This window comes from Schistocerca americana, chromosome 9, assembly GCF_021461395.2.
Source record: "Schistocerca americana isolate TAMUIC-IGC-003095 chromosome 9, iqSchAmer2.1, whole genome shotgun sequence".
NCBI lineage: Eukaryota > Metazoa > Arthropoda > Insecta > Orthoptera > Acrididae > Schistocerca > Schistocerca americana.
Window position 1 is genome coordinate 185,856,050 of NC_060127.1, and position 288,358 is coordinate 186,144,407.

The 288,358-nt window shown below is 45.5% G+C and overlaps 2 protein-coding genes and 1 pseudogene across 2 annotated transcripts; all 3 read right to left on the reverse strand.

Moving 5' to 3' along the window:
• Positions 1-11,031: 11,031 nt before the first annotated feature.
• LOC124550804 lies at positions 11,032-76,954 on the reverse strand. The gene is made up of 4 exons (XM_047125530.1): positions 76,833-76,954; positions 32,596-32,796; positions 26,372-26,484; positions 11,032-11,092 (listed from the first exon to the last, which is right to left on the reverse strand). The coding sequence occupies exons 2-4, from the start codon at positions 32,788-32,790 to the stop codon at positions 11,032-11,034; spliced, it is 369 nt and encodes a 122-aa protein (XP_046981486.1). The 5' UTR covers positions 32,791-32,796; positions 76,833-76,954.
• A 1,064-nt stretch (positions 76,955-78,018) lies between these two features.
• Positions 78,019-218,012, reverse strand: LOC124550805 (flocculation protein FLO11-like). The gene is made up of 11 exons (XM_047125531.1): positions 217,946-218,012; positions 206,546-206,697; positions 164,860-165,057; positions 158,078-160,354; positions 126,028-126,492; positions 124,138-124,320; positions 113,030-113,206; positions 104,976-105,054; positions 101,144-101,561; positions 91,862-91,988; positions 78,019-78,327 (listed from the first exon to the last, which is right to left on the reverse strand). Exons 1-11 carry the CDS (start codon positions 218,010-218,012, stop codon positions 78,019-78,021), a joined length of 4,452 nt encoding a protein of 1,483 aa, XP_046981487.1.
• LOC124551662 lies at positions 186,432-186,549 on the reverse strand (annotated as a pseudogene).
• Positions 218,013-288,358: the final 70,346 nt, after the last annotated feature.

Genomic DNA, 288,358 nt, shown 5'->3' on the forward strand with positions numbered 1-288,358 from the left:
GGATGACCTCTGAACCCAGACGGCAGGAGTCATTGGTGCCGACATGAGCAACAATTTGCAGTCGGGTGCACCCAGTGCTCTCTATCGCCGCCGGCAGGGCCTCCTCCACATCTCGGATGAGACTCCCCGGCAAGCAGACAGAGTGAACACTGGCCTTCTTCCCCGACCTTTCCGCTATTTCCCTAAAGGGCTCCATCACCCGCCTAACGTTGGAGCCCCCAATAACTAATAAACCCCTCCCCCCGTGTGCCTGCTCGGACCTTGCTGAAGGAGCAGCCACATGTCCACTCACAGGCAGAGCGGGCGGTGCCACACGGCCAGCCTCCACACTGACCCTCCGCCTCGTGCGCCGCGAACGCCGCTGAACCCGCCACTCCCCTTGGGGAGAGGGTGGCCCAACCGCGCCCGGTACCCGCGAAGATGTCTCGACAGCAGGGACAGTGGGTGAAGCATGCAACACCTGGGGTGTACCACGCGACGCACCAGACTCCCCACTGCCGCTACACTCCGAGGCAGCAGCCTGAAGACAGCTGACTGCGGCCATCAACACGTTCAGCTGTTCGCGAACAGTGGCCAGCTCCTCCTGCGTCCGTACACAGCAGTCACACATCCTATCCATCCTAAGAAATCAATTTACTGTAGAGAGTTAATCAACCTTTAACTAGACTGCTAATTCACTAAAGGCGGCTGATAGTTGACTAAACTGTGGTTACTAGACACTTCTTGTAGAAAACAATGAAAATAGCACTACCTGTCTCTGGACTGTATTGAAAACAAACACTAGCACTACTGGCACTATGGCTGACTAAAGGGACTCTCTCTGACTGTATTCAAAACAAACACGAAATCTATAGAACACTATTACTAGCACTCGACAATTAAAGCTTCCTAAAAGCATAAACACATGGAAGAAGAAGTGACAAGTAAGAAAAATACAGTTAACACTTAAATTAACGTAGCTCGCTGCACAGCAGCCGTGAAGCAGACTTCAGTTACGACGTCACTGGCACTACTCACTCATATAAGTTTCATTTTTTTTTCCACTTTCCTACCCATGGTCGTAGAAAATTAGTATGCGAATATTTATTATTAAGTTAGGCAATACAAGGGCTTTATATTAATTATAAAATTACAGCTACGTTTCTCTGTCAGTGTCACACACTTACTATACAATGTATGTGTTCAAATGGATCAAATTGCTCAAATGGCTCTGAGCACTATGGGACTATGAGGTCATGAGTCCCCTAGACCTTAGAACTACTTAAACCTAACTAACCTAAGGACATCACACACATCCATGCCCGAGGCAGGATTCGAACCTGCGACCGTAGCGGTCGCGGGGTTCCAGACTGTAGCGCCTAGAACCGCTCGGCCGCCACGGCCGGCTAGAATATTCGTTGCTCACTAACGAATCCACACGATATGCAACAGTACCATGTATGGAGCAGAAGACACGTTCGGTGTACTGTCACGTCCAAAACTAAGGACGAGTTTCACTTCTCAACTCAGTACACAACTTCTAAGTGTAAGCTGGTAACCACTTGACGAGCATTAGCGTATTGGCGATAAACTTCAGAAAACTTGTAGAGAGTAGCGTACTAGGGGGAGTCGCGCCTGCGTAGACTGACTTAGGAAGGCACGGTCAGTGGCTGCGATCAGATCCAAGGCAGACTCTTCCTTCTCCCTTGCACGGTACCCTTTCAGATGTACGCGAAGCAAGCGAATATGTCAGTGATGTAGTCAAGTAGTGGAGCAAGACACGTTACGAAGGTCATTATTATTAGACGTTAATAACAAAGAAAATACACTACTGGCCATTAAAATTGCTACACCAAGAAGAAATGCATATGATAAACGGGTATTCATTGGACAAATATATTATACCAGAACTGACATGTGATTACATTTTCACGCAATTTGGGTGCATAGATCCTGAGAAATCAGTACCCACAACAACCACCTCTGGCCGTATTAACGGCCTTGATACGCCTGGGCATTGAGTCGAACAGAGCTTGGATGGCGTTTACAGGTACACGATACCACAGTTCATCAAGAGTTGCTCTGCCACCATTGACCAGACGTTTTCAATTGGTGGGAGATCTGGAGAATTTGCTGGCCAGGGCAGCAGTTGAACATTTTCTGTATCCAGAAAGGCCCCTACAGGACCTGCAACACGCGATCGTGCATTATCCTGGTGAAATGTAGGGTTTCGCAGGGATCGAATGGAGGGTAGAGCCACGGGTCGTAACACATCTGTAATGTAACGTCCACTGTTCAAAGTGCCGTCAATGCGAACAAGAGGTAACCGAGACGTGTAACCAATGGCACCCCATACCATCACGCCGTGTGATACGCCAGTATGGCGATGACGAAATACACGCTTCCAATGTGCGTTCACCGCGATGTCGCCAAACACGGATGCGACCATCACGGTGCTGTAAACAGAACCTGGCTTCATCCGAAAAAATGACGTTTTGCTATTCGTGCACCCAGGTTCGTCGTTAAGTACACCATCGCAGGCGCTCCTGTCTGTGATGCAGCGTCAAGGGTAACCGCAGACATGGTCTCCAAGCTGATAGTCCATGCTGCTGCAAACGTCGTCGAACTGTTCGTGCCGATGGTTGTCGTCTTGCAAACGTCGCCATCTGTTGACTCAGCGATCGAGACGTGGCTGAATCCGTTACAGCCATGCGGATAAGATGCCTGTCATCTCGACTGCTAGTGATACGAGGCCGTTGGGATCCAGCACGCCGTTCCGTATTACCCTCCTGAACTCACCGATTCCATATTCTACTAACAGTCATTGGATCTCGACCAAGGCGAGCAGCAATGTCGCGACACGATTAACCGCAATCGCGATAGGCTACAATCCAACCTTTATCAAAGTCGGAAACGTGATGGTACGCATTTCTCCTCCTTACACGAAGCATCATAACAACGTTTCACCAGGCAACGAAGGTCAACTGCTGTTTGTGTATGAGAAATCGGTTGGAAACTTTCCTCATTTCAGCACGTTGTAGGTGTCGCCATCGGCGCCAACCTTGTGTGAATGCTCTGAGAAGCTAATCATTTGCATATCACAGCATCTTCTTCCTGTCTGTTAAATTTCGCGTCTGTAGCACGTCATCTTCGTGGTGTAGCAATTTTAATGGCCAGTAGTGTAGATCTCTGAGGATTTTGAGGTCTGACAGGTGCTGAAGCAAAATCTAAACGATGTATTATTTTCAATTTTTTTGTAATGTCTATATGACATGTTTGTGCGGTTCTGTATATACGAGAACACTGCGTGCTTCATTTTTGTATTCTCTTGGCTTTTGCAGTATCACCTGAAAAACGCACGAAGGCCGAAATTGCAGTTGTGAAATAAATAATTTGTACAGTGAACGGCGAACATGATGCCGTTTAAAAAAACAAAGACAACAAAGTGATCCACTCAGAGTTGCGTTTTTACAGACTGAAGTACGGAACCCTGAAACTAGAAACCTTTTCCACACTCGTCTTATTTGTATCAGTGGATAAATGATTATCAGCAGAAACTACTGTCTTTTCGGAATGTAGAATGCAGTGAAGTAAGAGGTGGCGCGCCGATATTTGTACCCCAAAAACACCGCACGCTGGTTATCTCTGCTCTCACAGTCACTCAGGTTAGTGCCACTTCTCTCCCTCTGTGTAACTGGATCGATACTCGTTACAGCTCAACTTGAGGGTTCACCTGTCTTCGTGTGTTACTTCGTACCCCACGCGCACGTTCTCCCACTGGCACACAACTCTCCACTCGTGCTACGAGGTGACAGCACTCACTCAAGTGGACAGCATGGGGCGGAACTTTACTTCCCTCGCGCGAGTCCCCCGCTGCGGTGTCGTCGCTCATTTCTCAGGGTTCCCACATGGCCCGGTGCCTAGCAGAGTTGTGTGTTCTTCCCTTGACGTTGTTGTTTCTTAACTGTGTCCTGCACACTTCGGAGCACTCTGTCTGCTGAATGTATTTCATGAGTGGTCTATTGCGTCATGGAGTCAAAGCGGACGAGCAAGATACACTGAAGAGCCAAAAAAACTGGTACACCTGCCCGATATCGTATAGGGCCCCCGCGAGCACGCAGAAGTGACGCAACACGACATGGGATAGATTCGAATGTAGGGAATTGACACCATGAATCCTGCAGCGCTGTCCATAAATCCGTAATAGTACGAGGGAGTGCAGGTCTGTTCTAGATATCACGTTGCAAGGCATCCAGATACGCTCAATAATGTTCATGTCTGCGGAGTCTGGTGGCCAAAGGAAATGTTGAAACTCAAAAGCTTGTACCTGGAGTCACTCTGTAGCATTTCTGGACGTGTGGGGCGTCGCATTGTCCTGCTGGAGTTTCCCAACTCCCTCAGAATGTACAATGGACATGAATGGATGCAGGTGATCAGAGAGGGTACTTCCGTACGTGTTACCCATCATCAGAGTCGTATCTAGACGTATCAGGGGTCCCATATCACTCTAACTGCACAAGTCCCGTGTCACTGGGCCCGTTCGTGCAGGATCTTTTTCCGGCCGCAACGGTGTCTGAGATTTGATGTTTTACCGGATTCCTGATATTCACGGTACACTCGTAAAATGGTCATGCGGGAAAATCCCCATTTCATTGCTACCTCGAAGATGTTGTGTTTAATCGCTCGTGTGCGAACTGTAACACCACGTTCAACCTCACTTAGATCTGGATAACCTACCATTGTAGCAGCAGTAACTGATCTATCAACTGCGCCAGACACTTGTTGTCTTATACAGGGTGTTACAAAAAGGTACGGCCAAACTTTCAGGAAATATTCCTCACACACAAATAAAGAAAAGATGTTATGTGGACATGTGTCCGGAAACGCTTAATTTCCATGTTAGAGATCATTTTAATTTCGTCAGTATGTACTGTAGTTCCTCGATTCACCGCCAGTTGGCCCAATTGAAGGAAGGTAATGTTGACTTCGGTGCTTGTGTTGACATGCGACTCATCCCTCTACAATACTAGCATCAAGCACATCAGTACGTAGGATCAACAGATTAGTGTTGATCACGAACGTGCTTTTGCAGTCAGTGCAATGTTTACAAACGCGGAGTTGGCAGATGCCCATTCGATGTATGGATTAGCACGGGGCAATAGCCGTGGCGCGGTACGTTTGTATCGAGACGGATTTCCAGAACGAAGGTGTCCCGACAGGAAGACGTTTGAAGCAATTGATCGGCGTCTTAGGGAGTACGGAGCATTCCAGCCTATGACTCGCGACTGGGGAAGAATTAGAACGACGAGGACACCTGCAATGGACGAGGCAATTCTTCGTGCAGTTGACGATAACCCTAATGTCAGCGTCAGAGAAGTTGCTATTGTACAAGGTAACGTTGACCACGTCACTGTATGGAGAGTGCTAAGGGAGAACCAGTTGTTTCCGTACCATGTACAGCGTGTGCAGGCACTATCAGCAACTGATTGGCCTCCACGGGTACACTTCTGCGAATGGTTCATCCAACAAAGTGTCAATCCTTATTTCAGTGCAAATGTTCTCTTTACGGATGAGGCTTCATTCCAACGTGATCAAATTGTAAATTTTCACAATCAACGTGTGTGGGCTGACGAGAATCCGCACGCAATTGTGCAATGACGTCATCAAGACAGATTTTCTGTGAACGTTTGGGCAGACATTGTTGGTGATGTCTTGATTGGGCCCCATGTTCTTCCAGCTACGCTCAATGGAGCACGTTGTCATGATTTCATACGGGATACTCTACCCGTGCTGCTAGAACATATGCCTTTACAAGTACGACACAACATGTGGTTCATGCACGATGGAGCTCCTGCACATTTCAGTCGAAGTGTTCGTACGCTTCTCAACCACAGATTCGGTGACCGATGGATTGGTAGAGGCGGACCAATTCCATGGCCTCTACGCTCTCCTGACCTCAACCCTCTTGACTTTCATTTATGGGGGCATTTGAATGCTCTTGTCTACGCAACCCCGGTACCAAATGTAGAGACTCTTCGTGCTCGCATTGTGGACGGCTGTGATACAATACGCCATTCTCCAGGGCTGCATCAGCGCATCAGGGATTCCATGCGACGGAGGGTGGATGCATGTATCCTCGCTAACGGAGGACATTTTGAGCATTTCCTGTAACAAAGTGTTTGAAGTCACGCTGGTACGTTCTGTTGCTGTGTGTTTCCATTCCATCATTAATGTGATTTGAAGAGAAGTAATAAAATGAGCTCTAACATGGAAAGTAAGCGTTTCCGGACACATGTCCACATAACATATTTTCTTTCTTTGTGTGTGAGGAATGTCTCCTAAAAGTTTGGCCGTACCTTTTTGTAACACCCTGTATAGCCGTTGCCGATGGCAGCGCCGTATTCTGCCTGTTTACGTACACTCTGTATAGTCTGTTACTGGTTCTTACAACAACGCTATTGTTTTATTTTACAGATCGATTGGCACACCTCATTAAAAGGCCTGACGTAATTTTCAATATTATATGTCGCAGCATGACGTATGATGTATGAGTTTCCATCCACTGTTTTCAGTAAGATACCTCATGCGAGAATAATGAAGATAAAATACCAGTGAATACAGCGTCAGTAGCTTGCTTTATGCTATCAACCATCAAGAGACAGGATTGTAAACATCTCTGGTCATATCATAATAGGTGTACCTATACTAAGGTGTGGCAGCTTTCTATTTGAGTCGGCTAAATGTACATAATCGTGTACGCTGCTGTATTGTTTTCGTGGCACATACGCACAGAAGTACAATGTATACCCGCCCTTATGTACCAGCGACGTATTAGAAAGTGAAATGAAGCGTGAACATTAAAATTTGGTAGTAACTTGGGTTATAGAGTGTATCACCATTTTGGAACGAATTAAAGGTGCTTGAAAATATCCCCGGCTGCAGTTTACCCATTGCACAGGTGATAAGAAGAATACAGCCTATTCGGACCATGTTTTCAATCTCAAAATACGTTGAAGTTATTGCCCCCACAGAAAATAAAATCATACGAATTAGCTGAATCACTGCAGTGCAGCGCGGTCTTTATCATGCTTCAGGCTACAAGTGTGAAGACAGCTGATCCAGGAGAGAAAGTAGCTTGTAATTTACACCGAATGAGCTGTAAGCCAGATATACAACGCCTCTTGTGGACGAAGTTAAGTTTCACCTTTACGTTGAAGGCCGGTCCCTCGCCGGACAGAGTGATAGAGTGGAGAGTGGAGGCGGTACTCACCGTGCATGTAGTCCTGCGGCTGCGGCTGCTGGTGGTGGTGCGGGGGCGGCGGGCCGTAGGAGGGCGGCGCGGAGAAGGCGGAGGCGCCGGAGCCGCAGCCGGGCTGCTGGTAGCCGTGCGGGGGCTGGGGGCCGTGCCCGTGCTGCTGCGACGCCGGCGGCTGGGGGGCGGGGGGCGGCGCCGCGTGCTGCCCGTAGTGCGAGCGCCGCAGCGGCGACACCACCTGCCACCGCGACACCCCGTCCGTCATCCGTCAAATTACGGCCAGGCACAGGCAGCAGAGCGTTCTACTAGCCCTACAAGTCTTATTTAAACGGCGCTCATAATATGCAATCTTTTTTACCCATTGCCCACTTCTGTATCTCTGATACAGTGGTAAATGTTCCAACCATCCACCACTTCCACGATACTGATGACTTATAAAGTAAAACAGTAACTCTAGTTTATAAAGTTTATAAAGCAGAATTACAGCATCTTAAGGGGGGTAGGACGTCAAACGGGCGGACTTGGAGCAGGAGAGGCACCACAGGACATTTCAATTTCCACCGTCTATACTTTTACGAATAAATTCATAAAACTTTGTCAGCATGACCAGGAAGGATTCAGAATTTACACTCATAGCAGTGGAAGTTCTAAAACATAACGAAGTATTTTTCACTTACTAATGGCAGCATTTGTTGCTATAGGTACACATTTCTTCATAATTAAGAGAGATTCTTCGATGAATTTTACACAGGATACAAACCATACTGAAAGGTGTATGGAACTCTGGAATTTTCCAAATCTATTAAAAACTGTGGTTAAAATTGATGTAATTAACTATAAAATTTGTGTTTTTTTAAACATGAAGTTTAAAATACAACAGTTCATTCGTTTTTTCATAAACTAAATAAATTCTAGAATTTCATACACCTGCAAGTATGGTATGTATGCTGTGCAAAATTCATCGAAGAATTTCTCTAACTTATGAAGAAAAGTGTACCTATACCAACAAATGCAGCCATTAGTAAGTGAAAAAATGATGAAATTTCGCACGTAAAAAAAATTATTTTGTTATGTTTTCGGACTTCCACTGCAATGAGTGTGAATCCTGAATCATTCCTGATGACACTGCAAAGTTTTATGAATTTATTTGTAGAAGTATAGACACTGGAAATTAAGATGTCCTCAGATGCCTCTTCTGCTCCCAGTCGGCTCGTTTGAAATCCTACCCCCCTTAAAGCACAGAATAATAATTACTTACAAAATAGTTTATAGAATGAGATTTACAGTCTGTAGCGGAGTGTGTGCTGATATGAAACTTCTTGGCAGATTAAAACTGTGTGCCGGACCGAGACTCGAACTCCGGACCTTTGCCTTTCGCGGGTAAGTGCTCAGGAGAACTTCTGTAAAGTTTGGAAGGTACGAGACGAGGTACTGGCAGAAGTAAAGCTGTGAGGACGGGGCGTGAGTCGCGCTTGGGTAGCTCAGTTGGTAGAGCACTTGCCTGCGGAAGGCGAAAATCGCGAGTTCGAGTCTCGGTCCGGCATACAGTTTTAATCTGCCAGGAAGTTTCAAAATAGTTTATGTCAAAATATTATGAAAATATTTTTAAAACCAATACCGTTGTCGTCAACCATGAAAGGTGGGGCGCCCGCTAGTGGGTGGTAGGGACTACGTTGAGTACCACTAATACACACAATCTCCAGGGGGAATGGTCGGTATTCAGGGATATGACAGGGACGATCATTCGTAGCAAAAACGTCTAGTGCACATTGGTACTAAAATGCCTATCTCGTAACCTGTGAGCAGTTCTTCATCGTCGATACTGTGAAACACACCTCTCATACTGAACAAGTGCTCATACGTCTTGAACTTCAAGTCGTCATTTAACATCTGCTGTTAAGTGAGGAAAAAAACGAGGTTACGGCGTATTGGTCAAAATCTGCGACTGAATCCCAAGATGTCATTGCAAATGGTCTGAGCACTATGTTACTTAACTTCTGAGGTCATCAGTCCTCCTAGAACTTAGAACTACTTACACCTAACTAACCTAAGGACATCACACACATCCATGCCCGAGGCAGGATTCGAACCTGCGAGCGTAGCGGTCGCGCGGTTCCAGTCTGAAGCGCCTAGAACCGCTCAGTCACACCCCGCCCTCCCCCAAGGTTTCTGGAACATGTTATTGTTGTTGTGGTCTTCACTCAAGAGATCGGTTTGATGCAGCTCTGAATGCACCATCCCACCTGTTACTCGTCAGCGGATGTGTTTCTAACATGACGGAGCTGCGCCTCACTTTGAACGGAGGGTTCCCAAACACCTGGACAAGACATTCCATGAAAAGTGGACGGGCAGAAGAGCTCCTGTTTAGCGGCCGGCACGTTCACCTCAGCTCTACCCACTTGATTTCTTCTCGTGGCTGCATGTGAAAAGTCTTGTGTACCAGACGCTTGTTGAGGCTGAAGAGCACCTCCTGGCAAGAAACCAAGCTGCCTTCGACACTGCTCAAACGACAGAGGGTTTATTGGAAAAGGGTAAGACAGAACAGTGTACCACGATGCCGTGCATGAATTGACGCTGGTGGGGACGCCCTTTTGAACAACTGTTGTTAATGCAGCAACTTGTGTGACACTTGTGCAGGTAAATGGAGTTCTTTATTAGTGTACCGTAGACTTAGGATTTTCGGTCTGTCTGACATCAAGTTACTTGCACCGTTAAGAGTCCACCAACAGGAGGAATTACTCAGGGTACTGGGGAATATTCAGCGGGAACTACGAACGTCATCATTATGGTTCACAAGTTGGAGCCCTTAGGCTGAAGCGGAGAATATTTTGGCTTATAGCTTTCGACTCTTATTTCCGGACTAGGGTCCCATACCTCAGATTGATTCAACATTACCGCTGAAAGCTTTCAACATCATCACCGAATCACCCCGTATAAAATCCCTTGCGCCATAGGAAGTACAAAAAGAAGCATTAACACCAGAATGAAGGGCACAAGAGCAATTGCTGGGAAATAGGGATAAATCGGCACTAGCAGAATATTCACTAGGGCCGTGGAAGCCGAAATTCTTTTCTGGGATACGATGGTTTTATTTAAATCCTATCATTACTATGGAAGGACCTACGCAGGGGCCAAAGAGATTCAGAAGCACTAACTGTAATAGAAAAGGAAGAGGATTGAAATTAGACATGTTGCGGGCCGTAGTACTGGATTAAAAAAGGCAACACCAGCTCCTGCCCACCAGAAGTTGCGGAGCACACGTGACCTGGCAGCGGTGTAATGACGTCACGAACTGACAGTCGCGTGGATACATATAAACAATTCGGTTTGCTGAGCTTGCTTAAATTTCCTATTCCCATCTGTCTGCATCTTTACAGTCTTTGACGATGACTAGCACTAGAAGACAAAACTTTAGAGCTTATTGTGATTGTGATCCGCCGGGCGGATTCGTGCCGGGGACCAGCACGTCTCACCACTCGGGAAGCAGCGCGTCAGACCGCGCGGCTAGCCGGGCGGGCTTGTTCAAAAGTACTCTGCAAGACTATCCTTACCCCAGCAATGAATCCATAGACGCTCCATTCTACACTCGGTAGATTAAAATGTCTCCACTCAAAATTGCACGATCTGGGTATTTCTGCACTGCAGACTGCTCTAAAACAAAAATCATTACGGAAATCAATACCGGCCGTGAAAACCAGCATCGTGTGATGACCTCTACACTCCCTAAAACTCCCCCCACAACCGCCCACTTTCAACCTATTTCGGTCGCTTGTGACGTCATCACTGCTGTGTCCCTCCTAGAAGACGGCAACCCCCAACACACCGGCGCCCCGCGGGCAGCTACGCATCAGGCATCGTCTGCCGCAACAGGCACGAGCGTCTGGAAGCCAAACAACGGTCCGCACTAGCTGGTATGTTGGTTAATATTTCAGACAACAACAACAACAACAACACGCCAACACGCTGTCTTCGGGGTCTCTGGCAACTGCCACGAGAGGCGTCCAGTCCGCTGCCAACATTGCGCGCTTCCTGCATCATCGGCTCTGCTGGGATCGCAGCACTATTTTCCTACACAACGTCACTTGTCCGCTAGCAGCTCGCGCCCTATCCGTGCGCAGGGGCAGTAATTATGCCGTCACACTTACGCCGTCACACTTACGCCGTCACACTTACGCCGTCACACAACCACGGAATGGTAGTTGGGTCTCCGCTAACGAACCAGTTATTCCTTCGAGTTCTCTGTGCCAGTCGACAAGCACAGTACTGGCCTATCAACCAGAGCTCTCGCTAAGAATCTCTCGTTGGACAGTCGCCGTGCTGTGTGCAACTTCCAATCCCTACCGACCTTAGGGCAGTAACTTTACTTCCTCAGACTTTGGCCTTACACCAACTATGTATACGTGGCCTCTATTTGCTGAGACCATGATTACTTTTGTTATTAACTACTGACATTTAAGTGAATGTGAACTTTAAGTTTTTTTGTTACTCACTATGTTACTTGAAAAAATAAGCTTGTTCCGCATTGTTTATCTGGGCTGTGTTCTCATTTGTGGAACTGGTCAATTCTCATGGCGTTAAACAAGGCCCAAGTTAGAATTACTATGTGCCGTATCAATCAAATTAATTTTAATATGAATTTATTTGATGGAAGCTGCCCCGCAAAAGACCTGGTATCTCACGTCCACTAAGAAGTGGTTCAGATGTCCAAAACATGTGAGCAGAGCTGGTGATAATTGCTTGAAAATAAACAGGAGACGAAAACTTGAAGAACGTGAAGAAAGCTAATATCGCAAATAGAAAAACATTGCGCACCATAACTGAAGAGTCGTTTTGTCGACCGAGCGAGGTGGCGCAGTGGCTAGCACACTGGACTTGCATTCGGGAGGACGATGGTTCAATCCCGCGTCCGGCCGTCCCGATTTAGATTTTCCGTAATTTCCCTAAATCGCTCCAGGCAAATGCCGGGATGGCTCCTTTGAAAGGACACGGCCGACTTCCTTCCCTGTCCTTCGCTAATCCGATGAAAATGGCTCTGAGCACATGTGAGGTCATCAGTCCCCTAGAACTCAGAACTACTTAAACCTAACTAACCTAAGGACATCACACACATCCATGCCCGAGGCAGGATTCGAACCTGCGACCGTAATGGTCGTGCGGTTCCAGACTGAAGCGCCTAAAACCTCTCGGCCACACCGGTCGGCCGATGACCTCGCTGTTTGGTCTCCTCGTCCAAACAACCCAACCCCCCCCCCCCTCTCATTTTCTAGAAACACCGTAATTGTCTGGCATTGCGACGTAGTAGTTTGGAATTTGGTTTAAACGTGCTTACAATCTTCGTCTGAAACGGTAGAAAAAGCGTGGCGCCCTGCGACTTCAACCGAGAGCTCAACGAAGCTTCAACAGCAGTGTGTCGACACAAGCAAAAAAACTCCTGAGCTCTGAAGTTCATGTGAGATGGAAGGGGGTTTAATGATGTCACATTAGCACCAAATTGCGCCGCTATTATCCCGAGCGCCACCGTGGACGTGCCACGAGCTGGGAAGGTCGTCACAACCCCTCTGTTCAACATTTCACCCCTTCTTCTGACGACTTTGCGATGGAGGTGAAAGCCGCGACGCCCTCGCGGTTTTGTTATGGGTGGCCAAGGAAAACCATTTCAGATACACCACCGCCCAGAATCAACATGAAAAGGCTGCAGAAGGTAACAAGAAAGGCGCCAATTAAATCACCTCTCTTCTTGCGGCTTTGATAGCTACACATTTCGCTATCGAAAATGGCAGTTCGCAGTGCGATGGGCAACAATACGTGTTCTTGATTACCTGACACACCGCTGACACCCACGAGACTTTCAATCCTTCGCTCCATCCGCACCTACCGTGACTGCATCACTTTTGAGTGCAACTTGTAATGGTTCTTTATTTACGTGACCATTACGGCACTCCAACCCCAGTTCTCGATACCAGTAATATCGTACTACTATTCTGCGAAGTAACAGACATATTTTTGTGATAATATTCACATTTGGTTTTATTAACGAATAGGTACTCCGATGTATCGATATATTACAGTGATATGGTTCCTGCGTGTATTCATTTCTGTGAGACTGTCATAATCTTTGACTTACTTGTCACAGTTTTGGCACGAATGCGCACAGAGCAGTCTTTATTCCACTTTGCAGAAGTTAAGTTGTTATTTCGCTTTGTAAAAGAGCAATCAAGTCTTGTGTTTGGTTAAAGTCGAAATTAAATATGTGGAGACTGATACAAAACTGTTTTCCTGATGATGTGACAATTAAGAAGAAGTATATGTGAATTTACAAGAAGTTTAATAAAAACGTGGATCGTGAATACCAAGTCAAAAATTATTTCTACCATACTATTGTTCTGATCTGGGACTGTTTGATCATTAAGAATTTCCTGAAGAACGCATTTGTTAGGTCTTCAAATATTGCTAAAATACAGATCTGGACCTTCTAGCAGTCAAAGTGGAATCACCCTAGAATCAACAAGATTAGCCATAACAACTTCGACGAAATCTACGTGGGAATCCATTCAAGAAAAGTGCCAAAATTAATGACTTTTTTTACAGTGACTTCATTATTTACATTCTGACGATACCATCCACAGTCAATAACTTTGTTGTTGCCCGATAAAGCGAACATATGCTGCGTGAGCAACATTATTAATCTGATTTCTAACCTACTTTGCCAGTGGTGGTACCGTTAGAAACTCCACCACAATTTTTGCTCTCGTGTACAGGTTGGAACCACTACAGAGCATTCGACGAAATATGAAGCAGAAAAATATCATCCGCTAAGTCACAACTCGGGCGAAAGTGTGACCGTGACAGCCGGCCGGAGTGGCCGAGCGGTTCTAGGCGCTTCAGTTTGGAACCGCGCGACCGCTACGACCGCAGGTTCGAAACCTGCCTCGGGCATGGATGTGTGTGATGTCCTTACGTTAGTTAGGTTTAAGTAGTTCTAAGTTCTAGGGGACTGATGACCTCAGATGTTAAGTCCCATAGTGCTCAGAGCCATTTTTTGTGACCGTGACAAACAGTCACTGACAAAGATCGTGACGAACAACGAGTATGACAGTTGCACAAATCACTGCAGAGCTAAATACCGCACTCGCGAACCCGGTCAGCTATCACAACAACACGAAGGAAGTTCCAGAAGTTGGGAAATGCTGGGCAAGCTGGAATTCTAAAACCACTCATCAGATATGCAATTGCCTCTAACAAGTAAACGTGGCTCTAAGCCATAAAAACTAGAGTGTGGAGTGACGGAAGGAAGCCGATAGGTCGGATGACTCTTGTTTCATACAGTTTCTGGACGAGTTTACGTCCCAACACTGAAACGTGGCGGCCATTCGGTGATGATTTGGGCAGCCATGTCATGGTATTCCACAGGCCCCATGGGTTGATCTGCAACGCCGTGTTACTGCCTAAGATTACGTGACCATTCTGGGTGATCTGGTTCATCCTATGGTGGAATATTGATTCCTCAGTGGTGATGCCGTGTTCCAAGCCGACAGCGCCCTTCTCCATACAGCTTGCATCGTCCTGGACTCGTTTTGTGAGGATCAGGATGGACTACCCCGTCTCCCCTAGTCACGAAAGTCACCACATCTCAATATAATTGAGCCTTTGTTGTGTACTTTGGAGAGATATATGCGTGATCCCTATACACTTCCATCGTCCTTACCTGAACTGACCACTATTTTGCAGGACCAGGGGTATAAGATTCCCATGAAAACCATACAGGACCAGTATTCACCCAGTCCGAGACACTGGAAGCTGTTTTCAATGGCAACGGTTTTCCTGCACCCTATTAGGTACGGTAATGTGTTGTGCTTGGGGTGTTTCAATATTTCTGTCCACCAGCTACTAGTCCAGCACTTTAACGCTTTCCGTCCTATTGTGCATCATTGGTGTGTTTTGCTGCCTGTAGTAACATACATTTTCTTACACCTTTTACACTTCACCCTCACCTGGTATCACATGTTCCCAAACACGTAACGTGGTTTAAGAGCAAAGTACTATTGCCACATTCATCGAGAGACGTGGCGCAGATTTCCGTGGCAGAAAAATCCATAGAATTTCCTGTGCAGGTGCACGAGATTCGTCTAGGACTTGTTATTAAGCACTGTGGAATTACGACTGCCGGAAGATCTTATTAATCGGGATGGCGGTTCTTTGCTGGATTCGGTGATTTCTTTAATATCTTTAGCGAGAAAACGCTTTACTCCTGATGACACTTCTAGTGACAGCTAATTTTATTAATTTCACATCTGAATTTCAACTCCGCGGGTCCGCATTCCGACATGCAGTATGCAATATGAGTTGGAGGTGACTTTAAGCTACCAAGTACAGACTGGGAGGTCTGTGGATTCAATGCAGGGGGTAATGTTTACGACAGACAGTAAGTCGCGTTCTGCAAAAGTATGTGCCAAATTAGTGGATTGAGGATGGAAAATACCCACTGTGGTTTAACAACGAATTTCAGAAAATTCTGAGGAAGCAAAACCTGATGCGCTCTCGGTTTAAAAGAAAACACACAAATAATGATACGCAGAAGTTAGAACAGGTTCGTGCGTCTGTTTTACGCGCGTAGCATTCAACAACTACCATCATTACTGAGCAAAAGATCTTGCCGAGTACCGGAGAAAATTCTGGTCCTACATAAAATCAGTAATCGGGTCCAGAGTTCCTATCCAGTCATTCTTCGACCAGTCAGGTGTGGCAACAGGAGATAGCGACATGAGAGGTGAAGTTTTAAATTTCGCATTTAAAAAATCGCTCACGCAGGAGGATCGTATGAACATACCGTCGTTTGACCACTGCGCATGTTGGCGTATGTAAGACATAGTAATACCAGTATGTAGTTTGAAGCGGCCCGCTACGAAATCTTCTCCTGCCCTAACCTCTATCTCGGAGTAGCAACTGCACCCTACATCCTCAATTATCTGCTGGATGTACTCCAATCCCCTGCCTTCCTCTACAGTTCTGACCTTCTACAGCTATCTCTAGTACCGTGGAAAACATTCCCTGATGTCTTAACACATGTCGTATCATCCTGTCCTCCTCCTACGTTCCTCTCCCCGCCGATTCTACGGAGAAACTCATAATTCCTCATTATTCCACCTAATTTCCAACATTCTTCTGTAACACCACATCTCAAAAGCTCTAAATTTCTTGTTTTCCAGTTTTGTCACAGCCCGTAATTCACTTCCACATAACGCTGTCTTCCAAACGTTATTCCTCAAATTATGGATGTGTTTGATACTGGTTGGCTTCTTTTTGACCAGGAATGCTCTCTTTGCCAGCACAAGACAGCGTTTTACGTCCTCCTTGATTCGTCTGTAATGAGTTATTTTTCTTTCGAGATAACAGAATATTTTCACTTTGTCTCCATACCTATCTTACATTTTAATCTGAGAATTTCATTCTTGGTCTTCTTATTTTTCGCTCTTGGGTTTGTACGTCACGTATATGGCTCGTCTTCAACTTTTTTTTTTACGTATTTTCCTAAGAATTTCGAACGTGCTGCGCCTTTTAACACTGTCAAACCCTTTTTCTAGTCGACAAGCCCTGTGAACGTGTGTAGGTCTTCCTACAGGACTTGCATCCGTTAACAAGGGCAACGTCAGAACTGCGCCCTGGAGCCCTTACCTTTCCTAGATCCAAACTGATCGCGGTCTAACACATTTTCAATTAAAACGTTTCTTCCTCAAGAGACAAGTATCGTATTTAACGAGGAATATAGTTCTAGTAGGGACTAGAGGTAAGAAACGTAGCGAGTACGAATCCGCTGTCGAGAGTCACACACATTAGAAATAACGGCACGGCTGTTACGTCGGAGCTATACTGGCTTCCTTCTTTCCCGCTGTAGCTCCGCAGTATGGCGAGTGTCAGAAGCGCGGCGGTGCACCCACTTCATTCTCGTCGACTTAGTCCCTGAAGTGAAGCCTGCAGTTCAGGACCAGCCGTGGCGTAGTACGAAAGCTGAATCAGCGGTCTTGCTTTTATAGTGCAGCACTAAATGTGAGGAAACGACCGACTCTAATGATCAGATGGCCGTAACGAAGCTTCCTCTTATGAGACTGCGAGGGGTATAAGGCAAACATGAAGTGTTGAACTGTATTCAGTTGTAAATTTGCTGCATAAGAGGGTAATTCTGTGAGAAGGCCCATAAAACAAGTATCAGCAACAGTATTCTTGTTGATTCCACATTCACGATGACAAAACAGTTGCGCTCCGCCAAAGTAATATATACAGGGTGTCACCACCCTAAATAATTGTTTGTCCAGATGCAAATTACAAAATGTTTCAAGCAAATGTTCTCTAGCTGTCAGGGGGACATCAATCAACATGATCGCCTTCGTTGTGGATTTGTTTTTTACAAAGATATGAACAGCAGTATGACCTTTTTAAATGGCACCCTGTATTTTTTATTCGGTAATTCATTTCCTCTCCTGAAGACCTATTGCAAAATGTATCACAGCATACAATTCACTGAAACACAACGTTATTAATCACATAGCACAACACTGACGTTGACCCTCCCAGCGCTTAGTGCAGGTACTCGGGGTGATGGAACACGTCCACGTGCTGACGTTGACAGAGGACAAATGTAAACATAAGTAGAAAGCACAGCCGCCATTCCGTCAACCATAGTCAGTTGAACAGTTGTGTGAGTAGAATGTACACCAACGAAGAGAAGGTGGAAATGCTACTCATCTATGGGGAAGGTAAGTTAGCAAACAGCAACTGCAATACTGTTTTTTATGTACGGGAACATTTAGTACAGTAGTTTAGTCCTTTTAAATACTGTTGTGTAGAGTAGGCATACAGTAAAGGCTGTTCTTCCTACAAACTGCATCGACATAACATTTCTTTCATTCTTGTTGTTGTTGTTGTTGTTGTTGTTGAAGGTAAGCGAAACGCTACGCAGGCAGCGGAACTGTACAGAGAGCGATATCCTGACAAGAACCCACCTTCCCGACGGATGTTTTCTCGTCTTGTTGCGACGCTTCAGGAAGCGGGAAGTTTCAACCCACGACAACGCAATCGTCGTAGCACTCGCACAGACGAAGCTGCCGAAGTTACTGTTCAATGAATCCACATGCGAGCACACGACAGCTTAAACGCGAAATTGGCATTCCTAAAACCAGTGTACATCGTATTCTTGCACGTCATCGGTTCCATCCTTACCTTGTACTCCTACATCAAGAATTGCAAGGGAATGATTTCCACAATCGCGTACAGTTCTGTCAGTGGGCACAGCAGCAAATCCTCGCCAACCCGAACTACTTCTCCAATGTTCTGTTTACTGATGAATGTTCCCTCTCAACCAAAGGACAGGTAAATACAAGAAACACAACACTGACGTTGACGCTCCCAGCGCTTAGTGCAGCGCCAACCCACGATGGCTTAGACAGGTGGAACATCAGAGTCAATGGAGAGTTAACGTCTGGTGTAGGATGCTTGGTACCACAATTATTGGCCCTTATTTCATCAATGGTAGTCTAAACGGCACAGCGTATGGCAACTTCCTTAGTCGAATTCTTCCTCCTCTTCCGGATCAAGTGCCGCTAAGAACCAGAATGCTTATGTGGTATCAACACGATCGATGTCCAGCACAAAATGCCTTGCGTGCGCGTCGTGTTCTGAACCGAGGGTATCCTGTCGGATGGATTGGCCGAGGAGGAACAGTTACTTGGCCTGCGAGGTCTGCTGATTTAAATGTCCTGGGATTTTTTCTTTGGGGATGTATTTAAGACGTTGTCTATCGCGATATTCCAACAACTCCAGACGACATGCAGGAATGTATCGTGTTTGCTTTTAATTCTCTTCAGCAGGCAACACTGGAAGCAGTAAATAATTCTTTGATTCAACGAGTGCACCTTGAGCACCTTTGAATTTTCTTCTGCTGGGAAATGGCACAGGAGGGTCATTTGTGTTATGTTTTTTAGTTGGTTTTCATTTGTTTTCTGACAACTCCTGCAAGTGGACGAGTTTTTGATCCCGGAATCAAAGTCAGTGTTGTGTTATGTAATTAATAACGTTGTGTTTCAGTAAATGATGCACTGTGATACATTTTTGAATAGGTCTTTAGGAGTGGAAATGAATTACCGAATAAAAAATACAGGGTGACATTTAAAAAAGTCATACCGCTGTTCATGTCTTCGTAAAAAAACAAAGCTACAACGAAGGCAATCATGCTAATTGATGTCCCCCTGACGGCTAAAGAACATTTGGTTGAAACATTCTGTAATTTGCATCTGGACAAACAGTTATTTAGAATGCTCAAGAGAAACGACCATCGAAAGTAAAAAGCTACGTATGGCCATATGCAGAGTTTCCAAGACATAGCACATTTAAAGTGTATTGTTCTTTACTCTATTATTCAATACATTGACACGATTATACTTGTTCAACAGTCAATAAAAATTACAATATGCATGTTACAAAGTACCAGCCGAAAAATGCGTGTTCTGAACACGTTCACCTCTGAGCATTATCGTATGCGCCACGTTTCAGCTGTTTTACAGTTCACAATAACACACAGTTAACAATAACATAGTCTCCACTGTAGCGTGTGGGTTTTCCTACGACCATCGATGATTATTACAAGTGCTGCTGATTCCGTTCAGTGTGAACGTGGTTTCGTCAGCGAATGGTATTAATGGAAGCAAATTATTGTCATGTAACCAGTGAAAAACCCCAAGCCCTGTGGCATTGTCGCCAATGCGAAGATTGTTGACACGCTGTATGTGAAATGGGTACAATTTTCCGCACGTAATGTTAGCCATACACGTGTTCATTCAGCACTGGTACGTGCAAAAAGTCGCCGCGTGCTTGTACTAGGACTATGCAGCACCTTTCCAACAATTTGTTGATCTTCCCACGGAGGTTGTTCACAAGGAAAATGGGAACTAGGAAGAATAGATGTTTCCTGCAGTGTGCTGAAAACTCGGGTAAACACTCTACGATCAGGAATTCAACGCGTGGGAGTGCTCAGAAGGTATTCTTCGACAGCACCAGGAGCGGTACCATCGCAGAACCAGTAAACATACACTGCATCTGTAAATTCAACTTCAGTTTAAAAATGTGAGGTTTTAGCCAGAGCGTGTACACACAATTAGCCTATGCTTCTCTCTGAAACACACGCAATCCCTCGCATTGCTTCACTCAAAACACACCGCCGACAACGGCACTTTCAGTGCACTGGCTTAATGCCACAAAGACATCCCGAACAAAGAGGTTGACAGCAACGCGGTAGCTTGGTAGAATAAAACATCAGAGAGGTTGGGTGCGCAAGACATGCAAACGCGCATAACTCGCCTGAAAAGCAAATGTACAGAAAATGTGTTCTATCTCTGAAATAGGACATATCTCTGAAACCATTCGGAATAGGACATATGTCTATATGCAGCTTTTACTTCAAATAAGAGTTCCTGTCATGTCTCTGAATGCAGACCATTGTTCCTGGGACACCATATACAGGACGATTCAGATGCCCCTATCGATTCGTTTTATGCAACAAACACTACATCTCTGTCAGGAACGGCATCCAGACAGGCAACAGCAAAGTAATCAAATGGGATCATACTGTAAAAAGCACCTGTCAGGACTGGCCGTGGGTTACAGCGTATTGTTGGACCAAGATATATCTTACCTCTGCTATACTTATCCAGATGTCTGCAGTCTTTCTCTGTGTAATTAGTGGTGTAGGTTTTGGATGTGTCTGTCAGTTTATTCCATTTATGGTGCATAAGCTTTCGTAAACCGTACAAAGGTTATACGAGGTGTGATTGGAAGGTTTTAAGAATGGGCTTGTAATTACATAATGGCGGTATTTACATGCTACTGTGATGCATCTACTTCAAAATAGTTCCATTATGATAGAACACATCGACTTTAACGGGGTTTCCAATTTTGGAAATATTCCTCGAAATTTTTTTCCTGAAGCATGTTAAGGACACTCTCCATATTTGCCTGGATTACATTAGAGTCAAATCGCTTCCCTTACAGTGAAAAGTTCATTATAGGAAACAGGTAGAAGTCTGCAGTGCCCAATTCATGGGAATATGGCGGTTGTGGAAGCACACGGATTTTGAATTTGGCCAAAAATTCAACGATGGAGAAGGCACGATGAGCCGGAGCATTGTCATGGTGTGGCACCCAACTCAGATCTTCAGTGAAAATTGACTGAATTGTATAGAAACTTAAATTAAGTTCATCAGCCATCTCCCTAATCGTACATCTACAATCAGAGTGCACCAAGTCGCGAACTTTCACAACATTTTTATTCGTTTTTGGGGTGGAAGGATGGCTGGACCGTGGTTCATCTTCAAACGATTAGCGGCCATTTTTAAATCTGTTGAACCAGACAAAAACTTTTGACTGGCTCATAAAATTATCTCCAAAAGCTATTTTTAACAGTTCGTAAGTCTGAGAACTTGATTTCCCAGTTTTAAAATAAAATTTCACACAAACCCGTTCCTCTGTTTTTATTCATGGAGACACAATCCGGCAACAAGCCCTAACAGACCTGCAGTCAACCAGCTGCCACAACGAACTCAATAAAGGAAACGTAGTTTCCGTCAGAGCGCGTTCAAGGACAAGGCAATGACTCACTCCTCGCCCTCTGTGTACCTGCCCGTCAAACCAGTAAGCAGTAGCGGATCCATTCTTAAAACTTCCCAATCACACCTTGTATACTGGAAAGTTGTTACTTTCATATTTACCATTCTGATATCTCGTGTTAACTTTGCTGTTTCCGGTGGCGAAACACACTTCATAAGGCAATGTTTCTGAACTATTTATGGAAGATTAAGTACTACAAACTTAAAGAGACATCCAAAGCCTGTATGACTACACCACCAATTCCATGAAGAAATATTGGAGAAACTTGGATGAGTACGGCAGAAGTAAGGTCATCTTGGTCACCTGTGTTTTTTACAGTATGATTTCGTTTGCTAAGAGTGGCCCAAAGCTATGAGAGGGAACTGACAACAGTTACGTGTAGTGTGTGTCACCTATCTGGATGCCTATCCTGATACAGACAGAGTGCGGGTTGCATGACACGAATTTGTAGGGGTAGCTTAACCACCATGCACATATAGACGGTGGTCAGAAACAGTCTGAAAAGCTTGCAACGATGTTGCAGGATAGGTTGTGTGATAAATAATTGTTAAGAAAAAAATTCGATATGGTCCGCCGTTTCCGAATTACTAGTTTTGAAGTAAGTCAACGTGGCCGTTGAGTGCGTAAATTCAAGCGGACTGCCAGATGAAGTGTCGCCACATGTGTTCTGTGTTTGGTTTCCAAAACCCGAATGAGAGAGGGACACAAAAATTGGACTTGGGACGGCAGTAAGGATCCAACTCCAGCCAAAGGTTGAGCAGTTTCGTGCAGAGTCGTCTATGATATGAGAACAACAAACGCTACTCGTGTCTGGTGGGCTGCTTCGCATTAAGCACGTGTTGGTCTGTTCCCTAACTTCAGTGCTAATTAACTTGAAAATGTCACACGAATCTAATTTTCTTAACAATTATTTTCCAGCACGACCTACCCTGCAACACAGTACATACACACCGATTAGCCAAAACATTACGACCGCCTGTTTGATAGCGTCTTGGTCCACTTTTCAAACACAATACAGCAGCGACTGTGCTTGCCAAAGATTCTCAAGTTCTTGATAGTTTTCTGCAGAAATATGTGGCACCAGATCTATACTCACAGGCCACTAAATTCTAGCAAATTATGGAGACTGTCGTTTATGGGCACACAGCTGGCACCTAATGTGTGTTCCAATGGGTAAAGATCAAAGACATTTGCTGGTCAAGACATCAACGTGAGTTCACTGCCACGCTCCTCCCACCGCTACAGCACGATTCAGGCCTTGTGTCGCGGACAATTATTCTGCTGGGAGATGTTAATGTCATCAGAGAACAATTCAACCATGAAGGAATTCAGTCGGTCCAGAATAATGTTCACGTAGTTCACTGCAGTCATGGTGTCTTCGAGTACTACCGTAGGTCCCATAGCAGCCTAACTCCGTGTACCCCATAGCATAATTCTGCTCTCACCGGGCTGCATCTGTGGTGCGGTGCACATTTCAAGCAGACATTAGCCTGGATGGCGGCATGATAGGACCCAACCATTGACCTGGTGTAACCATAAATGCGTTTCTACTGATCGAGGGTGTGTCAGCTAAATGATGCTGTGCCCTTTATCGCCTCTGACTGGTGTGATCCGAAACACTTGTGCCTGCACCAGCATTGTATGAGGGCTATTCGGAAAGTGAGGAACGATCGGTCACGAAATGGAAACCGCTGTGAAAATCCGAAGAGGCTTTACACAGACGTTTTGGGCAGTACCTCTAGTATACCCGTCGATCGCTTCAAGACGCTCTTTTCAGTTGTGAGCGGGTAAAGGTGCCTAGAACAACGATGTCTCCCGCCAAGTAGGAGGTCCTGCAGAGAGGCTTCGCCTTAATGAATGCAGCCCGCCTAACGCAACTGCCACGCACTTCCTTCTTCGTGGCAATTCTCAGCCGCACTCTGCAGGGGCAGTGAAAACGCTCCCGCAGCCTTCTCGACGGGAAGTGTTCGATCATCCACAACTCGGCCCTAATTAAATCTTCCTGAGTATCATATTTGTTTACATGAAACGCTGGATACGAAGACAAAACTTAGGCTACGCGCTATGGACCAGCGTAGAGAATTATCAGAAAGCACAGGCGATGGTGTTGGAAATTTGGTATAACGCTGCGACAAATGTCTAAGTTGGAGCGGCGACTACGTAGAGAAGTACCTGGAAGGTGTAGCTAAATGTGCAAAGAAAACAGGTTTGATTTCCACTGTAGCTTCCATTTCGCGACCGATCGTTCCTTACTTTCCGAACAATCCTCGTACTTTGTCGTCAGATCTGCCGCACGTCGCTGCCTATCCTGGTTCATACAACGGGGGTTCCTCCGACCTGTAGGTGGACGTCCAGTACCGTTCGCGTTACTCCACCATCCTTGAAGCACTCTCCATAGGCACTCACGACAGTAGTAGGCAAACAGGCGACCAGATTCGCCGTTTCAGAGATTCTCGTTTCCAGCTGGAGCGCCTCAACAATGTGCCCTTTGTCAAAACCGCTTGTATCAGAAGATCTCCGCATTTGCGACCTCTATCTTCGCTATAATGGCTGCCCTTTCGTCTCTCTTCCGCTTACAGTTTTTTCTTACTGCATGATGAGCCCGCAACACCACCTCGCGGTGGGCGGTGGCCATAATGTTCGTAATGTTTGGCTCATCACTGTGTGTACATACAAGCAAAGCAATATTCGGTGCTAAGCGATAAGTCACTGTATTGTCAAATAATAGTTGTCATTCTGTAGGGAGCACATTGTGCTCATGTGCGAGCGATCTAGATGCTTGTAAAACAATAAACTGGTAGCCAAGATCGCAGGAATTATTTTTATTCCATGATTACCGGTTTCGGCGAAACTAAAGCCGCCATTAGAACTACTGATGGCCTTGGGAGAGCCAGTCCTGACAAAACTCTACCGTCTGGTGAGCAAGATGTATGAGGCAGGCGAAATACCCTCAGACTTTAAGAAGAATGTAATAAATTCCAATCCCAAAGAAAGCAGGTGTTGACAGATGTGAAAATTACCGAACTATCAGTTTAATAAGTCACAGCTGCAAAATACTAACGCGAATTCTTTACAGACGAATGGAAAAACTGGTAGAAGCGGACCTCGGGGAAGATCAGTTTGGATTCCGTAGAAATGTTGAAACACGTGAGGCAATACTAACCTTACGACTTACCTTAGTAGAAAGATTAAGAAAAGCCAAACCTACGTTTCTAGCATTTGTAGACTTAGAGAAAGCTTTTGACAATGTTGACTGGAATACTCTCTTTCAAATTCTAAAGGTGGCAGGGGTAAAATACAGGGAGCGAAAGGCTATTTACAATTTGTACAGAAACCAGATGGCAGTTATAAGAGTCGAGGGGCATGAAAGGGAAGGAGTGGTTTGGAAGGGAGTGAGACAAGGTTGTAGCCTCTCCCCGATGTTATGCAATCTGTATATTGAGCAAGCAGTAAAGGAAACAAAAGAAAAATTCGGAGTAGGTATCAAAATGCATGGAGAAGAAGTAAAAACTTTGAGGTTCGCCGATGACATTGTAATTCTGTCAGAGACAGCAAAGGATTTGGAAGAGCAGTTGAACGGAATGGACAGTTTCTTGAAAGGAGGATATAAGATGAACATCAACAAAAGCAAAACGAGGATAATGGAATGTAGTCGAATTAAATCGGGTGATCCTGAGGGAATTAGATTAGGAAATGAGAGACTTAAAGTAGTAAAGGAGTTTTGCTATTTAGGGAGTAAAATAACTGATGATGCTCGAAGTAGAGAGGATATAAAATGTAGACTGGCAATGGCAAGGAAATCGTTTCTGAAGAAGAGAAATTTGTTAACATCGAGTATTGATTTGGGTGTCAGGAAGTCGTTTCTGAAAGTATTTGTATGGAGTGTAGCCATGTATGGAAGTGAAACATGGACGATAACTAGTTCGGACAAGAAGAGAATAGAAGCTTTCGAAATGTGGTGCTACAGAAGAATGCTGAAGATAAGGTGGGTAGATCACCTAACTAATGAGGAGGTATTGAATAGGATTGGGGAGAAGAGAAGCTTGTGGCACAACTTGACTAGAAGAAGGGATCGGTTGGTAGGACATGTTCTGAGGCATCAAGGGATCACCAATTTAGTATTGGAGGGCAGCGTGGAGGGTAAAAATCGTAGAGGGAGACCAAGAGATGAATACATTAAGCAGATTCAGAAGGATGTAGGTTGCAGTAGGTACTGGGAAATGATGAAGCTTGCACAGGATAGAGTAGCATGGAGAGCTGCATCAAACCAGTCATAAGAGCCACTGGGTAGTTTCGGGCAAGTACACAGAGCTCATCTATCTGTAGTGGGGACCAGTTACAGTGGTCAACAGGTAGAAAGGAGGAGGAAGAGTACGTACACGTACCGGTCGGTGGTGCGCCGGCAGATGGTAGGCGGGGTGCGACTGCGCGTGGGCGGCGGCCGGCGGCTGGCCCGGCGCCGGGGGCGGCTGCTGCGGGGGCGGCTGCTGCGGGGGCGGCGCCGCCGCCGGCTGCGAGGGGTGCCCCGGCGGCTGCATGGAAGACAGCGCCCCCAGCGGCGTGTAAGACTTCACAGGCGCGGGCGCGGCCTCCGCCGCCTGCGTGCAACACGTGTTAGCGCCGGCTGACGGCCAGTCCCAGCACTGCTACACTCAGCAAACACACACTCACTCAGCCCGCAACAAGCCGCTGCACTCTGCTGTCAGCCGGCTGCAGTCTGTTTGTGTACATTGCCCTGCCACTCACAATCACCTGTCATTTGCTTGTAGGCAATGGGGCAACTCTACGTGATTACACAGACATGAGGGACAGTCTACTGAACATCCGTCTCAACGGGACCATGAAATGGTTCCATTAGAAAGTGATTACCACACGCATTAAGATATTCATCTAACTGGAAGACGAGACAGTCAGTTCCTGTTTGGTAGAATGAGGTCGGCCGCTGATGGTTCCACAACCGCACCCACTCTTGCACTTCCTCGTCCGAGTGAAAAGGACGTCCACGCGTGTCTTTCATTAGGTAGACAATAATGTGAAAATCACTCGGTGAAAGGTCCGGGCTGTATAGAGGATGATAATTTCCCAATAGGTGCGGGCGTTATCGTGCGACAGGACTATTCCGTGTTACAGCTTTCCTAGGCGTTTTCACTTCATGGAACATCGAACTTTCAGCAAAGTGTCTTCACAGTGCTGTGCACTGATTGCAGCTCCACGCTCGAGGAACTCTAAGAGCAGAAGTGCCCTGCAGTCGGACAATGAGGTCACCGTGACCCTGCATGGTGCCACCATTTCGAGCACGAGGGCAACGGGCAAAGCCGACAGTGGAAACAACCCAAATCCCCCCTGCCAAGGAAATTCAAAGCTGTGCACGCCCGCCCCAACACTGCCAAGGTTACGTACGCTTCAGTGATTTGGGTGGGAAATACTGCTACATCTTTTTGTACAGCTCGGATCTTTTTTCATCGTGTGATTTTCTCACGTTTGCCGACCCGACGTCGTTTTCTGTCGTACGAGGAAATCCAAGAATGGCGGCGGTTGTGGATCCTACCGCTTTCCATAAAACAGGAATCCATCGTCTCCTCTCCCAATGGGATAAATTTCTTAAAGCGTGTGGTGATTACTTTTGAATGGAACAATTCCAAGGTCACTTTGTGGCGGGTGTCCACTTTCCACTTGACTGCCCTTTATACATACACATATATTCATACATACACTATGTGATCAAAAACATCTGGACACCTGGCTGAATGTGACTTACAAGTTCGTGGCGCCCTCCATCAGTAATGCTGGAGTTGAATACGGTGTCGGTCCAACCTTAGCAGCCAATTCTTTATTGAGTGCTGCACTAAGGGGAGTATTAAGGTAGGTAGGTGAGGCCCGGCACAAAGTAGGCGTTCCAAAACGTCCCAAATGTGTTCTACAGGATTCAGATCAGGACTCTGTGCAGCCCAGGCCATTACAGGGACGTTATTGTCGTGTAAACACTCCGCCACAGACCGCGCATTATGAAAAGGTGCTCGATCGTGTTCAAAGATGCAATCCCCATACCCGAATTGCTCTTCAACTGTGGGAAGCAAGAAGGTTCTTAAAACATCAACGTAGGCCTGTGCTGTGATAGTGCCACGCAGAACAACGTAACACCACCGCCTCCGAATTTTACTGTTGGCACTATGCACGCTGACAGATGACGTTCACCGGGCATCTGCCATACCCACAGTACCGTGATTCGTCACTCCGTACAACGTTTTTCCACTGTTCAATCGTCCAATGTTTATGCTCCTTACACCAAGCAAGGCGTCGTTTGGGTTTTAGCGGCGTGATGTGTGGCTTATGAGCAGCCGCTCGACCATGAAATCCATGTCTTCTCCCCTTCCGCCTAACTGTCTTAGTACTTGCAGTGGATCCTGATGAAGCCTGGAATTCCTGTGTGATTGTCTGGATAGATGTCTGCCTATTACACATTACGACCCTCTTCAACTTTCGGCGGCCTCTGTCAGTCAACAGACGACGTCGGCCTGTACGCTTTTGTGCTGTACGTGTCCCTTCACATTTACACTTCACTATCACGTCGGAAACGGTGGACCTAGGGATGTTTAGGAGTGTGGAAATCTCGCGTACAGACGTATGTCTAATGACAACTGAATTCGCTGATATGGCGTACCTGGGAGTAGGTGGCAGCACAATGCACCTAATATGGAAAACGTATGTTTTTGGGGGTGTCCGGATACTTTTGATCGCATAGTGTACAAACATACGCAGACACCTATAGAATACAAAACAGATACATCCATTCTTTCATACACTAAAAGGAGGAGTTGCCTAAATTGCACCACTTTTGATATTTTATTTATTATAGTCTAAACAGTACCTTATAAAATTAATTAAATAATCCAAGCGTGAGCTAGAGGATGTTGTTCTTGGTATCTGAGTTAAAGAACGGAAACTGTAAGAAAAATACACAGATTTTAAACATGTGCAAGTGGTAAAAAATAGGAATGTGGTTCCCTAATTTGTACTGCTGGTGCATAAACTGTACCACTCTCACAAACTACGTTCATGAGGTTGAAGATACGTGGTCGCTTAACTTAAGATTTTAGTTCTTGCACTAGTTTTTGCAGGCACTGCAATGTAACATTTTCTCTCCTTTCCAAACCCCTGTACACTTTGCACGAATCTACAATTTGCGTATCGTACGTCCGATAATTTTTTTCTATTCGAACTTCCCCACACAACTCATAATTCCAGTCGCCTGTTTTACGGATGACTTTCTGTGGCTATTTCCCTGTAGAGCCTCTAAAACTCTTCCATTTCACAGGTAGAGCTGTAGTTCTGCTTTTGCAGACGTCTTCCCTCTTGCTTTGGTTAACCCACTTTCATCTTCTTGGGCTGCTTTGCAGCTCCTTGGATAGGCCTTGAAGTTTTACTTAGAGCTTTCTTCATTTTCCTCCGATTTGGAGAAATTTTTAGTTGGGCACCGTTAGCCCGCTTTTCACCTGACAGGGCGTCTTCTACATTGAAATTATGAGGCAATCCGCATTGGTCTTCAGTGTAGAAAGCAAGTTTTCTTATGCCCGATATGCTTTTACCGAAAATCATCTCTCCAGACGTAAGGGTATGGTCGTCGTTGCTAAACACTTTACTTGGCCAAAAATTTCTCCCCCCATTTCTATGTTTACTTTTTATTTCAGCATACTTCTTAACTCCTGGCTTAGATACAATTTATATGAGTGCACATAAATATCTCTTTAAAAAGTTAGTTGTGAATAAAAGTCAACAACAATTAAAGAAATCTGCATTTTTTTAATTTTTTAAAGTTGGGCATAAATTACTCTCCCCACCCCCACCACCGGTAGTACAAGTTATTAAAGTGCGCTTATGATGATAAAAATGAGAAAGATATTTCCATGCTTTGGATCTTACTAAGGCACCATTACGTGTTTAAAAAGTAGTTGTTGACTTAAGTCACCAGCAAATAAGAATTTTGGTTTCTTTTAAATTTTTTTACGGAGGGCATAAATTGTGTCCCCTTGGTGAAATGCGTTATGGAAAACGGTATTGCTAGGGGGACGAAAGTGATCAATGGAGTTGTATCTGGCAAGATACTTACTGGTCGTGGGTTTGTTTTGCATCACGACGATCATCCCAAACATGCTTCCAAGCTGTGCACAGGTTATGTCAATAGAAATGAGAAACGTGAAGAAAATGATTTGGCCAAGTCAGTCACTTGAGTTAAACGCCCTTAGACTCTTATGGGGTGAAGCTGACAAGGTCAGAAAAGTGAGGTCGTCTAATGTTGGTGATTTACTGAATAATTTACACGCGCGTTGGACTGCGATATCTGCAAAAAACACTATAAAATTCTCCTCTCCAGATTGCCTAGAGTTTGTGCAGCTATTCTGAAAGCAACAGGTGGATACTTCGAACAGGCCTAAATCTAAATTATATTGTATATTACTTAATGATAGAGAAAGTACTTATTTTGTTGCTTTATTCAGTTTGTACATTAAAATAAGGCGTATAGTTTTTATACGAATGCGTGGTGTCTGCCCTTTCCTACATAGGCAACCCGCACGACTACGCTTCGGCATACAGCTCGGTTTTGTGGTACGCAATCGAGATGCGACTTACAGAGATAGCGTCCCAGAGTACCCCTGGAAAGTACGACACAAAGAATCGCTTCTCGCCTCTTGGCAAGGTCAGTGTGTAGTTTTTTTTTTTTTAATAGTCAGGGGTCTTTATTTATGGTAATACACAGTCCAACCACCAAAAAAAAAGTTTTCCAGCTTCACAAACACCAGATCTGTGGTGTCACCACCAGACACCACACTTGCTAGGTGGCAGCCTTTACATCGGCCGCGGTCCGTTAGTATACGTCGGACCCGCGTGTCGCCACTATCAGTGATTGCAGACCGAGCGCCGCCACACGGCAGGTCTAGAGAGACTTCCTAGCACTCGCCCCAGTTGTACAGCCGACTTTGCTAGCGATGGTTCACTGACAAAATACGCTCTCACTTGCCGAGACGATAGTTTAGCATAACCTTCAGCTAAGTCATTTGCTACGACCTAGCAAGGCGCCATATTCAGTAATTAGAATGAATTCTGAACAGACAATATTGTGAATCATGTACCGTCAAGAGCGACGTTTATCATTAATGGATTAAAGTTAAGTATGAAACTAATTACGTCCGCTTCCTGAATTCTCATTCCTTGTTATGTTCCAGACCTCACGTCAGTATAGTTCTTCCCTGCTCATGACAGCCTGCGTGAGCTAAAACGCGTGCATTTCGGCCTCTACTCGTAAGACGGTGCTGGCTCTTCTGCTAACACATCATCATCATCATCATCATCATCATCAGTGTTCTGCCTAAAGGCAGGTTTTCACATGGTAGTTCTCCAGGCTGTCCGTCTTCTGCAATCCTCTTCAGGTCTGCATAATTTCCTCTTCCCTTTATGTCGTCTATCATCTTGTCTCTTCTTCTTCCTCTCAGTCTTCTCCCACAAACCAATCCTTCCAAAGCATCTACTAGCAAGCACTCTCTTCTCAATGACTGTCCCAACCAGTTCTTTTTCCTTTCTCTTACAACCTTCCGCAGACATCTTCTCTCACCAATCCTTTCCAATACTCTTTCATTACTCACTCTTTCCATCCAGCTTATTCTCTCCATTCTCCTCCACATCCACATCTCAAGTGCTTCTAACCTTTTTTCACCCTCTCGTCTCAGTGTCCATGTTTCTGCCCCATATAGTGCCACACTCCAGACAAAACATTTGCCAAGCCTTTTCCTTAGTCCTTTATCTAATTTGCCACATAAGAGTATCCTCTTTCTGTTGAATGCCTCCTTCGCTATGGAAATTTGAGTTTTTACCTCCTGGTGACATCTCAAGTCTTCAGTTATTGTGCTTCCGAGATATTTAAATTCAGATCTAATATATATCTGCTAACACAAAAAGATCCTTTACACCACACGTAAATAGCTTCATCTTGATCTGTCTTACGACGGCCACAAGTCCTCATTACAACAGGCATCGTACAATAAAAATAAGACATCTCAGTATCCTTATTGGTTCAAATGGCTCTGAGCACTATGGTACTCAACTGCTGAGGTCATTAGTCCCCTAGAACTCAGAACTAGTTAAACCTAACTAACCTAAGAACATCACAAACATCCATGCCCGAGGCAGGATTCGAACCTGCGACCGTAGCGGACTCGCGGTTCCAGACTGCAGCGCCTTTAACCGCACGGCCACTTCGGCCGGCCCAGTATCCTTATTAAAAACTTCACCTGCACTATAAGTACGGTAAGTAATGACGTACGGCCGGGGAGTGGGCCGAGATAGTGCGATAAACAGTGTGTCCGGGTGGAGCAGTGGTTAACGCAAGTGCCTAGTAAGCAGGAGGTCTCGGGTTCGAGTGCTGGTCCGGTACACATTTTCACTCGTTGCCGCTGTTTCTGCGTAGTATCCCGACGCAGCTGATGTTAGTTCCTTGCCTTCCATGCCCTTCCTTCCCCTTTCCTTTCTCCCCCCCCCCGTACCACCATCAATTAACACAATGTGTAGCTTTTATCGTGGGTGATGGAAAACTTTTGACACCTATAGTGCACTTACAAGCTGTGGGGGTACCACTCGCAGGAAACACACACAAAAACTGCAAAGCCGGCTGGCTGCGGTGTTGTGTAGTGTAGTGAGGGGGGAGGCGGGGTACTCACGTGGTCCGAGGCGTGCACCTGGAGCGTCGTCTCGGTGGCGACCGTCGTGGCCTCGGACTGCGTGTGGCTGGTGCTGGAGATGCGGTACTGCATGCCGGCGATGCTGCAGTAGCCCTCGTGGCGCGTCGAGCGCGTCGTGCTGTTCACGTAGACGCCCGTGATGCACACGTCCGTGTCCTGGTTCAGCTGGATCATCGCCACCTGCCGACAGCCGCCGCCCACGCCTCAGTCACCCGCTGGCTCCAGTCACGGATCGTACTAACTCAGCGACCGCAGTGGAGCGTCAACGAACACAGCACAAATACTGCCGCTCACATCGGAGTAGGAAAACTGGAGGCGACCGTGCACGGCAAATTACGAAAGGTTGCGTTTCACTACAGGGTGAAAAGTATTCAAACCGACAAACTCTGGGAGGTTGTAGGTGACATCAAAACAAATATTTTCCCCTAATGTCATTTTTTCCTATGAGGAGTATTTAAACCGGTAGAGGAAGATTTCTCTGGCGGCAAATTAATTAAACCGACACTTTTCCATTTCTTATGACCAAGACTGACTGACTTTCCGTGTCCGGAGCTAGACTTCAGACTTACAAAAATCAGCAGCCAATACGGCCTTGTCATTTGCCTCCCATAAGTCATTCATTGTGCAGGGCTGGTCTAAATGTGGACAGATAAGCAGCTGTTGAGGATCCTGGACAGAACCACACAGACAGAGTGTGTTCTCATTCTCTTTTAGGAAACCCCATTGCTGCAGGTTTGTCTTGCACTTTGGCACTTCCACCCTCATACGGTTTAGGGTTCTCCAGACTGTGTATGGTAGGTCTCCACCAGGCGCCAGTTCTTCTTTTACGTCTTTATGGGGGCTTCTCAGCTTCAAGAGACAACACATTAACACAACCGAATTTCAATTACAGTAGATTTTACAAAAATGCCTCCATTGACACGTAAACAAAGGTGACACCGTCGGATCATGTTTTCTCTGACGCGGGAAAAAACCCCAGGAATATCCTCAATTGTTCCTGCTGCTGCTACTATCCGGGCAATCAGATCCTCTTCTGATGCAACAGGAGTTGCGTAAACAAGGCTGCGCATCTCTCCCCACACAAAAATGTCCAGAGGGGACATATCTGGGGATCGAGCAGGCCATGGTACAGGACCACCTCTGTCAATCCACGTTTCTGGAAACCGTCGGTCCAGGAATCGACGCACACGACGACTGAAAAGTGCTGGCGCTCCGTCATGTTGGAACAACATGCGTTGTCTTGTAGGGAGCGGGCAGTTGATAAACCCGCTGTGTAGCTCGTCCGTTGTGGTGCGCTAGTGGTACGCACCAACCATATCAATGTATTCACTTCAGGTGTATCTCTCCATTAGTAAACAGAGACAGTACACTACTACACTGGTGGACAGCAGTTGCCTACAACTGAAGAGCGTAATACGCCCTCTAACAACTAAGATCGTAATACGGCCTCTAACAACTGAAGAGCGTAATACGGCCGCCGCTGGTTTAAATAATACTCATAGGAAAAAATGAGATTAAGGAAAAATATTTGTTTTGATATCCCCTAAAACCTCCCAGAGTTTGTCGGTTTAAATACTTTTCACCCTGTAGAAACGTTCACGTAAGGCAGTCATAACGACGACTCCAAATATGTGAGGAGACTTCTGTGAATGATCAACATGTCTCTATAAACAGCTGGTCACTTGTTCAAAATTTATTCATTACACGGACGCGTTTCGGACGTATCCCGTAATCAGAACGCCAAAAAGTAAAGTCTTCACTCAGAGTATGGTGTCACAAGAGTCTGTCATCAGCAACTGAACTCACAACAAGTCACCAGTTCATTCTATTGGCATATTCAGCATTGGCACAAGTCGTCTCCGCCGCGACTTCACGTAGCACCTTAAGTCACTCCCTATGTATACATACGAGAAATCACACTCCAAGGAAAAATAGAAAAAAACGCACAACGCAGGAATTACCCGAATGGGACGGAAATTGGTAGGTGTGAGGTACACATACAGACAAACAAACGATTAAAATTTTAGAAAAATTAGACGATTTATTCAAGAGAAAGAGTGTCACAAATTGAGCAATTCAGTAAAGCGTTGGTTCACACCTGGCCCTTATGCAAGCAGTTATTCGGCTTGGCGTCGATCTACAGGGTTGCTGGGTGTCCTGTAGAGGTATATCGTGTCAAATACTGTGCAACTCGAGCGCTGGATAGTCCACGTCCGGAAATTATTGGAGCGTCCTGTCCACAGTGCTACTAACGTGCTCCGTTAGGAAGACATCCGGCGAACTTTCTGGTTACGGTGGGCGCCGATTTCTGGTACTGACTTTGTACTTGTTTTTAAATCAAACAAGATACTCTTTATTTTTTGTTTCCTTTCGAACTCGGTTGTTTAAGGTTCTATTAATAGTGCCATACGTAAACTGTAACTGATGATTTTGTCGTCTATATTATGCTGGTTACTTAGCTTGTTTGCTAGAAATAAAAATTTAACTTGTTCACTTATGCTCTTACTGATAATTTTTGATGTCATTAGCACAACATCTTTAAGAACTATTACCTTAATTTCATTAACTGAGATTTTCCCCCACTCTATTCTTTGCCCAGTAGATGCAGCTTTTGAATGGTACATTGTGATTTCTTTACATCGTCAAATACAACAAACTGACCGCTTCCTGAACGGCAGCTGTTCCTGATTCTGAGAGATGACAACAATATAAGGGCAGCTGAAATGAGATTTCTAAAAACAGTAGGAACTGCACCCGTCAAGACCGTATTAGGAATGAATCAATTACAGAACAACTGAATGTTTAAAGGGGAAAAACACAATAGAGAAACGTCGAAACAGGTGGTAAGAGCAAGTGAGCACAAAGACTGACGAAACAGATATAGTCCGAGAGGAAGACTATGGTCTGGTTGACCCAAAATTAGATGCGCCCAACAACAAACTTTTGGATGGAGCAGGCAGTTAGCCCAGTCCATGGAAGCGAAGATGATGATGAAAAAGAGCACGATATTGACAATATAATCTCTCCTATGTCACTGGAAAGTGTCTCTGAAAAGGAATTCAACGACATACTATGCGAGCAACACGATTAAAAAAATAACATTGCTGTACAACACTACCCCACTGCCAGGAAAAAGGGATTCGACAAACTTTAGTCTCGCTGCAGCACACACAAGTAAAGACGTAACACAGGTACTGTTCGTGTGTTTATTATTAATAGTTGTTATCAAATGCTAAAAATTCTAATCCTGAGCATTGATATAAACGTGGTGTTCAAATAGTCTCTCCTCTGTGCCGTATGATTGTTAGTCGCGGTTCCGTATGATTGTTCGCCTGCCTGGGTTTTTCAACGAAACAATTAACGCACAACGATACTGTAGTGATATTCTGTACCCATTCATAGGAGAACTTTTGTTAAGTGAAATACTGAACGGTTATTTTCAACAAGATGGTGTAACTGCGCATACAGCTCAATGTTACTGCTTACTGATGTTTTTGGTGAGCACATAATTTCAGAGGGACTTTGGCGTACACGATCGCCTGACCAACCACCACCTGGCTTTTTCTTCTGGGGTGCAGCGAAAGCAACCGTCTATAAAAACCGTCCAGAATCAATCGATGAATTGAAAACGGCAATATCCACTTTCACTGCTTCTGTTACAGAAGACATGTTACAGCTTGTGTTTGGAAACATGATTAGACGAATTGAATTGTGTATTCAACAACAGGGGGGACACTTTCAACATTTAATGAGAAAATTTGTACGTAAAAATGATTATTCAATTGTATTTCACTGAGTTTCATTTCATTATATTCACTGCGGCATAAGGCACGCGCGGCTAACAATCATACGGCACTGCGGAGAGACTTTTTGAAGACCCCGTATTATAAAACGAATCCCCATTGAATTTCAAATAGACCTCCCGTTTTACAGGGGCTTTCGTGTCTCGACGAGTCTAATGGCTATCCGTCATGTTGGTATCACGTGCACTGCGTTATTGTCCAGAAGAGGTTTCCTCAAGACCACTACAGTCTTGCAAATACAGGGTGTTTCAAAAATGACCGGTATATTTGAAACGGCAATAAAAACTAAACGAGCACCGATAGAAATACACCGTTTGTTGCAATATGCTTGGGACAACAGTACATTTTCAGGCGGACAAACTTTCGAAATTACAGTAGTTACAATTTTCAACAACAGATGGCGCTGCAAGTGATGTGAAAGATATAGAAGACAACGCAGTCTGTGGGTGCGCCATTCTGTACGTCGTCTTTCTGCTGTAAGCGTGTGCTGTTCACAACGTGCAAGTGTGCTGTGGACAACATGGTTTATTCCTTAGAACAGAGGATTTTTCTGGTGTTGGAATTCCACCGCCTAGAACACAGTGTTGTTGCAACAAGACGAAGTTTTCAACGGAGGTTTAATGTAACCAAAGGACCGAAAAGCGATACAATAAAGGATCTGTTTGAAAAATTTCAACGGACTGGGAACGTGACGGATGAACGTGCTGGAAAGGTAGGGCGACCGCGTACGGCAACCACAGAGGGCAACGCGCAGCTAGTGCAGCAGGTGATCCAACAGCGGCCTCGGGTTTCCGTTCGCCGTGTTGCAGCTGCGGTCCAAATGACGCCAACGTCCACGTATCGTCTCATGCGCCAGAGTTTACACCTCTATCCATACAAAATTCAAACGCGGCAACCCCTCAGCGCCGCTACCATTGCTGCACGAGAGACATTCGCTAACGATATAGTGCACAGGATTGATGACGGCGATATGCATGTGGGCAGCATTTGGTTTACTGACGAAGCTTATTTTTACCTGGACGGCTTCGTCAATAAACAGAACTGGCGCATATGGGGAACCGAAAAGCCCCATGTTGCAGTCCCATCGTCCCTGCATCCTCAAAAAGTACTGGTCTGGGCCGCCATTTCTTCCAAAGGAATCATTGGCCCATTTTTCAGATCCGAAACGATTACTGCATCACGCTATCTGGACATTCTTCGTGAATTTGTGGCGGTACAAACTGCCTTAGACGACACTGCGAACACCTCGTGGTTTATGCAAGATGGTGCCCGGCCACATCGCACGGCCGACGTCTTTAATTTCCTGAATGAATATTTCGATGCTCGTGTGATTGCTTTGGGCTATCCGAAACATACAGGAGGCGGCGTGGATTGGCCTCCCTATTCGCCAGACATGAACCCCTGTGACTTCTTTCTGTGGGGACACTTGAAAGACCAGGTGTACCGCCAGAATCCAGAAACAATTGAACAGCTGAAGCAGTACATCTCATCTGCATGTGAAGCCATTCCGCCAGACACGTTGTCAAAGGTTTCGGGTAATTTCATTCAGAGACTACGCCATATTATTGCTACGCATGGTGGATATGTGGAAAATATCGTACTATAGAGTTTCCCAGACCACAGCGCCATCTGTTGTTGAACATTGTAACTACTGTAATTTCGAAAGTTTGTCTGGCTGAAAATGTACTGTTGTCCCAAGCATATTGCAACACACGGTGTATTTCTATCGCTGCTCGTTTAGTTTTTATTGCCGTTTCAAATATACCGGTCATTTTTGAAACACCCTGTAGCAGCTACAGTAAAGGAACGACTGTAGATTTCTCGACTTGAGAATCTCTCGACCTGGCCTGACCCTTCGGAAACCCTCCCAACTCGGCATGAACAAAATGATTCGTGTGGAGATCACTTAGCAGTCTTCGTTCTGGGCTGGGTTAAAACAACAGGCAACATCGCAGTAATACTTCCTTAATGACCCGTTTGGACTACATGCAGAAGTCATCTTCAGACAGAAAATGAGCGCTAGAACTACCTGGCTGCTGCCGGTGGCTTCTCGGATGCTCACGTGGCAACACGATCGTAAACTGCAACAGGAAACTGGTCCTGTGGAGCATATTGTCCAGATTTACCAACTTCGTTCTGGAAGATGCAGGAGTAGCCTCCAGAAATGCCACTCCCCTGTTCATGCCTCCAACTGTGACTGCAGTGAACCACAGACGATGGAGCACCTACCGGACGAATGTGTCCTTGGTTTACCACAGTAGTTTATCTGCTTGCCGCTCCGACCGCAGTTGCAAGATTTTTGTCAACCAATAGTGCAATTTGATTCTTGTCTTTCGGCTGCTTTTAACGGTAATAACTATGTACTGCATTTGTTTCTGACTCAATAAAATGAATAATCTTATTTCCAGTGGGATGCCTTTCAGGAACTGAGGTTCAAATGGTTCAAGTGGCTCTGAGCACTATAGGACGTAACATCTGAGGTCATCAGTCCCTTAGAACTTAGAACTACTTAAACCTAACTAACCTAAGGACAGCACACACATCCATGCCCGAGGCAGGATTCGAACCTGCGACGTGGCGGTCACGCGGTTCCTGACTGTAGCGCCTAGAACCGCTCGGCCACTCCGGCCAGCTATATGAATAATAACCGACAAACTCGGGATTGCCCGAGGGCAATTTTCGCCAATTTTTTTTATTAGAAGCGAAAAGAAAAAATAAATTGTGTTTGTAGTGAGGCGTCAAAAAAATTTAATTTCCATGTACTCCATATTAGGAAACAGTCGAACAAAGAAATATGCATAATGTACAAATGAGTAAGTACAGTATCCACATTAAGAAATATAATCCTGGACAGTCTCTGCATGGTGGACGCAGCTGCTTCGCGTGTCTACAACGTCTCAGTGCCAACGCGTCTTTATAGCTCTACAGACAGCTATCGTTTTCGCGCCGGCCGAGGTGGCCGAGCGGTTCTAGGCGCTACAGTCTGGAACCGCATGACCGCTACGGTCGCAGGTTCGGATCCTGCCTCGGGCTTGGATGTGTGTGATGTCCTTAGGTTAGTTAGGTTTAATTAGTTCTAAGTTCTAGGAGACTGATGACCTCAGAAGTTAAGTCCCATAGTGCTAAGAGCCATTTGAGCCATCGTTTTCGCCTATATCCGTTTGCGCTTCGCAGATGAAAGCTGTCAAAAACGCTGTCAGGTGTCTGCGACTTCCGTATGTTGGTTCCACTGCAGGGGTGTCTTAGGAGGGAAAGAACAAACGTGTTAAAACTTCATACACGATGTGGCAGTTTTACACACATATCAGGTGTTGATGACGTCATGTAATCTGAAGTATCTTAGGCGAACACACACACACACACACACACACACACACACACACACACACACACACACACACACACTTTTACACTGAAGCGCCAACACACACACACACACACACACACACACACACACACACACACACACACACACACACACACTTTTACACTGAAGCGCCAAAAAGAAACTGGTATAGGCATGCCTATTAAAATACAGAGATATGTAAACAGGCAGAATACGGCGCTGCGGTGGGCAACACCTACACAAGACAACAAGTGTCTGGCGCAGTCGTTAGATCGGTTACTGCTGCTACAATGGCACGTTATCAAGATTTAAGCGTATTTGAACGTGGTGTTATAGTTGGCGAACTAGCGATGGGACGCAGCCTTTGCGACGTAGCGATAAAGTGGCACTACACACGCTGGCAGATGACGTTCACCAGACATTCGCCACACCTACACCCTGCCATCGGATTGCGAGATTTTGTACCGTGATTCCTCACTCCACACAACGTTTGTACACTGTTCAATCGTCCGATGTTTACGCTCCTTACACCAAGCGAAGTGTCGTTTAGTATTTACCGGAGCGATGTGTGGCTTATGAGCAGCCGCTCGACCATGAAATACAAGTTTTCTCACCTCCCGCCTGTCACAGTACTTGCAGTGGATCCTGATGCAGTTTGGAATTCCTGTGTGATGGACTGGATAGATGTCTGCCTATTACACATTACGACCGTCTTCAGTTGTCGGCGGTCTCTGTCAGTCAACAGACGAGGTCTTCCTGTAGGCTTTTGTGCTGTACGTGTCCCCCCTTCACCTTTCCACTTCACTATCACATCGGAAACAGTGGACCTAGGTATGTTCAAGAGTGTGGACATCTCGCGTACAGTAGTATGACACAAGTGACACCCAATCCCCTGACGTCGTTCGAAGTCCGTGAATTCTGCGGAGCGCCCCATTCTGCTCTCTCACGATGTCTAATGACTACTGAGGTCTCTGATACGGAGTACCTGGCAGCAGGTGGCAGCACATGTAGACATATGGTCTATACAATAAGGACCTGGGCTAGAACACAGTAACTCGGATCAAACTGATATAGGTTGAAGTAGTTATATAGAAATGATGTAGCCTTGACGCGACAGGCTAGCGTGGGAGGAACTAGTCTTCGGACTGAACACCACAAAAAGCAGCAACATAAACACTGTAAATAACTGGATACAGACGGACTGTAAGAGATGAAAATGTCATGCAGTGAGTTAGCGAGAAAACAGTGTCTGACGAACATCGTGAATTCAAGATACAGAATATTTCGGCCACATATTAATTCGTGAATCTGAACGAAAACTGTAATTGAAAGGATGTTAGAGGGATAGAATCACAGGGGCAGGTCTAGATGTGAGAATGACAAGCAGACCGTCGATGACGTGGGACGCAGCAGCTACGGAGAAGTAGTTTGGCGTACAACTAGTATGAAGAGCTGTACACAGCCGGCCTCAGGGCTGATGACCGGAACACCGAATCCGTGGGTGAGCGGGGAGGAGTCAGAAAAATGATCGTAGATTGGAACTAGGATTTTCTCTGTGATTTCTGTTCCTTTCTCCTCTGTCAATTTTCTTCGTCGTAGAAGTGAAAAATTCGGAATCTATTTCAGTGTAAAACCGTACGCCCTTTGCCGATGTCAATTTGCAGGGTCGCCCAGTTGATTTCATATGACTACTAAAAGTACTCTGATGTTGGCTAGAAGACAGCGTTAGTACTCTAAGAGTATAAAGGGCGCCGTCTACGGTATACAAGCTTCGACCATAAATATAATTGACTGGCCCTGACGTCATTTTCGTGGCTCCAACATCTCTGGGCTAACGTCACGTGAATGTTTGCAAAATATGGTTGTTTCGTGTTGCGCTTATGGCTGTATTCAGCGTTTTGTCGGGGGAAAAGGCATTACATTCCACGTGTGTTTCTATGATAGTGCAGATGCGTTTATTGAAATCTGCTGAAGTGACTTTTATATGATTTTTACACTTGAAATGGAATATCACTTAAATTAAAGTGTTGAAAGTCATGTCTGTAAATTTTCAAATAACTTCCGGGAATTCAGCCAGGTAACACTTTCAGCGACCGCCGATATTTCGGCGGGAGAACACCCCGCCATTTTCAAGGCAAACTGCAACGGACAGGCGGCGTACATGCAAATTTAATACCTCGGTTCTCGGACCCAAGCAGGAAAGATAACACACACACACAGAACACTAGTGCCACCAAAGATGGTAAAAAAGTCAGAGCTATCGATAGTGAGACTATGAATTCACAGGTGAGGTAGCATTGAGTCTGTCCCTCTGTTTCTTGACAAGGGAGAGAGCCGGATTCCAAACAGAGTTTAAACAGAAACCTCCATCCCTGTTAACAAGGTTGCTCGCTAATTTAATTTCAACTGCCTCCCGAATCACACTGTCCCAATAGCTGGACGTGCATGCCAATATCTCGGTGTTATTATATAACATGGGGTGACCAGTATCCGAACATTGCTTGGATACTGGTCACTCCAAGCAATGTTCGGATACTGGTCACCCCATGTTATATAATAACACCGAGATATTGGCATGCACGTCCAGCTATTGGGACAGTGTGATTCGGGAGGCAGTTGAGATTAAATTAGCGAGCAACCTTGTTAACAGGGATGGAGGTTTCTGTTTAAACTCTGTTTGGAATCCGGCTCTCTCCCTTGTCAAGAAACAGAGGGACAGACTCAATGCTACCTCACCTGCGAATTCATAGTCTCACTATCGATAGCTCTGACTTTGGCCATCTTTGGTGGCACTAGTGTTCTGTGTGTGTGTGTTATCTTTCCTGCTTGGGTCCGAGAACCGAGGTATTAAATTTGCATGTACGCCGCCTGTCCGTTGCAGTTTGCCTTGAAAATGGCGGGGTGTTCTCCCGCCGAAATATCGGCGGTCGCTGAAAGTGCTACCTGGCTGAATTCCCGGAAGTTATTTGAAAGTTGTATACGCCAGGAGAAACTCAGGTCTCACATGTCTGTAAAGTCAGACTCATATTACATTTTGGAAAGTATCTGTGACAATTCGGTTACAGAAGTATAAATGTTTCTCGTTCCTACTCATTGGTTCCCTAAGGATGAAAACCGAAGGCAGCTTTGGATACAGGCCCTGAAACGGAAAAACTTTAAGCCATCTGCACATACGCGCCTTTTTGTATACACAAGTGAGATTATAATAAGGTAAGAGCACCTATAGTCGACACATGAAGAGAATTCTTTTCTACCTTCTAATACTATTAAATAAATGTAGGCTCCAAAATTATTTTCGGAAACATTCAAAGTCTCACCTTTCATCTACAATATTTTTTTTTAAACTGATAGTTTAAACTTTTGTAAAAATAGTAGGAACTGAACCTTTGAAGTACACCTAAAATTGATACTCTAAAATGGACCTGCTCCTAAAGTCGACAATTTTGGCACCTATAGTTGACGTAATTTCCATATCCCATTTTCTTTTATAAGTGACTAGAGCTCAAAACGCGGCGAATCCAACGTTTAAAGTTTTGACACGAGCCCACTCTTACAGTTTAAAAGAATTTTAACGACATTTTACTTTAATTGATAGTTTATAGTAATTTCGTCCCGCTGCCCACCAGAGGGGCGTTCGATGTATTTGTTAGATTTTATAAATGGTACTGTGAACAAATCCAGGTCAAATGTAGTTCTGACATACTTTTTCGCAAATAAAAAAGTAATTTTTGTTGGAAGCGTTTGGCAGTCAACTGAGAAATGTGGAGAAAATACGATAGAAACATAGGATGGCAGACCGCTGATTTGAAATCCCGCCACGTTTTGCCAACAGCCACGTGGTTTATGTTGGAGCCACACCAGCCCTATAGCTTCTGCACGGCAAGGCCAGTCTACTAGTATCTATGGTCGAAGTATACAGCACAATCGCATTTACTTCTACCAAGTATTTTCCGTTTCATGGTGTGGATTTCGTAGCTCGATGGAACAAAAGTCTTTTTTTGCGCTGAGAGAGGTTAAGGCAGTCAGACCACATAAGATATCCACTTGCAAAACATCATTCGTTTCATTGCATCCTTAACTTTAGAAACACGCCCAAGTGGCAAGTGGCAACATAGGATGGCACTGTAGGTCGTTGAAGGCCACGAGATATTTCGAGTGATATTCTACAGCAGTGGATGTCAAACTTTTTTCTTCAAGAAGTAATATTGACATTCTGGGGTGGGATCTCGGTCCGCATATGTCCGGAACTTCTTATTAATTGCTAGCTAACAAAAATTACTATGTTGTGAGCTCCTAATAGAGTAGCTATAGTGGTAGTGGTAGTAGTAGTAGTAGTAGTAGTAGTAGTAGTTGTTGTTGTTGTTGTTGTTGTGGTCTTCAGTTCGAAGACAGGTTTGATGCCGCTCTCCATGCTACTCTGTCCTGTGCTAGCCTCTTAATCTCTGCATTACTACTGGAACCTACATCCCTCTGAATCTGCCTACTGTCTTCATCTCTTGGGCTCCCTCTAAGATTTTTACCCTCGCCCCCTCCCCAACGCTTCCCTCCAGTACTAAACTGGTGATGTCTTGATGTCTTAGAATGTGTCCTATCACCCGGTCTCTTCTTTTCGTCAAGCTGTGCCACAAATTACTTGTCTCCACAATTCTATTCAGTAACTCCTCATTAGTTACGTGATCGACCCATATAATATTCAAAATACACTCCTGGAAATGGAAAAAAGAACACATTGACACCGGTGTGTCAGACCCACCATACTTGCTCCGGACACTGCGAGAGGGCTGTACAAGCAATGATCACACGCACGGCACAGCGGACACACCAGGAACCGCGGTGTTGGCCGTCGAATGGCGCTAGCTGCGCAGCATTTGTGCACCGCCGCCGTCAGTGTCAGCCAGTTTGCCGTGGCATACGGAGCTCCATCGCAGTCTTTAACACTGGTAGCATGCCGCGACAGCGTGGACGTGAACCGTATGTGCAGTTGACGGACTTTGAGCGAGGGCGTATAGTGGGCATGCGGGAGGCCGGGTGGACGTACCGCCGAATTGCTCAACACGTGGGGCGTGAGGTCTCCACAGTACATCGATGTTGTCGCCAGTGGTCGGCGGAAGGTGCACGTGCCCGTCGACCTGGGACCGGACCGCAGCGACGCACGGATGCACGCCAAGACCGTAGGATCCTACGCAGTGCCGTAGGGGACCGCACCGCCACTTCCCAGCAAATTAGGGACACTGTTGCTCCTGGGGTATCGGCGAGGACCATTCGCAACCGTCTCCATGAAGCTGGGCTACGGTCCCGCACACCGTTAGGCCGTCTTCCGCTCACGCCCCAACATCGTGCAGCCCGCCTCCAGTGGTGTCGCGACAGGCGTGAATGGAGGGACGAATGGAGACGTGTCGTCTTCAGCGATGAGAGTCGCTTCTGCCTTGGTGCCAATGATGGTCGTATGCGTGTTTGGCGCCGTGCCGGTGAGCGCCACAATCAGGACTGCATACGACCGAGGCACACAGGGCCAACACCCGGCATCATGGTGTGGGGAGCGATCTCCTACACTGGCCGTACACCACTGGTGATCGTCGAGGGGACACTGAATAGTGCACGGTACATCCAAACCGTCATCGAACCCATCGTTCTACCATTCCTAGACCGGCAAGGGAACTTGCTGTTCCAACAGGACAATGCACGTCCGCATGTATCCCGTGCCACCCAACGTGCTCTAGAAGGTGTAAGTCAACTACCCTGGCCAGCAAGATCTCCGGATCTGTCCCCCATTGAGCATGTTTGGGACTGGATGAAGCGTCGTCTCACGCGGTCTGCACGTCCAGCACGAACGCTGGTCCAACTGAGGCGCCAGGTGGAAATGGCATGGCAAGCCGTTCCACAGGACTACATCCAGCATCTCTACGATCCTCTCCATGGGAGAATAGTAGCCTGCATTGCTGCGAAAGGTGGATATACACTGTACTAGTGCCGACATTGTGCATGCTCTGTTGCCTGTGTCTATGTGCCTGTGGTTCTGTCAGTGTGATCATGTGATGTATCTGACCCCAGGAATGTGTCAATAAAGTTTCCCCTTCCTGGGACAATGAATTCACGGTGTTCTTATTTCAATTTCCAGGAGTGTACTTCTGTAGCCACACATTTCAAAAGCTTCTGTTCTCTTTTTGCCTGAACTGTTTATCGCCTGAATTTCACCTACGTACAAGGCTACACTCCAAACAAATACCTTCAGGAAAACTTCGTAACACATAAATCTATCTATCTTTCTTTCTTTCTTTCTTTCACTGGCGCCTTTATCCAGGGGTTGCAGAGTCGGCGTAGTTAGGTACAGATTTGGCAATGTTAATGTTAAGGGGTGGCCGGAAGCCTTTTCTGCCGCCACCCCGTACTCCTGGGACAGAATTAGTGTACCCCAACTGTCTGCGTCTGGTGTAATCCATGGAATATTGCGAACGTTTTTCAGCTGTCTGCGAGTCGTGTAACTGAGGCGGGACGAGGGGGCCAGCCCGGTATTCACCTAATGGGCTGTGGAAAACCGTCTAAAAACCAAATCCAGGCTGGCCGACATACCGGCCCTCGTCGTTAATCCGCCGGGCGGATTCGATCAGTGGTCGACGCGCCTACCCGAGTCCAGGAAGCAGCGCATTAGCGCTCTCGGCTAACCTGGCTGGTCCGAACACACAAATCTATATTAGATGTTAATGAACTTATCTCCTTCAGAAATTTTTTCTTGCCATTTCCAGGCTATATTTTATATCCTCTCTACTTTGGTCATCATGAGCTATTTTGCTGCCTGCATAGCAAAAATCATGTACCATTTAAAGTGTGTCGTTTCCTAATCTGATTCCTTTAGCATCACCTGATTTAATTGGACTTGATACCATTATCCTTGTTTGACTTTTGTTGATGTCCATCTTATATCCTACTTTCAAGCCGCTCCGAGCGGTTCTAGGCGCTTCAGTCTGGAACCGCGCGACCGCTACGGTCGCAGGTTCGAATCCTGTCTCGGGCATGGATGTGTGTGATGTCCTTGAGTTAGTTAGATTTAAGTAATTCTAAGTTCTAGGGGAAATGGTTCAAATGGCTCTGAGCACTATTGGACTTAACTTCTGAGGTTATCAGTCCCCTAGAACTTAGAACTACTTAAACCTAACCTAACCTAAGGACAGCACACACATCCATGCCCGAGGCTGGCCCCCTCGTGCCGCCTCAGTTACACGACTCGCAGACAGCTGAAAAACGTTCGCAATATTCCATGGATTACAGACAGTTGGGGTACACTAATTCTGTCCCGGGGGTACGGGGTGGCGGCAGAAAAGGCTTCCGGCCACCCCTTAACATTAACATTGCCAAATGTGTACCTAACTACGCCGACTCTGCAACCGCTCGGTTCCAGACTGTAGCACGTAGAACCGCACGGCCACTCCGGCCGGCCTAGGGGACTGACAACCTCCGATGTTGAGTCCCATAGTGTTCAGAGCCATTTTTCAAGCCGCTGTCCGTTCAGCTGCTCTTCCAGGTCCTTTGCTGTCTGACAGAATTCCAATGTCATCGGCAAACCTCAATGTTTTCATTTCTTCTCCCTGAACTTTAATTTCTATTCCAAATTTTTGTATGGTTTCTTTTACAGATTGAGTAACGTCTGTCATAGGATACAACTTGTCTCACTCACTTGTCGACCATGCCTCCCATTCCCGCCCCTCGATTCTTACCACCGCCAAGTGGTTTCTGTAGAAGTCGTAAATAGCCGTTCGCTCCCTGTATTTTACCCGTGCTACCTTCAGAATTTCATAGATAGTATTTCAGTCAATATTATCAAAAGCTTTCTCTGAATCTACAAATCCTATAAATTGATATTTGCATTTCCTTAAGCTATTTTCTACGATAAGTCCCTTAACATATCTTCTAAGGTAAGTCGCAAGGTCAATATTGCCTACAATACGTAGGTAAAGTAAGAGAGGGATAAGTTGGCTGCCGCCCCCAAGAACTAATCGTTAAAAGTCGGCATAATTCGGAGCACTTCGATTTGACTATGATCTGTTTCAAATTGGTGCCCACCTCAGCGATCTAACAGTTGCGACACTGTATTTGCATGGTGATGTGTTGTTAATTTTACTATGTGTGTGGATTATTTTGATTATTGATAGTATTTGCACTTATATTTCACCGCACCTCTGAATACGAGACACGACACTGAAATGTGATAAAGGATTTAAAGGCCAATTTTGTATTACAACAGCTTTAATTAATTTGAAGTGTTTTGTTGCAAGTAAATACAACATTTGAAGAAGATCTTCTCTGTAATCCCCATTCATGAACCCGTGTTACTTTTTTGTCAATATTTATATCACAGCATCTGATCGGTACGAGTCGCTCACGCCATGAGTTTTTAGTAATGGAAGACAAACAATAAAGCATTCCCCCTCTGACATCCTATAACTCCTCAGTGACCACGCTACGCAGCCTTATGTCCCTGAAGGAACCAACTTTACTTAGCTCACATCCGAATTTACCAATCGCAATCAAAACTGAGTACATCTTAATATATTATTGTCTTTGTAAGTAATTGCTTTGTAGGACTGTTTCGTAATTTCGAAGGTGTTTTCATGAACACAAATGGTTCACATGGCTCGAAGCACTATGGAACTTAACATCTGAGGTCATTAGAACTACTTAAAACTTACTAACCTAAGGACACCACACACATCCACGCCCGAGGCAGGATTCGAACCTGCGACCGTAGCGGTCGCGCGGTTCCAGACTGAAGCGCCTAGAACCGCTCGGCCACAGCGGCCGGCATGAATACATGGAAAAGATATTTTTTCGATGCTTCACTACAACCATAGTTTGTTTTTTGTTTTCGCGCAAAATAGAAAATTGGCAAAATGCACATCCGGGCAATGCCGGGTTTGCCAGCTAGTGTTGTTATAAAATGGGGCTGAGTAGCACAGGCCTGAATAACTAGGGGTGTATGTGGCTCATGGGACACAGTTTCGTGACCTCTCTTACAGACGGTTGCTCTGGTCAAGCAGCCAACTACTAAGAGTCCTCTTCTTGAAATAAAGTTATAGGAGTGTCTGCAGTCTGCGGCAGTTAACCACTTACGAGTGCTTTGCTGTGCCCCAGAAAAGTTCGACGCGCGAACTGGGTATTTTCAAAGTTTTATTCCCACTGCGGGCAGGCAGTAGAGAGGCTGGTGTACTAGCCACTGGGCAGTATTGCTGACATTACGACAAAAACACTCCCGGCAGACGGGGATTTGCAACACTGGTCAGCGGTCGACCACGTGAAACAACTAACACAGTGTGAGTAAGAGTGAAGTAATATTTCGTAAGTCCGGCACTTGCGTGCCACCGTGAAACACACACTCTGCAAATTTAACAGGGCCTAGCAACATGCGCTCGTGAGCAGAGCCAACTGGGAAAAGCTGACAGGGCGAGTAATAGCAAGCAAACTTACTCTTCCCCCCTCTAGTAGGATTACGTCAGAAGCGTAGCTATAAGGGTATAAATAATCGAGCTTAGCCTTTGGTTGGAGGAGTGGGGCAAGTCGAACTGACAAGCGGACTTCCTATCGCACCCCAATCCCCTCAGATTTAGTGGTAAAAGAGCTCTGTGGACAGTACGTCAAAAATCTAACGCAGATCAAGCATGAATACGGGAAAAAGATGTATTGAACTATGAAAAAAAAAAGGCAAAATAGAACTGTCCAGGGACGAGGACTGCAATATAGGGCAGATCGAAATAGCAACTGCGTCGTGGTTAAGTGGTCACTGTGTTGGACTGCCAAGCCGACGATCCTTGTTCAAATCTGCCTCGTGCCAATATTGTTTTCTCTTTTTTTCGTCGTTCGCTGTATTAAAATTTGTGTCTGTGTCGTGGTGTAACGTCCATTTGCAACAGCGAGGTTTAAGGAATGGACCTATAATGACCGTTGATTCTGTGCATTTACTCTATTAACAGCCGAAAGGAATGGTAACAAGCCAACAAGCCAACCGAATCCTCCACCGGAAAACACATCTGGTGTGTCATACACGGCAGTAGTCACAGTACGTGTGTCATATGATACCAATCTCTTATCGACGGACCTAATTTGTATGCCCAATTTAGGTGTTCGTATGAATGTGAATGTGATGACTCCCAAGGAAATGATGAAAGCATAATAGTTTGTCACCTAATATGCAACAAATGAACGCAACAGTTTCGCAATCACACAGTTTCTCTGTGCTCTTTTAAAACATGTTTTTAAACGTTTCTTTTAGATACGTTCGTTTTGGAAGTTTTGACTCTTTAATTCCTTTGCCGTAACGTAGTTCACACGCGTTTATTCGTTGTTTTCATTTCTGCGAGACGTCTATCTGGAATCTCGCCTGCTCTCACTGTTCACCACACTTACTTGCGACATTAACGTACCATATGACTAATATTTTACAACCAATGCGTAGTGTGGCAACTACAGACAGAGAACAAACATTTCAATGACCCTTCGCTGTTTGCATTTTCCTTTTTTTCACAGTACAGTACACTTTCTTCCTATTTACATGCTTAATGTGTCTTCAGTTTTTGACGGGATATTCTCTGGCCCATCTTAGCAGTAAATCTGAGGGTTGGGATGGGGAGTTTCCCTTGTCAGCAGCAGCAGCAAACTACTGGGCGGCAGCTGCAGTATTTGTATGGCGCACATGGCCAGCAATAGAATAGGTAAGTGTTCCGATCTAATTACTGAAACACTCACCAGAAACGTCGGCTGACCGCTTCTCTGTCTCAGAGGATGTTATCGAACTGCTACCCAAACAGTATATTTTGTGGAACATGGCTGACGCCGAGTTGAAAAATTACATGCAAAAGATGTGAATCTGGGCAGAAATCGGAAGGAAAATTAATGAAACTTGTAAGAAGAAATATGTTTGATTATGTCCAACGGAACAAATTTGTAAATACATTCCTGCTGCGCCTTTAACCACAGTTATGATGAGTTGGCTCTTTGTGTTATTGTGGGCAGTACTTGGAACGACGATTAAAATTGGGCCCGTTGAAGTAATTAGTGGATCCGCTCCTCACAGTAAATCCCTCAGCTTTGGCGTAACCGCCGACACCTACCAAGGATATCACGTTGAACTTGGGCAGTCCACTAATTTCCGATACGTCTGCCTTTCGAGGCAGTGGGAATTGGCATTCCTCCGCATCGTCGGGCAAATCTTTTGTTACCAAAAAGTTTTATGCTCGCTCTTATTCACAATTTGTGTGATTGCTTTGCGCTTTCTGACTACTCTTCCCTATAATAAACAGCCTTCCTGCTCTTCCCTAACTTCCACGTACTTCCGGAGGAACAGGTTGTCAGGTCGATCACTGCGCCGCGTGTTTTGCCTCTGCTACTACTGTGGAGCCGCGCTGCACGGCGCCTGTAGTGGCAAAACGTTCCCCCCGCAGCGCACTCCAACTCGCACGCGCCAATGAACCTCGTCTATGGGAACTGCCGCACGCACCGGCTTGCAACTAATTGTAGAAATACACTGAAACCTTTTTGAAACTTTTTCTCGCTTTGACTCCCCACAAAAAGTGTACAGAGAAAGTTTGTCACTTACTACATTAGTACTTTTACTGAATTCATTGGTCAGGAAGTTTGCACACGTTACCGACATGTAATACTGAAGCCAACTGCGAAATTTTGTTGATATACGACGCAGAATTAAGTTTAGGAGACATGGCTCGATAAATATCGAGTAGCGCAAATTTCACCAGTTTAATAGTACAAAATTTTCATTGAACTAAAATCCGGTGTCAGAAGGTAGCTCTTGTATCACTCTGTAACGAACACTTGTCAATTTATAAAAAAACAGTACTTTTTTTTTTACATTCTGACGCGCACCGTCCGGTGTCTAGGGAAACGCCTCACGCAGCGCGTCTTGCGGCCCGCATCTGACAAAGGCGGAACCGTATTCCGCAGGATGCTGCGATAAATTTCCGCACCTAGCAAAACGTACCCTAACTGCCGGCTGCACAGCCTCGTCCGATGGGAATCGCCGACCCTTCAAAGCCTTTTTTTAAGGGACCGAAGGCGAGATAATGGCATAGGGAGAGATCAGGACTACAGGGTGGGTGCTCGAGTCTCTCCAACTGGACTTGGCGTAACTTCTGCATTACGACATTTGCGGTATAGGGGTTTCTTCTGTCGAATCGCGACCAGCATGGAAGTATGGCCACCGTTCCACAACGGTGTTTTCCGACAAACATGTTGCCCCATACACATTCCTCATTCTCCGACGGATGGACTACAGGTGTTTGTCCTTTGGCAGCCAAGAACGAAATAACAGCACGTAGTTCCACTTCTTAACGCCGCAGTAGTTCACGACTTCACATTTACCGCACGCACAAATGCTATACTAATCCTCTGCCTACGTGTCGGTGCTTACATATCCGCAATGGAGTCGCCATACGTTGCATGAACGCCGCATCAGCCCCTCAAACGGAAACTTGTTGATCGTTCCCTTATATAGGGCGAAAAGTATTTAAACCGACAAACTCTGGGAGGTTGTAGGGGACATCAAAACAAATATTTTTCCATAATGTCATTTTTTCCTATGAGGATTATTTAAACTGGAGGACGCCGTATTACGCTCTTCAGTTGTAAACAACTGCTGTCCACCAGTGTAGTAGTGCATTGTCTCTGTTTACTAATGGAGCGATACACCTGGAGTGAGTTCACTGATACGGTTGGTGCGCACCACAACGGAAGATCTGCACAGCGGGTTTATCAACAACAATATCCTAATCGCCGTATCCTGCATCATACGACCTTTGCTGTGTACCAACGTCTGCGTGAGTCCGGGTCATTTAGCAGATTACCTGGACAGGGACGCCGTCGCACGGTAAGAACGCTGCAATTTGAGGAAGCTGTCTTGCAGCATGTGGAGCAGGATCCTTCAATCAGCACTCATGCAATTGCACGTACATGGAGACGAATATGTCGAATGTATGAACATTCCTTCGAGAGCAATTCTTACGTCCATTTCAATTACAGCGTGTCCACAACCTGGAACCAGTTGATTATCCAACCCAGAACACAGTTTTCGCAGTGGTACCTGGAACAGTGTGAAATGCATCGTACATTTCCATTCTGTGTGTTGTTTACCGATGAAGCAACGTTCGGGCGTGATGGAGTCTTCAACATGCACAATTCGCATGTTTGGAGTGAGGATAACCCATATGCCACAGTTACTAACGCTCATCAAGTGCGGTGCTTCGTTAATGTGTGGCTCGGTGTTGTTGGGGACTGTTTAATTGGGCCGTATCTGCTACTTAGGCCATTAAATGGCAGGTACTATTACAATTTTCTCGCCAGAGCATTGCCAGAATTGCTGGAAGACGTCCCGCTCCCTACAAGACAACGCATGTGGTTGCCACATGACGGGGCGCCGGCACATTTCAGTCGAGTGCGTCGATTCCTGGACCGACGGTTCCCAGAAACGTGGATTGGCAGAGGTTGTCCTGTACCATGGCCTGCTCGATCCCCAGATATGTCCCCTCTGGACTTTTTTTGTGTGGGAAGAGATGCACAACCTTGTTTATGCAACTCCTGTTGCATCAGAAGAGGATCTGATTGCCCGGATAGTAGCAGCAGCAGGAACAATTCGGGATACTCCTGGGGTTTTTGCCCGTGTCAGACAGAACATGATCCGACGGTGTAACCTTTATTTACGTGGCAATGGAGGCGTTTTTGAAAATCTACTGTAATTGAAATTGGGTTGTGTTAATGTGTTGCCTCTTAGTCATAAGAAATGGAAAAGTGTTTGTCAGTTTAATTAATTTGCCGCCAGAGAAATCTTCCTCTACCGGTTTAAATACTCCTCATAGGAAAAAATGACATTAGGGAAAAATATTCGTTTTGATGTCCCCTACAACCTCCCAGAGTTTGTCGGTTTAAATACTTTTCACCCTGTATACTGGAGTACTTACATAGAGGATGTTTCCGTAAGAGCGTGCAAAAATGTAACAGGACATAGAGGATGCTCCACTGAACAATTTGAGGTAGGGATCCTGGGGTCGGAGAAGGCAGCTTAACGAGATAACCTTGTCTATCGCTTTCTCTATCATTACTCTTTTACAGCGTATTTACAAGTAACGTGCGTACAAGTTTATACGCACTGTGCTGTTTATTTCGACGTACCTTCTTTCTTCCTTGCGAGGAGAGAAGGAGCGTGAACCTGATTCCTAGGAAGTCATGAAGCAGGTTTTGTTCACTTTACTTGTCCATAAGGTGGCTCCGCCGTGCCGTATTTACATTGTCCCATGACAGAACGCGCTGTGAATGTCCGCAACCATCTCACTGCTGCATTTCCTGGTCGCTGGACTGGAACGGGAGGCCCTATTCTATAGCCTGACTCGAATCCCCTTGATTATTTCCTACAGGGATATCTAAAGTCACTTACGTATGATACCCCAGTGGATAATGAGATGGAATTAGTTGCCGCAATTGTAGCTGCCTGTGATGTGATGTGATTCGAAACACACCATGGATATTTGTAATGGTGCCTTGGGATCCCGCTCGCCGATGTCATGCTTGCACTGAAGTTGATCGCCGTCAGTTTCAGCACGTTTTGTAAGATACAGTACAAATGGTAAGTTCAGTGTGTTACCGATGGTATCTACATTTAGCTGTAATTGATGTAAATGAAAAAAGTACACAGTAATGTGATTGTACTCCTATTAACCCCTTGAGCTGGCTTCTCCAATGCCAGTTCCCTTCTACAAATTGTTCAGTGGAGAATCCTGTGTGTCCCGTTAATTTTCTGCACGCTCTTACGGAAACATCGTGTACACCAAGTTATGGGTCTGAGCACTATGGGACTTCTGAGGTCATCAGTCCCCTAGAACTTAGAACTACTTAAACGTAACTAACCTGAGGACATCACACACTTCCATGCCCGAGGCAGGATTCGAACCTGCGACCGTAGCGGTCGCGCGGTTCCAGACTGTAGCGCCTACAACCGCCCGACCATTCCGGCCGGCTACCAAGTTATACTTTAACAACCATGTTGTAAGACTACACACTTTTGAACAGGATAAATCAAATCAACAAGATTTAAATTCAGAGAAAATATCCACGTAAGAGTGTCCCGGCCTCCCCTAAAAATACGGAAACAGGAAATTTTAGAGTTTGCACACACAGGTTATAGATATTCATTACGTCTGCCTCCTGTTGCACAGAAAAATACCGAAGCTGTAACCGGAATCTAGAGGTGGAACGTAAACACCCCCCCCCCCCCTCTCTCTCTCTCTCTCTCTCTCTCTCTCTCTCTCTCTCTCTCTCTCTCTCTCCCCTCTTCCGCCACAAGAAGAAGTAACACGGCGCGAGGTCAAGAGATGTCGGCGGCCAGCACGTAAGGTCTTCTACGTCTGCATTTGCATTTACATTTACACACAGAGTCAGCAAGCCATGATGTGGTGCGTGGCAGAGGTCACCTAGAACCATTGCGAGTCAATTCCTTTCCTATTGCACTCGCAAATGGAGTGGGAGAAAAACGACTGTCTACACCTCTCCTTACGAGCCCTGATTCTCTCGTATCTTGTTTCCGCAGTCCCTCGCCAAATGTACGTCGACGGCAGTACAATCGTTCTGCAGAGTGAGCCGCAATCGCCGCTTCTCTAAACTTTCTGAACAGTGTTTCGCGGAATGAGTGTCGTCTTCCTTTGAGGAAGTTCCATCTGAATCCACAAAGCATCTCCGCAATACTCGCAAGTTGATCGTACATATAGGTAACAAATCTAGCAGTACGCCTGTAAATGACTTCGATGTCTTCCTTAAAACCGACTTTGTAGGAATTTCAAACACTCTACAAGTACTGAGGAGCCGACCGCTGTGGCCGAGCGGTTATAGGCGCTTCAGTCGGGAACCGCACTGCTGCTACAGTCGCACGTTCGAATCGTGCCTCGGACATGGGTGTGTGTGATGTCCTAAGGTTAGTTAGGTTTAAGTAGTTCTAAGTCTAGGGGACTGATGACCTCAGCTGTAAAGTCCCATACTGTTCAGAACCATTTGAACCATTTTTGAAGTCCTTCACCAGTGCGGTTGACAGCTGCTGGACGGGCGTTCGTTCATGTGGACGTGCTGCGGTATTTCTACCCAACCCGTCTTCGCTGTGGGATTGAAGGCGGGGCAACGGGCATCCAGTCCCTTCGCCGAAAATCCTCTCGTTCCAAGAGCTCCTCTACCTAGGCTATCCGATGCTCGCGTTCATTGCAATGCGTAAAAAAGAAGCCAGGACCGAAAGTACCCCTCAAAAGACGCGCGTCACAAAGTACAGTGTCACAATGAAGCCGAACTGCGAGTGTACCATGTTCAAATGTCATTGATTATTACAATCTGTATGTTTGTACAGTGTCTCTACCTCACATTACAATCTACTTCAGACACGCATGCATTTCTGAAGGAACATAGACTGTTTTGACGATTACAGCTGTTATAAATCTTACGAAATTTCGTTCGTTGCAGCGAACAAACAAAAAAAATTGGAAATTTCTGCTATAAAGAAAGCTGATTGTTGTTGTTGTTGTTGTTGTGGTCTTCAGTCCTGAGAATGGTTTGATGCAGCTCTCCATGCTATCCTATCCTGTGCAAGCTTCTTCATCTCCCAGTACCTACTGCAACCTACATCCTTCTGAATCTGCTTAGTGTATTCATCTCTTCGTCACCCTCTACGATTTTTACGCTCCACGCAGCCCTCCAATGCTAAATTTGTGATCCCTTGATGCCTCAGAATATGTCCTACCAACCGGTCCCTTCTTCCTGTCAAGTTGTGCCACAAACTCCTCTTCTCCCCAATTCTATCCAATACCTCATCATTAGTTATGTGATCTACCCATCTAATCTTCAGCATTCTTCTGTAGCACCACATTTCGAAAGCGCCTATTCTCTTCTTGTCCAAACTATTTATCGTCCATGCTTCACTTCCATACATGGCTACACTCCACACAAATACTTTCAGAAACGACTTCCTGACACTTAAATCTATACTCGATGTTAACAAATTTCTCTTTCCTTGCCATTGCTAGTCTACATTTTATATCCTCTCTACTTTGATCATCATCAGTTATTTTGCTCCCCAAGTAGCAAAACTCCTTTACTACTTTAAGTGTCTCATTTCCTAATCTAATTCCCGCAGCATCACCCGACTTAATTCGTCTACATTCCATTATCCTCGTTTGGCTTCTGTTGATGTTCATCTTGTATCCTCCTTTCAAGACACTTTCCATTCCGTTCAGCTGCTCTTCCAGGTCCTTTGCTGTCTCTGACAGAATTACAATGTCATCGGCGTACCTCAAAATTTTTATTTCTTCTCCATGGATTTTAATACCTACTCCGAATTTTTCTTTTGTTTCCTTAGCTGATATTGAATCGCTTCTCTCAGCGAAAAGTAGTCGAACATAATCCAAGGCCATCTATGATTCCATGCTTTCGTGAACTGTGTTCCTTTAATTGTACCGAACAGATATTCCGTAGTAAATTGTATTAACTGTCTTAGATTGTAATACTGCATTTCCTATTTTTCTGATAAAACAATCTCAACATGTTGTTTCTCATTTTTTATCCTAACGTAAGTACTGATATTGCCTGATGGCGGTTCGAATATACACTATATATACTGGTACATATATGTACAGTCCGCAGCTCGTGGTCTCGCGGTAGCGTTCACGCTTCCCAAGCACGGGGTCCCGGGGTCGATTCCCGGCGGGGTCAGGAACTTTTCATGCTTCAAGAAGACTTGGTGTTGTTGTGTCATCTTCGTCACCATCGTCATTCATCCCCTTTAAGGTCGGAGGAAGGCAATGGCAAACCACCACCACCACGACCTTGCCTAGTACAGCGGTAAAGGTCTCCCGCACCGTCCCCTACGCTCCTTGGAGTACGGGACATCATCATCATCATCATTATATATATATATATATATATATATATAATCTGGGCTGGGGCAACTAATTAATAAGTACCTGATAACACATCACATTCGACGAGAATAAAACTATATTGCCACAATCATCTTGTGGTGTAGTTCTTCTTCTTGTCTCCGTGCTTGCTAAGAAAATGGGATGAGAAGTTCCGCCTTATGCAAGACACCTTTTTTCTCTTGTTTCACCCATACATGTTTTCAGCACTTTTGTGCTATCATCAGTGGGTTCTATTTTTATTTTTAACTGTAAATTTGTTGTTAACATATTAACATTTGCGTCGTTTACAACATTATGTAAAAGTTGCATTTATAACTTAATTGGCGAAAAGTAACATACCTTACATTATATTATTGTCCTCTTGTTTTGGTAGCTGTTATGCTACACAATATACAACATGTCATCTGCAAACAGCAAAACGTAATTACCACCAACACAGACAAATACAGCCAGTCTGGCATCTACCAACTTACTTGCAACTGCTGTCAATCTGTATATGTGGGCCAAACACGCAGGACCTTCAGAACCAGATATAATGAACACCTCAGAGCACTCAACATTTGCAGACCACCTGGTAGCACACAACCACCACCCAACAAACATTGAAACTGACCTTCACATCCTAAAAACTAGCAGCAGCCTATACCAAAAATTAACTATAGAAGAAAACTACCATATCCAAAAATCAATAGCCCAAGGAAAGAAAGTACTCAATGAATACACATCACTGTGCAACAAAACTCTCTTTGCCTCAATAGAAGAACTATACACACACACACACACACACACACACACACACACACACACACACACTCTCTCTCTCTCTCTCTCTCTCTCTCTCTCTCTCTCTCTCTCCCCCAGTACTCATCACACACACGCAAACCCACATAAACCACACACCACTAACACCAAATACCATTCAAACTCGCGCGCCTCAGCCAGCAGAACACGCTACGAAACAAATGAACGCCACACAGCCACAACAACACGTAATGGCAGCGAAAACTCCACCTACGTTTTGAGTAATCGAAAAACTGCATTACCACACGAACACAGGCAAAGAAGTAAGCCCATTTACTTCGCCAACAAAACAGGAAACGTACCACAACTTCAAAACTGTAAGTTACAGAAAGAAAACGTGATACAGTCTCACTTCCGCTCGTAAATACATAACAAATAGAAAATAAATTACGTTTTGCTGTTTGCAGATGACATGTTGTATATTGTGTAGCATAACAGCTACCAAAACAAGAGGACAATAATATAATGTAAGGTATGTTACTTTTGGCCTATTAAGTTATAAATGCAACTTTTACATAATGTTGTAAACGACGAAAATGTTAATATGTTAACAACAAATTTACAGTTAAAAATAAAAATAGAACCCACTGATGATAGCACAAAAGTGCTGAAACATGTATGGGTGAAACAAGAGAAAAAAGGTGTCTTGCATAAGGCGGAACTCCTCATCCCATTTATATTGCCACATTAGTGTTGCAGAGAATATAATTCAATTCACTGATAAAAATACTTACTTGAAACTTGAAGGAAGCTTATACTATTTCAATGTATGTTTTATAGGATTCTCTCAGTCGACTTTTCTCAAATATAACTTTTTTTAAATTGTGCTATTGTTCTTGCCGGGGTGCGACATATTCATCAGAATTGGTATGTGTGTTGCAGAGAGTGATGCTATACGTAAGTGTGCCGAATGGACATTCATTCCGCCTAGCAGTACGGCTCTTTGGCTTCCAGGATTAGAGGACGACTTTCTGGAACATGCTGCCAATTCTGATGAACATACGTGATGTTAAAATGGGAGCGGTAGACACAAGTGTATACCACGCTTTCATCTCAAATGTTCAACAGTAAGACAGTTTCACGCTACCACATAGACGTCTGGGGTTCGAAGCCAGTTAGCTGTCCTCACTGCTCCCTGGAACACGCATTAAGGCATTTATATGATATGGGACGTGAGGCCTTAAATGTACCGGAGGGTGAACCTGCATTGTACGAAATACGGTTGTACCAGTCTCTGAACGGCAAACTGAACCCTCAGTCAGTTTTACCAGGATTTCAGCAGCTCAGTATATTCTAATACGTCTGAGTCTTCTTTTTAATATGTGCAAATTGTTGTAGCTGTGGATGCCCTACTTACAGGCTTGATTGTAATGTAACTAATCTGAAGCACCAAAGAATCTGGTACACCTGCCTAATATCGTGTAGGCGCCCCGCGATCACGCGTAAGTGCCGCAACACGACGTGACATGGACTCGACTAATGTCTGAAGTAGTGCTGGAGGGAACTGACACCATGAATCCTGCAGCGCTGTCCATAAATCCGTAAGAGTAAGAGGAGGCTGAGATATCTTCTGAACAGCACGTTGCAAGGCACCCCAGATATGCTCAATAATGGTCATATCTGTGGAGTTTGGGGGGCCAGTGGAAGTGTTTAAACTCAGAGGAGTGTTCCTGGAGCCACTCTGTAGCGATTCTGGAGGTGTGGGGTGTCGGATTGCCCTGCTGGAATTGTCCAAGTCCGTCTAAAGACACAATGGACATGAATGGATGCAGGTGATCAGAAAGGATGCTATCGCACGTGTCACCTGTCAGAGTCGAAATCTGCAGCAATTTTCGGAACGGCTGCACTTGTGTCACGTTGAAAGATTCTCTTCAGTCGTCGTTGGTCCCGTTCTTGCAGAATCTTTTTCCGGCCGCAGCGATGTAGGAGATTCCATGTTTTTACGGAGTTCTGATATTCACGAAACAATAGTGAAATGGTCGTACGGGAAAATGCCCTACCTCGGAGATGCTGTGTCCCATCGCTCGTGCGCCGACTATAATTCATTCAGATTCACTTAAATCTTGATAACCTGTCATTGTAGCAGCAGTAACCGACCTAATAACTACGCCAGACACTTTTTGTCTTATATAGGCGTTGCCGACCGCAGTGCCGTACTCTGCCTGTTTACATTTCTTTCTATTTAAAGAAGCATGCCTATACCAATTTCTTTGGCGCGTCAGTGTAAGTCAAGGAACGCACGGGAATAGAACCTACGTGAATCAGCCCACGCTATACTACTCCGTTACGCGGGAAACAGATTCTTGATGTCATCCTACGGCACACAAGGCGCTCATCTTGGCTTGACCACGTGAGCCGCTCTTACAAGGGCGACTCGTCTCAATCGACTTCTGGCACGCGGGTCTGCCGCAGCGCTGCGCGTGTTTTATTCCTGGCCCGAGTCCGTCACCAGTAGTCGTTTTCGTTACTCGCCGGCGCCGAAGCTGTTTGTTTTGTGAGAGTTGTCTGCCGTGCAGTTTGGCATCTGAACGGTGAAAGTGAGGTTACGAGGGACCACCCCTTTAACTAGAAAATAGAAACATACTAATAGAATGAAGGAACAAATAATAGATATTGGAATTTATAGATGACCAAAGCAAACGACTTAGTGTATTTTCTTAACGAAGGTCTACGGTAAATTCTTCACACTGCTGAGAACTGAAAGAATAGGAGAAGTCTCGTGCAAACATTTATGGAGAAAATATTACACCGTCCGTCCAAAAAGCTCGGAGACTGATTTTACGAGTATTCCTTGCGTTTAAGCGACGTCAGCGTGGTACAACGGTGGCAGCTTCAACTAAGAGCTGGAAACAACAGCTGTGTTTTTGAGCAGTCAATTGAAAGCACGCAGCCGCAGGGAAAGGACGTACAGTCATAGCGTATCAACGCTGTGGGTCACAATCAGCAAAAGGTCATAGAATTGAAAATCCCCATGTCAGGTTTTCAAGACATTCTGCAGCGTAAATTTCTTTATTTCGCGTCTATGGCCACAAATATTTTAGCTCCTCATACTACCGGTTTCGGTCGGCAATGACCATCTTCAGATCTGTTGTATAAAAAACGTGTCCTAATATACTGGAACCGTAGGGTCACCCAGTATATTAGGACATGCTTTTATAGTACAGATCTGAAAATGGGCACTGCTGACCGAAACCGGTAGTCTGAGGACCTACAACACTTGTGGTCATTGATGTGAAATAAAGAAATTTGTTCTACATTTTGGTTCACTGTTGCATTTGTGACCATGTCGCAGCTTGTGAAATTCTGCAGGATGTTCTGAAAAACAAAACAGTGAGTCTGTCCCGCACACCTCAGCTATCTGGAAAAAATCGTAACGGATGACGATGCTAAGTGTTATCGATACGAACCTATCAAGAATCGACAACGTGCAGAAATTCACATGAGGGATCAACTTCTTGACCTCATTCATGTCAATGAGATACGTGAGTTGAACAACCGACAGAAGAACTTTCCTGACAGTGTCACGTGGTTATATGGACGATCTGTGCGTTGTACTCAGACGTATTAAAATATACTGAGCTGCTAAAGTGCTGGTAAAATTGACTGAGAGATCAGTTTGCCGTTCAGAGACTGGTACAACTGTATTTCGTACCATACAGGTTCATACTACGGTACAGTTAAGGTCTAGTGTAGTACACGCGAAGCATTAAAACCACCCTCTTAAACTTTCTTTATATTTTAATAACCAGCATCGAAACTTTTTGGACTGACGGGGGTATACTCACAAACGATATTCAGAAGGCAGTAAATGGCATCTTGTATGTTTCTTTTTTTTCTAAGGGCCAAATAACATCGAAAACCATCTTTCTCGTTACATAGACTTGACTTTTTCACTGTTTAAAGAATTTTCATTAAAAAAAAGAAAAAAGATGGCCGCGCGGACTGGCCGCGCGGTTTGAGGCGCCATGTCACGGATTGTGCGGGCCCTCACCCCGGTGTGTGTGTTTTGTTCTTAGTTTAAAATAGTGTATAAACCTACGGACCGATAACCTTAGCAGTTTGGTCCTTTAGGAATTCACACAAATCTGAACATTTTTTGAATCGATGATCTAACTTAACTATGCACAGAGTCGGCTTTTTAACCACGTTAGTGAAACATTAATACGTTTTTGCTTTCAGATAATTTGTCTGTTTTGTGGGAGAACACTAGTACGAAATGCACCAGGGCACAGAGTAGCTTTTGCAGAGTGTCACGAAAACAAAGCAAATAATACGAAGAGAAGAGACAAAAGCACAAAATGCATTACTACAATAGCAGTGAACAGGGCGAGAGTAAAGTTAACTTCCGACAGCGTCGTAAGGGTTGAACCGTCAGTCTACAGTCGGAACGTAATTATTGTTTTATTTTTAATATACTTATTAAAACAGTGACAGTTAAAAGACAATTCGGTAACGACGTAATATTGACGTCATGTCAGACGTACTTGACAATAACTGCCGAACAGTCTGTCCTGAATAAAGGTCTGTCATTAAAAGCAGCTGTTACGGTGCAACTATTCCAACAATAATCTGCGTACTCCGGAGTCCATTTTAAACAAAAGAAAGTTTTGCACGCATCTCAATGTTTACGACGTCCTATCTTCTGAACTACGTGCCGTATGATAACATACATTTGCAGGTATTTTCGGTGGTGGATGTGGGTGCTGCCTGCAAGCTGTGTTGTGAATAGCATTAGCAGATAACAAGTGATACATTAAAACGTCTTGTCTGATGCTGAAGTTTAACTGCATGAACAGTCTAAATATAAGCGATAAAAGTTTCTTTCCTTTCATCTATTTGGGAGTTTGGGCGGAGGGAGGTTATCAGCAAGAAAAAAGTCTCTCACAGCTTAGAAATTACGCGTTAAGTTTGTTAGAAGTCACTAACTGTTCTCATTCTCGAATAGTGAAACTAACTAAACTCCGCCCGACCAGGCCCTGCATGGCCCAACGGTACCGACCGGCCGCCGCGTCATCCTCGGACCACAGACGTCACTGGATTGGGATATGGACTAGCATGTGGTCAGCACACCGCTCTCCCGGCCGTATGTCACTTTACGGGACCGGAGCAGCCACTTCTCAATCAAGCAGCTCCTCGGTTTGCCTCACGAGAGCTGAGTGAACCCCGCTTGCCAAAAGCGCTCGGCAGACCGGATGGTCACCCAGCCAGCCTGTCAGCGCTTAACTACGGTTACCTGGCTGGAACCGGTGTTACCATTGCGGCGACGCCGCTGGCGTAAGTCCTGGTAGTTGCGTGCCAAGAGTTGCGCTGTCTAAACACACACACACACACACACACACACTCAAGCGCGCGCGCGCGCGCGCACACACGCGCGCACGCATACTCTTACTGTACTGTCTTATTATTTAAAAATTTTAACATAACATTATAATAGAGTACATTAAATTCGGTCAATAATTACGCGAAATACTGAAAATAAACTACTTATTGTCTTGAGGCCATTAGATAGGCAACCCACTTTAGTAATATACACTATGTGATCAAAAGCAGCAGGACACCCCAAAAACATACGGTATTCATATTAAGTGCATTGTGCTGCCACCTACTGACAGGTACTCCATATCAAAGAGCTCAGTAATCATTAGACATCATGTGAGAACGGAATGGGGCGCTCCGTGGAACTCACGGACTTCGAACGTGGTGTGGTGACACGGTGTCACTTGTGTGAGTGGCAATGCGAGATTTGCACACTTCTAAACATCCCTGGGTTCACTCTTTCCGATGTGGTAGTGAAGTGAAAACATGAAGGGACACGTACAGCACAAAAGCGTGCAGAGACCTCCGACTATTGAGAGGGCCGTAATGTGTAATAGGCAGGCATCTATCCAGACCATCACACGGGAATTCCAAACTGCATCAGGATCCACTGCAAGTACTTTATGACAGTTAGGCGGGAGGTGAGAAAACTTGGATTTCATGGTCGAGCGGCTGCTCATAAGCCACACATCACGACGGTAAATGCCAAACGACGCCTCGCTCGGTGCAAGGAGCGTGAACACTGGACGATTGAATAGTGGGAAAAAGTTTTTTTTTGTTTTAGGGCGCACAACCTCAATGGTCATTAGCGCCCAGACTACGTTAGGAATGCACAGTGAGGCACGAGTTTGAAACAGCAACTAAAAGGGAAAAACGATAAAAGACAGATTGACAGGCATGGGATTAAAAAACAGCATAATCAAATGTCCTTAGACAGGTTTGTCAAGTTGATAAAACGAAGAACGCGAGCAGCTGCTCCTGGGTCATCCGCTAAAATGGCATCTAGAGTACATGGCAGGCCAAGATCAAGACGCCGGCGCAGCCGTCAGCAGATGGCGATGGCTGAACCGGCAGTGTCCAATTCGTAACCGGGCCAAAACGACCTCCTCCCGCCGAGAAGGGCGGGAGGAGGACGTCCAAGCCGCGGGAAGAGGTTTCAAGGCCCGAAGCTTGTTGTCTGTAAGTGCAGCCCAATCGGCATGCCACAGCTACAAAATGCGCCGACAAATGACCCTGCTACAATCTGATGAAGGAACACAACAAGAAGCTGTCCGAGGCTGGAGGACCGCAGCCTTGGCCGCGGCATCTGCTGCTTCGTTCCCAGGGATACCAACATGGCCAGGAACCCACATAAAGCTAACCGGAGAACCGTCGTCCACCAGCTGCTGAAGAGAGCGTTGGATCCGGTGCACGAAAGGGTGAACCGCATACGGATCACTGAGGCTCTGGATGGCGCTCAGGGAATCGGAGCAGATGACATAAGCAGAATGTCGGTGGCGGCAGATGTAAAGAACAGCCTGGTAGAGGGCAAATAGCTCAGCTGTGAAGACCGAACAATGGCCATGGAGCCGGTATTTGAAACTTTGTGCCCCGACAATAAAAGAACACCCGACCCCGTCATTGGTCTTAGAGCCATCTGTATAAATGAAGGTCATATTAATGAACTTCGAACGAAGTTCGACAAAACGGGAGCGGTAACCGAACCGGGGGTAACCTCCTTTGGAAGCGAGCTGAAGTCAAGGTGAACGCGAACCTGAGCCTGGAGCCAAGGTGGCGTGTGGCTCTCGCCCACTCGAAAGGTTGCAGGGAGTGAAAAATTAAGGTGTTGAAGGAGGCGACGAAAGCCAACTCCAGGGGGTAGCAGGGCAGAGACATACAACCCGTATTGACGGTCGAGAGAGTCGTCAAAAAAAGGAACGATAAGACGGGTGGTCGGGCATTGACAGTAGCCGACAGGCATACCGACAAAGCAGTATATCGCGCCGGTAGGTGAGTGGCAATTCACCAGCGTCAGCATGAAGACTCTCGACGGGACTAGTATAAAACGCTCCGATCGCAAGACGTAAACCCCGATGTTGTATGGAGTTGGGGAAAAAGTTGTGTGGAGTTACGAATGTCTGTACATAATGTGGCGATCCGATGGCGAATTCCCGGTGAACGTCACCTGCCAGCGTGTTTAGTGCTAAAAGTGAAATTTGGAAGCGGTGGTGTTATGGTGTTGTCGTGCTGTTGTGTTTTTCATGGAGGGGGCTTGCACCCCTTGTTGGTTTGCGTGACACTACCAAAGCATAGGTCTACAATGATGTTTTAAGCACCTTCTTGCTTCGCACTGTTGGAGAGGATTTCAGGGGTGGCGATCGTGTTGATCGAGCTCCTGTTCATAATCCACGGCCTGTGGCGGAGTGGTTACACGACAATAACATCCCTATAACATGGTCTGCACAGAGTCCTGACCTGAACCCTATAGAACATCTTTGGGATATTTTTGACCGACATCGATACCTACCCTCAGTGCAGGAGTCCGTGGAGAATGGGCTGCCATTCCCCAAGAAACCTTCCAGCACCTGATTGGTCGTGTGCCTGCGAGAGTGGAAACTGTCATCAAGGCTAAGGGTGGGCCACCATTACACTGAATTCTACGATCACCGATGGAGGGCGCCACGAACTTGTAAGTCATTTTCGGCCAGGTGTCCGGATACCTTTTGGTCACGTAGTGTAGATGTAACTGACAATGGAAATTGCTCACCGCACCGCCCTCGGATTTAGTGGTAAGTTGGCACGGTGGACAGCCCGTCGAACACTGAACGCAGATCAAACATGAAAACAGGAAGAAGGTGTACTGAACTGTGTAACAAGAAGCAATTTAGAAATGGTGAATGGTGCAAGCTCAAGTTGTGGAACATGGAGCCAATTTGAGGAGCTACGGTGTTGTGGTTACGTGGTCACGGTACTGGACTGCGAAGTGGGAGACACGTGGTCAAATCTCGCTCGTGCCTCATTTTTTTTTTTTTCAGAAAATTTTGAACTGTCCGCTCAGTGAGTTCTCTTTCTGCACTCTTAGCAATTGTACTATACATTAGTTATAGAATATGAGTCATGAGGTAAAAATCTATTACCGTTGCAAGTAAATGTGATGAATAGTGACAGCGGGCGAGATGCCACATAGACCTCTCACAGAAATGAAACCAAATAAACGGGTGTGAACCAGTGAACCGTGTTACAAGAAAAATATTCTAACGGGAGAGTCGTAACACGTGGTACTTATGTAGAACAAATAGGCGGTACGCGCGTCTTGAGCTCATCGCCGTGTAATTACGAGATCCGACTGTCGAATACCAGTGGAAAAGCACAAGATTTCGAAGACAAACCAGCAAATGCCTCGGAGTAAGTAGTAGGTCTTACGCGAGAAAACCGTGCTTTGGTATGTTGTGCGGAATCTAAAAAAATGTTCAAATGTGTGTGAAATCTTATGGGACTTAACTGCTAAGGTCATCAGTCCCTAAGCTTACACACTACTTAACCGAAATTATCCCACGGACAAACACACACACACCCATGCTCGAGGGAGGACTCGAACCTCCGCCCGGACCAGCCGCGCAGTACATGACTGCAGCGCCTCAGACCGCTCGGCTAATCCCGCGCGGCTGTGCGGAATCAACTTCCATTGTAGCTCCCTTCCATACACCTCGCTGTTGCAGATGGACATTACACTACGGCAGACACACAATGAGCGGACGGACAGTGCGTAATTGTGTGAAGGAAAAAAAAGGTAGACGATGGAGACTTGAACACAAGCCTCCCACTTTGGAGTCCAATACGGTGACCACATAAAGACGACGCCATAGCTCTTCAAATTCGTTCGATGTTCCATATCTTCAGATTGGACCATTCACTGTTCCTATTTTTCTTCATTTTTCACGGTTCAGTACACCTCTTTCCTGTTTCCATGCTTGATCCTTGTTTATACTACTGGCCATTAAAATTGCTGCACCACGAAGATGTCCTGCTACAGACGAGAAATTTAACCAACAGGAAGAACATGCTGTGATATGCAAATGAACAAGTTTGGTGCCGGTGGCGACACCTACAACGTGCTGACATGAGAAAAGTTTCCAACCGATTTCTCATACACAAACAGCAGTTGACCGGCGTTGCCTGGTGAAACGTTGTTGTGATGCCTCGTGTAAGGAGGAGAAATGCGTACCAAAACGTTTCCGAGTTTGATAAAGGTCGGATTGTAGCCTACCGCGATTGCGGTTTATCGTATCGCGACATTGCTGCTCGCGTTGGTGGAGATCCAATGACTGTTAGCAAAATATGGAATCGGTGGGTTCAGGAGGGTAATGCGGAACTCCGTGCTGGATCCCAACGGCCTCGTATCACTAGCAGTCGACATGACAGGCATCTTATCCGCATGGCTGCACCGGATTGTGCAGCCACGTCTCGATCCCTGGGTCAACAGATGGGGACGTTTGCAAGACAACAACCATCTGCACGAACAGTTCGACGATGTTTGCAGCAGCACGGACAATCAGCTCTGACACCATGGCTGCGGTTACCCTGGACGCTGCATCACAGACAGGAGCGCCTGCGATGGTGTACTCCACGACGAACTTGTGTGTACGAATGGCAAAACGTCATTTTTTCGGATGAATCCAGGTTCTGTTTACAGCATCGTGATGGTCGCATCCGTGTTTGGCGACTTCACGGTTAACGCACATTGGAAGCGTGTATTCGTCATCACCATACTGGCGTATCACACGGCGCGATGGTATGGGGTGCTATTGGTTAGACGTCTCGGTCACCTCTTGTTCGCATTGGCGGCACTTTGAACTGTGGACGTTACATTACAGATGTTTTACGACCTGCGGTTCTACCCTTCATTCGATCGCTGCGAAATCCTACATTTCAGCAGGATAATGCAGGACCGAATGTTGCAGGTTCTGTACGGGCCATTCTGGATACAGAAAATGTTCGACTGCTGCCATGGCCAGCACATTCTCCAGATCTCTCACCAATTGAAAACATCTGGTCAAATATGAATTAAAAAGAACAACGGCGAGACTCCATCCAGCGATCCACCGATTACAGAGCTTGCATGGTAAACACATGACCGCCGCTAGCTCGTACTCAGGGTCGCAACGCACCGGTACATCACGGACGCGTAAGAAGTCTCTTGCTATTTTCTCGAAATCGGCTTGCTACTTGCATATTATGGTGTCTTAATGGAATACTGCTACCATTCTGAGCATGCTTTCGGTCATTTGTACCATGCATGGAATCGCGGAATGGGGCAGTGTTTTCTTCACTGACGAGCAGTGTTTTCACGTTGGTGGATGCGTCGGCAATAAGAACAGAGAATTTTCTCAAGTAAAAATACACATGTTTTTTCATAAAATATCGTACACTGTCACAAAACTGGAGTGTGGTGAACCGTATCGCGTCGTCGAGTAGCGGGGCCGTATTTCCTCTGTGACCTGTGTGGTGTAGCAAAACATCATTAGGCAGTTTATTTCGCCTCTTGAGGCAGATCAACGTTATTGTAGGTTCCTCCAGAACGGTGCTACTCGTCACGCATGTAACGAAACAATTCATTTCATAAGAGAAACTTTTGGTGATCGAATTATCTCCAAGGGATTATGACCTGCACGTTCTGCCGATGGTAAGGTCTTGAAATTTCTTCCCGTGGGGCTAACTTTAAGGAAGAGTCTATAATACAGGCCGCAGGCACTGACGGAACTTACGTTTTACATACAAGGAGTGCAAATAAAGAAAGAAGACTGGCAAGATACTGTTCAATCCGGCAACGCTAGTGGAGCTGGACTTGCATTGAAGGCAGGTGAACACGTGACAGGCCACCAGTGCCCGTTGGATCGCGCTAGTGACGAGTCGGTTGTCCACATGGCTTTTTTTTTGCTTATGCGCCCTGCCAATGCGTGACAGGGAGGGCGAGCAATGGTGTGACATCGTATTTCGCTCACAGTGCAACGGAAACGTTTGCGAAACTTCGGCAGCCCTACGGAGACAGTGTTTTGACAAGGGCCCAGTCAACTGAAGACGAACGGAGTAACAATGGAAGACCTTCCCTTTCAAGGACTGATGCGAGTGTCGACGGAGTCCGGGATCTCGTGCGTGCAAATCATCGGCCGACAGAGTGAGCAGGACAAAGTGTCATTTGAATCACAGCACCGTTAATCAGATATTGTCCAATGAATTGGACTTGAGAAAAATCTGCTCTGAACTGGTTCTGTGAAACCTATCGCCCAAGACCAACAGCACGTGGGGATGGAAAGGCTCGTTGACTTTTCGAAATCGATTGAAAATGATTTGCGTTTTCTCGAACGTGTCATTACCGGTGACGAGAGAGAAACCACGCCTCAAGCAATGTCGCTTTGGTTGCCGTGGAGAACATTCCGATTGCTGTAACCGACCAGCTGAAGGTTATTCCAGTATCAGAGGTCCGGCACTGCTATGTGGAGTGGAAGAATCGTTCCCAGAGCTCTATGGCTTCCCATGGAAAGTACTTTGAAGGGGACAAAGTTCAATTGTAGTGTTACTGCAATGAAAGAGGAGAAAAAATAAGCCTCATTACTTTATTCACACACCTCTTACAGAGGAGGTTGGCAATGTGCTCCACAAAGAGATCTCAAACTCGGTAAAAACGAGTCGTGCATGCTTTACTCAACAGAGCAACCATTTTGAGCATGTTTTATGAACAATGCGGGTGCGGTTATAGGAGTGGTTCGCAGCATGGGTTTAATCACCCCCTAAGGGGTAAAACGAAATTTCCTGAAGGGCAAAAACTAACCGATTCGATTCTGTGTCAGTCACAAAACTAAATTATTTTCAAAAGATCGTTACTATTATCACATTTTTGTAAGACTCTAACACTGATAATGTAAGTCATCAATAATTACTTTCTCTCAATTAGCAGCACTCATGTGGTGGTCATACGTTCATCACAAAGTCCACCCACAACACACACACACACACACACACACACACACACACACACACACACACACACATGTTGCGCTTTGTCCCATACACTGCTGATGATAAAAGTGAGACATATACGTAACAAATGATAAATATCTCAAGAAAATGTCTTCCCCAAGTTGGAGATACTACCTGAAGTAATCCTGAAACTGCTTCATTGCTCGCTTTGAGACAGATGAATGGATTAATTGAGAACATGTCAAAGTAACAACTACTTAAGACTGTACACAGTATTATTATTATTATTATTACCTGACTGGTTAGACACAAAGCATTAATAGCCTGAAGCTGTTCAGTTTGTGCCAGTTCAGAAGTACAGAGTCCAGCAATCAAGTGATCCACGAACTATAAGTGTAGTGCACATATCTCAACTTGGTTGGCCTTAAATGGGGTTGCACTGTGCAGGTCAAGCAATTGCAACAATGGAGAGGAGTAATGCAGGGGGCCGGCCGTAGTGGCCGTGCGGTTAAAGGCGCTGCAGTCTTGAACCGCAAGACCGCTACGGTCGCAGGTTCGAATCCTGCCTCGGGCATGGATGTTTGTGATGTCCTTAGGTTAGTTAGGCTTAACTAGTTCTAAGTTCTAGGGGACAAATGACCTCAGCAGTTGAGTCCCATAGTGCTCAGGGTCATTTGAACCATAGTAATGCAGGGGAAATATGTTTTGGAATAAGTGCCTACCCTGACTGTGGATAGTTAACTTTCTTATCTGAGAAGGAGTTGTGTCTCTCTCTCTCTCTCTCTCTCTCTCTCTCTATCTATCTCTCATGCACACCCAACCACCCACCCACCCACCCACCCACCCACACACACACACACACACATACATACGTACAAAGGAAATGTCATTAATCTTTCATTATTTTGAAAATAAAAGTGTTCCAAGAAAAACCTTTCATTCTACAATTTACTTAGGTGCTAAAGTTGGTGATAATGGAGGCATCAGCATCAGAGGGGGGGTGGGGGGGTGGTTACTAGCTAATGTCTGATTGCACTCAGAAGTAATGGTCTAAGAAATATTGGGAGCCACCGGATTATGAAATAAAATTCATACAATAAACACATATATGCACACACTTTTTGCTGTGCGTGCGTGACTTTTCTATCGCCCTGCATTTCACGAAATAAAAATAAATAAAGTAGTGTCCATCTGCGAAATTGGCCACTACAGCACGCATCTGGCCCTCGCGACAAACGCGATGCACTGGCGAACGTTTTGAAGAGCAGGTTGGCAGACTAGGAATGGCAAAAACCGGTATTTTTCGGTATTTCCTTGGTGTGTTATAAAACGTTTTTTTTTTCATTTTTTACTAATAACTGGGTAAGAAAAGCGACATATCAATTTTCAATAGGAGCAGTGCTAAATTTTTTAGTTTCTAAACAACACTTATTTTAAAAAATCTAGTCATTATTGTTCGGCAAATTTCCACTGCTTTCAAACATTGGATTATTACAGAAACTGGAAGGAGCACACTTGAATAACGATGCCTATAGTTAGAAAAATAGCAACAAATCCGTGATGTGAGAATCGGTACATTACAGAGAGAATAACGTACAGTAATGGAAATAAGTATTCATACACTACAGCGTGGAAAAGCAAACTGCCTTTATTGACAATACGAAACCAAAAACACTAATTGGATATGCACTATACACATTGGCCAGTCGCTAATGCAGCTATGCCGCCATATAGAACGAGAATGAACAAGCTTTTACAAAACAAAATACAAAAACGTCTGCCAAATTCTCTGCTGCGCTGGGTATTCATACACCATCAGAAAATGACACTTCTAACAAAGCCAGAACATGTTCAATACTTCGTATGCGTACCCCTCCAATGTATTACTTCTCGCAACCTCCGTGGCACGGAATGGACCAATTTTCTTGTAGTTTCCGACGTGATACCTTCCCATTCTCGAAGGAGAGCCTCTTTCAAAGAGGCCTTACTACGGATGTCTTGTTTTCTCACTCGTGTTTCCAGCTCAATCCGCAAGTGTTCGATGGGATTCAGGTCCGGACTCTGAGCTAGTGTTTTAAGAGTGTTGTAGAGCAACCACAGCCGGACAATTTGCGCCGTATGTTTGGGATCACTGTCCTGTTGGAAGTAATAATTTCTAAGAAGACTCAAGGCGTCAGCACTCTGTTGTAAGTTCTGTTTGAGAATGTTCATATACACAAATCTGTCCCCGGTACCTCCCACAAACACTAATTTTCCGACACCGGAGGCTGACATACGGCCCCATACCATCACTCTACCACCTCCGTGCTTCACCGCGGGTTGAATGTTGTTTCACCCGAGTTCTGTAATCGGTCTTTTCCAGACCAAGATCCTACCATCATTGTGCACGATATTAAATTTGCTTTCATTACGAAACAATACGACCGTGTCGTTCACTGTTTATTACTACACGTCTGTCCTTAGATCGCTTAATGATAGATTGCGCAGTCGCTCGGCTTCGTCCTATGATGTTCGCAATTTCGGCATACGCCTTGTGTTGAAGACACTGGGCGACAACGATGTTTCGTTCCTCAATGGTCGTTTCCTTCCCCTTGCGGCCCAGTCCGCTTTTCCACGGTACCCACGTCCGACATGCTGCTGCTTCACGGCCGCCACACGACTACACAAGTGCGGCATGCACTCCGGGGCTGCATCAGCCGTTCGTTTGGTTGAAAATAGTCCGCTGTATGAATACATTTCGCCCTGTCGTAGACCGTGCGGAGTGTAACATTTTATTTTCCCAGAATAGATTCATGGCATACGGGAAGCTTCATTACCAAGAACATGGTTATCTGACGCTACATCATCGTACTTATTCGTATCGGCGCTGTGGGTGATTTACTGTAGCAACACACCATCGTAGCTTGTCAATACCTACTGTGTCCGCCCCTGGTAGCTGACTGGTCATGCGACGAAATGTCATGGCTAATGGCCCGGGTTCGATTCCCGGCTGGGTCGGAGATTTTCTCGGCTCAGGGACTGGGTGTTGTGTCGCCCTTATCGTCATCGTTTCATCCCCATCGACACGCAAGTCGCCGAAGTGGCGTCAACTCGAAAGACTTGCACCCGGCGAACGGTCTACCCGACGGGCGGCCCTAGTCACACGGCATTTCCGTTTCCACCACCTACTGTATGAATACTTATTTCCATGTCTGTACCTGTTGCCGCGTGCAGTGGCGTATTAGACGGTACGCGTGTAAGTACAGTGTATGAGGCTTGCTCCCACCTCGTCTATGCGGTAGTACCCCTACATGGCAGCAGCCCTAGTTCGGAAGTATTTTAAAACGTCCGTTAGTAATGACGTACTGTGCTCCAGATGCTTTAGAAGATTAAACACGGGAGGAGCCACAAGAAACATCCACAGTGTTCCTTGGAAGAGAGCGTGAATCTGATGGATATACCTATAATTTTATTGACGTGCTGAAAACTTGGGATAATTTGTGTTTATGGTTGTTTCAGGATGAAAAACTGCTAGCATCCAAAAGTGACGATACAGAGAGGTGATCAGCTTCTGACCTTTCCCTCGCTCTGTTGCCGTCCCGTCTCCTTCACCTTCGCAACCTTTCCTGGAGACAAGAAACCAATTTCTGCGTCAGCCTCCGCCCGGTATCGATCGTGATCTTCTACTCCTTCAGCTTCATAACAATTTTTCGATACCTGTTCGAGTTCTACATTTATTACTGGAGGTAACAGCAGTACAATACTGAAATTCGGTTACTTCAGAAACTTGTTAATTTGAGCGGTTTGATTAGTCAGGTTAAAATGAAGACGATAAGAACCTGTGTAACCGGGAACCTCACCTACATCTGCATGGATACTCTGCAAATCACACGTAAGTGCCCGGCAGAGGGTACATCGAACTACCCTCACAATATTTCTGTATTATTCCACTCTCGAACAGCTCACGGAAAAAGAAACGAATCTCTTATATCTTTCCGTGCGAGCTTTGATTTTCCTTATTTTATTACGATGATCGTTTCTCCCTATGTAGTTTGGCGTCACCAAAATATTTTCGTATTCGGAGGAGAAAGTTGGTGATTGAAATTTCGTGAGAAGATCCCTCCGCAACGAAAAACGACTTTGTTTTAACTGTGTCCACGCCAAATACTGTATCGTGTCAGTAACACACTCTCCCCTATTACTCGATAATACAAAACGTGCTGCTCTTCTTTGAACTTTCTCGATGTACTCCGTTAATCCTACCTGATAAGGATCCCACACCGTGCAGCAGTATTCTGAAAGAGGACGGACAAGCGTAGTGTAGGCAGTCTCTTTAGTAGATCTGTTACATTTTCTAAGTGCTCTGCCAATAAAACACCGTCTTTGGTTCGCTTTCCCACAACAATTTCTAAGTATTCATTCCGATTTAAGTTGTTCATAATTCTAAACGCTAGGTATTTCGTTACATTTACGGCCTTTAGATTTGATTGATTGATCATGTAACCGAAGTTTGACGTATTCCTTTTAGCACTCGTGTAGATGACCTCATACTTTCCGTTATTTAGGGTCAACTGCCAACAATTCGCACCATTCACATATCTTTTATAAATCGTTTTGCAGTTTATTTTGATCTTCTGATGAGTTTACTAGATCTGCGCAACTTTCCGGTCTTTGGGTACGGATCTTTCGTCGAGCGAGCTGTTGTACATGATTGGTTAGTATGGAGCTATTGCATCAGCATACTTTGAAAGAAACGTAACACGTACACAGTCTGGACCGGAAGACTCGCTTTTGTTAAGTGATTTAAGTTCCTTCACCTTCTACGTCTACGTTACTCATGTTGACAGCTGTTCTTGATTCGAATTCTTGCATATTTACTTCCTGTTCTTTTGTGAAGGCATTTCACGGAAGGCTGTGTTTAGTAACTCTGCTTTGGCAGCACTGTCTTCGATAGTATCTCGATTGCTACGCAGACAAGGCATTGATTTTGTCTTGCTGCCAGCATACTTCACATACGACCAGAATCGCTTTGGATTTTCTGCCATGTTTCGAGACAAAGTTCTGTTGTGAAACCTGTTATAAGTATCTCGCATTGATGTCCACGATGAATTTCGAGCTTCTGTAAAAGATCACCAGTCTTAGAGATTCTGCGTTCATTCAAATTTGGCATGCTTTCTTCGTTCTTCCTTCAACTGTGTTCTGACCCGCTTTTTGTACCAATGGGGATGAGCTCCGTCGTTTGTTTTTGGTACAGATATCTCAATTGTTGTCGATACTATTTCTTTGAATATAAGCCACATCTGGTCTACACTTACACTCTTAATTTGGAAGGAGTGGAGATTGTCTCTGAGAACGGTGTTAAATGAACCTTTATTTCCAGAATGAGATTTTCACTCTTCAGCGGAGTGTGCGCTGATATGAGACTTCCTGGCAGATTAAAACTGTGTGCCGGACCGAGACTCGAACTCGGTACCTCTGCCTTTCGCGAGCAAGTGTTCTACCCACTGAGCTACCCAAGCACGACTCAAGCCCCGTCCTCACAGCTTTACTTCTGGCAGTACCTCGCCTCCTACCTTCCAAAGCACTTGCCAGCGAAAGGCAAAGGTCCCGAGTTCGAGTCTCGGTCCGGCACACAGTTTTAATCTGCCAGGAAGTTTCGAATTTTTATTTGTTTTTTGAACAGGTACATTTTTCATTTGTTTTGGGAGGAATTGGGGGTTACAAGATTCAATTTCGCTATAGCAATCCTGTGTTCACTGCTCCCAGTATCAGTTTTGATGCTCGTTATTAGCTCAGGATTATTTGTTGCTAAGAGGTCAAGTGTCTTGACAACCGTTTACTATTCCTGTCGGCCCATGAACTAACTGATCGAAATAATTTTCAGAGAATGCGTTTAGCACAATTTCGGACGATGTTTTACGTGTACCTCCAGTTGTTTCGGTGTTAGCCCTATGGCAACGCCCGAGACAAGTTGCCCCTTCTCTACCCATTTCCTCTAAGGCAGCCGCAGTCGCATCTCGTCTTGGAGTAGACATGTCAGAAGAGGAGAAGGAAGAGCAGTCGAGTTACCTTCTTGCTGGGCGAAGTGGTGGAGGACGTGGTTCGAAGCTCGATGACGCCGCCGCTGCCGACCACGTCAAGGCCCGGGGGCTGTGGCGGAGGCGGCGCCGGGGGCGGAGCGCCGTGCTGCGGCGGGGGCGGCTGGTGGTGGTAGTGCGGCACCGACGGCGGCGGCGTCGGAGGCGGCAGCGGCTGCGGCATTGGCAGCACCGGCTCCGCTGCGGGGGCGGGAGCGGGGGCGGGCGGCGGCGCCACGACCTCCGTCTGCGCCACCACTGGCGACCCACCTTCGGGGGTGGCACCGGGTGCCGAGGGGGCGGTGGGCGCCGCGGAGGCGGCTGCGAGGGCGGCCTCTCCTTCCCCTGGGCCGCTGTCTTCTGCGCTCTTCTCCTTCTCTTGCGCTCCGCCCTAGAAAGTAACCAGTGGGACCATCCGTTTGTTCCAGTCGTATTACGCTAACAGTATGCGAGGAACAGTACATACTGTCACTAAGAAAACAAAGTTACCCGCTTAATTTATCAGTGGCCTGCACCACGCTATTTTGCCTTCTCTACATGTGTTATCAGTTACAAAATGTGTGGTTACAAATAACACGTATGAACTGAATTATTAAAAGACGCGAACTACTGCTTATGATACTGATGCAGTTCTCAATGATATGTCATTCGTAGCGTGTATTTTACATCAAATGAACGTGTGTATGGCACTGAAATCGCTCCTATATTAATATAAGAAATTTATAACCGACAAAGAGAGGTAGACAGAGAGGGGCGGAGAGGTAGGGGCGGAGAGGTAGAGACAGAGAGGGGCGGAGAGGTAGAGACAGAGAGGGGCGGAGAGGTAGAGACAGAGAGGGGCGGAGAGGTAGAGACAGAGAGGGGCGGAGAGGTAGAGACAGAGAGGGGCGGAGAGGTAGAGACAGAGGGGCGGAGAGGTAGAGAGGTAGAGACAGAGGGGCGGAGAGGTAGAGAGGTAGAGACAGAGGGGCGGAGAGGTAGAGACAGAGGGGCGGAGAGGTAGACAAAAGGGGTTGAAGGATGGGGGGGGGGGGAGAAATGGGTGATGGGGTGAGAGTCAGGGGGGGGAAGAACTGATCCATCACTGAAGTGCATGTGGGAGTACAGGTCGTCATAAACTTGCAGAAATCCTTGAGAGCAGTGAGTATACATGGTGCTTGTCCTAATGCACCGAGAGTTCAGTTTGCATAGGGGCCTAAGGTGACACTGATGGTGGCGTAATTGATATGTTTTATAAAAGTAGTAGGACAGACGGTGTCGGTTACTGGTCGGTGTGGAGCAGTACGCACCTTGTGCTTGGCCGGCTTCCGGTACTGCTTCTTGCGGCCGTCGGGCGCGGGCAGCCGCGGCGGCCGCTTCTCGACGGAGTAGCTGGCGGCCAGGATGGCGGACGCGTTCAGCGAGGCCATGCGCTTGCGCACCACCATGTCCTTCAGGTCCATTGTCAGCTCGCCGCGGTTCCGCTTGCGCCGCACCACCTTCTTCGGCTGCCGCACAACAACCACACACCACTTCCTCAAATCTGAACTTAAACACTTTACTCTGCCAACGACTGGCTTCTGGCGGTTAGCCCAACAAGAACACAGAAGTAAGCAAGGTTTACTAATGTCCTCTTTTACACCTTTTACTTATTCAGTTCTTGTCCGACTGCCCATATCAGTAGTTGCATAGCAGGAAAGTCCCATTGTGAGTGGACAATTAGTTTAGTTTTACCTCGGCGGTTACGGCTCGCGTTCTGTCCGCAGTAAGATCTTGAACTGCCTCTAGCTGACTGTGCCTCCTTCCATCACTGCTTCGCCTCACCTCAGACCACGTGACACGTAACATGATCCTAAGCCGACGCTCACAAGACGCGTACGGTTTCGCATGCCATGCGCACGGTGGTGTAACGACAACAGATAACAACTGACTTCCTCTGCAAATGCAGTGATGTCAACAAGAGAAAGAGACCTGTCTCACGATTTTTCACAGCGGCAACCGCCCAGTTAAGACTCGACGAACAGAGCTACGTAATGTTTCAGTAACTGATCGTTCGCGACTTGATGGCGCACTTCCCAGCTCGAGCAGAGCGTGGCTTCCGTCAACAACTGCCGCAATAGCACGCCAACGTCGGTGGCATAGAAAATATACTCGTCTTTTTAATCCGTTGTAACAGCCTTATCCGAATTTCGCAGCGAAGATAGCTATCTCCAACGATACGATCAGCTCGTAACAAATGACACACTTAGATACGTACGCTGCTCAGAGAAATTGTGGAATCGGGCGAGATACCACACACACAGTAAAGATAAGTTCTTCATTAAAACTTTTATCATCCGATCAATATACGTACAGCATAATACCAGGCGCGTCGAAATCGGACAGTTTCTCCCAAACCCGCGGTAGTACGTAGCGGTTTGACAAGGAAAACACACACACACACACACACACACACACACACACTATATATATATATATATATATTCTAGCCAAAAGACAAACTGCGTGAACAACATACAGGAAAGAAGGAATGAGGAAAGTGATTTGGCGATTCTCTTCTATCGTACGACTTACACTGCTGATTTTTCAAGTACACAACGAAAGGTTCTCATATTTTTACACGCAGCACAAGCAAAGATAATGGCATATGAAACAGCTCCAAAGAAGATGGTGGCACAAGACGGAGTCGATATATCGAAAGTAAAGTTTTTGGTAAAATGATTTATCGAGTACAAAAAGTATATGAAGGTAGCTTATCGTGTTCTGTGATGAATTCTAGACGTCACCACAAGCACATAGCAAAGTTTGTAATTTGAATCTCATAGTTGGGACATGTTTGGGGCAAGCTAATACATTTTCTCTCGATGAAGCATAATTTCGACCACCTCCATCTTTGATTTTATAAATTATCAGTTATTTTGATGATGTCTCCGTTATTTTGATGATGTCACATGATCAAGATCATTCACCTCACGTGCCGTCACCAACGCTGAAGGTTAATGATGGCGTCGTAGAAAAATGCTATCAGTAGTTCATGATGTAGACCCGAAACTCGTGCTGAGAGGTGTATGGGCAAATGGCGAATGAGTAACGGCCAATGGCCAACGGCGAATGCAAACGGCCAACGGCAAAAGGTGAAAGGCGCCCCCTCGTCCATTCGCCCGTTTACCCCATAGCAATGGATTCGTATATAGATGTCGCGCTTCATGTCCCAATAATGGCATTTTTGCTATTATGTCGTCGATGATCCTCAGCCACGGTGATGTCAAGTGAGGTCAATTATTCTGAATGTGTGACATCATGAGATGGAGGATAATTTAAAAAAAAGATGGAGGTGGGCAAAATTTTATTTCAAAAATAGAACGTGTTATCAGCTTGTCTCAAAAATGTATCAAGTTGCTCCAGACACGAGATGAATAAAATACCACGAATTGTATTATGTGCTTGTGGTGACGCCTGAAATTCATCATGACAAACGATAAGCCGCCCACAAGACTTTTTTTGCGCTCTAAAAGTGATAAGCAGTTCAATTAACCAATCAAACAAACAAACAGTTTGCTTTCGACATACTGACTGTCTTGCTGCAGCATATTATTTCGAGGTGTTTCACTTCCGTCAGTCTTCAGTTGCGATGCTTTTAAACATAGAAGTCCTCGTTGTGCATTACTAAAAATATGCAGTTCAATTCCTACAAGGCAATAAAACCGTCCTTCCTTCCTATTATGTTTTTTCCTCAGTTTGTTTGCTTTTTGGCTATATGACATGTATATTTTCACATCATGTATTCTACTCGAGGTTGGTGGTATTTAGTACGTGATTATATGAAATAAGTCTAGAAACGTTTTAGAGACCCTTCTCATCATGGCTCCGATAGTAAATTTTGACACCTTTGCCAAAGGTTATTATTGTACTTAATCTCTAGTACGCTTGTTTCATTTGTAATATAAGGAATTATTCTCAATCAGTATTATAAATTACGTTTTTCCAGCGTACAACATGCTGCCATACCTCCGTCCCTTCTACAATAAATCTTGAGAACAATTATATACGGAAATATTTAAAAAATGGTTCAAATGGCTCTGAGCACTATGGGACTTAACATCTGTGGTCATCAGTCCCCTAGAACTTAGAACTACTTAAACCTAACTAACCTAAGGACATCACACACATCCATGCCCGAGGCAGGATTCGAACCTGCGACCGTAGCAGTCGCGCGGTTCCGGACTGAGCGCCTAGAACCGCTAGACCACCGCGGCCGGCGGAAATATTTAATTATAGAAGATGTGCTGTGACTTTACACCAAATCAAACCTAATGAATTACACTGGAGTACTTACTTTAGAGTTCACAATAATGTTTTAGGCATCAATCAGACGTATTTTGTGTACGTAGAAAATTACATACCGACATTTGATGTAAATATTACACTTTTTTACATTGCGGGCGCATTTTTGCAGACATTTTAAACTTGGAAAGAACATTGTGATACGTGACGAGCATCACAGATACGGAAAATGATTAATTTGAAGTGAAGTGCTGCCGTTAGTTAAACCAAGTGTGGACGCAGAGCGAAGTTTGAAAGCCGCCACCTGTTGGTGAAGGCAGGCAACATCAGCTTAAGGCAGCAGCTGATCTTACTTAGCCATTTTTAAGTTTTAAAGAATAGTATTTACAGCAAAACGCATCTTCAATAGTGACATATTACTAATTAGTCAATCACACTGCATAAGCAAAAATTAGTTTTTAAGTATTTATGGAGTGTGTGTTTTATACTCATTTTCATATTCCACAAGGCGCTTAGGTACCTTTTTAGTAGGCCATATGTGGTTAGGCATGAAAATATCATTCTGATACTTACTTTAGACATCGCAGTCACGTTTGCGACACCAAAATTGCGTAAAAATTGCACTTCTTGGGGTTGCTAACGTGTTTTTGCAGGTTTTCTAGACGTGGAAAGAATATTCTGATACTTGCTAAGCGTCACAGACGTGGGAAAAAATTAACTTGAGTGGGTCATTATAATGTTTGACTGGCTTCGATACCAGACGTGTTTTTTACGCGGTAAGAACACTGTTTACTCTCGTGTAGTAGTATGACATATTGCGAGCTACACCCTTTACGTAGCTTCTGGATAATTACAGGAGCACGCCGGGCGAGTGCGTGTGTATGTAATACAGAGGCAAACATTTTAAGCTATTTTACACAAAGAATGCATATCTTTGAACCTATTTTAGGCTGATTAAGAACAGAGGTTTGTATGTGAACGTGACTATCACTGAACTTCACGGAAATAATGCGCAACAAGGCTGCGTATTGGGTTGGTGCGCGAGTTCGTAACGTTTTTCCGTAAGTTTAATGAACGCAACAGATAAACGCAACAGTTACTTGAGTTATAAAAATGTGTTCTCCACTATTTACAACAGTTTGCCATCGCTGGGTAACTTTTAGATTCGGCGACTGTAGAAATCACGTGGTTTTGAGGCGAAGAACTCGCCGAAGGAATTTCCTTGAAAGCTGTTCGATAGAGAGCGGAAAAGGTGAAAATCTGAGGGCGCAAGATCAGGCGAACAAGGTGGCTGCGGAGTGACAGCCCAACCCAACTGCTGTGTAGTGCTTCTCTCTGAGTCTAGCAGAATGCGGGCCGGCGTTATCGAGGCGTAGCGTCACTTCACGCTGTTGACAATAAATGTCAGCGGCGAAGTTCACACCTCGAGGGAGCAACTCGTACTACACCACACCGTCACTGTTCCACCAGATGCATAATGTTGTCTTTTGTGGATGCCCGCAGGTCATTGTACGGGGCGCTGCTGCTTTGTATGGGCTGAACCATCCCCTTCTTTTCCTTATGTCAGCATAAAGACACCATTTCGCGTCACCAGTAACGGTACAGTATAGGAACGGTCGGGGTTGTTCACGAGCCAATAGGTAACGAGCAAGCAGAGGTGCACAAACGGCCACCCACCGATTTTTTATGATTGTGGCTCGGAGCATGCGGCCCCAAACATCGAATTTTTGAACCGTCCCTATTGCATGAAAATATCTCACGACACTTGCCAGCTCTTGAGTGTACTGACGTGCATCATTGTGGATTAATGTGTTTAAACGATCTTCAGCAACCCCCGAAGGTCTTTCTGAACGTGGAGAGTCACTAATGTCAAAACGATCCACCTGTCCAATATGGCACTATCCCCAGCCACGGCGCAAATGTTTCTGGCTGGCTCCGCTGCTGTCACCACTCCACTGAACTCAAACAGAAGAATATGTCGCAAAGGTATCGATATGTCCACTTGGCATTCCATTTTCCGGCGTCCACAGCTCCACTAGCAATCTCCAAACGACAAAATGACAATATATGTACTCAGACAGCAACAGTGAACTCCAAATAAAAAATGACACTCGATAAATAAACTCTTAGCAAGCAGAGTACCTGTATACAAACTAAAGCGCTCCGAACTTATGCACCGTCCTGATAATTTTATGTTAAATATCTTCGAACTTGACGCAATTTTGAGGCAGCATTTTAATAACTTCCGGAGACTGGGAGGGGAAAGCGCTACAAGCATAAGCTGGCTAGTTGGATTTTTGAAAATGTGTAACTCTTCAGTTTCTCCCGGCGTATTTGTTGCTCGAACAGTCCACGGGTGTACAGCCGTTCCATAGTGTCCGACAAGCACAATATTTCGGCGATCAGACATGTGGCCATCGTCAGGTGCGCTGACGAAGTGAGCTCCTGAGGGCGGGCGGCCGTCTTAAATCCCCTCCCCCCGCGAGGCGTTCTCTCCGCGGTCCGCGCCCGCGGCCGCGCGTCGGCGGGCGCTCAGACGCTGCCGTCGGCGTCTGTGGTGGCGTCGGTGTAATTGTCTCGCCCGCTCTGGTCGTCTGTTGGACACTATGGGCCGGCAGTACACCCGTCGACTGGTCGAGTTTTAAAAATGTATTTATTTATTGGAACTACATGCTGATTGGCTCCCTCCTACACTGGGATTGGTCGGAGAGGGGAAGAGAACAGGGTAGAATGCACAACTGTGTTACGTCCGCCATATTGGCCTTATGCAGGGTGTCCCAGAAAAGTTGCGACAAACTTCGAGGGACTGTAGAGGGTATATCAAATGTATTCACAGTAGCGAATACGAACAACTATCAGCTGTATAAAGGAATTATGACAGTTAATATTTGTGCCGCATCGGAACCCGAATCCGGATTTCCAAGTTTACGGCAGCGGTCGCCTTAACCGTTTGGCTATCCTCTGTGCGACTCACGGCCAGACCCGAACTTCCGTATGCTGTTGCTTCTGCGTCACAACCTGTATTTACACACACATCAGAGGGGAGGACATTTTAACTGAAAATTGCTGCCCAGTATCGGTGGATAAATAAGACGCTGCATTATTTTCTTCAGCGACACAGGCACTGCAATATCGTTGTAGAGGGTGTCTTGAGGAACCAGTCGAAGACAGGAACGTGTGTCTCGAAGCGTCACCCAGCGGCGCTACAGAGCGTCGAAGTGGCAAGCACCGGCTGAGCGGTGCATGGCTCGTGTTCGTGCCATCTGTTATTTAACACCCTGTTTTTACCGTAACTGCCACCTCTTTATGTTAATTTTCATTTACTTTTTTACTTTAATTTTCAATTACTGGTGTCACTGAGTTGCTACCTTGCCTGCCCGTGAGCGGCAGCAGCTGCGTTTATCGATATAGGCCCTGCCGTATTATCTTTGCCGGACTGCTATTAGTTCCTAGTCGTCATGCATCGTCCAATGAGTTGGAACGCGCCAGCAATGCAGTTCGGACCGGGCAGTCGGACAGTTGGGATGCAGCAGAAGTTCGGTCGGGCTGGAGCGGCAGTGAGGTTCGGATAGCTATGACTCGCCCGACCGTTGCGGGCACACATGGCTGGGAATGGTCTTGGCCGATCGTCGGTTGGTCGTCTTACCGGACGACGTGTATTTGCTCGCCGATCGCTTATGGTTTGCGGTGTGTGTCTCAACTCGTGGTTCGTCCTGGTGATTGCACAGTGGCTGCTTTTAGCATTGGTCGCGTTCTTTGTCCAAGTGTTTGTGATATTGTGTGTAGCCTGTGATGTTCACTGCCCAGTTATTTTAGTGCTGTCTCCGTGCTGATGCGTAGGAGTTGGTCCGTTGGAGCAGTCACGTTGTAGCACCAGCGGGGCATGCAGCGCCAGCGTGGCGCGAATAGCCGTCACTCGCCCGACGGTTGCCGACACACAAGATCTGAGTGGCAATGACCTTGCATGGCTGTTTGGTCGGTCGTCTGATTAGACGATGTGTATTCGAGTCGTCCACCGCTTATGTGTTGTCTGGGATCCGTTCTGATTGTTGTTCCGGTCTCCACTGCTGGCACCGTTCGAGTTTTGGTGCAAGAGTCGAGCGGAACTTATCTTGATCATGAGTCCATTGACTGTCGATCGGTTGGGTTGTCACCGGATCGTTAATGGTTGGCCCGACTGCCTGTCTCACCTAAGCAAGCATTGGTGGAATTCCAGGCCGACCCTCTAACATATGAGCGCTCTTGAGTGTAGTGCCCTATTTTTTTTATTTGTTCTTCTTGTCTGCACTTGTATGGCTTCTAGCCGACTTGTTTTGCTCTTAAGGCCTTCAGCCTAGTTCAAAGAACTGTGTCACGTAAGGCCTTTAGAATTTAAAAAATTTTAATGTTGTTGCATTTGCTTTTAAGTCTTGGGCCTTCAGCCGATTTGGAGTTTGAGTTCTTTTGCTCTTAAGGCTTTCAGCCTAAATAAAAGAACAGTTTCACGTAAGGCCTTTGACATTAAAAAAATATTAAAGTTATGGAGTTTTAAGTGTTAGGCCTTCAGCCGATTTGAATTTAACTTGTTTATTTCAGCCTAACTAAAGAACTGTTTGAAGATAAGGCTTACCTTTTAAATTTATGACTGTGGTTACGTTTTAAGCTATTGGCCTTCAGCCGTTTTAAAATTAAAGTGGCTTTCAGCCGGTAATTAAGTCCCAAAGATTATGGCTGTGTGTTTAAAAAAATTTTTTTTTGGCCTCTTGTTATGTTTGATCAAATAATAAAGTTGTATGTTCGAGTGTAACTGACAGCCCCTTATTTTGGCCCCTTTCCACAATTTAAGCTACCTGTCCTGTCCTGCGTAGTAAGCGGGGCATTTCACCGGCGCCTGCCACTTAGTCGTCCCTTCGGCAGAAAACGTGCCTTTCTACGCTGACATACCGTAGCCGGAACGCCTCGCGGTGTTGTTTGTTACTCAGTGATGGCGACTGACTGCCACGATCGCCACTGGAGAAGACTGAGCAGGCTGCTGCGTAGAACGGCCCAGTCTCATACGAATGCGGTGAATGATCCTTTCGGAATAAGTTTCAGTGCGCAGTATATTTATCTCCTGGAGCCCTCCAAAATGTTCAGTGTGTTTCGGCACATAAGAAAAAAATAAACTGCAGAAGGAAAGCCGTGTCTGATCCACCAAGGGAACGTTCATAGGAGGTAAGGCCCTTCTACCTAGTAGCTAGCTCCTTCTTCCCCAGTGACAGTCGTGGTAATCAGTAGCTATCACCGAATAACAAACAACATCGCGAGATGTTCTGGCTACGGTACATCAGCGTACAAAGCCACGTTTGTTGCCGAAGGGGTTGCCTAGTGGCAGGCGGCGGCACATATAACTCTGACGCTCGGTAGCGTCTTTGCACGACGTTTCCGGACACGGGCTCCTATCCTCGATTTGTTCAAGACATCCTCTACAACCCCTGAACTTCTTCCCAGCATTTCTGCCAGGTCCTGGATATATTTTTTAACATCCCATCATGCGTTTTTGGATTTACATCAGTGGAATTCTGCATTTTTAAATTTCCACCATGTTAATGACGCCATTATCCCTAGCGTGTTGGCAACCCGACATGTTACGGTGAAAGTACTCCACCAGCCCCACAGCCTACAATACTGATGTCTACCTATAGGTAGGCGTTTTCTCAGCTTAGTGAGAATTCTATGATTTGTCGAGATTGCAGCCGGATGACATCGAAATCTTACCACGATATTTCAGCTCACAGCCACCCAGACATCTTCAGAAGAATATCTTACACTGGAGAGAGTATGCCTGCTACAGTAGATTGTCGTCAACTTCTGTAAGCAATAAGTACGTTGTACGAAAGTACGTTAGTCCGGTTCTTCGTAGGATGGAAAAAAAAATAAAGGTTTCACGTTCGGCGATTTAAAGAAATGATTCAAAATCTAAATCGGGACAGCTGGATCAGGGTATTTGAACCGCCGCTGGCCCGAATCCGAGTCCAGTGTGCTTCTACTGTATTTCCTCGTCTGGCTCCTGGGGACGGATTAATTTTTAAATGGATGTAATCTATAGGACTAATTACCATCTCAAATTTCTCTAAAAATCTCACGTTGGAAAAAGTTAAAAGAAAATCTGGCAGGAAACTACAAATTCGTTTGAAAACCGCAATGCTTTGCTAGGCATAGCGCTACTCCAGATAGTACGCCGTTGGCTTACTCCGACATTTGCTCTAAGCGATACAGATGGCTTTATTCAGAAAATTTATGGCTACAGCGTTTTTTCAAAGCGATAACCGCCGGTCACAGTGGTCGCATTACACCGCCACATGAAACGGCGGCCGCAGTCTCTCAGACTTCCTGTTACATGTTTTTATTTAGCTAAATTTGAGGGGCAGTCAAGTGAAAACATTTCATCTGCAGTACACGATGGATTGGTTCCATGCGAAAGCAATCAGCGTATGCGTTAAGACGAGACTATCAGTTCCTGTCCTGCAGAATACGGTCGGCGGCTGGCATATCCACTACCGTTCTCACTCTTCCAGAATGAGATTTTCACTCTGCAGCGGAGTGTGCGCTGATATGGAACTTCCTGCCAGAGCCTCGAACTCGGGACCTTTGCCTTTCGTGGGCAAACGCTCTACCAAGCACGACTCAAGACCCGTCCTCACAGCTACAATTCCGCCAGTACCTCGTCTCCTACCTCCCAAACTTCACAGAAACTCTTCTGCGAACCTTGCAGAACTACCATTCCTCGTTCTCACTCTTTCTGTTCCTTGTCAAACTGAAACCGACGTACTTGCACGTCTTTATTCAGGTCGTCGAGCACGTGAAAGCCACACGGTGAAGGATCCGGGCGGTATGGAGGACGCTGCAGTGCTTCCCAAGGCAATCTCTCAAGTGTAGCCTCCGTCCGATTGGCAGTGTGGGGCCGGCCGTTATCGTGCAGGAAGATGATCCTGTCTGACAGCCACGAAATTTAAAGCTGTTCAGGTAATCTCTGATAATGCAATAAAATGGAACACCTACATTCGTCCTTATGATATTATTTATCATATGGATACCTGTTTTGGTGGTTCGGTACACCATCTTCAGACCGTAATTGACACTGAGGGGGTTACCTGAAATCGTACACACGACTCCATCAGTGGCGAACATCTATGTACTTGTGTCCACCGACTACTGGTCTAGCGGTTCTAGGCGCGCAGTCCGGAACCGCGCGACTGCTACGGTCGCAGGTTCGAATCCTGCCTCGGGCATGGATGTGTGTGATGTCCTTAGGTTAGTTAGGTTTAAGTAGTTCTAAGTTCTAGGGGACTGATGACCACAGTAGTTAAGTCCCATAGTGCTCAGAGCCATTTGAACCATTTTTTTGTCCACCGACTACCTGTAACAACGATGTTCTCTCCCCAACCATCAACACACACCAGCAGTAGTTTGCGGAAACCAGAGCACAGATGTTCACCACTGATGAAGTCGTGAATACGATTTGAGTTAACCCCCTCAGCGTCAGTCAAGACCTGACGATTGTGTACTTAAGCACCAAAAGTGGTATCCACATAATAAATAACATCGTAAGGACGGCTGTAGGTGTTCCGTTTTATTACCTAAGTGAACGGCCAAAGTCACTCAAACCTCCAGACAATAGGATGGACATACAAAAACTTCAAGTCGCTTTAAGGTCATGGTTGGTTGATTTGGGGGAGGGGACCAAACACCGAGGTCATAGGTCCAATCGGATTACAGAAGGATCGACAAGGAAGTCGGCCGTGCCCTTTCAAAGGTAGCATCCCGGAATTTGCCTGAAGCGATTTAGGGAAATCAAGGAAAACCTGAATCAGGATGGCTGGAGACGGGATTGAACCGTCGTCCTCCCGAATGCGAGTCCAGTGTGCTAACCACTGCGCCACCTCCACTCGGGTTGAGGTCATCATGACCTCGTGCGAGTGCAGGGGTCTTCTGCTCGTCGAGTTCCTCGATCGTGGAACGACAATGAACGCTCAGCGCTATGAAGACACTTTGGAAAAGCTGCGACGCACCATAATGTCAAAATGCACTGGGATGTCGACTGACGGATCATCCTGTTGCACGATAACGATACACTGCCATTCGGACGAAGTATGCACTTTAGCGATTCGGTTGGGAAACACTGCGACATCCTGTGTACAATCTGGATCTTTCACCGCGTGGTTCTGAGGTTATTGGCGACCGGAAGAAAGGCACGCGTGAACATCGGTTTCATTCGGACGAGGAAGCGTAAGAGTGGGTGTAGTTAAGAACCCGTCAACAGCCGACCGTGTTCTACGAAACAGGAATTCATAAGTGTCTCTCTGTGCGATAAGTGTCTTAACCTGTGCGGCGATTACTTTTGAATGGAACCATTCCACGTCCCGTAGTAGCGGGAGGTCAGTTTTCATTTGACTGCGCCTTATACATGAAATTCCCTATGGTACGTACGACAGACTGCAGAGATGGAAATGTATTCATGAGATAATTGAGGACAACGGGTGTAGGTAAGCGTACTGTGATATCGCTGGCTTAGTTGTGGAGTATCTTTGCGGACAGCCGCGTCTGGAGGGAGTCGAGCGCGGGACACGGAACTGTTATGTTGTGTAGTGAGCAGCTCTGCATGTGAGAGGCCTTTTTAGTATTCGGGTTGAAGTGTTGCTACAAGTGCCGTTACAGTAAAGTGATGAAATATGGAAGCGATTCAGAGGAAAGCCCGTCAAGAAGTAACTTAAAAATGAGCGTGTTTCCTCTCGCTGCGTGTCGCACAGCATCGATCACCCGCGCCGTGTTCGGTCTCCCACAATGAACTGATGTGAATGAGCAAAAAGTAGTTACCATAAGAGAGTGCAGACAAGTGCCAGTGTCTTGTAGCGAGCGTGACGACGTGCGTTCGGTCATCGCGTTTCCGCATTATCAACAATCAGCAGCGCCGCGACGGTTACGCGCACGCTCGTACAACTGAGAACTGAGAACTGAAAAATTAACTTTACGAACAGTGTTATAACATTACTAGTGACAAGGAGAATTATTACCAGGTATCTGTATGCGTGACGAGCGTGTGAACTTTCGTTCGATCATTCCCTTCCGCATCATCAACAATCACCCGCGTCGTGTCGGTTACGCGTACGCTGGTCTAAATGATATTTTTGTGGACTGTTAATCATCCATTAATTGGGATGTTGTTGTTGTTGTGGTCTTCAGTCCTGAGACTGGTTTGATGCAGCTCTCCATGCTACTCTATCCTGTGCAAGCTGCTTCAACTCCCAGTAACTACTGCAGCCTACATCCTTCTGAATCTGCTTAGTGTATTCATCTCTTGGTCTCCCTCTTCGATTTTTACCCTGCACGCTGCCCTCCAATGCTACATTTGTGATCCCTTGATGCCTCAGAACATGTCCTACCAACCGGTCCCTTCTTCTAGTCAAGTTGTGCCACAAACTTCTCTTCTCGTGAATCCTATTCAAGACCTCCTCATTGGTTATGTGATCTACCTATCTAATCTTCATCATTCTTCTGTAGCACCACATTTTGAAAGCTTCTATTCTCTTCTTGTCTAAACTATTTATCGTCCATGTTTCACTTCCATACATGGCTGCACTCCATACAAATACTTTCAGAAACGACTTCCTCACACTTAAATCAATACTCGATGTTAACAAATTTCTCTTCTTCAGAAACACTTTCCTTGTCATTGCCAGTCTACATTTTATATCTTCTCTACTTCGACCATCATCGGTTATTTTGCTCCCCAAATAGCAAAACTCCTTTACTACTTTGTGTCTCATTTCCTAATCTAATTCCCTCAGCATCACCCGACTTAATTCGTTTTGCTTTTGTTGATGTTCATCTTATATCCTCCCTTCAAGACACCATCCATTCCGTTCAACTGCTCTTCCAAGTCCTTTGCTGTCTCTGACAGAATTACAATGTCATCGGCAAACCTCAAAGTTTCTATTTCTTCTCCATGGATTTTAATACCTACTCCGAATTTTTCTTTTGTTTCCTTTACTGCTTGATCAATGTACAGATTGAATAACATCGGGCAGAGGCTACAACCCTGTCTCACTCCCTTCCCAACCACTGCTTCCCTTTCATGTCCCTCGACTCTTATAACTGCCATTTGGTTTCTGTACAAATTGTAAATAGCCTTTCGCTCCCTGTATTTTACCCCTGCCACCGCCAGAATTTGAAAGAAAAGAAATTGGGATAACACTTCTGAATTGAAATGTAAACAGTGCAACCTGCGAGTTTCCTTTAATCGTCTCAGAATATAGTTGTTCATGCCAGACGTCGAACAGTGTTGTGTTTTAACGTTGTGTGGCTCCCCTTATTCGCTCGCATATTTCGATAGATAATATCAGGCAAGCCAGCAGCAGTGTGGAGCAGAGCAGTACGACCGCCGCGGTATTACCATGTACGTGGTGTGGACAGGGCGCACGGCCACGAAACGAGAAACCAGTTTAAAAGGTAGTACCCCACACCACCCATTCGTACTCCCGGGCGTGTTACAAACTCTGAAGCGAAGGGATTGTTACAGGTGAGGAGTATATGGCACCAGAGCAGCGAGTGAACTGAAAGTAGAAATGAGTGGTGACTTGTGCGCCCGCGAGCCGTACGAGAGCGGGGTGCCGGCGCGAGCTGGCTCACCTTCTTGCTGTCCTGCTCGGTGGGCGACCTGGCGGACCCGTCCGAGGAGTTGGCTTGCTGCTGGGGCTGCTCCTGGGCGGCGTCGGGGGCGGCGGGGGCGTCCGCCCTGGCCGGCTGCTGCTGGGGGCGGCGCTGCAGCCCCCGCTTCTTGCCCGCCAGCGGGCAGCCGCCGTCGCGGGGGGCCTCTGCCGCGTTCTCCTCCGCCGACGAGTTGGCGCCCGAGCTGGACTCTCCGCCGCTGTAACAGCGCGAACCGTGCCGGGGCGTTAATGCGGCACCGCCCAACAGGTCAACGCTAACAATAACAACGCGTGTACTACCGACAGGGGATTTGGTTTTGTTTTGTTTTGCTTTGCTTTAGGGCCAGAAAAGACTGGGGCCATACGCGCCCAAGACAGAAGGAGTTAAAAAGGGACTATACGTCATTGCAAACTGGCATAAGAGAAGACAGCAGAAAACAGGGACGTGGAGAACGGCAATACATGGCAAAATCGTTAACAAACAGGCAACCATTACAGGGTTAACTGCGGTAGCAAAAGAGGACGAGGCTCACGACGGAGCCCTGAGGCACACCGTTTTCCTGGATAAAGGTGTCAGACAAGGCAGAAGCATCACGCACCTTCAAAACTGTCTTTTAAAAATTCCTGAAGCAAACAGGGCAGGCGGCCACGGAAGCCCCACGTGTAAAGAGTACGGAGGGTATCAGTGCTCCAGTAGGTGTCCTAGGCCTTCTCCAAATCGAGAAGCACGGCCGCGGCTGGGATTTCCGCAGAAAACCATTCATGACGTGTGTGGACAAAGTAACGAGATGGTCAACTGCAAAACTCCGCGCTCGAAAGCCACACTGTGCATCCGTTAGTACACTACTGTCCATTAAAATTGCTACACCACGAAGATGACGTGCTACAGACGCGAAATTTAACCGACAGGAAGAAGATGCTGTGATATGCAAATTATTAGCTTTTCAGAGCATTCACACAAGGTTGGCGCCGGTGGCGACACCGACAACGTGCCGACACGAGGAAAGTTTCCAACCGATTTCTCATACACAAACAGCAGTTGACCGGCGTTGACTGGTGAAACGTTGTTGTCATGCCTCGTGTAAGGAGGAGAAATGCGTACCATCACGTTCCCGACTTTGATAAAGGTCGGATTGCAGCATATCGCGATTGCAGTTTATCGTATCGCGACATTGCTGCTTGCGTTGGTCGAGATCCAATGACTGATAGCAGGATATGGAATCGGTGCGTTCCGGAGGGTAATACGGAACGCCGTGCTGGATCCCAACGGCCTCGTATCACTAGCAGTCGAGATGACAGGCATTTTATCCTAATGGATGTAACGGATCCTGCAGCCATGTCTCGATCCCTGAGTCAACAGATGGGGGCGTTTGCAAGACAACAACCATCTGCACCAACAGTTCGACGACGTTTGCAGCAGCATGGACTATCAGCTCGGACACCATGGCTGCGGTTACCCTTGACGCTGCATCACAGACAGGAGCGCCTGCGATGTACTCAACGACGAACCTGGGTGCCCCAATGGCAAAACGTCCTTTTTCGGATGAATCCAGGTTCTGTTTACACCATCATGATGGTCGCATCCGTTTTTGGCTACATCGCGGTCAACGCACATTGGATGTGTGTATTCGTCATCGCCATACTGGTATATCACCCGGCGTGATGGTATGGGGTGCCATTGGTTAGACGTCTCGGTCACTTCTTGTTCGCATTGACGGCACTTTTAACGGTGGACGTTACATTTCAGATGTGTTACGACCCGTGGCTCTACCCTTCATTCGATCCCTGCGAAACCCTACATTTCAGCAGGATAATGCACGACCGCATGTTGCAGGTCCTGTACGGTCCTTTCTGGATACAGAAAATGTTCGACTGCTGCCCTGGCCAGCACGTTCTCGATATCTCTCACTAACTGAAGACGTCTGGTCAATGGTGGTCGAGCAACTGGCTCGTCACAATACGCCAGTCACTACTGTTGATGAACTGTGGTATCGTGTTGAAGCTGCATGGGCGGCTGTACCTGTACACGCCATCCAAGCTCTGTTTGACTCAATGCCCAGGCTTATCAAGGCCGTTATTATGGACAGAGGTGGTTGTTCTGGGTACTGATTTCTGAGCATCTATGCACCCAAGTTGCGTGAAAATGTAATCACATGTCAGTTCTAGTATAATATATTCGTCGAATGAATACCCGTTTATCATCTGCATTACTTTTTGGTGTAGCAATTTTAATGGCCAGTAGTGTAAATGGCGAGACTCGACCCACCACAGCAGCCGGGCAGAAATCATACGTTCCATCACCTTGCAAACGCAGCTGGTGAGAGAGATGGAGGCGGTAGCTAGAAGGAAGGTTTTTGTCCTTACCGGCCTTAGTTATGGGTATGACGGTGGCTTCACGCCAAAGTCTGGGTAATGTGCCCTCTGCCCACATGCGGTTGTACGTGTTAAGCAGAAAGTGCTTTCCCGCGAGAGAAAGGTGCTGCAACATCTGAATGTGGATGGCGTCTGGCCCTGGGACGGAGTATCGGGATGAACTGAGAGCATGATCCAGCTCCGTCATAGTAAAGGCGGCTTTGTAGCACTCACGATTCTGGGAAGAGAAGGAATCGTCCGAGCCTCCTCCACTCGTTTCCGATGGAGGAAGGCAGGTTCATAGTGGGAAGAGCTCGAAACTTCCGCGAAATGGCGGCCCAAGGTATTGGAGATAGCAATAGGGCCCACAATAACATCGTCTGCTACTGTCAGGCCCGTAATTGGCGAATGGATGTTGGTCCCAGACAGGGGGGGTGTGAGGGGGAGTTACTTTACGCATTTTCTACATTTTTTCAGGCGACCATTAGTAGCATCTTATTTATTTATTTATTTATCGTATGCCAATACATATACAATCATTACAGAACTACTACACATCAACATTTAAGCACAGATCTGCAGCTTAAAATAACAACAGCTCTATATGGATATCAAGGTCTTGTATGTATTTTATATCATCACCCGTCGCTTTGACAGGTATCTTCGAAAGGACCCTTGTAGCAACGTACAGGACATGTGCAGACAACACGAGCAACTGTCTGTCGTTCCACATCACAGTTCCAGGATGGCGATGAAGGTTTGCCCCCACTTGTAGAGTGGGTCTGGACATCGTCCGTGGCCCGTTCGGATGCGGTCCAGGGTAGTCTAAACTGTCCGACGCTGGTCCAATCCTCTTGTTTCTTCTGGATGTGAGGCAGCTTTAGGCATTGTGAGGAACTGTTTTCTTGCCAAAAACGTTTCAATTCATCGATGGGATTGAATTTAGTTTCCATGAATACTACCTGTGATGAGAGTGGGATGTCTTGATCTTACAAGGGAACCTCCCCATCGCACCCCCCTCAGATTTAATTCTAAGTTGACATAGTGGATAGATCTTGAAAAATTGAACACAGATCAATCGAGAAAACAGGAAGAAGTTGTGTGGAACTATGAAAAAATAAGCAAAATATACAAACTGAGTAGTCCATGTGGAATATAAGCAACATCAAGGGCAAGGTGACCTCAGGAGCGCTGTGGTCGTGTGGCTAGCGTGAGCAGATGCGGAACCAGCGGTCCTTGGTTCAAGTCTTCCCTTGAGTGGAAATTTTAATGTTTTGTTTTCAGTTTATGTGACAAACTCTTATGTTTTCATCACTTTTTTGGGAGTGATTATCACATCCACAAGAAAACCTAAATCGGGAAAGGTAGAAGAATCTTTTTACCCATTCGCCAAGTGTACAAGTTAGGTGGGTCGACAACATATTCCTGTCATGAGACGCACATGCCGTCACCAGTGTCGTATAGAATATATCAGACGTGTTTTCCTGTGGAGGAATCGATTGACCTATGACCTTGCGATCAAATGTTTTCGGTTCCCACTGAAGAGGCACGTCCTTTCGTCGACTAATCGCACGATTTTGCGGTGCGGTCGCAAAACAAAGACACTAAACTGATTACAGTGAACAGAGACGTCAATGAACGAACTGACAGATCATAACTTTACGAAAATAAAGGTAGTTAACTTATCACTCGAGGGAAGACCTGAACCAAGGACCTCTCGTTCCGCAGCTGCTCACGCTAACCACGAGACCACGGCGCACATATGCTTACTTTATCCTTGATGTTGCATATCTTGCGCATGGACTACTCAGTTTGTATATTTTGCTTATTTTTTTCATAGTTCCACACAACTTCTTCCTGCTTTCTCGATTGATCTGTGTTCAGTTTTTCAAGGCCTATCCACTGTGCCAACTTATAACTAAATCTGAGGGGGGTGCGATGGGGAGGTTCCCTTGTTAGTCTTTTTCGCTCCGCAGGGAATACGTCGTCCATTACTAGAAGGACGGTGTTATTAGCAATCTTCTGGTATTCATGCAGTAGCGCGCTCTCGCGTTTGATATGAGGAGGTGGAATGTGGGTAGAGATAAGTAGCCAGTATTGACCCACTAACAATGTGCAGGGCCTCGTTAAGCTGTACGTCTGTCTTTTTTTACGTGTGGACTATTAAGCCAGACAGGCGCACACTATTCTGCTGCTGAGTACACCGAACTGAGTGTTGATACCGGAGAGCGTCTGCTGGCGATCCCCAACGAGATCCTCAGAGTGTATGCCGAATGTTGTTTCTGGTTTTGATCTTCGCCGATGTTCGTGTCAAGAGCTCCTTGAAAGAAAGTGTCGTATCTAACGTCATCCAAAGATATTTTGGATGTATATTATTATGTCCGTGTCATACAGTAGATCACACGTATTCTGTGGTTGGTGCTAAAGAACAGTCACTTCAAAGCAAATATCTAAAGCCGAGAAGCAGAGGCAGCCAGATAATCTCAAAGACGTCCTGGCTAAAATGATTATGTAAGAAGACATGTTAACAGCATCAACGAGGGTTATTTGGAAAGTAAGGTCCGATTTTTTATGTGCACTAATAATAAACCTGTAAAATCGTGGTGTCTGCGTATGTTTCCCTACCTATCATTCAACACACAAATCTCCAAAACTACTACAGGAATTTTCAAAGGTATTTTCCAGTAGCTTCAGTGTCGCTAGGGACACTGTACAGGCGACATTTCATCAAAATCGGATCGCGGAAAACAATGCGAGGGCATTTGGAAAACAGGCTTCAAATGGCTCTGAGCAGTATGGGACTTAACTTGTGAGGTCATCAGTCCCCTAGAACTCAGAACCACTTAAACCGTAGCGGTCGCGCGGTTCCAGACTTTAGCGCCTAGAACCACTCGGCCACCCCGTGGAAAACGGCGCCTGTTTGCTTCTACAGAAACTTTTATTAAAAACAAAGCTGTAAAAACGAAGCTGTATTTTACACAAAATATCATTCCCAAGCTACTTTTCTACGTAGTTACCGTTCAAATTCAGGCACCTGACGTACCATATTATCAGCTTTCATGTGCCTTGTGCATACCCAGGCTGCCAAGCTATTGAACCACAGATTAACGGCTTCTTTAAGTTCACCATCAATTCGGTAGCGTTGTGCACTCGAAAAATCTTTCAATTAGGAAAATAAGTGAAAATCAGTTGAGGCTGAGTCCGGACTGTATGGCTCAATCAAGTCCCGTGTCACACTCCCTGCGTGCGGACGTGCATCATCGTGAAGTAGGATGGTTCCAGTGGTTAGCATTCTGCGTCGCTTGTTTTTAATTGTGCGACGAAGTCATTGAAGCGTCTTACAACAGGCCGCTGCATTTATCGTCTCGCCTCTAGCTATGTACTCGATGAGTAGGACACCCTTACGCTACCAAGACACCGTAACCAGTATATTTCTGGTGCTCAAAATTAATTTTTCTTTTTTCGGTTTCGTTGGGGATTGCGAAAGATGCCATTCCACTGACTGACGCTTCGTTTCTGGTTCCAAGTGTGGTACCCAAGTCTCTCCACCAGTGACAATCTCACTGAAAAATTCATCACCGTGCTTTTGATAGCGAATGAGAAATGTTAATGCAGTTGGCATTCGTTTGTTTTGTGTTCGTCTGGCAAAATTCGTGGAACGCACATGCCACACACACACACTTCATTACAGCCCAGACCTACAACTAAATCTCGTATGACACAGTTCCTGAAATGGCAAAATTCGTGGAACGCACATGCCACACACACTTCATTACAGCCCAGACCTACAACTAAATCTCGTATGACACAGTTCCTGAAGTGACTGGAAAGAATGAGTTTATTCCAGTAGTTGTAAAACGCCTATCTACTTGGATTTTTGTTTCAATCCTTGGTTTGAGTCCGTCAGTCACCACAGAGGGCCGACCAGAGCGATCTTCGTCCTGAACTTTCTTCCGCCCGCCATTAAACTTGATACAACGCTCCAGAACTGACGCATCGTACATCGTATCACCGTAAACCTGTGTCGTTTGTCTGTATATTTCGATGGGTCGAACATTTTGCGCTTTTTGAAAAGCGGATAACACTGCGCAGCTGCACTCGGCTCGATCGTCAGTTTTTTCACACATTATAAAGCGGCGAAGCTGAACATTAAGGAACAGTACTGAGTCGTGGTTAGCCCCAAACTGAAGTCGGTGAGAACCAAGGTCAGTGTTCGGTCGGCCGTGTTGTGAGGGGACACGGTCTCGTGTTAAAGCATTGTCCTAGAAAATGATGGTCAGGTCCTGCAGAAACTGCCATCACTTCTGTCTCTGTGCTGTTCATTTTTGGAACACAACCTACGACCAGCTTAGAGACAGAAGTGATGACACTTTCTGCAGGACCTGACCACCATTTCACAGGACAATGCTCAAGCACGCACGGTGCAAGCTGTTACTGATTTGTTTGACTGATGGCTGTGGTAAGCACTCCACTTATTGAAGCCCTAGTGAATTTAACTCTTTTTCCAAACTGAAGGAATCACTTCACGGCATTCGATTCAGAACTGCTATAAATTCGTCGGGCAATAGACCGCGCCGCTCGAACTGTCAACACAATTGGCACTGCTAAGAGTATCCGACGACTTCCACATTGCTGGCAACGGGTTATATACAATGCTGGTGACTACTTTGAAGGTCAGTAAATCTTTGAAACACGTATCTTATTTTGCACGAGCTGTAAATAAGTAATTGTCACTATTAAAGTTCCAGCCCTCGTACTCCTGTATGTACCTGGAGTCGTCACTTAAAGGCGTTTCTTGAAACTTTCTAACAGATTTTCTCGAGATAGTTTGCGTTGTATCTTCAAGAGTCGTCCGTTTCAGTTACTCCAGTGACTCTGCGACACTCTCCCACGGGTCAAACAAACATGTGAACATTCGTGCTGCCCTTTGGATGTACATTCAGTATGTCCTGTCAGTCATATTGTAACAACAACAACGCTGTTCTATTGTACATATAAGTAAATTTTTTTTTCCATCTGATTTTTCGATATATTAGTGTAATTGATGTTCTGATTTCATTTCTTTTTTGTTTCATACCATTATGTTAAGGAAACTGTAAACAATTTTCAATGTGAATATTAATGTTTATGTCAAATGTCAAGCAATATTGTAATAGAATTGAAATGTAACAAATGTTGAAACTACTGTAAGATGTTTAAAATTGTAACTGTGCGTCTGGTCCATACGTAGGCAATGTGTTAGAATATGTAGAATGTAAAACCTCGGGTGAATACCCTGTCTGTAAGGGAGCTGTAAAAGGTGGATGGCAGGCGAGCGCGGGAAAATGCGCACGGGCGATGCACGGCACAACGGGCTCAGCAGTTGTAGTCGGAGTTGGGGATTGGTCTGAGCAACACGTTCTGGATCGAGGAGGCTCTCCTGGAAGACGTGGTTTCATTGAGCCTCGGGTATGCCGTTCCAACGCCCATACAGCATGGCAAAATTCCATAGGCACTAAATGGAAAAGTATTGCGACGCTATGAAGAAATAAAGTGCCGGTACGTCAAGAGCCATAGCTGTGGTTGTATGTGGGCTCTGTGCGTCGCCATCTCGCCGCCTGCCAACCGCCGCATCGATACAAACAGGTTGAAACTTTTAGTACTGTATTCGTATGGACCAGTGTTACTTTTGTTCCATACTGTTCAATAACAACTTAATAACAACTTAAATTTTACCAGAACTTTCCTATCATTTAATTATCCTCACAACTAACCTAGACAGGGTCCTTTCCAAATGTTGCGCAATCCGAGTGTCCCGAGATGAAAAATTAAAGTTTGTGTTAATAACAATTACCTGCAGACCTAACTATGTTAGAATGGTGTTTAAGGAACTATTTTGTTAATGAACCAGTAAATGAATAACGAAGGTCTGACGAAGTTGGAAGATAACTTTAATATTGATTTAGTAATGAAGTTTAATTATTTCGAGACAGATAAAAAGGTATTTAAATAAGCAGGAAATAAGATAAAAAGAGTAGTAACTCATACTGGAAATCTTGAGCGCATAATGAATTCAGTAATAAATTTTTTTTAATACAGTGATCATAACAGTTTCAGGGCCCACCCCCCTTTTTATTCATTTGAATTCTGAAGTGTTTCAAACTGATTTGACCAGCAAAGTTAAAGTCAATATAAAAGCCAAAATTTATCAGTGTTTTACCTTTATCAAAATTGACATTGTGTGTGTGTGATTCGAAAGTGCTATTTCTGATTTTAATCAGATCAATAGACAGTACGAAGTTTTGTAGTATACATTATAGTGTAGTGTTATGTATTTATGGTTTTTCCATATTAGTACAGAACGTGAAACTATCAGTTCAGTAGATTTTCTGGTTCTAAAATTCTTCTATATTATGCAGTGTTACTACTTGTTGCTTTGCACGAATATCTGCCAACTAGTACAGGGAAGAAACTCAGTTAATGCCTAATTAGGCTGGCGACCGTATTATTAACAACTGATAGCATCTTCTGTGTTGCTTTTTGTCCGTCCTGACGTGTAGTTGCATTTCGGACTTATCTGACATATCATTGTTATTACAGAGTGGGTGTAAGTCTGATTTGCCACCATTCAGGTACACGCGGTCAATATATATACAAAAATCCTGTCTCGTAAGGTGAACCCCACTCACTTACTATAGTACAGGTTTTAATGAGTATCGTGTGCCCCACGCGCACGTTACAATATTAGGTACAGATCTCACACACTTGAGCAATATCCTAGAATGGGTCGCACGGGTGATTTATAGTCTATAGCAATTCCTCGGTATTGTCGGATTACACCAAAGTCAACCACTTGCTTTACCGACGACAGAGCGTATGTGATCCCTACGAAGTTTCTATGAGTTGGCTGATTCCAACAGTGACTGATGTTATAGTCATAGGATACTAGTTCGTTTTTATGTACGAGACTTGAGAATGTCTCCGGAACCGTACAGTTTCGTCTGATGACAGTGAACGTGCCCGGGCGGCTGCTGCGTGTTACCTGGGACTGGGGGAGCTGGTGGAGGTGCTGGTGGTGGTGGAGGAGGCGTTGTGCATGTCCCAGTGGCGGCCCGGCTGCCGCAGCCCGGGCACCGAGCGCAGCGTCCGCGTGGACGGCGGGACGGGCGCCGCGGCGCGAGGCGCCTTCTTGGGGGCGGCCGCCGCAGAGCGCCGCGACGCCGCAGACGCCGCCGACGTGGGCGCCGACTTGCCTCCTCCGCCGCCGCCGCCGCCTCCGCTGCGGGCGCCGTCGCTGCCGGGGGACGGCAGGGCGCACACCCCCAGCAGCGCGCTGCGGCTCTCGTTCTCGTACAGGCAGTGCACCTGCGGACACACGGCTCCGTCACTCAGGGCCGGACGCGTCGTTCCCAAAGCCGCCCACGTGTCGCGGCCCTCTTTCGACGTGGCAGATGCGTCAGCTGCGAGGGTTGTTCGGAAATGAAAACCACAGTGAAAACCAAAACGAGACTCAGAGGTTATATGGCCGTGGTCCATGGAATTCCTGCCGGCAGGACTGTGCAGGACCAGCCATACCTCTGAAGATGTCCAACGTAGTATTGGACGAAACGTCAGGAATAGAAGAATTCCACAGACCTGCCGGCAGGACTCCGCAGGACCAGCCATACCTCTGAAGATGCCCAACGTAGTATTGGACGAAACGTCAGGAATAGAAGAATTCCATGGACCTGCCGGCAGGACTCCGCAGGACCAGCCATACCTTTGAATATGTCCAACGTAGTATTGGACGAAACGTTAGGAATAGAAGAATTCCATGGACCACGGCCATATAACCCGGAAGAATTATCAAGAACAGTACCATCCGGTCGTGAAAGCCTTCACTGTATGAGACTCAGAGGGCCATAGACACGGGTTCGCAGGTAGATGCCGTGTTTCTTGACTTCCGCAAGGCGTTCGATACAGTCCCCCACAGTTGTTTAATGAACAAAGTAAGAGCATATGGACTATCAGACCAATTGTGTGATTGGATTGAAGAGTTCCTAGATAACAGAACGCAGCATGTCATTCTCAATGGAGAGAAGTCTTCCGAAATAAGGGTGATTTCAGGTGTGCCGCAGGGGAGTGTCGTAGGACCGTTGCTATTCACAATATACGTAAATGACCTTGTGGATGACATCGGAAATTCACTGAGGCTTTTTACAGATGATGCTGTGGTGTATCGAGAGGTTGTAACAATGGAAAATTGCACTGAAATGCAGGAGGATCTGCAGCGAATTGACGCATGGTGCAGGGAATGGCAATTGAATCTCAATGTAGACAAGTGTAATGTGTTGCGAATACATAGATAGTTCCCTCATCATTTAGCTACAAAATAGCAGGTCAGCAACTGGAAGCAGTTAATTCTATAAATTATCTGGGAGTACGCATTAAGAGTGATTTAAAATGGAATGATCATATAAAGTTGATCGTCGGTAAAGACTGAGCTTCATTGGAAGAATCCTAAGGAAACGCAGTCCGAAAACGAAGTAGGTTACAGTACACTTGTTCGCCCACTGCTTGAGTACTGGTCAGCAGTGTGGAATCCGTACCAGATAGGGTTGATAGAAGAGATAGAGAAGATCCAACGCAGAGCAACGCGCTTCGTTACAGGATCATTTAGTAATCGCGGAAGCATTACGGAGATGATAGATAAACTCCAATGGAACACTCTGCAGGAGAGACGCTCAGTAGCTCGGTACGGGCCTTTGTTGAAGTTTCCAGAACATACCTTCACCGAGGAGTCAAGCAGTATATTTCTCTCTCCTACGTATATCTCGCGAAGAGACCATGAGGATAAAATCAGAGAGATTAGAGCCCACACAGAGGCATACTGACAATCCTCCTTTCCACGAACAATACGAGACTGCAATAGAAGGGAGAACCGATAGAGGCATTCAAAGTACCCTCCCCCATACACCGTCAGGTGGCTTTCCGAGTATGGATGTAGATGTAGATGTAGAACTGTTTTATATGCACATTTAGCTACACCTTCCAGGTACTTCTCTACATACTCGCCGCTCCGACGGAGACATTTGTCGCAGTGTTATACCAAAATTTCCAACACCAACGTTATAGAAGGCAGCTTTCTGATAGTTCCCTACGCTGGTCTATAGCGAGTAGCCTGCGCCCCAGTTTTGTCTTCGTAACCAGCGTTTCGTGTGAACAGAGGTGATACTCAGGATGAGCCAATTAGGGCTGTGTTGTGGATCATCGGACACTTCCCATCGAAAAGGCTGCAGAAGCGTCTTGACTGCCCCTGCAGAGTGCGGCTGAGAATTCCCGTGGAGAAGGAAGTGCGTGGCAGTTGTGTTAGGTGGGCTGCATTCATTAAGGGGGAGGGGGGGGGGGGGTAGGGCATCGAACTGGCCGACTTGGAGCAGGAGAGTCACCACAGGGCATTTTTATTTCCACTGTATATACTTTTACAAATAAATTCATAATACTTTTTCAGCATGACCAGGAAGGGTTCAGGATTCACGCTCATAGCAATGGAAGTTCAAAAATATAATAAAATATATTATTTTTACACGTGAAATTTCATTTTTTCACTTACTATTGGCTGCATTCGATGCTATAGGTACACTTTTCTTCCTAAGTACGAGAGATTCCTCGATGAATTTTTCATAGCATACAAACAGTAGTTAGAGGTGTATGAAACTCTAGAATTTTCCAAATCTATTAAAAACTGTACTAAAAACTGAGATAATTAACCATAAAATTTGAGTTTTTTCTAAACATTAAGTTTAAAATGTAACAGCTCATTCATTTCTTCATTAATTTAACAAATTCCAGAGTTTCATACACCTGTAAGTATGGTTTGTATGCTGTGCAAAATTAATCGAAGAATCTCCCTTACTTATGAAGAAAAGTGTACTTATAGCAACAAATGCCGCCAATAGAAAGTAGTATGGGATGAAAGACGAAGAACTACAAATGGCTTGAATTCGGATTTGTTTCATATTTCTACACTGAAACTGCATGCGACTAGCAATGAAATATGCGTTTGCGGAGAAACTTGGACACCAGAACATGTCGAACTGCTATGCAACACGCTAGCACAACGAAAGTGACATCGCCACAAATATGTAATCCCGATGATTGGAACACAATAAATAGCGTAGCCGTTATTGTATCACACACTGCATGAAAAATACAAGCGCCAAACCCCTACGGAAGGAGGTGTTGACAAGCACAAACAACAGAACAAACCACATGGTAGGACACAAGCATGACCCCAAGTTCCGAATCCGAGGAAGGAACCAACACACTAAGGGAACACGACTCGGAAGGAACCAACACGTAAGGGACCCAAACCAACAACGCATGCCATTGCATGCCACAACACAGTCACAAACAACACAACAGGGAGTAAAAATCATAAGACAAACACAGACACCACATAGTAAGCCTCTAGCAACAGCATAACTTCACTTACGAAGGGAAGGCTCGAAGAACTTTTATTCCGAGCCTCCTACTTCCCAACGACATATTGCATAGCGTTTAAAGTATACTGCAGACAAGCAGTAATGTATTGTCCGACTTATTGTGTGTAAATAGAAGAGCATTCCTTTCTCTAATTAAAACTAAATGAATTAATTTTACATATCAAATGTATTTTCTGCATAAAGTATGTATAAAACTAAAAATGTATTGTATTTAGTTATTTAAGGAATAATGCATTAAGTAGCGATGAACTACATTCTGTACCTAGTAACAAATTTACAAACATAAGTGTATTCCGTATGTAAAGCTAAAATTAATGTATTACATGTATCAAATGCTCAGTCAGTATTTAATCTGTACAATACCAGGCGTAGGTATCACATAAAACATACCGTAACTACCAACAATAGGACAAACAAACAGCTGCTGAATATCATGTAGTGCATGTAGTGTCCTGACTTGCAACAGTCCCTGTAATATACCAATACACACAAACTCAGTAAACATACATAAGCACAAACCATTTCAGATGAGAGTAGCTCGAGGTTCTACCGAGACCTTACCCGCCGGCCGGTGTGGCCGTGCGGGTCTAGGCGCTGCAGTCTGGAGCTGGGCGGCCGCTAAGGTCGCAGGTTCGAATCCTGCCTCGGGCATGGATGTGTGTGATGTCCTTAGGTTAGTCAGGTTTAAGTAGTTCTTAGTTCTAGGGGACTGATGACCTCAGATGTTAAGTCCCATAGTGCTCAGAGCCATTTTGAACCTTCTTACCTGAAATACTTTCAGCTCCAGACTGTAGCGCCTAGAACCGCACTGCCACACCGGCCGGCACACTCATTGTATTACTTATTTCTTTTTAATTTTTTATATATAAATTATATTCTCATCAACTGGACAGAAACATATTAGATAGAACCATTGTAACAATTGTTAAACAGTCAATTCGCTGTAACCTTAAAGAAAATTTTTTTTTATATTACACTCCTTTCCTGTATTACTCGCAAATAGAGCGAGGAAAAAACTAGTCTATATGCCTCGGTATGAGCCCTGTGTTCTCATACTTCGTGCTCCTTCCGCGGAATGTATGTTGGTGGCAGTAGAATCGTTTGGCAGTCAGCTTCAAACGGAGGTTCTCTGAATTTTCTCAACACTGTTTCTTCCCTCCAGGGATTCCCATTCAAGTTCCCGAAGCATTTCCGTAACACTTACGTGTTGTTTGAACCTACCAGCAACAAATCTATCAGCCCGCCTCTGAACTGCTTCAGTCTGACCTGGTACGGATCCCAAACACTCGCAGTGTGTTCCTTCAGTCTGACCTGGTACGGATCTCGAACACTCTAGCAGTACTCAAGAATAGATCCCCCAACGTCCTATATTTACTAAAATTCTCGCAATAAACCAAAGTCCACCACTCGCCTTCCCTGCCATAGTTCTCATATGCTCGTTCCATTTCATCTCTTTTTGCACCGCTACACCCAGATATGTAGACACTAGGAATACTTTATCTGAACATTACAGTTTATTCTTCCTACTGGTCCACATTAACTTACATTTTCTCACGTTCAGAGCTAGCTGACATTCGTCACATTAGCTATAGATTTTGTCTAAGTCATCTAGTATCGGCGTACAGTGACTCAATTTCGTCACTCTACCGTACACCACAGCATCATCAGGAAACGACCGCACATTGCCGTCTGCCAAATCATGTGTACAGAAAACAGCCGTGCTATCATACTTCCCTGGGACACTTCTGACGATGCCCTTGTTTCTGACGAACACAAACAACATATATCACGGGAAAAATAAATTTTCAGTATGTTTTAACTTACTACTAGCTGACAAACCTGGGACTGCCGTGCTATTCATTTTGCATTGTAAGCTCCTTCGCGTCTCCATGAAACTATTTTATAAGCGTCTCTACGGCAACGCTTCTTCACAGCTCTATAGCCGGCTACTGTTTCTGCCTACAGCTCTTAGCACTTCGCAGTTGAAAACTGTAAATACCGCTGCCAGATCGCGATGATTTCAGTAAGCTGACTCGACTGTAGGAGTACCTTGGTAGTAATTAATAACTGAACTAGAAGTTCATGCGAAATGGTATGTGTCGTACCATGATATGCACCAAGACAAAACAAACGACACACCATGAAGGATTTATCAGAATGGGACGGAAATCGACAGATGTGATGTACATGTGCAGACAACCAAATCGTAACAAATTTCAGGAAAAATGTACGATTTATTCGAGACGGAAGAGCTAGGCAAACCGAGTACGTCAGTAACGTGTCGGTCCATCTGTGGCCATGTTGCAACCAGTTATTCGCCTTGGCCTTCACCAACACAGTTGTCGTATGTCATCCGGAGGGACATATGCAAATTCTGTCCAACTGGCGTGTTAGATCGTCAAAATCGTGAGGTGTTGGAGGGGTCTGCCCATATTGCTCGAAACGTTCTCAGGTAGGGCTTGGCAAGCACCAAAACAAGCAGTCTCCCCATGTGCGGGTAGGCATTATCTTGCTGAGATGTAAGCGCAGGATGGCTTGCTATGAAGGCCAAAAAAAGCGGGGCACAGAGTATCACTGACAAACCGCTGTGATGTAAGTGTGTCACGGAAGACAGCCCTTCTATAATATGCATGGAACTGAACACAATAAAATTTTTATCTGGTAGAAACTGTCGGCATACGGTCAGATGCAGGCAGTTTCGCAGATTTTCGTCATGGTGCCACGTAATTATGACTTATTTAGTTTCACATTCGGAAAAAGGCCGTTCGCACACATTTGGTGTTATGTATCACAGGATGTCAAATAAAAAGCCTTTCAGCCGTCTAGTTTCCAAATTTATTTTATTTGGATGTCAGTATCAGCGTTTTATTACGCCATCTACGGGCCCACGACCGACGTGTAAGATGATTCAACACCTCGGTTCTGATCAAAGCAGGGAACAGCAATACTGGTATTGGTACATTTTTACTACAGCGATAACTTCAACCATCATCTGCCGATATATAAACTGCATCACGTTTGAAACTTCATTATGGGGGCTTCGAAACACTTCCCGAGGCAAACAATGCAGACTTCGTGGACAGTTTTAACGTAAAAGCATTTGTCTTTTAAACAGGAAATACACTGTAAATCCGTCAGTTCTATCTGCACATGGAGAGGGGCGTTATCAACTGGAATAGCGCACTGCCACACGGCCTCGAAAACACCTCAAACCACACGTTTGACTGCCAGTGATGTCAAAAACTTTAGAAGTCTATCCTAATTCTTTCAACGCCACAATGAATTCTTCAAAATTCAGGGTTTGTTTAACGCCAGTGGGCTTGGGGAAATGGACGGTGTTTTTTTCGTCAGAAACCAGGCAACACGTTTCCAGTTATCAACAGTGCAATGTCGGTGTTCAGGAGTCAGGCGAGGCACAAAGCTTTGTGTCGTCCAGTCATCAAGGGTACACTGTAATGTGACTACGTGCCATTTAGTGAAGGCCAGGCATAGTCAAGGCGCAACGGCAGAGAAAGTGGACGCTTATGCCATCTGTGGGCCAGAATCGAAGGCAAAGCAGAAGTGCTTCTGCCCGGTAGCAGCTAAATTAAAGAACGCTATGCGGGAGACACGTGTCTGGCTTGTGCTGCACTCCGACAGCGATGTAACAAAAGAATTAAACTAAATAATATTGTTGTGTGGAGTAAAAATATAAATGTAATATTACTTTAATATATGAAAATGACTGTAACTGAATATTGTAATGCTATGGTATGTTTAATTGTAGATAGAGAACTTGGCGTAATGTAAAATAATGTTTAGATGTGGGGGGAATCCCCGAGAATGAGAACAGTGTACAGGTTGGCGCGTAACATTGGCGGTAGAAGTAAGTTGGCGTAGCTCTGAGGCAGAACAGATGTTTAGTGGCGTAAAAGTGACTGCCGGTGTGTGCTATTGTAACGTTGCTAAAAGATCATTTAGAAGTGAGCTGAAAACAGATATAGACTTGGTTTATCGTATGGCTACAAGGTAAATGGACACTAAGGCTTGTAAGACGCGGTATTTCGACGGAGATGGGCTATGAGCGGCAAAATGGTACGGTTTCCCGCTCTGAGGTACATGGCAGTGCATGCTGCAATGCTGCGTTAATTGCGACGAGTTTCTTGTGCCAACGGCGAGGTGTGAAGGGACCAGTAGCCGCGTCCAACAGCGTATCGCGGTCTCAATAACTGATGAGGTCCACTTGTGAGCTCACTTCGGTAGCAACGAACTAGAAGTTATCGCACAGGAGTATGATTATGAACAGTGGTGGTTATACCGACGCCATTACCAGTACATTTATATTCTGTGAATCAGTTTGTGTAATAGTCAAAACCAAGTTCTCTACAGTGTGTTAAGTTTGGAGGCAATAATAATTTTGTGGTTTAAATTGCATTCCCCGAGTGTAATCAATTACATAAAGGAAATAGCTCATTATTAGCCCATATCCAGTGATTTCTATGAGCTGCAACATCAGTGAAAAGTTATGGTGCGTGAGTGTCGGCGTAGCTACATTGCAAGACAAAATAGTCGGAGTTAACGCCGAAATTGCCAGCAGACGCCGCTTCATTCAACGGATGGAAGATGCTTAATTACTATCCAGTTCGATGTGGTGGCTTTTCAGTACATTGCCGTAGTCGGTTCCGTCCGAGCAACGTAATTCTCAATTAGTGTTTTCAGTAACTATATTGACAAGCAGATCTATATTGTTATTTAATAAACGTTCAAGGAAATTGCTGCCACCACTGTACACATTGTGCCTTCAGCACAATGCAAGCTCAATAACATTAAATTCAGTAATTACAAATTGTTTAGTTTACATTAACCTGAAGCAAGTTCAAGTGTTTATCACGTCTGTTTATGTATTGTGAAACGATTTCAGGCTGTGTTAGTATTTTAATGAGTAATGTCCTGCTGCTAGGCAATATCAAACATACAGAATTAAGTGCTCCCTGTTCAGTCACTTCAAAGAGATTATCAGTGCTACTAACAATCAAATACAGACGTAAAAGTAAGTTGGTTATTCCAAAAATTCCATGTCGTAATTGGATCACCATAGGGTGTCTATTCAAACCTATTACAGGCGAGAGCCGCTTTCCCGAAGTCCGATGCCGCATGGTCTAATAATAATACAGTAAATTCGGGTAGTGTCATCGCAACACGAGTGGGCCTTCGGCTCCGAAAGCCCATATCGATGATGTTGCGTTGAATGGTTCGCATGCTGGCACTTGCTGTTGGCCCAGCGTTGAAATCTGCTGCAATTTGCGGAAAGGCTATAGTTCAGTCACGATGTACGATTCCCTTCAGTCGTCGTTGGTCCCGTTGTTGCAGGATCTTTTTCCGGCCGCAGCGATGTCGGAGATTTTATGTTTTAACGTATTTGTGATATTCACGGTTCACTCGTGAAATGGTCGTACGGGACATTGCTACCTCGGAGATACTGTGTCCCATCGCTCTGGCGCCGTCTCTAACACCACGTTCAAACTCACTTATATCTTGATGACCTGCCATCGTAGCAGCAGTGACCGATCTAACAACTGCGTCAGACACTTGTCTTTTATAGGCGTTGCCGACCGCAGCGCCGTATTCTGCCTGTTTGCGCATCTGTGTATTTGTATACGCATGCCTGTAGGAGTTTCTTCGGCGCTTCAGTGCGGTAATATGGCTACAATTAAAGCTCTGAGTGTGCGGTAACAAGCCTATATATCGTATGCTTCAGTGGTGGTCACTTTAGCGCAGTGAATAACGTCACAGATTCACAATGACAATTTGATATGATTATAGTCGCGTCTCATTCCATCAAAAAAAAAAAAAAAAGAATTTAACCCTCGCGTTTTTAGTAGCTTCCAATACTTTGAAGGAAGGTGTTAATTTTAAATTCTCTGTCTGACTTGGTGGTCAGACCTTTAGCCGTTGTTTCAAATTTGTCTGTGGCCTTCAGCCGTGCAATAAGTTAATATTTCATGAATTAGACTTTCGGCCGTTCTGTTGTCAGTTTAAAAAGAAATGTCTTGGTTAGAAAAAAATTGTTTACTGATGTGTTTTAATTATAGCTGTCTTTCAGTGTAGGCCTTCAGCCGCTAATTGTTGTCAATTGCATGTCTTTTTTTAAAAAAATTACCTTCTATTTTTAATTGCTTTTGGTTTCTAAGCCAGTCCTTCAGCCATTCTTGTTTCGATGTGGTTTTGCGGCCTTCAGCCCAGAAAGTATCTCAAGTTTTCTTTAACTGGGCCTTCAGCTGTATTGTCTAATTGTGATCCTTTAAAGGAATGTGTAAATAAGTGGTTCTTTGGAAAATAAAGTTGTATGTGTGTGATTGTGCAACTCTCAGTTACTGTTTACGGCCCCATCCACAATCGTAACCTTATCCTGTGCGTTCTCCGAGTTCCTACCAACCACGTTTCATGTGTATACCATAATCTTCGATGTTAGGTAAATACAAGTGCGCTCATTTGGGGATGTGAGTTTGTCTTATTAACTTAATCTGCAGAAGACCTTGTACTACTTACAGAAAGATATTTCGCCCTTTTTTCAAGTTTTGTAATTGAAGTGTAGGGATTCTGCTACTCAGTAGAAACAGTGATCAATTAAGAGTGACCTTACGATTTTACTAAAAGGTGAGAATGATGAAAAAATTTTTGATATATGGAGAATTATCGTAAATTTGTATCGCACTATTTGTAATGGAAGTTTCTTCATATGATGTCCTCACTCGCTGGACATAGTACTTTCCTTTTTGCCCTTTAATATTTTCACAGGTATTGCAGTTTTTACTTACGTATACTGGGTGATCAAAAAGTCAGTATAAATTTGAAAACTGAATAAATCACGGAATAATGTAGATAGAGAGGTACAAATTGACGCACATGCTTGGAATGACATGGGGTTTTATTACAACCAAAAGAAAATATAAACGTTCAATAAATGTCCGACAGATGGCGCTTCATCTGATCAGAATAGCAATAATTAGCATAACAAAGTAAGACAAAGCAAAGATGATGTTCTTTACAGGGAATGCTCAATACGTCCACCACCATTCCTCAACAATATCTGTAGTCGAGGAATAATGTGAACAGCACTGTAGAGCATGTCCGGAGTTATGGTGAGGCACTGGCGTCGGATGCTGTCTTTCGGCATCCCTAGAGATGTCGGTCAATCACGATACACTTGCGACTTCAGGTAACCCCAAAGCCAATAATCGCACGGACTGAGGTCTGGGGACCTGGGAGGCCAAGCATGACTAAAGGGGCGGCTGAGCACACGATCATCACCAAACGACGTGCGCAAGAGATCTTTCACGCGTCTAGGAATACTTTCTAATAAAACCCCATGTCATTCCAAGCATGTGTGTAAATTTTTACCCCTCTATCTACATTACTTCGTGGTTTATGAAGTTTTCAAATTTATACTGACTTTTTGATCACCCGGTACTATGGAGAGAACAAGCTGACCAGAATACTGACAAGGGAAAAAGGACGTTGTAGTAGAGCTAATGCGGGAATTTTACGGCCATTTCGTAAACGAACATGGTGATATACGAGTGAGATACAGCCAACAACTGCCGCTGGAGCGAGTTGCGATCGCTTATACCAGGGGTCTCCAAACTACAGCCCGCGAGGTCCGGCAAACCGTCCCCCGTTAGCTGGCCGGACACCCCCGGTATCCGGCCCGCCAAACATTTGAGGTGGTGCCTGTACTGCCAACAACTGACTTTCGAGGCCTATCGCGACCAATACACCGCGACATTGGGTCTGCTACTCGCTACAAGACTACAGAACTACACTTATTGTTGCGCCGCTTGAAATAACAATGCGTTGACATACTCTACCTTTGTTACGTCTTGCAGTAATAGTGTTGCTAACAATAATTTTGAAATTTCGTTAACTATGCAGGACGCTTTCGTGAAGAATGTGCAGTGACATACTTTTTTTTTCGGTGAAATTCGCCAGAATAAAATACGCCAGGATTTCGGTCGGGTACGTCCACTAATCAAAATTATGTAATTAAATAAAAATCGTAGTTAGTTTCAGTGCTAGCTATTCCCACAACCTTAGATTTTTGCGATTTCATCTTTCCTTTCGCCTCACATTACGGTGATCATGGAGTGCTAGGGTGCTTTAATCCCACTAGGTAGATCTTGGCCCTTATGACTTCGTGCAGGAGTCAATGTGGCCCGCGGACTAAAACATTTGGAGACCCCTGGCTTATACCACATGGGGCACACATACCGCCTGCAGTAGCCCCGTCGTTTCTGAGCGTTCGGCAGCACGGTCGGTGTGCGCGACGGCTTAAGGTAGAGAGCTATGGAACAGGCAGGGTGACTGGAATGGACGCCTGGAGTGCAGGTGTCCAGCGCACACCGTCACAGTGGCAGCCGTGGTGGTGGTGGTGGCAGTTAGCAGTGGTGGCTGGTGGCTGCACGTACCTTGGCGAGGGCGTTGAGCGAGGCGACGCGGTGGCGCTTGGGCCCGGACCAGAAGCCGAACAGCCGGATGCGGCGCGCGCGCTGCTCCGAGTCGCTGCCGCTGTCGGCCGGCGCCTGCTTGCGCCGCGACGCCGCCGTCGAGCTCGCCTTCTTCAGCAGGCGGCGCTTCTTCTTCACCTGCGCACCACAACACAACACGCCACCCCGCTCGTCACGCCGGAACTACTACACTGCAGCAGGCCGCACAACAATGGACGTACACAGAACGACAGTACAGTAGTACAGCACTGGGCTGGCTGAGTGACGTCAAGAGACACGCACGTCCGTGTAAGCGGAGAGCGGTAACAAGATGTGGTTGCCTTCGGTGCGCGGACAGCTCACAGTGGGATGGTTGGTTGGTTGGTTGGTTGGTTGGGGTTGAAGGGACCAAACAGCAAGGTCATCAGTCCCTTGTTTCAAATGTGGTCCGTTCCGATAGTGTGACATCTCAGAAAAGTCAGAACGATAAAAGGGAAAAGGCTAAAAAATGTAAAAGGGCATTCATGTGTAAGTAGGCTGTTTAGGTTTTTTTATTGGTAACGCCACCTCTGTATGAAAATCACTGGCTGTGCTGTGTGCAGTCTGTGGCTGCTTTGCATTGTTGTAATACTCGCCATTGTAGTGTTAGGCAGCTGGCTGTGAACAGCGCGTAGCGTTGCGCAGTTGGAGGTGAGCCGCCAGCAGTGGTGGATGTGGGGAGAGAGATGGCGGAGTTTTGTAATTTGTCATGAATTGCTATATATATTATGACTTTTGATGATACTAAGGTAAATACATTGTTTGTTCTCTATTAATATCTTTCATTTGCTAACTATGCCTATCAGTAGTTAGTGCCTTCCGTAGTTTGAATCTTTTATTTAGCTGGCAGTAGTGGCGCTCGCTGTACTGCAGTAGTTCGAGTAATGAAGATTTTTGTGAGGTAAGTGATTTCTAAAAGGTATAGTTTCATGTTACTCAGGGCCATTCTTTTGCAGGGATTTTTGAAAGTCAGATTGCGTTGCGCTAAAAATATTGTATGTCAGTTTAAGCACAGTCTTGTATAATGGTTCAAAGGGGACGTTTCACATGTTGCCAATGGTGAAAACAAAATGAGGTAAGTCAGCAAGAGAGCAAACTGAACGCTATGCTAGAGGCAGGAAATATCCCACCTCTGAAGCAGAAGAGGCAAGACCACCTGCGACTTAAAAGGTGCAACCGCTAAAATGTAGAAGTGCGTATGGGAAAAGGAGACTAACCAATCCTAAAAAATGATAAAAACAGAGTAAAAGGGGAAGAAAAGAGGATCTCGGCCAGGGAGGGGAGTCGGGAATCTCCAAACACGGCTTACAGTGGGGGATACCCCAACACTCACCGCCCTGCCCCAACACCAGACAGAGATTAAAAACCTTAAAACTGAGAATAAAAACCACTTTCCCGGAGGAAACCGAGAACCAGGTCGACCATCCGGGAATCGTCAGCCAACATCGAAGGTAAAGTGCGGCGGAGTCTGCACTTAGCACGCAGAGGCAAAAGAAGAGGGCATTCAACCAAAATGTGGGCAACTGACTAGAAGGCTCCACAACCACAAAGTGGGGGTGGCTCATCACGCAAAACAAAACCATGGGTCAGCCTGGTATGGCCAATGCGGAGACAACACAGTGTGGTCGAGTCCTATCGGGAGAAAGGAAGAACGCCACGGGCCAGGTGTCACCTTAAGACAGGGGAGAAGCCTCACAAGAGTTGGCCCATGATTCTCACAGTGGGAGCATCGGACCTGTTCATCACCGATTTTGATGACTCTTGGCTATTAAGAAAAGAAGTTCGAGCGTCGTGTCCATCCGCCAAACTCGCCCTATGCACGGTGTTCACAAAAACGTGTCGAATTCTTCGAGAAGTGGTAGTACTCGTAGAAACAAGTAAAACTAGTGCAATAAACATGCCGCGAGGGGGTAGCCGCGTGGTCTCAGGCTCCCCCCGTCGGAGGTTCGAGTCCTCCCTCGGGTATGGGTGTCTGTGTTGTTCTTATCCTAACTTATTTTAAGTTAGATTAACTAGTGTTTAAGCCTAGGGACCGATGACCTCAGTAGTTTGGTCCCGTAAGACCTTACCACAAATATGCAAACTGATTATCAGTTTCAAAGGACGGACGTGTAACTATTGCAGTCAAATTCCGGTTTCATATTTCTACACACGGCAGGGCATGAACAGCGTCAGAGGTTGAGTGACCACTGTGAAGCACGTGCAGATGCCGCGCTATCAGCACCTGTCAGGGTTTGGAAGGGCCCTCGCTGTCGGACTACATTTGGCCATCTGGTAGAATCGTGCATAATCCAAATTTGTGGAGCATTCGGATGCGACAGTCGCCTGATGTGGGGATCCGGTCGACCATGCTAGACAACCAGAAGTGAGAACCGCCGCATCGAGCGCCAAGCACATCGTAACCACCTGCGTCATCCTGCACCACCGGTTGGAGAGTGCCGGCAGCCGGACTGGGGAATTACCGTCCCACGCACAGGCTGCCGATAACACCACACTGACCTTGCGCTCGCAGTGGCGCCGTGACCTGCAAGGTCCCACAGGAACCTACCACCGGGAACGTACTTTCTGATATAAACACCTGTTTATAGCAAGGCCTGTGCGACGCTTGGCTGCGTATATTGGCACAGTCGTTGCACTTGGCGCTCCGTCTAATGCGTCGGCAGAGTATAATGATGCCTTACTCACATTACCTACCATTAGGTGGTCTGCAGTCACATGTCTGGTTCGGGTCGTATTGTAGGCTGCGTTAATTTTCGTTGTGTTTGCGTGCCTTACTGCATAGTACTGTGAACACCGGGTGTGTTACCTTCTTCCAAACGCGGATTCACTTACACTATGAGATCAGAAGTATCCGGACACCTGGCTGAAAATGATTACAAGTTCCTTGCGCCCCCCATCGGTAATGCTAGAATTCAGTATCATATAGGCCCATCCTTAGCTTTGATGTCAGCTTCCACTGTCGCAAGCACACGTTCAAACAGGTGATGGAAGGTTTCTTGGGGAATGGCAGCCCATTCTTCACGGAAAGCTGCACTGAGGCTGAGGCCTGGCACGAAGTCGGCGTTCCGAAACATCGGGAAGGTGTTCTATAGGATTCAGGACTCTGTGCAGGTCACTCCATTACAGGGATGCTACTGTCGTGTAACCACACGGCCACAGGCCGTCCATTATGAACAGGTGCTCGATCGTGTTGAAAGATGCAAGCCACCCCCGAATTGCTCTTTAACAGTGGGAAGCAAGAAGGTGCTTAAAACATCAATGTAGGCCTGTGCTACGATAATGCCACGTAAAACAACAAGGGGGTGTAAGCCGCATCCACGAAAATCACCACCACACCATAACATCACCGGCTCCGAATTTTACTGTTTTCTCACGCCCTCCCTACATCTCATAGTAACTGCAGTGGATCCTGATGCAGTTTGGAATTCCGGTGTGATTGTCTGGATAGATGTCTGCCTATTTCACATTACGACCCTCTTCAACTGTCGGCGGTCTCTGTCAGTCAACGGACGAGATCGGCGTGAAGACTTTTGTGCTGTACGTGTCCCTCCAAGTTTCCTTTTCACGATCACCTCGGAAACAGTGGAGCTAGGGATGTTTAGGAGTGTGGAAATCTCGCGTACAGACGTATGACGCAAGTGACATCCAATGAGCTGCCACATTCGAAGTCCGTGAGTTCCGCCGAGGGCCCTATTCTGCTCTCTCTCACGATGTCTAATGACGACTGAGATCACTGACATTGAGTACCTGGCTGCAGGTGGCGGCACAGTGCACCTAATATGAAAAACCCATGGCTCTGGTCGTGTCGGGATACTTTTGATCACATAGTGCATGTGTCTGCTGTTATTGCGCTGTCTGTACGTACAAATGCTGCAATACATTTACGTTTTCTCTCTCCCACCACTTGTTAGAAATGGAAGCCAGTTACTCGACAAGAGTCGGGTTGTTTGGGGAAGGAGACCAGACAGCGAGGTCATCGGTCTCATCGGATTAGGGAAGGAAGTCGGCCGTGCCCTTTCAAAGGAACCATCCCGGCATTTGCCTGGAGCGATTTAGGGAAATCACGGAAAACCTAAATCAGGAGGGCCGGACGCGGGATTCAACCGTCGTCCTCCCTTTGGTACAGAGCCGAGTGGAGGGTCTGAATCAGAGGCTGAGACGGTTCTGCGACCGTGTGGGCTCCAGATTCCTCGACTTGCGCCATAGGGTGGTGGGGTTTCGGGTTCCGCTGGATAGGTCAGGAGTCCACTACACGCAACAAGCGGCTACACGGGTAGCAGGGGTTGTGTGGCGTGGGCTGGGCGGTTTTTGTAGGTTAGATGGCCTTGGGCAAGTACAGAAAGGGCAACAGCCTCAACGGGTGCAGGGCAAAGTCAGGACATGCGGGGACCAAGCAGCAATCGGTATTGTAATTGTAAACTGTCGGAGCTGCGTTGGTAAAGTACCGGAGCTTCAAGCGCTGATAGAAAGCACCGAAGCCGAAATCGTTATAGGTACAGAAAGCTGGTTGAAGCCAGAGATAAATTCTGCCGAAATTTTTACAAAGGTACAGACGGTGCTTAGAAAGGATAGATTGCATGCAACCGGTGGTGGAGTGTTCGTCGCTGTTAGTAGTAGTTTATCCTGTAGTGAAATAGAAGTGGATAGTTCCTGTGAATTATTATGGGTGGAGGTTACACTCAACAACCGAGCTAGGTTAATAATTGGCTCCTTTTACCGACCTCCCGACTCAGCAGCATTAGTGGCAGAACAACTGAGAGAAAATTTGGAATACATTTCACATAAATTTTCTCAGCATGTTATAGTCTTAGGTGGACATTTCAATTTACCAGATATAGACTGGGACACTCAGATGTTTAGGACGGGTGGTAGGGACAGAGCATCGAGTGACATTATACTGAGTGCACTATCCGAAAATTACCTCGAGCAATTAAACAGAGAACCGACTCGTGGAGATAACATCTTGGACCTAAACAAACAGACCCGAACTTTTCGACTCTGTATGTACAGAACAGGGAATCAGTGATCATAAGGCCGTTGCAGCATCCCTGAATATGGAAGTTAGTAGGAATATAAAAAAAGGGAGGAAGGTTTATCTGTTTAGCAAGAGTAATAGAAGGCAGATTTCAGACTACCTAACAGATCAAAACGAAAATTTCTGTTCCGACACTGACAATGTTGAGTGCTTATGGAAAAAGTTCAAGGCAATCGTAAAATGCGTTTTAGACAGGTACGTGCCGAGTAAAACTGTGAGGGACGGGGAAAACCCACCGTGGTACAACAACAAAGTTAGGAAACTACTGCGATAGCAAAGAGAGCTTCACTCCACGTTTAAACGCAGCCAAAACCTCTCAGATAAACAGAAGCTAAACGATGTCAAAGTTAGCGTAAGGAGGGCTATGCGTGAAGCGTTCAGTGAATTCGAAAGTAAAATTCTATGTACCGACTTGACAGAAAATCCTAGGAAGTTCTGGTCTTACGTTAAATCAGTAAGTGGCTCGAAACAGCATATCCAGACACTCCGGGATGATGATGGCACTGAAACAGAGGATGACACGCGTAAAGCTGAAATACTAAACACCTTTTTCCAAAGCTGTTTCACAGAGGAAGACCGCACTGCAGTTCCTTCTCTAAATCCTCGCACAAACGAAAAAATGGCTGACATCGAAATAAGTGTCCAAGGAATAGAAAAGCAACTGAAATCACTCAACAGAGGAAAATCCACTGGACCTGACGGGATACCAATTCGATACTACACAGAGTACGCGAAAGAACTTGCCCCCCTTCTAACAGCCGTGTACCGCAAGTCTCTAGAGGAAAGGAGGGTTCCAAATGATTGGAAAAGAGGACAGGTAGTCCCAGTCTTCAAGAAGGGTCGTCGAGCAGATGCGCAAAACTATAGACCTATATCTCTGACGTCGATCTGTTGTAGAATTTTAGAACATGTTTTTTGCTCGAGTATCATGTCGTTTTTGGGATCCCAGAATCTACTACGTAGGAATCAACATGGATTCCGGAAAAAGCGATCGTGTGAGACCCAACTCGCTTTATTTGTTCATGAGACCCAGAAAATATTAGATACTGGCTCCCAAGGTAGATGCTATTTTTCTTGACTTCCGGAAGGCGTTCGATACAGTTCTGCACTGTCGCCTGATAAACAAAGTAAGAGCCTACGGAATATCAGACCAGCTGTGTGGCTGGATTGAAGAGTTTTTAGCAAACAGAACACAGCATGTAGTTATCAATGGAGAGACGTCTACAGACGTTAAAGTAACCTCTGGGGTGCCACAGGGGAGTGTTATGGGACCATTGCTTTTCACAATATATATAAATGACCTAGTAGATAGTGTCGGAAGTTCCACGCGGCTTTTCGCGGATGATGCTGTAGTATACAGAGAAGTTGCAGCATTAGAAAATTGTAGCGAAATGCAGGAAGATATGCAGCGGATAAGCACTTGGTGCAGGGAGTGGCAACTGACCCTTAACATAGACAAATGTAACGTATTGCGAATACATAGAAAGAAGGATCCTTTATTGTATGATTATATGATAGCGGAACAAACACTGGTAGCAGTGACTTCTGTAAAATATCTGGGAGTATGCGTGCGGAACGATCTGAAGTGGAATGATCATATAAAATTAATTGTTGGTAAGGCGGGTACCAGGTTGAGATTCATTGGGAGAGTCCTTAGAAAATGTAGTCCATCGACAAAGGAGGTGGCTTACAAAACACTCGTTCGACCTAGAGTATTGCTCATGTGTGGGATCCGTACCAGATCGGTTTGACGGAGGAGATAGAGAAGATCCAAAGAAGAGCGGCGCGTTTCGTCACAGGGTTATTTGGTAACCGTGATAGCGTTACGGAGATATTTAACAAACAAGTGGCAGACTCTGCAAGAGAGGCGCTCTGCATCGCGGTGTAGCTTGCTGTCCAGGTTTCGAGAGGGTGCGTTTCTGGATGAGGTATCGAATATATTGCTTACCCCTACTTATACCTCCCGAGGAGATCACGAATGTAAAATTAGAGAGATTAGAGCGCGCACGGAGGCTTTCAGACAGTCGTTCTTCCCGCGAACCATACGCGACTGGAACAGGAAAGGGAGGTAATGACAGTGGCACGTAAAGTGCCCTCCGCCACACACCGTTGGGTGGCTTGCGGAGTATAAATGTAGATGTAGATCAAGATGAATGCGAGTCCAGTGTCTAACCACTGCGCCACCTCGCTCGGTTTACTCGACAAGAGAGTTTCCGGATACGATATGCCACTGTGGTAATGGACATAGCCTGCGAGCCCGTGCCCTCCACGCTGAAAGATACCTACAGCGCAGAGTGCCCTGTGATAAGCTGTTTGGCAGACTTTTCCAGCGTCTGAGGGACACAGGTAGCCTTGCACTACGGACAGAGAATGCCCGTAACAGCCCGGACGCCCGGCATTCAGGACCGTGTGCTACGTTCGGTGGAAGAAACTCCTAGTACCAGTGTACGATGGTTAGCAGCACCAGAAAGTGTGTGTGTCTGTATCTCACCTCGGGGTGTTCTTCACGAACAATTGCTGTACCCGTATTATCCACAGCGCGTCCAGGCCCTAAGGCCGCAGGCGACGATTCTGTCGATGGCCGTTGCAGACGTGTGCCGCAGATGCACTGTTCACACCTAATATTTTGTTTACCGATGAGGCAGGGTCCACAAGAGACGGTGTTGTGAATGTCCACAAGCAGTATGTATGGACAGATGGAAATCTCTAAGCAGTTGAGGAAAGCGAGCATCAATACCGGTTTTCATTCAACGTATGGAGAGGCTTACTTGGTGACAGATTAACTGGTACATACCTGCTACCACAAAGTTTAAGTGGAGCGCATTACTTGGGCTTTTCCATTATTGTATCGCGTACCTTGGTGGAAAATGTGTCATTCCAGCAACGAATACATATGTGGTTCATGCATGATGGCGCACCAGCACACTTTCGTCACCATGTGCGCGAACGTTGACGCAGACATTTCAGGATCGCTGCATTGGTCGTGAGCATGGGGGGGGGGGGGGGGAGGGGGGCGGCGGCACATCTTGGCATACTCGTTCCCCAGACGTCAACCCTCTACACCTTTTATTGTGGGGACACATTAAGGATTTTGTGTACGCCACTGCCATCAACCAAGTGCGGACACTTCAATGCGTGCCGGCAGGTAGAACAACAACAACAACAACAACCACAACCATGTACACTTCAAGGGATGCGTCGTACCTTACGCTGGAGGGCAGAGGGGCGCATAGTCATGAATGGACGCCACGTTGACCACCACCTGCTAACACGTGTTTATCGCAGAAAGTATGCATTTACGGACCCATGTGTACTGGACTCATTTTTATTTCGATGAGTACTAGCACCACCAGTGTACCATAAGGCTGTTTAGCCAAGAGTGCTGTAGTCTCAGCTATACTCCATGTCTTCCAAGCCAAAGTGTTTGCATCTGGAAATGCTTCAAGGCCACCATAATCTGCATGATTGCCCCATACAACAGCCAGTGTCAACCAGGTACTACCTCCAAAGACTGCTTGTACATCACAGGTAAAGTTCAGATGGAGTCCACGAAAAACATTTGGACCTCCAATCAATTGCTGCTTATTGAACTGACCAGCCAAGTCAATATCAATCGCCTTCAAACTGCGATACACAGGAACGCTGCGCCGCCATGCACGTCGCAGAGGCATTGCTCAGAAGCAAGGCATTGCCTTGAAGCATTTCCAGATGGCTCAGAGTATTCGTCTCTTTGTTTCGAACATCCTGTATCTACGTGGTGTCTGTTCTTTCGGTCAAGTCCGAAAGAGTACGCACCACTTAGATATATGTAATAATGATTTTTTCAGTGCAGAAGCATGCCAGGTTCGAACTCTGCGGGAATCGGCGAAGTGCCGCAAGTAATGAGGGCAGTGGGCAAACAGCACTGCATTAGTAGTGTGTGGACACGTTTAGGACTTGAGTGTGACGGGAGGCGTGCCCCGGTTGTGCGTGCAATTGCGGTGGCTCCTGTGTCCGGATGGCGCAGTGGTCAGGGTGCGTCTTCCCCGTAAGCACGAGACCCGGCTTCGAATCCCAGTCCGGCACAAATTTTCAATCTCCGCCATTGATTTAAATCAAATCAATGGTCACTCGCAGCCAATCTTTGTAATTATTCATTCGTGCCTAAATTCACAGTGGCTGCTGGATCAAAATGGTGTGTTTTCTTTCGGACATGTTCGAAAGAGCAGACGCCACATATGTAAGTCGTACGTATGTTGAAGAGGGACCTGTCCCCAGTACCTAGACAGTGGCAGCCTCTAGTTTCCGACAAAATCGATAATGAACTCTTATGTTTACTCCTATACCTGCAAAGTGAGACACGTTACGGCCAAGTAAAGGTAGCGCAGCGGCTAACGTACAGATGCAGATCCAGTCTTTGTACTTTTTTTCAAATTTCTTCTTACAGAATGTCATTAAACAGTGTATGTCATGCAAAATTATTCAAAAACTGCCACTTTCGCCGTAGTAATTTCATTATTGAATCGTAACTACAGCAAACTTTCTTCAAATACAGATTCCATTTCTTACGGAACAGATTAGAGAATCTTATGCTTATCCACTGCGGATATTTTAGAAACGTGACTGTATTGGATGTAAGTAAGTTATACACAACTGCAACCAGTCACTTTTTTGAATAATAATGCTTTATTCTATGAACCGGTTTTCATCTCCGGATGGTTTCGGGAGGATCCGGGAAGTTACATCATTACTGGTAGTAGCATAATCCTGGGTGCTGTTTCTATGGCAGAAAGATGGGGCACACTTTAATGTATCACCATGACTATAGCTTATGAACCCAAGTCTGTGAGCAAAGACTAAAGTGGCTATTACTACCGTCGACAGCAAGTACTTAGTTTCCAAGTAAGATACAGACAGAATGCCCTCGATATTTGCCTTGCTATGCAGATATATAGATACGTATACAGATACATGGAGTAAACTAAATGTGTAAGAGACGGTCAAAAAAATTACTTTCTAAGGCCGTACAGTCCAGATTCCCTACAACAATCATGGAAAATCGCTATGAGAATTGAGGCAATCATTCCACTGACGCACGAGGTTCAAGACTCCGTCCTGATGCGTGATGGATTTCGTAACTACCTGGGGCACATCCTCGTCCGACAGAAGTCGTCCACGCTTAAAAGGTTAGCTAAGGGGCCGAAGGCGTGATAATACAATGCGGAGAGATCAGGACTAAACGGAGTGTGCTCGAATGTCTCCCACTTGAGTTTGGCGTAACTTCTGGGTAACAACATTTGCGTTATGGGGAAATGCGTTATCATGAGGCAGCAGCACCCATTGGACTCAACGGTGGTTTTCGACGGATATGCTGCTTCATACATAACATTCATTCTTCGATGGGTGTCTACCGCTGTTTATCCTTCGGCAGCCAACAAAAGAAAAGTAGCACGTTGGTCGTGTTTGGACACATTTGGCGAGGAGGAGCAGATCAGTGTTTAACGTCCCGTCGACAGCCGGCTGATTAGAGACGGAGCGCGAGCACTTGTTAGGGAAGGAAACCGGTCGCGCCGCTTCGAAAGATCCATCCCAGGATTTGCCTGTAGTTAGTTAGGGAAATCACGGAAAACGTAAATTTGGATGGCCGGACGTAGGTATCAATAGTCGTTCTCGCGAATGCGAGTGCAGTGCGCCACCTCGCTCGGTGGGCATTTGCTAAAAACGTCCCCATAGTTCACCTTTCCCCATTTACCGCACGCAAGTCGGAAGGATGCGATTGCCACGCTAATCATTTGCCTAGCTGTCGGTGGTTGTATACCGGCATCAGATTCGCGCTACACTGCACATACCCTGCAGCCCTCGAATGGAAGGTTTTTGACCGTCCGTCAAACAATCGCAAATATCGTACAGTTTGAACAGATCGTTTTGTAATGTTAATGTAATGTGGCATTTCTGACAGTTAGCAAAGCAAGTAAAGGTGACATGGGCTGGCGCAGTATTCCACACACACACACACACACGCATCGCAACCACGCACCTGCTTGACGCGGCCGCCGCTGGAGGAGCTGCCGGTGGCGACGTCGTCCACGTCGTCGTCGTCATCGCCGAAGTCGGCGTATTCGTCCTCGGCGTCGGCGCCGCCGTCGTCTGAAGAAACACCTTCCTTCTTGGGGAGCGCCTTTGCGCCATCCGGGTCTTCCTTCTTCACCGCAGCCAGCTGCTGTGCCAAAGGGGAAACGGGGATATCAAACAACTTCCTGCTTCTGCTCCTTCAGTGTGTCCAACTCTTCGTCCCCCCGCTCTCCCTGCGTCTCCTCTGTGTCTATGTCTAACTTGGAGACGATGATTGTACGAGCAGCACAACGATCTATCTCTGTCCATCCCCTCCTGCCCCATCTCTCTCCATCCCCTCCTGCCCCCTCTCTCCCCTTGTCCATCTCCTCGTGTCCCCTCTCCCTGTTCATTTTTCCGCCATCAATATCAGCCATCCATCTGGCGACTATCTGCAAATGGAGCTCCTGGAAAACAAGTTGATAAAGTATGCCCTTCCAGTCCCCCACCATGCTCGTAGGGCAGAGCAGCCTGCATGGCAAGGACTGAAAAAGAAACGTTTCTCGCGATATCTCTGCTCCTATTGGAGCTAGGCGATGATAAACCCCAAGCAGCTCACTGTACTGAAGTTTGCTGTTTGTGCGGCAGATTTGGTTGAATTCGATCCACACACACACACACACACACAATATATATATATATATATATATATATATATATATATACTGCCGTTTGTGAGAAGTGCAACACAGAGAAGGGATTACCCGAATAGCTCCACAACTGGTGGAAGTGGCGACGGGTATGCAAGGAATACGTGATACGTAGCGTGAATTGTAGTGCTGCAGCACTGGCATTAAGTGATTTAAAAAATGCAGAGGAAAAAAAAACATTGTGATTAAAATTCTTCTGGGTATTATGCCGCGTCATTGCTAAAAACTAACAACAATAATAAACTATTATTTATTATTTATTATTAAAATTATTCTGGGTATTATGCCGCGTCATTGCTAAAAACTAACAACAATAATAAACTATTATTTATTATTGTTGTTAGCTTTTAGCAATGACGCGGCATAATACACAGAAGAATTTTAATTACTATGACATCAGCCGCGGAAGCCTACGTTCTTATATATAAAAAAAACTTTGGTCACCAGTGAACTGGCTCAAGTTTGCGCCGCATCAGTCAGTAAGAAGAGGACGGTAAGAGAGAAATTATGCCTCAGTAGAATAGGAGAAGAAATAACAGACGGAAGAGTAGGAGGAGGACTAGGGACAGAAAGTGGGAGATAAGAGAACAACATATAAGATGAAGAAAGTAAGAATGAGGAAGAGGTGTTCTGAATCAAGAATTGAAGAAAGAAGGAGTAGGAAGAGGGAAAAGTAGGAGAAGAAAGGGAGGAAGGAAGAAAAGCATGAGGAAGAGGAGGAGGAGGAGGAGGAGAATAAGAAGAAGAAAAAGAAGAAGGAGAAGGAGCACCATAAACGCTGACAAGGAGAAAGAGGTGGAGGGTGAGGTTGAGAGAGAAGATGGAGGAGGAAGACGAGGACGAGAAAGTGGTACTGATGTAGGACGAGAAAGAGGAGTAGGAGAAAGAGGAGAAGGGAAGAGGAGAATGAACAGGAAGAGGGGGAGTAGAAACAAGGAGCCTGAGTCGGAAGAAACATAGCGGATGAAGGAATAGGAGGAGAAAGAAGAAGGAAGCACCATAGCGGAGAAAAACGACTAGAAGAGGAGGAGGAGGAAAATTCAAAAGGCATCGAGGACCGATAGGACAGTGAGAGGGGTGGAAAGAGGAATTAGGGAGATGGAGTGTCTGCGCACACAGCAGTGCGAGTAGAGAAGCAGTCAGCTGTGGACATGCAAAGTGCGCACCTTCTTGACGGACTTCCTGCCGTGGAGAGCCAGAGGCGAGGACGCCGCCGAGGACTCGTCGTTGGCGGAAGACGGCGACGAGGCGGCGGCGGCGGCGCTGACGGCGGCCAGCTTCTCGCGGATGCGCGTCTTGAGCGTCTTGAGGCTCTCCTCGTCGGACGTGGCGACCGCCTCCGTCTTGACGGCGGCCGGCGTGGCGGGGGCGGCGGCGGGGGCGGCCGCGGGGGCGGCGGGCGTGGCGGGCGCGGGCGTCGTGCTGCCCGAGTCGGCGGCCTCCTCCTGCTGCTGCTGGTTGCGGCGGAACTCCTGCTGGCGCAGCAGCAGCAGGTCCAGCGTGATCTCGTCCGACGTGGAGGAGTCTTCCTCCGGCTGGCTGCCGGCCGCCTCGCCGCCCTTCTGGTCGCCGGGGGCCGCCGCAGACACCTCCACCGCGGAGTCCGCGGGCGAGGGCGTGGCCGCGGCCAGCTGCCAGGCACAGAAAGGCACACACAACGTGAACACACCACCGACACCCACGGGCATCCGCTCAAATTCATACAGGAGGCAGCAAAATTCAAAAATTGCCGTCCTTGATGTACTGGCTTAGTGGACCGGTACGTAGCGTTTTCCCGCTAGTTTAACAACCCCCACATAACATGAGACAGGCGAAATACCATCAGACTTCAGGAAGAATAGAATAATTCAATCTATAGCAGTAAATTTAATTTCACTACTAATTATTGGACAAATACTTCTATTAACCCTAGAATCAGCAGTAGCTACAATTCAAGCTTATGATTTCTAAATTTTAAGAAGTTTATCCCAAAGAAAGCAGGTGTTGACAGATGTGCAAAATTACCGAACTAACAGTTTAATAAGTCACGGCTGCAAAATACTAACGCGAATTCTTTACAGACGAATGGAAACACTGGTAGAAGCCGACCTCGGGGAAGATCAGTTTGGATTCCGTAAAAATATTGGAACACGTGAGGCAATACTGACTGTACGACTTATCTTAGAAGACAGATGATGGAAAGGCAAAGCTACGTTTCTGGCATTTGTAGGCTTAGAGAAAGCTTTTGACAATGTTGACTGTAATACTCTCTTTCAAATTCTAATGGTGGCAGGGGTAAAATACAGGGACCGAAAGGCTATTTATAATTTGTACAGAAACCAGATGGCAGTTATAAGAGTCGAGGGACATCAAAGGGAAGCAGTGGTTGGGAAGGGCGAGAGTGGCCGAGCGGTTCTAGGCGCTACAGTCTGGAACCGCGCCACCGCTGCGGTCGCAGGTTCGAATCCTGCCTCGGGCATGGATGTGTGTGATGTCCTTAGGTTAGTTAGGTTTAAGTAGTTCTAAGTTCTAGAGGACTGATGACCTCAGATGTTGTCCCATAGTGCTCAGAGCCATTTGAACCATTTTTTTGAAGGGAGTGAGACAGGATTGTAGCCTCTCCCCGATGTTATTCAATCTATTTACTGACCAAGCAGTAAAGGATACAAAAGAAAAATTGATTGCAGGTATTAAAATCCATGGAGAAGAAATAAAAACTTTGAGGTTCGCCGATGACATTGTAATTCTGTCAGAGAGAGCAAAGGACTTGAAAGAGCAGTTGAACGGAATGGACAATGTCTTGAAAGGAGGATATAACAAGAACATCAACAAAAGCAAAACGAGGATAATGGAATGTAGTCGAATTAAATTGGGTGATGCTGAGGGAATCAGATTAGGAAATGAGACGCTTAAAGTAGTAAATGAGTTTTGCTATTTGGGGAGCAAAATAACTGATGATGGTCGATGTAGAGAGGATTTAAAATGTATACTGGGAATGGCAAGGAAAGAGTTTCTGAAGAAGAGAAATTTGTTAACATCGAGTGTAGATATAAGTGTCATGGAGTCGTTTCTGAAAGTATTTGTATGGAGTGTAGCCATGTATGAAAGTGAAACATGGATGATAAATAGTTTAGACAAGAAGAGAATAGAAGCTTTCGAGATGTGATGCTACAGAAGAATGCTGAAGATTAGATGGGTACCTCACATAACTAATGAGGTGGTGTTGAATAGAATTGGACAGAAGAGAAGTTTGTGGCACAACTTGACTAGGAGAAGGGATCGGTTGGTAGGGCATATTCTGAGGCATCAAGGGATCACAAATTTAGTATTGGAGGGCAGCGTGGGGGGTAAAAATCGTAGAGGGAGACCAATAGACGAATACACTGAACAGATTCAGAAGGATGTAGGTTGCAGTAGGTACTGGGAGATGAAGGAGTCTGCACAGTATAGAGTAGCATGGATAGCTGCATCAAAACAGTCTCAGGATTGAAGACAACAACAACAACAACAACAACAACAACAACAGTCTCTCTCCTTCACTACTTACAACAGTCTGTCAACAGTGGGGCAAATTTTCGAATCCGCGACTGTAGATACCACGTTTTGAGGCGTAGAACTCTGAGCCATGTTCGGAGCGCAAGCCCATCCCGAAAGGAAATTCCTTGGATGCTGAACGACAGAGAGCACAAAAGGCGAAAACTGAGGGTGCAAGATGAGGTGACTAGGTGGGTATGGAGTGACTTCTGAACGCAGCTCCTGCACAGTGTTTTTTCTTAGCACACCAGAACGCGGGTGGCCGTTACCGCGGAGTGCCGTCACTTCACGCAGTCCTCTTGGTCGTTGTTCTCGGACTGCGTCTGCCAGACGTCTCAGCCACTGAAAATGAGTGTCAGCAGCGACGGCTAAACCTCACTGACGCAGCTCCTAGAACACCACACCATCGCAGTTCCACATGCAGAACAGTATCTTACGTGGATGCGCACAGGCTTTATACGGCGAGTTGCCGTTTTTCTTCCCTTATGCTAGCATAAAGGCATTATTTCTTGTCACCAGTAACGATGCAAAACAGTAAACGAAAAACCATGATTTTTGGATACCAATACTACCAAATTCGGTAACATGTCAAGATGCTCTGATTTAAGTGTCTCTTAAGCTGCAAGGTAAGTTGAAATGCTAGTTCCCTTCTTATACATCCCTAACATCTCCCAGTTCATATTCACTTTTTTGTGCTACGTTAGGTGCTTTTTCCATACTGGTTCCCATATCTTACTTTGCCATATTTTGACATAGACCGCCATAACTTCGCAATCGATGTAGATTTTTGTCCACTCAGGCGACTCCTCGTCTGTGACGGAACGTCACATAAATCGACATTTAGAGAAAAATGAAAAGGGTTTTTTGTGTGTTAAAAACAGTGACGCGTGAACTACAAATTATTGGAATGCTCCGTCCGTGTGCGCGATGAATATCAAATATTAAAAAGTGTAGTATATTATCTGTAAAGCTTGCGAACATAGAGTAAATATCTCTGGAGTGAGCATTCACATGCGCAGAACAGATTTTGGGTTGTCAACATACATTGCCGTCCTGGTCACGTGATCTCGGGACGTCGTGTGTTTGTCCGTATAGCGCCCTGTAAAATGGCTCTGAGCACTAAGCGACTTAACTTCTGAGGTCATCAGTCGCCTAGAACTTAGAACTAATTAAACCTAACTAACCTAAGGACATCACACACATCCATGCCCGAGGCAGGATTCGAACCTGCGATCGGAGCGGTCACACAGTTCCAGACTGAAGCGCCTAGACCGGACGGCCACACCGGCCGGCTAGCGCCCTGTATATTTAGAATGTCACTACATCCCTAGTACAGACGGATTCTTTTCGTACGTGTCGTGGATTATTTATATATGTTGCACAGACATTTTAACAGTATCCTTTTGATACCGGGAATAAACCAGCTACGTAACTTTTAAGGGCAAGTGATATTGCATTCTGGTTCTTTGCGACAGGTGTCACAGTTCAGATGCACTCGATTTTTGGTAGTTTTCGGTATGATACGGCACTTTATAGTATTACAGAGCCTGACGTACATTTTTGCAGTGATAGTCCTGCAAAACGACTTGACAGTACGCTAGTACTTTTGCAAGTGTCCGAAAAACACCGAATTTGCCACACATTAGCGACTATATCCCTGCTAATTCTCCTTTTTTCTGCTATTTCTGCGTATTTATTTTCTCGTTTTTGCGACCTAAATCACAATTTTTCTTACTGGTGACACTTTGAAGTATTTATTTAATGCATTTTACGTGCTTGCTCCCAGTTTATTAAATAAATAATAGACTGAGTAAGAAGGGGGCAAAAAGGCGATCGGAGAATAAATGTACTGTAAAGCAAATACAGTTGGTCATGTAACAGTCAACCCATATAACACCATTAAGGGAAGTGGAAAGTGACACAAATGAAAGAGTTTGGGGACGTGTTCAGTAATATTTTACGCTTCTTAATCAAATGGTGAAGAAAATAATTTGAAGGTAAAATACACCAAACAAGATGAATGTGTACTTTGATTAGCTACCTTCAGCCACACACGTCCAAATTTTTCTCTGTCTAAACATTCCTCTTCAAAGTGTTTTGAACATACTTTGGAATATTTTGTGGGGACAAAATTACTACTCCTTATTTTCTGGAGCCACATCTTTACTCCTTGTTCATCCTTCGGGAAACTAAAATATAAATCACACATAATCATTCTCCATGTCCTAGACACATTTAACATGGTCTCCTACTGTAACTTTATATGGCAGTAAACAAAAAGGTTTGGACACATATTATACGAAGACAATTACAGAGTCCCACCCTATTGAATTTGTCTCCAGTCTTTTAAATCTATATACATAATCGACAAGTCCCTTTCCTTTTACACTAGCTAATTTACGAGAGGAAGCGATTTTTTGTAAGCTTTGGTACCAGCCGTAATATCTATTATATAGTCATAAAATTGTAGGAAAGTAGGTCTACAGAATCAAGCCTTAATGATAACGCGTCTCGAAATTTTTAAACATATATATATATATATATATATATATATATATATATATATATATATATATAATTTATCAGAATATATGTCCAATTGTTTTCAGAAAGTGTTGGTTATTGAAGTAGTGAGCACCTCCCACAATAACCACCATTAACTGTAATTAGTAACTCTATTTCAGAATTTCGTGTTGCGGGGAGCTCTCTTTCCCTAGCAGCATTTGGTCGGCCATTACGCTGACGATATTTTTTAGGTAGAAATTCAGTCCGTAATATTAAATGTAAATGCGGAAGACTTCTCTATTTTGATCTTTTAATAGTTTCAAAGCTAGTAAAGTAAAGACAAATCCCATTCATTAATGTTTTCGTACTGAATGAGTTCAATATGTTTAAGATTGGCCGCTTAACGGCAGATGAGATTGTCCTCAGTTTTTGCCTTGCAGATAAATAATAGTAAATACAGAAAAATATTAGGTTTAATAAGCATAAAAAACATCTCAGTTTCTGTGTGCAAGTTGGTATGTAAATGACCAGTAGCCCTGAGAACCAAATTCATCATTACACTTTTCGCAAAAGCACGCATATATTCTCTCCATAATAGCAGCGCTCTCGCGAACTATCTGTTAGATACTTCGGAATAGCCGATGTCCGTACGTATGTCATCGTGGCATTGGGTTATTTCAGAGTCTCATGCTAGCCCACAATATTTAACAGAGCAAATAATACTGCAGTATTCAGTATTTATATTTTGATTAATCACTACATAAAAAAAATTTACCAAAACTTCTAATCCCGAGTACCACGATACGTTCAGGTATAGATTTTTTTAAATTTTATATCGACCTATGTTTCTTTATATGGCGATAACTGATAAAGCTTTTACAAAACAACAGTGCGACCATCAAATTACCTGTATTTGTCTATCTTCTTATAAAATTTTAACCTATTCGTACAAGTTTGAAGTACAGATGTGGCGCGCTTCAAAAACCTCCCAGAAAAACGTGTTTCTTTTCTTTTTTCTTTTTTTTACACGTAAAGTCTAAACGAAGCAACATGTTTAAGAAGGGTAGTAGGAGTAATCCATCGAACTACAGACCAATATCATTGACGTCGGTTTGCAGTAGGTTTTTGGAGCATATACTGTATTCAAACATTAAGAATCACCTCGAAGGGAATGATCTATTGATACGTAATCCGCATGGTTTCAGAAAACATCGTTCTTGTGCAACGCAGCTAGCTCTTTATTAGCACGAAGTAATGGCCGCTACCGGCAGAGGATCTCAAGTTGATTCCGTATTTCAAGATTTCCGGAAAGCTTTTGACACCGTTCCTCACAAGCGACTTATAATCAAGCTTCGGGCCTATGGGGTATCGTCTCAGTTCTGCGACTGGATTCGTGATTTCCTGTTAGGAAGGTCGCAGTTCGTTGTAATAGACGGCAAATAATCGAGTAAAACTGAAGTGATATCAGGTGTTCCCCAGGGAAGCGTCCTGGGACCTCTGCTGTTCCTGATCTATATAAATGACCTGGGTGACAATCTGAGCAGCTCTCTTAGGTTGTTCGCAGATGATGCTGTAATTTACCGTCTAGTAAGGTCATCCGAAGACCAGTATCAGTTGCAAAGCGATTTAGATACGTTTGCTATATGGTGTGACAGGCGGCAGTTGACGCTAAATAACCGAAAGTGTGAGGTGATCCACATGAGTTCCAAAAGAAATCCGTTGGAATTCGATTACTCGATAAATAGTACAATTCTCAAGGCTGTCAATTCAACTAAGTACGAACGACTTCAGTTGGAAAGACCACATAGATAATATTGTGGGGAAGGCGAGCCAAAGGTTGCGTTTCATTGGCAGGACACTTAGAAGATGCAACAAGTCCACTAAAGAGACAGCTTACACTAAACTCGTTCGTCCTCTGTTAGAATATTGCTGCGCAGTGTGGGATCCTTACGAGGTGGGATTGACGGAGGACATCGAAAGGGTGAAAAAAAAAAAAGGGCAGCTCGTTTTGTATTATCACGTCATAGGGGAGAGAGTGTTGCAGATATGATACGCGAGTTGGGATGGAAGTCATTAAAGCAAAGACGTTTTTCGTCGCGGAGAGATCTATTTACGAAATTTCAGTCACGAACTTTCTCTTCCGAATGCGAAAATATTTTGTTGAGCCCAACCTACATAGGTAGGAATGATCATCAAAATAAAATAAGAGAAATCAGAGCTCGAACAGAAAGGTTTAGGTGTTCGTTTTTCCCTCGCGCTGTTCGGGAGTGGAATGGTAGAGAGATAGTATGATTGTGGTTCGATGAACCCTCTGCCAAGCACTTAAATGTGAATTGCAGAGTAATCATGTCGATGTAGATGTTTACAAACGGTTGTAACTTATCTTATGGCAAGGTCTGATACATTGGTAGACAAAATTTGAACAATGACTCTCTCTACAGTCGAGAGTTATTTGAGAGTGGCTGTTTTAGCACGTATAATCCAAAAGGCGCACGTACAAATGGTGCCATTAGCTGAGCAATAATTTCAGCCCAATTAAAATCTTTTGTAAAAGGAATTAATCGATTCGCACACTTTGTTTGGGCGCCAGGTACAGTCCGCCGCGTAGTCTTTCCATATGTGTCTCTCTCAGCGCTTCCGCTGCCTACATCCCTACTCCACAGTCCGCCAAGTGTTTTATGGTTCACTGTGAACCGGCATTCGCTTTTCTAGGCCTGCTTCTGACCACTTCAGCGGGACTTCATATCTGTACAAAAAAATGTTTTTCCAAAGCTATATAACGTCTTACGACTATATACCTATACGTAAACAGTAGCATAATGAAATACTCAAAGAAGCCACGAACAAACAAACAGCACGTGGTAAAACAGTAAACAAGTGAATACTGCCCCAGACTACTATGTTACATGGACGAGGTAATTGGTGCACGTGATGGAGTAAAAGGGGGGGGGGGGGGGCGCGAAAGACGATGGAGTTAGCCGAAATCGGTTGGAGAAAAGTTACAAGCATATTGTTAGACGGTGAGAAAATTAACAACTTATTTCTGCGAAATTGGCAAGAATGAATAATAGAACTGCATTCGATCACTAAGGATTACGACATGATTCTGTCACTGGTGTTCACTGAGAGCCGGAATTTCGAGTGATGTTTTTCCGTGTTTAGCTCGTCTATGAAGACTAACACATTTAATCTCATAAGAACAAAACTGATTTAGATCATGTTCTGCAAGGGTTGAATCTCCAGTTTTCAGTCTCCAGCTCCTTTCATAATAAATGTAATTGTGGTACATCAATAATCTGTATTTCAGTTTTTCGAGTGAGTACTGACTTACTGTTATACAGTCTTTAAACCAGTGGCGGATATAGAAAAGCCTTAATGACGGAGCGCTAAAGATATCTTGAGCTACCTATACTTTTACCGTAATAAAAAATAATCAAGTCACATGCAAAGTTTAAGGAAGTTCGTATTCATAACGATAACTATCGAAGGTTCTCTGTACAAGAAAACAGTAGAATATTCGCGACTTTTCTCACACAAATGCCAGACAGAATAACGTATCGAGATGACTAGAATGGCTACGACGTTTCTCGTAGGTACACTATGTGATCGAAAGTATCCGGCCACCAAAAAAAATATACGTTTTTCATATTAGCTGCATTTTGCTGCCACCTACTGCCAGGTACTCCATATCAGCGACCTTAGTAGTAATTAGACATCGTGTGAATGGGGCGCTCCGCGGAACTCACGGACTTCGAACGTGGTCAGCTGATTGGGTGTCACTTGCGTCATACGTCTGTACGCGAGATTTCCACACTCCTAAACAAAGGTCCACTGTTTCCTATGTAATAGTGAAGTGGAAACGTGAAGGGACACGTACAGCACAAAAGCGTACAGGCTTAACTTGTCTGTTGACAGAGACCGCCGACAGTTGAAGACGGTCGTAAAGTGTAAATAGACATCTATCCAGACCATTACACAGGAATTCCAAACCGCATCAGGGTCCACTGCAAGTACTACGACAATTAGGCGGGAGGTGAGAAAACTTGGATTTCATGGTCAAGCGGCTGCTCATAAGCCACACATCACGCCGGTAAAGGCCAAAAGACACCTCGCTTGGTGTAAGGAGCGTGAACACTGGACGATTGAACAGTGGCAAAACGTTGTGTGGAGTGACGAATCACGGTACACAATGACAGGTTGTGGGTCCGGTGAACGTCATCTGCCAGCGTGTGTTGTGCCAACAGTAAAATTCGGAGACGGTGGTGTTATGCTGTGGTCGTGTTTTTCATGGAGGGAGCTTGCACCCGTTCTTGTTTTGCGTGGCACTATCACAGCACGGGCCTACATTGATGTTTTAAGCACCTTCTTGATTCCCACTGTTGAAGAGCAATTTGGGGATGACGACTGCATCTTTCAACACGATCGAGCACGTCCGAAGCCTCGAGAGAAAACGTGAAGCAAACGATACTGTGTTAAGCTTACATTATAGATACTTATTTGTTGTTTACGTGCGCCAAAGTATATAAAAGGGTCGAAGTATATAATTAACTGCCAAAACCTTACTGACTTGTAGAATACGTTTTATGTAAGAGCACTACTCCTTACTGTAGCAGGGAACAAAAGCGTACCAGCGGATATGCTCCTCTATTAAAGACCCTGACCAAGTGGGCGAACGGCACCCTAAGTCCTCATTCCGCCTTTCTCACCAACAATTTTAGTGATGAAACAGAGTAGCAGAGAGAGAGGCAGTGATGTTGGAAGAGTGGGCAGACAGTGCGTGCCTGTGGGAGAGTAAGAGAGAAGACAGCGATGGTGGGGGAAAGGGAGAGAGATGGATGAAGACAACAGCGGTGGGAGCCAAAGAGAGAGAGAGAGGAGGTATTGCTGGTCAGTTACACATAATAGCAGTAAAAGAGCATGAGGGACGAATGGAGACAGAACCAGTGGGGGCAAATGAGAGAGGAGACAGAGGAAATCAAAAATACAGATGAGTGGAGACGAAGTAGGCTAGAGGGTCTGGACACTCACAGACAGGCGAAATTTTACACGTAAGTATGGGGCAGAGCGCATTTTGGACTTACATTTCAAACAAGTGGGTATAAGGGGGAAAAAAAAGTTGGATCCCAGAATTTTTGGGTTGCCGAGGTATGGTGGAGACAATGGCAATAGTAAAGAAAGAGTTCAAAAATGGTTCAAATGGTTCTGAGCACTATGGGACTTAACATCTGACGTCATCAGTCCCCTAGAACTTAGAACTACTTAAACCTAACTAACCTAAGGACATCACACACATCCATGCCCGAGGCAGGATTCGAACCTGCGACCGTAGCGGTCACGCGGTTCCAGACTGTAGCACCTAGAAACGCTCGGCCACACCGGCCGGCAAAGAAAGAGTAAGTGCGAGAGGAGACAGTGGTAGTGGGACGTACTGTGAATCAATGGGAGAAGAGGAAGACAATGGGAAAGAGTCATATGCAGACAGCAGCAGTGAGAGGGAGACACTGAGTACGGAAGCTTAACTGCAAGAAGAGACTGGGTAAAAGGATTTAAAATGTTCTGTGTTAAAAAGAGCGCGAATACGTTCGCATGCCAAAATTTTTCGTGAGGAAGGAGGAAAGTGGATTGAGACAGCTGATTCTCCACTGGCAGAGTCTTTTACAGAAGAACATGGTTGCTTTTTTTGTATTGCGACAGTAGCATTTTTCCGCTAGTAAAACAACTACATCATCTCTCTCTGACAATTTTTCTTTTACTGCAAATAATATGGAACAAATTACTCCTCTTAATTCAGTTTTCTGCGGGGTATTCGAATCTACTCACTTGACATGAGTTCGTTAAAATTATTCGTTTGCACAAAACATGGACATGAAAAGGTCGTTCTCATTTCAATAAAACTAACCTTTTTTGACAACTAAGAGTTACATCTTTTCAGTGACGAAGGTCACTAATATTTGTTTCAAATCACATCAGACCCAGTAACTCCGTTACTTGTTCGCAAAGAACGTGAAGCATTATTACCGCTCTTAAAATATTTTTTCCTTACGAAATTAACCAGATTTACCTCTAACAGTTGTCTGTATCGTTATGAATATCTGAATAGGTATGAGAATAAAATATATAGCACCTTCTAACAAGAATCGCCCAAAGCGCTACAAAAAAACTGGAGGTCAACACTACCCGTACAACGCCGAAGATTAAATTCCTGTATGCTGCTTTACAAACAAATATATAGTCTGTACAGAAGTGCAGCAAATTCTGTAGATAATGCAAGGCGTGAGTTCGCCGCAGCTGACAGCTATTACAGATAAGATTGTGACGTGGGCAGTTAACAGCTGAGAAACATATTTACTTTACTGGTTCCGCCTTTGGCCGACGGACAGGTTGTAAAACGGCTGTTAAAAGGAGCTGCTTTCTTTATCGTTTACCACTTATGAGGCGGACAGGGCTCTACACTTTCTTTTTACATTCCTCGATGTGCGCGTTCCCCACTTCTGTGGACGTAAATCGTTAACGAAAGCCAGAGCACGGACGCCCGAAACGGTGGCAGAATGGCGCACACCCTGGGGGTGGAAAATGTAGGAAGACGGAAATGCTGTACGCGATCCAAAGTGATTAACTATGAATCAGGAAGAATGTCGTGAGAAAAAAATCCGCACCAAGTTCACATTTCGAACCTGTAAAATATTCCTCTGTTCGGATTACTTCTTCGTGAAGCATAGATGTGTAGCGTGACTAGTTGGGTTGCAGGTCTAATTCTTTTTTCTACAGAACTTGAGTTAATTTTCGAGTTTTTAATTCTAACCAGGAATTTGATTTGCAACACTGACCGAATTCTGTAGGTCGTTTGTAATAGCAAAGAGTTTGCAACTGAAGAGATGTTCCTCAGTATCGAAGATGAACGTACGCTCACAACTCGCAAGGTGTTACGGTGTTGAGCCAGGCGCCGGCACACCAGTCTGGAACGAGAGCGGAGGGTGCTGTGAAGAAGGCGTCAGCCAATCGCACGCTGGCCGATCCCCTCCAGGACGACAAGGTGACAGCAGCGGCCTCTACGCGAAGACGACACAAGCGCCCGAGTGGTCGCGGGCCACTGCTCTTCCATCGCTATGCAGAATATGTCACCGAAAATGGAGTCAAGTTGATAAAAGCGTCGTACCCAATGTTCACCGGCAGGGGACTGAACCCCGACACCAAGTTCCGGCTATACCGGATGGCTGTCCACCCTTTCCTCACCTACGGCTCCACTGCGTGGGCTTTTATCAGTTCCACCCGGATGCAGACCCTCCAGCGCCTGCAGAATAAGTGCTCACGAGGGTCGTTACCCTCCACGAGGACACGGGCATAGCCACTCTCAAGACGTCCATGCGAGAGAAGGCAAGGCGTCCCTATGCCAAAGTAGAAGCTTACGGTCGCTGGCTAACAAAATATCTGCACTATGCCTCCCCGGCACTGGCACCAAAACCCTGTTCCTCTCACCATCCTTGAGGACTCCGATTCCGGCCACAACGTTAGCCTTCCTACGGCCACTAATGCAACGTTAGTATTGACTTCACTACTCGACGGATGTCAACCATCGTCGGCCACCGACATTGATACCTAATGTTTTTCGTCGTTATGTTACCTCTTGCCTGCAACCTGACCTTCCACCATCGGAGGTTGGTATGGAACTTCAAGTCCCACCGTCACACCTTCAAACTGCACTCCAGTTATTTCTTTGGCATGCGTCACTGTCGAATGGACCAGTTGTAGCTTCCACTAACACTAAGACCGTGAGCAACCGGTGAAGCTGTATTCCAGGCTCCCACAAAAAGAAAAATGGTCGCTGTCCAGTTCTACAGCAGTGTCAAGACAAGCAACTAGGACAGAAGCGCAAGCACCCGTTACTTTGCTTGTACATTCTATGTAGCTCAAACTTGGAATTGCACTGAAAAGATTTCTTATTTTGTCTGTCGCCCTTTGCGTGCAACACATCTGTTTAACACACAGTTAAATATTGTATTTTTTCATTTTGTAATAAAACGGATTAATACGATTTGTTCAAATTGTTGTCTAGCGAACAGAGAAAATAGGTTTCCCAGACACCCCACATTTGACGCCCAGGCGGGATTCAACACAAGGTATGCATTTAGAGTCCATGTTTCCTGGACTTTTTTTTTGTTTTGATCGCCTCACCACCTCTCAGAATATTGTGTACATGGTGACGAGAAAGTCCGTTAACATTTGAAAGTTCATTACTTCACGGAATAATGTAGGTAGAGCGTTAAACATTGACACACATGCTTGAATTGACACAGGGTTTTATTGTAAACTAAAAAGGTGCAAAAAAATGGTGGTACAAAAGAAACACTTAGTATAATAATTGATTTTTTAGAAATGACAATGTTCTTTATAAGAAGTGCTCTCAACATGTCGGCCGACATTCATCAACAATACCGGTACTCGAGGGACAATGTTGTGAATAGAACTGCACAATGGTATCAGTAGGTGAGAAATCTTAGTCTGATTCTGATGATGTGTTTTAGCATCCCTAAAAATGGGGGACGACCGCGGTGAACTTGCGACTTAAGATAACCCCACAAGCAGTAAACACACGGACTGAGTTCTTGGGACCTGGGACGCCAAACGTGAGGGAACTGGTGGCTAGGGATGCCTTACTCACCGAACGATGTGTCGCAACATGGAGTGGAGCGCCATCCTTCGTAAGAGTCGCGCCTTCCAGCGGGTGTTTATCAGGCAGGCTAGCGATGATGCGATTCTGTAACATACCTGTTTACCTCGCACCAGTCGCCAAAACAGCACCTCGAATTTCCTCGAAGAAAACAGGGTCCGATAATGATTGATGTGGTAAATCCGCACCACACCATGGCTTTCCCGTCATACATTGAGGTATCAATGACAGTTATAGGATTTACGGTAACCCGAATTCTGCAGTTGTATGTGCTGACAGACCTTCGGAGTGTGAAAAGGGCTTTGACGGTCCAGAATACGTTGAACAATCAATTGTCACCTTCCTCCATTTTCTGAACACCCCACATTGAAAATGCCCACAGCGTCACGTAATTGACGAGTAACAGTGCATGATGAAGCTGGATTTTGTACAAATACTAGGGTCATTCAATAAGTAATGTCCAACATATTTTTCTCAGAACGTAAGTATTGTTAAGAGTCAGAATTTGGTGACAATATACAGCAACATGTCTTGTCCATTTTTCTACGTACTCTCCATCACGTTCTATGGCCGTACGCCAACGTTCTGGAAGAGCATGTATTTCCTGCTGGTAAAAGCTCTTGTCCTGTTGGCGTAGCCATGTTTTCACTATATGACTGACACTGTCCTCATCTTCAAAGTGTGTGCCGGCCGAAGTGGCCGAGCGTTTCTAGGCGCTGCAGTCAGGAACCGCGCGGCCGCTACGGTCGCAGGTTCGAATCCTGCCTTGGACATGGATGTGTGTTATGTCATTAAGTTAGGTTTAAGTAGTTCTAAGTTCTAGGGGACTGATGACCTCAGTAGTTAAGACCCATAGTGCTCAGAGCCATTTGAACCATTTTTTTTCTAAGTGTGTCCCCCGTGGAGAATGTTTAAGCGGCCCAAAGAGATGGAAGTCCGAGGCTTCCATTTCTGGACTGTGGGGTGGACGAGGCAATGGTGTCCAACATAATGTGGCATTGTGTTTCCGGGTTGTCAGACGTGTGTGGGCGTGCATTATCGTGTTGGAGCAAGATTCCTGCTGGATCCTTGTCCGATTGAACACGTCGGAAATGGTTCTTGGGTTTCTTCACGTATGCCTCTGAATTTATGGTTGACCCTCTTGAGATCACATCCACGAGAATGACGCCATCACAGTCCCAGAAGGCTGTCACCATGACTTTTCCGGCAGAGATGGTTGTCTCGCATTTCTTCTTTTGTGGTGAATGAGAATGATGCCACACCATGGACTGCCTTTTTGTTTCCGCCGCGAAGTGGTGCACCCCGCTTTCGTCCCCCGTAACGGTCAGTGACAGAAAGGCTTCTCCGCCGGTCTCAAAACGCTCCAACAATTCAGATGAAATGGCCTCTCTCTTAATCTGGTGGTACGCTGTGATTTTTCGTGGAACCCATGGTGAGCACCTCTTTGAATATCCGAAAGTCTCTATCACTGCAGACGCGCTTCCAATGCTGACCGACTAACTGTAGCGCCAATTGTCGAGTTGTGATGCGCCGGGCGCCACGAATAATGGCATCCGCACGATTCAGCACGTCTGGAGCAGTGGTTGTGACAGGACGTCCCAGCGTGGCTGATCATGGAGCTCTGTTTCTGCATTTCCTGAGTCTGTGACTTTCTTTACCCATCGCCCACCTGTACCCCTATCAACTGCACCATCGCCATACACTGCACACAAACGTTTATGGATGTTCACCGCCGTTTCTCATTCTGTACACAAGAATTCAATAAGAGCACTGTGGTGTGCGTACTGTAAGACCTTCGGTACACACACCATCAGATTATTTGACTTGTCGCTCTAACGAAGTAGGGGAGTGTCAGCAATATGTCTCGTGGTCTTATCGTGGCGTGATTATCTTCTGCCGTTAGGTCAGACGATAGAAATGCCACTTGCACACTTAGAGTAGCAGATTGACGGAGACCAACTTTAAACAGAACTTGATTAATTTTCACACACATTTATTAAAATAATGACAAGCATAAAAATTACATAACTTGATTCTGGATCCTAATTACAATTGACAATCTGAAGTTCCTTTGGTATTGGTACGTTAATCTTATTCTCACATATATCTCTGATACTTGACAAAAGTGTCTATACATTTATCTTCATGGCCACGTACACGAATATGGTAATCTTATTAGCACAGACTGAAACTTGACTATAGACTGGTACAGACAAATGTAGACTGGTGCAGATCAATGCAGACTGACTAATCGGAGGTCTGTACACTCGTTATAATACCTCGCGCGTTCACGTATCACTGCGCGAGTGTGATCCGCAAGGAGAAAAGTTTCTACGTTAGCAGCAATCTCATTGGCTGCGTTACATTTTAATACGCGGATCAGCGGAAGCAGAATTTGGCCCGTCTCTAGGGCAGCGCCATCTCGTAGTGCGGAGACGGACGAGCGCTGCGCCTGCGCTGTTGTGCTTAGCGGGGCGCGGTCTAGTGGGAAAGTTGTGTACGCGCTGACTACGCGGAACTTTGTACACAACAAGCACGCTGCTTGTAACGTGACTCCTATGTAGACGCCATTTTAAGCTGTGCTAGGGCTCTGCCATCTGCCAGGAAGGTTCGAAACTTCATCGGCGCACAGAGCAAACATGAAATGTGAAGCACCAAGGATGTTCGTCTATGTGTATCAATGGCTTTAAAAAAATGTGGGGCGTTACTTACTGAACGACCCTCGTAACACTGCAGAGTACGCTTGAGTCCTCTCCAACACAGATGGCGCGTGGAGTGCCACTGCAAGTGCGTCCTCACAAGCGCTGACATCGCCGTGTGGATGTGAATCCGCTAGTGTCTCCATTTCTTTCTCAAGTTTCCGAGCAAGCACTCTTGTCTGATCACCCACTATGGGGCCTATCGTCTGAACAATCTGTGGCTTCCAGCTTCATTATCTTAACAGTAACACTTGTCACAAGAACATTCACCGCTCAAATAGCCTTATTATGGCGATAAGCTCGTAAAGTTGCAGTAGCAAATTTCCAGTAACAGTGTTTTTTTCTGGTGAAGTCAATGTGTCACGATTTCTGGCGCATCTGACCCCCTCTCTCTCTGCGTCTGACACACACACACACACACACACACACACACACACACACACACACACACACACACAGTCTCTCTCTCTCTCTCTCTCTCTCTCTCTCTCTCTCTCTCTCTCTCTCTCTCTCTACAGAATTTTGCACATGTGTGTAAAGTTTTACCTCTCCCCCAACGTTATTCCATGAATTAGAGCATTTTCTATTGTTAACAGGCTTTTGGGTCACCCTGTACATAGGGTAGACTAAAATTTCCGCATTCGGACATTACAATGCGAGTCTTCGTGTGCCAACAGCACAAAAATGTGTTTGACAAAATTTTGTCTCGTATGTAAATTTAGCGTAATGGCTAGCGTTCCTGCCTAATAAGCAAGGAGACCCTAGTTCAAGTCCTGGCCGTGGCACAAATTTTAATTCATTTCTCCAGTTTCCATCATTATCGTATATAAATTTAATGTCAAAGAAAGAGAAAAGGCAAGCACGACAGTAGTTACATTCAATACTCTGTAAGTGTGTTACCCAGTTAGTGCAGAGGGCATACTCCTCCAGTTACAGTGTTCGAGTCCGTGACTAGGTGTAATATTTTTTTTATAATTTTTGGCAGAGTGAAACAGTATCTGGATTTGTAACCATTAGACAGCAATTGCAGCAGGTCTTATACAAAACACGTGCGATTATTTAATACAGTGGGACACAGAAAAACGGGAACATTTCCATAAACCAACGAAACTAGAAGGGACGAAGGAAAGAAACTGCATTCATAGTAATTGAAACCTGACAACTTTGCCATTTACGAAAGACGGATGGCATTTATCGTTTTTTAAAAATTACATCCTTTAGATGGCGGCATCCTGTACGAATACATTCGTTAAATCCGCTGTTGAGATTCCTCATTGACCGCTGCACCACCTAAGCTGCGATGCTGCGAATTGCATCCCGAATTCTCTGTTTCTACTCATCCAGCGTTCTTGGTCGAGTCGTGTATACTTTGTTCTTGAGGTAGCCCCACAAGGAAAAAAAAAAAAAAAAAAATCACAAACGGATAAATCTGGCGATCTAGGGGGCCAGGGAATGTTACCGAATTGTAAGATCATACGGCTGCCAAACAATTCTCGCACATATTCCATTGATTGTCGTGCAGTGTGCGATGTCGCTTCGTCCTGTTGAAACAGTGCTTCTTGAACGTTTGGAACGTAGTTCAACACAGGTGTACCGAAAGTTCGTAACATCTCCACATAACGATCGGCACTGACAGTAGTTGTGTTTCCCTGTACATTTGCGAAAAAATACGGTTCGATAATCCCATGTGATGAAACACGACACCATGCTGAAACTTTACTAGCGTGTAAAGGACGCTCATGAACGTCATTAGGATGTGTGTTTGCCCATTAACGGTAGTTCTGTTTATACACGTAACCTGTGAGATGAAAATGTGCCTCATCTGAGATCCACAACTTGTTTGGAAATTCATAGTAATTGTTTTTGTTACCATTTGTTGACAATCCTACTCGTAACCGGTAATCGTTGTCCTTCAATTGTTACACCATCTGTAGTTTGTACGGATGAAATTTTAATTCAAGATGAATTCTGCGAACACACTCCCGGGACATGCCAACCACTGCTGCTTGCTTACGAATTGACCCGGGCTCCGTACGACAGACTTGCGAACAACATCAATGTTGGCTGGAGAACGCACACTTCTTGGTCGTCCTGTTGGCTTCTTCCTGAAGGCATATTCATTCTATTCAAAGTTATTAATCCAACATTTTATCGCGTGTTTCGACGGAACGGCATCATGACGTCCTAAATTATAAAACCGTCGAAACTCCCTCTGCACCGCTACCAAACTATCATTGTTTTATAAAACATTTTTATGGCTCACGCACGCTATTGCCCGTTCCACTGTTTCATGACTAGTGAAATGTCGCTGTCACAAACCCGCAGCGTTGGCACTTGGCCATGGCTGCTACTAATCATTTCAAACATTCCCGTTATTCTGTGTCACCCTGTACTAACGCTGAAATCTGAGTTGTGTTGCGCAGCAGAGTAATTTTGTGATACAAGTTTAATTTATTTTAAAAGTTTTACCAAGTGATCTCAGACCGGAGAAGGTTAGCTCTGGACCAGTGTGCCAATCGGAATGGTAAGAAGACGTACGGCCTATGCAACAGACCTCCGAGCGAGGAAGGTGAAAGACAAGTATTGCCGTGCTACATTAAAAGGCACTGTCAGAGAGCTTTACGAAACTTCGCCGCCCCAACGCCATTCCAAAGTCAAATGTAGGCAGAAAGAACAGGGCTCGGGCCGGCCGATGTGACCGAGCGGTTCTAGGCGCTTCAGTCTGGAACCGAGCGACCACTATGGTCGCAGGTTCGAGTCCTGCCTCGGGCATGGATGTGTGTGATGTCCTTAGGTTAGTTAGGTTTAAGTAATTCTAAGTTCTAGGGGACTGATGACCTCAGATGTTAAGCCCCATAGTGCGCGGAGCCATCTGAACCTTTTTCTTTTTTTTTTGTTTTTTTGTTTTTTTAATTGAGTTAGAGAGCGCTGGGGTTTGAGACGCGCTGTGTTGCGGGACGCTCGGCGCCAACGCCCCCTCCCCCCCCGCCTCCCTGCCACCCCTTTCATCACCCACACAGCACGTGACCGTGGCACTTACCCACAGAGCGATGTCACAACTAGCTGACGAAGCATCATATCATCACTTCTTCGCGGCATGCGCATTTACGCTCGGCCGCCGACTTCCGCTCTCAAGACTTCGTGAAACTTTGTGAACCTTACGCGATAAATAATTTTCATTGCAGTAGCACTATGTCACTGACCTTCTGGGCGTCAAATTGACCACTCACCCACACTCCGTGCTCGGCCTCCTGTTCACATCCGGATCCCAGCTAACCTGGGTCGCAACGGCGTAACCCTTTTTATTACCCTATTTTTAAAGACGTATCTCTCCTTCACACGTTTACTCTGTTATCTTCCATCCATGAAATCGCTCCATACTTTCAGGTCCATTGTTATCATTGCTTCCTTCAGTGATATCCCTTCTCCAAAGAAAAAAAGAAAGAAAAACTGTGGTCTGTCTGAAGCAAACCAAGCGCTGTATCGTGTGAGATACAGAGGCAAGCGAGTGCGCCGGGACTTACCCCAGTTCACTGCTAGTAGCGCCACGTCATCTTAACGCGTCTGCATGTAACGCACAAGTATTGCACCACAGTTTAGTATGAAATTAAAAATCAAAATTTATGTTTAAAAATTTGTTAAATTATAGTTTAGTGTAATAATGTTCCAAATACCAACTCTGGATGTTCTAAACTTAATAGTTTACGGAAAAATCCCGTTTTCAGAGAAAAATCGGAGGCGCTAAATAATGACGCTAGAAAGCCAGAATTTGGTCAGAAGGTGCAGTTAGAAGTTATAAATAAGTGATGCTGCTTTCCAAAACCATAGAACAAAAATTAACGCCAAATCCACGTTTTTCGGAAAAATCAGAGGCGCTAAATAATGGACTTAGAAGCTTGAAAATTTGTTTTATGCTTCATTACAGCCCAAAAATAATAACAGAGTCCACGTTAAACTACCTCTTATAGTTTTTGAGTAATTAAATAAAAACTAATTTTGTAACTAAAATGTACCTAAGTGTTCTAGATTAAGCACTTGAAATTTTAATGATAGAGCATTTTGGTTACACCAGATGATCAAATATATCAAATAATAGAGCTATACCAAGTTTAAGACTTTTAACATAAATAGTAACTGATATAAGTCTTAGCAAAATGGTTCAGAGGTAACAATCTACCACTAGTTCCACTAAATAAATTCTATTAAGAAAAGTTTTCATTCTAGCGAGGTGACACTTTCTACGTGCTTTCAAACTCCTTATCTACATACCAGCAAAAATTAAGAAGTTTCTCAAGTAGTTAGTAACTATATTATTAAAGATTGTTTGCCCGAGATAGCGGTCGTTTGTAGACTGCCGCCGTATGCAAATAGAGACAACAGATGTTTTCTCGGCAGTCCGCACCGGCAGCTTATAAATTACAGCCCCTGAAGCAGTAAAAAGGTTCACTTCGCTCTCAGACACTGTGAGGTCCACGCCAGTTAAACGTCTGGTCGCGCTCTGCCTCGAATGACGTCAGAGCCGAGCTGTGACAAGCGCGTATTTGGCAGTGAAAACGGATAGTGAACTCGCGAGGACTGTACACCGTCCTGGATCGTTTAGAATTCGGTAAAATGACTGTTAGTGTGCCATCCGTGTGAAATTCAATTCCGCGTGGCACGTGGTGAACTTATTTCCACTTTTACGGCAAGCATTAATTTTTGAACCTTTATTGCGAACTTTCAATTGAGTGATGTTAGTCAGGGCGAAAAACAATCTGGTAGGAAGTTACCGTAGAGGTCGCCTCTGAACTGCTAAAGGTGCTGTTAGATTAGAAATACTTGTTTTCAATTGAACATAACGCAATTTTAAGTGTTGTTTGTGGGAAACTTTAATTAAAGTAAATCTTGATTGGAACTTTGAACTTTTACTGAAGTCGTAGTTCTGATTCCGCAAAGAAATGGGAAACAGACACTTTTCTTTCAGTGGGCTGGACCGGAATGTGGCCGTGCAGACTGGAAACTAAGGTCAGTATGTTTTCCTTCGCTTTCTGGCTGACCACCAAATTAGTTGCCAGGCTCACGTGATTAAAGGCGGCTTCAAAACTTTAAACCAGAAATCAGTAACTTACCCGCCGCCCCACATGTCTTATTGAATACTCTCTTAGTGCAGGGTATCCAGCGAAAGAGCCCCGATTTCAGAATTAAGTATCTTGGAAATTAAGATCCATTCACTAGTGAAACAAACGGTATGTTTATTGTGAAACCTTCAATAATTATATGCAGAAGTTATAGAGAGGTTTGCAAATAATTCGAAAAGCTGCTGACAGATGGCGCTGTACGCTGTACAGCTGGGACAGTAGCAGCGTGCATAATCAAACTCGTCGTCCGCCCCCGGTAGCTGAGTGGTCAGCGCGACGGCCCGGGTTGGAATCCCGGCTGGGTCGGACATTTTCTCCGCTCAGGGATTGAGTGTTGTGCTGTCCTTATCATCATCATTTCATCCCCATCGACACGCAAGTCGCCGAAGTGGCATCAGCTCGAAAGGCTTGTGCCAGGCGAACGGTCTACCCCACGGGAGGCCCTAGTCACACGGCATTTCCCTTTCCATCAAACTCGTCATTTGCAGACAGTCTTTTCAACCACATTACAGTCTTCCGGAAATGTCCACCACTCGCACTACGGAGGTGGCGCAAACGAACAGTAAAATTTGTCATCACATGCTGTAGTATTTCATTGGAAATGGATTCAGACGCCACACAGATCACCGGTTCAAGGTCATCCAGCGTTGTGGTGGCTTCGGCAAACAGTGTGTCTCACAAATTACAATTACAAGGAGTCAGATTGGGTGAATATGGAGGCCAATCCATCCCTGCGTCAGCAAATTTGCAATAATGCAACGCAATGACCCGGTTCCAGAAGTATTCATCAAGAAAGTGGAACACCTGTTTGGGGCGATGTGGTCTGGGTCAGTCCTGTATGGACCACTCGGTGGCTGCTCGATCCACCAAGGCTAGCTGTGTGTCGACAGATTGTCCCGAAAGTGCGACGTAACCCGCACTAGCGACCATTTTTCACGAGGAAAAGGGCGAATGATGCCTCTGTTCTCACGCAAACCGCAGCCCAAACTGTATCTTTCCAGAAACAAAGTGATTTCGCTTCACATTATGCAAGTTTTTCGGAATCGCAAATTCGTCAGTTCGCCAAGACAGCCGTCTGTCACACAACTCGTAGATCTGTAGCCTGGTTGCTTTTGATTTTGAATGGAAACAAGTGCAGGCTCTGTGCCCGTATTTTCACCGTGCTGAAACGCTTCAAACCAGTCTGTTACAATTCTCGGACGGATCTGCTTGGTATTTTGTGAATAATTTCTGAAGCCTGTGAGGACATGTCCAGGAATAACAACTGTCTGCCTGGGGCCAACATTCCCCACAAGATGATTAGCCTTCCCGCTGGAAATCGGCTGCCAGTTCGCCACTGCTTTAGCATATTGTCCTCTTGCAACGTTAAATTGTGTATGAAATTTGCCAGTGGAGCGAAAAAAAAACAACAAAAAAACAAAAAAAAAGAAAAACACGTCATTCAATTGAATACTTGATTTCAACCTCTTCCTTCTGTACGCTAATCTCCTTTTCACGCTTCAGCGTTTGATCGCTCTGGCCTATGGTGCACTATTTATAGGGACTACATATTATGATTACAGCGCTATCTGTTGGCAGTTTTCGAACTATTTCGAAACTTCTGTACATTATTCTTACAGCTTCCACAATAAACATACCATTTAGCCGTGCGGTCCAACGTACCGCTTTCGGAGTGGGAAGGTGTGCCTGTCCCCGGTATGAATCCACCCAGCGGATTAGTGTCCGGTGTCCCGGGTTCCCGGGTTCGATTCCCGGCGGGGTCAGGGATTTTCTCTGCCTCGTGATGACTGGGTGTTGTGTGATGTCCTTAGGTTAGTTAGGTTTAAGTAGTTCTAAGTTCTAGGGGACTGATGACCATAGATGTTAAGTCCCATAGTGCTCAGAGCCATTTTGTCCGGTGTGCCAGTCATTCTTTGGATGGTTTTTAAGGCGGTTTTAGACTTGCCTCGGGCGAATGCGGGTTGGTTCCTCTTATTCTGCTTCAGTTGCACTATGTCGGCGATTATCCGAGCCGCACCGGAACGCACAACCGTTCGGTGTGTGTGGGGGGGGGGGGGGGGGGGGAGGGTTGGAGGTGGGGTGGGTGGACTGCTGTACCGTGTTGTGGGGCTGTGAACCACTGAGGGCTACGGCGGGACGAAGCCTCTGCGTCGTTTATAGGTCCCCAGTTTAATACAACACAACATACCATTTGCTGCACTCATCTATCGACTTAGTTTTCGAGGTATTAAATCCTGAAATCTGCCACTCCTTCGCTGGATACCGTGCATGAATGTTTAAAATGTTCCCATTGTTAAATAATCTAATAATTTTGTCGTAAGCCAAGAAACTTATTTTTAACTGACTACCAATATTTCTGATATGTCTGACCGATAATCATTTTCACTGTTAGAAAAATTGTAGCCTAAGGATATGTATCGTTAAAGGAAGTCTACTGCAGCATTAACTTTATGATAGTGAAACGGGCGGCTCTCAGACCTCCGCCACTGATACAAATTTAATCACGGCGATATAAAAGAAATACAGTATCAATTTACAACGCTTGCAAGTAAGAAAGAATAGCAAGCAGACGGCCCCATACATGGGTCATGCCTAGAATGACAGATGCGCATGGAGTCAGCAGCTACCTGCAAAGTATTTTCGGCCAAAAATGGAAAAATTTGTGGGAAGGTCTTATGTGACCAAACTGCTGAGCGTCATCGGTCCCTAAGCCCACACATTGCTTAATCTATCTTAAACTAACTTACCCTATGGAAAAAACACAAACAGCCATGCCCGAGGAAGGACTCGAATCTCCGACGGGGGAAGCCGCACGGACTGTGACATGGCGTCTGGCAAGGCCTAAAATGTATCAGCATCTTACGAGCTACACACTTATCAAGTAGTTAAAACGGGAAACAATTACTACTTCAATTATTGCGACTTTCATTAATTATGGCTAAATTGTTTAGTTATTAGTGTCAATGATGGTGTGAATGCAACGTATTTAATATTATTGTCTATTAATTCAGTATATGTGAGCATGATAACTGTTGTACTGAGAGAGTGCATCATACTCAGGGGAAATCATAAAGTGCAACTAGTCAGTTTATGGGACTGAGAAAACAAGATACATTCTACGATAATTTCGTTGTTTAAAGAGGGAGTTACTTGATTATTTGTGGATTTTATAAATTGTTTCTTTTGATAAATTGGCGCTTTAATACCGATACAGCATTGGTTACGACGTGTAACAACCAATCAGAGGACAGTACTTTCGTGCGTACTTTGTATGCTAGGAGAATCGCTTTGTCAAAGCCCAAGTTCAGTTCGGATCTCACCCGTGATCATGTTCTGACGTGGATATAAGAAGCTCTGAATAAATGGAAAAGTTTTACGGAATAGTGGTTGCAACTTGACCGTAAAGTGCCGCAAAGTGGAGGCGAACGTGCGAAAAAGACGGACACGTGAAATTCCGATTTTAATATGTAAATTGTAACTTTTGCAGTACCAAAATGCGCGTGGCGTGTTACACAAGGCGTGACCGCAAACTGCAGTGCTCAAACTGTGTAACATTTGAGAGAGGATTCTGTCACAGATAATCCTGCTGGAAACGGGTTTGGTTGCTTACCATAAGCTGGCTATTGCGAGTGAGTCGCGAAACTCGCGATTATCACGGGCTTCGCGGATTTTCCTATCGAACGCGTCACAATTTATTTTAACTTTTTACTCGCGAACTAGCTTTCAATTAATCTCTCAGCTAACTTGGTACTGAAAGATACTTCGATGCGGCCTGTACAGATATGTGTAATGTAGGCAGTTTCCGCTACAGTTTTTTCCAGCCGCCGAACATCACGCATTTCTCTAACAGGAAAGCACTGTGGACAGGACTGCAAAAGAAGAAATCACTGAGACCTGAGTGGAACTGTTCTCTGTAGGACGAAACATAAATAACCTCGCCATTGCAACACCAGTAGATCTAAAATTTAAAATGGCACCGAAGGAAGAAATCAGACGCTGGAAGGTCAGAGGATCTTTGAGACCAGAAAATGTCCGCATACTTGGAGATGAGATGGTTGGTTGGTTGTTTTGGGGAAGGAGACCAGACAGCGTGGTCATCGGTCTCATCGGATTAGGGAAGGATGGGGAAGGAAGTCGGCCGTGCCCTTTCAGAGGAACCATCCCGGCATTTGCCTGGACTGATTTAGGGAAATCACGGAAAACCTAAATCAGGATGGCCGGACGCGGGATTGAACCGTCGTCCTTCCGAATGCGAGTCCAGTGTCTAACCACTGCGCCACCTCGCTCGGTGAGATGAGACGACCAGGAAGGGTGTTCCGTAGCACGTTAATGGAATGCCGCGAGGTATGGCATGTGGCACCGTCTTGTTGGAAGTATGCTTGCAGCTACATGACAATCGGCAACCTGCCGCACGAGGATATAGTTCAACATGTGAACAGAACTTTCCGTATTCATAGTAACAGCATTGCCGCGATCGTCTGCAAAAATAACAGTTCAAAATGACAATCCGTTGCACCACACTGCTACTTTCTCACGGATGTGACGTTCCATGAAGCATTTGAGGATTTTTTCGTGACCAGTCTCTGAAGTTTTGGTTGTTAACAAAGCCTGACACACAAAAACAGGCGGTATCGCCCGTGATGAGGTTGTCGCACAGGCCTGTGTTATCGTTTTGCGTACCCACAAGTCTCGGGAAAGAAATTCAAATTTGTATGAAATCTTATGGGACTTAACTGCTAAGGTCATCAGTCCCTAAGCCTACACACTACTTAACCTAAATTATCCTAAGGACAAACACACACACACACACACACACACACACACACACACACACACACACACACACACACATACACCAATGCCTGAGGGAGGACTCGAACCTCCGCCGGGACCAGCCGCACAGTCCATGACAGCAGCGCCCGAGACCGCTCGACTAATCCCGCCTGGCAATTCTCAGGAAAGCGTAGTTTATTTATGAGGTCGTCTGCATTGAGTTTTTGCACTATCTGAATGTTTTATGGGTGGTTACGTACACTGAAAAGCCAAGTAAACAGGTGCGCCTGCCTAATATGGAATAGGACGCAGAAGTGCCGCAGCACGACCTGGCATGGACTCCACTTATGTCCGAAGTAGTGCTGGAGGGAACTGATACCCTGAATCCTGCAGGGCTGTCCATAAATCCGTAAGAGTATGAGATCTCTTCTCAACAGCACGTTGCAAGCCATCCCAGATATGCTCACTAATGTTCATGTTTCGGGAGTATGGTGGTCAGCGGAAGCGTTTGAAGTCAGAAGAGTGTTCTTGGAGCCACTCTGTAGCAATTCTGGACTTGTGGGGTGTCGCATTGTCCTGCTGGAATTGCCCAAGTCCGTCGGAATGCAGAATGGACATGAATGGATGCAGGTGATCAGACAGGATGCTTACGTACGTGTCACCTGTCACAGTGGCATCTAGACGTATTCCCTTACCAGTCCAACTGCACACGCCCCACACCATTACAGAGCGTCCACCAGCTAGAACCGCACTGACATGCAGGGTCCACGGATTCATGAGGTTGCTCCATACCCGCACACGACCATCCGGTCGATAAAATTTGAAACCAGACTCATCCGACCGGGCAACATGCTTCCACTCATTAACAGTCGAATGTCGGTGTTGACGGGTCTAGGCGAGGCGCAAAGCTTTGTGTCGTGCACTCATCAGCCTTCTGCTCCAAAAGCCCATATCGATGTTGTTTCGTTGAATGGTTCGCACGCTGAAACTTCTTGATGTCCCAGCATTGAAATCTGCAGCAGTTTACGAAACGATTGCACTTCTGTCACGTTGAACGGCTCTCTTCAGTCGTCGTTGGTCCCGTTCCTAAGGATCTCTTTCCGGCCGCAGCGGTGTCAGAGATTTGATGTTTTACGGATTCCTGATATTCACGTTACAAGTCGTGAAGTGGTAGTACGGGAAGATCCCCACTTCATCGCTACCTCGGAGATGCTGTGTCCCATCGCTCGCGCGCCGACTATAATACCATGTTCAAACTCACTTAAATTTTGACAACCTGCCATTGTATCACCAGTTACCGGTCTAACAACTGCCCCAGACACGTGTTGTGTTATGTAGGTGTTGCAGACCGCAGCGCCGCAATCTGCGTATTTACATATTGAATGCACATGTCTATACCAGTTTCTTTGACGCTTGTGTATTTTTTTTTTTTTTCAATATTCGTCGTACGCTGTGCTCAGATATGTCAAGTTGCAGCGCATGCTTTCGTCCAGAACCGATGGAGCTTCGACTGAAGACTTCTTCCAGTCTTACAACATTCTCTGGTGCACACACACGTTTTGCATTTCCACCCCTCCTTTGCACCGTATCACCTGCTTCTTCAAAGTTTTGTACCCACACCTTGATGGCGTGTGCCGGGGGGGGGGGGGGGGGGGGGGGGGGGGGTCTGGGACAAGGCGTGCGACATCGCAGCGAGCGCGGTGTGTGGCAACAGAGCTCTCGTTTCCGTAAAACTCTTTCACCTCAACAGCGCGTTGTCCACTATGCCACGACACTACCTCAGCTGAACATCGGCATCAAGGTCAACGTTGTCCAGATGGCACCTCTCTTGTTTTCTGGTTTCTGGTGTAACGTGGTGTTTCCAGGGTTGCCAAATCGCCCATTTCATTGCCGGAATCGAGCTCTGGAATTGGAGTTTCTAAACGCAAAGCTACACCCCCTGCAGATGTACAGCGTGTTGAAAGAGGGCACTTGTGATAGGCTATATGTAATTGCGTTGTAGCTAGATTGCCTTCCTTTGCCTCACAATGGAGGGATATAGTATATGGCTTCCTTCAGGGTTCAGTATTAGGTCTTAACATACTTTTCATTGTACGTAAATAACATGTTATCAGTTTCTCCTACTGAAAATACCACATGTACACCGATTCGCGCCAACTGTATGAAAGTGACACCTACCGAGAATCTTAACATCAACCAATGTACACGATCCAAATGGGCGCATGATATTGGGTGACAGCTCACCCTATACAAAACCCAAGTGGTACTGGTTGGTCATTCTACGCTCATTGGTGCGAAATATCAGGAATCCCTACGTTCTTTAATCCTAAACGCGACAAATATAAACGTCTCTCTTTCGCCAAAGAGTCTAGGAGTAGTAACAGGTGAAAACTTAAATTGGACTGAGGACGTAACTGCACTGTGCAAGAGGGCATCAGCCTCTCTTCGTGTGCTACAAAAATATGAAAAGCTCTCCCCAACTGACCTGAAAGAGAAACTTGAACAAACACACACACTTCCAATCATTGATTACGGAGATGTTATCCTGCAAGGCCTTTCTCAGGGAAGCTCGTGGCGCCAGGAACTTGTTATACGTGTCTGGGTTCGTTATATCTGTGACGTTCGATTCTTTGACCATATTTCGTCATCATACGCACAGCTATCATGGCTGCGTGCATACAAGTGCAGAGATTTCCGTATCATCTGTCTTCCCTGTTGTCTTATCAAGGTACGCTGTCCACCATTTCTCGCCTGAACCTTAACGCTTCTGTCTGAACAACAGGGCAGAAAGAGCCGCTCTCGTCAGGTCAAAATTCTTCCTGTCCCACTCTATTGTTCAGCGGCTTTCTCGAAGTCCTTCTCAGTAGCAGGAGCCCGACTCTGGAATACCCTCCCGCACTGTTCAAATGGCTCTGAGCACTATTGGACTTAACATCTGAGGTCATCACTCCCCTAGAAGTTAGAACTACTTAAACCTAACTAACCTCAGGACATCACACACATCCATGCCAGAGGCAGGATTCGAACCTGCGACCGCAGCAGCCCGGTTCCGGACTAAAGCCCCTAGAACCGCTCGGTCACAGCGGCCGGCTCCCGCACTGTATTAGGAAACTGCATAACCTCTGCACCTTCAGAAGACAGTTAATGACATATCTACTAAAGCAACAATAAGGATTGTACCTGAATGTACTCGTTAGCTTTGCACATCCCTGTTTCCAACCCAGACTTTCTTATTTCTCTGTATTCTTGGCCGATGCAATCCCCTTGTATTTCCTCTCTCCTGAATTCGGTACACCAGAAAACATCCATTTTGTATACCTATACATTCTCATATCTGCCACTATCTTTATTGTTGTTATCGTTTATCATCATCATCGTCGTCGTCGTCATCGTCATCGCCGCCATCATTGTCATTATCATTATCATTATTATTATCATTAATGCCAGCAGCTGCAGTAGTAGTACAAGTACTGCCAGTATTACCTTCATTAGTTTATGTTGTTGCTGTTGTTGTTGTTGTTGTGGTCTTCAGTCCTGAGACTGGTTTGATGCAGCTCTCCATGCTACCCTTTCCTGTGCAAGCTTCTTCACCTCCCAGTACTTACTGCAACCTACATCCTTCTGAATCTGCTTAGTGTATTCATCTCTTGGTCTCCCTCTACGATTTTTACCCTCCACACTGCCCTCCAATGCTAAATTTGTGATCCCCTGATGCCTCAGAACATGTCCTACCAACCGATCCCTTCTTCTAGTCAAGTTGTGCCGCAAGCTCCTCTTCTCCCCAATTCTATTCAATACCTCCTCATTAGTTATGTGATCTACCCATCTAATCTTCAGCATTCTTCTGTAGCACCACATTTCGAAAGCTTCTATTCTCTTCTTGTCCAAACTATTTATCACCCATGTTTCACTTCCATACATGGCTACACTCCACACAAATACTTTCAGAAACGACTTCCTGACACTTAAATCTATACTCGATGTTAACAAATTTTCAGTGCTATTATGTAGTATATTAAAATTGTCCTATTCTAGATAACTGTAATGTCAAAAAGGTACTCTGTGCATCAAACGCTGGTTCGATGTAAGAGAGGACGCGATGACACTTATCTGTTCGGGTTGGATGATTAAAGAAAATATTTTCTGCCTAAAATATGCATGAAGCAGAATTTGTTACAAACATCTTTGGGCAGGCAGGATCCAAGGGAGAGCGCTGTCGCACCGGAGACCGCGAATTTTGGTTCGCACTGCATACAAGTTAGCACTGTAATAGAAGTACATTTTACTAATTTAGATATTTAATTCTATTGCACTTAAATGAAATACAGACCTTAAAGGAAGACCTAGTCCCGTAGAAGTTTTATTCCTGTATTGCATTTCATTTTATGCTGTTGGTCAATTATGACCAGATAGGGTTTCTCAAGCTAACACGTGCTCACGCATGTGATCGGACATAATATGTCACGGTTGAAACTCGCCAATGGTGCAAACTAAAACACTAAGTGTAAACCGTAACTGTTTACAGCGTACCACAATGTCAACAATTTGATATACCGGGTGATCAAAAAGTCAGTATAAATTTGAAAACTGAATAAATCACGGAATAATGTAGATAGAGGGGTGCAAATTGACACACGTGCTTGGAATGACATGGGGTTTTATTAGAACAAAAAAATACAAACATTCAAAAAATGTCCGACAGATGGCGCTTCATCTGATCAGAATAGCAATAATTAACATAACAAAGCAAGATGATGTTCTTTGCAGGAAATGCTCAGTATGTCCACCATCATTCCTCAACGATAGCTGTAGTCGAGGAATATTGTTGTGAACAGCACTGTAAAGCATGTCCAGAGTTATGGTGAGGCATTGGCGTCGGATGTTGTCTTTCAGCATCCCTAGAGATGTCGGTCGATCACGATACACTTGCGACTTCAGGTAACCCCAAAGCCAATAATCGAACGGACTGAGGTCTGGGGACCTGGGAGGCCAAGCATGACCAAAGTGGCGGCTGAGCACACGATCATCACCAAACGACGCGCGCAAGAGATTTTTCACGTGTCTAGCAATACTTTGTTTTAATTTTTAGTTCTAATAAGACCCGATGTCATTCCAAGCATGTGTGTCAATTTTTACCTCTATATCTACATTATTCCGTGGTTTATTAAGTTTTCAATTTTATACTGACGTTTTGATCACCCAGTACACTTGTGATCTACCAAGTCGGAAAACAGGAAACAACCTGAAATTGGCCTATGAAAGCCACCTAAATTGCGGCGTATGCACGTTGTGCTGGATTTTTAACATGGTATAGCCCTCTTATGGCACCAGCTGTGGTTAGTATCAGTAAGTTAGTCTTTCCTGTGAGGGTGGTTAAAATAACACTCTTTAACGAATTTGGAAAGTGTAATTACATTCACAACTCAAGCCAAAGTCAAACCTTACAAGCACAGTGGTCTCGTAGTCAGGGGGCCAGAGAAAGATAAAGATTTAACTGTCAACTTTACCCTGTTAAAATTGACAAAATAGTGAGGTAAAATTAACATAAATGTCAATTTTACATTCTGTAGGTGCAATAACAAGAGGGTTTTAATATTCGAGGAGGACGTTTGCCGAAATCTCGTGCAGCGAGTAGGTCAAGTACGTGTTGTAGGTCGATTTGACGTCGTTTCTCAGCTTGATGGACCACAAGTGTCATATCAAATTGTTCGTCTAGACTTCCTGTATACCACTGTGTTACATTGAGAACGGTTATCGTTTGCATAGTATATTACATACAGCCTCTTCGGAACAATGACTTCTTTTAACCTTTTAATTAGGAATGTGGACCCCAGCATGAAGTACACTGTTGAAAATGTATATCGCTGACTCTTATCGAAATGTCAGCGATCCGTGTCCTGGTACTCACGGATTATGACTGACGTAATGTAGTGGAGCTCACCTCGGCAGCTGTGGGCTTGCGGTCCTCAGGTTCTGCAGGAGGCTGAGGGTCGGTTGCCTGTGATGCTGGGCTGGCGTCCACGGTGTGGGCAGGTGAGGACGACTTGGGGCCCGCCGCCGCCGCCTCCTCCATCACGGGGTAGGCAGCCACGGAGTACTCCAGCCGCTCGGCCTGCTCCGGCGCGCCGTCGCTCTCCTCCTGCCGGCCCTTCTTGATGCTGCTGGCGAACGCCGCGCCCAGCAGCGACGCTGCCTTCTCGGCCACCATCTTGGCGATGATCTTGTCCTTGAGCTCGCTCTTCTTGGAGGCGGGCTTGTAGCTGCCGCCGGGACTCCCGAAGGAGCTGCCGGTGGGGGACGACGACTGCGAACGCGACTCTGCGCCGGCGGCAGCACTAGCGCCCACTCCGCCGGCGGAGTTCTTCGAGTCCGATGCGAGCAGCAGCATCTTCTTCCTCCTGGTCTTCTTCTTCTGCTTCTTCCTCTCCCCGTCACTGGCGCTGCTGTCCGACCTCTTCGCCCTGCCGCCGGCTTCACTGGACGACGATTTGGAGCCGCGCCTGGCGGCAGCGTCGTCGTCCTCGTCGTCGCCTTCGGTGTAGGCGCTGATGGCCTGCGTGGCCATGAGCAGCAGCTCCTGGATGCAGGGCGCCGTGTCGGGCAGCTGGGGCCGCGCCAGCGTGCCCACGTCCGCGCGGCCCTTCACCTTCTTCGCCAGCACCGCCACACTCGTCGCCGACGAGAGGGACTTCTTCTTTGGCACCGTGTTAGTGGCGGCATTGGCTGTCGACTTGGCAGTGGCGGCAGTCGGCTCCTCTGTGGGCGACCTCTTTCCAGTCGCCGTGTTGGTCGACGCCACCGTCCTGGGCGAGGACCCGCCGCTGTTCTTGCCGCCGCCAGTCTCCGCGGACTCCTTAGTGGACTTCCTCGAGGTCGTCGGTGAGGTGTTGGTCGCCACGGTAGCCGTAGTCTTGGGCGCGTTCCCGTCACTCTCGCCGGACTTCTTGGTCCTGTTCGGTGACTCTGGAAGGTGGACGGTGTCTGCCCACTGCTGCTCTTTCGACTTATCGCCGGAGGTGGCACCGGACGGCGAGGCCGGAGCCGCACCCGTCTCCGCAGCTGCGGACCGCCTCGCGGGATCCTCACGAGGCGGCTCTTTCGCATTCTTACTGCCGGCGTCGCTAGCCGGCGAAGGTGGACTATTGGAAGAAGCGGCTGGCGATCTCGGGGACGCGACACCTGTCGTGGGGGACACTCGAGGCGACACTGTTCTGTCCGCAGTGGGGGATTTGGTCCCCGGCTTATCCGAAGGGGAGCTCTTCCCCGACTTCTCCGCGGGCGGTACTTTCGTCTTGTCTTGCGTCGAGCTCCGCAACTGGCTGCTAATCTTCTCTGCGACTTTGGAGGAAGAACTCAGTTTGTCACCGGAGCCCTTCTGCGGGGCAGACCGCTCCGGAGCCGGCGACTTCGGTGGGGCAGCCTTGTCCGCTGCCAAAGTCTTGGACAGGGAAGAGACTTTTTCGACTCTCGAGGCGCTATCTTTAGCGGAGGCGGCGTTTTTTGGAGCCGATTTCCCTGAAGGCACAGTCTGAGTGGTTCTCGCTTCCGAGCTGTCCTTTCCTTTAGCCTTCGAACTGTCACCGGGGCTGGCCGGCGGGGGTAAAAAGAGGGGAGGCGATTTGGGAGAAGCCGCTCCGTCAGAGGGAACGGGGCAGCCCTCCAGAACAGCCTGGTGCGGACTGGATGGCGATTTTGTCGACGCGGGAGAAGCCGGAGAACGCGGCGGCGGTTCCGGTACGGCGGTGGCGGGGGCGGTGGCGGGGGCGGGCACTTCCGGCCCTGCAGGCTTGGCCTCTGGGGCCGGAGGCGCCTCGGGGGCGTGCTGGTCCGCAGCGTCCGGCCGCGGCTCCTCCTTGGAAGCGGCCGCCTGCTTCTTCTTCTTGGGTCCGCCCGGCTTGGCGGTCGCCTTGGCAGCCTGCTGCTGCTGCTGCTGCGGCTTCCTGACGGGGGCGGCGGCAGCGGCGCCGGCCGGGCCCCGCTTGGCCGGCGGGCCGCGCCTCTTGGCGGCGGCTGCGGCGGCGGCGACCGCCCTCTGGCGCGGGGTGGCCGCGGAGGCGGCGCCGGCGCCGGCGCGCAGCAGGTGCTTCTTGCTGCGCAGCGGCGGCGCGGGCGTCGCCGGGCGCTTCGCGGCCGCCGCCGGCTTGGCGCGCGCCACCGCCGACACCACCTTCGCTGCCTTTGCTGCCTTCTTCACCCCGGGGGCCTGCTTCTTTGGCGCCTGTGAAAAAATGATTTACGCTTATTTACAATTCATTTCAGATGAGAATAGCTCGAGGTTGTACCGACACATTCTGACATGAAATAGATAGAAATAGGCCATTACTAACCAACATTCTACTTAGACTGCATTAACCATGCAAATACACCATATCACTTCCCTCTATATATTACAAATTATTCTTAACCACACTCATTGTGTTACATATTTTTTTTTTTAATTTTTCTTTGACATTTGCATTGTATAGATTAAATTATATTATCATCAACTAGGTAGTAACAAATTATATGAAACCATTTTAACAATTGTTAAGCATTCAATTCGCTGTAACCTCAGAGAAATCTTTATATATTATGATCTTTATATTATTTTTAAAAAAGCATTAACAACTGTATACCAATAAGACTCTAACAATGAGAAGTATTTGCTATTAGCTTCAGAAGCATCCGACCCACCTTAAATTTCAAGGCGATGGGTTATTCTGTACTGTTAATGAAATAAATAAATTTCAATATTGCCACAAACATGGTAAGACTCTCCGATTTACATATTCTTTTGTTCATAGAAATTTACTCACGTTCTGCAATTGATGTTCATTTATTCACAGTCAGTTATGTCCCCAAACACTACTCGATACTCACGATCATGCATTCATTCACGTTCTTTCTTTCTATCACACACTCTTGTTCATTAATTTACTCCATCATTCATGTTCGTATATTAATTCAATCTGGTATAGATGTTTGTTCATTCTATCTTTCCGTCTTTCTGTCGTTCACATTTGTTTATTACTTGTTAGTCTCTTATTCACATTCCTTCATTAATCGTTATTCTCTTATTCACATTGTCCATTCATTTCCTCATTGGAGCTCGTTCATGCCATCATTCAAAGTCCATTCAGTCCATGATTCATCCTCATTCTTTTAAATCCGTTTAATCATTCATTTACGTTCTGTCATCCATAATCATGCATGCATTCATTCACTCAGCAGTTCTGTCTCTTACTCACCCACCGAACCAATCAGACTCCTCTACCATACATTCCCACACCAATCACGTATTCTTTCAGATTATCATAGACAATACTACCTTTCACTCCCTCAATCTTGCTCCTGAATTTGGTGATTAAAACTACTGCAATTCGATTACAAAAATAGATAGAAGCATAAACTAAAAACAAGAACGGCTTCTGGCTGTACTGCTGCGTCATCTTATAAAATCCTGGAAATACTACAATCAGCCGACAGTCTGGCGCACATACAGTGGCCTTCCTCGGAACACGACGGCTTGCGTGCCTCAGCGATACAGACAGCCGTACCGTAGGTGCAACCACAACGGAGGGGTATCTGTTGAGAGGCCAGACAAACGTGTGGTTCCTGAAGAGGGGCAGCAAACTTTTCAGTAGTTCCAGGGGCAACAGTCTAGATGATTGACTGATCTGGCCTTCTAACACTAACCAAAACGGCCTTGCTGTGCTGGTACTGCGAACCGCTGAAACAAAGGAGAAACTACAGCCATAATTTTTCCCGAGGGCATGCAGCTTTATTGTATGGTTAAATGATGATGGCGTCCTCTTGGGTAAAATATTCCGGAGGTAAAATAGTCCCCCATTCGGATCTCCGGGCGGGGACTACTCAAGAGGACGTCGTTATCGGAGAGTGGAATGTCAGATCCCTTAATCGGGCAGGTAGGTTAGAAAACTTAAAAAGGGAAATGGATAGGTTAAAGTTAGATATAGTGGGAATTAGTGAAGTTCGGTGGAAGGAGGAACAAGACTTTTGGTCCGGCGAATACAGGGTTATAAATACAAAATCAAATAGGGGTAATGCAGGAGTAGGTTTAACAATGAATAAAAAAATAGGAGCGCGGGTAAGCTACTACAAGCAGTATAGTTATTCAATCTGTATATTGACCAAGTACTGAAGGAAACAACAGAAAAATTCGGAGTAGGTATTGAAATCCATGGAGAAGAAATAAAAACTTTGAGGTTCGGCGACGACATTTTAATTCTGTCAGAGACAGCAAAGGACTTGGAAGGGCAGTTGAACGGAATGGATAGTGTCTTGAAAGGAGGGTATAAGATGAAGATCAACAAAAGCAAAACGAGGATAATGGAATGTAGTCGAATTAAGTCGGGTGATGCTGAGGGAATTAGATTAGGAAATGAGACACTTAAAGTAGTAAAGCAGTTTTGCTATTTGGGGAGCAAAGTAACTGATGATGGTCGAAGTAGAGAGGATATAAAATGTAGACTGTCAATGGGAAGGAAAGCGTTTCTGAAAAAGAGAAATTTGTTAACATCGAGTATGGATTTAAGTGTCAGGACGTCGTTTCTGAAAGTATTTGTATGGAGTGTAGTAATGTATGGAAGTGAAACATGGACGATAACCAGTTTGGACAAGAAGAGAATAGAAGCTTTCGAAATGTGGTGCTACAGAAGAATGCTGAAGATTAGATGGGTAGATCACGTAATTAATGAGGGAGTATTGAATAGGATTGGGGAGAAGAGATGTTTGTGGCACAACTTGACTAGAAGAAGGGATCGGTTGGTAGGTAATGTTCTGAGGCATCAAGGGATCACCAATTTAAGCCGTCGGCACACGGACCGTGCTGTCGAACGTTAACGTTGAGCGTGGCAAGTTCAACGTGCTGCTGAACGCTCAGGAACGATGCGACTTGTGCATACGGTACGTGGGGCCCCAACATGGTATACGCGATCGCAACGCACTCTAGCGGCAGTTGAGGGATGTTTCTAGTTCGTAAATCACACTGTCTTACTCAACGGGCCAGCGTAAAATCCCCACGTTAGCTCTATTAAAACGCACATTTCCTCCATCGTCCACGAAAAGGAAATTACCATGTATTATCAATAAGGACACAGGCTTATAAAAGTTCCATTACAAACAGTGCGGTACAAATTTGGAATACTTCTCCGCAAAAGATAAACATTATTTCATCATTCCCACATTTTAGTAAAACCCCAAGGTCAGTCTTACTTGATCACTGTTCCTGCCCAGTAGCAGAATCTTTGCAACATGTGAATTACGAAGCGTAAAAGAAAAAGGAGCAAAATACCTTTATACAAGTAGCGCAACCTGTCTAGTAGATTAAGCCAATCGAACAGTCACCCCTCAAAAAAAGGTGAACTTATATTTACATAACATCAAATATTATAGTGTATACTTATATTAAACTAATAACAAAGTATCAGAACCTAATAAAAACGCGAATGTTAGGAAAAATATCTGGTAGTGTCTAGACGCGAACCACCGCCCCCACACTCAACTCATTACAAGTCGGTGACTCTACTCGTTACGCTAAACCAACAAAAATCTCTTGGTACTAATGATAGTATCTCACTAACCGCAACCGTAGATAATTACTAATTGAAATTTAATTTTAACAAATTGTACCAAGAACAAAGCGTTTTGGATGGATCTTCAGTGTGTCGCTGCCTTCAAGTAGCCTACTCTCATAATACGCAAGTTACAATAATTCTTTTTGCCATGAATACGATGTTTCTCATTATTTTATTGGAACAGATCACACAGTTAACAACAGGTTTTCCAGTGATTTTCAATTAGCTGGTGCTCAGAAACGGCATATATACATGTAAGCTTCAAATTAATGTCAATATGGCGCCTCACAACTCTGTGCTGAAGGGAAACGGCGTGCTTGTGACGTAGGTGGCGTTGCGCCATCTCATTGCTCAACGCTCAGACGCACGCTCAGAATATCTGACATGCCAGATATTGCTCTGCACGTTCGGAAAGACTCCCGAACGTGCTATTCCACGTTATGACGTCAGAAACTCGACACGCTCAACGTTCAACGTTCGGATGCACGGTCCGTGTGCCGACGGCTTTAGTATTGGAGGGCAGCGTGGAGGGTAAAAATCGTAGAGGGAGACCAAGAGATGCATACACTAAACAGATTCAGAAGGATGTAGGTTGCAGTAGTTACTGGGAGATGAAGAGGCTTGCACAGGATAGAGTAGCATGGAGAGCTGCATCAAACCAGTCGCAGGACTTAAGACCACAACAACGACATTGTGTTTTTAACTGTTCTGTAGGCTGTAGGGCAGCATATTACGCTGCTGCCGTTCCTCTTTACGGGAGGACCTTCTTGTCAAATTTCGATCACCAACGCTCTCCTCCGATTGCGGAAATATTCTGTTGCCGGACATGCGCATAGGGAGAATCGATTATCATGATAAAATAAGAGAAATTAGAGCTCGCACAGAAAGACCTAACTGCTCGTTCTTCTCGCGCGCTGTTACGGCGTGGAACAGTAGAGAAACAACTTGAAGGTAGTTCGATGAACCTTCTGCCAGGCACTTAACCGTGAACTGCCGAGTAATAATGTAGATGTGGACCAAGCCAAGAGCGTATTTCTGAGTCGAACATGGTCCCAGGCCAGACGTGTCCAAATAATAAAATATATTGCGACTTCCATGATTTGTATGCAGACGTATAGTTGGAGCTAGTTGCTGGGCCGACGCGTACCTTCTTCCTGGTGGGGCTCTTGGACTGCTGCTGCTTGCTGGGGGCGGCGGCCGTCCTCTGGCGGTCCTGCCTCTTGGCCGGGGGCGGCGGGGGCGGCTTGGCCTTGCGGGCGCCCTTGGCGGCTGCGGTGGCCGCCACCTTGGCTATCAGCTTCCGCACCGCGGGGGCGGCCGCTTTCTTCTTCGCTGCCTCCACAGTCTGAAGAAAAAAAGAAAACTCCACGTCACATACATTGCCTCTGTGGAAAGTAGAGCCGTGTGTAGAGGAATTACGATCTACATACACTGAGGCGCCAAAGCAACTCCTATAGGTATGCGTATTCAGATAGAGACAACAAGTGTCTGTCGTAGTACCTAGATCGGTTAGTGTGCTACAATGGCAGGTTATCAAGATTTAAGTGAGTTTTAACGTGGTGTTATAGTCGGCGCACGAGCGACGGGACACTGCATCTCCGAGGTAGCGATGAAGTGGGGATATTCCCGCACGACCATTTCACGAGTGTACCGTGAATATCAGGAATCCGGTGAAACATCCAGTCTCCGACACTGCTGCGGCTGGGAAAGATGCTGCAAGAACAGGACCAACGACGACTGAACAGAGTTCAACACGACAGAACTGCAACCCTACCGCAAATTGCTGCAGATTTCAATGCTCGGCCATCAGCAAGTGTCCATTCATTCAACGGTACATCATCGATATGGGCTTACGGAGCCGAAGGCCCAATAGTGTAACCTTGATGACTGCACGACACAAACCGTTACGCTTCCCCTGGGCCCGTCAACACCCACTTCGGACTGTTGTTGACTGGAAACATGTTGCCTGGTCGGAGGACTCTCGTTTCAAATTGTATCGACCGCTGGACGTGTACGGGTACGGAGACAACATCATGAATCCATGGACCGCGCATGTCAGCAGGGGACTGTTCGAGCTGGTGGAGGCTCTGTAATGGTGTGGAGAGAGTGCAGTTGGCGTGAGATGGGGTCCCTGATACGTCTAGATACGACTTGACAGGTGTCACGTACGTAATCTTCCTGCCTCATCACCTGCATGCATTCATGTCCATTGTGCATTCAGACGGACTTGGGCAATTCCAGCAGGATAACCCGACACCCCACAGGTCCAAAATTGTTACAGTGTGGTCCCAGGAACTCTCTTCACCAAACTCCCCACACATGCAGATTATTGAGCGTATCTGGGATACCTTGCAAAGTGCTGTTGGTGTTGTCTGTTCCTTCGAGCATGGGTCAGACATTAGTCGAGTTTATGCCGCGTCGTACTGCGGCGACCTGGATGCTGCCGGGAGGCCTAGACGATATTACGTCGGTGTAAAATTTTCTTTGGCTCTTCAATGTATAAACGTAAGTAATGGGCACCCAGGCGAAAACATTCTTGACCTCCTGAAGGCTTCAAACTGATGCAGTGTGAAACCACCACTTGGGGGTAGCCTAAACTATTATTTATGAAGTGTTCGATACCACTTTTCATATTTACTTTTCGATACAATTTGTTACGCACTACGCGATAATTTTTGGCCAAATCCAATCGTTTGTCTAAATAGTATCGGCTCTCCAAAAACAGCCTTTTTATGTTCGTAACGCAGACAGTGTAGCATCTGTGCCGTATTTCTGCCCACGTTTCATCACACATCATAGACAACTCACACTGCCGTACGTAAGGAAGCAGTCAAGGTCGGTAGAAATGGTTCAAATGGCTCTGAGCACTATGGGACTCAACTTCTGAGGTCATCAGTCCCCTAGAAGTTAGAACTACTTAAACCTAACTAACCTAAGGATATCACACACATCCATGCCCGAGGCAGGATTCGAACCTGCGACCGTAGCGGTGCGCGGCTCCAGACTGTAGCGCCTAGAACCGCTCGGTGACACCGGCCGGCACATTCGGTAGACATATCTATCCTAGAAAGCGGCAGATGGTGGGAGCAGAAGCAGTGTCATTTGTTTTCTTTTTTCTTTATTGGATTTCGATTGCCCAAGAGGTGGGCGGGCTGGCAGCAGCATAATACGCCGGTCTGCAGCCTACAGAAAGTTAAAAAAAAAATTAGAATTAGGAGATATCATAACAATAAAAGCAGGTGATAAAACGGTGACTGTTAAATACTGAAACATGGCGAATAAGTTGCGTAAAAAATATAAAAACAAAGGGTCGGTGATGCTGATTAAAACACATAGCGAATGGACAGGCACAATTTAAAAACCACGGTGATAGTCTGGTTTCTGTTCGCAACAGTTAAAAACAAACGTAGCGACAGTATGGTGGCTGTTCGCAACAGTTAAAAAGGGGCACTCACGAAAACACTAGAGTAGTACGAAGGCGTATGGAGGGGGGGGGGAGAAGGACCAGACAGAGGAGGGGGAAAAAGGGGGGAAGGAGAAGCAAGAAAGGGGGGAGCCGATGGGGGGAGAGGATGCAGAAAATGGGGGGGGGGGGGGCAGGGCGGACGCGAAAAGGAGTGGGGTGTCATTTGGTTTTGCGCCGAGTACAACAGTTTCATTACTTGATGGCTTTGTAATTACGATTTTAATAACTCTAAATTCACGTTCTAAAATTAATTAAAGATTTCATATAACGCTATGGAACACTGACTGAATGAACGGATGAATCGTAAACGCGCCCCGAACAGGCAGCCCTTCCAGCGGTGTGAGAGAATACAGTATCTGAACAGAAGTACACTGACACCAATATCTAATTACCCACTAGATGTCACTAGAGACCGACGCGTCTGAATAAAAGGCGGTGGGGCAGTACTGAGTTGTCAGCAGGGACGCAGTGTCAGCAGAATGGGTCGGTCAGGAGAGCGTGGAACGTGGACTAGTCGCTGGGTGCAACCTCAGTAACCAATCTACCAGGGACATTCCTACCCGTCTAAAACTGGCCAAGTCATCCACTGGGTATATGACTGTGGAGTTGAAATCGGAAGGAACGACTGCAGCTAAACGAAGACCGGCCAGACTCGATGTACTCAAGGACAGGGACAGTTGAGCATTGCGGAGGGAGGTTGTAGAGAATCGCATGAAACTTAAGTGCGCGTCATTTATGTTGGCGGCGAGTTTAGGTTCGTTCTGCGCATCTGACGTCACAAAACACAGTCAGCCAATGAACAGACAACGACATTGCCAGATCTCGACTGTAGTGCAGAGCACGGACGAGTGTCTTCAGTTTTAGAAACGTTCAGTCATAAATAAAGTAATAGAACAAAAGCAATGTCTTGATAGCAGACTTTCTTTTATAGAAAGTTTGGAAAAAGCATTCTTTATACCAACTGCTTCATATTCTATTAATTAATTGAACACAACAAGCAATAAGACTCCTAATTCAGGCGATAGCAAGGAAAGGTGTTTGTATCAATCTCACGAACTGCTTTTTCGCAATAAAGAACAGCGGTAATTGTTTATTTCCTATTGTACTTCGACGAAGCGTGAATATTCATAGTCATACCAACGGTGTTTGTCAGTATTTTGCGTGACATGTTATACTTCTCAAGAAGCAAGACATTAACCCTTTCGCTGCTGCAGACACGTGTTCCCCGCATTCCGCGCTGTGCGCGATTTTGTCACTGCACTGCTCGCCTGTGCAGACACATAGTGTTCTAACTGCTTTGACACACTTATTCGATTTCACAAAAACTATTTGGCCCAAAAATTTGATTTTTACACGTCTTTTTGACTGATACCTTTTCCCCATAAATGACTTAATTTTGTTTCGATGTTCAACGCAGTTATTATGCAGCATTAAATGTAGTAAACCATTGCACGAAATTTTGAAGAGTTTGCAGAAGTAAAAGTCCATAGCGTATACTTTCCGTATGGTCAATTTTAGTTGCCACAGTGTTGAGAATGAAATGTGGACAAGATACCTAAATTTCATATAAAATTTACTGTATAACATCATCTCATTTAATTTAAGTGCTTTAAAATAAAGCCAAACGCGCCCAGTGTAAATAAAACTTTTATTACAGTCGCGAAAGACGGAATATTTCTCAATATTACATACGACACCTATGTGGTACTTAAATTAAATGACATATTGTTATACAGTAAATTTTATATGAAATTTAGGTATCTTGTCCACATTTCATTCTCAACATTGTGGCAACTAAAATCGACTATACGGAAAGTATACTCTACGAACTTTTACCTCTGCAAACTCTTCAAATTTTCGCGCAATGGTTAACTATATTTAATGCTGCATAATAACTGCGTTGAACATCGAAACAAAATTAAGTCATTTATGGGGGGAAGGTATCAGTCAAGAAGATATGGAAAAATCTAATTTTTGGGCCAAATAGTTTTAGTGGAATCGAATGATAAGAGTGTGAAAGCAGTCGGCACACCATGTATCTGCACAGGCGAGCAGTGCAGTGACAAAATCGCGCACAGCGCGGAATGCAGGGAGCACGTCTTTGTAGCAGCGAAAGGGTTAATGCGGCCGTGGTGGCTTTACTTGACGTACTGCGCGCTCCCTCCTAAACCTAAGTTTGCGAACTATGCTATACTATGGCGCTGCTTCTCTTGGCGCGTGCGTCGTGTGCAACTGGCAACGCAGCAATCTCCCGCGTCTGGGCGGGCATGCGCGAGCCGCCAAGATAAAAGAATTCAACAATAGTGAGCCGTAGTAAAAATTGCTGTTTTGAACAGCGCGCCGCAGCGCGTTGTGTGAAGCAGTCGCCCTCCGTTTCTGGCGGTGGCGCCGCTGCGGCAATCGCAGCTTTGGTGGGAAAGCGGAAAGATTGCCTGTTCACGTGCATTTAAGGGGCGCTATCAGCTCGGCAGGGGGTCAGTCGGAGTGAGGCTGGGTCAGTCTCTCGTTCGCATTTGTGCGGCAGTTAGTGTCTGTCTGTCGTCTGAGTATGTCTGTCCTTTGCATCAACTTTAAAGTCAGAAAATGAGAGTCTTGCCGCTCCGCCAGTAACAGAACTCAGCTAGTGGTCGCCCGGTCGGGGCTGAGTTCCTGCATCTGAGTCTGCTCGTTAGGCCGCCAGTCTGCTCGAGTTGCTCGGGCAACGGTCATTGGCGGTTGGATCGGTCGGTTGGTCGGTCGCGCACTGAGACACGAGATGACTTGTCCGCCTTGAGACTCGGCGCATGTGAGGTCGCCACGTGAGTCCAGTGGGCCGCGCCCTATAGCGAGGGGTAGTGGCTTCGCGGCCGACACGAGAGCAACAGGAGTCAACCAACGACATCGGGCTAGCCGGCGCGAGCTACGACGCCGTGAGATCGGCGCGCCTTCCTGCGGCCGTTGAAGCGGCTGGCAGCGGACGGTTCGGGAGAGCGTTGGGGGTGCTGCGCCAGGTCTTCGCCAGAAATCGCAGTTTATTAGAAGTTCAGTGGTTGGAGATATGTTGTTCCATTTACTTGTTAAATTCTACTTGTTTTCCTGGTGAGGTCACCAGCCGCTTTGTTTTGGGGTCCTCCCACGATTCTTCTCCGTTTGCCCATCCGCGGGAAGGTGGTTATTTGTGAATTAGGTGGTCCGTTTTTTCCCTTGTGGAATTAGGGAGGTTTAGAACAATCTGCGGTCCGGGTTGTTTAATAGCCCCCCTATCAATCTGCCATACGTTATTAGCTGCCTCTGTCATGTTTGTCGGATTCGGCGTTGACGAATTTATAGAATTAAGTTAAAGGCTGAATTCCTGAAATATGTTTTCATCTTGCCTATCATCTTGCGAGGAGGTATATGTGTAATGTAGAGTATGTTTGTACACTTTATGTAAGTCTGTATTTCATGGGTTTTATTTAAATAGTCATTTTTATGAAGTTGCCACCCTTCCACCGTAAGAGCCCCTTTAAAAACAAATTGCACTTAGTGTGTTTTGTACCATTTCCATCCCTCTTACGGGGTGCATAGTTAATGTGTTTGTGTGAGTTGTTAAAAATTTTAGTTTAAAGTAATCTGGTGTGTTGCAGATTTGCACCAGTGTAGTTTTCCAGAGGTCGTTGTGAGCGGCCGTGACTACGGCCGTGTTGAAAGGGAGCAGCAAGCTTCTCAGCCCGAAGGCTCCTACTGTAAAAAAAGAAGCAGGAGTTGTTATTCTGCCTCTGAATAATTGTAACTTGATATTTAGTGGGCGCTTCCTGATTGTAATTTTAAATCTGTTTTTGAAAAAGCTTTTAGGAATAAAATTCACATTTATTAATGGTAATTTTATGTTCCATCAGTTACTTCCTGGGAAACTAGTTCCACGCTCACCTAGTGTGATTAAATGTGTTAATGTTCTTGATGAATCGCTAGTAAATAAAGTAAATTACTTAAGAAAAGATTTTGAAAGTAAATTTACGGTTCAACCAGTGGAACGAGTTAGTCGTGAGTTCCAAGGCGCTACCAGTAGGCCAGCTTGCGCAATGACTGTGCGTTGCAAGTTAAAAACGGTGGAGTACAGTGGTGGTCAAGCTCATACAGTACGCCAAACATCTGTGTAGTCCATCCCAAGCGACGCGTGGGGTGGTGTAAACAGCGGCACCGATGTACACAGTGGATGTGTTCCCCTCATTGCGCTTAAGAAAATGCTAAATGCGGAAGGATGTCAACACATTTTGCGGCATTGTGTATCGCTTACAGCAGAGGGACAGTTCGGATACAATGTCGTAACTCAGCGTATGTGAGTGACTGGTGTGTGGGCCATAACGTTCCTGAGATGAACTGCCCTGCCTCGACTCTCGACTTGGAATCAATCGAATAGCTTAGGGATCAGCTGGAACGTGCATTTAGCTCGAGAATCCAGCGTCGAACATCACTACCTTCTTTGATTTCGGCTCTGGAGGGAGAACGGGCTGCGATTCCTCAACAGACATTCAGGCATGTTACTGAAAGTGTCCCCAGCAGAGTTGAAGTTTTCATAGCGGTGAACGGTCGACACATCTCACATTAATGTCAACAAATGAGTGTACAGATATCTTTGGCCACAATGTGTACAGTTCGTCTCTGATCCCTGTGTAGTCAGGGGGCTACAACCAACATGATACATAGCGGCCCCACCACAACGGAATTCCATGGTCCTCGTCGGCGCACAAAACGACACTGCATAGTGGGTGGACGAAAATGCACCCAGAAAGGTGCCCTCGCTCAAGAGATGGAGGACGAGCGGGAATGCAATGCCACGGCGAGAAAGTGGGCTAAAGATTTCCATGCACGATAGACACGATGCACTCTGCAAGGCGGCTTCCTTCCCAATTGGCTCCCTCTTGGGGAAATTTTGAAAAATGTAGGTCAAACCATCACAATGGGCGAAAGATGTGAGACTCTTATTAGTCGGCTCTTACGACAGGCAAGAATACCTCGGGCCTATTCTAACCCCTGGGCCCGCAGGGGTTTAAAAACTGGAAAAAGAGGTGTGTTCACGGGGTCACAGGTCGAGAAGACCGTAAAAGAAGTGACAGCGACAACCAACCTGCTTCTTCTCCAAGACTAATGTAGAACCTTGTATCTGGAAATAAAAACCACTTTCACGGAGGAAACTGGTGATCAGTTGAATCATCTGTGGATCGTCTGCTAATATTAAATTTAAGGAATCAGCAAAACTATATTTAACATGAAGGGCCGAGGGAAGGGGAAATTCCACGAATATATTAGATACTGTCAGTCTGGCTCCACAACCACATTTTGGTGGTGGATAGTTAAGTAGTTACAGTCGACCACACCGTTGTGCGAGAATGCCTCTCTTGCAGCATCTGCCAAGGGAGTTGATTGATCATCTCCGAGACGCTTTCGCGCTTAGAAAATGAATCCATTACGAAATGTGCTACTCTTCTTTGGATCTTCTGTATTTCCAGGCTGACTAGCAATATTGCAGTTTTGGGTGGCGTATACTCCCCAAGGGTTCTCCCAATGAATCTCAGTTCCGCATCCGATTACTTTTATGTGGTCGTTGTACTTTCAACCACTCTGTACTGATACCCCTAGATATTTTATACAACGAACTGCTTCCAGAAACCGATCTGCAGCCGTGTAGTCATAGAATAATGGGTATTTCTGTCGATGTTTACGCGGTACGATTATGGACAATCTGATTTTCGAGCCAGGCTGTTATGAATCATTATTATTTACATGATGTCAGCTCATTTCGGCCGTTACTCATTTTGAAGTGTATACTCCTACATTCAACAAAAATTAAAAAAAAAAAAAGACGGGCGAGAAGAACGCGTTTTAGCAGTCAAAGATTTAAAATAACCACTGCTGTAGTGGCATTCGCAAATAAACATAAAAAAAAATTCGTAATGTATCGCGTGGAGCATTGCCCTACTCAGGTTGATTCGACACACTCTAGTTTATCGTAAACAACTATTCGAAGATGTAAGAAGAAAGAGCCACTACCGCCCAGACCTGTCGGTATGTCCTGCGTACATGGTGCCTCTCAGTATTATATGTACTAGGGCTAATCGGAAAGTAAGTTCCGATTGATCGCGAAATGGAAACCACTGCGATAATCAGAAATATTTTATCTGCAACAGTTAGCGACAGCTTCCAGCCACTGCTGTACATAGTCACCACTCGAACTTAGACATTTGTCGTAGCGTTGTACCAACTTTCCAATACCCTCGTCATAGAAGGCAGCCGCCTGTGCTTTCCGCCATTTCTCTACGCTCATTATAGCTCGTTGTCTGTGTGAAAATGTTGTCTTCATAGGCAGTAGTTAATGTGAGCAGAGATGAAACACAGAGAGAGCCAATTACGAGCTGTAGTGCGGGTGATCAAACACTTGATATCGAAAACGCTGCAGGAGAATTTTCATTGCCGCTGCAGACTGTGATCGAGGATGGTCACGAAGTAGGAACCGTATGAAAGTTCTGTAATGTGGGCTGCATAACGTCAGGCGAAATCTCTCACCAGGACCTCAGACTTGGCGGGAGAGACTATTTCCTACGCACCTTTATGAGCTCACCACGCGCTCAGAACTGAAAAGAGCGAAGTGATGTAACCGACAGGCATGCTAGAGACACTGCGCAACACACATGTGCAAAGCTTTATCAGATTTTGACAGTGGTTTCATTTCTTGACCGATTGGAACTTACTTTCCGAATATCCCTCGTATTTTGTCGGTTTATTTGTAATTATTTGCCCGCTCTCTTTTTGCATGTATGTGTATTTATTTTTCCTCTAGTCCGTCCGTAACTGTACTTTTCTTGCTTGTGTGTAGTACTTATAGGACTTCGGAGGCTTCTGGAACGGTGTGGTCGGTCTCTTTCACATGTGTCGCCACTGTGAAATTATTGGTATCAGTCAATCTGGTGTGCTCTTTAAATCTAATGATAAAATTATGTCGTGTCCTACCCGTGTTAAATTTCCGACAAACTTATGGAAACACTATTGGGTTTTGTTGTCTTATTTATGCAAAATTTACATTTGTTAACACTGAGAGCCAACTGGCAGTCGTTGCACCAAGCTTAGGGTCCTTCCGCTCACGGGTTTCTCGAGCGCACCACAGCACAGCACACCACAGCACAGCACACCACACCACACGACACGCCTTCCGGCTGGGCTGGCGCCAGCGAAGAGCGAGCCATTTCCTGCGCCCTGCCTTGTCAACGGCTCTTGTTAAACGCGGGGCCACTGCCGGAAATTGAGTAGCGCAACAGGTGGGGATCGCTACGCAGCTGTCGCACCCAGGCGCAGAATTACAGCTGTGCTGTGCTGTGCCTTTACTTGTAAAATGCCCAGCCTCAGAGCTGTGGTCCCAACTGCCAGTTCTGTCTGTCTGTAGGAGCACGTGGAGGTCAGAACAACACAACGGTACAGCAGGTGTTTGCTACATGGCGGGACTCGAAATTAGTCGTCCTCTGAACAGAGCACACCGGTAGCTTTGAAGTACTGTACTTGGTTTAGAACTGGCGGTCATGTGCACAGGTGGCGCGGCATAGGGCGATTCCAAGGCACAGGGGAGGGGGGGGGGGGGGGGGGAGGCGGGCGGCGTAGCTAGGGAAGTGTTGACGTGTGGGACTGTCTGTCTGGCTACACGCTAACTTCTGGGGTAATACTCAGTTCACACCGATTCAGGCGGACTTGACGTCTCTAATCGCGCGTACACTGTGTACCTAAGACTTCTGTGATCGTAATGTTAAACTTCGGCAGTCATTCTAGTAGACGAATAAATGGAGCAGCTCAGTACATCTTCAGTTGGTAGATTCATTGCAATTTTGGAAGGTCTTGCTGTCCTTTCTTTCTTTGAAGGCGAGATCTTGCCAAAAGTACTGTAAGGACTTACCAGCACAGTTTGTGAATGGTGAACAAGTGTCACTACTACACTCGTGCTCACAAATTAAGGATAATGCTGATACATGGTGAAACAACGCTCTGGTGGGCGGTTTGCAGGTTTAAATCACCTCGGGGTATGACCATGCGGTGCATTTGACCTGCGTCGCACGGTGGCGCTGGCAGCAGTCCACATACGCAGAGGTGTGTTGGTGCATGTCAGAGTACCGTGCAGCGAGTAAGCGTGCAGACCTTTACAGACGCGCTAATGGTGACTCTGTGTTGAAAATGGCTCAAAGAACATATATTGATGACGTTAGAAGGGGTAGAGTACTAGGGCGACTGGAGGCTGATCAGACACAGCAGGTCGTAGCACTGGCCCCCCGTGTGCCACGAAGTGTGATCTCAAGATTATAGCAACGATTCCAGCAGACAGGAAACGAGTCCAGGCGCTACAGTACGGGACGTCCACAATGTACAACACCACAAGAAGACCGATATCTCACCATCAGTGCCCGCAGAAGGACGTGGAGTACTGCAGGTAGCCCTGCTCGGGACCTTAGTGCAGCCACTGGAACAGTTGTCTCCGGACACACAGTCTACAGACGACACGTCGGAACACACAATGAAGACCAACGGATGTAGTTGATCAGACAGGATGATTACATAAGAGTCGCCTGTCAGAATTCGTATCTACAAGCATGAGGAGTCCCATATCACTACAACTGTACGTACCCCACACCATTACAGAGACTCCGCCAGCTTGAACAGTCCCCTGCTGACATGCAGGGTCCATGGATTCGTGAGGTCGTCTCCACACCCGTACACCTCCATCCGCTCGATACAATTTGAAACGAGACTCGTCTGACCAGGTGACATGTTTCCAGTCATCAACAGGCGAGGCGTAAAGCTTTGTGTCGTGCAGTCATCAAGAGTACACCAGTGGGCCTTCGGCTCCGAAAGCCCATGTCGATGATACTTCGTTAAATAGAGTTCGCACGCTGACACTTGTTGGTTGCCGAGCATTGAAATCTGCAGCAATTTGCAGAAGGGTTGCACTTTTGTCACGCTGAACGATTCTCTTCATCGTCGTTGGTGCCGTTCTTGGAGGATCTTCTTCCGGCCGCAACGATATCGGAGATTTGATGTTTTACCGGATTCCTGATATTGACGGTACACTCGTGAAATGGTCGTACGAGGAAATCCCCACTTCACTGCTGCCTCAAAGATGCTGTGGCCCCTCGCTCGTGAGCCGAGTGTAACACTACGTTCAAACTTACTTAAATCTTGATAATCTGCTTTGTAACAGCAGCAACGAATCTTACAACTGCGCCAGACACTTGTTGTCTTACATACGCGTTGTCGACCGCAGCGCCGTATTCTGCCCGTTTACGTATCTGTATTTGAATACGCACCCCTATACCAGTTTCTTTGGCGCTGCAGTGTTTCGCTTTTTTCACATCCAGAGGACCATAATGAGTCGCGCTGACTTGATTGCGATTATTGTCTTCGAATATGTCATTTCTATTCGTGTCGTTGCGTATTTCCTTCACTTACCCTCTACGTTAATTTGTAGCAGTTGTTTTCTACGTACGATCGAGTTGCGTTACTTGACAGCGACTCATGCTCAGAGAGTTACTTTCGTCCTTAAGTTTTACACACCAGAGTGGTGTATGGAACATACTGCTTCACAAATCTAGAATTGGTTCTCTTTTCGAATGGTCTTCTGTTTTTTCTGAACTTGCACTTGACATTCCGCTACATAGTAACCGAGTGTTACTGGAAATGTTCTGGAATGTTTTTCTTGTGTGATTTGTATTCGCAAATGGGACAAGTTAATTCGTTCACAGGGGTTGGCCTTCTAATGGATCTAAAAAATGCTATGCGTGTTTTGGAAAACTTGAAGCCCTTTCAACAGATGTCAAGCTTACGTACGAAATCCATGTTTGAATATTACCGCTACAGAGGACGTGCTTTCTTTTCCAGTCTTAGAAGTAACTTTATCCTGTTTTACGTGGCCTGAGTGGGAAGGTGCATCTCGGTGTATTTCACACAAAAAAATTCGGAACTCCTCTTAGGTTCGAACAGGGAATCTCTGTCATTGTACATCAGCAGTTACGCGAATGAATCACAATGTTCATTTCAAAAAGTTGCCAGGTTCTCTCTTCCAAAGAATGAAAAAACAGCAAACCATGTTGGTATATACATTTCTGGAAGTCGCCAGGTTCTACCTTTCAAAGAAAGAAAAGACAGCAGCAGCTTTCACAACTGCAAAGAATGTAGCAGCTGATGATATAATGAGATGCTACTTTAATTCCACTGCCAAAATGTCTATAGCAGTTTAGCATCTCGAACGGGTCACGAAAGTCAAACCACAATTTCCGCCATCTTCGACAGTGTGTGTACATGTCACAATGACGTCGCTTTCGCCTGAATTGGTGTGAACTGTACCTCTTGCTGTGTGGCTCCTAGTACACACCACCCTCCAAACCCGCAACACAAGCACGTCCTGCGGGTTGCCACGCTTCAGGCGTCAGATGCCACTACAGGCACCACCGCCTTGAAGCTAAATAAATATTCGCCCTCGTCCCGCATGTTGGTAAATGGTCCGGTCAAACAAAGACAACAGCAACAAAAACAACACCACACTGGTTTGTTGTCCACAGAGGTCTGTCAGCTGCAACTACAGGCTCCAAGTCCGCTGGCAGCAGAGGGCACTTACGCAACTACCGTCCCGCGACCAGGGGCTCTATTTTCCTTCTCCATGTCCCATGCCTGGCTGCAGTTCGCGTTGCATTCATGCGCCGCGACAATATCTAGGCTGGCACTCAATGTCTGGTTGGCGTTTCGGTCTCAGCTGCCTAACTCGCCTCTACTCCGAATTAGCCGGCCGCTGTGACCGAGTGGTTCAAGGCGCTTCAGTCTGGAACCACGCTGCTGCTACGGTCGCAGGTTCGAATCCTGCTTCGGGCCTGGATGTTTGTGATGTCCTTAGGTTAGTTAGATTTAACTACTTCTAAATACTTAACACTTGGTTCAGGAATCATAAAATAAGGTTGTATACATGCAATAATCCTGGAGATACTAGAAGGTATTCGATAGATTATATAATGTTAAGACAGATTCAGGAACCAGGTTTTAAATTGTAAGACATTTCCAGGAGCAGATGTGGACTCTGGCCACAACCTATCGGTTTTGAACTGTAGATTAAAACTGAAGATCCTGCAAAAAAGTGGGAATTTAAAGAGATGGGACCTGGATAAACTGACTAGACCAGAGGTTGTACAGAGTTTCAGGGACAGCATAAGGGAACAATTGGCAGGAATGGGGGAAAGAAATAGAGTAGAAGAAGAATGGGTAGCTCTGAGGGATGAAGTAGTGTAAAGGCAGCAGAGGATCAAGTAGGTAGAAAGACGAGGGCTAGTGGAAATCCTTGGGTAACAGAAGAAATATTGAATTTAATTGATGAAAGAAGAAAATATAAAAATGCAGTAAATGGAGCAGGCGAAAAGCAATACAAACGCGTCAAAAATGAGATCGACAGGAAGTGCAAAATGGCTAAGCAGGGATGGTTAGAGGACAAATGTAAGGCTGTAGAGGCTTATCTCACTAGGGGTAGGATAGATACTGCCCACAGGAAAATTAAAGAGTCCTTTGGAGAGAAGAGAACGACTTGTATGAATATTAAGAGCTCAGATGGAAACCCAGTTCTAAGCGAAGAAGGGAAAGCAGAAAAGTGGAAGGAGTATATAGAGGGCCTATACAAGGGCGATGTACTTGAGGACAATATTATGGAAATGGAAGAGGATGTAGATGAAGATGAAATGGGTGATAAGATACTGCGTGAAGAGTTTGACAGAGCACTGAAAGACCTGAGTCGAAACAAGGTCCCGGGAGTAGACAACATTCCATTAGAACTACTGACGGCCTTGGGAGATCCAGTCCTGACAAAACTCTACCATCTGGTGAGCAAGATGTATGAGACAGGCGAAATACCATCAGACTTCAAGAAGAATATAATAATTCCAATCCCAAAGACAGCAGGTGTTGACAGATGTGTAAATTACCGAACTATCAGTTTAATAAGTCACAGCCGCAAAATACTAACACGAATTCTGTACAGACGAATGGAAAAACGTAAAAGCCGACCTCGGGGAAGATCAGTTTGGATTTCGTAGAAATATTGGAACACGTGAGGCAATACGGACCTTACGACGTATCTTAGAAGAGAGATTAAGGAAAGGCGAACCTACGTTTCTAGCATTTGTAGACTTAGAGAAAGCTTTTGACAATGTTGAATGGAATGCTCTCTTTCAAATTCTAAAGGTGGCAGGGGTAAAATACAGGGAGCGAAAGGCTATTTACAATTTGTACAGAAATCAGATGGCAGTTATAAGAGTCGAGGGGCATGAAAGGGAAGGAGTGGTTTGGAAGGGAGTGAGACAAGGTTGTAGCCTCTCCCCGATGTTATGCAATCTGTATATTGAGCAAGCAGTAAAGGAAACAAAAGAAAAATTCGGAGTAGGTATTAAAATCCATGGGGAAGAAATAAAAACTTTGAGATTCGCCGATGACATTGTAATTCTGTCAGAGACAGAAAAGGAGTGGGAAGAGGAGTTGAACGAAATGGACAGTGTCATGAAAGGAGGATATAAGATGAACATCAACAAAAGCAAAACGAGGATAATGGAATGTAGTCGAATTAAGTCGGGTGATGCTGAGGGAATTAGATTAGGAAATGAGACACTTAAAGTAGTAAAGGAGTTTTGCTATTTGGGGAGCAAAATAACTGATGATGGTCGAAGTAGAGAGGATATAAAATATGGACTGGCAGTGGCAAGGAAAGCGTTTCTGAAGAAGAGAAATTTGTTAACATCGAGTATTGATTTAAGTGTCAGGAAGTCATTTCTGAAAGTATTTGAATGAAGTGTAGCCATGTGAAACATGGACGATAAATAGTTTGGACAAGAAGAGAATAGAAGCTTTTGAAATGTGGTGCTACAGAAGAATGCTGAAGATTAGATGGGTAGATAACATAACTAATGAGGAGGTATTGAATAGAATTGGGGAGAAGAGGAGTTTGTGGCACAACTTGACCAGAAGAAGGGATCGGTCGGTAGGACATGTTCTGACAAGGGATCACAAATTTAGCATTAGGGGGCAGCGTGGAGGGTAAAAATCGTAGAGGGAGACCAAGAGCTGAATACACTAAGCAGATTCAGAAGGATGTAGGTTGCAATAAGTACTGGGAGATGATGAAGCTTGCACAAGATAGGGTAGCATGGAGAGCTGCATCAAACCAGTATCTGGACTGAAGACCACAACAACAACACTTCTAAGTCTAGAGAGTGATGACCTCCGATGTTAAGTCGCATGGTGCTCAAAGCCATTTGAAACATTTCTACACCGAATTCTGTGTGCCCTGCGGCAAGTGCCTCCACGGCCCGTCAGTCAGAGCTCTCACTAGGAACCATCTCTGGACGGACCCCGTGCTGAGTTTGACTTCTAATTAGTACTGAGGTTAGGGCAGGGGCTTTACTTCATCAGATTTGGACTTACACCAACTTAGTACATATTGTTTCCCAATGCCGAGACCAAGGCTAAACGAGGCATTGAGAAGTGTAACGACCCAAAGCACAGAAACAAAAATAGATGTTTGTGAAAATTTAATTTAAAGACAAGCGATTACTCTTCTAGGTCTGAACTGTTTTTTAATCAAGTCTCAACATCGTATATTTAAAATGTAATTTACCCACTTTCAGTTATGAAATATTAATTAATATTTAAGTTTATATTTGTGATCAACGTTAATCAACAAAATTTCCATATACACTCCTGGAAATGGAAAAAAGAACACATTGACACCGGTGTGTCAGACCCACCATACTTGGTCCGGACACTGCGAGAGGGCTGTACAAGCAATGATCACACGCACGGCACAGCGGACACACCAGGAACCGCGGTGTTGGCCGTCGAATGGCGCTAGCTGCGCAGCATTTGTGCACCGCCGCCGTCAGTGTCAGCCAGTTTGCCGTGGCATACGGAGCTCCATCGCAGTCTTTAACACTGGTAGCATGCCGCGACAGCGTGGACGTGAACCGTATGTGCAGTTGACGGACTTTGAGCGAGGGCGTATAGTGGGCATGCGGGAGGCCGGGTGGACGTACCGCCGAATTGCTCAACACGTGGGGCGTGAGGTCTCCATAGTACATCGATGTTGTCGCCAGTGGTCGGCGGAAGGTGCACGTGCCCGTCGACCTGGGACCGGACCGCAGCGACGCACGGATGCACGCCAAGACCGTAGGATCCTACGCAGTGCCGTAGGGGACCGCACCGCCACTTCCCAGCAAATTAGGGACACTGTTACTCCTGGGGTATCGGCGAGGACCATTCGCAACCGTCTCCATGAAGCTGGGCTACGGTCCCGCACACCGTTAGGCCGTCTTCCGCTCACGCCCCAACATCGTGCAGCCCGCCTCCAGTGGTGTCGCGACAGGCGTGAATGGAGGGACGAATGGAGACGTGTCGTCTTCAGCGATGAGAGTCGCTTCTGCCTTGGTGCCAATGATGGTCGTATGCGTGTTTGGCGCCGTGCAGGTGAGCGCCACAATCAGGACTGCATACGACCGAGGCACACAGGGCCAACACCCGGCATCATGGTGTGGGGAGCGATCTCCTACACTGGCCGTACACCACTGGTGATCGTCGAGGGGACACTGAATAGTGCACGGTACATCCAAACCGTCATCGAACCCATCGTTCTACCATTCCTAGACCGGCAAGGGAACTTGCTGTTCCAACAGGACAATGCACGTCCGCATGTATCCAGTGCCACCCAACGTGCTCTAGAAGGTGTAAGTCAACTACCCTGGCCAGCAAGATCTCCGGATCTGTCCCCCATTGAGCATGTTTGGGACTGGATGAAGCGTCGTCTCACGCGGTCTGCACGTCCAGCACGAATGCTGGTCCAACTGAGGCGCCAGGTGGAAATGGCATGGCAAGCCGTTCCACAGGACTACATCCAGCATCTCTACGATCGTCTCCATGGGTGAATAGCAGCCTGCATTGCTGCGAAAGGTGGATATACACTGTACTAGTGCCGACATTGTGCATGCTCTGTTGCCTGTGTCTATGTGCCTGTGGTTCTGTCAGTGTGATCATGTGATGTATCTGACCCCAGGAATGTGTCAATAAAGTTTCCCCTTCCTGGGACAATGAATTCACGGTGTTCTTATTTCAATTTCCAGGAGTGTATATTGCCTATTTAGAGTTATGTTTGAAATCAATATGGCACTAGAATCAGAACGAGCACAACACACACAGTTATGACCTCCTCCAACACTTCACTTCACGGCCCTTGTTATTCTTATTTTCATTACGCACCTACTGAGGCTAGAGCTTCAGATAAAATTGCCGATACACTTCTCATTATGAAGCATTACTACTATGGCCACGATGTAGACACCAAATTATATTGTGAACTCTGGATAACAATCGAGCAGCACAGAACAACAGAATTATGATTTGTGCTCGGATGGAAATGAATATCCGAGAAATCCGAGAGACAGCTTTTCGTGAGTGTCCGAACTCCCAGTATGGGGTTACAGATATACATAAAACTGGTTCACGCTATGATCTCAAAATCGATGACGGCCCTCATGATTCCCAGTGCCTCAACTGTATTATTAACTCCAGAACACTCCAGGCATAACCGGACTTGAGCCTTTTCTTGTTGCGACTCCAAGCAACAACCGGGCTTCCATTTGTTTGTAACACACTCCACAAACGAGACTTTTGCTTATGTACTTATCAATGAAATCGTTCTACACTGTTTACCAGGGTAGTGTTCTCATCGCACGTTCACCGGCGCAGCAGAAATCAATCCTCACCTCTGATGTTGGCGTTCCTGGCTCCCGCACTGTACAAGGATGCCGCAATGTTGGAAAATTAATTCAGGCCACCGCATAAGCGAAATACAACCACATAAAGATACAGAGTAGGCAATGGCACCACGCGAAAGAGAGAAACGGTGAGTGCGTCCAAACACCCACTCTTTAGATCCTGGTGCACCCCAGATTCTGTGAAGAATCGAATCCTAATTGTCAAACAGATTCAAACGTCTGGGAAACACCGGAGGGCACTGTGTAAATGGTGGACAAATTTGATTACCTGGGAGAATTTATAACAGGAAGGAACAGGAGCAAGGTGGGAATAACAGAGAGGATAAAGAAGATGAGGTCAGCGTTCTGCATGACGAGAGAGGTATACAATAAAAAGAATATATCCACAGAGGCAAAGATAAGCCACTATAAGGCAACAGTGAGGAATGCAGTATTATATGCAGCTGAGACGATAACACTAGGAAGAAATAGGGCAGTATAACTAGAGGAAGAAGAGAGAAAAATACTGAGAAAAATACTAAGTCCCAAAACAGGTGGAGAGAGGTGGATGCCAAGACCTAGGGAAGAATTGTACCAGAAAATGAGAACAATATTCGGGGAAATCAGACTCAAAAGGGCAAGGTTTGCTGGATATGTAGTTAGAATGAGTATAGACAGAATGACGACGGGAGTGTGGGAAACAACAGGGAGGACAAGGGGAAAGACAGGAACCAAGTGGGTTGTTGAACTTCGGAAGGACTGGTTGGAAATGGGGATCAAGGTCGAAGGAAAGGAAAATTGGAGGAACAAATACACACCGACCAATATGCCGGAGATCAATGACAGAAAAGAGTACAGGAAAAGATTAGAATGTCACCAGTGGAGCCGGCAGGAGAAACGGACACTGAAGGTCTCGGAAGAAGAGCGGGAGAGAAGAAGAGAAAGAATCAAGAGGTTGTGGGAGAAGAAGAGGAACATACAGTCCACGAAGGGGCTGCCCGTGCTCCTATAGAGGCCGTAACGGAAGAAGATGAAGAAGAAGAAGTGAGTTAATGCGTTAAATATTTAACATTAAGCATGAAAGAGACAAAACGTTTAGAGAGAGTTTGATATTATGATTAATGTTCGTTTTAAGAACCTAAGTGCTCTCATTATGAAACACTGGATAAATGTTGTCTGGGTAATTCGCGCCGGATTCTAAGCAAAACATACGGCGTAATTTTGCAGGCACATTCAGTAGTGTATGTGGATACTGTCTGCAAACTATGATGCGAATGGAGACGTTAGTAAAGAAATAATAAATTAAAACGTCATGTGTGGTACTGAAGTTTCACTGCATGAACAGCGAAAATCTACTAAGCGATAAACTTTTTTCCTCTCATTATTTTGTGGATTGTCAGTGAGAAAAGTTTGAAATTATGTGTAGAGTTTGTTGGAAGTCGCTGAGTGCTCTCATTCACAAATACTGGATGGATATAGTCTGGGTAATTTGCGCGCCATGAGTTACGCTGCCTCCATTCAAACACACAGTCATCTGATTGTAATGCCTGTCTTATTGTGTTAAACGTCTAACGTAAGATTATACCTCTTAATGGGTATATTATGACGGTACTTTAAATTTTTAAATTCGACTAGCGATTACGTGAAATATTGAAAACCTAAGTTTTGTTGCTCTGGAAGCGATAAGATAGGCAATCCGCAACTGGTGTGTTTTACAGGATCCATGATAGTCGCTTTGTAATACAGAGTGGCCAGAAACAGTCTGAAAAACTTGTAACAGTGCTGCACGGTAGGTTGTGCTGCGAAATAGTTGTGAAGAAAAATATTGCATACTTTGCTTCGCTTCCGATTTATTTAATATTGAAATTAGCCACTGAAGTCGTTGCGCAGGCAAATTCAAGCGCCCGCCAGAGACAGCGGTGACTAACTTGTTCTTCGTCTGGTTTCCTCAAAGCTAACAACAGCACCTTAAATCACCTCCGAAAAAAAGACATTTTAACTGTTAATGAGGGTTTGCACTAGTAGTAACTCACGGACCCTCAAATGTCTGTGCATTACCGCATTTTACCCCGTGAAACTGCTTGAATTTCCGCGCGCAAGGAGCTGATTGGCTAACTTCAGTGCTAAGTAACTCGAAAACGGCGCAACGTATGGGATTTTTTCCTTGACAATTATTTTTCAGTGCAACACCCCCAGAAACACACTCACAAGCTTCTCACACTGTTTCTGGCCACCCTGTACAATAATGGTACTTTAGGTGCTAACAATGAAAGATACGAATCTATCTACTATCTTTAAAATTTAAAACTTCTAAATGCCTCAAGTAATCTCTATAGACAGAGTGTCAACTGACAGCACTTGTACAGCATTAGCAGCAGATAGCTTCAGAATGTCTATTAACGCAATAAAATTTTAGTTTTGAGCCGGAATCTTGAATCTGAGAGTTGAATTTTGGAACCAAATAAATTGGAAGACAATCGGTGTTGCGGCATTATTAGATAGTAGAGATCACCGATTTTCTGTAGAGCTTTGATTCTCTTTGGTTTAAAAGAGGCAATTGTAAATAACACTAATTTCGACAATAAGACTGAGTAAGATAGACAGCACACAAAAACCAAGGATCGCAGCAAAAAAGTAAAATCACGATGGTAAAGCTGTTGTAATTCTTATTTAATATATTATGTACACAGGCAGTTATTGAAAGTTTATTCACGGTTTCTGTTGGCAGCAGTGTTTAAAACTGTAATTTTTATTCGTTTTAAGGTTGACGCAGAACCAACGACAAACATGTTTGATTTTCTGATTAAAAGACGATCATTTTTAACATCTCGAAGAACTCAGAGCTCAGGCGCCAGTAATGTAACATGTTTAGCTGTGTACTTTGTACAGTAATATGTGTGAATTTTGTCTTTCAAGGACATAGCGAGGCTATGTAAAGCCAGTGGCCATTTTGGCCAGTGTCATGTACTGCAGTTTTATGACACCTGTAACTACTGCCTGGCTAACAACGTTAGCACATGCGGCAAACACTTTTAACACTGAAAATGGAACATTACACACAGCGGCCAAAAGTGGCCGAAGAGGCAGTAGAAGAGTTGTACGAGCGACCTGGTGAGCCACTAGGGAAAATACGTCTAAGACCGACAGCTGACTACGAAGTTATGGCGCCACAGCCATATTTGAAGACATTTCCCCTGGGCCCCCCCCCCCTTTTTTATTCAAGTCATCACTAAATCCTAATAAAACGATGTTAAATAATACATCTGCGTAAAAAGAAAGAACTCCTCCCCAATAGACCATGAAGGCCTAAAGGTACCGACCGGCCGCCGTGTCATCCTGAGCCAACACGCATCACTGGATGCGGATATGGAGGGGCATGTGGTTAGCACACCGCTCTTCCGGCCGTATGCCACTTTACGAGTCCGGAGCCGCTACTTCTGAATCAAGCAGCTCCTTACTTTGCCTCACAAGGACTGAGGGCACCCCGCTTGCCAACAGCGCTCGGCAGACAGCGTGGTCACCCATCCAAGTGCTAGCCCAGCCCGACAGCGCTTAACATCGGTGATCTGACGGGAACCGGTGTTACCACTGCGGGACGGCCGTTGGCGTGTAAAAAGAAGTGACCGTCAAACATTGCAGTACGACCACTTTGAAGCAAAAGAAAGAGGACAAAGATCCTGTGTACTCCATTACAAAAGGAACATACAATGGCTAAATCGACCATTCCATTTTCATTTATATTCGCTGATCAGATGTGTTATCGAACTGTGTTCTATAGACTCTTATGTGGAACAATTAAAGTGAGAGAATTTAATTTTAACCTGATGTTATCCTTCACAATTTCCTTTCCAATTATTTGGAGATCAAAGTTCAGAACAACCACAAAATGTAACAAAGTTAAATGCGGAATCTTTTCGTTTGTGTGTAGTGTTTAATCCCAATTGCCAATTACAGCAGTATTAACTTCCATTTATTAAATGCGACCGAACCTGCGATCAGTTTCAATCGTTCAGTAGTCCGATTGTCTTTTCGAACTTTTAGGATTCATACAGTTAAAATCAACATTAACGCACTTGAGAATGAAATAAAACTAATTCCTTCCAAGCTAACTATTCGCCGTTGCTATAGTGAACGTAAGTGAAAGTAAAGAAGTGCTTCGGATTTATCAATAATTTGACCATGTTATTGAAGACAGAATTCGGTCAGTAAATGAAAGATTTTTTTGAGCTCCAGTTATCGCAAGTGAAGTAAGTACCACGCAATGGTATTTTACGTACCCATTGATATCTGAATTAATTATATCGCAATTAAAGACAGAAAGTAAAACACCAAGTTAAAGCTGTATCAGTAAAGAGGGTGCAGGTCATCAACAGACACCTTGAGAAGAAACTTACTTAAACAGCCAGACTGAAATTCCCGAGTTTTAAATATCCGTACCCACATACCACCACAGGACAGACAATAGACATAATGAATCATTCTAGGAATAGACATAATATTTCCAAGCATATAAAACTTCGAGGGCATTCTGGAAGATGATAATGCCCGTAAGAGGGAGGCGAAAGGCTAAATTAAACCTTCCTTTACGGTAATGGGGTTATTAGGGAGATTTTCCCTCAACATTAAGATGCATGTCAAGGTTGGTGGTACCCTTCCCAGGCAACAGGAAACAGCAATTTTAAAGATGCAGACCAATCCCCAGACACAATTAATCAACAGATTCCGAAATCAGACTTCGGATTATAAGGCGTATGCACAAGCAAATACAGACTCATTGTCAGAACACAGTCTAGTAATTATGGAGCGTAAACTGAAATTTAATAGAATTGTGTGCAAGAATCAGTGAGGAAGGAAGTGGGATACTGACGTACTGGGGAATAATCAGACGCATTTGAAGTTCGCTAAGGATGTGGATACAGCGATAAGGCGTATCACAATAGGAAGTTGAGTTGAGAGTGGGAGGCATCTCTAAAATCAACAACCACAGGTGTTCCACAGAAACATAACAAGATAGGAAACTGCAGAAAACCCTTGGGTAACAGGTGAAACAGTTCAGGAATGTTCAGGGAAAGACAGGAGAACACCAATCTAGATCACTAAGGAATGTAATAAATAGCAAACGCAGGGCAGTCAAGGCATAATGGTGCATTAAAAGCGTTAAGTAATCAAAAACGAAATGCACGTCGGAAGGGCTGGCTCTGAATATAGAAAAGTTCACACAACCTTTGGTGAAATTAAAACCAAAGGTGTGTATATACGCAGACTGAAGTGATGAATGAAAATTTGTACCAAGTCCGTGATTCGAGCCCAGGTCTTCTGCAGGCGTGCAACGGGAATTCCACTATGAAACGCAGGTAAAAGAGCGGATAGGTGGAAAGAATACAATGAAGGTCCCTATGAAACGGAGAACTAACTTGATGATCTGACAGAGGAACAAACTGGGGTGGATAAGAAAGAGATATGGGATCCAGCATTAGAATTAAAATTTAAGAGGTTTCGACAACTTAAGGCTAAACAAGGTAGAAGGGATGCATAACATTCCGTCAGAATTTCTAGAACGGTTAGGCGAAATGGCAATATAACGACAATTTACAGTGGTGTGTACAATATATTAGTCTGGCGACATATCATCAGACACAGGAAAAATATCATCCATACAATCCCGAAAATGACAAGAGCTAAAAAAAATAATAATAATAATAAAAATAAAAACGCGAGTACTAACGCACTATCAGCTTGATACCTCTTGCATCCAAGTTGTTGACAAGAATGTAAAAGAAAACTGATGATCTGTTAGATGTCTATCTGTTTGGTTTTAGGAAAGGTAAAGAAAGGCAGTTCTGACGTTGCGGTTGATAATGCAATCAAGACTGAAGAAAAATAAAGACACGTTCGTAGGGTTTTTTAAGCCTAGAAAACGCGTTCTGCAATGTAAAATGGGCAAAATGTTCGAAATCCTGAGAAAAAAGGAATAAGCTATAGGGAACGACGGGTACTATACAATATATACAAGAACCAAGAGTCTACAATAAGACTTAAAGGATGGAGTGCCAGGATCTTTAATATATAAAGAGTTCGTTGGCTTGGCGAGTTCGGTGAGTCGAGGCGTGCGCTGATGAACGGCTCTCAGTTGCTAATAATTCTTTTCTCCGAACTTTTATAAATGACCATTAATAAATACACATCAAAAAAAGTTTCGCATAACCACGGTTCCCAGAACGCAGAACGTTGACTATGAATACTGTATCACACACGCAGTCCCTTTGACTGTTCAGAGATGTCACGAAACCTGGTCAAAGATGTAAACAACCATGCATGAGCAGCGCCTATGAGACGGAATTAGACGGAGGGGTTCTGACAGTTCCAGTCATTCCACCAGAAAGGAGGTACACGGCTCGTGTTGTCTGCAGTGCTACCACCGCGGTTCGACCGTGTTCGCATTGTTACTTTGTGCCAGGAAGGGTTCTCAACAAGCGAAGTGTCCAGGCGTCTCGGAGTAAACCAAAGCGATGTTGTTCGGACGTGGAGGAGATACAGAGAGACAGGAACTGTCGATGACATGCCTCGCTGAGGCCGTCCAAGGGCTACTACTGCAGTGGATGACCGCTACCTACGGATTATGGCTCGGAGGAACCCTGACAGCAACGCCACCATGTTGAATAAAGCTTTTCGTGCAGCCACAGGACATCGTCTTACGACTCAAACTGTGCGCAATATGCTGCATGGTGCGCAACTTCACTCCCGATGTCCATGGCTAGGTCCATCTTTGCAACCACGACACCATGCAGCGCTGTACAGATGGGCCCATCAACATGCGGAATGGACTACTCAGAATTTGGCATCACGTTCTCTTCACCAATGAGTGTCGCATATGCCTTCAACCAGACAATCGTCGGGACTTGTTTGGAGGCAGCCCGGTCAGGCTGAACGCCTTAGACACACTGTCCAGCGAGTGCAGCAAGGTGGAGATTCCCTGATGTTTTGGGGTGGCATTATGGGAGCACAACGTATGCCGCTGGTGGTAATGGAAGGCGCCGTAACGGCTATACGATACGTGACTGCCATCCTCCAACCGATAGTGCAACCATATCGGCAGCATATTGGCGAGGCATTCGTCTTCATGGACGACAATTCGCGTCCCCATTGTGCACATCTTGTGAGTGACTTCCTTCAGGATACCGACATCGCTCGACTACAGTGGCCAGCATGTTCTCCAGACATGAACCCTATCGAACATGCCTGGGATAGGTTGAAAAGGGCTGTTTACGGACGACGTGACCCACAAACCACTCTGAGGGATCTACGCCGAATCGCCGTTGAGGAAGGGGACAAGCTGCACGAAAAGTGCTGTGATCAACTTGTGGATAGTATGCCACGATGAATACAGGTATGCATCAATCCAAGAGGACGTGCTACTGGGTATTAGAGGTACCGGAGTGTACAGCTATCTGAACCACCACCTATGAAGGTCTCGCTGTATGGTGGTACAACATGCAATGTGTGGTTTTAATGAGGAATAAAAAGAGCGAAAATGATGTTTATGTTGATCTCTATTCGAATTTTCTGTACAGGTTCCTGAACTCTCGGAACCGAGGTGATGCAAAACTTTTTTGGATGTGTGTATTTTCATGTGCACGACTGGTGAAGGAATACAGGGAAAATATCTTATAAAACATTTCACTGCTTGCTTTTTTTAAAAATATTTTTCCTAACTTTGAGTATCTGCAAAGCTGTGTGTATGTAGTCACATTTACTAATAACTGTCTAGAATTTGGCCATTTCAGATATTCGAAGCAGTCGGTAATGTGAAATTCTGACTAACAACACAGAAAACTCGGTTCAAAATTTGCTTTCAAGACGCGGAAAGCGGCGCTATGGAGAGAGAAAGCTTTTTTTTTTTTTTTTTTTTTCGGGCCATAAGTGTAGGTCCATGACGTCTTGAGACGTTATCTACAACCGATTTATCGAACTTTTAACAATAGCGGGAAGAACCACACTTAATTCATTATTGATCGAGCTCGCGAATCAGTCACTGCATTAACAACGCTTAGTAAGGGTTGTTAATTATTGAACTGTGCCGAGCTTGTGTTAACGAATTTTACTCATATCGCTAGCCACAGTCCTGCCTGTAGTTTAGTTAAGCTATGAGAAGTTAACAGTACAGTAACAGGGTAACGCGCGTGGCGTGTGGACGTACCCTGCACACCAATGAAACCAAAAATATTGGTCACGCACTTACTGAAGCCCTCTGACACTAAGAGGCGAGATTTGTAACACTACACGCAGAGCGATCGCGTCTTGACGTGGGCGTGGTCCGAGATCTGTGAGCGAGACCACCAGCGGACGTCGGTCTGTCAGACAAGTTTGTGACAGATGCGCGGAGAAGAAATGTGTTCACAATTATGCGGAGCCCCTGACACTCAAGGTAGTTTTTCGTTTTGACAAAACCTACAACCAAATCTGTCACATTGCAACCTACCTAGATATCGTCTCGTGATGGGCAAAGCAGCCTGTAACTGATAAAGACGAAATAAATCAGGAAAATAAAGCAACTGATCGCAGTTATTTGACCATTAAACATATCTTCAATCTAAGTAGTCCTAGTAACACGCGCCGCACATTACTGCTCGCTGTACTAGACTGCTGGACAGGAAACAAGTTCTTACTGTGAGTGTACGCTAGCTGTGGAAAGCCGTTTATCGCAGCGAGACCCCCAGACTGCGGAAATGGGTCCCCACAGTAGAGTTCAACTCTCCCTCAAACCGGCTCGCACCGGAAGTCCGGTGTCCTGCACTTCCGGCGTTTCCACCGAGGAAGATGGCGGCAGCGCTATTGTGTTTTTAATAAATGCACCTTCTGTGGACACTAACGAACTTACAGACATGCACGACGTCTCAAATTAAAGAGCGCGACGCGGTGGTCATTTCAAAACCACGTTTACATAAGACTAGCTGCAGTGCCCGGCGCTGGACGCGATGTTAATTATCTGCCACACAAAGTGAGTGGCCCTGTGCCTTGTTGATACAACGAATGCAAGACGCGTGGAAAACTGCAGTCGCTTTAAATGGAAGGGCACATCCGAGTCTCTGGCTGTCAACGGAATGCAACGAATGACTCCGTCTTCACGTGTGACATTCATAAAAACCACATTCTACACTTCCGGTTCTGACTTTTGCAAACACATATCAATAGAAAACCAAAAGTTTAATAATAACAATTACACCTACATCTACATACATAATCCGCAATCCACCATACGGTGCGTACCTCGTACCACAACTAGCATCTTCTCTCCCTGTTCCACTCCCAAAAAAACGAGGGGAAAATGACTGCCTATATGCCTCTGTACGGGCCCTAATCTCTCTTATCTTATCTTTGTGGTCTTTCCGCGAAACATAAGTTGGCGGCAGTAAAATCGTACTGCAGTCAACCTCAAATGCTGGTTCTCTAAATTTCCTCAGTAGCGATACACGAAAATAACGCCTCCTTTCCTCTAGAGACTCCCACCCGAGTTCCTGAAGAATTTCCGTAACACTCGCGTTATGATCAAACCTACCAGTAACAAATCTAGCAGCCCGCCTCTGAATTGCTTCTATGTCCTCCCTCAATCCGACCTGATAGGGATCCCAAACGCTCGAGCAGTACTCAAGAATAGGGCATATTAATATTTTAGAAACGGTCTCCTTTGCAGATGAACCACATCTTCCCAAAATTCTACCAATGAACCGAAGACGACCATCTGCCTTCCCCAAAACTGCCATTACATGCTTGTCCCACTTCATATCGCTCTGCAATGTTACGCCCAAATATTTAATCGGCGTGACTGTGTCAGGCGCTACACTACTAATGGAGTATTCAAATATTACGGGATTCTTTTTCCTATTCACCTGCATTAATTTACACTTATCTATATTTAGAGTTAGCTGTCATTCTTTACACCAATCACAAATCCTGTCCAAGTCATCTTGTATCCTCCTACAGTCACTCAACGACTACACCTTCCCGTACGCCACAGCATCATCACCAAACAGCCGCACATTGCTATCCACCCTATCCAAAAGATCGTTTATGTAGATAGAAAACAACAGCGGACCTAACACACTTCCCTGGGGCACTCCAGATGATACCCTCACCTCCGATGGACACTTACCATCGAGGACAATCGTAGATTATCCTTTGATTCCTTTTTAAATCACAAATTGGAGGAATGTATCTGTAATGCATAATTTATACATCGCATATATAAAAAAATATGTACCCTATGTCAACCGAAATGTTGATCAGGGAATCGTGTAGAAATGTAAATTGTAAGAGGTACGTGCTGCCTGCGATATGTAAGCTATAAGAGAATCTGAGACCAAAGAGCAGTGTTGACTGCAGTAGGAACTGTGTAGTAGTAGCAGCAGCAGTAAGTTGTTGCTAGCGGGCAGTCGCCTGTCTGTGCTCGTCACTCCTGCCTGGTGTATCGTGTTGGCTGGCCCGGTCGCGGTGCAGCGATGCCGGAGCCTGAGTATTATTGTATAAGGTAAAAAAGCAGCCTCCTGCATATCTAGTAATATTATGTAAACTCCCATGTAAATCTTTTAAAAATGTCCTAATAATAATCTTTGTCTAATTTCTAACAAGCATTCATTTCAATTTAAATAATTTAATTTTTTTTATGCATGATCATTCCGATTGTTGCAAAAGAAAAATCATTTGCTTCCTTACATAAATAACAAATGTATAGGCCAGCATTGCACAGAGCTGTGCCGGAAAAGAGCTATTGTAAGAGCAGATAGTTGCCGACTTTATCGAGGTGAGAAATTTTGCTTTTTATTCAGAATGATCTTACACGGCCATGACGCAGCACTGCTGTCGTCCAAATTTTACCAGGTTACTGAATTTATTTTTTATTACGAGGTTTAGGAATTTTTCTGTTTCGAGCTTATATTAAATGAGAAAAGAATTTTGTGGGTACATTAAATGGGAACCAATTTTGTTCAAAGGTTACACAAAAAATAGAATCATATTATTATTATTATTATTATTATTAATTAAGTTTTTTGTGAGGTTACACAAATTAGAATCATTAACCAAAATAATATTAAAAGAATATTTCGTTGGGAAGGTTACAAAATCGGCCAAGACCTTTTAGAAATTTGTGGTGATAATCTTTCCCCTTTACATATTATGTACACAAACACCGAAGCGCCAAAGAAACTAGTATATTCATGCGTATTGAAATACAGAGATGTGCAAAAAGGGAGAATACGGCGCTGCTGTCGGCAACGACTATATAGGACAAGTGTCTGGCGCAGTTGTTAGATCGATTACTGCTGCTACGACAGCAGGTTATCAAGATGTGAGTGAGTTTGCACGTGGTGTTGTAGTCGGCGCACGAGCGGTGGGGCACAGCATCTCCGCGGTGGCGATGAAATGGGGATTTTCCCGTACGACCATTTCACGAGAGTACCTTCAATATCAGGAATCCCGTAAAACGTCAAATCTCCAACATCGCTGCGGCCGGAAAAACATCACGGAAGAAAGGGACCAACGACGTCTCAAGTGAATCGTTCAACGTGACAGAAGTGCAACCCTTCCACAAACTGCTGCAGGTTTCAATGCTGAGCCATTAATAGTATCATCGTGCGAACCATTCAATGAACCATCATTCCTAAGGGCTTTCGCAACCGAAGGCTCACTCGTGTACCCTTGACGACTGCACGACACAAAACTTTACGCCTCGCCTGGGCCCGTCAACACAGACATTGGACTGTTGATGACTGGAAAAATGTCGCCTGGTCGGACGAGTCTCGTTTCAAATTGTATCGAGCGGATGGAAGTGTTTGGGTATGGAGTTAACCTCATGAATGCATGGATCCTGCATGTAACCAGGGGATTGTTCTAACTGGTGGAGGCTTTGTAATGGTGTGGGTCGTGTGCAGTTGGAGTGATACGAGACGCCTCATACGTCTAGATACCACTGTGACAGGAGCCTGTCTGATCACCTGCATTCATTTATGTCCACTGTACATTCCGGCGGACTTGGACGATTCCAGCAGGACAATGCGACACCGCACACGTCCAAAATTGCCACAGAGTGGCTCCATGGACGTTGCCCACCAAACTCCCCAGGCATGAACATTTCTCAGCTTATCTGGGATGCTTTGCAACGTTTGATTGGACGACAACGAGCGACCACATCGAACTGGGCAAGTCGAGGAGCTGTTGGTAGGTGGTTATATCCGGCGAATGGACTGGTCTGGCCGTTCCTACGCCTTAAATCACACCGACCACGTGCAGGATACGTTGGGGAGACGTACTGGTACACGTGCACGTACACCATTGACCCGCAACCATTTGTCAACCGAACTGGTGGTGGAAAGGAACGCCCTGCCACAGGAACTGTCTGCCAACCTCGTGGCCACTGTGGCAGCACGTTGCACAGAGCATGCTTTGACATCTGCGGTGATCACATACCCTATTAAGAACCAAGCCCTGCCTTTTGTAACGTGGAACTGGCCATCGTGAATCGCGGTGACCTCAATGTAATTACTGTCTTGTAATAGAGCTGTCATTTTTGTTCATCTCATGGCCTAATTCTTTCACTTCCCTCCTGTACTACACTATAGCGACTCTTCGCATATATGCGCCAGGTTTCATCGAGCTACGTTATTTGGCAGTGACACGTCACGCGAAAGTTATTTTCGTTTTTAAGGTTTGCACACGTGCGTACATCGGTCGATGAAGTTGAAACAGCGATGCAATGTACCACGCAGTACATAACTTATTTCCTTTCTTCTTTTTTTTCCTGTAGCAACGCCGTTCGCAGTTCCTGGTACGGATTGTGTTGTTACACCTGTTCGACGATGACAAGCAACTTTGTGTATGTCTTGTGACTATGCAACTTTGGCCTTATCACTTAATGATAATGCAAGGGTTTTCTGGTTTATGTAGGCATGTTTCATCCCCTTTTTAAACTTGTGCTTTAAGGTGTTTTAGAAACGTGTCACAGGGTTTAGTGTTGGACGAAACTAGGAGAAAAGTTATAATATGTCTGGAACCGAGTACCTCTTGACATATGGACCACTCTATCCTCTCGTACCAATCTGTTACGTAGAAGCCGGCCGCTGTGGCCAAGCGGTTCTACACGCTTCAGTCCGGAACGGCGCTGCTGCTACGGTCGCAAGTTCGAATCCTGCCTCGGGCATGCATGTGTGTGATGTCCTTAGGTTAGTTAGTTTTAAGTAGTTGTAACTTCTAGGGGACTGATGACCTCAGCTGTTAAGTCCCATAGTGCTTAGAGCCATTTGAACCATTTTTCTTACGTAGAAGCAGACACTGTGGGAAGTGCTGTATGTGGTTACCACGTATCCTGACACACCCTTCAGTCCTTCTTCGCAGTGAATCACTCATTGTTTCAAATATTGCTGGCTCCATTAGGATTGTGTCACACACATTGGTCACAGGTTCCTGAAACCTGCAAACTGGCAATGACTTGAGCATACGACAAAGTCTTTAGATGTTACCTTAGCCAGAAATCCAACGGATTCATGTCCAGTGGACGGAGTGACCATGACATCGGATCTGTTCGGCCAATCCATCGACCACGAAACGTTACGGTAAGCTGTAATAGTGCCGCATGATGTGCAGACAAAGGGGTGGGGCCGCGTAGTCACAAACAACAGTCGTTGTCCTCCTACAAGGGCAACGTTCTTTAGTAAAGCTGGTAATTCTGTACGCACAACACCTAGTAATCTGTTTACCAAAGTGTATGGCCCTTCGATTTTGCCGCCCAAATACACTGATACTGAAGCGAACCTGACCTCCCCTCCATGACTACTTGAAAATTTGCAGCTGCCCATACGTGCGTATTGTGATAATTTACTGTGCCGTCTCGGAATTTTTTGGACGGATGATGTACCTATATTATTAAGCGACTATCCCGGAAACCGATATCACTTCGAAGTTCCCTATCCAGCGCTAAAAACAAATTCATTTTCAATATTTTACGTGATTGTTGTACGAATTTAATATGTTGTCGTTTTCTACCCGTTAAGAGGGGTAATCTTGTGTTGAATATTTCACAGAGCCAAATATTACAGTTACAAACTGTTTTTGTTCTGAGGCAGCGTTAACTGGCGGCGCCCAACTACCCGAACTTCATTAACCCACTATTTGAAAATGAGGATTCTTAGTGCCAATAAACTTTACACACAATTCAAACTTTTACGAAACTTTTATCGCTGACAATTCCTACAAAATGATCAAAGGACAAAAGGTCATTACTGCTTTTTTTTCTGTTCATGCAACAGGTGGGGGCGTTCGTATTGCGATGTTAGAGGTTGGGACGTCGCAAGACGAAAAGAAGCGAAAGCAGTTGCCAAGTATGTTTTCATTAATGAAGAACGAAAGTTAGAGGTTCGAAGGCTATGAGCTACCGCCCTAGTTCTAACCATAAACGATACGATCCAGCGACCCGCAGCAGTCCCTACGATGACTCGACGGGCAGTATCCGGGAAACCAAAGCTTTTGGGATCCCGGCGGAAGTATGATTGCAAAGGTGGAAGGGCAACGACTTAATGTGACTCAACACGGGAAACCTCACCAGGCCCAGAAACCGGAAGGATTGACAGCTGTTTCTTGATTCGGTGGGTGGCGGCGCATCGCCGTAATTAGCTGATGGATCGATTTGTCTGGTTAATTCCGATAACAAACGAGACTCAAGGGGTTTTAATTTATTTATTGTATGCTACCGACTGTACTCGCAACACATTTTGCAGACAGTACCTACGCTTATCAGTGACTCCACTGAATGTACTTGCCAAAGTACATCACTATACGAGACATAGAACAGCACAAATTACCCCGAGTGTAATCGCCCAGAGTTTCATAATGACAGCATTTCCGGACTTTCAACGAACTTAACACACAATTTCAAAACTTTTCTAAACATTTTCCTGTTACATGCGTAACAGCACATATGTAACATGTTAACTCATTTGTAAAGTAATCAGACGTTTGAATCTGTTCAGGCAGAGAGTGTGATTTTTTTTTTTTTTTTTAAGAATCGGAGATTTATTCATATATATCAAATTCACTGTTTATTAATTTATTGCTTACAAAACATATATTGCTGACCAATTGTGCTTGGTTTCGCTTTACCTGATGGATCTGAAGATACGCGTTACTAATCGAAATTACAGTCCGACGACAATTTTTTGCGAGCGCTGAATGGAATTAAAGAAACAAATTCTGAACTTCCCGGATTATGTCACATTTAGAAGATAAAGCTTTCGTCAATCCGAGGGGCAGTTGACACCACAGAGCTTTACTAGGCGCGATCCTTTTGGAGAGAGTATGCCGTAGCGTTCCTCCGACCTCTGAACTGACTCACGCAACCAGTTAAACCTATCTTTTGATGTGGATTCCGAACTACGGTACAACATCATTTTTTCAAAATCAACAAATTTTGCCAGAGGTGTAAGAAGTGGTCAACGACAAATACTCTGATCGGCCAGAACATTATCACCAAAGACCTACTGTCGACATGAACCCGTCCACGGGATAGCACCGTCACCTGGCGAGGAATGACTGCTGCTCAGACGCACGCACGGTGCGGGCAGTGTCGGTGAGAATGCTGTCCCTGTGTAGAATGAGCAAGGGGTGCGGCGTATCTAGATCGACCGAATGTGGATTGAAATGTTAAGGAGGCTCGCCACGATCGTTTCGGAAACTGTTTGCTGTTGGAGGGGTGCTGTGGTGTTTTGAACGCCCCGTTGCGAAAGCAGGTGTCAAACGACGTCCGGAGGTCGTGAGGTTTGGCGGCCACCCCTCATTACAAATGCGGACGTCGTAGGCTGGGCGACTGGTAAAACGGACAAGCGGCGAACTGTGGCAGAACTAACGTCAGACTTTAATGATGGGCAGAGTACAGGTGTGTCTGAGCACACATTCCGCGAATACTCCTAACGAAACGCATCCACAGCCGACAACACAAGCATGTGACAGTTTTAACATCTGGACTGGAAAGGCCACGTGACCATCAGCACTGAACGCAGGCACAGTGGCAGAGCGTTGTATTGTCTCAGGAATACACATACCTTCACCATACCGATGGGGTCGCGTCAATCCGTCTTCTTCCACAGCAACAGCTCCTTGATGCCTGTACTGCGGGACGGAGACAAGCTGGCGGTGGCACCATTATGCTCTAGCCAACATCCACGTCGGCATCCATGGGTCCAATGGAGCTCGTACAAGGCACCGAGACGGCGAAGGACTTCGTACACTGGTTGCAGACCACTTACACCCCTTCATGAGGATCATGTTTCCCGAAGGCAGTGGCATTTTTCAGCAGGATAATGCACCATATCATAAGACCAGGAGTGGTTCGAATGGTTCAAATGACTCTGAGCACTATGGGACTTAACTTCTAAGGTCATCAGCCCGCATCTCGTGGTCGTGCGGTAGCGTTCTCGCTTCCCACGCCCAGGTTCCCGGGTTCGATTCCCGGCGGGGTCAGGGATTTTCTCTGCCTCGTGATGGCTGGGTGTTGTGTGCTGTCCTTAGGTTAGTTAGGTTTAAGTAGTTCTAAGTTCTAGGGGACTGATGACCATAGATGTTAAGTCCCATAGTGCTCAGAGCCATTCTAAGGTCATCAGTCCCCTAGAACTTAGAACTACTTAAACCTAACTAAGGACATCACACACATCCATGCCCGACACAGGATTCGAACCTGCGACCGTAGCGGTCACGCGGTTCCAGACTGTAGCGCCTTTAACCGCTTGGCCACCCCGGCCGGCGAGTGGTTCGAGGAACACAGTGGCGAGTTCTAATTGATGTGCTGCCCCCCCCCCCCCCCACTCATCACCAATCAGCCACACCTGAACCCGATCCAACATATCTGGGATGTGATCGAACGTGGTGTCACAGCTCGTGGCCGCCTTCCCCCCCCCCCCCCCCCACCAGAATTTACGGGAATTACGTTACGTGTGTACAAATCTGGTGCCAACTCCCTCCAGCGACCCTACCAAGGCCTCATTCCTTCCATGCCACGATGCATCGCCGTTGTTATTCGTGCCAAAGGTTGACATACAGGCTATTAGACAGGTGGTCATAATGTTCCGGCTGATCAGCGTAAATATCCCTGAGTGATAAGCGATCGACTCCTTGACCTTTGGATTTGTAGTCTGGCTCATTACAACTGACCCACAGATTGTCAACTTGTAAGACCTTCCAAAAGGCATACGAAATTTTTGTAACGTATGGACAGAACAGGTTGAACATCACAAGGATTCTGACGAAAGGGAGACCATGTATTCGCCAAAGCATGCTAAAATTAATGACGTAATATCATAGCTGATAATTGTGATGAGTTTTTTTTTTTTTTATTTTGATAAATCATAAACCTGAAACAATGAGTAGACAACGAAAAAACGCGATGAAGTTTTGCACCGCTCTGGACAAGACCCACCACGCCACTGGCAAACAGAATACGGAGTACGCGATAAAGAGTGATGGAAATGTCGGCAGGGCTGCGCGGTATCGTAAAAGCATCTACAGGGAACACAAAGGGGAAGCGAAATATACGAGACTGTCATAAAAGGAGTTAAAAATATGACCGCGCCACGGACGTAGGGACATGCAATGCGACCATCACTTCTCGGTCAGATGCTGAAGGAGACAGCGGATTAAGATACACGGCCAGAAATGGCACGGAGAAAAAAAGACCCATTGCGTTATGCTAATCACGTACCAACAAGGACGGGCGAGCTATGTTAGAAAGGCAATAATATTACGAAGGAACTTGGTGGTCCACTTCTGGCTGTAGTTTATCGTAGGTCACTGAAGTAAGAAAGGGTGCCAAACGATACAAAAAAAAATAAAAAAAAAAGATCTCTGGTCCTTCCCATTTTCAAGAAGTGTATCCGAGAGATTCGAGTAAATAACCCCCTATATGCTGATCTCTGGTGTAGAATTTTGCAACAAATTTCATGCTGACGCATCCTGACGGTTTTGGAGATCGAAAAGCACCCGTGCAGACAGCTTCATGAGTTCATCATAGGTTTCAATTTTAATAAACAGCCTCGGTTGCACCATTTGCCTAGAATTTACCTAGGTTTCAGTCGGGGTAACCCAATGTTCTTCAGAATAACAGTAGCTACCGTTTGTCTACAGTGGACATCGTGAAGCTAATACTACAAATCCATAAATTATCTTCACACTATAAAACTTATCTGGAACTGCCTCGGCCCCACTTCGCGACCGCGATGCGGCAGCCACGAGTGCTGTACTGGAGTTCCAAACAACGTAAGACAGCTGCTCAGATTGCCTGCTAAATCATTTATATACTCCTAGATAAGGAAGAGCAGACGGCCTATGACCTCCCTTAGGAAACGCCAGATATGTCTTCTGTTTGACTCGACGACTTTCCGTCAGTTACTACGAACTGTGCCGGCTGCTGTGACCGAGCGCTTCTAGGCGCTTCAGTTCGGAACCACGCTGCTGCTACGGTCGCAGGTTAGAATCCTGTCTCGGGCATGGATGTGTGTGATGTCCTTACGTTAGTTTGGTTTAATTAGTTCTAAGTCTAGGGGACTGATGACCTCAGATGTTAAGTCCCATAGTGCTTAGAGCCATTTGAATCATTTTTACTACGAACTGTGCCCTTTCTGATAGGAAATCACGAATTTGGTCGCACAGAGGATACTGCATAGGTGCGCAATCTGATTGGAAGTCGCTTCTGTGGACCGGTATCAAAAGTGTTCTGGAAATATAAATGTATGTAATCAATTTGACATCTGAGAATAAAGAAATAGTGTTTCTGAAGAAAGATATTTTGCGAGTCCGTGTTGGCTTTTTGTCAATAAATCATGTCCTTCGAGGTAATTCAGAATGTTCGAATACGGAGCATGTTCTAAAACCCTACTGCAGATCGCCGTTAGTGATATGGGTCTGTAATTCAGCTGAGTACTCTTTCCTTTCTTGGGTACTGGTGTGAGTGACCGAACATTCCAGTCTTTAGGCAACTTAGGTACGGATCTTAGGTTATATAATGACTCTATGAAATCGAAACCGGTACCATTAGAAATACAATGACGAGTCGAAACATGATGACCTGGTTACTGGCGTGTTGGTCCCGCTTCACAATGCAATTCAACACAGATGCTGCGTGGTATGGATTAGACCAGTCCTTGGTACGTTTCCAGTGCTGCACAAGGTGTCCTTGCACAGGTCATGCAAATCCAGTACATTATGGGCCGGTGGTTGTTGGTGCGTAGCTGACACCCTACTGTGTTTTCAATCGGGTTCAAATCAGGCGAATTCGGCTGCCTGGATATCAACGTAAACTCACTACTACGGTCATTAAACCACTGTGCACGATACGCTGTGCATGATACGCTGCAAGGTGCCACAGCCGTCGAGGAAGGCGTCAAGCGTGATGGGACGCAGGTGGTCGGCAATAATGTTCACGAAGGGCACAGTTGTCGTGGTGCCTTCTGTTACTACGCGGACCGAACACCGGCGAACGCAGACCGAACACCGGCGAACGCAGACCGAACACCGGCGAACGGAGACCGAACACCGGCGAACGCAGACCGAACACCGGCGAACGCAGACCGAACACCGGCGAACGCAGACCGAACACCGGCGAACGCAGACCGAACACCGGCGAACGCAGACCGAACACCGGCGAACGCAGACCGAACACCTGGGAACGCAGACCGAACACCTGGGAACGCAGACCGAACACCTGGGAACGCAGACCGAACTCCTGGGAACGCAGACCCAGGCTTAACAGTGTCGCTAAAGCCACGAGTGTGTCCCAGGCGAGGACGCGTCAAATGAGAAGTGAGCTGCTTCAGACACGAACAGGCGGCGCGCGGAGCGACAGCCAACAGCCGCTACTGCATTGCTACTGCACGCCGGCGCGGCCTTGGCAGCGCCCCAGCGCTACTGCCGGCGCAGCAGCTTGTTTCGTAAATACGCACCCACACGCACACACTCGCTTACATGCGAGACACATTAGTAAAAAACGACGACGAATAGGGGAAACAGTTCAGGAACAGCAACATTCCTGGACTGCACAAGTCTGTCCAGATTCCCGATCTATACTCAATGGAACACCTTTGCGATTAGGTACAATGTTGACTTCGTTGCAGACCGCAGCGTCCACAGTCATTGCCTTTTCGGGTTTCGCCTCTTGAGGAAGAATGGACTGCCACCGATATTCAGACAACCCACTGACAATGTCCCTACGTGAGCTGAAGCCGAGTTGGACACGTACTAAATTAATGTCCACTAACAGATGCCTGGATACTTTTGATCAGATACTATACATTCCGTCTTCAAAAATGGCTCTGAGCACTATAGGACTTAACATCTATGGTCATCAGTCCCCTAGCACTTAGAACTACTTAAACCTAACTAACCTAAGGACATCACACACATCCATGCCCGAGACAGGATTCGAACCTGCGACCGTAGCAGTCGCGCGGCTCCGGACTGAGCGCCTAGAACCGCTAGACCACCGCGGCCGGCATTCCGTCTTCCTATATTTCGTTAAGGCGTACAGCACCGTGCAACATCGTCACAGACACCCGAATTTCTCAATGAACATTGCCTAGTAGAATGCAGTACATCGTTCTGAACACCGAATGTCAAACGGAAACAGTGGCTAAAATATTTAACAAATCGGTGTGATATATGTTGAGACATCAGGGAATAAATGTAGCGTAAGGCTGGAATACATTCAGCAAATACTCGAGGACCTCGCGCATAACAGCTACTCTGAGCTTATGGAGTCGGCCTCTCCAGTTTTCTGCATCCTTGTAAGACATGATGGCCAGGGCCCGATATCAATTTCCTGCTGCACTATGGCGTATCGTCTGAGTTGTGCGACTGGATTCGTCATTTCCTGTGGATCGTAGCAACTGACGGATAGTGATCGAAAACAAGCGAAACTCATATCTGGCGTTCCTCATGGACGTGTTATTACCCCTTTGCTGTTCTTAATCTATATAAACGGTTTAGAGGAGTATCTGAGCAGCGTCTTAGAGCGTTTGGAGATGATCAAAACCAGCTGCAAAATTATTTAGACACGTGTATGGGGGCGAAAAGTGCCAATTGGAACTGGACATTAAGTGTGAGTAGTGCGCGCACTCTGAGGGACCCGTGTAAACTTGTTTATGTATGTACATGGTTCATCTATAGGTTTACACGAGTACGAGGTATGTGAGAAAAGCAGTGAGCCTACTTCTGTAGACCGGTGCGTTCATCAAATCCAGATGCTCAGTCCGACTTTCAGCTCCGTACAGCCATCATGTGATTTTTGAGAGCACATCAATGAAAGTGTTTTTCTGTTGCGTGTTACGAAAACAGAACACTAAAGGAAGGTTATGACATCAAATTTGGTGTTAAACTTGCGGAATCGGCGAGTGTGACCATTAAAAAGTTGGAACATACATATCCGGAGAACGTTTCGTAATAGCACAAGTTTTTCGCTAGCACAAATCATTCTTGCAAGGCGCAGAACACATAGATGAACCTCGCTCAAGGAGACCTTGAACTTCAAAAACCGACGAAAACTTAGATGTGTGTGGTCTTGTGAGATCAAGCCGACGTTTAGCGATAAGAATGATGGCCGCAAGTGGATGCTGCATCATTATAACGCCCCACATCACACAGCCGCTTCTGTCGCGGAAGTTTTGACCTCCTATTCTTCCACCCCCCACCCCCCCCCCCCGTCCCCTATTCGCCTGATCTCAATCTCTGTTACTTTTCTCGGAATTGAAAAATATCTTAAAAAGAAAGAATGTGACCGTCATGTTTAACCCTCGCAATGGTAAACTATTTTCAGTAACGTAGATTACCAACGGGGAGGGGGGGGGGGGCGTGCTTTTCGCCCACCATAAAAAATTTAAAACCAAATAAAATTAATTGTTCTCGAATTACATTAATAACATACTCTTGAAAGATCTGGTGATACATAATCAGGATCCAGAACCCGAATATTTCTTTTAAAAATGTTTCCAAAAATGCATTTTCTATCTTTCACTTACTTCGTCATTTAAGTTTACTAAGTCTAATTATCTTGAGAAAAATTAGTAGCAAAAATTCTTACAGTACTATTGAAGTACACTTTACTGTAATTAAAAATCCTACAAAAGCGTGAGGTATATACAAATGCCTTAGGTACACAACACCGCTTTGTGAGAAGAATTTATGCACCACTTTCTTCGGAATCTGCTTCTCACTTGGAACATAAAATAGTTTTCCTTTGCACCGTAGTTCTGCTTGATTTTCCGTCCAAGAATACCCTCCAGACTTGAAACTACAGGCTTTGGCAGTCCTGCAATATTTGTAGCCCTTTCTTCCATGTATGATTTCGTGAGCTGCAGTCCCAGTTCTTGAAGAAAAAGTAGTCGCTTATTAGGTTTTTTTCTCATTCCAGTCCAGGAAGTCCAACAAAAACAGTGTGTGACTGTTTACCGCTGCTGTGTCTACAAGAGTATAGAAAACAGACAGCGGCCACCTTCTTGTAGCCCTGTTACTTGATTATTTCCTCACTATTTGATATATCGTTTCAACGTCACCTTTAGCCTCATTACAATATAAATTTACAACTGTTTTCTTCTTAGTGTCAGTAGGTGAACCAATTGCGGCGTCACAGAAACAGCAGATTTCGTTTGGGTTTTTCTCGGGGGAGATAAGAAAGAACTATGACTGGAATATTTCCAATACCAGTATCACTGAAAGCAAATTTCCTAGAATATAATTCCCGTCTTGAGACGCCTTCCAGTTCCTCAGGTATGTGTTTCCCAGTAGCTTGTAACGTTCCCACGACAGTTAGCTTGTGATTCCTCGATAGGTGTTCCGCCGAATCAAGTGCAATGTGTGTAGTGACATTTCGCCCCGAATTATCTATGGGAACCACCAGGAGTTTAACCACAGCTGCAGCGGAATCTGATTGTTGTGTACCATCACTTCTTTTCCCAGTATAAGGCTCCATCCTGCTAACTATCTGGTTTTAGCGTCTGTGAGCATGCTTATAAGTAGACCGTATTTACCGGGTTTTTCCTTCATTAAGATCTTGAAGGGACACCTGCCACGGAACAATGACATTTCATCAATAACCGTATGCATCCCAACAGAATAATATTTTGGCAGTAATTCATTCATTTTATCAAAAACTTCTCGTATTTCAGCAAACTCGTCACGATTCCTGCGATCGCTTCGTGACTCTGTCGTCAAATTTCAGTATTTTAGTAATCTGCTGGTATCTGGTTCAGCTCATGGAAGCAGCATAAACAAACCTTCCTGAAGTGTTGGACCATAAATCTGTAATAATAATAATAATAATAATAATAATAATAATAAGTAGCCCTATATATGCCATGAATTCAAGTCAGTCTTTCTTCGGTACTTTCTGCCTCAATGCCTCTTCTTCATTGGTACACAATGTTGACAATTTCTGAAGACAAAAACTTTTCAAATGATTCTCTTATTGTTCCTACGTTACCTTGGTCTCTTATGCCTTCTCTTTGTGCTACTCGTCTTCTGATGTGAGGAGGTTTGGAGGTAGAAATTATTCCAGTGCTCGTGACATACTTGTCACTAACCTCGCAAGCTGCGTCGTCATCTGTTTCAGGTGCGGAGAGTTCATCTTCAGCGTCTGTAGGCACTCTACCACTGTCCACATACTCGCGCACAACGCATTCCTCGTCAGGTTCACTCAGTGCATAGTCAGTTTCATCAACTTCAATTTGAGAATCTGTAGATTCTTCCAAAATTTGTGATATTTCTCTCTCAGTAAGTGATTGTCGATACGTTTTTAGTTCAAAAAATGGTTCAAATGGCTCTGAGCACTATGGGACTCAACTGCTGTGGTCATCAGTCCCCTAGAACTTAGAACTACTTAAACCTAACTAACCTAAGGACATCACACACACCCATGCCCGAGGCAGGACTCGAACCTGCGACCGTAGCAGTCGCACGGTTCCGGACTGCGCGCCTAGAACCGCAAGACCACCGCGGCCGGCTGATACATTTTTAGTCACAGCTGTATCTAGGATTGGACTAAGTGCCACTGAACAGGAAAAAATAAAGAAGCAAAGACAAACAAATCATTGTTGAGACCATTATTGCTGCCAAACCAGAGAAATATAATGTCCATGTGTTCTAAGGTCACGGAATGCTGTTTTTCGCGGAGTAAGACGACCGTTATGGGAAGTCGCAACAATTATCGAGGGGCGGCAGAGGGGGGGGGGGGAGGGGGGGAGGGAAAACTTTATGACCACCTCCCTAAAACTTAAATTTTCCGATTAAGCTTAAAACTAAAAACGTAAAACAACCAGAGGTGACAAATTATTATTACAAAATTTTCAAAAAATAAAGTAGCGGAGTAGATTTCAGTATTTTCAAAAGGTGGGCATAAAGTACCCTCCCGCCCCCACGTTCTTTGGTACTGCGAGGGTTGAAGACCCTGTCAGTTGAAACCTTTCAGCGCAGCTACGAAGACTGTGAACGGCGACTCCGTCGGTGGATCGCTACAGAAGGAAACTACTTTGAAGGGGATAATATTGTTGTTTGAGAATAAAAATAAATAAATAAAAAATTTGATGGATAAAAAAAATGTCTCATTAATTTTCTCACACACGTTGTAAATTTGCGAATGTCAAAATATGCGATTAACAAATGTAACTTTGATTGAATTGCCGCTAGGAGGTTAAAGTTTTTACACCACGAATGGACGGTAGACTCTAGTATTTGATATAAATTTCCTGGAGACGTCTACCCGTTCCTGACCTGTGAAGTTCCCCATCACAGCGCAATCAGCTTTAGTGGTAAACCGGCCCAATGGACAGCGCGTCATAAAACTGAACACACATCAAGCATGAAAGCAAGAAGAAGGTGTACTAAACGGTAAAAAAAGAAGCAAAATACAAACAGTGAACAGTCCAACCTGATGACGTGCAACATCGAGCGGCTTATAAGAACCACTACGTCGTGGTTGTGTGACCACGGTATTGGACTGCAAAACGGCAGATTCGTTTTGAAACCTTCATCGTGGCCTTTTTTTTCACAAATTTATGAACTGTCCGTCCGGACATTGACATACCTGTTATCCTTCTATAGAATTAGCAATTGTCACACTATACATTGGCTACAGAATATGAGTAATGTGGTAAGTAAATACTGCCGACGCAAATAAATGAGATGAATAGTCGAAGTAGACGAGATACCTCACAGACTTCTCGCAGAAATAAAAACAAATAAATGGGAGTGAACTACGTTACAACGAAAGAATTCAAGAGTCAAAGCTTCCAAAACGGAACTCAAAAGTCATAACTTGTGGTACTTGTGTGGAACAAACAGAAGCTACGTTCGTCTGTAGGTCCTTTCCTTACACGTCGCTATCGCAAACGGACGTTACACCGACGGACTTGGACGGTTCCAGCAAGACAATGCGCCACCCACACCTCCAGAATTGCTACAGAGTGGCTCCAGGAAGACTCGGGTGAGTTTATACACTTCCGTTGGCCACGAAACTCCCCAGACATGAACCACGATATATACGAAATTTGAACTCAGCAAACAGACACGTCAGTCATCGGACACACACAAAATAATTTGGCGGAAAAAAAAAGTACTTACGCGGAAGGTTCGAAACATGATCTCGCCATATCAGTTTAACACCGTGACCACAGGACCACGACGCCACACTCATTCAAGGTGGCCCGATGTGGCACATCTCGAACTTTGTAAGACGTTATGGTCTCCTGACCTTTATTGCTACGTATTCCGCCCTCACAATCATATTCCTCACATCAAGACGCTTCATTCGAACCCAAACAAGATAAGATAAAGTCAATGTTGTATGAATTCATGTAAACGTGTGGTGTGCGTACTGTAAGACCTTCGGTACACACACCATCAGATTATTTGACTTGTCGCCTTAACAAAGTAGGCGAGCGTCAGCAATATGTCTCGTGGTCTTATCGTGGCGTGTTTATCTTCTGCCGTTAGGTCAGACGATAGAAATGCCACTTGCACGCTTTGAGTAGCAGATTGACAATGACCAACTTCAAACAGAACTCGATTAATTTTCACACACATTTATTAAAATAATAACAAGCATAAAATTGCTTAACTTGGTTCTGGATGCTATTTACAATTGACAGTCTGAAGTTCCTTTGGTCTTGGTACGTTAATCTTATTCTCACATATCTCTGATACTTGAAAAAGTGTGTATACATTTATCTTCATGGCTATGTACAGGAATATGATAATCTTATTAGGCGCAGACAGAAACTTGACTATAGACTGGTACAGACTAATGCAGACTCGTACAGACTGGTGCAGACAAATGCAGACTGACTAATCGGAGGTCTGTACACTCGTTATAATACCTCACGAGTTCAGGTATCACTGCGCGAGTGTGATCCGCGAGGAGGAAAGATTCTGCATTAGCAGCAATCCCATTGTCTGCGTTACATATTAATACGCGGATCGGCGGAAGCAGAATTTGGTCCGTCTCTAAGGCAGCGCCATCTCGTATTGCGGAGACAGACTAGAGCGCTGCGCCTGCGCTGTTGTGCTTAGCGGGGCGTGCTCTAGTGCGAAAGTTGTGTACGCGCTGACTACGTGCAACTATGTACACCAAAACGATATGCAAATAACTAGTAAATCACAAGTGCACACCAAGATTGAAATACTCGAGGCTGGCGTACACACACACACACACACATTCAAGACACGACGGTTGCACAGGGGCTTTTAGTTTGGGAGAGGCAAACCACACGCCAGGGGGGGGGGGGGGGGGCGGTCCCTTCAGAGGACGAGTCAACCTATCTCTGTCGGCCGGCGACCGCCTGTAGAGCAGACAGTGTTTGCCCGAGTGAAAGGGAGAACGACCCCATGTTCACCTTAAAAGCAAATTCCGCTACATTGTGTGGGAGCGCCCAGCCTATGCTTTCTTTACAAACACAGCACGCAGCTTCAGAGGTTTTCACAAGGAGACAGCAAACCCCAAACACCGATGCTACAGATTTCCAGATTGGTCGCATTAAACGTAACGTCATTATCCCGTTTTAGAAGAGCAAAGCTGATTGGCAGACGATATTCCTGACGCCTTGATCTGAAGGAGTAATGGAAGAGACCGAAAAATATACCCTTTCACGTCTGGCGTGGAGAGGGGCCATTCCGTTGTCGCTCTTGGAGTGAACACGTAACGAGAGTGGGTGCGCTCGTACGTGTACTCAGAGAGCGAGGAACAAGTCTCTCCTCAGTACTTCACTGGGAGAGCACCTCTGTCGAGAGCGAATCAGAGTGAAACTCTATATTGAGTCCTTGCGATTAAGCCTTTTTCACTGTGTTGGCTGCCACAATTATTGTGCGGTGTGAACGGACAGAGTTAAATGCCTGTGAGCGAATTTATGAATGGCACCACGGTGGACTGGTTACCTGACGGTGTACCACGCCAATAGTTAGACTAGGGGCGAATGGGAGTCCTTGACTTCATCAAGGCGTAGGGAGAGTTTGATTGGCGAAGGTCAATCCAGATAGAACGAGAGTTATCTTATTTGTCAGCAGCGAGTGGCGCAGACAGCAGTCATTGCAGCTTACAGTATTGTGCGCTACAGCTCTTGCGAGACCCATACTTCCTCCACAACAGTACACTTCACTGCATTTCACACGCAACAGCCTCGACCATACCTAGCAACATTCTAACGGATAATTATTAAAGTTGAGTAGGCGCTGCTCTCAGCCATTCTGGCAAGTCAATAAAAATCTTAAACTTTGTATAGATATTTCATTAGCGAATCCTATCCTTCAGCGGTAACTTCACATTCCGAAAAGAACCCAGAAATAACTTGTTCAGTTCATGACTAAAAGTGCCAATGTGATTTCTCAGATTTTTTGCAAAATAAATAATAATTTTCGTTAGTTTCATGTTTTTCTTACAATAACTAGGACTACTCCAGTACCCAAGTATCCCACTAGTTACATAATAAATTTTGTGAATTTTTTTGTCATTTTCTTATAGAAGAGGACTCCAGAAGATATTTATTGCATTTCTCTTTAGAACGTTAGGAGCGTCTGTCTGACTTCTGTAGTAGTGTGGGGGTGGAAATTGCATCTTTCAGGAGCCACAGGGTAAAGGGTACATCTCAGATTAATCCGATGCGCAGAATGACAATAGCACCCACACGCTCACAACTTCTACCGTTCACTGTGTTTTGCTCCTTTCTTCCACAATTCAGTACACCTTCCTCCTGTTTCCATGCTTCATTTCTGTTCAGTTTATGACGGGCTATCCGTGGTCTGGGGTAGCGTCTTTGATTCATAATCAAAAACGTCTTCGGTCCCGGGTTCGAACCCCGCCACTGCCTAAATTTTGATAAATAATCACCATTGACGGCCGAAGACTTCCGGCATAAGACGTCAGCCTCATTCTGCCAACGGCCTTGTCAAAGAGGGCGGAAAGCGGATAGAGGTTCAGGGCACTCTCTTGTCCTAGGGGTGGGAAATTGCCCCTAAAGGCGGAAGAATCAGCAATGATCAACGACATGAGGATGCAGAAGGCAATGGAAACCACTGCATTAAAGACACGTAACGTGTATCCATAGGACATGTGGCCTGTAATTGAAGAAGTGTCATGATGATCTCTCCATTGGCAATAGATTCCGGAATAGTCCCCCATCCGGATCTCCGGGAGGGGACTGCCAAGGGGGAGGTTACCATGAGAAAAGGATTGAATAATCAACGAAAGGATAACGTTCTACGAGTCGGGGCGTGAATGTCAGAAGCTTGAACGTGGTAGGGAAACTAGAAAATCTGAAAAGGGAAATGCAAAGGCTCAATCTAGATATAGTAGGGGTCAGTGAAGTGGTCAGATGAGTATCGGGTAATATCAACAGCAGCAGAAAATGGTATAACAGGTGTAGGATTCGTTATGAATAGGAAGGTAGGGCAGAGGGTTTGTTACTGTCAACAGTTCAGTGACCGGGTTGTTCTAATCAGAATTGACAGCAGACCGACAACGATAGTTCAGGTATACATGCCGACGTCGCAAGCTGAAGATGAACAGATAGAGAAAGTGTATGAGGATATCGAAAGGGTAATGCAGTATGTAAAGGGGGACGAAAATCTAATAGTCATGGGCGACTGGAATGCCGTTGTAGGGGAAGGAGTAGTACAAAAGGTTACAGGAGAATATGGGCTTGGGACAAGGAATGAAAGAGGAGAAAGACTAATTGAGTTCTGTAACAAGTTTCAGCTAGTAATAGCGAATACCCTGTTCAAGAATCACAAGAGGAGGAGGTATACTTGGAAAAGGCCGGGAGATACGGGAAGATTTCAATTAGATTACATCATGGTCAGGCAGAGATTCCGAAATCAGATACTGGATTGTAAGGCGTACCCAGGAGCAGATATAGACTCAGATCACAATATAGTAGTGATGAAGAGTAGGCTGAAGTTCAAGACATTAGTCAGGAAGAATCAATACGCAAAGAAGTGGGATACGGAAGTACTAAGGATTGACGAGATACGTTTGAACTTCTCTAACGCTATAGATACAGCAATAAGGAATAGCGCAGTAGGCAGTAGAGTTGAAGAGGAATGGACATCTCTAAAAAGGGCCATCACAGAAGTTGGGAAGGGAAACATAGGTACAAAGAAGGTAGCTGCGAAGAAACCATGGGTAACAGAAGAAATACTTCAGTTGATTCATGAAAGGGGGAAGTACAAACATGTTCCGGGAAAATCAGGAATACAGAAATACAAGTCACTGAGTAATGAAATAAATAGGAAGTGCAGGGAAGCTAAGACGAAATGGCTGCAGGAAAAATGTGAAGACATCGAAAACGATATGATTGTCGGAAGGACAGACTCAGCATACAGGAAAGTCAAAACAACCTTTGGTGACATTAAAAGCAACGGTGCTAACATTAAGAGTGCAACGGGAATTCCACTGTTAAATGCAGAGGAGAGAGCAGATAGGTGGAAAGAATACATTGAAAGCCTCTATGAGGGTGAAGATTTGTCTGATGTGATAGAAGAAGAAACAGGAGTCGAGAAGAGATAGGGGATCCAGTATTGGAATCGGAATTTAAAAGAGCTTTGGAGGACTTACGGTCAAATAAGGCAGAAGGGATCGATAACATTCCATCAAAATTTCTAAAATCATTGGGGGGAAGTGGCAACAAAACGACTATTCACGTTGGTGTGTAGAATATATGAGTCTGGCGATATACCATCTGACTTTCGGAAAAGCATCATCCACACAATTCCGAAGACGGCAAGAGCTGACAAGTGCGAGAATTGTTGCACAATCAGCTTAACAGCTCATGCATCGAAGCTGCTTACAAGAATAATATACAGAAGAATTGAAAAGAAAATTGAGAATGCGCTAGGTGACGATCAGTTTGGCTTTAGGAAAAGTAAAGGGACGAGAGAGGCAATTCTGACGTTATGGCTAATAATGGAAGCAAGGCTAAAGAAAAATCAAGACACTTTCATAGGATTTGTCGACCTGGAAAAAGCGTTCGACAATATAAAATGGTGCAAGCTGTTCGAGATTCTGAAAAAAGTAGATGTAAGTTATAGGGAGAGACGGGTCATATACAATATGTACAACAACCAAGAGGGAATAATAAGAGTGGACGATCAAGAACGAAGTGCTCGTATTAAGAAGGGTGTAAGATAAGGCTGTAGCCTTTCGCCCCTACTCTTCAATCTGTACATCGAGGAAGCAATGACGGAAATAAAAGAAAGGTTCAGGAGTGGAATTAAAATACACGATTAAAGGATATCAATGATAAGATTCGCTGATGACATTGCTATCCTGAGTGAAAGTGAAGAAGAATTAAATGATCTGCTGAACGGAATGAACAGTCTAATGAGTACACAGTATGGTTTGAGAGTAAATCGGAGAAAGACGAAGGTAATGAGAAGTAGTAGAAATGAGAACAGCGAGAAACTTAACATCAGGATTGATGGTCACGAAGTCAATGAAGTTAAGGAATTCTGCTACCTAGGCAGTAAAATAACCAATGACGGACGGAGCAAGGAGGACATCAAAAGCAGACTCGCTATGGCAAAAAAGGCATTTCTGGCCGAGAGAAGTCTACTAATATCAAATACCGGCCTTAATTTGAGGAAGAAATTTCTGAGGATGTACGTCTGGAGTACAGCATTGTATGGTAGTGAAACATGGAGTGTGGGAAAACCGGAACATAAGAGAATCGAAGCATTTGAGATGTGGTGTTATAGACGAATGTTGAAAATTAGGTGGACTGATAAGGTAAGGAATGAGGAGGTTCTACGCAGAATCGGAGTGGAAAGGAATATGTGGAAAACACTGATAAGGAGAAAGGACAGGATGATAGGACATCTGGTAAGACATGAGGGAATGACTTCCATGGTACTAGAGGGAGCTGTAGAGGGCAAAAACTGTAGAGGAAGACAGAGATTGGAATACGCCAAGCAAATAATTGAGGACGTGGGTTGCAAGTGCTACTCTGAGATGAAGAGGTTAGCACAGGAAAGGAATTCGTGGCGGGCCGCATCAAACCAGTCAGTAGACTGATGAAAAAGAAAAAAAAAAAATCCAGTAGGCCACTAAATCAGAGACGGGTCTGATAGGGAGTTTCCCTTGTGAGAAAAATTGATCTTCATTGACGGACAGAGACACAGACTGACGGACGGTCGAACGGACAATGAAAGGATTCTATAACGAGTCCCTTGTTATCGATTGAGATAAGCAACATTAAAAAGGGAAAATGCTGTACTGCGAAGGAGAACAGTCAGTCCAGAGAACATTTTCTTTCCGGTGGCTGGTTCAGGACTGGGACCAGTGTTTCGCGCTCGGAGCTCCGTGTGGTACCGGTGCGCGTTTAATTGCAGTGCACGGCATTGATCGGCGCGCGCGCGGGCGCCCAGTCTCGGGGATAGTTTACGAGCCCTGGGCGGCCGGCGCGATTGTGCGCGCCGATTTATTTGATAGGGCGCGCTCTGATTACCGCGACTGGCCACGGGGGCAGGATTTGCCGGCAGTGGGTCCGGCTATCGACCGCGCCACGCAGGATTTCCCGCTGATGCGGGAGCCGGCGCCGGAGTCCCTACGCTTACCCTAGCTGGAAGGCACCGGAGCTTAGACGGGGAGCTCTGCTGAAAAAAAGTAAGTGTAGCCAGTGTGGAGAAGCCTCAAAGAGGAAATACCGCTGAAAGTCTGACCCTGAAACTTCCTAGCGGCAGATCGGGAGTCGAACCAGAGAACTTGTACACTCCGGATAGTGGTCTGACCACGCGTTTCTCAACCTTTTTGCCCTCTGGGGCACGCGACAGTGCATTTGGGAACTTTCACAACAGCGCTACACGTGGTTTAACTCCCTAGTTGCAAAAAGAAAAGAAAAGTACACAATACTTTTTTTAATCACGTATAATAAACAGGCGGTTTTATAATTACATGACACTGTCAGTGCTGAAGGAGGTGATCTTTAAATATAGGGCTTTGATCGTAGCAATATGTTTTACTTCACTAGAGTCCAAAGAGGGATACATCGATCACTAGTTTTGACCAGATGAATGGCGATTTTCATACCTCCAAGTTAGGAAGGCGTAACACCAATATTCAAAACACAAAGAGTACACGAAAATACTGCTTCCATAATACACTGAAGCGCCAAAGAAACTGGTATAGGCATGGGTATTCAAATAGAGAGATATGTAAATACGCAGAATATCGCGCTGTAGTCAGCAGCGCCTACATAAGACAAGTGTCTGGCGCAGTTGTTAGATCGGCTCCTGCTGCTACAGTGGCAGCTTATCAAGACTTAAGTGAGTCTGTCCCTGGTTTTATAGGTGGCGCACGAGCGACGGGACACAGCATCTCCGACGTAGCGATGAAATGGAGATTTTCCCGTACGACCATTTCTCGAGTGTATCGTGAATATCAGGTACCCGCTAAAACATAGACTCTATGACATCGCTGCTGCCGGAAACAGATCCTACAAGAACGTAACCAACGAAGGCAGAACGTGACACAAGTGCAACTCTTCAGCAAATTGCTGCAGATTTCAATGCTGGGCCATGAGCAAGTGTCAGCGTGCGAACCATTCAACGAAACATCATCGATATGGCCCTTTCGAGCCGAAGGCCCACTCGTGTACCCCTGATGACTGCACGATACAAGGCTTTATCCCTCGCCTAGGCCCCTCAACACCGACAATGGACTGTTGATGACTGGAAACATGTTGTCTGGTCGGACGAGTCTCGTATTAAATTATATCGAGCTGATGGACGTGGACATGTATGGAGACAACCTCATGAATCCATGGAGCCTACGTGTCAGCAAGGGACTGTTCAAGCTGGTGGAGGCTCTGTAATGGTGTGGAGCGTGTGCAGTTGGAGTGATATTTGACCCCTGATACGTCTAGAGACGACTCTGACACGTGACACGTACGTAAGCATCCAGTCTGATCACCTGCACCCATTCGTGTGCATTGTGCATTCCGACGGATTTGGGCAATTGCAGCAGGAAAATGCGACCCCCACAGGGCCATAATTGGTACACAGTGGGTCCAGAAACACTCATATGAGTTATACGCTTCCGTTGTCCACCAAACTCCCCAGACATGAACTTTACTGAGCTTATCTGGGACACTTTGCAACGTGCTGTTTAGAAAGAGATCTCCGCCCCCTCGTACTCTTACGGATTTATGGACAACCCTGCAGGATTCAGTGTGTCAGCTCCCTCCAGCACTATTTCAGACATTAGTCGAGTCCATGGCACACCGTGTTGCTGCACTTGTACCTGCTCGCGGAGGTCCTACACGATATTATACAGATGGTGAAGTTTCTTTGGCTCTTTAATGTAGTTATAATGGTGCCTACCATATAACAGAAAGCTATGTCTGCATCTACTACTGGAGCAAGCTACTACGCCACAATAATGTTTACATTTCCAAAGTGTAAGACAGAGTTGAATAAAAATTTATGAAAATAATCCATAGTCATCAGCAAAACATTATGTACAAAAACATTTTTGGAATAACGCATATTTCAGAAATTACAGCTTTAGTATATAAATATGAGATACACAATTTCATTCTGGCCGGCCGGAGTGGCCGAGCGGTGCTAGGCGCTTCAGTCTGGAACAGCGCGACCGCTTCGGTCGCAGGTTCGAATCCTGCCTCGGGCATGGATGTGTGTGATGTCCTTAGGTTAGTTACGTTTAAGTAGTTCTAAGTTCTAGGGGACTTATGACCTCAGATGTTAGGTCCCATAGTGCTCAGAGCCATTTGAACCAATTTCATTCTGAGAGTAACAGATACATCATGGTGGTATTATGCCACAGGAAAAGGCTCCATCTCGTCTGTTGACATCTTGTTTGTACCACTGTGATGTATCTGTTATACTGCAGAATGAAATTGTGCACAGCGTGTGTGGTTTGTATATACTGTAACTGCAAACGAACGGAAATGATCCTCTTATTAGAAGACAATTATTACAGCGGAGTCTGCGGTGCAGGATGGCCCCCTGGACATTAAAAAAAGGCGTGAAGACTGTTGTTAACAGGGTGTGTAATCAACACGACCGGCAATGCGTCCTCTTTAACTTCGTCCCGTGGTGGCCGGAGGGTTGGTAAGGACTCCTTGTGGCGGGCATTCCATTCGTCCACCTGCGCGTTGGAAACTGCGGCATGTGGGCATCCCACACGGGTTCTAAGGGATTTAAATCGGGGGAACGGACAGACCAGTCCATCCCCGAATGTCCTCCCGTTGCAAGAGCTGCTCCTCCTGCGCTGTTTGATAGTCGTGAATTGTCCACAATAAATATGTCATGGCCAAATGAACCCGAAAAAAAAAAAGAGTACTTGTCATAATATTGTTGTCTGATTAGTGTACCGCGTTGGAAGATTTCGAGGTCAGAACGGGCATGCAACATTATGCCGTCACGTCATAAACCTGGACCGCCAGGACGATCACGTGCCACAACGTTCGTGGGTGCATTACGTGTTCTCACTGTCACCATGTCACATGATGGTTTTGGTGGTCCAGCTGTTATAGTGTCGGCAGGCATAGTGTTGCATGAGAGCACTGACCTCCAAACTTTTTAATGGCTGCATTCGGCCGTGACTTCATTTCTGTGGATCACAATGCGCGACTGCGTCTAACAGCGCAGGTGCAGCAGCTCTTGCAACGAGAGGACATTAGGCGAAAGGACTTTCCTGCACGTTACCCGACTCAAGTCCCGCCAAACACGTGTGAGATCCATTAGGGAAACGTGATGTAGCACGTCCAATTGCAAGAAACGCCATCCAGCAATTGTCAAACACAATGGGGGAGAATTAGAACGCCGTAACACACTCACTCCTCACCAAGTTCGTGGACAGTAAGGGAGGACCCTACCATCCGTGGTGGTAACACACCCTGCCGACAACTATGTTGTGCCGATTGTGATGTGCAGGGGACCATAATGAATCACTGTATATCCACAATAAAACGGACGACTTGCGACGACAGCTGGTATAATATACGTTAAAAAATGACGTAATTCCTCCAGCTGTATTCAGGTGTTGGTTTTATTCGCAACTAGTTTCGATGTTGTTACATCATCATCTTCAGGCCCATACTTGTTGACAGTAACTTTGTGTGTCCAACACTAGGTAGTACCTGCCTTCCGCATAGAACACGCCCATCTCATCACTAACTACTAGTGTTAGACACATAAAGCTACTGTCAACAAGTATGAGCCTGAAGATGATGATGTAATAGCATCGAAACTAGTTGCGAATAAAACCAACACCTTAATACAGCTGTAGGAAATACGTCATTTTTAACATATAATGAATCACTGTGATTTCACTGTAGTTATTGTTTTTCAATATAAGTGTCGTTAATGTGGTGTCACCGCCAGACACCACACTTGCTAGGTGTCGGACCCGCGTGTCGCCACTGTCAGTGATAGCAGACCGAGCGCCACCACACGGCAGGTCTAGAGAGACGTACTAGCACTCGCCCCAGTTGTGCAGCCGACTTTGCAAGGAAAGGTTCACTGACAAATACGCTCTCATTTGCCGAGACGATAGTTAGCATAGCCTTCAGCTACATTTGCTACAACCTAGCAAGGCGCCGTATTCAATTGATAATTAATATTATGAAGCATGTACCGTAACGAGAGATGTTCTACAAATGATGGATTAAAGTTAAGTATTCCAGAAGCTACGTACTTTTCTTTATAGCATTCATTACGTATCCTGTTGCAGACCTCACGCCGGCCTGCGTGAGTTTTAGCGCGTGCCTTTCGGCTTCCTCTCATTGTGTCTAGGCTGTCTTGTCTAGACACGTTAATCAAGACACAAAGGAATGAGCGACATAAGCTGCCACTGGGCATTGATTTAAATCAATAAGCAAAGTTGAAAACTTCCGCCGGGCGGGGATTCGAACCCTGGGCTCCTGCTTACCAGGTAGATGCGCTGCCCACTACGCCATCGGGTCACAAGTGCTCATCGCGACTGCGCATAGACCCTAGCACGCGTCACATCAGACCCAAACCCTCAGTTCTTATCCATCGTGGTCTAGTGGCTAGCGCTGCTGCCTCTGGATGACGGGGGTCCCGGATTCAATTCCCGGCCGGGTTGGGGATTTTCTCTGTCCGGGACCTGGGTGTCTGTGTTGTCCTCATCATAGCATCCTCATCATCATTCGTGATAGTGGCTAGATTGGACTGCGTAAAACATTGCAGTGTGAAAAGGTTAGGACTTTGTGCGGACGCTGATGACTGGGCTGTTGAGCGCCCCCACAAACCAATCATCATCATCATCATCATCATCATCATCATCATCATCATCAACTTATCCACACACTGCTGATGTAATGCCCCTTACCCGTTACCCTCATTACTCGCGGCATCTCGCCGATTCCCGCTAGAATTCGAGAGTGGTGTGCACCCCTAACTGAAGTGATGAATTGCTCGTCCTCACCTTAGTTATGTATGTCGTGTCTGTTCTTTCGGACATTTCGTTCTGCAGGCCAGTGTATTTTGTCACGGATAAGAGCGGCCACGAAAGCCTGCAGACTTCTGCAGCAATCGTCGATGTGCCGCAGGTCTCCCTGCAGTTCGTTACTCCTCTGGCGCTGCAGTCATCCTATCGACGAGTGCCTCGCGTTTTGGCAAGGACCCCCTGTTCACATAAACGCTTTCGCCTCTATTTGCACGTTTCCTGTTGTCATTCACGGAATCTCAGTCGGTTAGGAGAATATCTGATAGTGGCGCCTTACTGGCTTCTCCGAACATAAGCGAAGTCTCCACTGAGTAGGTGCACACTATAGTCCAATTAAAATTTCTTGACAGTTGGCGCCTGTCACATGTTGCCACATCGGCTGCCGGGTAACGCTCGGGTACAGGCGGCACACAAACACAGCGGCGGACCACTTCACAAATGCTGCTGACGTGTGACGCGCAGCGGTGTTGCGAGCAGCCGCCACGAGGTATCACGGAAAGGCGGCATCTTCTGTAGACAGGTGAGTTTCAGTGACAAGCGACTGAACCGCAGCGGACGACGCGTTTTGTAACCCTGAATTAAAACTCGTGTCCTAACCTAATCACAACCTCGTTATGTGCAATTTGTCCGAGAAAACATCGGTCAGCAATCTGTAGCAGAACTAATGATCGCTTTCAAAAATGGTTCAATTGGCTCTGAGCACTATGCGACTTAACATCTGAGGTCATCAGTCCCCTAGAACTTAGAACTATTTAAACCTAACTAACACAAGGACGTCACACACATCCATGCCCGAGGCAGGATTCGAACCTGCGACCGTAGCGGTCCCGCCGTTCCGGACTGCAGCGCCTAGAACTACAAGCCCACCGCGGCCGGCTAATGATCGCTTTGTTAAAGCGGATCCCTACGTGTAAAATCCAAATATGCAATAAAGATGGGGGCGGGGGAGTTCCCACTTCAAAACACAAATTTGACATTGTTCACGACGGGGTGGGCGGGGTGGGGGGGGGGGGGGGGAGGGTGGGGGGGGGGGGTAGTTAGGAGATGGCCAATTGTAGCACAGCCAGATGTCCCCTTGTCCCCTTTACTAATATCAACTTTTCACCTAGCAATTAAAACAAGCACCCTGTATACAGGGTGTTACAAAAAGGTACGGCCAAACTTTCAAAAAACATTCCTAACACACAAAGAAAAGATGTTATGTGGAATTGTGTCCGGAAACGCTTAATTTCCATGTTAGAGCTCATTTTAGTTTCGTCAGTATTGGTAGAGGCGGACCAATGCCATGACCTCCACGCTCTCCTGACCTCAACCCTCTTGACTTTCATTTATGGGGGCATTTGAAAGCTCTTGTCTACGCAACCCCGGTACCAAATGTAGAGACTCTTCGTGCTCGTATTGTGGACGACTCTGATACAATACGCCATTCTCCAGGGCTGCATCAGCGCATCAGGGATTCCATGCGACGGAGGGTGGATGCATGTATCCTCCCTAACGGAAGACATTTTGAACGTTTCCTGTAACAGAGTGTTTGAAGTCACGCTAGTACGTTCTGTTGCTGTGTTTTCCATCCGATGATTAATGTGGTTTGAAGAGAAGTAATAAAATGAGCTCTAACATAGAAAGTAAGCGTTTCCGGACACATGTCCACATAACATATTTTCTTTCTTTGTGAGTGAGGAATGTTTCCCGAAAGTTTGGCCGTACCCTTTTGTAACACCCTGTATATTAGTTAGTCTATTCATACCTTCCAAACTTTACAGAAGCTCTCCTGCGAACCTTGCAGAGGAGACGAGGCACTGGTAGAAGTAAAGCTGTGAGTACCGGCCGTGAGTCGTGCTTCGGTAGCTCAGATGGTAGAGCACTTGCCCGCGAAAGGCAAAGGTCCCGAGTTCGAGTCTCGGTCGGGCACTCAGTTTTAATCTGCCAGGAAGTTTCATATCAGCGCACACTCCGCTGCAGAGTGAAAATCTGATTCTGGAAATAATCGTCGTATGTTCAGCTCGTAAAAGGTGCGTCTTAAAAGTTTGGTGAATGTCTGAGAAAATCAAGATCAAGGAGACAGGAGTTACAAACAAAATACCTTCACTTGCCTTCATTGTAATTGTGATAGGCTACAATACACCTCAGACTTCGATTTGTAAAGCCTTTGGAAACTGGCAGCAAACGCTTCAAGTAGCGTAGGCCTATGCACACGTCGTATGGTGACATGTGCTGATGCGAATTTGTTGGACGAAGTTACATGCACTGAATATGGCTGTCTATAGCTGTAATATGGATATGCGAGACTAATAAAACCCCGGTGGGATTGCGACTCACTGCTGTGTTCCCATCCTTCTTTAATCAGGTTACCCTCCATCACAAGAACTATCCTCCTACAGATAAAATGAACAAGACCTCTTGGTAGGAAATGAAATCCAGTTTCGCTGGAGGCCACGGCTTTGCAGTTATTCAAGAAAAACGAGCAAAAATTACCTTCAAACCCACACTCATCCCTCACCAGTTAGGATTTCTAGTATAGTGTTCATGGCACTTTGTCCTACCACTGTACAGATTTTTTTCGACTACAACTATTCCCGATACTAGACCTCTTTTGGTCTCTGTTGGCTGGGCTATTACGCCACCAGAATAGTTGGCTACTTCTTTTTTAAGTGAATTTTGTAAACGTTACGCTGACTATAATTACGGAGATTCCATCCAAACTCAACTCTTACAAGCACAGTAGTTTCGTAGTCAGAAGGCCTGGCGAATACGACCATGCAATTGTTTATTTTATACCGTTAAGATGCACAAAAGTGTTAGGTAAAATTTAACAAACGCCAGTTTTCCAATCTGTATGTGTTTGACCAAGCCGATGGCGTGATGAGGTCAAGCCACTGAAGACCAAAATTCGTCTAATGTGGGAAATAATTCCTGCAGCAGCAAATTTTTGTACTGGCGTAGGAGGGAATGCCATGAATAACGTACTAGAAACCCTGACCGGTGGGGTGAGAGTGAATGAGTGAGTGAGTGAGTGAGTGACTCTCTCTCTCTCTCTCTCTCTCTCTCTCTCTCTCTCTCTCTCTGTGTGTGTGTGTGTGTGTGTGTGTGTGTGTGTGTGTGTGTGTGTGTGTGTGTGTGTGTGTGTTCGCTCGCGCGCGCGCGCGCAGGGTAGGAGGAGAGCGTTTAAATGACACTTCCGTAGCTTTTCTTCAACATCTCAAACTACTGTTTCCAGAAAAATCAAAACCCAGTACAAAACTTGAGTACATTAAATTTCCTACAAAAAGTTGCTGCTATTTTTTTTTCTTTGAGCGTAGCGAGCTAAAGAATACGAAAATATCGATCGTGATTTTTGAAGTCCAGATATAAAACTGCGGGTTGCATAAAATGGGATCTGTAGGGGCAACTCAATCACGCCGTATATTTGTCCTATTGAACAAACTTCTTTTTCTTCTATTTCGTGCCTGTCATTTTTACCGGCTCCAAGCAAAGCCAAAACATTGCATCCGATGCTCGTACGTCAATTGGCAGCTTCATTACTCTGCGCTGACAGCGTTTTAAACACGCCAACGGTCGAGCGATCATTACAACGTCTATCGGGCTATTTTCTCCGTTAGACCATCAGGCAGTCATTAAGCGGCGTTTCCGCACAATGTTGCTGAGCGATGTTGGAGGGAGGAGATGAGCTATGAAAACATTAATCGCTGGTACGTTAAATTTTCCCAGAGCGTCGTTTATTACTCTGTTCGGCGTTCAATGAATCTGTGAATTATGTCGGGGGTTACGCCACAGTGTCGTGTATTTACTAGCGGTGCGGCGTGGGTGGGGTGGGAACATTCTGAATGACTCGGCGGTTAGCGCTCACAGCGCGCGCATCCTATCAGCCAGATTGGTGATTCCCCCACAGCGGTCGGCCCCCGCATTATGTCGACATGTTATCATCCGAGTGTAGCCGTCCCGTTAGGTGCGTACCACGTGACACGTCAATTAGGGCAAGGAAGTCAATCCAGAACAATGGTTTGAACTTCAAACGTGACAAATTACGATGATCATTTCTAAATAATAAAAACTCCCGCGTAAAAGTAAACAATTTTAACACGAAACAAGTAACTTGTTGCACGTTGCCTACCTAACGGCTTGCAGGGGCAACAAAGATCTGCTTTTCAATGCAATTTTTCCTTCGTTGTGGACTATACTCATACAGGTCTTTTTAAAAGAAATTTCCACATTTTTACTGTTAATTGTTCATTTATTTTATGCAATCATAATTTAGGCTTCGTAGCTATTTTCAAGTCCATGTTGAAATATGTCTGTCCTGTCTCTGACATGCCATCGTCGACGAAACATAATTCTGATCTTTTAGACAACGACCACCGGTCTATAAAGTCAGAAGTATGTCGATGATGACATGTCAAAGACACGTGAGACAAATGTTAACATGCACTTGAAATGGCTGGAAAACCAAAATCATGGGGGTGTAAAATAAATGAACAATTAACAGTAAAATGGTGGAAATTTCTTTCAAAAATGATTTTTCAGTATTTCATGTATCTAAATGACAATCAATTGAAGCCCTCAGCTGCCGACATATGTTGTTGATGTACCTCGACGGGGACAGCTGAAAATGTGTGCCCGACCGGGACTCGAACGCGGGATCTCCTGCTTACATGGCAGACGCTCTATCCATCTGAGCCACCGAGGACACAGATGAATAGCGTCACTGCAGGGACTTATCCCTTGCACGCTTCCCGTGAGACTCACATTCCCAACTGTCCATAATATACATACGTAATGTACCTGATAGATATTTTGCCCATCCACTCATTACTCGCGCACACTAAGGTGACGATTCCCGTAAGAGGTATATCAGCAACACCTGTCGGCAGCTGAGGGTTTCAGTCAAGTACCATTTATTCTAGAAAAGCTGTACGGTCATCAATGGTATCTGTTCCTTCGAGAACAGTTACTATCTTCATATATAGTTAAATGGCTACCCGGTCATTGGCCTTCGTCTGTGCGAATGCGCACAGGTTGCCCAAACTCTTACGGGATTCGTCACCTTAGTGTGCGCCAGTAATGAGTGGATGGGCAACTATCTATTAGGAACATTACAGCACAAAAGCGTACAGGCCGACCTCGTCTGTTGACTGACACAGACCGCTAACAGTTGAAGAGGGTCGTAATATGTAATAGGCAGACATCTATGCAGACCATCACACAGAAAGTGACCGTAGCTGTGCCAGTAAGTGCACCAGCAGAATGACTCCGACAATGTCCTCGAGGCTTATGCAACAGCTCAGCACCCGCCTAATGGTGAGACAACTCCTGAGGGGGGCAGTGGTCTCTTGGAGACCGACTAGTGTCTTTCGAAATGACGACGACGAAGAAATGGGTGAAATTAGAGCTTTAGAGCTCCACATGCGAATTCAAGAGGAAAATAGGGAGGCCGTTAGGGGGGGGGGGGAGGGAGGTTTATGGGGCTGTGTGGTCCAGTGCAGAAAATGGAAACAATAAGCGTGCACGCACAAAACTGGAAACCTACTCACATATTAGCCTCATCCTGTCTCAACCATCTACCTCTTCCAACAATGTAACGACATTATCTTGCTCTCCTTGTGGTTTAGGAAACAGAGCAGGTAACCCTGCTACGCACAGAACTACCTGTTTGAATGAGGCTTTACGACCATTCGATAAAAGTATAGCGACTTGTCATAGGAAATTCCAAGCTGAAACATTACGTCGCAGAAAACACACAAGTCCACGCAAATCTCCTCAAGTGAAGCCCAGTTTCCTTTATTCATACACGAAACCTGGCAGACAGCTGCAGATAACAGGTAGCAACCCTTGCCGTAGATTTACGAAAGCCGTCCAACACTATCACAGCGTCGACTAAAAACAGCACAGATTAGCTTCCGAGGTATTTTATCTCAATGCATCTTCGACTAATACGACTCAGTCCACTACATTGGATTGAGAATATTCGGGGGAAAAAACTTGGACAGTACAAATTTTCCACTCGATGCAATGAATGGCACCACTTTTTAAATGTCGACAAATACAACATAACGCTTATAAGCAAGACAATGACTGTATTTGATTACAAGAGTAATGAGACCAACATGCCATATGTTGTTTACGGATAATACTAACAAGTTATGCGAAATCGTAAAACCCGTAGTAGGAAAGGCAAATACGATACCTACATTTGTTGGAAGTACTCTTCAGGCGTACAACACTTCTGTGAAGGAAGCTGCCTGTAAGACTCCAGAACGACAAGTTCTAGAGTACCAGTAATTGCCACTAATGATTCTATTAAGAGTCCAGCTCCCGTGTATAAAAGTTTAACAAAGCTTAGAAATTACTTTTAAAGTTTGTTAGAAGCCGCTAAGGGCTCTCATTATTAAATACTGGAAGAGTGTACTCAGGCTAATTTGGCCGCCGTTTTAAGGAACATCTACCACGGCGTGCTGAGAAGTAATGCCTCCGAATTTTTATGCGGAAACTCTTAAAGCTTTTTAAATAAAACAAACGTTATGATCATTCCACATCGTTATTCTTCAAGTCTGCATATCTGCAGCCCTCTTCGTTTAGAAGGCTCCGAATTGTAGCTTGTGATATATGAGGTGTGTAACGTAACTACGTCGGTGGATGAGAAACAGCCTCGCTGTAATCTAGTTTCGAATTCGAAGAGTTCCTCCACACACATGGAGCACGCTGTCCTCCAGCCTGTCAGAGACAGACCGCACACCAGCGCTGCGACACCTGCCACAGTCCGACGTCTTGGGTTCACAGCCGTCGGTCGTCCTCCATACAGTCCCGACTTGGCCACTTTCACGATTTTCATCTGTTTCAAAAGTTTAAAGAACACCTTCGAGAACTTCACTTCGATAGCGACGAAGCGGTGCAGGCAGAGGTCAACAAAGTCAAACACTCTGAAGTGAATGGTCTCTCGTTGAGAGAAATGTGTTCGACGCCAGTGTGACTATGTACAGAAATAAATATATACACATGAAGAATACAGATGAACAATGCTAATAACGTTTATTTTATTTAAAAAGTTGTATATTTCTCAAATAAATTCGGAGGCATTGCTTTTCACGACACTGAGCCGTGTATCGACTCGCGCTACACCTTGTGTTTAGATTGCATTGGTTTTCCTTTCCATCCCCTGATATGTTTGTTTGATATGTTGTCTGTCATTAAGTGGCTGCTTGGTTGTCTTTTTCCCCTCGGCTATCGATATCTGCGTTTTGCTTCCGGGAAACTGCTATGGAGGAAGTGAGATCTTTGACCGGTTGTAAGCTCGTGTGGTGGCGCTGAAGTAGGGAGTTGCACGCAGAGAGTGTGGCTCGCCAGCGCGGACCAGGCGTCGTCGTTTGTACGGAGTCGCCACGTGATGTGTGTCGGTTGTGTGTAACGAGCGGGTCGAGTTGACGGAAGAGCTCCCCGCGTGTTGGTTGTATACAGAATCACCCCACGAGTAGTTGCTGTTCATTTCGCTTTGGTGGGACGTTAACAAGCTTCTTTAAATCCTCCGTTTCAACACTGGAGTTTAAAAAGAAGATACCCAACATGAAGGAGCGGTCACTACCCGTCAACGTTCCAGAGAAGACGTGAACTCCGGTGACAGAGCGTGTTGTCGCGTGACCGTGGCGTGTTGGGTACGCTGCCGACGCGTGCGCGGTCGGATGTGTGGATCCTTGCCCTCGGAGGTCGTGTACTGCCTGTTCGAGCATAATTCCAAGTTCAATTAGTGGAAGGTTTAATCATTAAGTAGTAATTTTGTGTAACCAGCGTTTCTTTTGCCTTGTGACCTCCAGCGACCGGGTTTCCTGTTCCTGGCACCGGTGTAATTGAAGACAGTGATCTTTCCTCCTCCTCTCGTTACTGTCCGATGGGAAGTGTAGATTTGGCAGTTTAATTGTTTCGCTATTCTGTAGTGGGTTATGAGTAAATTCATGCTTCTTGTTGGTTGATCATGCGTCGCTCATTCAGGACTGTGTGGTGTAGTGTTTCCTTGCACGAGGTTAGCTCTAATTCTGTCAGCAAGTTAAGCCATCTTATAACAAGTTTTCGCTGGCTAAAAGTCGGTGCAGTGACCAGCCTGAGAGTGGCAATTGTGTTTACGGGCGTATTTAAACTGGTCAGTATTCTGTCTAGCCAGAGCATCCCTGAGTGGGCGATTTGTGGCCACTTTACACGGGTCCGCCATATCTATTATGTTCTAATGATATTCCAGGATACTTTTGTTTAAATTTTTTTTTTAATTCCTCCAAGTTTGTAAATTCCTTTTATTGCCATTAATCGTGTGTTTGCCGAGACCTGTTTAATTCTTTTAATGGCGGTTTGGTAGCTTCACTACTTCACCATACCTTATTAACAAAGTTCTGTATTTACTTTAGTAGCCTGTTTACTAATGTTCTTTAAATTTTTTAAAAATTGTTGTATTGCTATAAATTATTTGATTGCCATTAGCGGCGTGTTTAAAAGGCTGTTTATTGCCATACTGCTAGTTTATGTACGATACGAATAAAACATTTGTGAAAATCTCAACTCGACAGTAAACTACTAGAAATTTGGCCCCGTTTCCCAACTTGTGGTGTGGCTTATAGTAACCGTAGCCACTGTGTGTGTAGTTCACGAATCGCGATGTTTATCACGTCGTATATCTTAAATTGTGTGTCGTACACTGAAGAGTCAAAGAAACTGGTACACCTGCCTAATATCGTGCACGGCCACCCCGAGCACGCATAAGTGCCGCAACACGGCATAGCATGGACTCGACTCGACTAATGTCTGAAGTAGTGCTGGAGGGAACTGACACCATGAATCCTGCACGGCTCTTAAAAATCCGTAAGAGTACGAGGGGCTGGAGATCTCTTCTGAACTCCATGTTGCAAGGCATCCCAGATATGCTCATTAATGAGGGGAGTTTGGTCGCCAACGGAAGTGTTTAAACTCAAGAGAGTGTTCTGCACTAATTCTGGACGTGCTGCAATTTTCCAAGTCCGTCGGAATGCACATTGGACATGAATGGGTGCAGGTGATCAGACAGGATGCTTACGTACGTGTCACCTGTCAAGAGTCGTACCTAGACGTATCACGCGCCCCATATCACTCCAACTGCACACGCTCCACACCATTACAGAGCCCCCACCAGCTTGAACAGTCCTCTAATGACATGCAGGGTACATGCATTCATGAAGTTGTCTAAAGACCCGTACACGTCCAGTCGCTCGATAAAATTTGAATCGAGACTCGTCCGACAAGGCAACATGTTTCCACTCATCAACAGTCCAGCGTCGGCGTTGACGGACTGAGGCGACGCATAAAGCTCTATGTTGTGCAGTCATCAAGGGTACACGAGTGAGTCTTCGTCTCCGAAAGCCCATATGGGTGATGTTTCGTTGAATGGTTCGCACGCTGACAGTTGTTGACGGGCCAGCATTGAAATCTGCAGCAGTTTGCACTTCTGTGACGTTGAACGATTCTCTTCAGTCGTCGTTGGTCCCGATCTTTCAGAACTTTTTCCGGACGCTGCGATGTCGGTGATTTGATGTTTTACCGGATTCCAGGTATTCACCGTACACTCGTGAAATGGCCGTACGGGAAAATCCCCACTGCATCGCTACTTGGAAGATGTTGCGTCCCATCGCTTCTGTGCCGACTTTAACACCACGTTCAAACTCACCTATAGCTTGCCATTGTAGCAGCAGTAACCGATCTAAAAACAGCGCCAGACACTTGTCTTATATAGGCGTTGCGACCGCAGCGCCGTCTTCTGCCTGTTTACATATCTCTGTATTTCAATACGCATGGTTATACCAGTTTCTTTGGAGCTTCAGTGTAGATAGAGCTGCTCTAACTAACTCAGGGTTCGGCAGTTTTGCTGCACTAGATATAGGACCTAGTAAATAGTAGGATTACGGTTGGTAGTGGGCAGACAAAGAAACATAAATAAACGCGTAAAAGAGAAACTGAGATCCCACGATTTCTCCACCTTTCTTTGGTTGTTTCAGGACATCATTCAGTGATAGTCCATAGCCCTTTTCATGTCCTTACAGGATATAAATTGCATTCTATAAATAATAAAATTAGTTGATCGCCTAACTTCTGCGCTTTTATGTAAACGAAGAAATTACTACTGATGTAAATGTTAGTCGACTTCAGAATTATTTCGCCTGGAATGAAGTTTTTACCGCGATATTTTTCGAGGACGCGCTGTAATTCATGGTATCTGCACAGTTGCCTGTAAGTCATTCACAGTGCAATGCGCTTTCCTTAGTCACAACTGCACCAATTTATTGCAACTTCATCTCCTGTTTCTGGTAAAGGGCACGGGAGGCCAAGGGCAATAATATCGTGGGGGTGTAGTACAGTTTACTCGCACAAGCATAAAAAAGTAATTGTTACGATTATTTTGTAGTCAATAGAATGTTCAACATGATCAAAGGCAAGAGTTACCTGGTAAAATTGATAAATGAGAACAGTGTTTATGAATAACAGAAAAATGTTTTATGTAATTGGGACGAAGTTTTAAAACGATGTTTGATGTATTTTCTTATGAGTTTTTTACTTTCTTGTTGAAGACATTGCGTTTTCTATCTCTGTGTAATAAATCTGTATTGTTTTCTTATTTTTACAACATCAGCCCTCTGTTTCATATTACAGATCAACAATATTCGAAGAAAATCTAATTGAAACAGCGACAGTTTCAATTTTGCTATAAATACAGTTTATTTTTAAGTAACAAACAGGAGGATAACTCTGTTGAACAAAAATGTTCCGTAGATTACGCAGCACTTTATACATCCTCACTCACTTCCAGGACGGTTTACCATTTCCGGTTTCTAGCGGGAATCTAGTAGGACACCGATTGCATGCGTACCGAAAGCGATCGTTATGAGGTAACGCCGGAGAGGTATGCAACACACCTAACTTACGTGTTGGGCGGGTAGCACCATAACTAACCAAGGCTACTAGTAAAATCAGCCTAGTCTACATTTGAGTGTCAGAGAGAAACATTTACAAGCGGGTTTTAAATTACGTGTAATGTTTGTTGGACGTCGGCAAGTGCCGTCATTCTTGAACAGTTGACGAACACAGTCTGTGCAAGTTGCACGCCGTTACTTAACGTTGCCTCACGATTTAATCAGTTTCTGACTTTAAGGTTATGACATGGTGTTAATGCTTTGATGGAAGGTTGTACCTCTTAATGAGTAGATTACGACAGCATATCAAATTTTTAGATTGGGTCTGCAATAAATCAAATACCGGCAATCAAATTTTTGTTGCTCCTGGATGGGCTGACTCCTACCCTGACGTGGTGACTGTCTTCGCCATGGAATAGGCCTTTTGTACAGGGTGCTAAGAAACTGTGTCAAAAGCCCATAACGGTGTCGCGGGGTAGGCTGCGTTGAGAAATAATTGTTACGAAAAAATTCTATACGTTGCGCCGTTTACGAGTTAACTACCAGTGGAGATAGCTAATCTGCTCGTGGTGAAGGCAATTCCAAGTCTTCCGTCACAAACGTGGCGCCAAACGTGTTCTTCGTTTATTCTTTCTTAAAACCAAACAAGAAAGCGATTCATGGGACGGTGGTAAGGATCGAACCCAAGTCAACGACTGAACGGTCTCGAGTGCTGTCATCTACGCTATGGAAACAACTGACACAAATTGCACCTGGCGGGCCGTTGGAATCTGCGCGCGCAAAGGCCCGATTGCCTAACTTCAGATCTGATTAACTTGGAAACAGCGTAACGTATCGAACATTTTGTCTTAACACAACCTAACCTACAACCCCCTTACAAGTTTTTCAGACTGTTTCTGACCATCCTGCAGATGCTGGAAACGTCTGGAGTCGTACCTAGTAGGCAAGAAAACAGACATTCGGAAACGAGGTGCTACGATCGCGAGCAGTCAATACAGCCCATAAAAAAGTTTAGCTCACACGATCCGAGAATTTAAATGGGAATCGCTGGAAGGAAGACAACGTTCTCAAGAAATCTTTTTGGGTAAATCTGTGCGAACCTTAATCAAGTATGCCCCACCTTAAATTAGAACGTCAACTAGAAAACGGTCTTGGCAAACCTTCACAGTACGTCATGTATCATGCACCAGTTTTATTTTATTTAAAGCAACAACGTATAAACATCATCACAATGTTTATTCTCGTGCTAAAAACCAGATATCATCGCTTGAAGTGTGATTCGAAACCACACATACATAATAAACACTAATTCCACATTCATGCTGGCTGGCTCACAATGGCAGAAGTCAAACATCAGGCAAGTAATCAGTTTGCTCATATGACGTACATCGGAATTTATTCATGATCAGAATCCACAAAAAGGGACAAAAATATTTTATCAAGTAATGTATACCTATAATATTCTACTTCGATTGAAATGAACGATTGTATGCTTACACTGTGTGGTAAGTGATCTAGAGCATATTGGGTACTTTCACGTATCGGGTTAGAGCCTGAAAGATTGACTGTTAAAGTTCGAAAGAAAATATTGTATTCTCCTTCTTATTACCTGTATTTATATTTGTGGGATATGTCTGAACTGCTGTTGTATGTTTGAACTGCGTGTCCATTGTCATAACTCTCAGTAGTTGTGACTGTAGTTTTTGATGATGTATGGCGCCACGAAATAACCCCGAGTTTAACAAATATTTTGTATAACTTCTTATCACTGTAAAGTCATTACCATTTGTACAAAGAAAATTTATCAGCCGCGCTGTGTAATAAATGAATGGAGTTCAAGCGCCTTGGCGCCACTAAACATTTTGAAATGGCACTTGGTGACAAAACTATCTTCTTGGTCCGTTCTGTGCAGAAATGTGTGCATCCTCTGCGAACAAGCGTCATGTTTACAATATGTGACCAGAAGTATCCGGACACCTGGCTGAAAAGACTTGAAAGTTCGTGGCGCCCTCCATCGGTTCAAATGGTTCAGATGGCTCTGAGCACTATGGGACTTAACTACTGAGGTCATCAGTCCCCTAGAACTTAGAACTACTTAAACCTAACTAACCTAAGGACATCACACACATCCATGCCCGAGGCAGGATTCGAACCTGCGACCGTAGCGGTCACGCGGTTCCAAACTGACGCGCTTAGAACCGCACGGCCACACCGGCCGGCCCCTCCATCGGTAATGCTCGAATTCAATATGGTGTTGTCTCACCCTTAGCCTTGATGACAGCTTCCACTCTCGCAGCCATACGTTCAATCAGATGCTGGAAGGTTTCTTGGGGAATGGCAACCTATTCTTCACGGAGTGCTGCACCGAGGAGAGGTATCGATGTGGGTCGGTGAGGTCTGGCACGAAGTCGGCGTTCCAAAACATCCTAAACGTATTCTATAGGATTCAGGTCAGGACTCTGCGTAGGTAAGTCCATTACAGGGATGTTATTGTCGTGTAACCACTCCGCCACAGGCCGTGCATTATGAACAGGTGCTCCATCGTGTTGAAAGATGCAATCGCCATCCGCGAATTGCTCTTCAACAGTGGGAAGCAAGAAGGTGCTTAAAACATCAATGTGGGCCTGTGATGTGATAGTTCCATGCAAAACAACAAGGGGTGCAAGCCCCCTACATGAAAAACACCACCAAACCATAACAATACCGCCTCCGAATTTTACTGTTGGCACTACACACGCTAGCAGATGACTTTCACCGGGCATTCGCCATACCCTCACCCTGCCATCGGAACGCCACATTGTCTGCCGCGATTCGTCACTCCACACAACGTTTCTCCACTGTTCAGTTGTCCAATGTTTACGCTCCTTACACCAAGCGAGGCGTCGTTTGGCATTTACCGGCGTGATGTGTGGTTTATTAGCAGCCGCTGGACCATGATATCCAAGTTTCCTCACCTCCCGCCTAACTGTCATAGTACTTGCAGGGGATCCTGATGCAGTTTTGAACTCCCGTGTGATGGTCCTGATAGATGTCTATTACACATTACGATCCTCTTGAAATGTCGGCGGTCTCTGTCAGTCAACAGATGAGGTCGGCCTGTACGCTTTTGTGCTATACGTGTCCCTTAACGTTTCCACTTCACCATCACTTGGGAAACAGTGGACTTAGGGATGTTCAGGAGTGTGGAAATTTCGCGTACAGACGTATGACAAGTAACATCCAATCACCTGACCACGGCCGGCCGGATGGCCGAGCAGTTCTAGGCGCTACAGTCCGGAACCGCGCGACCGCTACAGTCGCAGGTTCGAATCCTGCCTCAGGCATGGATGTGTGTGATGTCCTTAGGTTAGTTAGGTTTAAGTAGTTCTAACCTCTAAGGGACTGATGACCTTAGAAGTTAAGTCCCAGAGCCATTTGAACCATTTGAATCACCTGACCACGTTCCACAGAGCGCCCTATTCTGCTCTCTCACGATGTCTCATGACTACGGATGTCAATGATATGGATTATCTGGCAGTAGGTGGCAGCACAATGCACCTAGTATGAAAAACCTATGTTTTTGAGGGTGTCCGGGTACTGTTGATCACATAGTGTACGTGCGGCACTTGAGTAGTTGTAGCATAGTTTGGCGCAGGTGGTTTGAATCAAAGCGGAATGCTATACTGTGTTTTATGAAATCTTTTGATGTGGTTTTTTATAGATATCTAATGATGCATAAATTTTGAAACGCGTCATACGAGCAATACATTCATAGCTTGCCTGACGTTTGACTTTCACCACTGCGACCCCTCTCAGCCTCAATACAGAACTACTGATTATTACAATGACTTTTATGTCACGTTCAAATTCACACACACATGTAAGTTCACTCTGATCTGAATGCACACACCTTGCACTGCTTCAGCATCTTCGCCCAAGCCGACAAGAGCGTTACTGAAACTTGAGTTTTTTCCAGTGTAAAATGTTGAAGTAACTTACGGGAAACCGTCCCAGAGGCTTATCAAATCTGATACTGCAGAACACTGCCTTGGTACCCGCCATCCTAAACAGTATAGCAACACCGGGATTAGCAAGTCACCTTAAAACTGAGAGATGGAGGTTTTTGCTGAAATTACTGCTTGGAATCCTGCTGTCTCCCATATCACACAAGAGAGGGACTCGGTTAATGCTACTTCCTCACCCTTTGGTAATTAATATTCACTAATTTCTGACGTAGAGCATATGTGGTTGTCTGGTGGTGCTTGCGGCGTCGCACTTCCCTCCGAGTGAGTCACTACTATCAGCAACAAATCCCCTGAGTGGATTCCATGTACAGCGGCGGCAAAGACAGAATTACGAGGGACCTGAAGAGCGGCTGCACGTCGCGTGCGCATCCGTTTCGGACGACAGAGAGTCATTAACATATTTGAAAATCGGGAAATTTCATACATAAAATTCAGGAACGAATAGGTGTCCACATATGGAAGTGGTTGCCATTTCGATCGGTTGTGGATAAATTTGAACAGCAACGCCCTTGTTGAAACTACTTTCGAGAATGCAGCCGGCTGATACTTCGACAGGTGTATACCGTGTCATTTTCAAGGCAATTACGCAACCAGACAGCTCTGCGCAAGGAAAGTTGAAATCCCCGTATGCGGGGCATATGCCGAAAGACAACACACACACACACACACACACACACACACACACACACACACACACACACGCACGTGCGCGCGTGCGTGTGTGTTGTCTTTCGGCATATGCCCCGCATACGGGGATTTCAACTTTCCTTGCGCAGAGCTGTCTGGTTGCGTAATCTACATCTACATCTATACTCCGCGAGCCACCTTACGGTGTGTGGCGGAGGGTACTTATTGTACCACTATCTGATCCCCCCTTCCCTGTTCCATTCACGAATTGTGCGTGGGAAGAACGACTGCTTGTAAGTCTCCGTATTTGCTCTAATTTCTCGGATCTTTTCGTTGTGATCATTACGCGAGATATATGTGGGCGGTAGTAATATGTTGCCCATCTCTTCCCGGAATGTGCTCTCTCGTAATTTCGATAATAAACCTCTCCGTATTGCGTAACGCCTTTCTTGAAGTGTCCGCCACTGGAGCTTGTTCAGCATCTCCGTAACGCTCTCGCGCTGACTAAATGTCCCCATGACGAATCGCGCTGCTTTTCGCTGGATCATGTCTATCTCTTCTATTAATCCAACCTGGTAAGGGTCCCATACTGATGAGCAATACTCAAGAATCGGACGAACAAGCGTTTTGTAAGCTACTTCTTTCGTCGATGAGTCACATTTTCTTAGAATTCTTCCTATGAATCTCAACCTGGCGCCTGCTTTTCCCACTATTTGTTTTATGTGATCATTCCACTTCAGATCGCTCCGGATAGTAACTCCTAAGTATCTTACGGTCGTTACCGCTTTCAATGATTTACCACCTATGGCATAATCGTACTGGAATGGATTTCTGCCCCTACGTATGCGCATTATATTACATTTATCTACGTTTAGGGAAAGCTGCCAGCTGTCGCACCATGCATTAATCCTCTGCAGGTCCTCCTGGAGTACGTACGAGTCTTCTGATGTTGCTACTTTCTTGTAGACAACCGTGTCATCTGCAAATAGCCTCACGGAGCTACCGATGTTGTCAACTAAGTCATTTATGTATATTGTAAACAATAAAGGTCCTATCACCCTTCCCTGCGGTACTCCCGAAATTACCTCTACATCTGCAGATTTTGAACCGTTAAGAATGACATGTTGTGTTCTTTCTTCTAGGAAATCCTGAATCCAATCACAAACCTGGTCCGATATTCCGTAAGCTCGTATTTTTTACACTAAACGTAAGTGCGGAACCGTATCAAATGCCTTCCTGAAGTCCAGGAATACGGCATCAATCTGCTCGCCAGTGTCTACGGCACTGTGAATTTCTTGGGCAATTGCCTTGAAAATGACACGGTATACACCTGTCGAAGTATCGCCCGGCTGCATTCTCGGAAGTAGTTTCAACAAGGGCGTTGCTGTTCAAATTTATCCACAACCGATCGAAATGGCAAGCTCTTCCATATGTGGACACCTATTCGTTCCTGAATTTTATGTATGAAATTTCCTGATTTTCAAATATGTTAATGACTCTCTGTCGTCCGAAACCGATGCTGCGCCGTGACGTTTGACAGAATTTTTTTTTCCGCAAACGGAAGTGTCGTGACCTTAAAAAGGTGGAACAGGGTGACTCTCGATTTTGGAATCGTTATTAACAATTTTTTGAATAAAATAACAAACAAATTACAAAATTAACTTTACATCTATATCGTACATCATTGAGACTGTAATACATATTTTTTTAACTAAAAAACTTGCACACAGAGGACACTAGACGTCATCGACAAAAGGTCTTCGCAGAGGGAGAGGGTGGTTGGTGAGACTCTGAACGCCACAATTTTCAGCCTATAACAAAATTTCAAAAACTTTGGAAATAATAACACTGTCTAACGTAGTACGTAAGTATATTTTCAATAACTGTTTTTAAGAAAATGTCGGCACTCTGAAATAAAAGATAATATTTTCGACATATAGTCGTTATAAAAACGTGCACCAAATATCGAAATAAAAATAAATAACAAAAATCCTGCGTAATAAAGCAGAAAAAAATGGTTCAAATGGCTCTGAGCACTATGGCACTCAACTGCTGAGGTCATTAGTCCCCTAGAACTTAGAACTAGTTAAACCTAACTAACCTAAGGACATCACAAACATCCATGCCCGAGGCAGGATTCGAACCTGCGACCGTAGCGGTTTTGCGGTTCCAGACTGCAGCGCCTTTAACCGCACGGCCACTTCGGCCGGCTAAAGCAGAAAAAACTCACTAAGACGTTACAACAAGGTATAACCTAATTCCGTATATATTTCATGAGATATAACTCCAGTCACGTTGGAAAATGTTGTTTTGAAGAAACAAGCATTTAAAGTTTCAACTTGCATTTTTAAAATTTTGAAATATAACAAATCTATAATCGCTGGTCTTTTCTCCGCCGATGTCGAAACACACTCATTTTGATTGACTTCTTTCCGCTTAGCAGCCGAAGCACTTTTTGCACGATTTCAAACCCTTTCTATCCTTTCTATTCGTATAAATACCTCGTCATTTTCAATTTTCAAGCACGTTTAATTTGGTAAAAAACACAAGCGAAATGACTAGTTAAGTAGACACGAGACAAACACGTGCTTTCAGACTGTTTACCACAAATGAATCATTTTATGAAGAGAACTTTTGTTAACACTAGTATTTTAGTTGTTAGTAATTGCTCCCTGTGATACTATCCGAAAGTAACAGGATCCCTATTCCACCGGAAACTGATATAGTATTAAATCGCCTGCATTGAGAGCTAATCTGCGCCCGACCACGATGAATTTAATTGCGGATTTAACATTTATTGTAGAGACTTTATATGGATGAATCATTTTTTTTAAAATATACTCTCTACGTAATATTTTACGCTAATGAAATATTACGCTAAAAGAATTTCTACACTAGTCTGCCACCTAAACACTTTCAAAAGAGATATGTACTTCGGAACCCCTTACTGGTAAGTCGAATCTCGTCGAAATCGCTGCGCCAGTCTTCCCTTGTCTTGGGCAGTGTTAGACGCCGCGCCTCGTTATGAATATTCAGTAACGAGTGCCGGTGACGTCACTGGAACGCCAGCAGTGCTTGGAAGCGCAGTAACAGCTTCGGCAGGGGACCACACTGCTAATCACAACGTGACGCGTGCGTCATCACAGCATGCTGCGGGTGACGCCAAGGAAATCGTTACGTGGCTGCAAGATGAGTAGGCCACTTGCACTCGTAACAAGGAGCAAACAACGCAGCAGTGCACATCATCTCAAGTATTAGTCCCGACGGAAGGAAAGGTGGCAAGTACATACGAAGATTCCGGTTATTTTTATTTTTTAAAAGAAAAAATTATGTTCAGGCTGTGAGGCATCGTGCAAGTAAAAGTTACTTGGTCATGGGACGAATCAGTACGTAATATTCGAATGCATCGTTTATCGGCGATGTATACTGGTACAATTCTCTCGGGTTTACATCCGCGTCAAGTGCTTAAACGTCCACGTGTCTTCGTTTGAGTGCTCTGCGGACATTGTGAGGTGCTGACGACAGTCACTTGACAATAGCCAAGTAGTAATCGACCGAAAGCAAGAAGCCCGAGAGAATTTCATCAGTCAGTTCATAGCTAACAGAATATGGAGTAGAAAATTGATAGAAAAGGATTTGAAGAACTAAAAGAAAACACGAAACTAATTATGACAGAATATAGGAATAAGTAACACTTTAAAGAGAAAAGTTCTGAAGTACGGCCAACAACTTCTGTATAGAATAGAAGAAGTCTGCGGCAATGAAACCTTTCCACTTAGATTTGAAGACTCGGGGTTCACCACAAGGGTAATGAAACCTACTGAAGAGTACAGGCCTATCTGTACAATGCATAGCGAAATGTTACCCAAGTGCAAATCGTTTTGCAGCCTAACGTTCAGTGAATGAATGTCGCATTTCCCTCCGAGTGAGTCACTACTGTCAACAACAAATCCCCTGAGGGGATTCCATGTACAGCGGCGGCAAAGACAGAAGTACGAGGGACCTGAAGAGCGGGCACACGTCGCCGACCGCCCCTTTCAGAGTTAAGAATATTCTTGTGTTGGCACAGAGTTCCCCCAAAATGCAACACCGCACCACTTACGTGAATGGAATTAAAGAAAGTAAACAGGCCCTCGCCTCGCAGTGTCAGACGGTGGAATTGATTCATGTAGTCAAGATGGCAGCATTCAGTTTCTCCGCATGATTTTCAGCTTGATACTTTCAACAAAACTTTCCTTTTATTTGTTATGGTTTTAGGGCGCAAAACTGCTACGGTCATTAGCGCCCGGTCTGTGACGTAGGAAAAGGTAAAAAAACGAAACTGGAAACCAGCAGCAATGGGAGCAAAACTAAAAAAAGTGGGGAAACCAAAAACAGAAGGAACGCTTAAAAAACCACTATAGAAGGGGGGTTGTTTGTCCCCAAAAAGAGCTTCAAATGACTGACGTCATCTCACTGGCACTAATGAACTCGAGAACGCGATCGGCTGAGCGCATCTCATCTGCTAAAATGGAAGATATATCAGGCGACAGCTGCAGACGGGCGCGTAACGGAGTAAAACAGGGGCACTCAAGTAAAAGGTGTCTTACCGTCCACAGTTGAGAGCAATGGGGACAGAGTGGGGGAAGATCACCGCTTAAAAGATGTCGATGACTAAAAAGACAGTGCCCTATCCGGAGTCTAGTTAAAATTACCTCCTCCCGACGACGCGTTCGGGAGGAAGAGGTCCAAGCACAGGGAAGAGCTTTCACGCCCCGCAATTTACTATGGGGAAGTGTCGACCAATGTGCGTGCCATAGAAGAGCAACACGACGACATAAAACGCTCCGTAGATCGGCGAAGGGAATCGATCGAATAGCTGGCCGAAGAAGAGAGACTGCAGCCTTGGCCGCTATATCGGCCGCCTCATTCCCACAGATACCAACGTATCCTGGGATCCAGAGGAACGCCACCGAGACGCCCCCCAAGTGGAGCAAGTGGAGGCAGTCCTGAATCCGGTGGACCAGAGGGTGGACAGGGTAGAGAGCTTGGAGACAGAGACAACAAAACTTTCCGTCTGAGCTCAAGTCCTAAGTTACGCTGATTGGCGTCAATGACTGGCCACATCGAGACAATAAAATTTCGCTTTTACAACATCTGTGTCTGTACTTCGGAAGCCGCTTTACGGCATGTGGCGGAGGGTACTTTGTGCAACAGTTTCACTTCCTCCTGTTACTGTCCCAGCCCCGCGTACGGTTCGCGGGAAGGAGACGATTGCTTGTAACACTCCATGCGGACTCTGATCACTGTAATTGTATATCCATTGCATTTTTGCGAGATGAACGTAGTGCAAACCATTACATTTGTAGACTCTTCTACGAACATAGGCTCTCGGAACTTCAACAGTAAACCAGATCGTCACGCAAAACGCTTTCTTGCACCGTCTGCCACTGGAGCACTTCCGTGGTGCTTTCGCGCTTACTACACTGTAGAGCCAAAGAAACTTTTACACCCCCCTGATATCGTGTAGGGCCCCCGTGACCACGAAGAAGTGCGGCACCGCGACGTGGCATGGACTAAACTAATGTCTGAAGTAGTGCAGAAGGGAACTGACACCATGAATCCTGCAGGACTGTCCGTAATTACGTAAGAGAACGAGAGGATGGAGAGCTCTTCTGAAGAGCACGTTGCAAGGCGTCCCAGATAAGCTCAATAATCTTCGTGTCTCGGGAGTTTTGTAGCCAGCGGAAGTGTTTAAACTCGGAAGAGTGTTCCTGGAGCCACTCTGTAGCAAGTCTGGAAGTATGGAGTGTCGGAATGTCCTGCTACAATTGCCCAAGTCCGACGGAATGCACAATGGACATGAATCGATGCAGGTGGTCAGACAGGATGCTTACGTACGTCTCACCTTCAGAGTCGTATCTAGACGTATCGGGGGCCCCATATCACTCCAACTGCACTCGCTCCACGCCGTGTTACACACTCTGCACAAGTTTGAACAGTCCCCTGCTGACATGCAGGGTCCATGCATTCATGAGGTTGTCTCCATACCCGTACACGTCCATCCGGTCGATGCAATTTGAAACGAGACTGGTCCGACCAGGCAACATGTTTCCAGTAGTCTACAGTCCACTGCCGATGTTGAAGGGACCAGGCGAGGCGTGAAGCTTCGTCTCGTGCAGTCATCAAGTGTACACGAATGGACATTCGGCTCCGAAAGCTCATATTGATGATGTTTCGTGATGTTTCGTTGAATGAATCGCGCACTGACACTTGTTGATGGCCCAGCATTGAAATCTACACCAATCTGGGGAAGCGTTGCAGTTCTGTCACGCTGAACGATGCTCATCAGTCGTCGTTCGTCCCGTTTCCGGAGGACTTTTTCCGGCCCCAGCAACGTCAGAGACTTGATGTTTTACCGGATTCCTGACATTCACGGAACACTCGTGAGGGCCGGCCGGAGTGGCCGAGCGGTCCTAGGCGCTGCAGTCTGGAACCGCGCGACCGCCACGGTCGCAGGTTCGCATCCTGCCTCGGGCATGGATGTGTGTGATGTCCTTAGGTTAGTTAGGTTTAAGTAGTTCTAAGTTCTAGGGGACTGATGACCTCAGAAGTCCCATAGTGCTCAGAGCCATTTTTTAAACACTCGTGAAATGGTCGTACCGGAAAATCCTCACCTTCATCGCTACCTCTGAGATGCTGTGTCTCATCGCTCGTGTCCTGACTGTAACACCACGTTCAAACTCACTTAAATCTTCATAACCTGCCACTGTAGCAGCAGTAAGTGATCAAACAAATGTTGTCTTATGTAGGCGTTGCCGACCGCAGTGCCGTATTCTACCCGTTGACATGTATCTGTATTTGAGTACGCATTGCCTATACCAGTTTCTCCGGCGCGTCAGTGTACAAATGACGCAATAGATGGTGCAGGAGTTTCCAGGAGGTTTTTCGCGGATGATGCTGTTGTATACAGACGATAGAAAACTGTAGCGCAACGCAGGAACACCTGCAGACTATCAACGCTTGGTGCCGGGAACGGCAGTTGACCCTACATATAAATAAATGTGACATACTATGCACAAATATGAAACAAAAACAGATTATTGTGTGATTACATGAAACTTTCTGGCAGATTAAAACTGTGTGCCAGGCCGAGACTCGATCTCGGGACCTTTGGCTTTCGCGGGCAGGTGCTCTACCAACTGAGTTAGCCGTGCACGACTTCGAGTCTCGGCCTGGCACACAGTTTTAATCTGCCAGAAAGTTTCATATCAGCGCTCACTCCGCTGCAGAGTGAAAATCTCTTTCTGTGTGATTACATGATTGCACAAAAAACACGGGAAGTCGTGACATACAGAAAATATCTATGAGTACGCATATGGAGCGGTTCGAAGTGAATGACCATATAAAATTAATAGCAGGTAAAGCAGGTGCGAGATTGAGACTCATTGGAAAAATGCTCAAGAAACGTAGTCGTTCAACAAAGGACGCTGCGCTCAAAACCACCTCGTTTCGCCTATAGATGCATATTGCCCGTCACTCTGGGATGCGTTCCACGGAGCAAATGGAGAAGGTTCAAAGAAGAGCAGTACGTCTCGTTCCAGGTTCATATACACTGAAGCGCCAAAGAAACTGGCATACGCATGCGTATTCAAATACAGAGATATTTAAACAGACAGAATACGGCGATGCGCTCGACAACGCCTGTATAAGTCAACGAGTGCTCGGCGCAGTTGTTAGATGGGTTGCTGCTGCTGCAGTAGTAGTTTATGAAAACGTCATTGAGCTCGAACGTGGTATTATAGTCGATGCACGAGCGACACGACGCAGCATCTCAGAGGTGGCGATGAAGTGGGGATTTTCCCGTGCGACCATTTCACGCTAAAACATCAAATCTACGACATCACTGCGGCCGCAGAAAGATCCTGCAAGAACGGGACGATCCACGACTGAAGAGACTCGTTCAACGCGACAGAAGTGCAACCCTTCCGCATTGCTGCAGATTTGAATGTTGGAGCATCAAAAAGTGTCAGCGTGCGAACCATATAACGAAAAATCATCGAAATGGGCTTTTCTGAGCCGGAGGCCCACTCGTGTAACCTTGATGGCCACACGATGCAAAGCTGTACGCCTCGCCTCGGTCTGTCAAAACCGACATTGGACTGTTGACTGGAAACGTGTTACCAGGTCGGACACTTCTCGTTTCAAATTGTATCGAGCCGATGGACGGGAGACAACCTCATGAATCCACGGACCATGCATGTCAACAGGGGACTGTTCAAGCTGGTGGAGGCTCTGTAATGGTGTGGGGCGTGTGCAGCTGGAGTGATGTGGGACCCCTGATACATCTAGAAACGACTATGACAGATGACACACACGTAAGCATCCTGTCCGATCACTTGCATCCATTCGTGTCGATGGTGCATTCCGACCGTCTTGGGCAATTCCAGCAGGACAGTGCGACACCCCACACGTCCAGGATTACTACAGAGTGGCTCTAGGAACAGTCTTCTTAGTTTAAACACTTCCGCTGGCCGCGAAACTCCCCAGACACGAACATTATTGAGCATATCTGGGATGCCTCGCAACATGCTGTTCAGAAGAGATCTCCACCATCACTTGCGGATTAATGTACAGCCCTGTAGCATTCATGGTGTCAATTCCCTCCAGCACTACTTCAGATATTAATCGAGTCCATGCCACGTCGTGTTTCGGCCCTTCTGCGTGCCCTACACGATATTAGGCTGGTGTATCTTTTTCTCTACCTCTTCAGTGTATAGACTGCGAAAGTAACAGTGCAGTTAACACTCCCTTGCGGTACGCCCGAAGTTACTGTTACGCCGTCCAGAAGGACATGTTATGTTCTGTTTGCTGGGAAATCTTCAATTCACACTGTTGCTTTTATATTCCGTGGGCTCGTATTTTGTTCATTAGACGGCAATGTGGAACTACATCGAACGCGTTCTGGAACTCAGGGAACACGACAGCAGAGTAGAAAGTAGAGGCTGTTTATAAGTGGCTACATGTTCGAACAAGAAAGTAAATGAAACACACTGCCACGGAGCACTCCGTGTGCGTGCTACGAACGACAACATTAACGAAATAGTGGTCACATACCACTTCTGTTCCTGAAAATCGGCTCTCACTAACTATGCAACATTCATAACCCCAACATAACTTTGCAAGTCGCCGTCACCACCCCCTCCGCCAGCGAAAGAACTCTGCAGTAACTAGCACACTTGTGATTCTTTTGGTTGGCTACTTTCCACAACAATTCTCTGAGTCGTATTGCAGGAATGTAGCAACGTTAAACTACAGAGTACTGCTACATTTATATTACAAATTTAAGAAAAAGGTAAATTATTATCTTAAATACCCTAATTGAGGGAAAAAAATGAACAAAAACATTTTTAATGAATAGAGGGGATACTGGGAGACCCAAGATTCGTGCACTCTGCCGCACAGCCTTCGTTGCATTCCATTACTGATCATAAGAACAATCCTGATGAAAACATTACGCTGCGCATTCTCCCGCGTTTGCTATTACGTCACTGGATTTTATTTCCCGTGGAGCTTCAGCCCTGTAAAGTCGGGTAAGGAAACAATCTTACCTTTTATGGGGCAGCGTAGCACAACGATTTACTGGCTTTAAAAAGGAAAGTCGGTCCATCGAGTCCGCACTGATTGTGAACAACTGCAGATTATCGTGTGGAGCTTGTCTGTTTCTGCGTGACATTCAACAGCTGAATGTTAATCATGTTTCGTTTATTCTGTTTCCATTTGCTTTATTTAAACACTTCTCACAGATAGGTATAGTATTTTCAAATAATTAATAAAATCGATAAACAGCAGACAATAAATATTGAAATGTCATTAAAATTTTAAAAGGCGTAATACTCCGGTAATACGCTTTTTAACGGCCCAGGCGGAAACCATATTTTAGCTTATAAAAAGAGCATCGAAAATACTTGCGCAAACACAATATGATTTACGTTTGAGAGCAACGCGTGATTTTAAAAGCGTATGGCACAGATTTTGCTCTGTAATGAAATACTGAAGCCACTTTACCGCTAGCGACAGATGTTTTTCCGATAAACTCTCAAAAATAATGAGAACTATTAGTTTTTCACCGCTTTTTAACGGTGCTCGTTTTCTATGTTCCACAAAAGAACACGACGCAGTTTCATGCATTTTCACCATACGCATGGGTAACACGAACAAGTAAGAATCGCCACAATGGTTGCCTGCGTGATTGTTGAGAAGAGACAGGGAGGGAGGGAGGGAGGGAGGGGAGGGAGGGATTTCCCTCTATTTTCGTCCCTATTTACAAAGAGAGAGGTTCTTTGCACCATCCCATCCCCCGGATGTTTTCTCAGAACGACGTACGCAAGTTAATGCTGCGGTACAGGAAGATCACCACTTATAAACTAAGGAATGGTAAGCACTGCATTATGTCACATAGAAAGGCTGATTTTCCTCCGTACACTACATTTACTCTCAAGTACACGACATAGGACGCCATTTCGATAAACATCTAAAACAACTGACAGAGTGGGTTCAAACCAACAACCTTGCATATACATGTCAGTTACTGTATCCAGTATGCTACCACAACCGTGCCAATTTGCTTATATTTTCATGGTGATACTGTACAATGTTTCTCGAATTTTTTAAAAAGAAGGTGAAAACTTCAGCGTTTCGGCATTTTATCTTCAAAGCAGAAACTGAAAGAGTATTTACAAACCAAGCAGGCATGACCTAAAATACCGATCAGGACTAGTCATAACATCGTGCACAGAATTGTTCAGAGAAAGCGACTGTACACAGATTTGAAATAAGAAAGACGTGAGGCAAGTATTTAGCATGTATGTAATAGGGGTATAGTCTTTGATTCATAATCAAAACGTCTCCGGTCCAGGGTTCGATCCCCGCCACTGCCTAAATTTTGATAAATAATCAGCATTGGCGGCCGAAGACTTCCGGCATAAGACGTCAGCCTCATTCTGCCAACGGCCTTGTCAAAGAGGGTGGAGGAGCGGATAGAGGTTCAGGGCACTCTCTTGTCCTAGGAGTGGGAAATTGCCCCTAAAGGCGGAAGAATCAGCAATGATCAACGACATGAGGATGCAGAAGGCAATGGAAACCACTGCATTAAAGACACGTAACGTGTATCCACAGGACATGTGGCCTGTAATTGAAGAAGTGTCATGATGATCTCTCCATTCGCAAAAGATTCCGGAATAGTCCCCCATTCGGATCTCCGGGAGGGGACTGAAAAGGGGGAGGTTACCATGAGAAAAAGATTGAATAATCTACGAAAGGATAACGATCTACGAGACGGGGCGTGGAATGTCAGAAGCTTGAACGTGGTAGGGAAACTAGAAAATCTGAAAAGGGAAATGCAAAGGCTCAATCTAGATATAGTAGGGGTCAGTGAAGTGAAGTGGAAGGAAGACAAGGATTTCTGGTCAGATGAGTATCGGGTAATATCAACAGCAGCAGAAAATGGTATAACAGGTGTAGGATTCGTTATGAATAGGAAGGTAGGGCAGAGGGTTTGTTACTGTCAACAGTTCAGTGACCGGGTTGTTCTAATCAGAATCGACAGCAGACCAACACCGACAACGATAGTTCAGGTATGCATGCCGACGTCGCAAGCTGAAGATGAACAGATAGAGAAAGTGTATGAGGATATTGAAAGGGTAATGCAGTATGTAAAGGGGGACGAAAATCTAATAGTCATGGGCGACTGAAATGCAGTTGTAGGGGAAAGAGTAGTACAAAAGGTTACAGGAGAATATGGGCTTGGGACAAGGAATGAAAGAGGAGAAAGACTAATTGAGTTCTGTAACAAGTTTCAACTAGTAATAGCGAATACCCTGCTCAAGAATCACGAGAGGAGGAGGTATACTTGGAAAAGGCCGGGAGATACGGGAAGATTTCAATTAGATTACATCATGGTCAGACAGAGATTCCGAAATCAGATACTGGATTGTAAGGCGTACCCAGGAGCAGATATAGACTCAGACCACAAAATAGTAGTGATGAAGAGTAGGCTGAAGTTCAAGACATTAGTCAGGAAGAATCAATACGCAAAGAAGTGGGATACGGAAGTACTAAGGAATGACGAGATACGTTTGAAGTTCTCTAACGCTATAGATACAGCAATAAGGAATAGCGCAGTAGGCACTACAGTTGAAGAGGAATGGACATCTCTAAAAAGGGCCATCACAGAAGTTGGGAAGAAAAACATAGGTACAAAGAAGGTAGCTGCGAACAAACCATGGGTAACAGAAGAAATACTTCAGTTGATTGATGAAAGGAGGAAGTACAAACATGTTCCGGGAAAATCAGCAATACAGAAATACAAGTCGCTGAGGAATGAAATAAATAGGAAGTGCAAAGAAGCTAAGACGAAATGGCTGCAGGAAAAATGTGAAGACATCGAAAAAGATATGATTGTCGGAAGGACAGACTCAGCATACAGCAAAGTCAAAACAACCTTTGATGACATTAAAAGCAACGATGGTAACATTAAGACTGCAACGGGAATTCCACTGTTAAATGCAGAGGAGAGAGCAGATAGGTGGAAAGAATACATTGAAAGCCTCTATGAGGGTGAAGATTTGTCTGATGTGATAGAAGAAGAAACAGGAGTCGATTTAGAAGAGATAGGGGATCCAGTATTAGAATCGGAATTTAAAAGAGGTTTGGAGGACTTACGGTCAAATAAGGCAGAAGGGATAGATAACATTCCATCAGAATTTCTAAAATCATTGGGGGAAGTGGCAACAAAACGACTATTCACGTTGGTGTGTAGAATATATGAGTCTGGCGAAATACCATCTGACTTTCGGAAAAGCATCATCCACACAATTCCGAAGACAGCAAGAGCTGACAAGTGCGAGAATTATCGCACAATCAGCTTAACAGCTCATGCATCGAAGCTGCTTACAAGAATAATATACAGAAGAATGGAAAAGAAAATTGAGAATGCGCTAGGTGACGATCAGTTTGGCTTTAGGAAAAGTAGACGAGAGAGGCAATTCTGACGTTACGGCTAATAATGGAAGCAAGGCTAAAGAAAAATCAAGACACTTTCATAGGATTTGTCGACCTGGAAAAAGCGTTCGACAATACAAAATGGTGCAAGCTGTTCGAGATTCTGAAAAAAGTAGGGGTAAGCTATAGGGAGAGACGGGTCATATACAATATGTACAACAACCAAGAGGGAACAATAAGAGTGGACGATCAAGAACGAAGTGCTCGTATTAAGAAGGGTGTAAGACAAGGCTGTAGCCTTTCGCCCCTACTCTTCAATCTGTACGTCGAGGAAGCAATGACGGAAATAAAAGAAAGGTTCAGGAGTGGAATTAAAACACAAGGTGAAAGGATATCAATGATACGATTCGCTGATGACATTGATATCCCGAGTGAAAGTGAAGAAGAATTAAATGACCTGCTGAACGAAATGAACAGTCTAATGAGTACACAGTATGGTTTGAGAGTAAATCGGAGAAAGACGAAGCTAATGAGAAGTAGTAGAAATGAGAACAGCGAGAAACTTAACATCAGGATTGATGGTCACGAAGTCAATGAAGTTAAGGAATTCTGCTACCTACGCAGTAAAATAACCAATGACGGACGGAGCAAGGAGGACATCAAAAGCAGACTCGCTGTGGCAAAAAAGGCATTTCTGGCCAAGAGAAGTCTACTAATATCAAATACCGGCCTTAATTTGAGGAAGAAATTTCTGAGGATGTACGTCTGGAGTACAGCATTGTATGGTAGTGAAACATGGACTGTGGGAAAACCGGAACAGAAGAGAATCGAAGCATTTGAGATGTGGTGCTATAGACGAATGTTGAAAATTAGGTGGACTGATAAGGTAAGGAATGAGGAGGTTCTACGCAGAATCGGAGAGGAAAGGAATATGTGGAAAATACTGATAAGGAGAAGGGACAGGATGATAGGACATCTGCTAAGACATGAGGGAATGACTTCCATGGTACTAGAGGGAGCTGTAGAGGGCAAAAACTGTAGAGGAAGACAGAGATTGGAATACGTCAAGCAAATAATTGAGGACATAGGATAGGTTGCAAGTGCTACTCTGAGATGAAGAGGTTAGCACAGGAAAGGAATTCGTGGCGGGCCGCATCAAACCAGTCAGTAGACTGATGACCAAAAAAAATAGATATATACAGTCTACTTCCAATGTCGTAACAACACCTGCGAACGTGTGCAACGACCGTTGACCAATCGCTGTGTTTCTTTACATCAAGGTCGTTCATACAGTGAGTAGAGTATACGAGTACAAAAATGTCTTATAAAATTTGACTCCTTACCGTACACGTTTCCGGAAAGCCAGTGGCCTTGCTGCAGTTGTAACACAGTATCCCGTCTGATCACTGGAGTTAAGCGCTGTCGGGCTTGCCTAGCACTTTGATGGGCGGGTGCAGGGCTGCAGGGCGCTGCTAGCAGGAAGGCACTGAGCGCTGGTGAGGTGCTTTGTGGAGTTACCTGGCTGGAAAGTGGCTACTCCGGCCACCAAAACTGACAACGGCCTGGAGGGAAGTATGCCGACCACATCCAGAGACGCCTGTCGACTGAAGATGAAACGCATGGGTCTTTGGAAACATGTTCAGACGGGGACAGTAGTTACGTATTTCCGGTAGATGGACGTTAAACAGAGACGATGTAGGTGCACTGTACCCACAAGCACGATGCATATGTTCATTTAATTCTCCGCAGGTGGGATGGCCAATTAGTGCCTTGGGTAGAGCTTTGCGTTAGAATATTCGAGTTCGATTCTGGGTCTAGATTCATTTTTTTTTTTATTTTCTATTTCTGATCTGCCCAATAATGCTGTTGAATACTCTGTTTCTTCAACAATACAAGTCCTAGAAGAACAGTTTTGTTGATGGTCAACACAATTATTGGCCAGAAATATTCATAATCAAATAAATAAATTGGTTGTGATATGAAGTAACAAGAGAAGTTGTCATTGTGGAGGTGCTGAAACATATAATCTATATTCAGCTAGAACGGCCAGGTTCTTGTTTCCTGGGAAGAGGTATGACTGGAGAAGTGGGAAACATTTACGGCAATGAGCAGGAGAGCGTGGGAGCTGGTAGTGGGCGGAGAAGAACAGAGAAAACTTTAATGACTGAATTGAATTTATAAGTGGAATATCAAAATCGACTGAAGTCTTCTTTGTGTTAATATTACGTAACTGCAGAGGGATAACATATGCTGTAATTGCTCTACAAAGATTACGAAGTCAGATACCCTATCGTCCGAGAGTACAGACGTGAGTGTCATCCAACTGTTTGTATGGACGAGACATGCGTTCACGCTTGTCACACAGCATCGTACGGATGGACTGACAGTTCTGTTTCGAAAGGAAGCACAAGTATCATCCACGCCGGTGGTCATGCATGCCGAATGGTTACGTATGGTTTACATTGGGCAAGGAAACACGGAATTGCCACAACGACATAAACTTCTCAAATTATGAAAAGCTGCTCAGGAAGAGATTAATAACCTCTACTTACCTCGTTATAGATAACGCCCCTTACCACAATAAACAAGTGACTCGTGCTCCAACATCAAATTCATGAGGAGAGAAATGATATCCTGGTTAACAGAAAAGGTATTTCCTTTCCACGAGCACATGCGGACACCCAAATTGTATTCACTGATCAAAATGAATTCACCAGACCACATTACTTATAAAGTAGACAGTATTTTACCCGAATGCGGTACTTCGTTCGAACGACACAAAATTGGTCCTATAGAGACGTATGGGCAAGAGTCAAGAAAGTTGTTTCTGAACGTAATGGTCGCGTTATTAGAACTTATAGATGAACAAACGAAGACTGAAAGAACCGCTGTGAGAACGTAAACAGAACAGAAGCGCAGTATATTTAAAAGTCAACGTTTACTGGAGCAAGGGCTGCTCACCATATAGAGAACATACATTAAATGTATTCGCAATTGCAAATAATGACAACCGTCAGCTGTAGAATGGAATGACGGCAGTGAAAATTTGTGGCGGACCGGGACTCTAACCCAGATTTCCCGCTTATCGCGAGCGGTCGCCTAACCTTTTTTTTTTTTTTTTTAATATAGTTCATTGCGTTTGGTCTGGGCGGACGATACAAGATATCCGTTCAAGTTGATCGTTGATTCCTTGACTCAGTTTTTTTTTTTTACAGAGAGCACGCAGCCCTCTGACCGAACACGCTGAGCTACCGTGCCGGCGACACATTTGGCTATCCGTGCACTACTCACGGCGAGACCCAAACTTCTGTATGTGGTCAACCGTGCGCCTAAGACCTGTGCTCTTACACACGTCATGTATAGTCCCGTATATGTCGGACGATGTACTTTAAAGTCGCTTGCCCTCTATCGGCAGATAAATACGATACTGCAGTGTAAATACGATGATCAGAATAACACAGGCGCTGCAATATCGTATATTATACAGGGTTATTACAAATGATTGAAGCGATTTCACAGCTCTACAAAACTTTATTATTTGAGATATTTTCACAATGCTTTGCACACACATACAAAAACTCAAAAAAGTTTTTTTAGGCATTCACAAATGTTCGATACGTGCCCCTTTAGTGATTCGGCAGACATCGAGCCGATAATCAAGTTCCTCCCACACTCGGCGCAGCATGTCCCCATCAATGAGTTCGAAAGCATCGTTGATGCGAGCTCGCAGTTCTGGCACGTTTCTTCGTAGAGGAGGTTTAAACACTGAATCTTTCACATAACCCCACAGAAAGAAATCGCATGGGGTTAAGTCGGGAGAGCGTGGAGGCCATGACATGAATTGCTGATCGTGATCACCACGACCGATCCATCAGTTTTCCAATCTCCTGTTTAAGAAATGCTTCTGCTTTAGCCTTTTCCGTAAGATTTTCCAAACCGTCGGCTGTGGTACGTTTAGCTCCCTGCTTGCTTTATTCGTCGACTTCCGCGGCTACGCGTGAAACTTGCCCGCACGCGTTCAACCGTTTCTTCGCTCACTGCAGGGCGACCCGTTAATTTCCCCTCACAGAGGCATCCCGAAGCTTTAAACTGCGCATACCATCGCCGAACGGAGTTAGCAGTTGGTGGATCTTTGTTGAACTTCGTCCTGAAGTGTCGTTGCACTGTTACGACTGACTGATGTGAGTGCATTTCAAGCACGACATACGCTTTCTCGGCCCCTGTCGCCATTTTGTCTGACTGCGCTCTCGAGCGCACTGGCGGCAGAAACCTGAAGTGCGGCTTCAGCCGAACAAAACTTTATGAGTTTTTCTACGTATCTGTAGTGTGTCGTGACCATATGTCAATGAATGGAGCTACAGTGAATTTATGAAATCGCTTCAATCATTTGTAATAGCCCTGTATACGGAGGAGACGTTGAATTGGAGACAAGCATATCAGGAGGACTGCTTTACCTTAGAACTTCCGGCCGCAACGCCTTCTTCTAAAGTAACACACACACACACACACACACACACACACACACACACACACACACACACACACACACACAGAGACAGAGAGAGAGAGAGAGAGAGAGAGAGAGAGACGACCACTGTCTGGCTGCCGAGGTGTGGCAACTACTACAGCAGCCACAAAGCCGGAATGAAAGATTAATAACACCCCTCATATCAGATAAACGGTTTGGTGTATCTGCGCGAGATTTTGGTATTATATGTGGGTGTGTATTCTACTTTAGCAGGTCTTGTAGTTGGAAGCTTAAATGTATAGGAATCTTTTTGTCGTGCCTGTCTGCAACTCCATAGATGGTGAATAGTAGTCTGTCTATCCATAATATTCTCGCTATTCCATCCTGGATTTTCCACTATTTTGATTTTGCCCTTAAATACATTCTTTAAATGGAAAAAAAATGTAGTTAGCTCAAATGGCTCTGAGCACTATGGGACTTAACATCTGAGGCCGTCAGTCCCCTAGAACTTAGAACTACTTAAACCTTACCAAACTATCACACACATCCACGCCCGATTCAGGATTCGAACCTGCGACCGAAGCGGTCGCGCGGTTCCAGACTGAAGTGCCTAGAACCGCACGGTCATATCAGCCGGCTTGTAGTTAGTTGAATAACGTGGTAGATAATGAAGTTTCGCATATTAACCATATGGCAAGATACTCTCCTCTTTGCTTGCTGTCATTTTCCAAAATCTCGCGTATATACACCAAATCGTCTATCTGATATGAGGGGTGTTATTAATATTCCGGCTTTGTCGCTGGTGCGCGAGATCGCAAGAGTAGCGATGCATAAAATCAGTCTTTCTCGCGACTGGTGAGAGATATACGGCCTCCTTCCAAATCTCAAGAAAAATTCATTATGTTATCCAAATTTGACACGCAGCAATGTATGATGTAATACACGCCAAACGCGAAATCATAGCGACTCCTATTTTTCATCACAAATACTTGGAACATCGTGCAGTCTGTTGCTTAATGCACAGTATGACAGTAACTACACTCATGCTCATAAATTAAGTATAATGCTGATACATGGTGAACCAACGCTCTGGAGGGCGGTTTGCGGCTTTAAATCACATCGGGTTAAGACCATGCGTCGCACGGTGGCGCTGGCAGCAGTCCACATACGCAGAGGTGTGTTGGTACATGTCAGAGTACGGTGCAGCGAGTAAGTGTGCAGACGTTTTCAGACGTGCTAATGGTGACTATGTGTTGAAAATGGCTCAAAGAACACATATTGATGACGTTATGAGGGGTAGAACACTAGGGCAACTGGAGGCTTGTCAAACACAGCAGGTCGTAGCACGGGCCCTCCGTGTGCCACAAAGTGTGATCTGAAGATTATAGCAACGATTCAAGCAGACAGGAAACGAGTCCAGGCACTACAGTACGGGACGTCCACAGTGTACAACACCACAAGAAGACCGATATCTCACCATCAGTGCCCGCAACGGCCACGAAGTACTGCAGGTAGCCTTGCTCGGGACCTTACCGCAGCCTCTGGAACAGTTGTCTCCAGACACACAGTCTGCAGGCGACTGAACAGACATGGTTTATCCGCCCGGAGACCTGCAAGGTGCGTTCCACTGACCCCTGGTCGCAGGAGAGCCCGTAAAGCCTGGTGTCAAGAACACAGTACATGGACATTGGAACAGTGGTCCCAGGTTATGTTCACGGACGAGTCCAGGAATAGTCTGAACAGTGACTCTTGCCGGTTCTCATCTGGCGTGAACCAGGTACCAATCCCTTAATGTCCGTGAAAGGGATTATGATTGGTGCACGTACACCCCTGCATGTCTTTGACGGAGGAACTGTAACAGGTCAGGTGTATCGGGACGTCATTTTGCACCAGTACGTCCGCCTTTTCAGGGGTGCAGTGGGCCTCACCTTCCTCCTGATGGATGATAACGCACGGCCCCACCGAGCTGCCATTGTGGAGGAGTACCTTGAAACAGAAGACATCAGGCGAATGGAGTAGTCTGCCTGTTCTCCAGACCTAAACCCCATCGAGCACGTCCGTGATGCTTTCGGTCGACATATCGCTACACGTCTTCAAACCCCTACGACACTTCAGGGGCTCCGACAGGCACTGGTGGAAGGATGGGAGGCTATACCCCAGCAGCTACTAGACCACCTGATCCAGGGTATGCCAACCCATTGTGCGGCCTGTGTACGTGTGCGTTGTGATCATATCCCATATTGATGTCGGGGTACATGCGTAGGAAACAGTGGCGTTTTGTAGCACGTGTGTTTCGAGGCGGTTTTCTCAACTTACCACCAATACCGTGGACTTACAGATCCGTGTCGCGTGTGGTCCCTATGTCCCTATGCTATCAGCGCCAGTTTTGTGTAGTGCCACGTCGTGTGGCGCCACATTCTGCAATTATCCGTAATTTATGAGAATGAGTGTAATACCAGTAACGAAATGATGTGTACTTCACCATGAAGCTGACATACGAAGCTGTACGTAACGCAAAAGGTGAATAGTTTCAGCAAAATCGTGTGATGATGACTGGAGTGCTAACTGAGCGCGCGAGACGTTCTGTTCGTAATGGCATTCCTGGAGGCTAAGCAGCGTCGTGTGTGTGTGTGTGTGTGCGCGCACTCGCACGCCCGTTAAAGCGTCGTCGGACGGCGCGGTGCGCGGATTACCAGCTCTTCTCTTTGTGTTCTCATACGAGGGTTTGCTGCAAACCAGCGCACGCAGGCAGCGCTTTGAGTGTGGCACAGACTTTACTCCACCATTTGCTACAACTTGAGTTATGTAGTTAATGAGTTTGCGTCACAATTTTTTTTTTTTTTTTAAGCGTCAGTGTAGGTGAATCGTCTAATTTTCACCATCAGATTTTATTTTTAAAGGTAACATGCAGTAATGTGAAGTATTTAAATCGCCTCAGGTACATAGTATTGTACTAATGAAATTCTGTCATTGTATCAAAATAATGAAATTCTGCTCATGCCGCTTTCTGTTTCCGCCATGTTTTAACTTGCAATGTCAGCCGGGCAGTATAAACCACGTAAATAATTCTCAACCTCTACTTGGAAAATATTACTGACCAATGCTCATTACATGACAAAGGAGTAGAAATTGGAGGAAGAAGAGTAGGGTGTTTGACGTTTGCTGATGACGTGGTCCTTCTCGCCACAAGGGAAAAAGAATTACTGGATTTAGTGGACACCATTGAAGCAAACGGAAAAAAATTATGGGATGAAAATTAACACAAAGAAAACAAAAGTATTGGCACTAGGAGGCAATACACAAATAAAAATTACGCTGAATGGAGAAATACTAGAACAGGAGTAAACAAAAGTACCTTGGAAGCAGGATAGACACCGACTGGAAGCGCACCACAGAAATTAAAACGAGGATAGCAAATGGCAAAAAGAGTCATTTTATAAGAAAAGGAGAATTTTCTGCAGCGGTTTGGACAGAGAACTCAGGAAGAGACTCATAAAATGCCTTGTATGGAGTGTTCTTCTATATGGCGCTGAAACATGGACTATGAGGAAGAAAGGCAGAGAAAGGCTGGAGGCTTTTGAAATCTGGACATGGCGGAGGATGGAAAGAATAACTTGATCGACAGAGTAAAAAATGAAGAGGTACTGCGAAGAGTGGGACAGAAGTAATAAAAACAAGAAAAAGAAACTGGATTGGGCATATATTAAGAAAGAATGACGGACTAATCAAAACAGTTTTAGAAGGTTATGTAGAAGGGAAAAGGAAGCGATGAAGGAAGAGACTTCAGATACTGGATGACTTGATGGACGGTACAACATACAGCAGCCTTGAGAAGGAAGCAATGGATCGCAGAAAATGGAGAGGGAAAGGACCTTCTAATATAGCAGAAAACTGATGATGATATGTTACATATGTCATCTGAACGACACTTATCGAAATGACTGTAGAACGAGTCAGTTTTCACGATATGTATACACACGGTTATTGTTAACATCAATGAACACATTATTACTTTATTCTGAAGGTTGAAGGGGTAAAATACAGGGAACCAAAGGGTATTTACAAATTGTGCAAAAACCAGATGGCAGTTATGAAGAGTCGAGGGGCATGAAAGGGAGGCAGCGATTCCGAAGGGAGTGAGACAGGGTTTTAGCCTATCCCCCACGTTATTCAATCTGTATATCGAGCAAGCAGTAAAGGAAACAAAAGAAAAATTTGCAGTAGGAATTAAAATCCAGGGGGGAAGAAATAAAAAACTTGAGGTTTCCTGATGACATTGTAATTCTGTCAGAGACAGCAAAGTACTTGGAAGAACAGTTGAACGGAACGGACAGTGTCTTGAAAGGAGGATATAAGATGAGCATAAACTAAGGCAAAACAAGGATAATGGAATGTAGTGTAATTAAATCAGATGATGCCGAGAGAATTAGATTAGGAAATGAGACACTTGAAGTAGTAAAGGAATTTTGCTATTTGGGGAGAAAAATAACTGATGATGGTCGAAGTAGAGAGGATATAAAATGTAGGCTGGCAATGGCAAGGAAAGCGTTTCTGAAGAAGAGAAATTTGTTAACATCGAGTATTGATTTAAGTGTCAGGAAGTCTTTTCTGAAAATATTTGTATGGAGGGTATCCATGTATAGCTGTAAAACATGGACGATAACTAGTTTAGACCAGAAAAGAATAGAAGCTTTTGAAATGTGGTGCTACAGAAGAATGCTGAAGATTAGATGGGTACATCACATAACTAATGAGGAGGTATTGAATAGAATTGGGGAGAGGAGGAATTTGTGGCACAACTTGACTAGAAGAAGGAATCGGTTGATAGGACACGTTCTCAGGCATAAAGGGATTACCAGTTTAGTACTGGAGGGAAGCGTGGAGATAAAAATAGTACAGGGAGACCAAGCGATCAATACATTAAGGAGATTTAGAAGGAGTTACTCGGAGATGAAGAGGCTTGCACAGGGTAGAGTAGCAAGGAGAGCTGCATCAAACCAGTCCCCAGCTCGTGGTCTAGTGGCTAGCGTTGCTGCCTCTGGGGTCCGGGGTTCGATTACCGTCCGGGTTGGGGATTTTCTGTGCCCAGGGACTGGGTGTTTGTGTTGTCCTCATCATTTCATCATCATGGTTCGTGACAGATTGGATCGAGAAAAAATTGGACTGTGTAAAAATTGTGACTTTGTACGGGCACTGATGACGGCGCAGTTGAGGGGCCCGCAGACAAAACATCAGCATCCTTCAAAGCAGTCTCTGCCCGCATTACTTTTTTGTCATTCTCATGCAGCTACACTATTATTTTTATTATCTTTTTTGTTTTTGTTTTACTGGCTACCAGTTTTTAAATAGAAATTCGTCAATGGAACAGGAAGAGTTGTCCTGGAGAAATTATTTTAAATTAGGTTTAAAACTTTCCTCGTTACCTGTACAGTTTGTGTTACTGGACAAAGGAGCAAATATTTTTGTTGCAGCATACTGAACTCCTTTCTCAGCCACTGACAGCTTAAATAATACATAATAAAGGTTATTTTTCCCCTCTAGTGTTGTAGGTATCCACATCAGCGTCCTTCTCAAATTGAGATTGATTATTTGTGACGAATTTCATTACCGAATGCATGTATTGTAACGGCGCAATTAAAATGCCTAGCTCCTTTCAAAGGTACCTACATGACATCCGTCCGTGAAAACCACATATTATTCTTACTGCTCGCTTTTGTGCAATCAACACTTTCTAAGTCATGAGTTACCCCAGGAAATTTAGGGCACGATGTCAAGCTCTAATAAGAAGAGTGCCGGTGAGGATCGATGGGCGTTGTCCGAGACAGTAATGGAGCGAGCGGTTTGAAGTTTCTTGGAAGGCGAAATGACCTGAAGGCCTGCCGGCGATCGCTGTATTATTCCTAGAGCTACACTGCGAAGAAAACTGAAATCATTGTAGGGAATCAGCAGACGTCTATAAAACCTCAAACGGGGTTTTTCGAATCAGCATTGGAAGAAAATTACGAGTATATCCTGTACTACGCATGAGATATTTAGAGTGCAGGTTAATGCAGCTAGCTAAGATTCAGTTTCAAAAGTTGGCTGACGAACTGGCTGAAGAGTTAAAGCTGCCTGACAGATTTAACAGACAAAATAAACTGACAGCTATAGTTTTCTATCAAAACCTTCTGAATAAGCTGCCAGAACTGTCTCACAGAAAGCATCCGTTCAGAAGCTTAATGTCTTGTGTCAGACTCAATACACCACATATTGAAACGATTTTTAACCAACAGTTTATTATTTTGAACTTTTCATGTATATAAAAATTTACTTGTTTGTCAACCACAAACACCCTTTTTTAAAAAAAAAAACTATTTTATTGAATGGCCCGTACCACACTTTTGTTTAATATCTCTATTTGTAAATCTTTGAAAATCTTTTCTTGCTTTGAGTCGTTTTGTCATTTACACCAAACCACACGTCCGTGTGAAGGTTTTATACAGATATACCTTATTTCAAACCAACAGCCAGAGTTCTATACCAGTTTATGTGGCCGTTTAGAATAATTGGAAAAATAAATTTATTGCTGAAACTTCTTGACAGATTAATTTTGTATGATGGACCGGGTCTCCAACCCTGAACCTTTGTCGTCAGAGCACAAATGCTTTACAGTTTTTGGTTTTTATTATTTCTCGAATACGGACTCAGAACCCACCCCCACACCTTTAGTTCCGACAACACCTCTGTCATACCTTCCAGTCTTCCCAGAAGTCATTCTGTATAACCTGTTATCGAAGAGAAAAAGGTTGCAGAAGAAATAGGTTGCTACAACCTTGGGTCTTATTTTCAGAACGAATGTTCTCATTCTTTAGCTGACTTACACTTACCTCAAACTTCCTCATAGACTGAAACTGTGTAACAGACCTTGACTCGAACCAAGAACCTTGGCCTGGATAGGCCTGTCGATAAGAGTATTACCCCTGAAATGGAAACGTGCGGAATTCGAATCTCCATCCATCGTAGTTTTAATCTGAAAGTTTCAAACCAGCACACAGTCCACTGTGGGGTGAAAAATTCATTCTGAAATAAATATGTTTTTGGGTAGGGTCCGCTTTTAGTAAAATACTTTTCTTTTCTTTTTGTAGATCTTGCTACGAAATGATTGGCAGGATGTCGAAATAATAATCTTGGGGTTGAAGCTTTTTTTCCGTGTTTGCTTTAACAATACATTTGATTTTGGATAGGGTTCGCCTTTAGCAACACACAATTTTTTGTTGTTGTTGTAGATCTTGCTCGGAAATGCCTGGCAGGACGTCGAAACATATGTATCGTTAAAGAAAACACGGAAAAAAGAGCTTCTACCCCAAGATGAGTATTCAATTCTGAAAATTTAACACTTTCCTTTTGAGAACATGTTGCTGATAGCATTTTCTGTTGCAAACCTTGGAACTCTTATACAGGCCTGAATCATTGCCACACACGACACTTCCTTCGTTGTATTCTGCATGGTCACACACCTATCTCTGACAAGTGGATTGGACGGTTGGTTTGTTGGGTGGTTGGTTAGTTGATTGATTGATTGATTGATTAGGGGGACGGGACCAAATAGCGTGGTCATCAGTCCCATCGGATTAGGGAAGTACGGGGAGCGAAGTCCGCCGTGCCCTATCAAAGGAACCATCCCGGCATTTGCCTGAAGCGATTTAGGGAAATCACGGAAAACCTAAATCAGGATGGCAGGACGTGGGTTTGAACCGTCGTCCTCCCGAATGCGAGTCCTGTGTTTCGGTGGCTAAGGGGGGGGGGGGGGGGAGAGATCTCTCCTGATACTTAGAAATTCAGTGCCCTGACAGCATGTTCCTAAACCAGAACGATGTAATTCTCAGAAAAGTGTCTTTGAGGATTAGAAGACTTCCGATCATGGTTAAATACAAACATTTAAGTCATAGCAATGTAGGCGTCAGTAGTTGAATGTAATGCGTGAAAGTTTTGTAATCCTAAAGCTACTCGTTCCAATCTAGCTAGTATTTCTTTTTTACTTTTATTTAAATTCCATACTTATTAGAATATGGATTTTTTTTAAAAAAGTGAACGAAATGTTTTTACTAACGAGATTCCAACGACCGACTACACACTATCCAATCAAAAGTAACCAGATACCCCTATGTCATGCGGAACTGATCGCAGATTACGTAGTGTGTAAGCTTAGGGACCGATGACCTCAGCAGTTTGGTCCCATAAGACCTTACCACAAAATTCTAAAATTTCCAGTTGATCACAAGGTCAGAAATAGGCGGCCCCGCCAGTACAAAAGGAGGTTTGGAGTACTGGGTTGTAAGGAAAAGTAGCAGTAACAGCTGACTGGGACGGTCAGGATAGTGAGCCTATATACAGACACAGCGTAGCCAATGCAGTTTAGACGTCAGGTAATGTGCATAGGCGGCAGCCGTTTTTTTTTTTACTTTTCCGTGGAATTCGCTCGGGAAAACTGTCGCCTGTTGACTATCACAAGACATGGATTGGACACTCACATTATAGCAGAAATTCTAGCTTGTTATTTTGTATATGACTACTATAAATTTAATGTGGAGTAAGTTTAAGAGTCTCGTGGTACACTTTATTAGCCATTTATTACTACCTTCCAGAAACGTAAAGGGATCGACCCGGAGAAAAGTGTTTCATTTGCATTATTTTAGACACTCTGAAGCGATTTCAGAATTTCCTGCTTGGATATTCGTTATCGAAGTTAGTAGCCTCTAAGCTTTATACAGTTTTTCTTCCTTCGCAGATAATATATTTTAAATGCGATCATTTTTTTTTTTTTTTTTTTTTTTGTGGTTTTAGGGCGCAAAACTTCTATGGTCATTAGCGCCCAGCCCATGACGTAGAAAACAGGAAAAAAACCAAATTTAAAATCAGCAGCAATGGAAACAAAGTCAGAAAATTTGAGAAACTAAAGGCAGAAGGAATGCTTAAAAGTCCACTATAGAAAGGGGTTGGTTGTCCCCCAAAAAAAAGGCTTCAAATGACTGACGTCATTTCACTGTCTCTAATAAACTGTAGAACGCGGTCAGCTGAGCGCGTGTCATCTGCTAAAATCGACGATAGATCAGGCGATAGCTGTAGACGGGAGCGTAACGGATTAAAATAGGGGCATTCAATTAAAAGGTGTCTGACCGTCCACAGCTGAGAGCAGTGGGGACAGAGTGGGGGAGGATCACCGCTTAAAAGATGTCGATGACTAAAAAGACAGTGCCCTATCCGGAGTCGGGCTAAAATTACCTCCTCCCGACGACGCGTTCGGGAGGAAGAGGTCCAAGCGCAAGGAACGGCTTTCACTTCCCGCAATTTATTGTGGGGAAGTGTTGACCAATGCGCATGCCATAAATGAGTAACTTGGCGACATAAACCGCTCCGTAGATCGGTAAACGGAAGAGACTGAAGAGCTGGCCGAGGAAGAGAGACTGCAGCCTTGGCTGCTATATCGGCCGCCTCATTTCCACAGATACCAGCGTGTCCCGGGAGCCAGAGGAACGCCACTGAGACGCCCCCCAGGTGGAGCAAGCGCAGACAGTCCTGAATCCGGTGGACCAGAGGGTGCACAGGGTAAAGAGCTTGGAGACTGAGGAGAGAGCTGAGAGAATCTGAGCAGATTACGTACTGTATCCGCTGATGGCGGCGGATGTAGTGGACAGCCTGGAGAACAGCGTAAAGCTCCGCAGTATAAACCGAACACTGGTCGGGAAGCCGAAAGTGATTTGGGGTGTCGCCAACAATATAGGCACTCCCTACACCTAACGATGTTTTCGAGCCATCGGTGTAAATAAATGTGGCTTCCGTCATTTGTGCACATAGAGCAGCAAATGCCCGACGGTAAACAAGTGTAGGGGTACCATCCTTGGGAAATTCACATAGGTCTCTGAGCAAGTCGATCCGGGGACGGTGCCAAGGCGGTGCTGTACCCCAAGTTGTCAAGAAGGTTTTAGGAAAGCGGAAGGAAAGAGAATGGAGCAGTTGACGGAAGCGGACTCCCGGGGGTAGTAGGGAGGAGGAGCGGCCTGCATACCCGACATCAAAGGACTCGTCGAAAAAAAGGTTATAGGCTGGATTAGCAGGCATGGAAGACAGATGGCTAGCATAACGACTCAGAAGGACTGCCCGCCGATTGGACAGCGGAGGTTCAGCAGTCTCAGCATAAAGGCTTTCCACAGGGCTGGTGTAAAAAGCTCCAGACACTAAACGTAATCCACGGTGGTGGATAGAGTCGAGACGCCGAAGAATAGACGGCCGAGCAGAGGAGTAGACTATGCTTCCATAATCCAATTTCGAGCGCACTAAGGCGCGATAGAGGCGGAGAAGGACCACCCGGTCCGCTCCCCAAGAGGTACCATTCAGGACACGAAGGGTGTTAAGGGAACGCAGACAGCGAGCCGAAAGATAGGAAACGTGGGAGGACCAGCACAGTTTTCTGTCAAACATAAGACCCAAGAATTTTGCGACGTCGGAAAACGGAAGGTTGACAGGACCTAGATGTAAGGAGGGCGGAAGAAACTCCTTACGTCGCCAAAAATTAACACAAACGGTCTTACTGGGTGAGAAACGGAAGCCGGTTTCGATGCTCCACGAGTGGAGGCGATCGAGACATCCTTGAAGACGTCTTTCAAGAAGGCTGGTCCGTTGAGAGCTGTAGTAGATCGCAAAATCGTCCACAAAGAGGGAGCCCGAGACATCAGGAAGGAGACAATCCATAATTGGATTAATGGCGATGGCAAACAGTACAACACTCAGCACGGAGCCCTGGGGTACCCCTTTTTCTTGGGAGAAAGTACGGGAGAGAGTAGTGTTCACCCGCACCCTAAATGTGCGCTCTGCCATAAATTCGCGAAGAAAAAGGGGCAGCCGGCCTCGAAAGCCCCAAGAGAACAGTGTGCGGAGGATGCCTGTCCTCCAACAGGTATCGTACGCTCTCTCCAGATCAAAAAATATTGCTACCGTTTGGCGTTTCCGGAGAAAATTGTTCATGATATAAGTGGAGAGAGCAACAAGATGGTCAACAGCAGAACGATGCTTTCGGAATCCGCATTGGGCTGGTGTTAAAAGACTGCGGGACTCCAGCCACCAAGCTAAACGGTAATTCACCATACGCTCCAAAACCTTACAGACACTACTCGTGAGAGAAATGGGGCGATAGCTAGAGGGGAGATGTTTGTCCTTTCCAGGTTTCGGAACGGGAACGACAATAGCTTCCCGCCATCGCCTGGGAAAGGTACTGTCGGTCCAAATTCGATTATAAAGGCGAAGGAGGTAACGCAGGCTATGGGTTGATAAATGCAGCAACATTTGGACATGGATACCATCCGGTCCTGGGGCGGAGGAGCGAGAAGAAGAGAGTGCATGTTGGAGTTCGCGCATGGAGAAAACAGTATTGTAGCTTTCGCGATTTTGAGAGGAGAAAGCAAGATGTCGCACTTCCGCTGCACGTTTCTTCGGGAGAAACGCTGGCGGGTAATTTGAAGAGCTCGAAATCTCAGCAAAGTGCTGACCCAATGAGTTAGAAATTGCGACGGGGTCCACTAAGGTAGCATGCGCGACAGTGAGCCCAGAGACCGGGGAGAAACTAGGCGCGCCTGAGAACCGTCGAAGCCGACTCCAAACTTCCGAGGAGGGAGTGAAGTTGTTAAATGAGCTAGTAAAGAATTTCCAGCTTGCCTTCTTGCTATCGCGGATGACGCGACGGCATCGCGCACGGAGCTGCTTATATCGGATACAGTTGGACAAAGTTGGATGGTGACGGAAAATGCGAAGAGCACGTCGCCGCTCACGTATTGCGTCACGGCATGCCTCGTTCCACCAAGGAACTGGGGGGCGCCGGGGCAATTCGGAGGTGCGTGGTATTGAACGTTCCGCAGCTGTGAGAATAACGTCGGTAAAATGTGTGACCTCATCGTCGACGCTGGGAAAGCGACGGTCATCGAATGTCGCTAGAGACGAAAAAAGTGTCCAATCGGCTTGGGCAAACTTCCAGCGTCGCGAGCGCATATATGGCAGTTGAGGCTGCAGTCGAAGAACACATGGAAAGTGGTCACTCGAGTGTGTATCATCAAGGGCGAACCATTCGAAGCGCCGAGCTAGCGGAACAGTACCGACCGCAAGGTCCAAATGGGATAAATTTGCCGTGGAGGCAGACAAAAATGTAGGGACCCCAGTGTTGAGGCAGACTAGATCCGCTTGGTGGAAGACGTCTAGCAATAGTGAGCCACGTGGACAAGGATGTGGAGATCCCCAAAGCGGGTGGTGGGCATTGAAGTCCCCAACCAGCAAATAGGGGGGTGGAAGCTGATCAAGAAGATGAAGGAGATCAGCTCGTGCCATTGGTGTAGACGATGGAATGTATACTGTACAAAGAGAGAACGTGTATCCAGAAAGGGAAAGACGGACGGCGACAGCTTGGAACGAAGTGTTTAAGGGGATTGGGTGATAATGGAGAGTATCATGGAGCAGAATCATGAGTCCTCCATGGGCTGGAGTGCCTTCAACAGAGGGGAGGTCATATCGGACGGACTGAAAATGAGGGAGAACAAAGCGGTCATGGGGACGCAGCTTTGTTTCCTGAAGACAGAAGATGACCGGCGAGTAGGATCGTAAGAGGATCGACAATTCCTCCCGATTGGCGCGAATGCCGCAGATATTCCAGTGGATAATGGACATAGGGTGAACAGAAAATGGAGGAACGTCACCAAGGGTGCTGTCAACTCAACGACTGCTCAGAGCTTGCGACCGACAGGATGGAATGGCATTCAGTCGAAGGCAGAAGATCCTGATCCATAGGTTGGTCAGGAGCAGCTCCTGCCACCAACGATCGGCCAGTTGACCGGCCACCAACAGTGCGCCTCGGCGACACAGAAGATGGCCGAGGGCGATTTCCGCCAGGTGGTGCTGTAGATGGGACACGCCTTGGCGGAGAAGGAGAGGAACTGTGTTTCTTCGTAGCCTTCTTGGAGGTATGTTTAGATGAAGGAGGAACCGATGGTTGTGAAGTTGCAGTACGTAAAAACTCTTCACGAGAATGCTCTTTTTTGGAAGACTTGGCGTCTGACTTTTGGGCTCGAGATTTAGCAGAACCCGACGAAGGGTGAGCCATAGAGTGGGCAGGCGAAAGAGGTGAGGTTGAACGGGCGATCTTTGCGCTGGCCGATCTGACGACCGTGGTACTAAATGTGAGATCGCAAGTCTGCGTGGCCGCCTCCTTTGTTGGCCGAGGAGAAGCAAGGACAGCGCTGTATTTTCCTTTCTGAGGCACGGTGGGCTGTCGACTGGCGAGTAACTTTCGAGCAGCAAACGTCGACACCTTTTCCTTCACTCTTATTTCCTGGATCAGCTTTTCGTCCTTAAAAACAGGGCAATCTCGAGAGGAAGCAGCGTGGTCACCCATACAGTTGATGCAGCGAGGGGATGGAGGTGGACAAGCACCCTCATGGGCATCCCGGCCACACGTAACACATTTGGCCGGATTGGAACAGGACTGGCTGGTGTGATTGAACCGCTGACATCGATAGCAACGCGTAGGGTTCGGGACATAAGGGCGAACGGAAATTATCTCATAGCCTGCTTTGATTTTTGATGGGAGTTGAACTTTGTCAAATGTCAAGAAGACAGTGCGGGTTGGAATGATGTTCGAGTCAACCCTTTTCATAACCCGATGAACAGCGGTGACGCCCTGGTCAGACAGGTAGTGCTGAATTTCTTCGTCAGACAATCCATCGAGGGAGCGTGTATAAACGACTCCACGCGAGGAATTTAAGGTACGGTGCGGTTCCACCCGGACAGGGAAGGTGTGGAGCAGAGAAGTACGCAGCAATTTTTGAGCCTGGAGGGCACTGTGTGTTTCCAACAACAGGGTGCCATTCCGTAGTCTGGAACAAGACTTTACAGGACCCGCAATTGCGTCGACACCTTTCTGAATAATGAAAGGGTTGACCGTGGAAAAGTCGTGACCTTCGTCAGACCGAGAAACAACAAGGAACTGTGGCAACGATGGAAGAACCGTCTGTGGCTGAGACTCAGTGAACTTACGTTTGTGAGCAGACATAGTGGAAGGTGAGGAAACCATTGCGGAAGAATCCCCCATGATTACCGGCGTCTCCGATGGCGCGCTCCTCCCTTGTGGGGGCCCTCACCGAGGGCACACCCGCCTTAGGTGATTGTTCACACCTCAGGTCACACCTCCCGACAAACGGACGGAGGGACCAATCGGCACTTTCGGAAGGTATCAGCTCGGGTAATCACCCCTCCCTGGGCCTGGCCTTTACCAGGGGGTACGTACGTGTCCTACCTGTCTACCCGGGGCGGGGAATTACGCGTTACCCCGTCACCGGCTACGCATGGTAGTGCGTGGGTCGGCCTTCAGACACGCACAGGGAGGAAGAAAGAGAAAGGGAAAGGAAAGAAGAGGGGGTCTCAAACGCCGCAGCGGAGAAAAGGGTAAAGAGAAGAGGTAAGGAAAGGAGAAGGACAAAGGAAGGAAGAAGACATACAAGCAAGGAAGAAGAAGAATGCGGTACATTTACAAGCGTCCGTCTCCGGACGTAGGCGCAAACCATACTCCCAGAGGGGGAGAAAGTGAAGGAAACAGCCAGAGGTGAGGGGGGGGGGGGTGAAGACAGGGGATGGGGAAGGATGCGGAAAGGGAAGGTATGCAGCCCGGAAAGGAAGGAAGGCCACATTAGCTCGGGGCCCCGTGCTCGCTACGCACGTATCCACAAAAGAGTTGTGGATCCCCTGGGGGGAAATGCGATCATTGTGGATCTTGAGACTACCTTCAACTGGAAACCCAGAAGACATATTTCAGTTATTATGTTCAGAAGGGCTAAAGAATTAAAGAGTGGTAAAACAATTTCACAGTATCGGTAGCTGATTTCGAGAACGAAACTCCTGTTATTACGCACATTCGCATTTTCACGCAATTAGTAATCAGATACAAAAAGATTATGATCCAGCACTTGTTTATTCACATTTTAATTCGATAACTTGCAATTCAAATAAAAGAAAAGTAATTTGTAGCAGCGAGAAGAGAACGGGGGACAGGAAGATTTGCGATATTGAATGCTGCGTGCTGAAATACACGCGACATTACGACAGACAGGCGAAATGCTTTGTTGACGATAGGGCTCAGAAATTATCAAGTTGATATTTTTCTTCCCTTGACAACAAATATGTAGACGTGGTATGCTACAAGCCGAAACAGTTTTCGAAAAGTCCTTAAAACAATAATCCAGCTCCAGATAACACAGCGAACGTACGAGTCGAGAGAGATCCATGGAAAGAAAAGAGACGCAGCTGATGAGCGAATCACGTGCGGTTTCGCCAATGGTCACTGTTTCTCTCTGTATATGGATACTCTACGCTAGCTGAACTGAGTGAGTTCGACCGCGGGATTTGATGTCACGTGAGTAGCAAATGCACCAGCGACATTTAGACCTATTTAAAGCTCACTAAGTCGTCTGTTGGTGGTGATATTGTGAAGCTGAAATGCGAAGGAAGGACCACAGCTAAACAGAGACCAAAAAAGGTCAATCCAAATGACAGATCCACGCTGATAGTTTTATTTGACTTTGAAGGGTTAGTCCATCACGAGTTCGTGCCACAGGGACAAACTGCTAATCGATGGTAATATCGGGACGAGTTGCGACGTCTGTGACAAAATGTGATAAGGAGACGGCCTGAAATGTGGCGAGACAATTCGTGGGTCCTGCCTCACGGTAACGCACCCCCACATTCATCCCTGTTGGTGCGTGACTACTGCACAAAAAACGAAATCACTGTGCTGCCTCATACTTCGTACTTTCCAGACCTGGTGCTTGCGGACTTTTGTGATTTCGTAAGTGGAAAACCCCGCTGAAAGGACGAAGATTTGCAACGATAGACGAGCTAAACGAAAATTCGCAGGCGGCGCTTTGCGCGACCCAGCAAGAGCCGTACCAAAGACTGCTTCCGGAAGTGGAAACGACGTTGGAATCCGTGTATCAATTTTGAAGGAGAGAGTTTCGAAGGAGACAATGCCAATAAGTAAAAGGTAATTACGCAAAAATTTTATTGTCTAAGTTGTAGGATTTTTTTAACAAACTTAATACATTAGAGGAAAATTTCGGACACGAAGACTGACTGACTGACTGTGTAAGTACCATGTAACGAAGCGGCAGCTATGAGTCAGCAGTTTGTGAAGAACAACTCTCCAGAAATGCACCACACTGCACAGAGCCTCAAACACTCAGACACCTCACAAAGCGCCCCAGCACAGTTCAAGCCGTCACAAAGGCACAGTGTGGACGCACCCTGAATTGATGTCCACTAAGAGGGGCACATATTCTTTGGATCAGGTAGTGTACAATTGTCAGATTCCACAGTGTATACTCAACTACTGACTACAGCGTTAGTTTTGTGCAGGTGTTTTCCAATTAACAGTAATTTTCTAATTTTCGAAGACAATTTTTTCGAGTTTTTTTTTCTGTCAGACTGCTTTAGGAAATTGACGACACCGCCCTGAGCTTCAACTATGGTAAAAATCGAAGAGGTCTGTTGTGAGATCTGTGTGCTTGAGTTCAATGGTCTCCAACACAAGATGGCATGAGTCGAAACACGTAACGAATCAAGAATAATAATTTTGTTAGATGAAAGGAACGCTGTCATTTAAACGTTGACGACACAGTCAAAACTAGAACGCTGGTTTCGCTATCATGAGTTCATGCCCGAATGCCAACTGAGGAGCTACTTGACCGAGTAGCAGCTGCTCCAGATCGTGAAACCTCATAACCCGCGGGAGAGCGGCGCGCCGAGTCCACCCCCATCCGTACCGCACCCAATGTCACCACTGCCGGAGGAAGACACGGCGCTCGGTCGGTACAGATGAGCCCACCAGGGCCTGTGTATGAAGTTTACTTTAAATGCAGATAAACACACCACGTAATCATATGTCTTAAAGAGAAGGGTGACAGAATCAAGCAGCTACTGTTTTTCTTTGACTCCTATTGCAGTTTAAGCCTACGTGGCTTAACAGCTCCTACGGACCCCCCCTGCTTATCACCGTTGCAAAGCTAGACGCGAAATAATGCATTTAAGCACCCAGTGATAAACAGAAGGGTTGATGGCTACTTTGCTATGTTTTGCTCAGATGTGACTTTCAGTATCTGCAGATTATCCGCATAATCGGGCTATTAACCTACAGCAAGGCCATCGGTTCAAAAGAGTCACTTGAGAAAAATCTTTAATACGAGGGTAATCTCAAAAGTAAGGTCTCCTATTTCTTTAGAAGCACCGGGTGATCAAAAAGTCAGTATAAATTTGAAAACTGAATAAATTACGGAATAATGTAGATAGAGAGGTACAAATTGACACACATGCTTGGAATAACATGGGGTTTTATTAGAACCAAAAAAATACAAAAGTTCAAAAAATGTCCGACAGATGGCGCTTCATCTGATCAGAATAGCAATAATTAGCATAACAAAGTAAGACAAAGCAAAGATGATGTTCTTTGAAACTTCCTGGCAGATTATAACTGTGTGCCCGACCGAGACTCGAACTCGGGACCTTTGCCTTTCGCGGGCAAGTGCTCTACCATCTGAGCTACCGAAGCACGACTCACGCCCGGTACTCACAGCTTTACTTCTGCCAGTATCTCGTCTCCTACCTTCCAAACTTTACAGAAGCTCTCCTGCAGAAGTAAAGCTGTGAGTACCGGGCGTGAGTCGTGCTTCGGTAGCTCAGATGGTAGAGCACTTGCCCGCGAAAGGCAAAGGTCCCGAGTTCGAGTCTCGGTCGGGCACACAGTTTTAATCTGCCAGGAAGTTTCATATCAGCGCACACTCCGCTGCAGAGTGAAAATCTCATTCATGATGCTCTTTACAGGAAATGCTCAATATGTCCACCATCATTCCTCAACAATAGCTGTAGTCGAGGAATAATCTTGTGAACAGCACTGTAAAGCATGTCCGGAGTTATGGTGAGGCATTGGCGTCGGATGTTGTCTTTCAGCATCCCTAGAGATGTCGGTCGATCACGATACACTTGCGACTTCAGGTAACCCCAAAGCCAATAATCGCACGGACTGAGGTCTGGGGACCTGGGAGGCCAAGCGTGACGAAAGTGGCGGCTGAGCACACGATCATCACCTAACGACGCGCGCAAGAGATCTTTCACGCGTCTAGCAATATGGGGTGGAGCCCCCTCCTGCATAAACATCGTACGTTCCAGCAGGTGTTTATCAGCCAGGCTGGGGATGATGCGATTCTGTAACACGATTGTAATGCGCAGTCACTGACGTTTTGCTGTCCAGCGCCATCTGTCGCACATTTTTGAACTTTGCTTGTTTGTTTGCTTTCGGTTCTAATAAAACCCCATGTCATTCCAAGCATGTGTGTCAATTTTTACCTCTCTATCTATATTATTCCGTGATTTATTCAGTTTTCAAATTTATACTGACTTTTTGATCACCCGGTACACAGACCTGTTTATTTCTACAATGGTTTACATCAGTTTATATCTTGAACATTTAGCGATTTTTCGACGTAATCACCATTTCTGTCGATGCATTTTTGTAGACGCTCCGGCAGTTTTAGTATGCCCATGTCGTACCACCTCGCCGCCATGCTGTTCAGAAAGTTATGAACCTCTTCTTTCACCTCGTCGTCGGAGCTGAATCGCTTTCCGGCCAAATGTTCTTTTAACCTAGGGAACAGGTGATATTGGGTGCCAGATCAGGACTATGGGATGGGTGGGTGAACTTAAGTTGCCCTCATTTATCACAGGGCGCTGAACAAATGGTGGTCGAACAGCCCTACGAATGATTTTTGCGTTATGTCATTAATAATGTTATTAAAATCAGATTAAACATGTCTCTCCCACACAGCTGCTATATCATTGACAAATTCTTTAATAGACGTCGGTAGTGAGTTAGGATTCCTTGAACAGCTATTACGTACCCAAGCACACGTACAGAGGGGTTATACTTATATTTTCGATATATGAGAGTGCCTCATGAAAAACGAGTGATCGTGAGACAATGAAACTTTGTGGAAACATTCGTAAGGACTTTCGGAAGAGAAATAGCGAATAAACCATTCAAACAAACACATTTTAATTACCACATGAGACGGTAACATTTTGTTAGTTGGATGCCATTATTACGTTCCCAGTCACAAACGACGTTCAAAGTGACCATCGCCGTCCGCTGTGGCCGAGCGGTGCTAGGCGCTTCTGAAATGGTTCAAATGGCTCTGAGTACTATGGGACTCAACTGCTGAGGTCATTAGTCCCCTAGAACTTAGAACTAGTTAAACCTAACTAACCTAAGGACATCACACACATCCCTGCCCGAGGCAGGATTCGAACCTGGGACCGTAGCGGTCTCGCGGTTCCAGACTGCAGCGCCAGAACCGCGCGGCCACTTCGGCCGGCTAGGCGCTTCTGTACGGAACCGCGCTGCTGCTACGGTTGCAGGTTCGAATCCTGCCTCGGGCATGGATGTGTGTGATGTCCTTAGGTTGGTTAGGTTTAAGTAGTTCTAAGTTCTAGGGGACTTGTTTATGCTTAGAAAGCATAAAAAAAGTGACATCTACACCCACGACAGCCTGGAACCGCACTAGCGACTGCTCCACTGCTGCGCGAAACATCACAGAAGCCATGTTCGCTAACTCTCTCACCATCCTCGCCTTTAACCTCCAACGTGTGCTAGTGTCTCTCAGATACTTCCCGTCCTCCAGGTAACCCAACTGCCAAAAACCACACGGGTTCAAATCTGGTGACCTTGGTGGCCACGCACCTTGGACCGATAGGCCGATAATTTTTTTTTCCAAATATTTTACGAGTAACCGAGTGACCTCACGAGCAATGTGAGGTGAAGCTCCATCGTGCATCAAAACAGTTGAGTCCGCAGGTTCTGTCTCCAGTAAACGTCAGCGTAGCATATCACAGTTATGTCTGTCGTTCACGCTGCTTATCCTTGGTCCTTGCAGTCCGTGTTCCTTAAAGAAAAAAATGGGCCAATCACGAACTGTCACGTGAAGCCACACCACACAGAGACGCGTTCACTATGCAGGCGAAGTTCGTGAATGTTCGTTGGCGGTGACTATCCCCAAAATCGACAGTTTTGACTGTTCACTGTCCCAGAGAGAATAAAGTGCGCCTCATCTCTCCACAAAATGCTCTACAGTCCCATGTTATCAACTTCAGCCCTTTCAAGAAAGGATACAATTTCACAATTGCTCTCAGCACTTTCCGGACGGTGGACCATGGATTGTTCAGCTTTCGTGACGCAGTTCGTGCACTGCTTGAAGATCGCACATTAGGACCAACAATCTCACCCATGTCAACGGCAACTTCTTCAGAAATTTGCATCGCATCTGGCCGTCGGTCTCTCCCAGGAACAATTCCCATATCGTGAATTAATTAGAAATTACGAATCATTTTCCTCCAACCCCGTGCAGAAAAAGAACGTCTCCGTATTCCTTTAATGCTGCTATTTTGCTAAAACAGCTTTACGAGTACAGACCTCCTCAACTTGTCCAAGCCCACGTTGTCTGCCTGCAACTTTGGGTGCACACTGACGCCAATGTTTGAACCCTACGTCACGATACCAGTAGCGGCGCCGAACAGCAAGTCACGCCAATGACACTTCTAACGACGCAGATCATGCTATGCACATCATTTCTATAAAGTGGGGAACCCATACGAGACGTACTTTTCCATCTGTACTGACTCAAGTAGCGTAAACCATCCGCCACCTCTATGATACGTTCCCTAACGCAATATTTATTGTGGACATTATCTACGGATTAAGAGCCGTAGAGGCGAAATAGTGAAGGATACGATACAACTGGCATTCTTTTATCAGTTGAATGAAGTCAAGCAGCTCAAAAAAGTCACTTTACTAAACGTTATGAATACCCGACTCGGTCTCCACACAGCTCACGTAGCCATTGAGCCTCCGATTTGATAAATCACATTACAGAGCTGTCGAGCGGGAATAATTGTATAGGTAACATCTTCAAAAAATGTTTAAAAAAACACTCCGTCTTCAGGCCACGAGTGGCCTACCGGGACCATCTGACCGCCGTGTCATCCTCAGTGGAGGATGCGGATAGGAGGGGTGTGGGGTCAGCACGCCCCTCTCCCTGTCGCTATGAAGGTTTTCTTTGACCGAAGCCGCTACTATTCGGTCGAGTAGCTCCTCAATTGACATCACGAGGCTGAGTGCACCCCGAAAAATGGCAACAGCGCATGGCGGCCTGGATGGTCACCCATCCAATTGCCGACCACGCCCGACAGCGCTTAACTTCGGTGATCTCACGGGAACCAGTGTATGTTCGACATCTGAAAATATCTGACCACATAAGAGAAACTGTCGTTTCCAGATAAGACGTAAATCTTACGATGGAATGCATAATATTCAAGAGAAAGGAAAAGATTAAAAATTCGCTCCCTTTGCCAGCTAACAAACTTTCTTCGAACCTGACCCGGATCTCGGCTAAAGCAACAGACCAGACACAACTGCCTCCATTAAGAAAAACTGCCGACCGCGATGTCATGGTTAACGGCACTAAGCCAATATCGCTATCTTCATAAGATCTCGTCCGCTAAATATTTGACGGACTTCCCGTTATAAACTACAAAAATTGCAAGGTAAATTCGGAAAAAACGTATTACTATTAAGTAATATGTATAGTAATACTAATAATGGTAATAACAAGGCAAATGTTCACAGTGTATTATGGTGTATATTATGTGCATATACAGGGAGTAAAAAAATTATGTTCACAAAATTTTTCAGTGTTTAGAGGACATAAAAAGAAACAATGCTTTTAGCGACAAAATATGTCGCAGGTGCACTGTTCCCCCGCTAGGGGTGCAGGGAGGGTTTGAAGCTAGTGATGTTGAGATGATGTTCGAACTGTCTTGTGAGACACATTGCTGTAGAAATGTTGCTGAAAATGCCGTACGCTTACATTAACGCACAAATGACAGTTGCGTTCTAATGAATGTGTAACCCGCTCAAAACAACCAGGTGTCTCATATATAATGGTTGCAATTTCAGTCAGAAATCCATATGTTAGCGACAAATACAAGACAATATGCATCACAAGGAAGTTTGAACTCTTTCCCCGAACAGCCATAGCATCAAAGCTTTCATGAAGTCCTAGTGGGGAAACAATGTACCTGCGATATTTTTGTCACATAAGGAAATTGTTTCTTTTCACCTAGTACTCTAAAACTAAAATTTGATAAACGTAATTTTATACACACTGTCTACTGGATGAAAAATGTAGGACTAGTTAACACCGAGCGAGGTGGCGCAGTGGTTAGCATACTGGACTCGCATTCGGGAGGACGATGGTTCAATCCCACGTCCGGTCATCCTGATTTAGGTTTCCCGTGATTTCCCTACATCGCTCCAGGCAAATGCCGGGATGGTTCCTCTGAAAGGGCATGGCCGACTTCCTTCCCCGTCCCCCCCTAATCCGATGAGACCGGTGACCTCGCTGTCTGGTCTCCTTCCTCAAACAATCCAACCCACTAGTTAAGAACGGTAAACGGCGCTGGGCGACCGATGACGTCACATATATGCGAGTCTCTGCAGTGACTAACGTGTTGGAACATACTGAACTGGAATATACCAGAACAGTGGCACGATATAATGGTTTTCATAAGGAAAGTGTGTCTCAACCACGAAACGTACAATGTATTTCAATAAAATTGCTGGGAAATCGTGTTTTTTGACTTTGTCAACACTGACCCAGACTGTCGGATTGCAACGTAATCTCGACCGGAATAGGCTACAGATCACCCTTTGACCACAGCTTAATTTATAAAACTTTTATCGGTGTGCAACTTACAACAAGCCAAAACATCGTTCCCGTCAATGAATTGCTATTTGCACTAGACGTATGAAGACTTGAGTTGTCTCATGTTGAGAAATCAGAAGCAGCGATCTGTTTTACTTGGTAAAAACTTTCTAAAGCAAAGATCGCATAATTATTTGTTTCTTTACATAACCAGTTCCGACAGACTTTGCTGTCGTCTACACGTTTTCAAAAATTTTTGTTATAAAATGTGTTCATTTTGAGTTGGAACCTCACGCCAATTTGACATGCAGATAAGACGTAGCACATTATGCAAAGCTTTGTCATGCATAAACATTTAAAACCAAAAAGCTCCATGTGTACATGGCCATGTCCGTCTACGTAGCGCTCAAACATGACTATTATATCACACAAAACACAGTGTGCTACTGCACATTTTATTGTGTACTGTTTTTCATGACGTAACGATCATCTACATCTACATATATAGACACGGCCATGAACACAAGGCGCCTTTTCATTTTCAATATTTTATTTATGGCAAATCTTTCATAAGGTGCTACATTTCATCTACATAACTTGGCATACGAGTTCATTTTATAACAAAAATTTCTGAAAAAGATGACAGCAAACACCGGTTGTTGTAAATAAATAATTATGCGATGTTAGCTTTAAAAACAGTTTACTAGGACGTATGAATGCTAGCGAACAACATGACTTACGCCCCCATTTTAAAGAAACACATTATCCACAAAACATACGACAGACATATTAAAAATGCGACTGAAAGAAACGAAAACAGCCAAGATGTCAACTACGTAACGTATTTTAGAAATGACAGCATTTCGGATAGAATTTGACAGTGCAACCTACAGCCTTCCCCACCCCCTTCGAAAAGTATGTTGCGGAGTCAGACTCATCTGCAAATGTCCGACGTCTAGGTTACGTTGGAAGCTAAAACTTTAAACCAAAGTTAACGAAAGCAACGAACGTCAGTTCGAAATAAGGTTTCTGGTAACATATTGACCTGTAACAGACTGTTCACGTCCGTGTGATATTCAATCAACTTTCCGTTAAGAAAAGTAGAACTGCATGGTGCCCAAGATTGGAACGAGTATTTTGAATTCGGGCTATTGTACCATTCTCAGGCAACTACGAGGACACTCGTGTCAACCGTGTTTTTATATTTTCTATGCGTAACAGATGGCAGAGACGCATGACTTTTTATGCATATGAAAGATGTAAACATGGTTGACGGGAGAACAGTGTCTTCTCAGAAGATGACGCATGGGTGCGTTTCACAGTTGGTTGCCGACTCATAATATTACAGCGAAATCGCGACTGTCAAGTACGTTTATTAAGAGAGCAGCCGCGAGAACGTGGACTGCAGTAAAAAGAAAATAAACAGAAACAGAAAATTCGAAGAGAATATGGCAGCTCCGATAGGCAGACGGAAGAGAATAATTGTGGCGCATGCAGACGAGTACCACGAGGTGGTGAACCACAATAATTTTCTGAAATGGTTCGAAGACTATGTGCTTCGAACCTTACCCAAAGAAGGTATGATTTTTATGGATAGCGCTCCCCATCATTCAGCTACACAAGATAAGGCGCCCACAAAGGTAAGAAGGGAAAAAAAGAACTGTAACATACCGGTTGACTATAACTTGACAGCGGTGGGCAGGGGGGCGGGGGCAATTATTAGAATTTGTTTCGCAACACAAGCCATAATATGACTGACGTGGAAAGACTTTTGAAGGAGGCAATTGTAAACGCGACACCAGAAGACGGGTAAAGAGTAGTGAAACGTGTCAAACAAATAATACCGGATGCACGGAATAACGCGGATAAATTACACAACAGCGCGCCCAAGACAATTACATCTTTTGTCACAACGAGCAGAGACACGTATCATTACATTGACTCTGAATTATGCGGTGTTTTCCCATTGTCTGACCAGTATATACTGTACTTAAACTATTTAAGTGACACAGATAAACACAACACTGGTTAACAAATGGAATTACCATATATAACTTTTTGGCCGCTTTCATTCATTGTTATTCCTAAAGAGAATATACTGATATATATTTGATCGTTATATTGTATATATTCCAACAATTTCCTGTTCGACAAAGAAAGCGAGCACATACAGTTTCCTATAAAGTGGCAGTTACAATAATTACTGTTACTTCACACAGTAAGATTTCCGTTTTTAATTCAGACACTTGCACGTTATACAGGGTGTAAATTTTAAGCATGTAAGCCCGAATCGTGCAAAGTAACATGAACTTAATACCTGTGAGAAACAGCGGAAGTGAAAAATACAAAATGTCCTTTAACAAATAAGCCACTGTGGTGCCCCACATGAAGATTATTTTAATTTGAACTTACAGCGTAATCATTTATATTTCATTTATCAGTCGTCAGGCAATACGGACAAATATTGACACTACAGGGGACAGAGGACAATACGTAACTTTTAGTATGTCTGAGGACGTCCCAATCCTTGATAATATACCGTGTTTGTAAGACAACATGGCCGCCATACGGGCTCGCAGTGTCATCTTTCAAAGTTGACTCGTCGTATCGTAGTATTCCGTAATTAACGACACCGTAACTTGTATATCGCGGATAAGATGGTACTCACCACTTTCCTCTTTTTGCTGGGGGGCGGTGGGGGCAGAGCCGCCCCTGGGCCCCTCTTGCCGCCTCCGGCCGCCGCGGACGCAGCGGCGCCGGCGGATGAAGACGCTGGGGGCGGAGGCGGCGTCGCAGCGCCTCCCGATGCCGCCGAGCCGCCGGCTCCAGACCCGGGGGCGGCGCCGGGGGCCGTGGAGGCGGCGCCCGAGCCGCCGGGGGCGGCGCGAGCACTACGTGGCGCCGGGGAACGCATCTCGCCTGCGTCACCACAGCACGCACTGAACGACACAGCTTCACCCTAAACAGATACTAAACGCCACTCAAGTGCCCTCACTGCACACTCACTTAACACCAACAGTAAACACTCGTCACTTCTTCCCGGAGAAGACGTCGCTCACAAACACGATTTCACACTCAGTGCAAATTTCTTTCAAACGCAGCACTAAAGCCTGTGTCACACACGCCTGCTTCGAATCCTCACCACACAAGTGCTGCAGTACTTCGATACTGCTTCCGACACCACAGATAAACACACTACTTCCAACTACACGTGGTCGCACTTGCCTCGGCACTGAAAGGCCCAAAGCTATTCGCAAATCGGCCCAACGGTTCTACAGCACGATCTTTGGTCAGCTTTGGCGATCTCACAGCTAGGCACGAATTATATCACTACTCGCGCCACTCGCAACATAAACAAACGCTGCAGCAGTTCAAAACACCACAACGTAAACACTTTTACTTCAGATTCGTTCTAGATGTCTTGTACAACTGTGCCAACTTGTTTGTGATGCACAAGACGCCAGTTACTTGCTCGATCAGATAACACAGCGAGTGATTTATGATCGCGTGGTCAATCTCTGCACCGCATAAACTGCCTCACTGCAGTGCCAGAAATGTCCTCACAAATCGAACACCAACCCAAACGACTTACAATAAAGTGACAGTCTGTCAGTTCACAATGTTTACAGATACGTTTTCAAAAAAACGTAGCAACTTTGGTTTCGTCTGGCACTAACAAGTGTTGTGCGCATTAAGTTTACTAGACTACATACAACTGTGATCTACTTTCACAGTGGCAGTCTTATACATCCGTCGACACGTACCGTTTCGTAAGCCACACTTTCCGAGTTTTCGGCTCACTGTTGTCTGTAGCACAATCCCAGTGTACGAAGATGTGAAGAATGTCAGCCGCGGAATGCCGGTAGCAGGAGCTTGTCGCGGAGAGTAAGGTTAAAAAGAGAGTGTGTGTGTGAAAGAGAGAGCGAGCGAGTAGCTCTCGGTAGATATGTAGCGGAGCGGTGAAGAGTAACAGTAGCGGCGGAGCGGCGGGGGGGTTCCCCGGTCAGGCGAGCACGCCGCGGTCGGCGCCGGCAGGGGCAGGGCTGCCAACTGCGGACGGCGCGGCCCGCCGTGGCATGGCGGCGTCGCCTCACAGCGGACGGGTTGGCGCGCCTGGCGCCGGCGCCCGCCCGCGCCGTCGCCCGCTCTGCGCAGCCGCCGCGACGCCCCGGACGACGCCGACGTCTCCGCCGGAGGATCCTGCACGACAGGAGAGCGGGAGCTGCGTCAGCGTTCTTCCGTAGAGGCGCGAACACGACAGGGCTCGGGAAAAGCTCCTCGTACGAAATACATTTTACATTAATTGATGACTAACTGAAACCCTCAGCTGCCGACAAGTGTTGTTGATATACCTCGATGTGGACAGTTGAAAATGTGTGCCCCGACCGGGACTCGAACCCGGGATCTCCTGCTTACATGGCAGGCGCTCTATCCATCTGAGCAACCGAGGACACAGATGAATAGCGCGTCTGCAGGGACTTATCCCTTGCACGCTTCCCGTGAGACTCACATTCCCAACTGTCCACAATTCTACCTATGTAATTTACCTTATAGACATTTGCCCATCCACTCATTACTCGCGCACGCTTTCGCGATTCCCGTAAGAGAAATTATGGACAGTTGGGAATGTGAGTCTCATGGGAAGCGTGCAAGGGATATGTCCCTGCGCTCGCGCTATTCATCTGTGTCCTCGGTGGCTCAGATGGATAGAGCGTCTGCCATGTAAACAGGAGACCTCCAGTTCGAGTCCCAGTGGGGGCACACATTTTCAGCTGTCCACATCGAGGTATATCAACAACACCTGTCGCTGACACTGACGGCGGCGGTGCACAAATGCTGCGCAGCTAGCGCCATTCGACGGCCAACACCGCGGTTCCTGGTGTGTCCGCTGTGCCGTGCGTGTGATCATTGCTTGTACAGCCCTCTCGCAGTGTCCGGAGCAAGTATGGTGGGTCTGACACACCGGTGTCAATGTGTTCTTTTTTCCATTTCCAGGAGTGTATTTGTATTTGGGCGAAAAGACTAGCTTCCTTATTGCGAAGAAATTAACCAGCGACCCACTCATGCTGTGATATGGGTCGGTGCTAACAGTGACCTTATCATCGAGCCAATTTCTTCTCTTGGAATGTGACAGGCGCATCGTACCCCTCTCCCCCCGCCCCCCCCCCCCCCCGATGTTATCCTGCTAGCTGTTACCTGAAGTCGACGAATTTGGTGAAAGACATCATGTTTACGCCATAGACTATTAAACTTTATATTTCCACTATTGCAATTTCGGGCTTAGGCCATTATCAAGTGCATCTTTTTAGCTCGTTTTGCTGCCGTGGAGGAAGCTTTAATTTTCACGTTGGTGGATTTTGGAAATACTTCATTATTCCTGCACTCTTTGTTAATTAAGTAGCACATTTGGAAAATTGGGAATTTGTGGTTAGGTCTCATGGAACCAAACTGCTAAGGTCAGCCGGCCGGGGGTGGCCAGGCGCTTCTAGGCGCTACAGTCTGGAACCGCGCAGCGGTCGCAGGTTCGAATCCTGCCTCGGGCATGGATGTGTGTGATGTCCTTAGGTTAGTTAGGTTTTAGGTAGTTCTAGGTTCTAAGGGACTGATGACCTCAGAAGTTAAGCCTATAGTGCTCAGAGCGATTTGAACCATTTGCTGAGGTCATCGGTCCCTAGGCTTACACATTACTTAATCTAACTTAAACTAACTTACGCTAAGGACGACACACACATCCATGCCCGAGGGACGACTCGAACCTCCGACGAGGGAGCTGAGCGGACCGTGACAAAACGCCTGAGACCGGTCGGCTACCACATTTCATGTTGTTTAGAGTACAGTGTTGTAAGATTGGCTGGTATTCAGCAGAAGCTTGAAAATTCACTAATTACATCAAAGTGGTCGTAAGTGAGCTAGTGGCCAAAGATGGAGCCCAGGCCCTACTGCAGACGAAACAACGTGTCTAGCATATGGACAAGGGAGGAAATGTGCGTTTCAATACAGATAACGGAGGAATTCTACGGCCGTCCATTTCGTAAACGGTGTGATCTGCGTGCCAGATACAGCCGACGCCTGACGCTAGAGCGCGCTGCTGTTGTGTACACCACGTTGAGACGCACGTACCGTTGGCCCAAGTCGCAGCGGCCCTCAGCGTCTCTGCCGCACGTTGAACTCGGCACACTCAACGTGGATATTCGAAAGCACGGTCCGTGTGCGACGGCCCAAGGTGAGGGAGACACTGGGCGTACAGAGGCGCGTGCCGAGTCGTTTTCCCCTCGCTGAATACGCGATGGGAATAGGACAGAAAATAACCACCATCGCTACGTTGTAACCTACCCCATGCAATGTAGAGTGGCTTGTGTAGCGCACCTGCAGATTTAGGTGAAAGTTTACTCGTTGTTATAACAGGAAAAACTCGGCCCCCTTCACCTGTTGAGCACAGGGCAATTCCCGCGCACGTGTAACGCCGCCAGGAGGTTCTCGGCGCGTCTCCCCCGACCACTTGTTACAGTAGCGGGGATTACCCTCTCCGCCCGGAAGGGGATTCTACAAGTTGTCCCTCGGGATCGCTGCGGATAACCTCGACTGCACGTGCGGTGTCGGCGAAGAGTACGCCTGCACCGCACACAGCGAGCCTGCCTCACCCCTGCCACATTCATAGCGTCATGGTGAACAGCTACAATCTGTACAGTCGGTCCAAGTTCTTACTTTAGTTCTGACATTCGGCAGGAGCACATGGTAGCGTGGAGCAGAGTTGCCACGTCTACCTCAGAACACACGTGTGATGTTAACACCTCACTTAACTAATACAATATTCACAGTACAAAGACGGAACTGTCGTCAGCGTTTTCGGTAACAACTGCACTGAGTTTTCATTTGAGTTTAATTTGCGGTAACAAATTTTTTAAGAGCATACGGGTGTACGGAAAGTCTACGAAAATCTGTGTCTTGACGACGTTGCCGGATTTTCGGCATGTGGGAAAACTTTTTGGTTGTTGAATGTATGTGAACACATCACGCGAACGAAATCTTAAGATGCATCATGTGCTCCATAGAGGAAACCTGCCGAACTGCAACACGAGATATTACGCGTCAAATGTGACGCATTGTGCTATGCTCGCACGTCAGAACCTCAGCGGTCGCCCGTTTGGTTTCACTGCGAGAAATAGACCGCTAGTTTCATAATAGACCCCTGATTACGTTTTCTAATTAAACTTTCTACTTATTTGCAACAGAAATATATGCTTGTTAATCGGTGTAAGGGAAGTTAAGGATTCGCTGATAAGAGAAATAGTGGTGCAAAGTACTCTGCCACAGTACTGCATCAGTCATAACGCAGACGGTGAGAGTGATTTCTTTTGTGTGATTACTTCTGAGTACTTAATGTCAACTCGGACTCAGTTGGCGATGTTGTTGTTGCGGTCTTCAGTCCAGAAACTGGTTTGATGCAGCTCTCCATTCTACTCTATCCTGTGCAAGCTTCTTCATCTCCCAGTACCTACTGCAACCTACATCCTTCTGAATCTGTTTGGTGTATTCATCTCTTGGTCTCCCTCTACGATTTTTACCCTCCACACTGCCCCCTTTTTTTTTTTTTGGTCATCAGTCTATTGACAGGTTTGATGCGGCCCGCCACAAATTCCTTTCCTGTGCTAACCTCTTCTTCTCAGAGTAGCACTTGCAACCTACGTCCTCAATTATGCCTAGGTAGCAGAATTCCTTAACTTCATTGACTTCGTGACCATCAATCCTGATGTTAAGTTTCTCGCTGTTCTCATTTCTACTACTTCTCATTACCTTCGTCTTTCTCCGATTTACTCTCAAACCATACTGTGTACTCATTAGACTGTTCATTCCGTTCAGCAGATCATTTAATTCTTCTTCACTTTCACTCAGGATATCAATGTCATCAGCGAATCGTATCACTGATATCCTTTCACCTTGTATTTTAATTCCACTCCTGAACCTTTCTTTTATTTCAATCATTGCTTCCTCGATGTACAAATTGAAGAGTAGGGGCGAAAGGCTACAGCCTTGTCTTACTCCCTTCTTAATACGAGCACTTCGTTCTTGATCGTCCACTCTTATTATTCCCTCTTGGTTGTTGTACATATTGTATATGACCCGTCTCTCCCTATAGCTTACCCCTACTTTTTTCAGAATCTCGAACAGCTTGCACCATTTTGTATTGTCGAACGTTTTTTCCAGGTCGACAAATCCTATGAAAGTGTCTTGATTTTTCTTTAGCCTTGCTTCCATTATTAGCCGTAACGTCAGAATTGCCTCTCTCGTCTACTTTTCCTAAAGCCAAACTGATCGTCACCTAGCGCATTCTCAATTTTCTTTTCCATTTTTCTGTATATTATTCTTGTAAACAGCTTCGATGCATGAGCTGTTAAGTTGATTCTGCGATAATTCTCGCACTTGTCAGCTCTTGCCGTCTTCGGAATTGTGTGGATGATGCTTTTCCGAAAGTCAGACGGTATATCGCCAGACTCATATATTCTACACACCAACGTGAATAGTCGTTTTGTTGCCACTTCCCCCAACGATTTTAGAAATTCTGATGGAATGTTATCTATCCCTTCTGCCTTATTTGACCGTAAGTCCTCCAAAGCTCTTTTAAATTCCGATTCTAATACTGGATCCCCTATCTCTTCTAAATCGACTCCTATTTCTTCTTCTATCACATCAGACAAATCTTCACCCTCATAGAGGCTTTCAATGTATTCTTTCCACCTATCTGCTCTCTCCTCTGCATTTAACAGTGGAAATCCCGTTGCACTCTTAATGTTACCACCGTTGCTTTTAATGTCACTAAAGGTTGTTTTCACTTTCCTGTATGTTGAGTCTGTCCTTCCGACAATCATATCTTTTTCGATGTCTTCACTTTTTTCCTGCAGCCATTTCGTCTTAGCTTCCCTGCAATTCCTATTTATTTCATTCCTCAGCGACTTGTATTTCTGTATTCCTGATTTTCCCGGAACATGTTTGTACTTCCCCCTTCCATTAATCAACTGAAGTATTTTTTCTGTTACCCATGGTTTTTTCGCAGCTACCTTCTTTGTACCTATGTTTTCCTTCCCAACTTCTGTGATGGCCCTTTTTAGAGATGTCCATTCCTCTTCAACTGTACTGCCTACTGCGCTATTCCTTATTGCTGTATCTGTAGCGTTAGAGAACTTCAAACGTATCTCGTCATTCCTTAGTACTTCCGTATCCCACTTCTTTGCGTATTGATTCTTCCTGACTAATGTCTTGAACTTCAGTCCACTCTTCACCACTACTATATTGTGATCTGAGTCTATATCTGCTCCTGGGTACGCCTTACAATCCAGTATCTGATTTCGGAATCTCTGTCTGACCATGATGTAATTTAATTGAAATCTTTCCGTATCTCCCGGCCTTTTCCAAGTATACCTCCTCCACTTGGGATTCTTGAACAGGTTATTCGCTATTACTAGCTGAAACTTGTTACAGAACTCAATTAGTCTTTCTCCTCTTTCATTCCTTGTCCCAAGCCCATTTTCTCCTGTAACCTTTTCTTCTACTCCTTCCCCTACAACTGCATTCCAGTTGCCCATGACTATTAGATTTTCGTCCCCCTTTACATACTGCATTACCCTTTCAATATCCTCATACACTTTCTCTATCTGTTCATCTTCAGCTTTCGACGTCGGCATGTATACCTGAACTATCGTAGTCGATTCTGATTAGAACAACCCGGTCACTGAAGTGTTCACAGTAACACACCCTCTGACCTACCTTCCTATTCATAACGAATCCTACACCTGTTATACCATTTTCTGCTGCTGTTGATATTACCCGATACTCATCTGACCAGAAATCCTTGTCTTCCTTCCACTTCACTTCACTGACCCCTACTATATCTAGATTGAGCCTTTGCATTACCCTTTTCAGATTTTCTAGTTTCCCTATCACGTTCAAGCTTCTGACATTCCACGCCCCGACTCGTAGAACGTTATCCTTTCGTAGATTATTCAATCTTTTCCTCATGGTAACCTCCCCCTTGGCAGTCCCCTTCCGGAGATCCGAATGGGGGACTATTCCGGAATCTTTTGCCAATGGAGAGATCATCATGACACTTCTTCAATTACAGGCCACATGTCCTGTGGATACACGTTACGTGTCTTTAATGCAGTGGTTTCCATTGCCTTCTGCATCCTCATGTCGTTGATCATTGGTGATTCTTCCGCCTTTAGGGGCAATTTCCCACCCCTACGACAAGAGAGTGCCCTGAACCTCTATCCGCTCCTCCGCCCTCTTTGACAAGGCCGTTGGCAGAATGAGGCTGACTACTTATGCCGGAAGTCTTCGGCCGCCAAAGCTGATTATTTATCAAAATTAGGCAGTGGCGGGGATCGAACCCGGGACCGAAGACGTTTGATTATGAATCAAAGACGCTACCCCTAGACCACGGGTACCCTACAACACTAAATTAGTGATCCCTTGATGCCTCAGAACATGTCCTACCAACCGATCCCTTCTTCCAGTCAAGTTGTGCCACAAATTTCTCTTCTCCCCAATTCTGTTCAATACCTCCTAATTAGTTATGTGGTCAGCATTCTTCTGTAGCACCACATTTCGAAAGCTTCTATTGTCTTCTTGTCTAAACGATTTATCGTCCACGTTTCATTTCCACACATGGCTACACTCCATACAAATACTTTCAGAAACGACTTCCTGACACATCTATACTCGACGTCAACAAATTTCTCTTCTTCAGAAACGCTTTCCTTGCCATTGCCAGTCTACATTTTATATCCTCTCTACTTCGACCATCATCAGTTATTTTGCTCCCCAAATAGCAAAACTCATCTACTACTTTAAGCGTCTCATTTCCTAATCTAATTCCCTCAGCATCAACCGACTTAATTCGACTACATTCCATTATCCTCATTTTGCTTTTGTTGATGTTCATCTTATATCCTCCTTTCAAAACAGTGTCCATTCCGTTCAGCTGCTCTTGCAGGTCCTTTGCTGTCTCTGACAGAATTACAACGTCATCGGCGAACAGTTGGCGATAACAGTGTTCTTATCAGTTGGTCATAACTAACGGAAGTATATGTTTGCTGTCCAAGTCACGCGTTATCCCTCTTTAGAGATGGCCATTCCTCTTCAACTGCACAGACTAATGCGGTTTCGCTATCGCAGTATCTACAGCTTTAGAGAACTCCAAATCAGGGCTGTTGATAAAATACCGATACATCTATACATCGATGCTTTTTCCAGGAAACATCGATATATATGCTTATCGGCGGTGTCCTTCCCCCAATATACTGATATATCGATAGCGAAACGGCAATATCGATTGCCGGTATTTTTATTTTATATTATGTCTTTTTACAATCTTCGGTAAAAAATCTGAAATTATTCTTTTGAAACTGTAGCAGAAATAATTTTACGTTCACTGTGTGAAGGAGTGTTGCTACTTTTTGAATCCTCATCACGTCCAGCCTCTCTCTTTAACTGTGTGAAGCAATAGCGGCACAAAGAAGAAGCCGGACTGCTCTGAGGGGTGCGGGCAGGCAGTGTGAATGGAATAAAAAGACTTCGGATGTGAAGAAATAGCACCACAATTGTGTTGGAAAACAATTTTTGGCGCAATTAGTGTGCAACTTCTTCACATCGACATTCCTCAAAAATAGTTGCTGAAAATGATGAACGAAAATCTAAACGACAAGACTGGTCTTTGCGTTTGGTGGGGACGCGTGAGGGGAATTGCTGACGTAATCGGCGCTACCAACAGAAACTGCATCGTTCAGCTTCACCACGCAATGCTGCCACTACAGCTGCCGGGCCGCCGGCGTTTGCAGAAACGAAAAAAAACAGGCAAGTCGACATGAAGTATTCCGGACAAATGCGATATGTGATGAAATCGTTCGGCGGTCTCTTCGGACACCTTTTATTGTGCCACTTACCTGCAGTTACCACGGGTAGCAAAGCGAGGACGTGCATCGTTTACATTTCAGTTCTTGCCCTAAGGAGGATAGGCAGGCTGCAAGCTTGCCGATGTACAAAATATCTAATAACACGTCAGCTCTAAAACCGGCAGTATATTCACAATGTGAAACCGATATTTTTGTAGGCCGTTACGTCGATATTTCTTCCGTCGATATGTAGGTGTATCGATACTTTTTTCGACATGTCCAGAGCCGATAATGATGTTTCTCTTAAGAAATCGGTGTATCGGATCGCCGATATTTTTAAAAATATCAACAGTCCTACTCCAAATGCCTCTCTTCATTCTTCAACATCTCAGTATCCCACTTATTTAGACGATGATTCTTCCTTACCACTGACTTCATCATTAGTAAATTCTAAACTCAGTCTCTATTTGTTCCCCGGTACGCCTTACAACTCAGTATCTGATTTCTTACTCTCTGTTACTTAGTGATGCAATCCAGTTGACATCTTCTCTTTTCCACGCGCACCTCTTCCTTTTTTTTATTTTTAACGCTATATTCGAATTACTAGGCAAATTTGTTGCAGAACTCAAGAACTCTGTCTAATCTCCAAATTCAACTGTCGAGCCCACAACCTGCCGTCATTTTTTCTTCTACTCCTTTCCCTAATACAGCGTTTCATTTATCCATG

What these genes read in the sequence shown, in the direction of transcription:
- LOC124550804 (XM_047125530.1), bottom strand. Translation starts at nt 32,790, where the DNA reads ATGATCCAGCTGAACCAGGACACGGACGTGTGCATCACGGGCGTCTAC. An exon ending in AGGTGCACGCCTCGGACCAC is followed by an intron (nt 26,485 to 32,595) that starts GTGAGTACCCCG and finishes TGTTGCACGCAG; the next exon opens with GCGGCGGAGGCCGCGCCCGC. An exon ending in GCGGCGCCGCCCCCGCAGCA is followed by an intron (nt 11,093 to 26,371) that starts GCCGCCCCCGCA and finishes CTGTTGCGGCAG; the next exon opens with ACGATGCCTGATGCGTAGCT.
- LOC124550805 (XM_047125531.1), bottom strand. Translation starts at nt 218,012, where the DNA reads ATGCCTGCCGACACTATAACAGCTGGACCACCAAAACCATCATGTGAC. An exon ending in ATGACGACGCAGCTTGCGAG is followed by an intron (nt 165,058 to 206,545) that starts GTTAGTGACAAG and finishes TTTTTTCTTCAG; the next exon opens with ACTGTGGAGGCAGCGAAGAA. An exon ending in CGCTCAACGCCCTCGCCAAG is followed by an intron (nt 105,055 to 113,029) that starts GTACGTGCAGCC and finishes GGTATATTACAG; the next exon opens with GGACTGTTGCAAGTCAGGAC.